This window comes from Lissotriton helveticus, chromosome 1_2 (genome assembly GCF_964261635.1).
Source record: "Lissotriton helveticus chromosome 1_2, aLisHel1.1, whole genome shotgun sequence".
Classification (NCBI taxonomy): domain Eukaryota; kingdom Metazoa; phylum Chordata; class Amphibia; order Caudata; family Salamandridae; genus Lissotriton; species Lissotriton helveticus.
The window spans coordinates 441,099,995-441,303,646 of record NC_136058.1 but is presented as its reverse complement, the minus strand read 5'-3'; the positions used below and the strand labels follow the sequence as shown (position 1 = coordinate 441,303,646).

The 203,652-nt window shown below is 47.7% G+C and overlaps 1 protein-coding gene and 1 pseudogene across 1 annotated transcript; both read right to left on the bottom strand.

Moving 5' to 3' along the window:
• Nucleotides 1-37,041: 37,041 nt before the first annotated feature.
• LOC144807683 (uncharacterized) lies at nucleotides 37,042-193,003 on the bottom strand. The gene is made up of 2 exons (XM_078673322.1): nucleotides 192,847-193,003; nucleotides 37,042-41,198 (listed from the first exon to the last, which is right to left on the bottom strand). Exon 2 carries the CDS (start codon nucleotides 40,298-40,300, stop codon nucleotides 38,558-38,560), a length of 1,743 nt encoding a protein of 580 aa, XP_078529448.1. The 5' UTR covers nucleotides 40,301-41,198; nucleotides 192,847-193,003; the 3' UTR covers nucleotides 37,042-38,557.
• On the bottom strand, nucleotides 113,754-113,819 carry LOC144808092 (U4 spliceosomal RNA; annotated as a pseudogene).
• Nucleotides 193,004-203,652: the final 10,649 nt, after the last annotated feature.

The window sequence follows — 203,652 nt, the reverse complement described above, 5'->3', positions numbered from 1 at the left end:
ACTTTGGACGAAGTAAGTTACATTTGTAAATTTTACTCCACCTCTGTTTAAGCATATGCAGATGTGCAAGTCCACACTTTTGAGTAACTTTATCGTAATGGTGAATAGCTAAAACTAGCAAAGTTACTCTACTAGCATCCTTGTATGTATAGATTACTCACAGGTGTAAGGTACCTTTGTGAATAAGCTCGAGGTGTCCAACTCAACCTAAGTGTTTCCTTTTTGTGGTAACGCTAAAGTGGACGCGGGCACTTGGGCTGTTATTAGAGCAAATGGGATGGTCCGGTGTGTTTGTTTGGCTGGGGAGCGGCAATGAATACTTTGAAGTAATTTTCCTGGACTTGCTACGTCACTCGCCTCCTGTGGGCCTCCTGTAGCAGCAATTTATCAATACCGTAGTAGGATCAGGTAATTTCTCCTTGTTCTTAACCATGTTATCGTGATTTGCTTTTGTATTTTCCCTTCTCTTCCTTTTACCTAATTTTGTTGGTTTCACCACAACATAAGCACAGACATGTACTTTACTTGTACCTGGTTCTGAGGTCTTATCCTTTGTATACATTATTATACGATGAACACCTTCGCTGTACGGCTACAGTGTGAGCACAGAGAGCCCAAACCCTGATATTCCTGCACCTTGATCTGCCTTTATTGGTATCCTTTCCAGTTTGATAAGTGAGATATGTGTTCGAATCACTGAACAACCTTTAAACCTGCTGTGATACACCTTGGTGGTTACAAGTTTCATGTTTGAACCTCCAGCGTGGGCTCCAGTACGCTGCTTGTCTCACACCGCGTTCCATGCTTTGGCTCTTATCATCAACCTTGGACCATCTCTATAACTTGGAAGCTCCGAAGACTTCGCAGCTGTTGCACCTGCCTGAAGTTTCATAAAGTTTGATGTCTGTGAATTCAGGTTCAACTTGATGACCCAACTCTACTCTGTGGGAATTTTGCACTTCATGACACTTCTGCGCATCTTGTCAGCTTCTGGAACTGATTGAGCCCAAAACATTGCATCAAATTCCAGTGTTGATCATCACCAGAAATTGGACTTACCAGTGCCCCTCGAGCATGGCTAGCGAGGTCCCCTACTTTTTTGTATGTGACTTCCTGATTGATTCAGTGGATCTGCTTTTTTTCTTCATTTTCCTTTTTTGTGATTTTGAACATACAACTAAATGAGTCCTTTATTTCCTTTGTGACAGTTGTTTTTGCTAATTAATAACCCTTAAACTACTGACCTGGTTTTAATTTTCACTCCTGAGTAATTATTAAATACTCCTGTTTCTCTAAACTTTGAATTTTTAATTTCTTTGTCTCTTTTTTCTACATTGTATTGAAATTTGTGACATCAACTGTTTTGATTTACCTTCGAGCGTGGCCTTTTTGCTCAAGCCATGTTACCAAAAGCGAGCTGGTGTCATTTTAGTGGAAGACACATTTACCTTTGCCGTCCATAGTAGGGAAAAGCAAAGCAGGCTGATTCCAGGAAGCAGATCACCTACCTGACAACGGTTACTGTCTTAGGTGGCGTCTGCACCCACTGTAGATGCAAAAAGTAAAGATTATGAGGAAAGCTGTTGGTAGATGTGCCCCCAGTATTGGAGACTACCACCCTCTCTCGAACAGTCGAAAGAGCTAAAGATGCACCCGTCAGACATTCATGTCTCAACAACTAAGACGGCCCACTCATGTCATACAACGGTCGCACTGTTACCTGAGTCACTTTACACTGTGATGTGTACAAGCATTTTACGTAAACAAGTTGTGTTGTGCGTTGTGAACAGGCATCACCCCCTTTGTATGTAAATGAGCTTCTGTCGCCAGACACCCAAGGCTCCCATCTCTTCTAGTGCGGATGATAACGTGCGCACTGTAAGGTAATCACAAACAAGGGCTATATTGAGAAATAATCAACTTCCAGGTCGCACAGCTGTGGTTATGTAGTTATTTGTTAGTTTTCAATTTATGTTAATTTCCAGTAATTCTCCAGGTTACGTTTTTCTCAGTTCATCACTTTCTATCGCTCTTTGCGCTCCATCAATTAAAAATTTGAGGTTTTTCATAGGATATATTGTTAGTTTTCATCGACCTTGTCACAATCCCTTCATTCTCGATTTGTCAGCATGTGTTTTGCCCCTCTGCTGTTCTAGGATGGGCCTTCTCAATGCAGAAGGAGCTGTAATAGAAATAATACATCAGGCATATATGAAATTGTCAGAGCTACAAATAGTGATCGAAAAGAGCTGAAAATGCACCTCTTTAAAGAATATCACATTGTGACGCATTAACAGTCCTCTATCACTCTTAGAAACCATCTCCCCTCTAATCACATGTTGACTCTCTAGGTCCTGGACCATGTACAGAGCTCTGATGCCTCGCAGCGATAGTCATGGCATTCTGATAAGACATATATGTAAGGTGAAATGTGTTCACACTTGAGTGTGTTAATGGTAATGTTATTGGTATTTGTACAGCGCAACTGATACCCGGAGGTGTCCTGGCGCTGTGTGAAGGCCGACAGAGGATTGAAAGGCGTGGGAGAGGATGGCAAGATCAGTTAGTAAACAGCCATGTTTTCAGTGCCTTCCTGAAGGCCAGAAGATTGGTCATGCTTCGCAGATATAATGTCAGAGCATTCCATGCTCTGGCCACATTCCCAGTGAAGCTTCTTCCTCCCCAAGTGGCTTTTTTTACCCTCGGGACATTTATGAGTCTTGCCTCTGAAGACCACAGTGTTCTATGAGGCGTATACCAGCGTAATTATTGTTTTAAAAATTCTGGTCCGGTTCCCTGAAGGGCTTTAAACACCAGACAGAGGGACTTAAATTGAGTGCGCTTCCTAACCGGCAGCCACTGAAGTTTTTTAATTTTGGCTGAGATTGAGTCGAACTTTGGCGTGCCGGCAAGGAGTCTGGCTACTGCGTTCTGCAGTATTTGAAGTTTGTTTAAAGATCCTTCCTGGATTTTGAGATATAGACTATTGCAGTAGTCTAATCTGGACATTATTAATGCAGTGACGGCTGTTTGTTGCGCATCTTTGGGAAGCACTCATCTCTCTTACAATGTGGGGCGGGGAGCTATGTTGTGCATACTGTTTCATTTGTGATTTCCAAATTCTCTGTGCTAAAACTTAGCAGAAGCAGCACATAGAAACCCTGTACATCGAGGTTCTTAAGATGGATCGCACAGCACAACTTCTCTCGGTGTTTAGCTGTTCTCTATCACAGCTTTGCCCGGGTATGATAAACAGGGCAGGACTGAAGGCCATTTCTCTGCACCACTCCCAGAGCCCCTCTCCAACTGTTTGCCATCGCAAACGACAGTGATTTCTGGCATGATAGTTCCATTGTGAAGCTAATTCAGCATTTGGAAGGGGCACGTGGTGTGTCTAGTCTGAGCCTACTCCTGTGTAGGAGTCAATGGCACAAGAGTATTGCCACCTCAAGAGGGGACCAAGTTGTGCTAGTCTCTCCCTCACTTCATACAGGAGTAAAGGGCACAAGAAGGGTTTCGCCACCTTAAGAGGGAGTACAAGTTGCATCTAGTCTGATCCGCACTGCATAGTGGAGTAAAGGGAGCTATAAGTAGTATTGTCACTTTAAAGGGACACATGATGTGTCTAGTCTTGTAGTGTAGTTCCTATTATCCCAATAGGCTCTGCGCATTGGAATAATATCTTCAATAGTATAGACCTAGGACGGAGGTTAACTAGATCTTCTACTGACGATATTAGACTTAAAGTTTTGGGTTTGCCAGCTAGCTCAGAGTTCACTAGAAACTTTCTCGAATAGGCAAGGAGGATTTTAACCTCCCTGGATAGACAAGAAGGGATTTAGTTTCTGACAACCATAGAACATGACAACTTTGCTCTCCCCTAATCAAGAGTGTATCTCTAGAGTCGTCTGAAAACAAAAGACAACTTATTTTACTCAGTCAGTACGTGCATTCTTAGTTTCACCAGAGTGTAGAGAAAAGGAAGAGACGGGCGTGTTCAATAAAAGATGGTTTTTATTGATCAGTCTCTTTTCTCGTACAAGAGAAATGAATCGATATTATTGCAATACTTATGGTTAAGTAAAGTGCATACAATAAAAGCAGAAGTATAAAATAATACTGTAAAAGCATTGATATGGTTTCTAAGCCATATGATATTTAAAATGGATAAAATAGATACATACATATATACATTTGACTAATCGTACTCAACTGGTGCTTCTAACTACGCCTACCCCAGTGTACCTGACCTAAGCCTAATACGTGGGCGGGAGTAGATAAGTAGCAGTTTAAGTTAAGTTTGTTTTGCCAAGTGACTGACTCAAGAATTCTCTGCAAGGGGTTATTCAGTTCTGTACCTGAGATCTAGAATGGTTGAGGGCTGGTATCTCTCGTCGTTGGTCTTGATATTCCAGCTGCCTGCAAGGGCTGCTTGGAAGCGCCGGAGCTGGATTTCTCGGCAGGAGAAAGCAGCGTCTCGTTCTCAGCGCGTCAGGAAGGCGGGGCAGCGCCAGCGGGGTCCGCTCTGTGCCGGCCTCTTCGGCAAGTCTCGCTGCTCCGATCTCGTCACCACCGCGTGTGTTTGCTTAAGGCAATGTCGGTAATATTTATACCTGTAAGGTGCCAAGATTGACGTAAGGATGGACATAGATACGTCAATAAGGATGTCATACGAACTGGTCGTTAGCACATTCTTTACTGAAGTTCTTGGTGAAATCAAAACAATGGCCGCAGGGATTTTCCCAGGTTGTCATAGGTTTGATTTGTTTTGAGAACTCCGTATGCCTTATCAGGGGCTGAAGGAATAGTGCTTGCCTAATTAGATGGCAAGCGTTATGACCTAATCAGATAACGCGTTCCTGTGCCGTGGTGTGGCTTAATCAGATAACGGTTTTTGCACCGTGGGATGGCTGCTAGTTAATTATTAACCAGAACAGGTCAGGAATAGGGGGATCGATACAGAACCTATAGGAATACATCACACCCACTCCACGCAGACTATGTCCATGTTTACAAATCTAGGCATAGTAAATATACAGTGACGTATGTGTATACCGTACCACCCCAAAATACATCCATATGCATTTCGAAAATATGTATGTAATACACGAGAAAAATATAATCATATGCACTATATGCACATAAGCAGTAGAGGAATGCTAAATTAATCACGCATATTTATACATTATTATTAACAAGATATGAAAATATCACATGAAATGGCTCTTAATACGGAAGAAAAAAAAAATTGCGAGACCATTTCATCACAAAGATAAAATATCCATGAACATGCCAGAAGACAGCTAATGTCTCTAAAGTTCCTAAAATAGAAATTTAGTTCTCTAAGAATAGTTTCTACTTTAAGCAGAAGATAAGTGTCCCGAAAAACCATAAAAATATTTTGGGGGTTGCGAAAAATCCGCTGTCCGAAGACTGGAGAAAAATTGTTCATGTTACTTTATCATTAAAGTTGAAGGCCAAATTCATGGTGGTTGGAACGCCACGTGCTAGCTTGCTCAAAAGTCATTATTTCTGCTCTGGTGAGAACATCATATCATTTAGACTGTCGAAAAAGCTGTCAACAGCTTCCTGTGAAAGTTCCACTAACTCGGAAAAATTGGTCACCATGCATTCATGAGCATGATTGCCTCCATTGATGTTTTGATCAGCATAGCTGACAGAAGGTCGTACCTGATCGATGCTGCTTTCATCTTGAACCTCACTACCCCTCAATCGTAGTGGTGAAGTTTCCACGAATGCCGTCATCAGGATTGGTAGCCGCTGGGGACAGCACAATGCATGAGCCGTGACCGGACCCAACAAAGTTTCTGCATCCATTGGCGCATCCGATTGTAGCGTCAGACAGGTGTCCAACACGCATTCTTCTCCGCATAGCAAGCACCTTAATACAGGTAAAACACATCTTTGCCACATTGGTCTAAATGAAAGAAACCAAGTCATGTTCAGGTCTCTAAGCCGGGATAGTCCAAGGATTTTAGATATCCGGTCCCGGTATCCAATGGCTAGGATTGTTTCTTCCCTTGTCGCAGGTGTTTTGTCTGTGACACGGTCTGCCATAGCGAAATAACAGGATCAAAAATAGGATTCCTGCAACTAGTCCCAAAAGGAGAGGAAGTCTGCCAAAGATGGAATGGACGAAGTCTGGAAAAATACCCAGAATGGCTTTAAATGGTGTTAAAGCCCCCGAAAACACTGTCTTAAATACATTTGAGACTCCACTGGTATCAGAAATATTTAAGATTTCGTTCAGGATTTCTGCAAAATGTATGGGGGAATTAGTTGATAACAATGAATGAATCTCTGCCGTTGTCCTTGCAACTTGGAGATCATACGTTTCTTTTGATGACGTGAGCCTGGTCGGCGTCTGAAGGAGCACTGTTTTCATTCTGCTTAAAGTATCAATTCGAATAGAAGCAATTTTCAAATTCGGCCATAACCTTGCCTCCCTGTCTGGCATTGCGCTGGGGAACAATACTCGTTCACAGCACATGACCTTCGCAGTCGTAGTTATGAGATAAGGTATTCCGGGCACCAAACTACAACATCTGCGGTCTACAATTATAATGTAACTCCCGTTCGATAGTCTCCTAAAGAATGGTTCAATTTGTGTTGCAGGTGTGCCTAGCTGGTGGCATGAAAGGTTATTTGAGGACCCTTCACAGGCTCCGTGTAAACTAATACCATTACACAGAAGTGTACCGCTTAGTGACATCGCACAATTATTGCCACTAAGAAACACTTTCCGGCCTTTATTACTGACACATGCATGTGAATAGGGCAAGTTCCATGTTGACTTAATGTATCCTTTTCCCAATTTTTCGTACATGCCAGCCTGTATATATTTTTGGCAGTATTGAAACCTGAAAGTAGATATTGGAATATTAATTATCCCATGTATTATCCATTCACTGACAGGTCGTTCTGACATTGTCAATGGTAATCTCTCGAGTTTCTCAATGCTCAGGATTGTATAATCAGCACCCTTCTGTGCCATACTGATTTGTTTATCAGTAAGGTTAAAGATATCGAATAGTGACGTTGTGTTGATTAAACGCCAAGGCACATAGCCTGAACGCAGATTTTGTAACGTCCAGCCAAGCTGTACAATAGAACGCAATTGGGACTGACCGTGTTGTAACAACAGTAAGTCTTGCGATATTATGTCGATTGCTGAAGACACAATGCTGTCCAAAGAGTATATTCTGGAGGACAGAGTCATTAACCCATTGTCCACTACAGAAAGTGATTTTTCCAAATTAATATGGTCAATTTCCCGTATTCTCTCTGACGTTTCAATTTGAGTTATTTTCCAGGCTTCGTTATAAGCTGCATATACAGAGGCTGCTATGAAGCGTTTTTGACGCTGTTTGCGCGGTCCAATAATGAAATCACGCAAGTCAGCACCATCAGTAAGTAAGGTTAGGTGTTGCTTACTTTCTGCCAGTGTGGATGTTTGTAGCCATTGAAGACAGAGTTTGCCCACACTGTACGTGGTAATTATCCCTGGGTGTTGTCTTTGGGAATATCTAGGGTCTGGCCTGGTCAATGTGAACCCCTGTATTTTGTTCAGGAATCTGTCTTGACAGTTATTAGTATCTGTGGGCCAGATCAACCACTGTTTCCAATCAGGATGTGTTCTGTTTTTGCTTAATATATGGTTTATGTCTATCTCCTCATCTATAGAGCTATTACTGTTCATTGTTGGCTTTGGAATAGACGGTTTGTTTAAGTCTTTGATTTTGGCTAGGCAAAGACAGGTAGTTTGTTGAGTAGTGTCATTCAAGAATATAATTTGTTCTGGGATCATGCAGGCTCTAAACAATGATTCTGTACCTTGTACTTGCCATTCTTTTGTACCCCAAACACTTTTCACTTCAACATTTTTGTCCTAATAATCAAAACCGAATGTACTCATTTGCTCAAAAAATGAGTCTGAATATATCAATTTAGTGTTTGTAAGCATGGTCTTCGTACCTGTCTTATTTGACAATTTGAAATAAAATGTTTCTGCATTACTTGTGTTGAACCCTGAAAAATATGAATATTTGTCATAAAGAGTTCTTGAGCTACCTTTTGGAGGGGTTGCACAGTGTTCCCATTGATTATAATTTAAAACATTTCTAGGTTGTGCAGATTTATGCAGATAATGGTTACTAAAGTGATTATAGCAGAACATCTTATCATAATTAGACGCACCCTGCAAATAACCATGTTTTGTAAATTTAGCAGACATCACTAGGTCAGACATCATATCATTTATACTTTCAAAGTCCCAATCATCAGCAACTGAGCTTGGTTTTACAAAGTCACTCAATGAGATCTTAATTTGATGTGGATATTTCAGGATTTCAACCGGACCATAGATTTCATAATCGGTATTGTCCCATGCTACCCCGCCGGGTATAGGATTGGCCGTGAAGTTGACTGAAGAAAGTTCTCTTTTCTCGACGTGTGTGGTTTGAGGACCAAGTTGATTTTCTGGCTTGCTGTGTCCATTTTAGCATATTTTCCCTCAATGAAATGTCCCAAACATAGTACCATGATGAGCCAAAGTATGAGGATAAGTGCACCTAAGGCCACCCAGAATTCAATCCATGGAGAAGTCAGGTAGATTTCTTTCAGATGTTGAAAAAGTTCCTTAGCTTTATCTTTAAGGGTTTTTGTTGACGTCTGTTCCTTTGATTCACTCAGATCTTCAGATGAATCATTGAAGTTGATGAAGTAGCCGGATGCCGTTCTGTCAATTGTTCCAATTGCTTCAGGATTACTGTTTGCTTTATTTGTGTGTTTTGTTGCAGCAGCATAGTCATTTGTTACTTCATTGTAGATTGGTGTGTCTCTGCTAAATGTTTTTATTTGGGTTTTTAGAGGTTTAAGTTCCATAGCATTGTTGCATAGTCCTTGTTGTTGTTCTGTAGGCATTTCGAATGTGATTAGCCTCTTAGATTGAACCTCTGTATTTGTAGCAAACCTTGGTGTTCTACTACTTATCGGGAGTCCACTTGGCCTTCTGTTTGTTATCGGCCACATGATTGTGGTTTTACCAGGTCGATTGATACAACTCTGTTCTCCTTTTTACCAGCAAGGGGCGGTAGTACTACTGATCTTGTCCCGTTGATAGACAAGACAGGAACTGCTTTTCTGTAAGAAGGCCCAAATTCCTTCTTTACCGCGATCTTTTCTCTGACTAGATCCCCGACTTTTGGAATCCAGACAGGTCTTGCTGGGACAGGTGGTTTTTCTTCAGTGGTTGTTGGCTGTTGTTTCAACTTTATGTTGCTCAGGTCTTTCCTTGTTTCGTTTAAGTCCTGCAAAATAGCCAAACGATCTTTGATATCAAAGCTTTTTTCTTTAACCACTGAAGTCTGACTGTCAAGATCTAAGACCATCATTCTAGTCCCAAACAATAATTCGTACGGACTGAATCCCTTCGCAGAATTTCTTGGTAGGTTGTTTAGACTATGTTAGACACTTATTAGATGTTTGACCCACCCAGCTCCCGAACCTAATACCTTCGCTGTTATAGATTGCTTTATGTCACGGTTTTTTCTTTCTACAATTCCGTTTCCCTCAGGATGAAATGGACAAGAATACCGCAATGCAATGCCCATGCTGGTCATGGCCTCCTTATAAGCTCTAGAGCTAAAAGCAGGACCCTGGTCAGAATGCAGCATGCCAATTGCGTATGTGCCGATAAAGACTCGCAAATCTTCTATAACAGTTCTGGCGTCAGCCGATCGCTGGGGCCACATCCATATGAATCTCGTGCATGAATCCACTGCAACCAAGATATATTTATAGTAACCATCCCTTTGTAAGGGACCACAGTGGTCCAGGTAAACACAGGCTAATGGTTTATCCGAGATTAGAAGGGGCGTCTGCGCTGGACGTCTCACTGTTGATACCTTCATTTTTTGACATATTTCACATTCTAGAACATAGTTCCATGTTTGTCTTCTCATTTGTGGCCACCAGTATCTCTGTTTTAATAACGATACTGTGGCTGAGACGCCAGCATGTACAGAAGCAAGCCCTTCGTGTGCCGCTATGATTAGTCCTAACCTATGTTCCATGTTTGGAATTGCCCTATCCCCCACTCCAGGGATTCGAGCAAACGGAACATTGTTTGCATCAGTTATGTATGAGTACTTCACTGGAAAGCCTTTCGGGAGTGTTTCTATCGAATCTTTTTCTGTAGTGCTGACAGCTTGTAATATATCGCTGTCTATTTTTGTTTTTGACCGTGTGATGGCAGCTACGGAAGCCGTTTGCACAGCTGCCTTCGCGGCCTCATCAGCCAATGAATTCCCTGCAACGTGAACGCCATCACGCTGATGACTCAGTGTATGTATCACGTGAGTCTTTGGTAGTTCTTTTTGTAAAAGAACTACTTGTTCCCAGAGCATTTTATGCTTGATTGTGCCTCCTTTTGCATCCTTAAAACCATTCTGAAGCCAGATCTGCAAGTATTCATTGTAAGACTGAACGCAATAATACGAATCGCACACTATCAGTGTGGGAAATTCTCGATCGGTATTTTCAAGCGCCATCTTGAATGCCAGCAGTTCAGCTCGCTGAGCTGTACAATCTCCTAGAGATTGTGTTTTAGTGACCGCTGGTTTAAATTTCCCTTCGTGCCAGCGACCTTTAACAATCGCGCACGCAGCACTGTAAGCTTGTTTACCCCCCACTGCGGGTTGTGCTGATCCGTCTGTATATATTATACAGCCGTAATGTTCTAGAGGCAGAATTTCGGTCGGCGGACGACATTCGAATTCGTATTGGAGAAATTCTTGTGTTTTTAAGTTGGGATCAAATTCGTATACCACGTCTGTTGCAGCAAGAGAATTAGCCCACTGTATCCACATTGGATGGAGTGCTTTAGCGTTCGGAATGCTTGCCTTTGTTACCGCCTCCAGGGCTGGTATCGGTGTCACGATGATTATTCGTTTACCTTGTGCTAGGGCCCGTTCCTTTGCTACAGCAGTCTGTACCGCGTCAGAATTTTTTCCGTTGGACTAAATTTCATTTCAGCTTTGGTGTACAAGTGTGATTTATATGCAATTGGTACCTTTTCTCCCTCATTAGAGGTCAGGTATGTGAATCCGCATCTTCCTGGGATGACTCGAATCACAAGATTGCGTGTGTTATCACGTGTTTCTAATTTTGTTTTAATTAACATGTCTGTTTGTAAAGATCTCAAAATTTCTGTGTGTATTTGAGTCCAATTGATTCTTTTAAAATCTGGTTTTATTAGATCATAAAGGGGTTTTACCCTTTCTGCGTAATTTGCAATGTATGTTCTTCCGAAATTTAGGAAGCCTAGAATTGATTGTAGGTTTTTTAGTGTTCTAGGTGATTGGAGTACAGCACATTTCTCTAGGAAATTGTCAGCCAGGCTTTTGCCTTCACTTGATAATTCATATCCTAAGAACAGGACTGTTAGATGGGCAATTCTAGACTTTTTAAAGTTGAATTTGTAACCCTCTGCTGCGAACCCAAGTATTATGGTGTTCACTCTCTTCAAGTGAGTATCCAAGTCATCATCTGTTAGGTAAATGTCGTCGACATAAGATAATGCCTCATCATCATAAGTTTGTAGTAATTCTGTTACTCTCGCTGAGAATAATCCTGGGCTGTTCTTGTGCCCCTGGGGTAAACTGCAGAAACTTTTTTGCGAGCCTTTTACCGAGAACGCAGTCAAATATCTGCTCTCTGGTGCTATATTTTGACAAAAGAATCCATTAGAAATGTCTAATGTTGTTTTGTATTTTTTGCGCACTATGTTATTCATTAGTGCAGCACTATGCGAGTTTTGTACTGCAAAAGTTTTGCAACATGAGTTAAGGTGTCTGTAATCCAAAACTAGACGATATGAGTTGTCTGGTTTGGAGACAGGAAACAAAGGGTTGTTCATTTGTGAGGTGCAAGTTTCAATCACCCCCTGGTATTCAAGTTGATCTAGGATCTCTTTTACCTGTTTTTTAGCTTCTTGCTTAATTGGGTACTGCCTCTGTGCAGTAGGTTGTGGTTTTAACTGGATTTTATGAGGAGGAGAGTCCTTATCCCATCCTACATGATTTTTATATAAAGCAGGAGCTAGAGCTACTGCCCACTTTCTTGCAAGTGTATATTTTTTATGAATTGGAATATGATTTGAGAAGGCAGACATAATTATTTCTTCGCCATGAGGGCACTCCCTGACAAACTAGGGTGGCCAGTCTCGTTCAGCTAGAAGGATGTCATAGCCCTGGGAGAGATTATCCCAAAATAGACCCCTTATTTTTCTAGTCTTATCCCCCTCTATACGTAATGTTATTTCATATATTTTGTGAGGTTTGCTAACTCTGGTGTCTGCAGTTTCCACTTGAATATATTCATTTGTGTCCACTGTCTCCAGATGATTCATAAGGACTTTGCGAGCTATGCTCACTTCTGCTGCGCTGTCTAGCATTGTCTGAGCCCATTCTCCGTTTTTCAGTTGTGTCCTCAGTATTCTCGGCATTATTGATTACTTTAATGCTGGCTACCTTCTTTTTTGGAAATTGTAAATTTTTTATTTGGATGAGCAGGTTCCTTGTCTTTGGACTTGACGTGCTCTTCCCTGCGTTCTGATCGTCCTCTTCTTTCCGATTTCTGCGAGGAAGTCTGAAAAGATTGAGAGGGACGTGTATCATTATCTTGATATCTATCAGGTTTCTTTATACTATCCCTATTTCTAAGGTTGTATTTTTTCACAGAGGGCTCCCTTTGGGGAGACTTGCGTCCTTGGTCAGGAGATCTTTCTCTCCGCCGAGGAGACTTTCCTCTGGACTGGAATCTTTTTTCTTTAGGATAGGATTGTTTATTTCCTTCCCAGCTCTTTTTTTGTGTTGTTAAATTATTTTTAATAAATATTTTTTCTGGACTTTCAATTAGTTGTGGTTTCACCGGTATTCCACCCAGACTATCTCTTCCTAGTTCTTCATAGGATTTTTCTATGATTCTGGCAATTTCAGCTGGTTGGTCTGCTATATCTTTTTCTTTTAACCTTTGGCGGATCGCCACGTTTGCTGCTTCTCCCTTTATGTTGGCTAATAATATAGCCGAGACCTGCTTGAAGTCTTTCAGTAATTTCATACCAAGAGTTAAAGCGGGTTCTGGACCATATTCATCTTGGATTTGTTTTAGCACATCTGGTATTACTGACATGGATGGTACACCATGTGTTTTTGTGTAGATGGAAGTAAAGACTGTACCCCAAGTGTCACAGTCCTCCATGTGTGGTGCGATTCCCATTGGAAGACAGATAGTCAGAATCCTGTGTTTCTCAAGAGGAGTGGTGTCTGGAAACACCGCCTCTATTTGAGTGATTTTTTGTGCTAGCCAGAAAGGTATTTGTTCCTGTTTTGCGGGTACTTTACCTAGACAGGACTGTATGTTCTGTGGTGTAATTTTATTTGTGTTCCCCTGGTGAGGGGTCAGCTGTGGAATTTTGATTGCTGGTTGGATTGTTGAAGTCCGCATTACATATTGGACTAATTGTCTATGTACTTTTATTAATTGTTTTAGTTGTACTAAAAGTTCTGGTGTAGGCATTTCTTCAATGTCTGGATGTGGTGTGTATCCGGCTAGGACCGGCCACGTTGCTCCTGGTCTACCTAGTGGACCGAGCCTGGTGATGTGATTATTATGTTTTAGGGCGCCATTAAACAAGAGCAGGTGCTCTTGGAATTTGAGTGGTACTTCCACCTCCTCGAAAGGAATGTACTCATCAGGAGGTTCCTCTGTTTTGTAATAGTGGAAGACCTTTGTTACAGCATTAGCTGCTGGAAAGTTTATCCATGAATAGAATACCTCTGTCTGCCGATATTCGTGTGCCTCAATTACGAATATGACTGTGCCACCTCTAGGTGTCAGTCCATTTTCTATAAGTTTTAAAGTTACTGATTTCCTTTTGTTGACCGGGATGAGTATTATATCCGGGTCTGCTTCTTGCATAGTATTATCAGCTGCTGCGAGTTCAGCTGCTATTCTAGCTGTCTCTCTTTCTTCTTCACTGTCTACCATTTTACCGACAGGAAGGTTATTCCGTTTGTTTGCAGATCAGGTTTCTTATGGAAACAAAGATTAGATGCACAATATTTTGGAACAGTGTATCCTTAAACGTTGACTAAACCAACGTCTTTGGAGTATTATGGGAAAAAAGGGGTTCTGTGTGAAAAAGCACGACTGAGTTACTCTAATGTCTTGCGTTAGTTTTATCGCCTTTCCAAACGTTGGGCGCCATGTAGTGTAGTTCCTATTATCCCAATAGGCTCTGCGCATTGGAATAATATCTTCAATAGTATAGACCTAGGACGGAGGTTAACTAGATCTTCTACTGACGATATTAGACTTAAAGTTTTGGGTTTGCCAGCTAGCTCAGAGTTCACTAGAAACTTTCTCGAATAGGCAAGGAGGATTTTAACCTCCCTGGATAGACAAGAAGGGATTTAGTTTCTGACAACCATAGAACATGACAACTTTGCTCTCCCCTAATCAAGAGTGTATCTCTAGAGTCGTGTGAAAACAAAAGACAACTTATTTTACTCAGTCAGTTCAGTGCATTCTTAGTTTCACCAGAGTGTAGAGAAAAGGAAGAGACGGGCGTGTTCAATAAAAGATGTTATTTATTGATCAGTCTCTTTTCTCGTACAAGAGAAATGAATCGATATTATTGCAATACTTATGGTTAAGTAAAGTGCATACAATAAAAGCAGAAGTATAAAATAATACTGTAAAAGCATTGATATGGTTTCTAAGCCATATGATATTTAAAATGGATAAAATAGATACATACATATATACATTTGACTAATCGTACTCAACTGGTGCTTCTAACTACGCCTACCCCAGTGTACCTGACCTAAGCCTAATACGTGGGCGGGAGTAGATAAGTAGCAGTTTAAGTTAAGTTTGTTTTGCCAAGTGACTGACTCAAGAATTCTCTGCAAGGGGTTATTCAGTTCTGTACCTGAGATCTAGAATGGTTGAGGGCTGGTATCTCTCGTTGTTGGTCTTGATATTCCAGCTGCCTGCAAGGGCTGCTTGGAAGCGCCGGAGCTGGATTTCTCGGCAGGAGAAAGCAGCGTCTCGTTCTCAGCGCGTCAGGAAGGCGGGGCAGCGCCAGCGGGGTCCGCTCTGTGCTGGCCTCTTCGGCAAGTCTCGCTGCTCCGATCTCGTCACCACCGCGTGTGTTTGCTTAAGGCAATGTCGGTAATATTTATACCTGTAAGGTGCCGAGATTGATGTAAGGATGGACATAGATACGTCAATAAGGATGTCATACGAACTGCTCGTTAGCACATTCTTTACTGAAGTTCTTGGTGAAATCAAAACAATGGCCGCAGGGATTTTCCCAGGTTGTCATAGGTTTGATTTGTTTTGAGAACTCCGTATGCCTTATCAGGGGCTGAAGGAATAGTGCTTGCCTAATTAGATGGCAAGCGTTATGACCTAATCAGATAACGCGTTCCTGTGCCGTGGTGTGGCTTAATCAGATAACGGTTTTTGCACCGTGGGATGGCTGCTAGTTAATTATTAACCAGAACAGATCAGGAATAGGGGGATCGATACAGAACCTATAGGAATACATCACAGTCTGATCCTCATGCCGAACAGGAATTAAGGGCACAAGAAGTGAAATGCAACCTTGTGTGGCGGGGGCTTCCAAGCTGTGTTTAGTTTGATCCTCCCCCTATAGAGAAGTAAAGAGCACAATAGCGATAGTGCCACCATAAGTGGGAGCACATGTTGTGTCTAATCTGATCCTCACCCCATACAGGAGTAAAGACAATGTTGCAGATTGTGGGATCTAGCAGCCAGGTCTACAGGGTTTAGATTTCTAACCCACAGGTTGAAGGAATTGGTATGGTGCACCATCACTTAGTTTAGAAGTCTGAGTTAAATGTAGCCACACACAACCCACTGAGTATTCCTGCCGGTGTGGGACTCGTGCTCTCTGGCTTATTAACAATCCCCCTTCGGTGAGCGCACTGTTTCATCCTCACCCCTTACAGGTGCCAAGGGCACTTCCACCTTCGGTGAGCCCACTGTTTCATCCTCACCCCTTACAGGTGCCAAAGGCACTTCCACCTTCAGTGAGCCCCCTGTTTCATCCTCACCCCTTACAGGTGCCAAGGGCACTTCCACCTTCGGTGAGCCCACTGTTTCATCCTCACCCCTTACAGGTGCCAAGGGCACTTCCACCTTCAGTGAGCCCACTGTTTCATCCTCACCCCTTACAGGTGCCAAGGGCACTTCCACCTTCAGTGAGCCCACTGTTTCATCCTCACCCTTTACCCGTGCGAAAGGCACTTCTACCTTCGGTGAGCGCACTGTTTCATCCTCACCCCTTACAGGTGCCAAGGGCACTTCCACCTTCCGTGAGCCCACTGTTTCATCCTCACCCCTTACAGGTGCCAAGAGTACTTCCACCTTCGGTGAGCCCACTGCTTCATCCTCACCCCTTACAGGTGCCAAGGGCACTTCCACCTTCGGTGAGCCCACTGTTTCATCCTCACCCCTTACAGGTGCCAAGGGCACTTCCAACTTCGTTGGGCCCACTGTTTCATCCTCACCCCTTACAGGTGCCAAGGGCACTTCCACCTTCGGTGAGCCCACTGTTTCATCCTCACCCCTTACAGGTGCCAAGAGTACTTCTACCTTCGGTGAGCCCACTGTTTCATCCTCACCCCTTACAGGTGCCAAGAGTACTTCCACCTTCGGTGAGCCCACTGTTTCATCCTCACCCCTTAAAGGTGCCAAATGCACTTCTACCTTCGGTGAGCGCACTGTTTCATCCTCACCCCTTACAGGTGCCAAGGGCACTTCCACCTTCGGTGAGCCCACTGTTTCATCCTCACCCCTTACAGGTGCCAAGAGTACTTCCACCTTCGGTGAGCCCACTGGTTCATCCTCACCCCTTACAGGTGCCAAGGGCACTGCCACCTGAGGTGGGCCCACTGTTTCATCCTCACCCTGGACTCCAAAGGTGCACGATGTATGCAATCTGTTCCTGCTCATGTGCAGGCGTAAAAGGCACAATGAAGATATTGCCACCTTGCAGGTGTACAGTGTAATCTTACAATGCGATGGGGCGCTGCAAGATGGTGGAAGAAAGAGAACAACAAAGGCCAACCCTCCGGATCTGGCTCCCATGGCACCCAGAAGGACCAGTCCTTCCCCCTGTGAATAGTAAGAATCTACAAATGTTCACAAGTGAAAGATTGTGAGAATCTGCGCATTCTATCCTGGAAGTGTGGAGGGGTTAGAAAGCACACAGCACAAGGGACCCAGAGGAATTATTACTCAAGGATGAAATGTGTCTTGAGAGACACAGCACCTTTGCACACAGTGACAATTCTCCAATGAATGAATGAATGAATGAATGAATGAATGAATGAATAATGAATAACTTTTTTTATGTGGTTACTTAAAACCATTACATTAAAACCAAAGTATAAAATTACAAAAGTTAAAACCAAAGATGTTTCTGCAGGCAGGCATTTATGAGAAGGTTCCAGGGTTCCAAAGGACACACGCAGTCGGGGACCTGGAGGGGTCACCCAGTGTCCCGCCGCAAAGTCTCTAGTCCTGTGCGCCCTTGGCTGCCATCAGCTCAGACCGGGTCTGTTGTATGAACTTTCCGAATGAGGCCATCTGTTTTACTGTACTCAAGGTATATAATTGATGGATTGCCTCCTTGACTGTGCGTGACCCCACATCCCTGAGGATGGGCCTGAGGTAGAGGGTGCGGGGTGCACGTAGGGCAGGGCAGCAAAATAGTAAATGGGCCAATGACTCACGTTTGTAATTACAGAGTCTACATTCCCGATCTCCCGTGCCAGCATTTCCCGGATGATGTAGTTCTTTAAGAGGGAGGGGGTGCAGTCTGTAGGCTAGGATCTTATGGAGGGCTGGGAGACCCACGGCCTGCGTGAGATGGTTTCGAGGGTTATACGCGGTGTGCGGCAAGCACAGGGACTCATGAAATGCTCTTTTCACAAGAGACTCAAGGTCCAAGTCACGGGAGCAGGCGCGCACTTGCTTTTTGATCGCGTGTTTGATGGTCGTGTAGTTGACAAGGTCTGGATTCCACGACTCAATCGCAAGATTAAGTTGGATCATTGCTGATTCAATGGTAGCTGACCAAGGGTTCCCGGGTTCCATAAAGATATGTTTCAAGACGGCCTTCAGTGTGTTGTCACGTGCCGCTGTTGTAAGGTAGTAATATTTGCTTAGGGCTGCCATCTCTTCAAGATTTTGTTGGTTGAGTGAGAATTCCAGGCGGATCAGAGTGTTTCTTGTGCATTTTGGTAAATGATACAGTCTCTTGTATGCCCGCAGTGAATTTTTTCCAACTCCTTGTTCAGTTTGCCTGGGTACGCCTGTTGTGCGTAATTGAGGGCCGGCATTAACTTGTCCTTGACAAATCTCCAATGCACGAATATGTGTACTCGTAAAAGCATGCCGATGTACAGGTGCAGAGTTACTATTTGGTGCTTGTAAAGTTCACTGTAGTACTCCTGGAAAGCTGCGCTGGTTGCCGGTCGCTGGTCACTGGGTGCTGGTCTCCAGACATACTACTGGGATTGTCATGGGAAGTCTCCTGCAGGCTCCTGTTCTCGTTGCTCCGTAGTGTACATAGCAGGAATTTATCCCCGTACTAAAATGCCTTAGTCTAACGCCTGATATGTGACACTTGGCAGGGCTGAACCTGTGCCACAATTTGTTTGATCTGGTTTAAAATTCCATGGTATTTTCCTCTGTTTACTGTGGATTTGAAAAACCTGCAAATAAATTATTTAAAAAATAAATAAGCTGCCCTCTTTAATTGCAAAACTGACCGTAATATATTCATTGAAATACAGATATATTCATTGAAATACAGATATATTCATTGAAATACAGATATATTCATTGAAATACAGATATATTCATTGAAATACAGATATATTCATTGAAATACAGACTGTCACTTCCAGTTGTCACCTTTCTTTAAATGCTCTTTAGTCCTTTACATCAGTGTTTGGAAGATGCTCATCTGAAGTGAAGCTATGAATACTTTTCCACATCAGCAAACAAGTGTGAGGTCCTGTACTAGAACTGTCTGACCCTTAACCCTTTAACCGCGGAGAATTTCTGCCGCGGTGCGAGCGAAGGTGGGCGTGGTTCGGACGGCCCCGGCCGTCCTCCGCACACGCCCACCGTAACGTCAGACAGCCCCCAGCCGTCCGACGCATCCAAGGGGTTTACATCAGTGTTTGGAAGATGATCATCTGAAGTGAAGCTATAATACTTTTCCACAGCAGCAACCAGTGTGAGGCCCTGCACTTGAACTGTCTTTCCCTTAAAAACATTCACATCTGTGACATCTGAAATCCCAGGTCTTTACAGGCACCAATGCTTGTTTCCCTGTTGGAGCCTGAAGGCTGCGGTTCCGTCAGCGGCCACCAGAGGGTGCTGCTCGCCTGCTGATGAAACCCACTGAGCACACATTGGATGCAAGGGAGAAGGGTTTCCTCTTCCGGGTCAGCGGGGGCAGAGACAGCACCAGCAGCGGTGCTGACATCACTTCGTCCTCTCCTGGTGTGTCCAGCCTGCTGGAGAGGAGGAAGGAGCGCTGTCTGGTGGGCAGTTACCTCCATCTTCAGACCCTCACAGAACCCCCCCTCTGACCCCAGATCTGCCCCCCAGACCCCAGGGGGAGGAGAGAGCCTGGACACGTCTGCATAGGTCTCTGCTCAGGTAGGACATTGTCAGCAACTTCTGCTGTGTTTGTAGAAATAGACTGAATAATCCTGGAGGGAATCTCAGCAGGAGCCGGGCTGAGCTGGGCTCTTCTATCCGGGGCCCCTGGGGCTGAGCTGGGCCCTTCTATTGCTGGGGCCCCTGGGGCTGATCTGGGCTCTTCTATCCGGGGCCCCTGTGGCGGAGCTGGGCTCTTCTATCCGGGGGCCCAGGGGGGCTTTCCTTCCGGACCTGGGGGTTTTTGTGGGCATCATATGTGTTAAAGAGGGGATCTGTACACTGCAACTTACTGCACTGTGAGGAATCTGTGTACTCTGCACTTCATCTTACTGCACTTCATCTTACTGCATAATGAGGAATCGGTTTTAGTGCATTGCATCTTACTGTACTATGAGCAATCTCTGCCACTGCACTGCATCTTACTGCTCAATGATGAATCTGTGCACACTGGATTTCTTTCTAATGCAGTATGATAAATCAGTGCATTGCACTGTATCTTACTATACTGTGAGAAGTCTGCGCCACTGCCCTGTGAGGTATCTGTGCATGCTACACTGCATCTTAGAACACGGTGAGGAATCTGTATTCACTCTTTGCTCAGCACTTGCTGTTTTTTTGCTGACTTGGCCACCTCTACCCCTATTTCCGAAGCATGTCCCTGAGGCAGATGACGTCAAGGCTACCCTGCTGCCCCGTGCCCCTTTTCTCCCTTTGCCCCTGTTTCCATCTCTCAGACTAGGTAAAAGCTTTAGTCATTGCAATCGTTTCCTGTGCCATAGGTTGTCTTATGGCATTATCCGCTACAGAGGTTGTGTGCCTGCTGCAGGGATTGTGTGTGTGTGTGTGTGTGTGCACAGACCTTGGGCGTGCCATGCAGGAGGCCTGTCAAGCAGTGGAAGGTATGTTTATTTATTTATTTTATTTTGAAAGTTTTATAGAGCTTGAACAAGACCCTTGCGGGTAGCAGAGCGCTTTTCATTAAGTAAGGTTCTCAATTAAATGCAAGTTAAACGCGTATAGATAACATCATATACCAGTGAAGCAGTAAAGTAAAACAAAGAAGCAATCCAGTTGAGTCCGGTGAAGGGTAGATATAATGATTCGTAACTCTAAATGGGCCATTGTCATAATAAGGATTAGCAGCGCGAGTACGTATGGTCTCAAAATTATTTTAGATTATGCTCAGGAGAATTTTGCCATGAGAATCGATTTTACTTCCTTTTTGAAAGCTGCAGTGGAGGGGTTCAGCCTTGTTTCCGGGGGAAGGGCATTCCAAATCCTGGGCGCCATCCCTGAGAAGGATCGTTTGTGGTTTTCTTCTTGTTGAATCTTTGCGGTTTCAGTAGTAGGCTTTCCGCACTTCTTGAGGATCTTATCCCACCAGAAATCATCAGTTAATGTGCCAGATAGCTGGGTGCCTTGTGATGCAGGGCTTTGTGCGTTATACACGCTATTTTCAAATGAATTCTGGCTTCCAGTGGTAGCCAATTCATGGATTTTAGGTCTGGGGAGCTGTGGGCCCTTCTTTTAGACCCAGTGATGAGTCTATCAGCAGCATTTATTGAAGCTCTTAAAGGTGCAGTTGTAACTTTCGGAAGGCCACACAGAGAGACCCTTCCATACTCTATGTAGCTGAGTAGGATCTGCTTCCTATGGTTACCCCCACTTTTTGCTGTGCTTCCCTGGTTTTTCGACTTTAGTCTGGCTGTGGCCCTGCTAATCAGGCCCACAGCCTAGCTGTTCGCTCTCTAAACTGATACCATGTACTTTAGGTGCATACCATAATGGTTACTGAGTTACCCTTGTGAGTCCCTATATATAATACCTTAGGTACTAAGGGCATAGGTACCCCAGAGGCCTACCAGGGGCTGAAGCATGTATTATGCCACCCCTGGACAGCCTTCCAAAATGGCACCACAGGTCTGCACTTGCAGCCTGGGTAAGGTGGTGTAAGCCCCCCTTACTTAGATATAGTAACCCTATATCTACCTATATATATAGACACATAGTAACCTATAAGTCACTCCTATGGCAGGCCTTAACAATCAAGGCAGAGTGCTTGGTTTTGTGTGAGAGGGTGCCCTAGCATGGGCTGAGTCCCTCTGCAGCTTTCAGAAATATCTCCTTATAGCTGTTCTATGATATAGCCATACCATATACTCTTAAGTGCAATATAATCCTCGCGGTTAATGCTAAATTTGGTTTGGCTTTATCAAAACATGTTGTGTAAGGTGTCAAACACTTTGGAATACTACCCCACCCCCCCAGTTATGGCGGCGGGGGTTGCATTCCACCCTTCTAGAGGGAGAAGACATGTACACACTGGTATACCCAGTTGTTAAAGTTTAGAAAAGCCTCAGCATCACAAAATGGATGCTGCTGCCACAGACACGAGTCTGACCTCCTGCTGCTGGACTCAACTCCGTCAGGGGAGGCCTGGACAATAGGTTTCCTGTCCAGGGAGGTGCTAGCAACTTCCCAGACAGGCTTTAGTGTATTGGGTAGGGTGGTTTGCATTCAGTGAATGCTTTTCAGACACTGCATGGGGCATAGAAGGTGCTCCATGCATTTCCCAGTTCAAACAAGTTGCTAGGGCACTCTGCCTGGACATCCTGCATTTTTGCAACTGCTCCTACTCCCGAAGTTTCCCGAAGTTGTGCATTGGGTCATTTAAAGCCCCTGCTCCAAGCACCTTTTGCACCGAAGCTCAGAGGCCTACACTCCACGAGTGTTCCGTGGGCCCACTTTGTGCATTTCTGCTCGAGGCTCATTCGCAATCTCTAGTCCGTTGGCTAGTGGGTCCCCACGAAGGACAATCTTTCCTTTACTGAGTTTTCCTGGTTGCTCCCGATATACTCCGACTCCCCTCCAAAGGTGGAGTACGAAGACCTTGCTGGTCTGCACCGAAGCCAATCTTGTTATCTTGCGTGGGTTGCTGTTGCCAAGGCTTGTTGGACCCACTCCAGATACCGACGCTTAGTAGTCCTGTGAGGGTTCGGGGGGATGGTGTGGATAGACATTGCAGTGGTAGTGAGAGGGATCGCAAGAGAGGGTTCATAAGAGTGTAGAAGAGAAAGTAGATCGCTTTCCGAAAACGGATTGGTGCTTCGAATTGGGCAGGTTGAGTTATTATGGGAGGGAACTGATTTCCAGCTGGGTAGAGTGAGTTTTGAGGTGAATGTTAGGTGTTTCGGGAGCCTCCTTGCTTGCTTGCTTGCTTGGGAGTCTAGTAGTTTTAACGCCCCATGATTGACTCGATATCACCTCTTTAAAAGCTTGGAGTTCTTCTTTGATTTGGTGAAGTGTGATCATGATTTCATCCAGTCTGGGGTCTGGAGCGGTTATGAGTGTGGTAGATGGCTGTGTTATGAGTGTGTATGGCTGCATTGTGGTCTGGTCCAATCTATATTCAGGTGCCAGTATTAGTATAGTCGAAGGAGTGGATGAAGTTCTGGGTGTGGCTGGCAGGGGTGAGGGTGTGAATGGGTGAGTTATGTATGTTGATGGCTGAGTTGTGGTTTTGGCAGGCTGGGGTGTGGGTGTGAGAAGTGTACTCGGTGCTATGAGTGGTCTGAGGGCGGCGTGTTATCTAAGTGGTAATGTGGTGTCCTATTATGTACCAACGACTGACCGGGGGGAAGGGGGTGGACTGGAATGGGGAGAGTGCATGCTAAGATTAACATTGTGCAGCAAGGACGAGGTAGCAGTAGAGTTGGTTATGGAAGGGATGATGTTAGTGGGGGTAGCAATGATCGAGCATGGAGAGGAATCAATATAGGGGGTGCATATGCTTTCTCAGTCGTGCTCGGAGGAAGTACAATATGTGAGTTAGTCTGCATGGGAGTTACATGAGTCTCCAGTGTGGGAAGTGGTCGGTGTAATAGAGGAGCATAGATGGGGGGAGGGTTTGGGGAAGTGACGTGCAGCGTGCTGGGGGAGTGGTGTGGAAGGAGGTGGCTTATGATGCCGAAGCCAGTAATGGGCGGAGAAGTGGTGGGGCGTGGCTGTCAGACGGGATTGGCGATGTGATATTTTGAGTACTGGTGGTGGGAGAAGTTTGGGTGGCAGTTTGGGGCTAAGCCACTTGTTCTTTAATAATGGGAAAGATCTTATGGGGCGCAGAGCGTGTATGGGGCTCGTGAGGGGTCAGTGCAATGCTGCGTGATGGGCTAGGGGAGGTGGATGGGAGGGGGAAATAGCAACTAAGGAGGTGGCTGGATATTGAGCTGAGGGGGAAAACAGGGGTTGGATCTAATATACTACTGAAAGTACCATAGGTGCCAGGAGCAGAGTATTGTGTGGAATGAACTAGCTAAGAGAAGAGACCAAGGGCAAAGAGAAAGATTACGTAAAATGAGGGAGAATGTAAGGAAATGAGATGAAATGAGGGAGGAATGCAATTAAATGAAATGAGGGAGGAATGCAGTGAAATGAAGTACTTAAATTAAATAGATTAAGTTAAAATGCGGAGTGGGCTAGCTAAGAGAAGAGACAAAGGGCAAAGAGAAAGATTACATAAAATGAGTGAGGAATGCTAAGAAATGAGATGAAATGAGGGAGGAATGCAATGAAATGATATGAGGGAGGAATGCAATGAAATGAAATACTTAAATAAAATAGACTAAATTAAAATGCGGGGGAATGCAATGAGATGAAATAAAATGGGGGAGGATGCAGTGAAACGAAATTCTGACCTGAAATGCATATGGACAGGGGACGGTGGTCAACGATCAATGTGCTGTACTCCAGTGGTAGTGTCAGTCTAATATGGCCAACTCCCTAGGCAAGATCCTCATAGGCATCTATGCAGTCTTCTTTCTGTTTCCATAGGCTGTGAGAGCCCCAGGGTAGACCTGTTTCAATGACCATAAGACTGTAGAGGGTTGTAGTCCTGTTTCATTTGTTATGATTTGGGTCAGAAGGTTACTGTTTATCTCTCAAAGGAAAGCCCAGTGGCTGAAGGTGGCCCCCTTGTCTTTGTTGTTTACGCAAACAGCCATTTTGTGGGGATATAATCCAAAGCCACTACTGTCCTACTAATCGCAAAGTACATCAAGAGAATAAGGGTCAAACTTAAAATAACAATTAAAACAGAATAGAGATGAGCAGAGGTACCAATAAAACAGCCACGATGTTGTCGCTGTCGTCAATACTATCAAAGACTGGTCGGGCTGCAGGTTACCTCCAGGCCCCCCTTTGGAGACTTGGGGTTATGTTGCCCAGGTTCCAAGGACGCTGTAAGCATCTCCTAATGAGGCAAGACTTCCTGAAAAGGATCCAAAACAAACGCACTATCGGCGTTGTTGTGGAGGCGGGGCAGAGATGCGACTTCCTGCACCGAGCCGAAGCGAGGTTAATCGGCCCGACCTAGCCTCTGGAACTTCAAACGGCTGGCGCCCAGTGCGTGATGGCCCTGCTGTTGTGAGGAATCCGGATGTGGGGGAACTGGGAAACCCTGCTGACTCCACGCAATCCTGCAGCCTCTTCTCCTGGTCTCCAAAGCTTGCTGCTGCTGCGGTACAGAAGACAAGCAGCCTCGACTTCAGGTCGACGGCGCTTGCTATTGCTGCGGCAAAAAAACACAGAGCGATAATTAGCCCGGCATGGGCCCTCAGTTTTTGTTCGAAAAGCAGCCCAGGGCGTGTGTGAGAAGTTGGCCTGATAGGTGATGTTTCCAATTCTGGAACCACCGATTATCAGACCAAACAATCCCTTATGGTGTCTGGTTGTAAGTCAACCTTATTAGACAAGCTATCCTAGGGGTAGCATGGACTAAGCAGCCTAAAGGCTTAACTTAAGAGGTCGTGTTAAGCGAGCTGTTTTATCACATACAATCCTGTAATATCAAATGAAAGGACACCACACAAGTATATATTATAAAAATATATGTGTTTATTACTAAAAACAATCCCCAGTATTCTTTATGAATAAAGGGGCACAAGCGTTAAATCAAAAGCACTGTTTAAACATACAAAGTTGCACGATTATGGATGAGGGCGGGGGCCACTCAAACCATATACTAAACAAGTGGTATAAGAGATACCAATCGAACAGTGGTTAGGCCTAGGGCCTAGGGAATCGCTGGGAGCAGTCAGGACAAGCAATGCTGAAGTCGGGAATGGCCCACGGGATTCGGGTGCAGTGCGGAAAGCGCACGCGTGCACCAATGTTAACCAATGGTGCGTAAAAGTTGTAAAGTTAAAGTTAAAGGACACTTCCGCTGAACCTAGAGGAACAAAACTTAAGACACAGACCCTAGAGATGTGTACCAGTGTGGGAACACCGGCGGAGAAAAGTTACCTCACCCACAGGAAGCGGGTGCACAGGGTCGAAGTTGAGTCGGGTTTCGTCACGCAGGCTCTTGGTGCTTGAAGCTGAAAGGGCTGCAGGCGGGGTGAAAGAGAAGTGTCCGGTGGAGTCCAAGGGTGGACTCAAGTCGAAAAGTACCTGAAAGCAGAGGGGACAGAGTCTGGGTCACTCAGCAGTGACCAGGGTGGAACCAGGACGGAACCAGGCAATGTCAGGCGCAATCAGGTGGTTGTCGAGGCGCTTCTCTCCGCTGTCACGTGGGCTCTGGGGCATCTGCGACGTCCAGGAGCAGGTCACGATCTGTCCCACGCAGGCTCTCGCCGTCGGCGCTGTCGGCTTCAAGATTGGAGCAGACAACACTTGGCAAAAGCAATCCACGCGGAACCGGGAGATTGCTTCTCACTCGAACCAGGAAGGTCAGAGTGGGGGCTCCTTTTCAGGGGAGCTGGTGTAGATCTGGAGCAACCAGATTCACAAGTTGTATTCGCAGTTTCGTTGGCACAGGGACCACTAGCCGGCTGGCAAGTGACCGGGCCAACGCGTTGAGCCAAATGGAGCAAAAGGGCCCCACGCAGCACTCGTCGAGTGTGGAGGGCTGAACTTCGTTGCAAGAGTGGCTCAGGGTTGGGGCTTCTCAAACCCTGGTGTACAGCTTCAAGGGTCACTCGTGGGCTGCACGGTCAGCGTCTCGTGGTCAATTCAAGATGGCGTGCCCCACGCTTCCGGTCGCCTCCACGGGTCTCAGCTCTGCAGGGACTGTGGATCGGGCTGTAGGAAGGCAGGCAAGCTTGATCTCGTCGATCTCTGTCGCTCGAGTTCCGGCGGGAACTGCGACAAAGTAGACGTCGAGGGCTGGATGGTGCCTGTTTACACAGGGTGGTCACTCCTTGACCACAAGGGAGATTCTTCGGGCTTCCACGTTGAGTAGGAGGTCCAAGGGTCCAGAGTTTTGTTTCTTATGTTTCGTTCAGGAAATCTAAAGTGCATTGGCACTGCTCCCACTCTTATTCGAATCTGGGGGGCGTGATTACCTGCTAGGTCCCCTCCTATGGGTGGGACCCAGGAAGGGGGTGGTTACACCCCTTTCCTTTGATCCAGGCCGCCCTGGCACGAGGGCTGGAGTGCCCCAGAACCGGTTTGGCCGGATTATGCAAGGGGCAGCCTTGTGCGCCCCAAGCAGTGTCTGGTTTCTTTCAGACCTCCCTGCTACAATCCACTATCTCCTGTCTGGAGGGTGGTAAAACCCCCCTGCGACAGGAAACCCTTTGTCCAGGCCCCATTTGGCGGACTTTCGGTCAGCTGCAGGGGTCCAGACCCGTGTCTGTGGCAGAGGCATCCATTTTGTGGATCTAAGGCCCTTTTAGAAATTAACCGCATTTAAGTAAAGTAACATGTCTTACCCCTCTAGAGGGGTGGAATGCTATCCCCGTCGCCAGAACTGGCGAGGGGATAGTATTCCAAATCGTATGACACCTTACACGACATGTTTTGATAAAGCCAAACCAAAGATGCTATATAACCGCGAGGATTATAAGGCACTTAAGAGTATATGGTATGGCGTTATCCTGAAACAGCTTAGGGAGTTGTTCCCGACAGCTGCAGACAGGCTCAGCTCATGCTAGAGCTCCATCTCACATTAAACCACGCACTCTGCCTCCAGGATTGATGAGGCCTTCCATAGGAGTGGCTCACAGGTTTATATGTGTCCAGATATAGGTTTAGACATAGGTATACTATATCTAAGTAAGGGGTGCTTACACCACCTTACCCCAGCTGAGTGATCAGCCAGTTGTGTCAATTTAAGAACCAGCCAGGGGTGGCAAAAGATATGCTGCAGCCCCTGGTAGGCCTTGGTGGCCCCTATGCCCTGGGCACCTATAGTGCATTATACAGGGGCTGACAAGGAGTCCATTTCCAATTGTGGTATGTGCCTATAGCACATGTATCAGTAATTTAGTGAGAGGACAGCAGGCTGGGGGTCTGATCAGCAGGCCCACAGCCTCAGTAGTCGAAAACCAGTGAAGCAAAAAGCAAAAATTTGGGGTGACCATAGGATAGCAGACCCTACTCTCCTACACAACCCCCCCCCCCCCCCAAACGCAGGGACATTAAACTAACCTTGACCAGATAAGTCTTCATGTTCTAAGTGGAAGTACCTGGAGAGACCATCTGCATTACCATGGTCAGTCCCTGGGCGGTGCTCCACTGTAAAGTCCATCCCCTGTAGGGAAATGGACCACCTGAGCAGTTTGGGATTTTCACCCTTCATCTGATTGAGCCACAAGAGGGGCTTATGGTCTGTCTGAACTAGGAAGTGAGTTCCAAACAAGTAGGACCTCAACTTCTTCAGGGCCCAAACCACAGCAAAGGCCTCCCTCTCAATGGCTGACCAACGTTTCTCTCTAGGGGTCAGCCTCCTGCTAATGAAAGCAATGGGCTGGTCTTGACCATCTTGATTAAGTTGTGAGAGCACAGCTCCCACCCCCAACTCAGAAGCATCTGTCTGTACAATGAACTGTTTGGAGTAGTCAGGACTCTTTAGGATAGGTACAGAGCACATGGCCTTCTTCAGGTCTTCAAATGCCTTTTGACAGCTCACTGTCCACTGAACCTTTTTTGGCATCTTCTTGGATGTCAAGTCATTTAATGGTGTCACTATAGACCCATAGTTTTTCACAAACTTCCTGTAATACCCAGTCAGGCCCAAGAAGGCTCTGACTTGTGTCTGGGTAACTGGAGGAGCCCAGTCCTGTATGGTCTGGATTTTGCTCTCCAGTGGCTGAACCTGACCCCCACCTACTAGGTGGCCCAGGTACACAACCTTACTCTGCCCTATCTGGCACTTAGTAGCCTTGATAGTTAGGCCTGCCTTTTTCAGGGCCTCCAGAACTTTCTTCAGGTGGATCAGGTGATCCTCCCAGGTGGAGCTAAAGACAGCAATATCATCTAGATATGCTGCACAAAAGTCATCCAACCCAGCAAGGACTTGGTTCACCAACCTTTGGAAAGTGGCAGGTGCATTCTTCAAACCAAAGGGCATTACCACAAACTGATAATGTCCACTAGGGGTAGAGAATGCTGTTTTGGCTTTTGACTCCTCAGCTAGTCTGATTTGCCAGTAGCCAGCTGTCAAATCAAATGTGCTCAGAAACTTGGCAGAAGCCAATCTGTCAATGAGCTCATCTGCTCTTGGAATGGGGTGAGCATCTGTCTTAGTGACAGCATTGAGACCCCTGTAGTCCACGCAAAATCTCATTTCTCTCTTTCCATCTTGGGTATGAGGTGTTGGCACCAGGACTACTGGGCTGGCCCATGGGCTCTCTGATGGCTCAATCACTCCAAGCTCCAACATCTTTTGCACCTCAGCCTTGATGCAATCCCTGACATGGTCAGGTTGCCTGTAGATCTTATTCTTCACAGGCAGACTGTCACCAGTGTCCACCACATGGGTACACCAGTCAGTCTGGCTGGGTGTGAGTGAAAACAAATGCCTGTGGGCCTGCAAAACTTATCTGCAGTCCATCTGTTGCTGGTCAGTGAGGCTGCCCGCCAAGGCTACTCCATCAACTGAACCATCATCAGGGTTCTGAGAAAGCAGGTCTGGGAGAGGGTCACTCTCCTCCTCCTGCTCCCCATCTGTGGCCATGAGCAAGCTCATGTCCTCCCTGTCCACAAATGCTTTCAAACGATTCACATGGATTACCCTGTGAGGGCTCCTGGGGGTTCCAAAGTCTACCAAGTAGGTGACTTCTCCCTTTTTCTCAATGATAGGATAGGGTCCACTCCATTTGTCCTGGAGTGCTGCTGGGGCCACTGGCTCCAGTACCCACACCTTCTGTCCTGGTTGGAACTCTACCAGTACAGCCTTTTGGTCATGCCAAGCTTTTTGTAATTCTTGGCTGGCCTCCAGGTTTTTGGATGCTCTCTCCATGTATTCAGCCATCCTGGAGTGGAGACCAAGTACATAGTCCACTATGTCTAGTTTGGGCTTTTTGAGAGGTAACTCCCATCCTTCCTTCACCAAACACAATGGACCCCTCACAGGGTGGCCACACAAAAGTTCAAAAGGGCTGGTGCCAACCCCCTTCTGTGGGACCTCTCTGTAAGCAAAGAGCAGGCAAGGTAAAAGAATGTCCCATTTCCGCCTGAGCTTCTCTGGTAATCCTTTTATCATGCCTTTAAGGGTCTTGTTAAATCTCTCCACAAGCCCATTGCACTGTGGATGATAGGGGGTGGTAAACTTGTAGTTTACTCCACACTCCTTCCACATTGCTTTCAGATAGCTAGACATAAAGTTCCTCAACCTGGGGCAAGGTGGAAGGCTCAGCCTTTCCTCTCTTGCTCCTTCTCTTGGGTTGTGGTTGGTCTATTGTTCCAAGATCCACCACTGGTTCAGGAAGGCACTTCTTAGCCTGAGACCTTGTCACTGCAAGGACGTGCTCTGAAATCCCTAGCATTTCTGCATGAGTCCTGTACTCCACTTCTGACCAAGCTGAGCTTTCAAGATCATTGCCTAACAGACAGTCTACTGGCAGGTCTGCACTCACAACAACTTTCTTTAGGCCTTCTACCCCTCCCCAGGAGAAGTTCACAACTGCCACACTATGGGAAGTAGTGGAGTTGCTTGCATTGGTCACTAGGTAACTTTCACCTAGTACAATCTGTCCAGGGTCCACAAAGTCAGGTGTCACCATTGTGACACTGGCACATGTGTCCCTGTAGGCCTGAGCCAGTTTCTCATTAATTAAAGGCGTCTGCCTATATTTGCCCAGGTTACTGGGGCTTACTGCAGTGGACAAATCTAGGTCCACATCATATAGGAGAACTGCCTGAGTAGGGGTTCTGACTAGGCCAGATCCTACTTCAATACCCAGGGTCAACCCAGCTACACCCTTGGACTGTGTTCCACCACTGCTTGCTGGACTAGGGGTTGCAGTTGCTTTAGGAGCTGCAGTGGTGGGGACTGGATTTGTCTTAGTGCATTCACTGCCCCAGTGTGAAACTGATTTGCAGGTATTACACCAAGGTGTCTTTGGACCTTTGTTCTTCTTCTTCTTGTTTCCATTTTGGGAACCACTCTCCTTACTATTAGTTTGGGGGCCTGAAGACTTCTGGTCTTTTTCTTTATCTTTCTGATTTCCACCCTTCTGGTCTGTTTTCTTCTGGTCACCACCTTGGTTCTGGGGTTTCTGCTTAATCCTTGTTCTGACCCATTTGTCCGCCTTCTTTCCCAATTCTTGGGGAGAGGTCAGATCAGAGTCAATAAGGTATTGATGCAACAGCTGGTTTGTACAGTTATTAAGGATCTGTTCTCTCATTATAAGATTGTACAATCCTGTATAGTCTGAAACTTTACTTCCCTGCAACCAACCCTCCAAAGCCTTAGTGGCACACTCAACGAAATCAGTCCAGTCTTGAGTCTGTGCTTTTTGGGTGTCTCTGAACAACAACCTGTATTGCTCAGTGGTTAGGCCAAACCCTTCAATAAGAGCACTCTTCAAGACAGAGTAGTTTTTGGCATCCTCAGGTCTAACTGTGAGGAGCCTGTCCCTCCCTTTCTCAGAAAAGGAGTACCATAAAATTGCAGCCCACTGATCCTGAGGAACCTGCTGTACCATGCAGGCTCTCTCCAGAGCAGTCATCCATTTGTGGATGTCATCCCCTTCCTTGTAGGGGGGCACAATTTTTGTCAGGTTTCTATTATCATAGGCCCTGTCTTTTTCTCTAGGAAAATTGCTGCCACCAGTGGCATCTAAGCCACTTAATTTCTGCTCTCTTGCCAAGGTAAGTCTAGCTTGAGCCAAGGTAAGTTTAGCTTGAGCCAGGGCTACCTCCTCCCTCTCTATTTGGAGTTTGACAGCCCTCATTCTGGCCCTATGCTCAGTCTTCTGAGAGGCAGTCATACCTCTCTCAGATTCTCTTGAGGCACTAGAAATATGAGAGTCCCCTGAGGGAGATCGCACTCTTCTGTTGCCTGGGAGAATGTCATAGGGTCTGAGGAGGTGCTGGCCCTCTCCATTCCCCAGTAGGTCTAAGTTGGCCTGGTTAAGCCTGGCAACTTGGACCTGGTTACCCCTCTGATCCTGATCTGCAAGGTCCTCTACATCTGAGTCCTCTTCCTCCTCCTCTTCTCCATCTTCCTCCTGAGGGGGATCAGTTACAGGGGGTTTCTCTCCATCTCCTGACTTGGAGGGGACCTCATTTGCCCTCTCTACGTCATCCTGTTCTAGAATGGCTATCAGGATAGGACAGGTGGGACTTCTGCCCCTTTTTAACCCTCTTGAGATGCACAAGGCAATCAAGTCTTTTCGGGTTAATTTGTCATAGCTGGAAGTTGCCTGGGTAAGGTCAACTGTCACAGGGGTAGACCCTGAGGCCACTCCTGTGTCAGACATGACTCTAGTGTGGTGTAAGTGATGCACCTACCTACACTAAGTGTTTCCCTACTGTACCTTACTAGTGAGTTGTAGTCAGGGTGTGCTAGTCCCTTCAACCTACAACTACTAAGTTCAGTAGAACTTAATATGCTAAGCTTTTGATTTATATGTACCTAGAGGTACTTGATGTGATCTTTCAATTTGATAAAAAGATTGCAATGGTAAAACAACAGCAAGCTCAAATCCGCACCGCTGCTCACCAATGTGAGAAGTTGGCCTGATAGGTGATGTTTCCAATTCTGGAACCACCGATTATCAGACCAAACAATCCCTTATGGTGTCTGGTTGTAAGTCAACCTTATTAGACAAGCTATCCTAGGGGTAGCATGGACTAAGCAGCCTAAAGGCTTAACTTAAGAGGTCGTGTTAAGCGAGCTGTTTTACCACATACAATCCTGTAATATCAAATGAAAGGACACCACACAAGTATATATTATAAAAATATATGTGTTTATTACTAAAAACAATCCCCAGTATTCTTTATGAATAAAGGGGCACAAGCGTTAAATCAAAAGCACTGTTTAAACATACAAAGTTGCACGATTATGGATGAGGGCGGGGGCCACTCAAACCATATACTAAACAAGTGGTATAAGAGATACCAATCGAACAGTGGTTAGGCCTAGGGCCTAGGGAATCGCTGGGAGCAGTCAGGACAAGCAATGCTGAAGTCGGGAATGGCCCACGGGATTCGGGTGCAGTGCGGAAAGCGCACGCGTGCACCAATGTTAACCAATGGTGCGTAAAAGTTGTAAAGTTAAAGTTTAAGGACACTTCCGCTGAACCTAGAGGAACAAAACTTAAGACACAGACCCTAGAGATGTGTACCAGTGTGGGAACACCGGCGGAGCAAAGTTACCTCACCCACAGGAAGCGGGTGCACAGGGTCGAAGTTGAGTCGGGTTTCGTCACGCAGGCTCTTGGTGCTTGAAGCTGAAAGGGCTGCAGGCGGGGTGAAAGAGAAGTTTCCGGTGGAGTCCAAGGGTGGACTCAAGTCGAAAAGTACCTGAAAGTAGAGGGGACAGAGTCTGGGTCACTCAGCAGTGACCAGGGTGGAACCAGGACGGAACCAGGCAATGTCGGGCGCAATCAGGTGGTCGTCGAGGCGCTTCTCTCCGCTGTCACGTGGGCTCTGGGGCATCTGCGACATCCAGGAGCAGGTCACGATCTGTCCCATGCAGGTTCTCGCCGTCGGCGCTGTCGGCTTCAATATTGGAGCAAACAACACTTGGCAAAAGCAATCCACGCGGAACCGGGAGATTGCTTCTCACTCGAACCAGGAAGGTCAGAGTGGGGGCTCCTTTTCAGGGGAGCTGGTGTAGATCTGGAGCAACCAGATTCACAAGTCGTATTTGTAGTTCCGTCGGCACAGGGACCACTAGCCGGCTGGCAAGTGACCGGGCCAACGCGTTGAGCCAAATGGAGCAGAAGGGCCCCACGCAGCACTCGTCGAGTGTGGAGGGCTGAACTTCGTTGCAAGAGTGGCTCAGGGTTGGGGATTCTCAAACCCCGGTGTACAGCTTCGAGGGTCACTCGTGGGCTGCACGGTCAGCGTCTCGTGGTCAATTCAAGATGGCGTGCCCCACGCTTCCGGTCACCTCCACGGGTCTCAGCTCTGCAGGGACTGTGGATCGGGCTGTAGGAAGGCAGGCAAGTTTGATCTCGTCGATCTCAGTCGCTCGAGTTCCGGCGGGAACTGCGACAAAGTAGATGTCGAGGGCTGGATGGTGCCTGTTTACACAGGGTGGTCACTCCTTGACCACAAGGGAGATTCTTCGGGCTTCCACGTTGAGTAGGAGGTCCAAGGGTCCAGAGTTTTGTTTCTTATGTTTCGTCAGGAAATCTAAAGTGCATTGGCACTGCTCCCACTCTTATTCGAATCTGGGGGGCGTGATTACCTGCTAGGTCCCCTCCTATGGGTGGGACCCAGGAAGGGGGTGGATACACCCCTTTCCTTTGATCCAGGCCGCCCTGGCACGAGGGCTGGAGTGCCCCAGAACCGGTTTGGCCGGATTATGCAAGGGGCAGCCTTGTGCGCCCCAAGCAGTGTCTGGTTTCTTTCAGACCTCCCTGCTACAATCCACTATCTCCTGTCTGGAGGGTGGTAAAACCCCCCCTGCGACAGGAAACCCTTTGTCCAGGCCCCATTTGGCGGAGTTTCGGTCAGCTGCAGGGGTCCAGACCCGTGTCTGTGGCAGAGGCATCCATTTTGTGGATCTAAGGCCCTTTTTGAAATTAACCACATTTAAGTAAAGTAACATGTCTTACCCCTCTAGAGGGGTGGAATGCTATCCCCGTCGCCAGAACTGGCGAGGGGATAGTATTCCAAATCGTATGACACCTTACACGACATGTTTTGATAAAGCCAAACCAAAGATGCTATATAACTGCGAGGGTTATAAGGCACTTAAGAGTATATGGTATGGCGTTATCCTGAAACAGCTTAGGGAGTTGTTCCCGACAGCTGCAGACAGGCTCAGCTCATGCTAGAGCTCCATCTCACATGAAACCACGCACTCTGCCTCCAGGATTGATGAGGCCTTCCATAGGAGTGGCTCACAGGTTAATATGTGTCCAGATATAGGTTTAGATATAGGTATACTATATCTAAGCAAGGGGTGATTACACCACCTTACCCCAGCTGAGTGATCAGCCAGTTGTGTCAATTTAAGAACCAGCCAGGGGTGGCAAAAGATATGCTGCAGCCCCTGGTAGGCCTTGGTGGCCCCTATGCCCTGGGCACCTATAGTGCATTATACAGGGGCTGACAAGGAGTCCATTTCCAATTGTGGTATGTACCTAGGGTACATGGAATCCATTTTACAGAGAGAGCAGATGGCCTGGGGCCCTGATTAGCAGGGAACCAGGTCAACTAAGTCAAAAACCAGCTAAACACAAGGCAAAAAATCGGGGGTAACCATAGTCAGGTAGCCACCTTCCTACAGAGACCATAAACATGCACATTTCTCCAGGCAGTGAGGTGCAAGACCTCTACCTTCATTGTTGAGCCCAGGAACAACACTGGGCTCAACAGTGAACTCCGCAATGTCTGACTTTGCAAAGATAAATTTATAACTGAAGTCCGGAAACATAACTATGATGCGGTCAATGCGACACAGATGCGGCCATAATTCGTCGTCCATTAGATAAATATCATCAATGTACGAGTACCCATTAGGATCAATGCCATCTAACAAAGAGACAACACGTGCGGCAAAGACACCTGGGCTGTTTTATAGCCTATGGCCAATCTTTTAAATTGTTTTTGTTTGCCGCCACAAGTGAACACTGTCCATTGACAACTAACGGAGGACAGGTTATGACTAAAAAAGCCATTTGAAATGTCTTGTGTGATCTTAAATCTTTTTCACATCAGACTGTTAACGAGAGCTGAACTGTGGGTGTTCTGTACCGCACATGTACGACAACATGAATTTAAATGTCGATAATCCAAAACCAGAAAACACAAGAATATGTCTACACCCAATTAATTTCCAAAAACTTATATCAGATCATAGGAGAAACACAAACTTATTGAGTTTGACCCGGTATATTTATTTATACTTGTCTATTTCGAAAAACAATTTCATTCTTCTTTTGTAAGTTTCGCAAAAAAGGAAAAAACTGTACATTCAATACATTTAAATTCCAGCATCTAACTATTTACAAACAAAATATTTACAATTCATATACACAATTATTATACATTCCACAAAAAATTCACTATACAAACACAAACAATTGAAATGTTCAAAAAAGTTAATCTGAATTAATAAAGAATGAAGAGACAAAGTCAAAAGGAAGGAGCACGTCCTAAAATAAGGATGACTTTTACAACCAGCCAGAGCTAGTTCAAATGCTTAGTGATATTGATTGCTCCCTCAGATGTGCCGACGCATTTCTAGTCCGAGGAAACCAGTTCCCAGACTATCATCAGGGCTTTGTCACTTTTCTGTGTAAAATGCAGAAACACAATAAAGTTTTAATTATCTAGCTTGAAGCCTCTATTCTTTCTGGTATTGCACTAAACAATCTAAAATATGTACCTGTGTGTAAATATTCACATTAATAATAATAATAATAATGTTGATGTAATTCAAAATGTGAACCTTTTCATGAATCTCATGCTTGAATTAACCTATAACACATTTGTATAGGTAGGTTCATCCGTCACGCCTGTTAACCGGAAAAGGTGTTGAGGGTATTGTGGACAGATACAAGCACTAATCAAGACTTTGGGCGCCATGTTGCGGGAATTCTGCTCATGCACAGAACTATGCGCAGGAAACCAGGACCTCAGTGTATTGTGGTGTACCAAAAATCCACCTCAGTGCCCAGAACCCCTATCCGACTAGCAACAGTGTCTCATTCATTCTCCGTACTACAGCAAAGCTACCAATGAACAAGCGACTTTGGTACCTCTCAGGAATAGTGGGAATCAAGAACACTCTTTTGATTTTACTCTCATAAATGTCCACAATGTGAGTAATCAGAGTCAATGTATAGATTAAAATGTTTATTTCAACTACGTGCTCTAAGATGCAGTATCTTTGCTAACATAAGTAAAAAGATGCATAAAATCAATACAATCAACATTGTTACAATTCCATAAAATACAAAGGGAGAAATCATATTATAATGATAGTGGAACCAGGTCTATAGCGCCTTGTGTACCACCCTCCCCTTGCTAGGAGCTAGGTATTATAATAATAGAAGTTCTCTAGGTTAAAACCGGGAACCCCATACCTCCAAAGTCAGGTGAAGTGAATCACATCCCAGATCAGCACAGCTCTTTGTCGATTGAAAGGTTTTTTCCAAGTGCTAGTCTCATGCATGCAGTGCAATATTAAAAGCACCTGAGTTTCAAAAATGTGCAGCTCTGTTTGTGTTGTGTCTAGAGCGTGGACCGATCAACCTGCATCAACAGCATACATTGTTATTTTAACATTGAACACTTTGTGCAGACTTGAGGTCGCAGTGTGAGTCTAGAGATGTGAAAAACAGACCGTTCTCATGTGAAGGAAAAGCAAGCTGTTTGTCTTTATAAAAACAGAGGCATGTAGTGTCATGTGCAAAAACAGCAAAATGGCGTTTGAGCAACTAACTCACTTATGCTAATATAGCAATGTGTGCAGGCAGAATCGTATTCATCCCTACACTTTTACAAGTAGCATGAACAGGAACTCTTGGATGTTTTTTCTTTGTAACTCTTCACCGCCAAATAAAAACCGCCAGTGTTTCTTTTCTTTTATTCCACATTGTGCTAGTCTCCCAGTGGATTTCCTGTTATATCACATTGTTTTTTTCAATATGTACCAAAGTGAACAATCACTGGGAACAGACACTTTTATTATTCTACAAATCTTTGGTTTTCTTCTTTTCATCTAGTCGAGTCTTTATTCATCTGGTATTTGAATATCCCACATAATTATACATATTTTTCCTGTAATTCCTTCATCTCACAATAACTGCACTCTTCTGTTCCTGTCAATGTCCTCAGATGAGTCTAAATTATTGCTATTGTTATTAAGTTCTTTCTGAATTCACTGCATCTCTAGTATTATTTATAATGAAGGTGTGTGTTCGCTGAGGCTCTGTAGGATCGGAAATTGACAAAAGCTCGTCACACTTTTAGTGCAATTGTACGGTTTACCCCAGGTGTGTTCACAATTGACAAAATCACTTCTGACATTCATTGCAATGCCCATTTTTACTCTGTGTATGTTAGTTGATGTATTCGTAGGTTTTATAACTGACAGAAGATATTCACACATTCACTGCACCTGAAAGGATTTTTCTCTGTGAGCATTAACTGATGAATCCTTAATGCAAAAGATTTCCTAAAGGTACTTCTACACTCACTACACTTGTATGGTATTTACAGAGTGAGAGCAAGCTGATGTCTACATAGGCTTGATAATTGACTACATTTCTTCACACATTCATTGCACTTGAATGCTTTTCTTCTGCGTTTGTTTGCTGATGCCTGTTTAGGATTGATAATGGACTTCAGCTTTTCAAGCATTCATGGCATTTAAAAGATTTGTTTCCCCTTTGTGAGCTCGCTGATGATTTCTTAATGCTGAAGAGTAAGTAAAACTACTGCCACATTCACTGCAATTGTATGGTTTTTCCCCTGTGTGTATTCGCTGATGTGTCCGGAGGTTTGATTGTACGCTAAAACTACTCCCACATTCATTGCAATGGTAGGGTTTTTCCCCTGTGTGTTTTCTCTGATGTGTGTGGAGGTTTGATTGTGACCTAAAACTACTTCCACATTCACTGCAATTGTATGGTTTTTCCCCAGTGTGTATTCGTTGATGTCTCCGGAGGTCTGTTAACTGACTGAAGCTCTTTACACATTCACTGCACTGGTATGGTTTTTCCCCTGTGTGTATTCTCTGATGTGTGTGGAGCTGTGAAATGTGATTGAAGCTCTTTACACATTCCTTGCAATGGTATGGTTTTTCCCCTGTGTGGGTTCGCTGATGTATTTGGAGTTCTTGTAACCGACAGAAGCTCTTCACACATTCACTGCAATGGTATGGTTTTTCCCCTGTGTGTGTTCGCTGATGTGTGTGGAGGTTTGATAATTGACTGAAGCTCTTCACACATTCCTTGCAATGGTATGGTTTTTCCCCTGTGTGGGTTCGCTGATGTATTTGGAGTTCTTGTAACCGACAGAAGCTCTTCACACATTCACTGCAATGGTATGGTTTTTCCCCTGTGTGTGTTCGCTGATGTGTTTGGAGTTTTGCTAACGTACTGAAACTCTTCACACATTCACTGCAATGGTATGGTTTTTCCCCTGTGTGTATTCTCTGATGTCTGCGGAGGTGTGATAATTGACTGAAGCTCTTCACACATTCCTTGCAATGGTATGGTTTTTCCCCTGTTTGTGTTCGCTGATGTGTTTGGAGTTTTGCTAACGTACTGAAACTCTTCACACATTCACTGCAATAGTATGGTTTTCCCCCTGTGTGTAATCTCTGATGTGTGTGGAGCTGTGAAATGTGATTGAAGCTCTTTACACATTCCTTACAATGGTATGGTTTTTCCCCTGTGTGTATTCTATGATGTCTATGGAGGCTTGATAATTGACTGAAGCTCTTCACACATTCACTGCAATGGTATGGTTTTTCCCCTGTGTGTGTTCGCTGATGTGTTTGGAGGTCTGTTAACCGACAGAAGCTCTTCACACATTCACTGCAATTGTATGGTTTTTCCCCTATGTGTATTTTCTGATGTGTGTAGAGGTTTGATATTTGACTGAAGCTCTTTACACATTCCTTGCAATGGTATGGTTTTTCCCCTGTGTGGGTTCGCTGATGTCTTTGGAGTTCTTGTAACCGACAGAAGCTCTTTACACATTCACTGCAATGGTATGGTTTTTCCCCTATGTGTATTTTCTGATGTGTGTAGAGGTTTGCTATTTGACTGAAGCTCTTTTTACATTTGTTGCAATGGTATGGTTTTTCCCCTGTGTGTATTCTCTGATGTGTGTGGAGGTTTGAAATTTGACTGAAGCTCTTTACACATTCCTTGCAATGGTATGGTTTTTCCCCTGTGTGTGTTCGCTGATGTGTTTGGAGGTCTGTTAACCGACTGAAGCTCTTTATACATTCATTGCAATGGTATGGTTTTTCCCCTGTTTGTATTCGCTGATGCTCTTTTATGGTTTCTAATTGGCTAAAGTTCTTGACATATTCAGTGGAATTGCACGATTTTTCTCCTGACCGTGTTTCCTGAAGGGTCAGCATAGTTAATAAACCACTTGTGTTATTTTCACATTCCCTGTATGTGTGTGATATTGTGGACGCTTGATTTCCGATTTAACAATAAAATACAAGACTCACTAAATACCTGCCACATTCATAATATCAGTAAGGCTTCCTTGTGGGTGATTGCATCTTTAGAATGGATAATGGCTTCGCATGCTTGCGGGTAAAGCTTAATCTTTGTTCCGGTAGGTGTAAATTGGGACAATACTCTGTACTTCAGAGAGCAGATCTCCGCTTTCCTTTAGCCTTCAGTTGTTAGGCTCCACTTCGTTGTGCTTTTCCCTGGTGCCTGTGGTTTGGCTAGAAAGAGTTTGCAATACACCTAGAGCACTGAATGCTGGTCTGTTACCAGTTTTGATAGCGAAGCACTGCTCTAGCCATATCATGATGTTGAAGCGACTCGTAATGTGTACAGCTACTCCAAAGAGTGTCCCGGGGCAAAGCACAGGTCAGAAAAGAAAGTAAATCCGGTTGTTTCAAACATGGACAAAAAGCCAAGTTTCCAACATTTTTTAAACATTATCACGTTACTAACAGCTCAAAGCTGAAGAGGGAGTTTGTTCCAAGCTATGGATCCCAAATAGACACTAGACCTTCCTCCAACTCTCATACCGGCCTCATGATCAAAGCTGATCTGCAGGTGGTTTATCAGTTTTGGTGTCTTGGTTTTGTTGAGGTCATTTCTTCGTCTTCGGGTGTCGAGGTGCAGAGCTCAGACTCGTATTCACTGAATTGCCTTTGACTGCTTCTTCCTGGATCTGTCCTCTGCCTCTGATTTCACTGATGTTTTTGGAGCTCCTTATTTTTGATAATTTTTGCAGGTTTGATGTGTTATCTTCATTATTCATAATCAATCCATGCATTTAAGACTTATTTTCTGTTGGATGTAAAGAAATGCAATATTACTAAATGCAAACGTAAAGAATGTGAATACACAATATTTAACCAGCTGTAGAAGACATCTCTTCTCTACCATATTTGAAATTTAGTAAGGAACATTTTACCATACATGGATATTTCATTAAAACTGTGGTTGAACATGTCACATTGTATTTACTTCTGAAAAGGCAGTGATTTACCATTATTCACTGAGTAACTTACTAAAGAAAGGGCAGTCACGGAGCACTCGTGCTACAGGTACAGTTTTAGGTAGATGTACATGGACAAGATTTCAATTAAACAGAACAGATTGTGGAAAAAGAGAGGAATCAGGAAGCGCTGCCGTTAATTCAGTTTCAGGAAGTATCTACCAAAGGTGGCTCTTTAGGAAGTGTATAACAAAGGTAACTCTGCAGGAAATATTTAACCAAGGTAACTCTTCAGGAAGTATATAACAAAGGTAACTCTTTAGGAAGTGTATAACAAAGGTAACTCCTCAGGAAGTATACATGACAAAGTTAGCTCTTTAGGAAGTATATATGACAAAGGTAACTCCAGACACCTTTTTCCACAATGCTTTCCTGTTCATACTGGATCAGCTCAAATGTCAACTCCCGCCTTTACCTGGCAGCTTATTAAGTGTCTTTCTATAAGTGCGACGGTCCTCATGATCGCCGTACTCGCGGTTGCGGTCCAACTGCCACCATCCAGGCAGACTGTCCGCTGTATTATGAGTGTGGTGGTGGGACCGCCCCCCCGCCAGGATCAAGGATCCTGCTGTGGAGGCGGTCTGCAAACACCCCGAATATGTTGGCAGTGCCGATGCCGACATCGCCGATCATATTACGGTCTGCATATCCACCGTCCTTTTCCCTGGCGGGGACCCCGCCATGAAAAGGATAAAGGACATGCAAGTAAGGGGGCCCTCACAGGGCCCCGGACGATTCTGCTCCTGGGGTTGCATGCGGGGGGCACATGTTGTGCCACCCCATGGAATTGCGCCCTTGTTCCTGCACAGTGTGGCATGCATGACATGGTGCAGGAATGTGCTGCAGGCACTCTTAAGGTGGTTATATGCTGTTTAGGTTCTCCAATGAGCCTAATACAGCCGCCGCGAGACTGCTGCTTCACCGCCCACCCACCCTGGATTTAGGTCATAATCCGGCGGCGGGCTCTCAATGGGCTTGGCAGTCTGCCTGGTACCGCCGCTGTGGTAGTCCCATTGGAAGACCGCCACACTCGTAATAAGCCCCTAAGTCCCCTTCAACACATTTACAGCCCTCCTGGCTCAAGCATTTCTGGATCCTAGTAACCTAGAAGACTGGAGCATTATCCTGAGTTGAGGTGGATTTTCTATCAGCGTAATATATATCCATCTCCCTTAAACTAGTGCCTGATTCTGAACTGAATGACAACTTACAAAAGTGAAGATTTATGAGTTCTGGCGCATCTCTGCAAATCAGCAGGGATGCCCCAGAACTGATGCGTCACGCAATTCCCTCCTTGCTGCACCACAGATGCGCCGCATTTAGAATGCGGCGCACCATGGTGCAAGGAAGGGCAGATGTGTGACGCATCTTGTGGTGTACGGGCGGCGCATTGCTGGAGTAGCGTCGCAAGTGCGACGCAACTCCTGCAATGTACAGAGTCCACCCATACATAACGTGGTGCGTCATTCCTTACGCCTGCTTCAAGCAGGCGTAAGGATTTGACGCAGCAGCCTCGTAAAACTGACTCAGTGAAATCTTGTAGATTTCACTGCGTCAGTTTTACGGGGCTTTCCTACGAGGGAACGCCCACCCTGCGACAGAACGCCCACATGAAACCTGACGCAGGTTCCATGTGTCGCAGGGCTTTACAACGTGACGCATCTGCCTAGATGCGTCACGTTGTAAATAGGTTGCAGGGATGCACCACGTTTCTGTGCCGTTGCGTGACGCAACGGCGGCGTAAACGTGGCGCAAGTCTGACATAAATCTGCCCCTAAGACTTTAGTTCTTCCTAAACTAGTTAAAGTTAAGATCATGTTGTATTTCAATCAGCAGCTCCTTCCAGGGTTTTTTGTAAAACAGAATGAGGGGTTATTATAATGGGCCCGACTTTATGTTGCGCACACAGATTTGGCAAACAAACATTAAATCATGTAATTTATTATTCAACGATATCAGTCATTTAATCCTTATAGAGAATCCATCACAACCAATAATTTAACTGAAATATCAAGCATCAAAAAGATGTATGCATATTAATAATTGTTTTTGTTTTTCAACATTTACAAGATATTTGACTTATTGTTGTCTGTCTGAAGGCCAGGATGCTACTTTGTGACTCAACAGGGCTTTGGTAGAGCGGGAGGAGGTGTCTGATGTCCACAGGTGAAGTCTCATTTCTCCATTCCCATATTTCTTTTATCCAGGTTTACCTCATTCCATGTCCTTCAATGGCCCTGCGATAAGCCACCTCAAAACGACTTCATTCAAAGGACGATCAGCCGCACTCTCACTCTGTGTCCCACGAAGACGACACACCATTGTCCTAGCACTCACTACTGTTTTATTAATTCTATAATGCAGCAACACTCAACACACAATGCCTACGCGTTTCGACTCACGCCTTCAACCGAGCAACCCAGTGTGCAACAACCACAGTGTTTTTAAAACAAACATCACTAAACATTTAAGGTCTCCAACACGGCTGTCCTCTAATCATCTATAAACAGGTTGCGACACTTGGAATGAGTGTCGTCTCTCTGAGCAAAACCAATTTGATGTGTGAATGTCTTGAAGAATATATTCAAACTTCAAAAAATCATGATTTCCATCGTAATTTATTCCATGTTTCTTCACAGGAAATTGTATGTATCATGTAGCTGATTGCTAGTTTAACATCCTTAAATTTCCCAAGATTTTCAAAAAGACCATTGAGAGTTCACCCAATGCATTTCAGACTTTTAAAGTCCTTCGTCAGGGGTAGTCTGAAAATAATGTAGAAAAAATATATGTAGGATCTTTTCAAGTGTCACATTGCACAAACACATTTACAGAATAAAATAAATCACATGCTGCAAAATCATTACTGATTCAAACATAATTGTATCAAAAACCATAGGTAAAATTACAAAAAACGAGTAGCATAAAACCAAGATATCAAGCACTATGAAGAGGAAGATAAGTTGATAGTCCCTAGAAATCCTGATCAGAAATAAACCATGAATGTATCACGTTTACCCGAGGTGTAAGAAACGAATATTAGAAAGTGCAAGTAGCTCGAGGTTGGAATGAAAAATGAAAACATGATAGGCAGTGTACGAAAATCGTAATTACCAAGTGAGATAATGTGTCAAAGTAAAGTGTGCCAAAAATAGTACCAAGTTAAAGAAAGAGCGTGAGCCCAGATAAATCAAGCCGGATATACCGTGTGGAGAAGTGCGGTCGGTTAAAAGAATGTGCTAGCGGCGAGTGGACCAAACTTACTTGAAGGTTCAGAAACGAACAGCATGTCAACGCCGTTCAGCTATCTTTGCACCAAAGCGTGTGTTCGTGAAAAAGAAATAGTGAAGGGGGAAAGTGAACTAGAAATGTAAACATAGAAAGAGGACACATATGGTGGTGGCCATCTTGTAACGGTGTATTTGGAAGATGAAAGGCAAATAGTGAAACTGAATGGATTAATACTGCCCAGTAATGTACCAGTAAGTGAAAAAAGTAGATAAAATGTAGACAGTATGTAAGAAACAGATATCAAGAAATACAGATAATTCATGACTTCATAGGTAACACAAAAATTCCATCCGATCATTTAAACCCAAAGGTTTTGACGATTGCAGAAATTTTATCCAGTAATTTTCCCTTTGCAAGATAAAGTTAGTATTGTCTCTGTCATCGCGCTTAGGCACCACTTCAACAGCAGCAAATCGTAATTGACTGATGTTGTGTCTAAGTTCTTTAAAGGGAGCTGCTACAGAAGATTGAAGGTTTTGAGTCCTGATGTTGCTTTTGTGTTCATTAATACGTGTCTTTAACTTGCAAGAAGTTTTCCCTGTGTAGATCAATCCACAAGGACATTTGATGATGTACACCAGATTTTCGGTATCACATGTGGCATTGAGTTTCAGCTTGATGTCGGTGCCTTTCATGGGGTGTTTCAAGATTGACCCTCTGATAAGGTTGTTACAATTTTGACAGTTAAAACAAGGTTGATTGCCTTTGTAGATGGTGGAGGTTACTTGTTTCGGTTTGGTGATAATTTCTTTTAGGTTGTGACCTCTTTTGTAGGCAAATAATGGTGGACCTTGAAAAATGTGCTTGAAATCAGGTTCAGTACCTAGGATTGACCAATGTTTGAGTATAGATGTCTTATATGATCTCGGATTGACTGAATATTTCGATACGACCACAGGTCTTTTGCTGGTGTCTCTGTTTTTAAAGGTCAATGCCTCCTGTTGACTCAATTTATCACAACGTTCTTTGGCATTTTTAAGAATGGTTTGCGGATAACCTCTTTGTTCAAACCGTCTGATCATAGTGGTTGCCTGTTCTTCAAACTTGGTAGTTTCAGATACTATTCGTTTGCTGTGGTAGGTGGTATTTCAAAGCCGTCTGGTGAAAAGATTTGTAATGCAGAGTGTTATTCTTATCAGTGGATTTTCTGTGTAGGTCAGTTTCCAGATGATAGTTTCTTGGTTGACCTCATGGGTGAATTGAATGCGATCATTAATATGATTCAGTTGTAGTAGTGCATTGTTCAAAGATTCATGGTCTCCTTGCCACAAGACAAAGATGTCATAAATGTACCTTAGGAAAATCCTGGCATGTGTCTTCCAAGAATTGAGGTTCAGTATATTGTTTTCTTCAAAATATTTCATGAAGGTATTGGCGTAGACCGGCGCGGCACAGTTGCCCATAGAAGTACCGGACAACTGTACAAAGTGCTGGCCCTCCCATTGGAAATAGCTTTGCTCTAATCATCTATTACACGTTTTGTGATATACTTCTCCAATTCCCCTTGTAATTCCTCATTTCGCCCACATTTTCACACAGAAATGTTGGCAGTTTTCAGTGTTTAAGTATATATATGCTCTGTATTTCCAGATATCATATTTACGTGGGGAAGATAACTGCTTTTACCGGCCCCATCCGCACTAAAGAGATTATACGTAATAAGGGTTACACGCTGGCTGACCTCCAGACTGCCCTTGGGCTTGTCTTTATGGCTGCTCCTCCTTCAAGTCTCTGTGGTTCACAAGTAACCTTCCCCAACGGGCAGGGCTCTTAGCGCCTTAATATCTCGGTGGTATGGTGTACTTGCTTGCAGCACATACAGAAGATCACCATATCTAATTAAGTTGGCCAAACTTTATGACAAGGCCTAGAACACAAGCAAAGGTAATGCGCTGGGCAGCTTCCCCTACTAAGCTGTGTTCACATTCAGTCCTGTTAAGCAGTGCCATGCTCCCCAATGGAACTTCCTGCCACTGACGGGCTGATAATCATTTCCAACTCTAAAGCTGATGTATTTCACGTATAGAACAATATCCAATGAGTCTTTACTCTTTCATACAGCATCCCTCTCGCAAATAACATTTGTTCTTCAGCAAAGCTAGGTGACAGCAGTAGCCAGTGTGTCAGGGGCTCTAGTCCAAGAAAGAAATTCCCTCTTTGACCCATGTTAAACTGTGAAATACAGCAATAATTAGGAGTTCAGTGAGCCCTGGTGCCACTGCACCTGCTGCGCAAATGGAAGCTAAGCCTCTAGTTTGGAAGTAGGAATGGAGGAAAAACAATCCGTGTTTGGGATAAATGTGATTGTGAATACATAGAAAATTGCGGGTGTGCTAATGTCATTTAATGTGTTTTTTAATTTGTAAGGCAGGCTTGGGGAATACCTAATTAAAAGAGGCTTTCTATCTTCTACGGCAGAAAAGGGTGTACCTACAAAGAAATACACATACAAAGGTTTGCACAGGTCCACAAACACACACACAAAATATGAACACACAGATAAGAGTGGGCGTAGTTGGCGGAGTACCACTACACCGAATACTGTGGAATTGATCAAAAACTCAGTGAATTCTGCTCCGCAACTCCATTCCGTCTCACCACAATTAAGAAAACAGAATCCTCACATACCCTTGGGAAAACGACTAGTAACATTATTACATGCTAAAATGTATATAATCATCTCACAAAAGTGAAAATGAAAATACAGCAAGCAGTGAGAGAAGTGATGATTTTGGGGTCCTTCCTAACCTAGGGAGAGGACCAAGCAGAATCCTTGAACACAAACAGCACACGATGCTGAAATGATTTGGTGGTGGTCCCATCCTCCTAGGACCACCCCAAGCACAGGTATGGGCAAAAATACAATCCCAACCAAAAGGCCCTGCAAAGCATTATGGGACAAAATTCTAAAGTGCAGTGAATATTATAGTATCCAATATCAAAACCCTCCTCAGGGGGCAGGCTCTGAGGCTCAGCTGAGAGCTAATACAATAATATTCACTAAACTCTAGAATCTTGCCCCATAATGCCCCGCGTTCAGCAAGCAAGAGCATTTTTTTTCTGCTCTTGCTTGCTAGAAGTGGAACACAGTTTGCTGTGGCTTGGCCAGAGCGCTATAGCTCCCGCCAAGCCACAACAAACAGATATGTTCCAGGGGTGGGCACCCCGGGAAATAGCAGGAGTCTGGCCTGGGGTGCCCAGGGCCATTATTGGCTGCAAGTTCTTCATATTTTCCCCAGGGCTGCAGAGGGGCCATATGTCCCCTGCAATACATTTAACAAAAAAGAGGTGGCAGTCCCTGGGGTTGCAGGGGGGTCTGTGTGGGCCCCACACATCAATTAAAATTAGAGCCCTTGAGAGGTGGTCCCTGGGTCTCCGGGAAGACCACGCTGGCCCCCCCTTCCAAATTGACAAAAGGCCCAGGGAGGTGGCAGGGGTTCTGTGTGGCCCCCGCATTATTTAAAATTAAAGCCCTGAGAGGGTGGCAGCCCCCAGGGTGGAGGAAGGGGGGTCCGCACGACTCCCGCTTTGTGTAAAGAGAAAGCCCCAGGGAGGTGGCGGACACCGGGGCAGGTGGGGAGTCAAGGAGCCTCCAGGGAGGTAATGGTTCCTGGGCAGTGGGGGAGGCTGTACAGGGCTCGACAAATCCATTCGCCCGCTTGTATTTGCGAGGGAGAATTGATTAGGACAAGCTATTTTTAGGTCCTACTCGCCTTTTCTGACGAGTAGGAAGACAAACTAACTTTTGTGCTCTGTCTTTGAAAACGGAGCAAAAGTGACAAGATAACAAGATTTAAAGGCATTTTTATTGCTCACAAAGGGAATGAGCAATAAAGATGCCTTTAAATCTTGTTACCTTGTCACTTTTGCTCTGTTTTCAGAGACAGAGGTCAAGAGGGTTACAGTTAGGTCGATGGGATTTTCCAAGGTACTAGACCTGCAGGACTAGTACAATTTTTCGGATTTTTCGAACCCTGCTGTGCGAGCCTCCCCAACTTTCATTTTTAAAGAAGCCCCGGGTAGGTGATGGCCCCTGGGGCAATATTCAGCTTTATATTCAGCTTCATGGGGTGTCCTGCTCCCAGGACACCCCCGCACCTCACGGCCACCAGCTGCTGCGTGTGCCCCCCTGCTCGACTCAGCCTCGCTGAGCCTGCCGCCTCTGCGTGTGCCCCCCTGCTTGACTCAGCCTCGCTGAGCCTGCCGCCTCTTCTCTGCTGACTGCCGCGCTATTTGTATTTCTTTATTCTCGTCACTGTTGCCACTTTACTGTAATTCTCTCCCCCTGAGCCTGTGTTGTCCTTTTGGGTATTCCTTGCATTAGTTTGTGTCCCCGTGTTCCCCTGTGCCCCCCGCCCCGCTCCCCGCTTCCCGCCGCCGTGCCAGCGGCCACGCCCCCTTTCCTTTGTCTACCCTCCCCGCTCCCCGCTTCCCAGCTCCTCCCTCCCTGACACTTGGCCATATATGGCGACCGTGCAGTGCGGGTGAGTGTGACCTGCTCCCAGGACACCCCCGCACCGCACGGCCACCAGCTGCTGCGTGTGCCCCCCTGCTCGACTCAGCCTCGCTGAGCCTGCCGCCTCTGCGTGTGCCCCCCTGCTCGACTCAGCCTCGCTGAGCCTGCTGCCTCTTCTCTGCTGACTGCCGCGCTATTTGTATTTCTTTTTTCTCGCCACTGTTGCCACTTTACTGTAATTCTCTCCCCCTGAGCCTGTGTTGTCCTTTTGGGTATTCCTTGCATTAGTTTGTGTCCCCGTGTTCCCCTGTGCCCCCCCGCCCCGCTCCCCGCTTCCCGCCGCCGTGCCAGCGGCCATGCCCCCTTTCCTTTGTCTACCCTCCCCGCTCCCCGCCTCCCAGCTCCTCCCTCCCTGACACTTCGCCATATATGGCGACCGTGCAGACGCGCAGCGTACACGCGCAGCGGGCGCGCCAATTGTGTGCCGAAGGCGCGCCAAAGGTAAGCCCGTCTGCGCCCGTCCACGCCTGGACCGCGCCCAGCGCCGGAACCCCTGGCCCCCGCGGACCCCAGCACACCCGCCAGACGTACGACGCCGCCACCCTCATCGCACTCAACACCGGCCGAGTCCCGGGATGCTACCAAGCCACCCCGAGACGCACCCACGGACCCTTCAGCTGCCACTACTGCAAGTTCACCTGCATCCGGACCTGCAAGGCTCCCGCCCCCTCCAAGCCGAACACCAGCAGCAGCCAACTGAAGTGCATCCTGCTCAACACCCGCTCCGTCCACAGACACGCCGTCCAACTCTGGGACCTCCTCGACACCACATCCCCAGACGTCGCATTCCTCACGGAAACCTGGATGAACGCCTCCTCAGCGCCCGACGTCGCCATCGCCATCCCGGACGGACACAAGATCACCCGGAGGGACCGCGTCAAACAGATTGGAGGAGGCATCGCCATCGTCCACAAGAACACCATCCGCGTCACGACCAACACCGACAACACCATCACAGCCGCCGAACACCTGCACTTCCAGATCCACACCGACCCCAATACCACCCTCAGAGGCACCCTCATCTACAGACCCCCGGGACCACGCACACAATTCAGCGAAGACATCGCCGACTTCATCAGCTCGCACGCCCTCCCCTCCGCTAACTACATCCTCCTCGGGGACCTCAACTTCCACCTGGAGGACAACAACGACAGCAACACCACCTCTCTGCTCGACAACCTCGCCAACCTGGGACTCAAGCAGCTGGTGACCACCCCCACCCACCTCGCCGGACACACACTCGACGCCGTCTTCTCATCCAGCAAAGACATCGCCTTCAGCCACGCCACTGGGCTCCACTGGACGGACCACAGCTGCGTCCACTTCAGCTTCAGAAGAGCCACGATCCACCACCGCCAGCAACAGGTTGCACGAAGAAGCTGGAACAAGATCACTGCCGACCAGCTCGCCGCATCCCTGAGCCAGCACCCTCCCGGCAGCTCTGCGAACCCCAGCCAGGCAGCCGAGAACCTCTCGAAGTGGATCAGCAGCTGCGCAGACGACCTCGCCCCCCTGAGGACCCCGCCCAGCAGACTCGGCAGCAAGAAGGCCCCATGGTTCACCGACGAACTCAAGAGCTCCAAGAAGAACTGCCGAGTCCTCGAGAAAGCATGGAGAAGAGACCCTACACCAGACAACATGACCAACCTCAAGCTCGCCACCCGAAAGCACCATCAACTGATCCGCGCCACCAAGAAAACAGCATTCAAGGAGTGGCTGGACAACAACGCACACACCAGCAAGGAACTCTTCATCATCGTGAAAGAGCTCTCCAACCCCAACGCCGGAAACAACGACGTCACCCCATCGCAAGACCTCTGCAACTCCCTCGCCTCCTACTTCCACAACAAGATCGCGGACATACACAACAGCTTCAGCTCACAACCAACGCTCCCCACATCTGCACCATCGCCCCCCACCACCACCCTCAACGCCTGGACCCCTATCAGCACCGAAGACACCATCCGCATGATGAACTCGATGCACTCCGGATCTCCGACCGACCCCTGCCCTCACCACGTCTTCAACAAAGCCGACGCCGTCATCGCACCCCACTTGCGGGACATCATCAACACCTCCTTCAACACCGCCACCTTCCCCGAGAGCTGGAAGCACGCCGAACTCAGCGCTCTACTAAAGAAACCTACGGCTGACCCCACCGACCTCAAGAATTACCGCCCCATCTCGCTCCTCCCGTTTCCAGCCAAAGTCATCGAGAAGACAGTCAACAAGCAGCTGGCCGCCTTCCTCGAGACGAACGGATCCCTCGACCCTTCACAGTCGGGCTTCAGGGCCAACCACAGCACCGAGACCGCCCTCATCGCCGCCACCGATGACATCCGAGCCCTGCTTGACAAAGGAGAAACAGTGGCCCTCATCCTCCTAGACCTCTCCGCAGCATTCGACACTGTCTGCCACCGCACCCTAGTGAAGCGCCTCAGCAACATCGGTATCCAGGAGAAGGCACTGGAGTGGACCATCTCCTTCCTCGCTGGAAGGACACAGAGAGTCCGCCTACCACGTTCAGATCAGAAGCCACCGAAGTCATCTGCGGCGTCCCTCAGGGCTCCTCGCTCAGCCCCACCCTCTTCAATGTCTACATGAGCCCCCTTGCGGCCATCGCACGCCAACACCACCTCAACATCATCTCCTACGCCGACGACACACAGCTGATCCTCTCCCTTACCAACGACCCCGCCACCGCCAGAGCCAACCTGCACGAAGGGATGAAAGACGTAGCCGAGTGGATGATGACCAGCCGCCTGAAACTGAACTCAGACAAGACGGAAGTCCTCATCCTGGGCCCCTCACTCTCCGCCTGGGACGACTCCTGGTGGCCCCCCGCCCTGGGCACCGCACGCAAACCGACAGACCACGCACGCAACCTGGGCTTCATCCTGGACTCCTCCCTCTCCATGACCAGACAAGTCAACGCCGTCTCCTCATCTTGTTTCAACATCCTGCGCATGCTTCGCAAGATCTTCCGGTGGATCCCCACCAAGAGCAGGAAGACGGTCACCCAGGCCCTCGTCACCAGCCGTCTGGACTACGGCAACGCCCTCTACGCCGGAACAACCGCCAAGCTCCAGAAGAGACTCCAGCGAATCCAGAACGCCTCGGCGAGACTCATCCTCGACATCCCCAGACACGGCCACATCTCCAGACACCTGAGAGACCTGCACTGGCTCCCGGTCAACAAAAGAATCACCTTCCGTCTCCTCACCCACGCACACAAAGCCCTACACAACCAAGGCCCGGGCTACCTCAACAGCCGCCTCAACTTCTACGCTCCCACCCGCCATCTCCGATCGACCAGCCACGCCCTCGCCGCCGTCCCCCGCATCCGAAGAGCCACCACAGGAGGAAGGTCCTTCTCCTACCTGGCCGCCAAGACCTGGAACGCCCTCCCGACCCGCCTCCGCCTGACCCAAGACCACCTCGCCTTCAGGAAGCAGCTCAAGACCTGGCTGTTCGAGCAGTAGCAGACCCCCCCCATGCGCCTTGAGACCCTCCGGATGAGTAGTGCGCGATATAAATGTCTTGATTTATTGATTGATTGATGGAGGGACCTGTGTGCCCCTCACTCTATTATTTTTAGAAATGCCCTCAGGACCTGGCCACCTGGGCCAAACACAGGAGACCACGCTTGGTTTAACAACAAAAAATTTGGCAGGGTCCACGGATCCTGCTGAAATAAAAAAAATTTAATGCTTTTTTGATCATGTGAGGTCCTTGTGGGACTCCCTCAAAGAGACCCAGTGGGGTCAGGGTGTTTCTACCCGACACCATTTTCTTTTTTTAAATGTTTTTTCTGTGACTTGATTCAAGCAGAGCCACAAGATGGCTTCCAACACTACCTGGTTTGAAGTGTTGGTAGCCAATCAGATCACAGCACGAGATTGGGAGGTGTTGGGGGTCCTCCGTGTCCCAAGGTATTTCTTTAAATAACTCTGCAACTACTGTACAGATTTAAAGAAATCACAAAAAGGCACTTCCCAGAATCAATATCCGTTTTCCTGCCAAATCTGGTGTCATTCTGATAAGCAGGTCAGGGCTGTAGCCATGTCTAAATTTCCTATTGAAATTAACACAGGGAAAAAGCGTTTTGGGACCCCCCTTTTTTCTAAGCCCCCGCTTGACAGATCACCCCGAAAAAAGATAGCAGATAAAATGAGTTGCAAACTACTTTTAAAAATTTCACAAGGATTCATCAAATAACACCAAAGTTATTGGCAAATCAAAAAACGCTCTTCCTATTTAAACTAAATCCTAACTAGAACTACCTATTGGCAACCGCCTGTAGGTGATATATACACACACATCTGATATATATACTTGGCATTTTGTTGTAAAGGCATGCGGGGAAAAGGCTTGCGTGGTAAATGGTGCATTGTAAATGCTATTTCCCTCTATGTCAAGTTTATCAAGAACTAGGGTTTAGTATCACATCAAGAGATAGCGCAGGATTAGACTAATTAAGACCCCAATTGGTCTCATAGCGTCATGGTACTCAATGGGACATGAACCTAAACTGAGTCAATGCCGTCTACGGAGTCCACTTCAATGGGCCTTTGCTACCAGTATCTTGAAAGCTCAGTAGCACTTACGCTTCTTTTAATGCTGAGGCAGTTTTGGTATTTGGTTCACCACAGAACGAAAGGCCTGACTAGTCCAGTTGAAACTTCGTCACCTTTGTACATTGACAGGGGTTCTTTTAAGAGCATAAAAATGTGGTGGACGCCCACATTCGATTTTGATGGCAATCCACCAAATGTTTACAAAGTCGGAGTTTGTTTCTGAAAAACACACTGGGAGTTTTTTCACGGGGAGTGTGGATCAATATTTTCTTTTCTGTTCATCGCTACCAAATTTTACCTGGAGTTGCCTAACAAAAACAAGCATTTGCAATGCAATAGGTTTTTGCATTTTCACGAGTTAGAGCTATGGTCATTGCAAAAAGCAAAGTATTTTACCTAACTGGATTAAGCGGACCACAGGACTATGTGCTGCGACCAACCTGCTCTGCTTTGCCTCCTGAGCCCACGGACACTGTTCACCGGACCCGCTTCGCAGGTCCCGCATCACAAGGGCACTCAGCGGGGTCTGTGGCAGCGAAACAGGGCTGCGAGCGTGACGGCAGGGACTCCATCTACCAGGAGTCCCTGCGTGGCCAATAGCTGACACCTGGTCCGCTCTCCCTGTAAGCCACGCCCACAGCGCACCAGCTGACTTAAAATCAGCCCTTCCTTCCTGCCCTGGTGGGATTCTCCTTTATTTGCATCCTGGATTAAGCGGACCACAGGACTATGTGCTGCGCCCACCCTGCTCTGCTTTGCCTCCTGACCCCACGGACACTGTTCGCCGGACCCGCTTCGCGGGTCCCGCATCACAAGGGCACTCAGCGGGGTCTGTGGCAGCGAAACAGGGCTGCGAGCGTGACGGCAGGGACTCCATCTACCAGGAGTCCCTGCGTGGCCAATAGCTGACACCTGGCCCGCTCTCCCTGTAAGCCACGCCCACAGCGCACCGGCTGACTGAAAATCAGCCCTTCCTTCCTGCCCTGGTGGGATTCTCCTTTATTTGCATCCTGGATTAAGCGGACCACAGGACTTTGTGCTGCGACCAACCTGCTCTGCTTTGCCTCCTGAGCCCACAGACACTGTTCGCCGAACCCGCTTTGCGGGTCCCGCATCACAAGGGCACTCAGCGGGGTCTGTGGCAGCGAAACAGGGCTGCGAGCGTGACGGCAGGGACTCCATCTACCAGGAGTCCCTGCGTGGCCAATAGCTGACACCTGGCCCGCTCTCCCTGTAAGCCACGCCCACAGCGCACCGGCTGACTGAAAATCAGCCCTTCCTTCCTGCCCTGGTGGGATTCTCCTTTATTTGCATCCTGGATTAAGCGGACCACAGGACTTTGTGCTGCGACCAACCTGCTCTGCTTTGCCTCCTGAGACTTTGTGCTGCGACCAACCTGCTCTGCTTTGCCTCCTGAGCCCACGGACACTGTTCGACGAACCCGCTTCGCGGGTCCTGCATCACAAGGGCACTCAGCGGGTTCTGTGGCAGCGAAACAGGGCTGCGAGCGTGACGGCAGGGACTCCATCTACCAGGAGTCCCTGCGTGGCCAATAGCTGACACCTGGCCCGCTCTCCCTGTAAACCACGCCCACAGCGCACACGTACATAACCAGTCCAACACCCGCGCACGCCGGACGCGTGCGGAACAAAGCGCAGAGCGAAGCCCGGGCAAAGGGCGGGCCGTTTGTGGCCGTTAGAGACTGTTATAGACTGGGCTGGGCCACCCCCCTAAAAAGCTCGATCGCCTAAGCCGTAACTTATAATCTTTGATATTTTCGGCAGTTGTCCCATACCAACCCTGGGTTTCTGCCTGTATTTCCACACGCTCACCCTCTTCTTTGTAAGTGAGACAGTACTCACACGTCGATCATGTCTACACGAGGAAGTAGAAGTAAAACTGCCGCTAAGGACGGGCAAATCACCGGCCCTATCGATAATTTTATCACCAGAGCGAATACTTTTATAGATCAAAGTATTTCCTTGATAGAACGTAGAGTGTCCCAAGATTTAGCAAAAGCCAAAAGGTCCTCTATGGGACATTTGGCGGATGCACGAACACCGGATCAACGTAGGGACCTTGGACTGAGTGAAGCCTGTGGCCAAAGGCATAGCCTTCCAACCACGGTTGATCTATCAGTCTCACAGCTTTCTGACTCACAACTCTCCCTGGACTTAGAAAAGACCCCAGATTTAGTGATCCATCCTACCCCAGAGGAAATAAGACAGTCAAGAGGGAGGAGGGAGGGTGCAATAAGAAAGAAAAAACCTACAGCCACAAACAATCGAAAAACAAAAAAACTAGATAAGGGCCCTAATAAGACAAGAGAGACCCGAACCCTTACCCCACCGAGACGAAATCAGGAAACTTGTAATGTGATTGTTCACCAAACACTACATGACACCCCGCCACCCACTACTGGGGAAATCATAACTGACCTCTCATTAGGTAAGGATGCAGGTGGTAACTCTGACTGCAATGCCCAACTATTAACTAAAATTGGAGACCTTTTTAAACAACTATTCAAACCACTAGAAATGAGACAGGGACAAATAGAAAAGACATTGGCTGATTTGACAGCCTCTGTAAAAACTAAAACACATCAGGGGGTACAAAAGACAGGGGGAGGTAAACAGTTACCTACAACCACCACCGTACAAAATAAACAACCTATCCCCCCGGTAGCTAAACCAGCCCACCAGATTCTGACAAAAAAAAAGACATCAGAAAATACCCTAAGTAACACCCCGATTAACATTTACACCACAAACACAAATTTGGCACACAATAATATGGGCCCCAAAACACCAGCTACACAGTCTAACAGAGAGTGGGATAGAAGACCCCCCGATGGAAGATTTTCTGTTAATCTCCCACCGGAAGCCAGTCGTTTCATAGTGGTAATGACAGGCGTACCAGAATTGGTAGATCATTCTAATGAAGCAACCTGGTCGCTAAAAAATAAGGTCCAACATTGGCTAAGTGCAAATCGCCCACCTCCTCCCTATTACTCAACCAAGATCCTAATGGTAAGAAGAGCCCCCTGGGTAGGGCATGGTAAAAAAATGATACAGGGGGATTGTGTCCTTATCACCTTTGATGATCCTAGATTGGTTGATCACATTTGTTCCTGGGACCACCCGACCCCAACTGGCACTATAGGAACAAAGCGCCTTTCCTTCTTCTACCCCCCAAGACATAGTAATGGTTATCATTACGATGGACCCTGGCAAACAGTAGGCCCTCAACATCGGGGTAGAGAAAGGGACGACTGGGGAGGACCATACCATAGGGATCCCTATAGAGAACCACCATCTTGGGAGGGCTGGAGCGGCATCCCAATAACGAATAGATACAGTGGTCTGGAGTTAGTAGATTGACCACCACAGGCTGAAAATCATCTCAGCCCCAAAAAAAAGGAATCAGAGGGTAATACCAGACCCCAAATAACTCAAACTCCAAAAAGGGATCCCCAAACTTTGAGTTTTGTGTCCTGGAACATTGCCGGCCTCCGCCCCAAGATCGAGGACGGCACAGCTATAAGTTTCCTAGACAGTCATCAAATTGTATGTCTCCAGGAGACATGGTCACTAACGGAACTACACCTCCTGGGTTTCAGAACGTTCTTTTCTCCAGCCTTGACTGGGACCATGGGCAGAGCAAAGGGGGGATTAACCATCTATATAGCGAATACCATAAAACAAATAAAAATTACTACTCTTGAACTGGATGTAAATTTCTAGCTTCTCTCCCTCTTTCTACCCAAAAATGAGACTGTCCTACTTATTAACTTTTATAATAACTTGGAGGAAGGAGAATTTTTGAGAGTAATACTAAATCTAAATGAAAAACTCACTAACTTTAGACAGACGAAAGGAGGGAGGGGGTTTGTTTTCTTTTTATGGGGAGGGGACTTCAACCTGCATCCGTGTCCTTACTCTATTAAAAACTGTAGTGAAATGGTTAATTAATTGGATATCCCCCTTACCCATTTTTGTCATACAAAATCGGGCATAGCCATGAATGACCTTCTGTCAGACCTGGGTCTTATAATAGCTAACTACCTAAACCCCAAAACAGGAAAACTAGAACCTACGTATGTAGGGAGGGGTCACCAGTCTACTGTCGACTACATCCTCGTATCAGATGGGCTGTCAAATAGGATTAAGCACGTTGAGGTTCTATTAAACACTTTAAGAGATCACTCTGTTATCAAGATAGAATTTAACTTACTACACCAACAATCCCTTGAGTCAACAATAGCAAAAGCTTTGAATCAGAACAATCTACAACTGGCTCAGGTAAATGGTTATACTCTAAAATGGGGGAAGATAAATCCTGGGTAAATCACCGAAGAGGTGATCAAAGCAGCATACCCCCATATCTTAAAATGCCTTGATCTAACCACGATAGAGGAGGAAGTCATAAGTAACTTCTCCAAAATCTTAACTGTCATCAAGGGTCTTTTAACAAAAAAATCAAAGGCAGAAACTCTAAACAAGAGAGGCTGGTTTAATCATAGCTGCACCACGGCACATACCAAGCTTAAAGTGGCCCTGAATAATGAAAATAGAGAACCACAGCTAATCACCAGACTGAGAAAAAAATATCTGTCTGCCCGAAAGCAGAGAAAGGCCGAATTAAAGCATGCCTTGTGGGACGAACTACATTAAAGTGCCCTATACAAAAATATGGAGGAATTCTGGCGAGTAGTAAAATCCCCCTTCTTAGCTGACGATGACCTCCCAAAAATAGAAGTGGCCATAGAAGAAGGAGCATGGGTTTCTCATTTTTCAAGAATTTTTAAGAAACAAATGTTTCTTGAAAACGAAGAAATAACTCATCCAGCTGTCGCTTACCCCATCCTAATAGAATTCGATATCTCCGAAGTTCTTATGGCCCTAAACCTAAGTAAAAATGGAAAAGCCCCGGGCCCCGATGGAGTCCCAGCAGACATTTTTATATATAATCCGGACCTTTGGGCCCCCATATTGACCAGGGTGTGTACAGCAGCCGCAAAAAAGGGACGTCTGGAATCTTGGACCAAGTCAGTTATGGTCCCGATTTTCAAAAAAGGAGACCGTCAGGACCCTACCTGCTACCACCCCATCTCACTGTTGGATTCAGTGGGCAAGGTAGCCGGTAGGGTCATTCTTGAGTGTCTCCAACAATGGGCAGAGGATAGGGGGATACTGTCCGATTTACAATTTGGCTTCCGAGAGGGTTTTGGTACGGTGGAGCAGGCTTTAAACCTATCAATAATTGTGGGAAAATACATCCATGCAAAGAAAGACAAACTATATATGGTGTATGTGGACCTGTCCGCAGCATTTGACTGCGTGTCCCATTCAAAATGATGGTCAGTCTTGTCACAAATGGGCGTGGACCCCTCACTTCTAGACTTTTTAAGAGAACTATACTACAAGGCTTCCGCAAGAGTACGTTACGGTGTCAGGGGCGAGTTGACTGCATCCTTCGGAGTAGAGCATGGAGTCAGGCAGGGATGTGTCTTGGCCCCCTTCTTATTCTCCTTATATACAAACAGCCTGGAGACGGAGCTTCTGAAGGGGGCTCAAGACCACCCCCGAGTAAGACAACGCCTGATTCCCGCCCTGCTCTACGCAGACGACACCGTCATCCTGGCCCGTACCCCACGTGAGCTACAAACAGCACTAACCAGGTATGCGGATTTCATGGGCACCCTTGACCTCCACATTAATATTAAGAAGACCTTTGTAATGGTGGCAGGTAAAGGGAAAAAAGGGTTTAGGGATATATCCCTCAATAACCAAAATCTCGAACTGACGGCCCAGTACCCCTACTTAGGTATTACGATAGACGATAAATTGAATTGGAAAGCGGCAGTTGAGTCTAGAAAGCATTCCTTCAAGTGGGCAATAGCCGCTCTGATGTCCTTTTCACAAAAACTGGGCAAACAGCCGCCTGTGGAACTATTGAAAATTTATAATGCGAAGTGCCAGACAATAGCCCTGTACAGGGCTGGGGTTTGGGGGCATGTCGACGTTAGCACTCTACAGGTGGCAAAAAATTCCTTCTTAAGATTTCTTCTGGTGGCACCAAGGCGAATCTCCACTTATGCTTCCCACATTGAATTAGGTATACCGCACATTGAGGACCTGATAAAATCCAACCTTTGTTATTATGGCGGCGTATATGGACCTCAGAGAAAAACCTGTTAACTAAAGGGATTGTGGCGGACTCAATGTCACTAGACCATTCTGGAAAAATAAAATGGCTCGCCTACATCAGAAACTTTTTCACGGATCTAGGCCTAGAGGACTATTACATAACGCCAGAAAAGATCTGTGAAATAACCAAGAAGGACTTGAAAGAAATGGCCCTGAGCAATCTTGATGGACTAAGACTTACAAGCGAAATAAGGAAACCTTCGGTCCACCATGCAATCATGGTCCATTCTGTTCCTATAATTCAGCCTTACCTAACGCTTGAAATTGGTATTTTTGATCGTTTCTTACTAACCAGATTCAGATTAAATCTCTTCCATCGGTTAGTAGCCTTCCCCGTGAGAAACACCTGGAAACAAACGTTAGACCATTGTCCTTGCGATGATACATCTGTACAGACTACTATGCATACAGTATTGTTCTGCAAGTACTATCATGTCCATCGCAAAATTTGGTTGGCACCATTGCTGAAATTGTGGGACCTAAGACAGTGTCGCCCTGCAATGCTACGCCTTCAATTTCTGGACTCTGAAGCTACTTGCTACCGTATGGTTAACTATTTAAAATGTGTTTTTAAACATAGAAATAATCTGTGAGGAAACTGTTAACACAACAAACTTTATCAAATATAAACAGAACTGAACTATTTTTTAAGTACCCTTTTTCAAAATTTTATTGTAAAACTTCAATTTTTAAAAGGTGTATTTTCCTTCTATTTTTAATGGTAAAATGTGTATAAAAATGCTTTTATGGATTTCTATCTTGAAATACCGAATAAAGAAATTTAATAATAATAACCTAACTATAACATGTGAGGTTTGGTTTGATTATGTGTTTTTTTAAATAATACATGTAAACTTGAGCGTATTTAAGGTAAAATAAAAAGTAAATGTTAAATGAAAATAGAATCAAAAGGTATTTAACTATTAAGCACATGTAAGAAAAGGAAAACAGTCCAAAGTAGATATATTATTATATGTTATCAGATGATCCTGTGCCAGTTACTTTGTCTTTACCGACAGCTGTTCTTCCTGTAAGATAGCGTTTGTGACCGGGAGGTAGGTGTGAAAAGCTCTTTGTGGCGAGCCCAGCAGGATAAAACAAAAGCATGGCCGCTAACTTCAATATGAAGCGGTGTGTGCAGAAAAGGAAGGCGTGGCCGCTACTACGAATGTGTGTGAAAAAGTGAATTAGATGTGTGGCACACACAAGTCATATGTCATAATTAACCATCACATGTTAAACATACCTACAGATGGTATATGCATGTATATATACTCAAATTTACACAATAAAATTAAACAAATGAAAATATGTATGCACTCTACTAATCTATTATAGCATACCGGGAGGGCAAGGGTGATAAAGCGGGCAGTCCTGTTCAGAACACTGCTAGCTGGTGACTGCATGTCTGCATCCTTCTGTGTACCTGCTTCTACCTGGGGGTGAGGTGCCTGTTTTGCAGTACTAAACACACACCGTGTACCACACACACATCTGTGTTGCACAGTTTACTCCACGTTCAACATTGCGTCGTTTGGGTTTCTTGTTATATATGCTTTCATTGTTTTAAGTTTTATTGGTAATATGACCTTCTCTCCTGCACAACACTTCATTTAGCAAAGGAAATCCTAGGTTATAGGGAGCACGAGAGCAAACCCTCTCACAGGGGCAGGGGAAGTAAACAAAAGACGACAAACAACTGCACCCAATACACTTACTGCGTCCTCAGAAGGCACATTATATGGTATTACTTTCACTATTAGATTAGTTTTGTACCCGTTTTTAACTGCACCGTGGTCTTCCCTTTTGAGGCGCTGCCTGGCATCTAAGTCAGTCCTAAACCAGACTTTAAAAAGATGCATCGTTTTGCACATATCTCATAAAAATGTTTGTTATGCAAATGTACTGTGTACCAGCATTAGAGGGCAGGAGGGCAGGATGCCAACATGTAGCTTCAGCAGTAAACCAGAAGCTACGGGTAACGGCTTGGGGAAGGAGCTACAATCCTAACCACGCCACACTACAACAAAGAGCGACAAATGGAATGCTGTCCGTTCACAAGCTGGTAAATGGAAGCAGCTGACGTAGGCGCGCCGTGCCGGCACACCATACGCTTGCACATATCCTGTCCGGGCTCGTGCACATCTCCTGTACCTCTTCCACAAAGAAATCGACGACAATAGATCTCACCAAGTGAGCAGAAATATGCTGCATCGCTAGGCGAGACCTAAAGAGGACAGTACATCACCCACCCTAAATAAGGTGGGCAGTGTAATACCCCTCCTTTGACAAGCCCTACTCTATTGGCTGTCAGAGGAAGCTTGAAACCCTTAATGTCTGCCATCCAGGCAGTTTATTCTTTCGTGTTTGCAAAGGAGTACCCAAACTCTAAATCAGGTCATAAAAGTCTAGGGAACTGTGCTCTTATTTGGATAACACCCATGATTACAGCCCGTCCCCTGCACGGCACAGTTTTTTTAACTTTACAGGAGGTGCTTCAAATGAGTCAAGATGATAACCATCAGGCCGGCCTGAACCTTCTAGATCCGACGGCCACTTTAGACACTGTTGAACAATTACTTCTCGTTTTGAATGTCCTTCGGTTGGAGGCACCAAGGGCAGCTCTACAATCCTTCTGCTTCTTCAGCGAGGGTGTTCCAACACTGTTGTTCTTCTGCTTGCTTGTTCTACTGCTACTGCTCTGGCAATAGTTTATGGAGGAACCCAAAGGATATGATATCTCATCCTTTCTCTTTAAACCAGATGTGGCGCCACTGAGGGGTTAGTCCACTCCTTTGGTCTGAAAGTATTATCCTTTGCTGATGACACACAGCTGTTCCTTAGGCTGAACAGGGATTCTGACAATTCGATCAGCCGTCTGAGGGTGTGCTTGACAGTCATTTACTTCCTGATGACTACTGAATGTATAAATATGAATAGAGTTCATACTGAAGTTCTTCTCATTGCTAGAGGACTCTCACAGGAAAGCCAGAGCTTTGTCCCACACCAGTTGAGCCTGACTAAGTTAAAAAACTTGGAAGTACATTTGACAGCGAGGTCTGATTTCTTCCTCAAATACAAAAAACTTTTGGTCTTCTTGAGTTTTACAACAGGATTACTGGAAGGATTCAACAAAACTACTACCCACTCCTAAAAGAGTTGAGGGGGTAAGAGCTTCTTTTTCTCTCTTGGCTGGACTACCTACCTCAACTTGTGGAAGGCTGCACGGGAAAAACATTTACACTTTCAGAATATGCTGTTCAGAATATGCTGGCAAGGATAGAGTTAGGGTGCAGAACTATCATCATGTCCTATCACTGCCTCCTTGATGAAAAACAGGTCAACTTTAAACTCCTCTGTCTCAATCATCAGACGCCTTAAAAAGTACATAGGGGGTTTGTAAGACGTGTTAGTGCCCGCACAATACTCCTACATGAAGTCTAAGACCCATCGCCTGGGTCCTAAATCATATTCCTCACTTCCAGAGGGCTGGATAGGGGTGGAAACCTTCAGTGAACTGAGGCTTCACCTCTTGTCCTCGCTTACAGAGGGTTGGATGAGGGTGAAGGACCTTCAGTGATATGAGGTTTCACCTATTGCCCTCGCTTCCAGAGGGCTGGATGAGGGTGAAGGACCTTCAGTGATATGAGGTTTCACCTATTGCCCTCGCTTCCAGAGGGCTGGATGAGGGTGAAGGACCTTCAGTGATATGAGGTTTCAACTATTGTCCTTGCTTCCAGAGGGCTGGATGAGGGTGAAGGACCTTCAGTGATATGAGGTTTCACCTATTGCCCTCGCTTCCAGAGGGCTGGATGAGGGTGAAGGACCTTCAGTGATATGAGGTTTCAACTATTGTCCTCGCTTCCAGAGGGTTGGATGAGGGTGGAGGACCTTCAGTGATATGAGGTTTCACCTATTGCCCTCGCTTCCAGAGGGCTGGATGAGGGTGAAGGACCTTCAGTGACCTGAGGCATCACCTATTGCCCTCGCTTCCAGAGGGCTGGATGAGGGTGAAGGACCTTCAGTGATATGAGGTTTCAACTATTGTCCTCGCTTCCAGAGGGTTGGATGAGGGTGGAGGACCTTCAGTGATATGAGGTTTCAACTATTGCCCTCGCTTACAGAGGGTTGGATGAGGGTGAAGGACCTTCAGTGACCTGAGGTTTCAACTATTGTCTTTGCTTCCAGAGGGCTGGATGGGGGTGGAGGACCTTCAGTGATATGAGGTTTCACCTATTGCCCTCGCTTCCAGAGGGCTGGATGAGGGTGAAGGACCTTCAGTGATATGAGGTTTCAACTATTGCCCTCGCTTAGAGAGGGTTGGATGATGGTGAAGGACCTTCAGTGACCTGAGGTTTCAACTATTGTCCTCGCTTCCAGAGGGCTGGATGAGGGTGAAGGACCTTCAGTGATATGAGGTTTCACCTATTGCCCTCGCTTCCAGAGGGTTGGATGAGGGTGAAGGACCTTCAGTGATATGAGGTTTCACCTATTGTTCTCGCTTCCAGATGGCTGGATGGGAGTGGAGGACCTTCAGTGACCTGAGGTTTCAACTATTGTCCTTGCTTCCAGAGGGCTGGATGAGGGTGAAGGACCTTCAGTGACCTGAGGCATCACCTATTGTCCTCGCTTACAGAGGGTTGGATGAGGGTGGAGGACCTTCAGTGATATGAGGTTTCAACTATTGTCCTCGCTTCCAGAGGGCTGGATGAGGGTGAAGGACCTTCAGTGATATGAGGTTTCACCTATTGTCCTTGTTTCCCGAGGGTTGGATCGGGGTGGAGGACCTTCAGTGATATGAGGTTTCAACTATTGCCCTCGCTTCCAGAGGGCTGGATGAGGGTGGAGGACCTTCAGTGAGTGCAGGTATCACAAACTGAATTTCTTCTTTGTGTCCCTCGACTCAACCCTTCCCTCATTAAAGTCATAGTGGCTCCAGGAACGACTTGACAACATTCTTATTCCGCTGATGTGATGTTCTGTTAGCTTGTACTTTGTCTGCCTGTTTTAATTCTATCAGTCAATTCTTGGTTCCCCCAGTGCTATGATCACTGTGTCAAACGTACGCTCTGCTGGTAACGTGTTACTACAGCTCCCGGGCCCTGGATCAAGTTTGTTGTTGCTTTGGTGACGGTGGCCAGCTGGGCTTGAAGGATCGTGTGGTTTGTGGGTCTCTCACTGCTTTGAGGCCACCGCCAGCAAGGACTTCTGTCAGCGGTGCCTTGTGCAGATCTTCCTTCCAGGCAGTTCAAAGGTCGGGTGAGGTACAACTGGCCTAGGTCAACTTCTTTATTGCAATTCTACTGGTCAAGCCACAGGGCTCAAGCTGTGAGATGAAGGACAATCTGGATTTTCTAAGCTCCGTGGAAAATTGAGACAGTTCTACCGCATCCACCACATACTGCAAGACTCCAAGAGCTGAAGCTAGAAATACAATTCCAAGGATGAATTCAACCACTCTTACTAAACATCCCCTTGAAAATGGCAACTAGTGAACATACTGACTGTACCAGCACAGTGCAGAGAGCTTTTCAAGAACCTCGAGGTACATTGATTTTCTCTATCTGTTGTACCAGAAGATTTTGATCCTAGGTCACATCAATGCTCTTTGGGCACGGTCATACATTTTGCAGTAAGAATCGAATTAATCCTGCCCAGGCACACACCCTCAAATCAATATTGCATCAAGCTGGGCGGTCTTAGTCCTCAGCAAGCCCTCTGCAAATTGCTGAAATTTTCTTAGACCTCCTGGACAGCTGTGCCAACACACAGACCGACTAAACACCCTCCAGGAACTACCAATCGATCTACCAGCACTTGGTAGTCCAATCCAGACTCCAATCTTTAAAACCATCTACCAGCATCCAGACTCAAATCTTTCAACGTTCTCTGTTACCATCTTTGGAACTGCCTGTCTCTGAGATTAGTGGAAGCTCCACGCTCAAAGTTAGTTCATAAAATCCCAATAGACTGGAAGACAAGACAAAATAATGACACACCGCACAGAACTGTATATTATTCAACCATTTTTTCATAACATGTACCATTGTCTTACTTCTGTTGCTTCAACATGGACGTTTTGTTGTCTGTTTATCACAACAGCTCCTTTATTTAAAACCTCACTTACCAGTTTGTTTTACATCATACCTACCAGGTTGTTACTATGTTGGACCCAAAAAAGTTTTCGCTTTTCGCCCCCCTAATTTAAGGATGTCTCCCCCATGGTAAAGGTTACTGTATAGGCCATGTGTGGTGTGAGACGCCATGTTAATGTGATAATGTGATGCAATGGTGTGCACGTTTTTTACCCCCATTGTGTAAAATGTACCCTGATGAAATGTCACATTTAAGATGGATGCCAGGGCTGTGCGTTGTGCCACCTGACTGCAGTAGGTTAGCAGTCTGGTCGTTAGGTACCCAGCCATCCCTGCTTTTGGAGGGAAAGACTGGCACCTAGGGTGCTCTACTTTTCCCCATGAGCCAGTTTAAACCAGTTTGCCTGAGAATTCTAGAAGGTTCTGGCACTGTCTGGTAGGTGGGGTGAGGGGTTTATAAATAAGGGGGATGTGCCACCATGTGCAGAGACAGAGCAGGTACTGGAACGTGAGGGGACCTGCTGCCATGGGAGACCGCCACTTGGGCCTGTGTGCTGGACCCTGCACCCATCTATCACCCCTCTACTGTCCACAGGGCTAGTGGAGCCCCACTTCAGGAGTTCAGGCTGCTGTTCAGGAGGAGGGCCACGCTGCAGTGGAGGAATGTGTCAGCCTACCGCCCTGTTTTGATGAGTTCCCACTAACTGTTGACCTGGCCCAGTAGTGCCTACTGCTCTGTCCCCCGGCCCCCTGAAGAAGGAGGGCCCTCCTAGGTCCCTGAAGTGCCGGGAACCTGCGCCACGCAAGCGCTGCGCCCAGAAGTGCCTAGAAGGGAAGGAGCATCTTGGACCCCCCCCCCAGGAGGAGAGGAGTGTTACCCAGGGGCTTGCTGCTGGGACTGTCCGCCCCCCCTTGCGCTACAATCCTAAAGCGTGCCTAGAAGAAGCATTGTGGGCCGAGAGAGTTGCTGCCTGTGGTGACCTGTCAAGCGCTATACTGCCTGGGACTGCAAGAAGCATTGAGCCTCCAAGCGCTGGGGCTGCAGTAGCTGTCTGCCCCCTAAACGCCACAATCCTAAGCTATGGGTGTTTGTAATTGCTATTATTTCCCAGAGTACCGTGACAGGACTGCCTTGCTGCCCTTCTAAGCGCTGTTGCCGCCTTCATAGCGCTGTGCCCAAGTCGCGTTGCTAAACCCTACTCACCGCCGCAGCCCGCGGCCAGGAAGAACTGTGGCCTCAAAAGCGCCGTGGGTGCCTATCCTGCGTGTTGTGGAAAAGTAAATTTTGCCATGGTTTGTGTCCCTACGCGTCCTCCATCATATGTTATCTGTGCATGATTAATATGCATATGTATTCCCCATGTTTGATTAAAGACGCAATTATAGTTGTGTCCACCTTTAGTATGTCAGTTTCCAGTTCTCGTGAATACTACGAATATCAGGCCTATGTAAAGCTACGTTGCCACGTTTCTCAGTGTGCACGTTATTCCATTGTAAAGTCTCCGTTTCTAGGCCTCAAAAGGGCCCGGACACCAGATTCAGCTCCTGTCTCCTGAAGCCTCGCTGAGGAGCGATACAGCCCCCACCTGTATCCTCGACCCTTCACTTACTTCCTGCCTCGCAGTGCCCGGTTCAGCCTGGCTCTGCCTCTGAGTCTGCCAAGAGTATGTTATGATTCGAGTTATCAGTACAGCCCTCCTTCTCTGCATTCCTAAAGCTACTGAATCGCATCAATAGTTTCCGTCATTGTCTAGCCTTTACGTCTCCATGTAAGAGAAATACTGCATTTAATGGTCATTTAATATTCTTCATCACGCACTACATGTAGAATAATGCATGCTCCAGTCTTAGAGTCTGTTCGCCTTTACCCCGATAACTTTTGGATTCTATCAACATGTTCTCTAAACATCAGATACTAGATACTGCTTAGGTACATGTCGCCCTGACTCTCTAGACTTCAGTCTCTGCTCCTAGCACAGAGTTCGTAGCCCCCAGCTTCTCCTAGTAACACGTCATTGCCAGTTTGCGCGCACCATCAGGTTAGAGGTCCCGGCTCCTTAGGTAGCCCCCTCCATGGTTTCCACCCCATTCATGACATATTCTGTTACGTTTGCATCACATGTCTATGTATACGCCCTGTTACACCTCTTTTCACCCTTATCTTTCGCGACTGCTACGCGTCATGCCTATTGCTCCACCCACTGCTACGCCTATTGCAATGTAATGCTATATGTTTGCGTTAGGTATATATGCTCATGTACTGTTATTAAATACCACGCTAGCCTTCTTGTCCAGATCCTGACCCCGGCAGCGCTGCCAGGGCTTGCCATCCTATTCCTGTGCAGGTTGTCCTGTCCCTGTCTTTATGCTGTATTAAACCTGCAAAACTCCTACTACCTCGAATCTTGACTCTTATTTATTGAGCTATCTGTTATTCATTTATGCATTCAAAAAGAGAGGTATTATTTATTTATTTACCACATAATGGCGCCCGAACAGGGACTTGCCCTTTCCCCACGCGCGGGTGAAGCCACGCCGGCCCCCTGACCCTCTGCAGCCGTGACGGAACCATACCGTGCACGTGCAGATATTTCTGCTTCAAGTATCCCTCAGGCCCACGGAGGAGACGGAGGAGGCGGTCCAGCATCCAGACGAGGCGGTGGAGGAACGCGGCGAGTCCCGACCAGAGCCCAAGCCGAGAGTCCAAGGTCCGAGGTATCCGGAGGTCCACCCGTAACTGAAGTCCGAAGTTCGTCGTCCGTCGTCGTAGCAGTCCAGTCCAGTCCGAGGCCTTCCGTTCTTGCTGCCCGGTGAGTACCGTTACTGGGGTAGTATCTAGACAGGGTCAATTTAATTGACTCTGGTCCGTGGGTTGGTGGTACACAGACCCACAAACGAAGTGTCCACTTCGGTGGATGCGGGTCCTGACGTGTCTCTTAATGAGACCGGTAAGTTTCGTACTGTTTCAGCAGTGCATCTAGTTTCTGTTCTAGTCAGTTCTGTTCTCGAGAAAATTCATGTATTCTGTGTTCCGTATTCCAGGTTGTATTCTGTTCGAACTGTTATTCTAAATGTTCTTCATGTATTTTGATGTTGTGGTATGAGTGTGAAGTAATTATCGTGTTTATTGTGTAATTACGTATTGTGTCTCAGTTACAGTTCAGTCATGCCCTTGTTTTCTAAGTTACGTCAGTTAAAAACTAGAAAGGGTCTGCTGGAAGCAGCAGTTCCTGTCCCGCCTAGGGACAGTCCAGGTCATTTTATGTATCAGAAGCATGGCATAAGTGCCATATTATATCTAGATTTATGGGTAGAGTATACCAAAGAGTTAGAGGAAAAGTATAGATGGCCTGTGTCAGGCACATGGGATGCCGAGTGCATCATGAGAGTAGAAGAAGCATTATGGAAAAAGAAAGCCAGACAGTCACAGAAAGATGCCATCGAGTTATGGCGCAAAGAATCTCATAAAAGAACCGAAAAAGAAATCAGAAAGTCAGAATTAAGTAGAGAATCCTTGGAACGAGCCCAAGAAAAAGAACTAATCGAGATTGGTGAACGAGTTAAAACCGAACAGTCAGACAGACAGAGGCATGCTCTTATTAAGGGTATGTATCCTCTTCTTGCCGAGGGCTTGCCAAAAGCGACCCCGGAGGCATCCAGTAACTTTCCGCCACCATTAGTTCCGACCAAGCTACGTCACAAACCGACCGCAGCTGATATTTTCATCTCGTCCTATTTGGACGACACAGTCCCAGAATATGCAAATCCTGTTCGCGCTCCGCCAGTCCCTGTAAATCAGGCACTCCCCGTTTCTCCAGACACCGGGGTACCCCTTGCAGTACCTGCTACGGTCCCCCCGGTCCAGCCCGCCATACAAGTCCAGTCTGCATTTCCATTTCCCACTCTGCCAGGACGAAGAGTATCAGTTGACGATTCTAGTTTAGGGGCCGCAGGAGGAGGTCCTCCTCAAACCCCGCCGCCACACAAGCGTTTAACGTTAGTCGAATTACATGCTCAAGCGTCACAGCGCACGCCCAGATATCAGTCTGTTGCAGAAATAAGGAAAGCCCTTAATGAATGCGGCTATGATCCAGTCCCAGGCGAGGATAATATGGTTTTATATTCATTACGTGTAAGAAAGGTGGCCGAGTATCTAGTCACCCTACCGAATATGAAAGAAGATCTAGACAGAATATATCGTTTCATCCGTACAGGGGATGATCCAGAAAGCATTGGCGAAGTCATGTCTCAAAGGAAAGCCGAGATCCAGCTCATGATACTAAAGTTTTTGATTAATTGTTTAATAAGAGAACAAGATTACCCGTCCAAAGATCAAGCCGAAATGAGAACCCTGACAAAGTGGAGTGATAATATAGCCGAGGGTAAGCACAGGACCATCAGTGCTATGGAAAGTATGTACAAGAAAATCCGTAAAGAAATAATAAAGTTACACGAACAGCGTAAAGCAGTACAAGTAAGCGAGAAAGAAAGTAACTCTGATACTGAAGAGGTAGACGACGAGAATCCCGCCAGAATAGCGTATGTAGGAAAATCTAGATTTCCAGATCGCCATTTACGCCTAGAACACAAGTCAACTTTCCATCATCCAGCACCAGAACAAGGTTCTAGAACAAGTATTTCAAGCTACCGATCACATTCTGAAATCACGAATCGGTTATAGCGAGTTAAGTACCATGCATGAACAAGAACTAGTCCGATCAGCAGTCCGATGGACTACTGATTCTACCACTTTTCCAGACGAAATAGTGGCACAAATGTTTCTGAAATTGCCCCCAGCCGAGCAGCGACTGGCGGGTATGTATATGATTCAGCACCTCATTACATTGTATGAGGGTCAGCACTCTGATCCAGGCCCATTACACGATGTCCTGAACGAGTTACTCCAGTATAGATGGAAAGGTTTAGGTACCGATTTAATTAGTGTCATTCTAGAACAGCGTCACAAATATAGAACGTTTTTGAACCCGCATTTTGTTCATGTCTCACCCCCAGAAAGTAAACCATTTTACATGGAGAGACAGAATCCGTTACGAGAAGTCCACCCAGTTAGAGGAACGGGTGGCGAACTAGAACGAGTGTTTGTTTACACCCCGATCACAAAGATGGAACTCTAAGAGATGAAAAAATTAATTCCCTGTCACGATAAAGATCCAGCAGGGTTCCATCGAGAATTAAAAGACATGCTCCGTATGGGAGAATACACGTATCCAGATATAATTAAAATGCTAAAGGTTCTGCTGCCCGCAGGGGTGTATGAAAAGCTCAAGGAAAAAGAATGGGAGGTGGGAGAGAAAAAGATCGATTGGGCAGTTCTAGAAGCTGAAGATAAGGCACGAGTACCAGGTACCGGTCTTGGAGCGAAATGTAAAGAATTACCTGAATTATTGATTCAAGTTTTACCCAGATTGTTAACAACGAAAAAGGAAGACTGGGATGCAATCTCAGCCTGTAAACAGAAACAAGACGAAGACATTAGTGATTTTTATTCTAGATTTGAGAAATGTTTTAGCATCAACAGTGGCCTCGAAACAAGTAGTGAGTCATACCCTCACCTTTTTGTTACTAAATTAGTCGAGAATTCAAGTCCACCAATTAAAAATCGAGTTTTGAAAGTCGAAAGTACCTGGCAAGCTAATACCCCGTCCCAGATGTTACAGATGCTCCAATACCACCAGAATAGAATCAGGGAAGAACAAGAACATGAGAGAAAGCGTATGAAAGACACGAAAATGAAAGTACTAGTTGCACAATCTATTCCACAAGACAGCCAGAAGAGGGGTCCGAATCAAGCCAGTCATCCTGCAGCTCCCGTTAAAGGGAACTGCAATTATTGTAAACAGCCAGGTCATTTTATAAACGAGTGTGCAGTTCTGAAACACAACATAGCTACTGGTAAGACTAAAGAAAGACCACGTCCACCTAGACAAGAACAAGTTTCACAGACTCCTCAGCCACAGAATGCACCACAGACAGTTACAGCACCGCAGCCCATCGCTGCAACACAGCATGTTACACAGCAGATGTACCAGTATGCACAGTCCGAATATCCAGAGTATCAGCCGTATTCATGAAACAGCCTAGAGAGGGAGGTAGGCTTGCCTCTCATCGAGATACCTGTAGATCAAGAAGGTCCCTATGTTCACAGTCAAGTATTAGGGAAAGACAGAAAGTTTTTGATTGATACAGTGGCAAGTAGGACCACAATTAGCCACGCCGAAGTTCCAGGGGCTCCGCTCTCAGGCTCAAGAAATGTTTCCCTTGGATTTTCAGGAAAACCCATTGTAAATGAAATATCAAAGCCAGTTACTCTAGAAGTAGGTCCATTGTCCCGTACTACTGATCTGTTACTTACTAAGTCATGTCCAGAGAATCTATTAGGGATTAAAACACTGAAAGAGTTAGGTGCAGTTATATGCTGTTCCCCAGAGGGAATACGATTGTTCCTGCGTGACTTTAAGGGTCACTATGTATTACGAGATTTTGATCCCAGATTGTCCAATGTTCCGCAGCATCTATGGGCGCAAGGTCCAACTGATGTTGGTTATATGCAAATCACACCCCATCGTGTGACTCTCAAGCCAGGTGTAGTGTTACCACGAATCAGGCAGTACAGATTGCCACCTGAGGCTGTAACAGCCGTATCCAAAATTATTGACGAGCTCATCGCTCAAGGAGTGGTTGTAGAAACTGACTCCAATGTATGCAACTCTCCGATCATTCCAGTTATGAAACGTACTGATCCAAATGCACCCCCAGTATATCGATTAGTGATTGACCTACGAGAACTTAATAAATGTATTATTCCCCAGTACCCAGTGGTCCCAGATATCTCTTCCCTATTAACAACCATTGATTCCGAAGCCATGTTCTTTACTGTAATCGACCTCAAGAACGCGTTTTTCAGTGTCCCCATTCATCCAGACAGCCAGTTTCTTTTCGGATTTTGTTTAAATGGAAGGAGCTATATGTTCACACGAGCTCCTCAAGGCTTCACAGAAAGCCCTAGTATTTACAGTCAAGCACTTAAGAGACAACTTGATAATGTTCACATGCCAACTGACACTGCCCTGCTCCAGTATGTCGATGATCTCCTGATCACAGCCCGTTCTGAACATGCTTGCGAGCGAGCATCCCTCACAGTTCTGTATTTCCTAGCCGAGATGGGGCACAAGGTGTCCCCTTCGAAGCTTCAATTCTGTGTCCAGCAAGTGGTCTACTTAGGACACTTACTGTCCAAGAGGGGTAGGCAGTTGACACCTGACCGTATCCAGTTAATAGCGAGTCTTCCTCAGCCCAAGACCCAGAAGGAGGTACGTGCTTTTATCGGCCTTACTTCTTATTGCCGACAATGGATTCCTCAGTATGCATTTCTAGCCAAGCCACTGATACAGTTAACGACACAGGAGGCAGCCGTACCGACTGTCCTCCCTTGGACATCTGAACATACACTTAGTTTCAATGAGTTAAAGAAAGCTTTATGCCAAGCTCCAGTTCTAGCTACACCAAACTACAGTAAGCCTTTTACACTTTTCGTCACAGAACGCGAAGGTACAGCATTATCTGTCCTCACACAAGATCAAGCAGGACAGTACAAGCCCTGTGCTTATTTTTCGAGCACATTAGATCCTGTAGCCCAGGCTCTGCCTGCGTGCCTCAAGTCAGTTGCAGCCACAGCACTAGCTATCAGACAAAGTGATGCCATAGTATTAGGACACTCCCTGACAGTACAAGTCCCACACTCCGTGGAAGTTCTTTTAAACCGAACACAAACTCAGCACTTGACAATTGCACGTTTAACAGGTTATGAATTGACACTGTTTCAGCCACACATAGAAATCAGACGCTGCAACGTCCTAAATCCTGCTACACTGTTACCGTCAGTTAATCCAAATCCTGACACACATGACTGTGTGGAAGTAGTCAACATTACGACAAAGCCAAGACAAGACCTGACCGATATTCCGTTACCAGATCCCGACCTGACACTTTATGTGGATGGTTCATGTATGAGAACTAGTACAGGAGAATTAGTCGCCGCGTATGCAGTGACTACTGACACTGAAGTTATTGAAACACACCGTATTGACACCCTGTCTGCTCAAGCAGCAGAGCTAGTTGCTCTGACACAAGCCTGCATACACGCCAAGAACCTGAAAGTTAATGTTTACACAGATTCACGCTACGCATTTGGAGTCGTACACGACTTTGGAGTGCTCTGGCAAGAGAGAGGTTTCATGACTTCTCATGGAACCAAGATTCAGCATGGTCTCCTTATTCAAGCTCTGTTAGATGCAATACATTTACCGACATCCATTGCTATCATGAAATGCAAAGCACATACGAAGGTTACTGACACTATTTCTCAAGGTAATGATCTAGCAGACCGCACAGCCAAGCTTACAGCTCAGACTCCAGACATTCCAGTTAACATGACACACACTCCAGATCCGACTACATGTATGACAGTTAAGGACCCTACTCAAGATGTCATAGATATCCAGTTACATGCTACTCCCGAAGAAATGAAGAAATGGTCCGAACAAGGAGGGGTCCAGACAGATCAAGGATGGGTGACGAAAGGAAAAGCCACATGGTTTCTCCCCGACTCTATGGTTCAAGTCATTATCAATACCGCACATAGTCCAGCACATTTAGGAGAAAAAGCTATGTTAGACAGTATCCAGAACATTTGGTTCAACAAGCATTTACGAGCTGCAGCCAAGCAGAAAGTCTGTACCAGTATGATATGTTGTCAGTTTAATCCAGGTAAAAGTGTCCCGGTGGAACAAGGTGGATTCCAACCTCCTGACCACCCTTTTGAAGTCCTCCAGATGGATTATATTCAGATGGAGCGATGTCGAGGTTTCAAGTATGTCCTCGTAGTTGTATGCGCTTTGTCCAGGTGGACAGAAGCATATCCAGTCCCAGATTACACAGCCGCGACCACTGCCAAGCAGTTGGTTCGTGAGTTCTTCCCCCGTTATGGACTCCCTAGGGTCGTATATTCTGATAACGGCCAGCCATTCTCCTCAGAGTTAATGAAGCATGTTTCCCTTTTGTTAGGGTACCAGTGGAAGTTCCATTGTGTACGCCACCCTGAAGCAGCAGGTCTCGTAGAGAGACATAACCAGACTCTGAAAATCCGCATCGCCAAAGTATGTAAAGAGAAAGGTGTGGACTGGCTAGTAGCTCTGCCAGTCGCTTTGTTCTATATGCGCATGGTCGCACATTCCAGATCAGGTCTGTCCCCGTATGAGGTCGTTTTCGGCCGCCCCCCTAACATGTGGGGTACACCCAGACCCCGAAGTATTACCGATGTTTCAAGTAATATGCTGACAGATTACCTAGCTTCCTTGATGTCTGCCCTCAACTCTTGTCGTTCACAGGTTGCCGCCGCATTTCCAGACAATACCGAGGTGGCAACGCATGAAATCGTTCCAGGATCCATGGTCCTGGTGCGAAATTTTGACCGCTCAAGTCCGCTGGAGCCTCACTGGAAGGAGCCCCGACAGGTCCTCCTCGCCACCCGTACAGCCGTGAAGTTGGAGGGACGCAAAGGCTGGGTGCATCTTTCACATATAAAGAAGTTTTATGGACTGAAACCAGTCTCAAAGAACATTTCCCAGGATTCTAAAGACTGCCAAAGTACTATTCTTAAGGACTGTCCCGCAAAGAACAATGATACTGCACCCTCCCTGTTAGAGAAAACTCCGCAGCAGGAGTATAAGTTGAAACTCCGGTCTAGTAAAATAAGTCAGCCAGTTTGATTGTCTAAGTCCTCCCCTAGGTGAAACGGTTAGACTGTTTCTGACATGTATAAAATAGACCCCCATAGTGAGAGAGTTAGTCAAGACTCAATCCGATGTATCGTTTTTCTATGTTTCATATTATTTCTCAGTATTATGATTTCCTGCACCAGTTATGCGTTTTACCTGTATTTTCCAGTTTCTCATGTAAATACGTCTTCTAATGTTACAGTAGAGCACACGTTTAGTGATCTGCCTCCTCATGAACTCTCTTACCGCCTCGCTATGCGAAATAATTCTTTCATCCGCATGTTACATTATTCGCACCAGACCAGCAATGCCACTAATTGTTGGGTGTGTGGTCGACTCCCCCCTTTCCAGACACCGAAGGGAGTTCTGCCACTCTTTCCTTATCCTTTTTCACATAATGGTTCGTGTGGAGCATGGTCCACGTTAACGTCATCCTCAACAGATATGTCTTTTCTTAACAGTACATGTTTTCCAGACAAGCAAGGTCTCCCCCACAGAACCGGGTTAGATCTAGAAAATGAAGTATATCATTTAGGTAATTATTCTTCGAATTTCATGGTCCTGAATGTTCAGTCTGATACTACTCCAGACTTACCTACTATTTCAGTACTACCAGTCAAAGGTGAATTATGTGTCCGAAATAATGGTTCTACACATGTAGGACATAGTGATTGTACTACTATTGTCAAGTATAGTGACAGTGGGAAATCTATTTTCAAAGCTTCACGTCATTCTTATTTTATTTGTGGTCAGACCGCATATGTTCGTCTGCCCCTCGATTGGGAGGGAACCTGTTACATTGCCTTCCTACTACCACCGGTTTTTCTAGCCCCACCCGACTACCATAGGAATTCCCACCTAGTACATACTAGACACAAGAGAAACCTCCCGATTGTCGATTATACTGAAACTGCTCTAGAACAATATATAGATATCAATAAAGGTGTCTTCCCTTATTTAGGTACAGTCGTGAATAGTAAACTGATACGTAGATTAACCAGAACACTCGAAGCAGTAGTAATTGAGACTACTTCTGCTCTAAGTAATCTAACCGAGGAACAATCCTTTATGAGAATTGTCGTGCTCCAGAATCGTCTCGTCCTTGACGTCATATTGGCCGATAGGGGCGGGGCCTGTAGAGTCATCGGATCTAGTTGCTGCATTGCAATGTAATGCTATATGTTTGCGTTAGGTATATATGCTCATGTACTGTTATTAAATACCACGCTAGCCTTCTTGTCCAGATCCTGACCCCGGCAGCGCTGCCAGGGCTTGCCATCCTATTCCTGTGCAGGTTGTCCTGTCCCTGTCTTTATGCTGTATTAAACCTGCAAAACTCCTACTACCTCGAATCTTGACTCTTATTTATTGAGCTATCTGTTATTCATTTATGCATTCAAAAAGAGAGGTATTATTTATTTATTTACCACAGTGTGGCGCAATCAACTACCCCCGCTTCATGAATAATTAATCAGCGGGTGCCTACCAGACACTGGCGCTAAAGCCGAACTCACCGCCGCGGCCCCTTGGGCCGTCTGAAGAAGCGCCGTGCCTGGGATCACGGCCGCGACCTCGGGTCGCTGATCAAGGGAGTGCCGCTAGTGACTGGACCCTCGCGGTGGCCCCCAGAGCCAGGAGAGGGCCGCTGCGGCATTGAGAAAGCCACACTTGCCCTTGCAGAAGCCGGGTCGGGCGGCATCATGTGGCTGGGGGCGCTGGTGACGTTACCAGCCGCGCCCCCCGGCCGCCAGACACAGATTGGCTGTTGATGGCGCGCCCCCTGGAAGTCGCACGCCGATTGGCTGAGAGGCAGGAAAGAAGCCGGAAAAGAAGCTGACCCTAAGCCCCATGTCCCCGTGAGGGAGGGGGAACCCGGGTGAAGCCAGAAGTGAGCGGCGACGTTGCGGGGCTCCCGGAGTCTCGAGGGAGCCCCGTGGAGAGTGACCGGAGCAGGAGCCCACTCAGCCAGTCTGTGCCCCACAAGAGGAAACCGCCAGAATGGGCCAAAGTGCTGTCGGGGCCCCCCTGGTGGATGGAGAGCCCTGAGTGCTGCCGCGAGTCCAGTGCTGTGCTGCAGGGGCCTGAGGGAGGCCTCGTGGGCCCCGTGTGGCCCGCATAGATACCAGGAGCTGCCCAGGGGCCCTCATGCTCTGAGGAGAGCCCCGCAGAACCCTGCTAGGACATCAGGAGCCCGGTGAATGGGGGCTCCATTAGACTGTGGTGGGGGTTTGTGTCTGGGCACAGGGTCGGTGCCCTGCCCGGGGACCATCGTTATTCAGGGAGCCCCAGAAGAGGGACTCCCTCGCGCCACCCCCACGGGAGTGCCTTTGCACCACTGCCCCGCTGGACAGAGGGTAGTGGCAACGATTGGGGCATTAATAATTTAAGGGCCACCCCATGTAGGACGCCTGACCTGTTAGGAAGCTGGCTATGTTGGAAATGCCTCAATGCTTTACGCCCCGGGATAGGGTTGTGCCTGCAGTAAAGAGTTTGCCTGATCCCATGCCGAAAGTGGAGGTCAGGCTATGAAGTCTATTTGCAGAAGGTCCTGCCTAAGGTTTTGATCCCTAGGGTTTGCCTGTTACCACTGATGCACCTAATGTGCTTTTCTTAAGGGTGAAGCCAGATGTTAAGTTCATGCCCCATGTTAAAGGTGATTCTGCCTTCCTAGGCCAGATGGTAGTATTGCGTGCCTGTTGTTCCCTAATACAAGTCAAGCTGGGTTTATTCCTAATGTTTTATTTTACTCTTACAGCCTACTGCTAAGGTGATGACAAGGATTAATGCCTGTGTTTGCCCTGCAATACTGACCCTATGTTTCATGCCAATTGATAACGTTCTTTTTATTTCAGCCTGGAAACTAATGGACTCACCCTTTTCTTGCTTTGCCCATTTTCCCCTTAAATAATCCCCCTGGTATCCATTGCCCTGGCGCCTGTTGGCGCCCTATTGTGATTACTGTGCATTACTGAGTTTTATCTTTGCAGGTTGGACCTAATACAAAAGTTATTCTTTTTCCAACCAGAAGCTGTGTTGTGTCTCTTTTGTGGTGTACCTGGTATGTCATCTGTGCGTACTGCGTGGATGCTTCACACATGTCCTCAGGAGTTTGGCCTGCACGCTCTGCTCCATGCTAACCCCCGTAGAATTGGTAACCCCATTTCTAACATACTATTTCTGACCTAAAGAAATCTCTGGTAGACATGCTGTGCTGTCTGTTTCTACATAAATAGGTAATGGACTACTGCTGCAGGAACTGTGCAGTATCCTTGCAGTAATATACACTTTATTGGGAGCGGGTTGAGCACATCTGGCTCACCACTTTTTCCTCCTCCCCTCAGCTGTTCACCACTGGAGTCCCGCAGGGTTCCTCCCTTAGCCCGCTCCATTTTAAAATGTATGTTACGCCACTGATATATCTGGCAGAGGAGCTTGGGGCTAAGGTGATGGCCTATGCGGACGATACCCAGCTGCTGTTTACCTGGGACAAAACATCGGACTCCGTTTCAGCGGCGCAACAGTGCCTAGTTTCCATCTTTAAATGGCTGGCCAATGCACAGCCTAAGTGCAACGAACAAAAATCTGAGATCTTGCTTCATGGCAAGTTTCCCGCTGACTTCCGCAAGCAACTGTGGCCACCTGACTCCCCGCATCCCTTCTCGTCGGGACAGCCCGCCAAAAATCTTGGAGTGTGGTTTAACGAGAGTCTTTCTTTTACAACTCACATCAAGAAACTGGCAGGATGTTGTTTCGGCCTCCTTAAGACTCTGAGGACTTTCTTTCCGCTTCTCCCTCTAGTGGCAAGAGAAACTGTTACATGTGCCCTGATTTTATCTCGCTTGGATTACGCCAATGCCCTCTATGCTGGCACCCCTGGCTACCTGCTTAAAAAGCTCCAGGTGGTCCAGAATGCGGCCGCCAGACTACTATTGGGCATTTCGGCGAGGAACAGTGTGGCTCTCCAATTACGTTCTCTTCACTGGCTTCCTGTCGCTGACAGGGTCAGGTTCAAATCTTTGGTTTTGGCCCACCGTGCTCTCCATGGCTTTCACCCACTCTATCTTCAGAGGCGCTTCTCCTTCTACTTTCCGTAGCATGCGCTCTGATCTATGTCCCTGCGCCTGGCTCGGCTTCCATGCTTTAAACTTCAGAGGGTGGGCGGTAGCTCTTTTGTGGTGAAGTCTAGCGCTGCCTGGAATGCCCTCCTCCTTGCTTTGCGGTCCATTCAGAACACAGCTGTGTTCAAAAGGAAACTTAAGACTCGCTTCTTTGTTTGTTAGCCTCTCCTTGTACCCCACTGGCATCACGCCGGGACACTCACGAGTAATCCGTGCGTGCTACAAGTGGATATAACATAACATAACATAACATAAAAGGTACTTTGTTAGAAAAGCTGCAACTACTAGAATAATAACATAACAAATGCAGAGCACACAGTGCAACAACACAGACCAGGCACTAGGAGAATCTGATGCAAACAATGCTACAATACAGGTCACACATTAGGAGAATCTGATGCAAACAAGGCAATAACACAGGCCAGGCACTGGGGAATGTGACACAAACAATGCAATAAAACAGGCCAGGCACTAGGAGAATGTGACGCAAACAATGCAATAATACAGGCTGTGTACTAGAAGAATCTGATGTGTACCATGCAATAACACAGGCCAGGCACTAGGGCAATGTGACACAAACAATGCAATAACACAGGCCAGGCACTAGGAGAATGTGACGCAAACAATGCAATAATACAGGCTGTATACTAGAAGAATCTGATGTGTACCATGCAATAACATAGGCCAGGCACTAGGGGAATGTGATGCAAACAATGCAATAAAACAGGCCAGGCACTAGGAGAATGTGACGCAAACAATGCAAGAATACAGGCTGTATACTAGAAGAATCTGATGTGTACCATGCAATAACATAGGCCAGGCACTAGGGGAATGTGATGCAAACAATGCAATAAAACAGGCCAGGCACTAGGAGAATGTGACGCAAACAATGCAATAATACAGGCTGTGTACTAGAAGAATCTGATGTGTACCATGCAATAACATAGGCCAGGCACTAGGGCAATGTGACACAAACAATGCAATAACACAGGGCAGGCACTAGGAGAATGTGACGCAAACAATGCAATAATACAGGCTGTATACTAGAAGAATCTGATGTGTGCCATGCAATAACATAGGCCAGGCACTAGGGGAATGTGATGCAAACAATGCAATAACAAGGGCCAGGCACTAGGAGAATATGACGAAAACAATGCAATAACAAGGGCCAGGCACTAGGAGAATGTGACACAAACAAAGCAATAACACAGGCTGTGTACTAGAAGAATCTGATGTATACCATGCAATAACACAGGCCAGGCACTAGGAGAAAGTGATGCAAACAATGCAATAACACAGGCTGTGTACTAGAAGAATCTGATGTATATCATGCAATAACACAGGTCATGCACTAGGAGAATCTGATGCAAACAATGCAATAACACAGGCCAGGCATTAGGAGAATCTGATGCAAACAATGCAATAACACAGAACAGGCACTAGGAAAATCTGATGCAATCAAAGCAATAACACAGGCCAGGCACTAGGAGAATCTGATGCAAACAATGCAATAACAACTGCCAGGCACTAGGAGAATGTGACGCAAACAATGCAACAACACAGGCAAGGCACTAGGGGAATCTGATGCAAACAATGCATTAACACCGGCCAAGCACTAGGAGAATCTCATGCAAACAATGCAATAACACAGGCCAGGCACTAAGATAATGTGACACAGACAATGCAATAACACAGGCCAGGCACTAGGGGAATGTGGAGCAAACTATGGAATAACACAGGCCAGGCACTAGAAGAATCTGACGCAAACTATGGAATAACACAGGCCAGGCACTAGGAGAATCTAATGGAAGCAAAGCAATAACACGGGCCATGTACTAGGAGAATCTGATGCAAAGAATGCAATGACACAGGCCAGGCACTAGAAGAATCTGATGCAAGCAATGCTGTTAGAACCCGGAGTCTCTTATTGGCAACAGTATGCACCTTTGTCAAGTAGGGACCCGTTATCTACCTCAGGGCAAGGGAGTTTACACACTGTAGATAACCCCTGCTCACCGCCTTGATAGCTTGGCACAAGCAGGCAGGCTTATCTCAGAGGCAATGTGTTAAGCATTTGTGAACACATACAGTAATATAGATGAACCACTGCAAACAATGCAATAACACAGGCCAGGCACGATGAGAATCTGATGCAAACAATGCAATAACACAGGCCAGGCTCGAGGGGAATCTGACGCAAACAATGCAATAACACAGGCCAGGCACTAGGAGAATTTGAGGTAAACAATGCAATAACACAAGCCAGGCACGAGAACAATCTGAGGCAAACAATGCAATAACACAGGCCAGGCACTAGAGTAATCTGATGCAAACAATACAATAACACAGGCCAGGCGCTAGGAGAATCTGATGCAAACAATGCAATAACACAGGCCAGGCACGATGAGAATCTGATGCAAACAATGCAATATCACAGGTCAGGAACTAGGGCTGATGCAAACAATGCAATAACACAGGCCAGGCCTGCTGTAAAATAGATTTCCTCCTGTAGTCCTAACACTGCTTCGAGTGCAGTGCCCAGACTTCCTCTTCTGTAAACGCCCCTCGTGATGTAGTAAAGAACAAAGCAACGTGCACAGGTCATCGATTCTGAAAATACCACACTTAGGGGCCGCCCTTGAGCCGCACCATGAACGCAAGAGCAACGCAACTCTTAAGTTAGATTTATCAAGACACGCAAGGCCACCTTGCATGTCCATACGTGGCGTCCTTTGCATTCAGGGGCATATCAAAGAGTTGCGTCAGCCTTGAGCCGCACAATGAAGCGCAAGAGAGACGCAACTCTTAAGTTAGATTTATCAGGACACGCAAGCCCGCCTTGCCTGGCCCTGTGTGGCATCCTATGCAGTGCAAATCGCTGCTTTGCGTTACTCTGCCCCAGTGACGGGTTCCATGCGCGGAGCGAGGGCATTCCCACGCACCGCCCCATAGATTTAGCCGCATTTCCAGATTTACCAACATTGGTTGACCTGGGAGTGCGTCAAAATGGTACGCATCCCCATGAATGGCGTAACGAGGATACATATCTTTATTTCTCCTTGCTGCTTCCTTTCTATGTGCGCTGGATTCTGCAGCACACATGGAAAGAGGGAAATGCCTCAGGGGATTGCTTTTGTGAAGGAAGGTACCCCTTTCTGCACAAAAACAATCCTGTTTACAACGCACGCTTGCACCATGGTGCAGGGGCGCCTGCTTTGGCGCTAGGTAGAACATTGTGCGCCAAAGCAGGGAAAGACAGGATTGCGCTGCGTGATTTTTTGAATAAATATGCCCCTAAGTGTAGTAAAAGGAAGTGCAGAATGGACAGTTTTTTCCCAGTGAAGAGTAAAGAGCGGTGCAGCGTGCCCAGATTTTCTCTTTTTTAAACGCCCTCGAACTGTTGTAAAAAGTGATTCCGTTTGCAGACCACAGATGGGCTCTAAACACCCTGCACAGAATAGTCAAAGGCAGAGGAGTCTGCATGGATTTCCTCTTTTATTTTAAACCCCCTCACAGTGTAATAAAAAGCAGTGCCGTGTGTGCACATTAGCTTTCCTGTCAACAGCCCTCACAGAGCAGGGAAAAGCAATGCAATGTACAGATTGTATCAGTTCACACAGATTAGTAATGTAGCAGAGCACAAATTTCTCACAAGGTAGAAAAAAGCAGTGCTGTTTTCACAGACATCCTCTTCTGTCAATCTCCCACAAAGTGCAGTAAAAAGATGACCAATGTGTACGGATTCCTCATCGTGAGGTACGATGCTTGGCAGGGTTCACAGATTACTCATTATGCAGCACGATACAGGGAAGCGTGAACAGATTCTTCATAGTGCAGTAAGATAAAGTGCAGGGTGCAGATTTTTTACAGTCTTAAACACAACTGATGACCACAAAGACCACCAGGGCCAGAAGGAAAGCCCCCCCTCTCCCCGAGGTCCCCAGATAGATGAGACCAGCTGAGACCCAGGGCCCCCCGGATAGAAGAACCCAGCTCATCCTCAGGGGCCCCGGATAAAAGAGCCCAGCTCGGCCCCAGAGACCTTCGGAAAGAAGAGCCCAGCTCAGCCCCAGGGCCCCCGGATAGAAGAGCCCAACTCAGCCCTAGGGCCCCCCGGATAGAAGAGCCCAGCTCAGCCACAGGAGCCCCAGATAGAAGAGCCCAGCTCAGCCCCAGGGCCCCCGGATAGAAGAGCCCAGCTCAGCCACAGGAGCCCCAGATAGAAGAGGCCAGCTGAGCCCCAGGGGTCCCCGGATAGAAGAGCCCAGCTCAGCCCCAGGGGGCCCCCGGATAGAAGAGCCCAACTCAGCCCCAAGGGTCCTGGATAGAAGAGCCCAACTCAGCCCCCCCGGGGGGCCCGGATAGAAGAGCCCAGCTCATCCCCAGGGGCCCCAGATAGAAGAGCCCAGCCCACTCCAGCTCCGGGCAGTGACTTCTCATAGTTCGGTAAGATGCACTGTCCACAAACACCCTCAGGGCAGAAGGAAAGCCCCTCAGGGGCCCCCGGATAGAAGAGCCGAGCTCAGCCCCAGGGCCCCCAGATAGAAGAGCCGAGCTCATCCCCAGGGGCCCCTGGATAGAAGAGCCCATCTCAGCCCCAGGGGCCCCTGGATAAAAGAACCCAGCTCAGCCCCAGGGGCCCCCGGATAGAAGAGCCCAGCTCAGCCTCAGAGGCCCCCGGATAGAAGAGCCCATCTCAGCCCCAGGGGCCCCCGGATAAAAGAACCCAGCTCAGCCCTAGGGCCGGTAGGAAAAGCCCCAGAGGCCCCTGGATAAAAGAGCCCAGCTCAGACCCAGGGTCCCCGGATAGAAGAGCCAAGCTCAGCCCCAGGAGCCCCGGATAGAAGAGCCCAGCTCAGCCCCAGGGCCCCCGGATAGACAGCTCAGCCCCAGGGGCCCCAGATAGAAGAGCCCAGCTCAGCCCCAGGGGCCCCCGGATGGAAGAGCCCAGCTCAGCCCTAGGGGCCCCCGGATAGAAGAGCCCAGCTCAGCCCCAGGGGCCCCGGATAGTAGGGCCCAGCTCAGCCCCAGGGGCCCCCGGATAGAAGAGCCCAGCTCAGCCCTAGGGGCCCCCGGATAGAAGAGCCCAGCTCAGCCCCAGGGCCCTCGGATAGAAGAGCCGGGATCAGCCCCAGGGGCCCCCGGATAGAAGAGCCCAGCTCAGCACCAGGACCCCCAGATAGAAGAGCCCAGCTCAGCCCCAGGGGCCCCCGGATAGAAAAGCCCAGCTCAGCCCCAGGGGCCCCGGATAGAAGAGCCCAGCTCAGCCCGGCTCCTGCAGAGATTCCCCCCAGGATTATTCAGTCTATTTCTACAAACACAGCAGAAGGTGCTGACAATCTCCTACCTGAGCAGAGACCTGTGCAGACGTGTCCAGGCTCTCTCCTCCTCCTGGGGGGCCGGGGGGGGGCAGATCTGGAGTCTGAGGAGGGGTCTGTGAGGGTCTGAAGATGAAGGTAACTGCTCACCAGACAGGGCTCCTTCCTCCTCGGCAGCAGGCTGAACACGAGGAGAGACAGGAAATTATGTCACCGCCACTGCTGGTGCTGTCTCTGCCGCCGCTGACCCGGAAGAGGAAACTCTTTTCCCTTTCATCCAATGTGCAGTTCAGTGGGTTTCATCAGCAGGCGAGGATCGCCCTCTGGTGGCCACTGATGGAAGCGCTGCCTCCAGTCTCTAGGACTGAATTTGAAATGACATCCTGAATTTCATTAAATAGATGAACATGTGTATGCAACTCACTGCTAGAATAAATCTAGATAGCGTTTTTCTAATTTCCCTGATTCTGTGGGTAATTCTTTATATTTGTTAGGGCTGTGTATACTCAAACAGCATTTCAACGGTTTGCCCCAAATTAATTTTTTCATTTGTCTGCATTTTTTACCACCTCACTCCCTTCAAAGTTTCACTTATAAAATAAAGAAAGAAGTAGATTGCAGTCTCAATAACTTCATAAGACATAATAAATAAATATAATATAAATATAAGCATAATAAATAGCAAAGCACTGCACACAGATTACCTCCTGTTACGGCCCCTCATGGAACAGGTAAAAGCAGTGCAGTGTTTACACAAACTCTCTGTAAAGGCACCTCATGTTGTAGTAAACAGCAGTGCAGTGTGTACAGAATTACTCTTCTGTAAACACTCCTCATCCTGTTGTAAAGTAAATTTCCTGCTGTAGATGTAAGCACTGCTTCTAGTGCAGTTAGAAAATAGTGCAGGGCACAGATTTCTTCTTCTGTAAACGCCCCTCGAAAGGTAGTAAATAACAACGCAATGCGTACAGATCATGAATTCTGAAAGACCATGCAATGGAACGCAAGAGAGATGCAACGCTTAAGTTATATTTATCAAGCCACGCCAGGCCACCTTGCATGGCCCTGCGCGGCCCATGCAATGGAACGCAAGAGAGACGTAACTCTTAAGTTGTATTTATCAAGCCACGCAAGGCCACCTTGCATGGCCCTGCCCGGCTCGATAAATCTAGAGTAACACCACGCAGCGTAAATCACGGCGCTGTGTTACTCTTCCCCAGAGAGGTGTTCCGTTCCAAGGGTAGGGCGTGGTTGTTCCCACACAACATCATGCACCCATGGATTTTGGCGCATTCTTACGTTTAGCAACACTGGTAGACTTGAGAATGCGTCAAAATGCTAAGTCTCCCCAGGTGAGGCATAGCAAAGAGAAGTATCTTTATTCCTCTTTGTTGCCTCCTCTTTCTATGTGTACTGGATACTGCAGCACACAGGAAAATGCTTCAAGGGATTGTTTTTGTGCAGGAAGGTGCCCCTTCCTGCACAAACACAATCCTGTTTAAGTCACGCACGCACGCTTGCGCCATGGTGCAGGGGTGCCTGCTTTGGCGCTAGGTAGAACAATATGCGCCAGCGCAGGGAAAGACAGGACTGCGCTGCAGAGTGATAGATACAGCACATTCCTGCCCTTTCCCTATCACGCAGCGCAGCTAGGTGGCTTGCTGTGCTGCGCTGTGTGCCCCTAAGTGTAGCAGAAGGACGTGCAGTATGGACAGATTTATCACACTGAAGAGTAAAGAGCGGTGCAGCGTGCTTAGATTTTCTCTTTTTTAATCGCCCCTCGGACTGTAGTAAAAAGTGATTCTGTTTGCAGACCACAGATGGGCTCTAAACACCCTGCACAGAATAGTCAAAGGCAGAGGAGTCTGCACAGATTTACTCTTTTATTTTAAACCCCCTCACAGTGTAATAAAAAGCAGTGCAGTGTGTGCACATCAGCTTTCCTGTCAACAGCCCTCATAGGGCAGGGAAAAGCAATGCAATATACAGATTTTCTCGGTTCTCAGAGATTATTAGTAAGCTGAGCACAAATTTCTCACAAAGTAGCAAAAAGCAGTGCCGTTTTCACAGACATCTTCAAAGTGCAGTAAAAAGCAGAGCAATGTGCACCGATTTCTCACAGTGCAGGGGGCACAGACTACTCATAGTGCAGTACAATGCATGGCCGCATGCACAGATCGCTCATAGTGCAAATAGCCGTGCAGCATGCACTGATTCCACACAGTGCATTACGATGCAGGGCAGTGTGCACAGATTTCTCATAGTGGAGTATGATGCAGTGCAGTGTGACAGGTTTCTCATAGTGCAGTAAGATGCAGTGCAGTGTGCACAGATTTCTCATAGTGGAGAATGATGCAGTGCAGTGTGACAGGTTTCTCATAGTGGAGTAAGATGCAGTGCAGTGTGACAGGTTTCCCATAGAGCAATAAGATGCAGTGCAGTGTGACAGGTTTCTCATAATGCAGTAAGATGCAGTGCAGTGTGACAGGTTTCTCATAGTGCAGTAAGATGCAGTGCAGTGTGACAGATTTCTCATAGTAGAGTAAGATGCAGTGCAGTGTGACAGGTTTCTCATAGAGCAGTAAGATGCAGTGTAGTGTGACAGGTTTCTCATAGTGCAGTAAGATGCAGTGCAGTGTGCACAGATTTCTCATAGTGCAGTAAGAGGAAGTGAACCATTAGCAGGTTTCTCAGAGTGTACTACGTTACACTGCAGTGTGAACAGATTTCTCATAGAGGAATAAGATGCAGCACAGTGTGAACAGATTTCAAAATAAATTTCAGAAGAGCCCAGCTCAGCCCCAGGGGCCCCGGATAGAAGAGCCCAGCCTAGCCCCAGGCCCCCCCGATAGAAGAGCCCAGCTCAGCCCCAGGGGCCTGGATAGAAGAGCCCAGCTCAGCCCCAGGCGCCCCGGATAGAAGAGCCCATCTCAGCCCCATCAGGATTCAAGCAAGCCGGGCCGACGAGGCTGAAATGCCAGAAACCGGTCCCCGGTAGCTTGTATCCTTTCTGGTGAAGAATTGGCTTGGTCGTTTGGTCTGCCCTGTTCCCATGATGCACTGGGCCAGGGACAGACTAATTTGCATATAGCCAGGTTCTGAGCTGGGATGGGGCAGTGAGCTAAATAACGGTGATGGATCAAGCCCTGATCTTTGGACTGGGTAAGAGTGGTCTGCTTAATTCAGACACTCTGTTCATCACCACCCCCTTTTCTGAATCGTTTTGGCCACTATAGGTGTGGCAGGGTATACTCAGACATGAGTCCCTTGCTCACTGCTCCATCAGGATTCAAGCAAGCCGGGCCGACGAGGCTGAAATGCCAGAAACCGGTCCCCGGTAGCTTGTATCCTTTCTGGTGAAGAATTGGCTTGGTAGTTTGGTCTGCCCTGTTCCCATGATGCACTGGGCCAGGGACAGACTAATTTGCATATAGCCAGGTTCTGAGCTGGGATGGGGCAGTGAGCTAAATAACGGTGATGGATCAAGCCCTGATCTTTGGACTGGGTAAGAGTGGTCTGCTTAATTCAGACACTCTGTTCATCACCACCCCCTTTTCTGAATCATCTCAGCCCCAGGCGCCCCGGATAGAAGAGCCCATCTCAGCCCCGGGGACCCCTTATAAAAGAGCCCAGCTCAGCCCCAGGGCCCCCAGATAGAAGAGCCCAGCTCAGCCCCAGGGGCCCCCGGATAGAAGAGCCCAGCTCAGCCCCAGAGGCTCCCGGATAGAAGAGCCCAGCTCAGCCCCCAAGGGGCCCCCGGGATAGAAGAGCCCAGCTCAGGCCCAGGGGCCCCGGATAGAAGAGCCCAGCTCAGCCCGGCTCCTGCAGAGATTCCCTCCAGGATTATTCAGTCTATTTCTTCAAACACAGCAGAAGGTGCTGACAATCTCCTACCAGAGCAGAAACCTGTGCAGAAGTGTCCAGGCTCTCTCCTCCTCCTGGGGCTGGGGGGACGGGGGGGCAGATCTGGGGTCTGTGAGGGTCTGAAGATGGAGGTAACTGCACAGTCAGACAGGGCTCCTTCCTCCTCTGCTGCAGGCTGAACACACACAAAGGGAGGCCAGAATGTATGTAATCACCGCTGCTCGTGCTGTCTCTGCCGCCGCTGACCCGGAAGAGGAAACCCTTCTCCCTTTCATCCAATGTGCAGCTCAGTGGGTTTCATCGGTAGGCGAGGAGCGCCCTCTGGTGGCCGCATACGGAACCGCCTCCTCCAGTCTTTAAGAGTGAATTGGAAATTAAAGCCTGAATTTCATTAATTAATTATATGAAAATGTAAGAAACTGCTAGAATTAAACTGGACAATGTTTTCTATTTTTCCTGTTTCTGTGGGTAATTATTTTATATTTGGTAGGACTGTGTGTATTCAAACAACTTTCCGACTCTGCAGCTCAGTGTTTCATCAGCAGGCGAGGAGCGTCCTCTGGTGGCCGCTGACGGAACCACCAACTCCAGTCTTTAAGAGTGAATTGGAAATGACAGCCTGAATTTCATTAAATACATGAAAATGTAAGAAAACTGCTAGAATTAAACTAGTCAACGTTTTTCTGTTTTTCTATTTTTCCTGTTTCTGTGGGTAATTCTTTATATTTGATAGGGCTGTGTGTATTCAAACAACTTTCCAACGATTTGCCCCAAACTAAGTTTTGCATTTCTCTGTATTTTTTACCCACTCACTCCCCCCAAAGTTTCACTTATAAAACAAAATAAAGTAAATTGCAGTCTCGATACATTCATGAGACAGAACAATCGGGTTTGACTCTCACAGATTTCTCCCTCAGTGGATGGTGTCATGGCAGTGAGTGACCGATGCCGGCTCTGAGGATGAGAGGGTATTCCATCACTAACTAATGTCAGACTCCTTCATACAGGCTCTTGTCAGAGTTACCACCTTTGGTCATGTTTTAAGATTTTGCAAAGGCCCGGATATTATTCTTCAATAAGACTTTGAATAAAAGTGTTTGTATTCATTTTTAACATGGCTTTGTTGTCTTTATTTACTTTAACTCTCAGTCAGGATTCATTAAGGCAGCTCTAGAACACATTTTAAAGTGATTTCTGTTTATATTTGATAATATAAGTTTGCACTGATTAGAGGAAAAATGCCAGCTTTAAGTAATCTTCCTACTTTTGTACTGGCCGGGACAAGGAAATACTGACCATGCCATTCCTATAAAAGACTGGTCAGGTGGTAACCCTCTCTCATAGCTTGAGTCACTCCTCGTCCACGCACCATCAATGTGCGGTTGAAGGGGGGCTTCGTAGCACCGTCAGGCAAGTTGCATTTGTTGCCTGGGCACTGACATCAGATGCGACATGCACACATCAGAGCATTCAAGTCTCACTCATCATGAGTGACACTCACACATTTAGAGGTCTGTGCTGAAATCTCACTCACGCCTTGCTGAATCTTATCACTGGGAGACGGTAGAGGGTCCTAGTACTCCATATGTGACTTTGCTCGCACTTCTACTGTGTGCAGAGTAGCCGCTTACAACTAAAGAGGGAGACACTATTCACTTCATAGAGTTCAGCAAAACCACTGTCCTACATTTTAATATCACTACATTTTCAATATTTCACCTTGACGGCTGCACAGATTATGCATTCGGTCTAACGTTGATTTGGATGTCTGTGTTAATGATTTGTATGTCACCTGTATACTCATCATTCCTATAATTTCACTATTGTCTCTTCCTCTGACATTATCGAAGTCAAATGTTATGTGACATCACTTCCTGTGAGGTCATCCATAGGATTGTTTGTTTTGGCTCCTAAGAGTCTCAAAGCCTTGAGCTCTCTGAAACTCATACATGAGCGCTCATCTAGAGTAAGGGGGAGGAGCATGCTCTTAGCTCAGAGATGAAAGCGCCTGGAAGCGGTGCAGGCGCTACCCTGACATGTTCCTGCCAAGCTATACTATCACCATTCAGACCAGCAGAGTGCTAATCTCTGCAAAAAGATATGACATGTGTGTTTCAATTTAATTGCACTTCATGTCAGTGTTGTTCAACTCTACAATGGTCCCAAAGTAGTTCCCCGCTTGAGTTTCCACGAGTACCTTCAGTCTCTTAACTTTCACGCTGTGCAGTTTCTGCAATGACATTGTCCTTGGAAGAGCATACTGTCTTTTCTGAGAGAGAAGTCAAACTTATGCTTCCTGGAGAAAGTGGTTAAATGCGCTGTCTATGATTTGACAAAAGTGAGTCAAATTCTGTACCGAGGTGGGTTCACTAAGAGAAGCCCTTCAAAATGTACATTGACGCTGTATGAATCTGGCTTTGTATATGGTGTGCCCGTGGTCATTCCATGCACAGAGATCAGGGGTTACCCAAAAGTGCACAGGGCTCAAAGTAAAACCCAAAGTGCTCTATTAGTGGAAGTGTGGGTGAGCAGCGTTAGGCATCACACAGAGGAGTGGAAGATATGTTGTATCCTGGGTTGCTATTATTTATGCTGTGCCAGTGGAACCCTGCTTGAGTGATGTAAGATGGAATGTTGGGAGTGGGAACTCACAGTTGGAGAAGGGCTGAGCGCCTGGCTGGGTGTTCCTGGTGGGGCTAATATCTACTGTTCAAATATGCTATAACCAACCTGAATAAATCTTCATGTAACACTACAATCAGCGTGGACTTGGTTACTACATTATATATGGCGACGAGGATCAACGAACCTACCACTTTTACTGGTGAAGTGCAACTAGACTCAAGCAAGTAAGCAAAAGATACCTGTCAAGCAAGAAACCTACGGGAAAAAAAGCCAATTTTGGCGACGATTTTAAAAAAGAACCTGCAATTTCTACCTCTCAAGTTCAAGTAGATGTGTCTGGGAACCTCAAGCTATCTTCACTGCTGAGCTTTGGATGTTGAAATCTGACTTCGACATTTTGTTTGACAGCACCCCGTAATTTTTGAGGTACATTCATTTATTTGTTGGTGTTTGCCTTTTAGCAACATGGAAGGCAAATGAAAAAGGAGGTGATTTGGTGAGGTACTGCCTGTTTTACTGTTTAACCACCATGGCATGCCAAAGTTTAATTACAGTTGTGGGGATTCTCTTTTATGTACATTATTTTAATTGTATTTGAGGAAAAATCGAGCCACTAAAGCCAGCGTCAGTTCAACTGCCTTTCCACATTTAAAATGCAGCGCGTGTCTTTCGCTCTGCGCACACTCACCTGCTGTCTTTATCGAAGCTCCTGTGATGAGCTGCCTTCCCTGCACTATCAGCCGATGCTTTGTGGTGTTAAGAAGAGCCGTGAGCCACCCGGCTCTGCGTCACTGTATGTGTCGCCATGTTCATCATCATTCTCCGGCGTGCATCCTTCAATCCTGGCTGGGAATTGTTGTTCGGCATGGAATGGAAGTCCTTTGTGAACAGCTGCACGTTTTAAATTTAAGTTCTCTGTGAACAGCAAGCATTATTCAGATTTAGGTACTGTGTTTTGTTTACAGTTCTTTTTCATCACGTTGGAGTCTTCCTTTCAACCTCGGATTTTCACATAGAGTGCACCGATACTAAGAACGAACCCCTGTCAGAAATGTTCATGTTGGTTACAGTTTGTTTCCTTCAATGTTTGCCACTCGAGTACATTTTTGTATTCGTTCGTTATTAGTCTGTGACATTTTGCCATGAATGGGGTATATATTGCCATCTTCTGGGCCGGTTTGGAATTTGTTATTTTCTCCATTTTAAAGTTAATCCTTCAGTGTGTAGTTTCTTGCTCACTGTTTTGCGTTTCAATATGGGGAAATCTGTATAATCTTTTACTCAGATTATCTTTATTGGCTGTATTGTTTTTTGATGTGTTGTAACTATGTTTACCACTGTTTTACTCCAATATTTTGTTCATGAAGCAAATTTGCAATGGGTCCCAGTCCCATTTACTTGCAGTGAGTTTTAGTCCCACCTGCTCTACGTCACGGTTTTTGCAATGGGTCCTTAGTCCCATTTGCCCGCAGTGGGTTTTAGTCCCACCTGTTTAACTTCAATGTTTTTGTGATGGGTCCCAGTCCCATTCGCTTGCAGTTCCACCTGCTCCATTTCTGTGTTTTGCGATGGGTTCTCAGTCCCATTTGCTTTCAATAGCGCACTATGTGGTTGCCCCACGTCAGTTGTCCACACACGGACCTCTCTATTTTTGTTTTTACCCTATGTAGGGTGTGGGCATTTCCGCCTGCTCCTTGGAGCTATGCAAGGGTGTTAGTCCCTGTGCATTGCGTTTATGGGTTCCTACCCAAACGCCGTCAAACTATGCTAAGGTTATAGTCCTTTAGCATTAACAAGGGTTTATACCCCTATATTCCATTCTTAGTTTGGAATATGTTATGAGCACACATATTTGGACATATTTATGCACATAATTTATTTGTCTCTTGTCCTCTCCCTGAGGTGTGTTTTTCCTCTCCATGAGGTGTATTTGGGGTTTTCCCAAATGTCATGTGCATTTCAAGTGACCTCCACTAGAGGTGTGTTGCGTGGACGTGTGTCCCGCGCCTTTTAAGTACCCTATCTTGATCTCTCCGGAGTGATAGATTTTTGTTTGGTAATTTAGTTTTGTTCAAGGTACTTAAATTCCTATGCAGTTCACTAGTTTCCCATGTCCTCATGGGGTCTGTTTCCTGGGTGTCGTCCCTTCTGTACTGTGCACAACATATACCCGCGTATATATTATTTACCCTAAAGGGTGTATGGTTTTAATTACCATAGTACATGGGCTGTTTTACTCTGGGCGTTCTTATTTATAACTTTAGTTCTGTTTTCTTACACTGTAGCCCAGTTGTTTCTTCAATTTGTTATGTATTCTTAAATTCAGATGGAAGAGTTTGAGTATATTGACTCCTATTCTTCTCTGTCGTCTTGATTTCTCCTGATGTGAGTTGTCTTTTTGTTTACTTACCTGGCCAGTGGGTTTGCATAGGGCTGCCATTGATGGTTTCTCTTTCTATTCTTTGCATATGTTCTACTATTTTATTCTTCTCTTTGTTGTTCTATTATTCCACTTTTTCTTCTTTTAACATTTAACAAAGGAGGATATGTTGTATGTTTCTTTCCGCTTCTATTGCGTTCTTGTCCTGATCACACCTTCACTGGTGTTCTACTTTATTTTCTTTCCGCTTCTATTGCGTTCTTGTTTTATTCACATTTTCACTTGTGTTCTACTTTTCCTCTGGTTTTTCATTTTTCCTTATTCCTCTAGTCTGCATCCATTTCTTCTCTTTTGAGCATTGTGTTGTTCCTAATATGGGCGTTCCTTTTTGTTTTCATTTGGACCAAAAGAGGATATGTTGTATCCTGGGATGCTATTATTTATGCTGTGCCAGTGGAACCCTGCTTGAGGAATGTAAGATGGAATGTTGGGAGTGGGAACTCACAGTTGGAGAAGGGCTGAGCGCCTGGCTGGGTGCTCCTGGTGGGGATAATATCTACGGTTCAGCTATGCTGTAACCAACCTGAATAAATATTCATGTAACACTACAATCAGCGTGGACTTGGTTACTACACATTTATTGCACAAAATTAACCAATAATGGGCACACGGCCCAATAAGGATATCCACACCACTTTTGGAAAAATATACATTGTTTGTATTTTATTTGAAGACCAAGATCTTTGCAAAAAGGTAAGTACGTTTTTAAATAAAAATACTTTTCGCTTTTAAAAGTTGGCTTTTGGAATATGTTTGAAGCAGTTCAATATTCCCTATGGTGAAAATAATAATGCAGTTTAACAGGTAAGTTCCACACTTACAGATCCAGTATTCAGGCCCGAAGGTCAGCAAGGAGCACGGGTTAGGTGAGTTCCAAAATTGCACCACTAGCAGCACAGGGGCGGCCGAGTGCAGAGGTCAGAGTCAGAGTTCGGCCCAATGCTTTTCAATAGAGACTGGGGGTGCCTGGAGCCACACTGCTTGCAGGTAAGTGGATCCGTTGCAGAGGCTCAGCCTTTGGGGTTACCACAAGCACGGGGGGGCCAAGCAGCGCCAAGCATACACCACCTGGGGCAGAGGGGAAGCTGGATGCTAAATCAGCTTTGGGTGCCCAATGCTTTTGAATGGAGTTTGGGGCTTTTGACAAACAGGCTGCAGGCATCCCACCGGAGGTTGCAAGAGGGAGACCAACTACAGGAGAGGTAAGTAGAGATGCAGGGTGTGGTAGGGGCACAATTAGTTCAGCTCACCAAGGCCCAGGGGCTCCGGGTGCAGGGATGCCTTTCAACTTTGAAGTCTTCTTACCTGAGCCAGTCACGGTCAGGCAGAGCCTCTGGATTCAGTCTGCAGGCATCGTCATGGAGGTCAGGAGCGGTCAGGGAACACTGGATTCGAGGTCGGAATCACTGGGGAGACTTCACTGGGCAGGTGGGACACTCAGACTCGGGCTGTGGGCGTCGGGTGCAGGGATCGCGGTTCCAGCTGGATCCGGAGCCCTTGGAGTTGTTTTCTTCTGGACAGGTCCACTCTCCACGGGAGATTGGAGTCTTTTTCAAAGGCAGCAGTCCACCCAGGGTTTTCAGAGGTCACCGGCTGCAAGACAGGTTGCAGGTTCGCAGAAGCTGGAGCCAGGCTAGTAGGGATGGGGCCAAGGCAGTCATCGTATTCAGTCTTCTCTGCAGGGACCTCTTCTTTCTTCTTAAGTCATCGCAGATCCAATTTCCAGGACTGGTAGAGCCACCTAAATACCAAATTTAGGGGAATTTTAGGGGAGTAGCAGGTAGGGCCAATTGGCACCTTACCTGGGTTGACTACACCATCTATTATGCCACCCTCCTGTGGGAGTGTGCAAAGACCTAGCCCTGACTGGCCCTGGGTCTACCCATCTTCAAGATGGTGAGGACTGAAAGATGTGCTTCACCTCGCCTCCCCCACCTGAGGGGTGGATTGGCAGAGGTGGGCACATCTCTTATTCTCCTAAGTTTTCCCACCGGTTTTCCCATATGAAGTGAAGGGGTAAACCGGAGGCTGCCATCTTCTGTTAGCAGCAGAGGCACGGGATTGAATATTACAAAGGCGGCAGGCCTTTGAAGCTTCCCCTTTGAGCATTGGCCCATCCTGGGGGAGGAGGTGTGATACCTTGGCCCAGGATGTGCATTGTTTCTGGTCCAAGAGAGAAGGGGCTCTCCACCCAGGGGTCCAGAAACATGTCTGGTGGTGGCTAAATGCCTACAGCCGGTCAGAAACCACACCAGGATTGGTAGGTTTTCAGCGGGCACCTCTGAGGTGCCCTCTCAGTACATGGTATAATACATCTCTCAGTGGCATTAGTGTGGATATATTGAAGGAGTAATTTGGCACCAAACACCCCTGTGTTCAGGGAAGCAATCATGGTGCTGTGGAAATCGAGCTGTCGAGTTTCCAGCCCATGTACTCTGTTTGGCTTCACTGGCACTTACAATATTAAAGAATGGACCCTAATATTGTAGGGGCGTATCTGCTCATGCAGATATGTCTTCACCCGTGGTATAGGTTACCCTGCCTTAGGGCTGTGAGATCTGCTAGAGCGGTGACTTACCTATACCTTTAGGCAGTGTTGCCTGACACGGCGCCCAGGAAGAGTGCCATGTCAACCTTGTTGTTTTCGCTCTCACAGGGGCATGCAAGCTGCAAGGGCAGTGGCATGGTCCCACTGAGGAGGGTACGAGGGGACCCTCTTCAGCTTCCAGGCCCTGGGTACCCAGGGCACCATTTACTAGGGACTTACAGGGGGCAGACATACCAATTGTGGATATGTTTTGGGAAAAAGCACTGGCACAGGAGACCCTTTGCACTACAATTGAAACCCCATCAAAACCAGGCAGCAAAAAACAGGGGATAACCATGTCAAACGAGGCACTTTCTCACAGATGCTCTTAGTGTTACAAATGGGCGTGAAGGATAGGACCTCTGCTCCACTGGGCTGTGTCTGGCACACAAGATGTTGCCTTTGAACTTCCTTCAGTTCACACTGACAAATACAGGGGTTTCAAAGGGCATCTGATGAAATATCTTCATCCCCCAAAGAGCACTACATAAACCGAGGAGGCATCAAAGAATCTAGCACACACGAAGTCATTGGGGCTAGAGGTTACTCCTGGCAGAGACAGTCTTCACCATATCTAGGGGTTCGTGGGAAACAACACCCATGTGGCAACAGAGACCGTTATGAAAGGACTGACTTTATGTCCAGCTTTCCTGCACAATACAAAGCCCCTGAAAGAGAAAAGAAAAGGGACTCTTCATTCAAAGTGCATCACTCCTTTTGCTTGCTTGTTTCTATTTTCACTTTTTGCCATTGAGTTTCACATGTGATTATTACATATGATTTGGGGTGACTGATGCTTCTAGGATAGAAATATAGGGTGGGGGTGTTAGGGGGATGGATGTTAGTTTAGAGTCTTCAGGGTTTCATTTTGTTCGGGTTACCAGGCACATGCTCCCGCGAGTTGTACAGGATCACTTTGATTCTAATGACTGATGAATTGTTGTCAGACTGTGAGATGGGATATAGTATAAAGTCATGGAATGATAATGGTTTGAAAACTAAAATTAAGAGGGGGCCGTTATGTTGTTTGTTGAACATCACACCCCTGATATCCTGTTACTTCAAGAGACTCATTTACTAGGTACAAAGTGTGTGTTCTTGGGTAGGATGTATACACCCATGTCAATCATCCAGGATTTACTCAGTGGTTCAGAGTGGTCGCCATTCTCTATTCGCCTCTGTAGGTCCTTCCCATTTTCAGTACACATAGTTCATGTAGACGACAAAGGTAAACATGTCATTCTCTCCAGTGGGTTCTCCGATCATTCACCGGACCTATAAACCTCCTGACATCGACAATGGGAGTTGAAGGGTAAATGGTGTTTGAATGTTAGATGATACTCTTGTGAAACATCTGCGGGATAAGATCATAGAATATTTTTACATTATTGCGGGTTCAGTCTCCTCAGCAGATACAGCTTGGGAAGCATTCAAGGTAGTGACTAGAGGAAATACCATGGGTCAGGTTAGGCATAAGCTCGAAAATTGGAAGGGGGAGAATACTGACCTAGAAGACCAAATTATTCAGGTAGAAAAGAGGGAGGTGAATGCAAACCATAACAAAGCAGCTCAACTCCTTAAACATCCGAGAACCACCCTAAAGCAGAAGATTGATATCACTGGATGGACAGGTTAGTTATATTCACAAAGTATGAAGTGGGTGACCAGGCTGGGAATGTTTGTACTGGCTTCCAAACAAAGGCCATATGTCAAGAATTGTCCTTTCAATGTTATCCACTGAGGGTCAAGTACAGATATTACAGAGACATTCACCTATTACTACGAAATATTATATTTTTGTGTACAATCCCCCTTCTGCTAAACTTCAAAATCCCATCATAAGAGACCTTTCAGTGTGGGCACTGTCAAGGGAGGGCCCAGGTCCCAAGGGGTGTACTATTATATTCTTCAAGAAATGTGTCTTTCTGGTTATTCTGCATTTACAGTTGATGTTTCAAGGGGCCTTTGTGAATTGCATGCTTTCTGTCTTCTTGTGAGGGGTGGTTATTTCAGTTACTCTGAAGCCGCAAAAGTCCCCACAACTCGGTGCCTTCTATAATTCTATTTCAGTAATTAATAATATCGAAACTAAAGCCTGTACAAACGTAATAGCCTTGAGAATACATAATGTCATCCGAACACTACTGCAAGATGATCAAAATGGCTTTAAGAGCGCTCATAATTATCTCCGGAACCTCCACATTATACCCTCACATGCGCACGATTTCCACAGCCCAACTGCCCTACTTTTGCTATAGGTATAGAAGACTTTTGACATGGTGCATTGGCCTTTTATGCTAATTGTACTATAAAATGGATTTTGGGCCTTGTTTCATTTGTTTTGTCAATACCCTTTATACCTTCCCTTGGGCACAAGTGAGATTACATAACCCATTATTGGCCCCACTCTCAACATAGAAAGACACCAGACTTGGTTATCCTCTCACACCCCTATTGCTCGCCCTTATCATTGAGCCTCCGGTGGAGTGGTTCCACTTAGATGCACGGGTCAGGGATCTGGCCTGGGGAGACAATCATAAGGATAGAAATATGCTTTACGCGGATGACACACTTTACGCAGATGACATACTTCTATACATTCCAGGCTGAGTGTGAGTAGTTGGGCTGGTATATGCTGTCCAGTAGTTATAGTGGACACCTTGCACCAGTCCAAAAGACCCTTATGATGTATGAGGTCAAAGATAACCTTTATGAAAGCTATCCTAGTGGTAGCTATGGAGAGCAGCCTTCAGGCTAAGTCTTGAAGGAGTGCACAGCAGCTTGTTTTACCAGATCACAACCTCCTGAGTAATCAAATGAAAGGAGAACCACACAAGTGTTATTTATTACTAAACACTCTCTACTAACCTCTATACGAGATTAGAGCAGAAAACACACACTACTTAATCAATAGAACAACAGTAAATAGCACAATACACAGCAGGCTCCAGGGGTAGACCGAACCATATACTAAAAAAATGGTATAACAACAACGACTTCACAAGACACAGTGCCTAGAGCACATAGAATCACTGGGACCCCAATGAACCACCCAAAGGAGTGACACAGGGACCCCACGGAGGGCGGGGGCAGTGTGGGAACACAGACGCAGGCTCCGTTAGCTTCTATGGGGAAAGTCGCGTTGGAAAATTACAGTTCAAGGACACTTCGGAGAGGACTTCAAGCAAACCCTTTGGAATATACAAGGTTCTAAGGCAGCCCCCTTGTGATTATCGAGGTACCCGTGTTACCTATCCCAGAGGAGCCTGGTGCATAGGGGTCACGTGGTGTCGGAAACCCTTGTCGTTTTCAATTGTGTGGTGCTGCCGGGAAGATGAAAACTGTCCGGTGGAATCCAAGCCTAGATCTGAGGTGAGAAGAACCTGAAAGCAGAGGTCACAGAGTCTGGGTCACTTCAGGGTGACCAGGGGCTCGATAGGCAAATGTCCACCGATGCCGGGAGCTTAGGGTGTGAAGATAGGATGCTTGACTCTGCAGCCATGGGGAACAAGAGACGTTGATGATGACCAAAGTCTGGATGTGAGCTGTTGAGTGCTGAGGGGTCAGTGTCCGGATTGAACATCAACAAGCCTTGGCAAAGGCAACCCCCCGCCGGCAGAGGAAACCGGTTACGGTGAGGACCAGCAAGGTCCTGGGGACTCTCCAAACTATGGGGAGTAAGGGCACATCTGGAGAAACCAGGGAAGCCCAAGGCAAATCAAAGTGACCCTCGCTAGGACCCACAGTCCAAAAGACCAAGGATCGCAAAGGGAATCACATAGCACCAGCCCACAGAGCACTCGTGGAGTGGAGGCTGGAGATCTTCAGTGAAAATACTGCTCAGGGTTGGGACTATAAGTAGTCCAATCCACAACCTCAGGGATTGCCAAAAAGCATATGCTGCTGAAAAAGCACTCAATTCACAGGGGTTCGGGTTGCACGGTCCCCACGAGGGATACGGGTCTAAGGATTGCTGAGAGAGCAGATCGACCTCAGAGATGCCTGGGAACCCACCTCTAAGAGTACACCCAGCCAGCCCCAATACACTAAGGCCTCTCTGGGAGGTGGTCACACCTCCCGTGACAGGAAACCTATTGTCAGGCTTGGCTCAGCAGCAGGAGGGCAGACGTGTCTGTGCCTGGCATCATCCATTTTGTGATGCCCAGGTCGAAAAAGCTGGTGCTGGGTGCACCGGTGTTTCACATAAGTCCCTCTAGAGTGTGGAATCATTCCTCCCCCACAGGAGGTAGGATTCCAAGGTGTTTGACACCAAACACAACATGTTTCTAAGCAGCCGTTTTAAAGTACGCTGCCTAGCACATCCTCCGCTCCTCATCAGCTAAGCTGGTAAGAGTGTCTAGATTTAAAGAGCTAAATCAGGAGGAAGGGCCTTTAGTATTGCAGCGGCACTGGCCAGAAGTAAACTCCCTACTGAACACAGGCAGATGGAGAACTTGCTGCAGTTCAGGAAGAAGTTGAAGACATGTCTCTATCCTACCAAAAGTAGTAAGTACGTTCTGTAAATACCAAAAGTAGTACGTTTAGAATTTTGTCTTAAGTTAGTTCTGTGAATCAAGCCCACAGGATAAAAGCGCTTTCCTCTCTTAAAAGATTTGGATCAATCTAACAGATGTGGTTAGGACACGTGTGTGGTCCATAATCATCAAGAAAAGTAATTTAGCAATTCACCTTTAACTGGTCCTTAAAAACTCACAGAATTAAGTTAGTGCTGTGAATCGGGCCATGTGTCACTCTTCTGTCAGAAATGTGAGTCCCTAAATAGGGTGACAACCTGATTAAGTAATATATGAAAAATCTAGACCTATATGTTCTTCCATCTGCAAGTTCAGCTTGCCCTGAGACTGTTGCCTCCATGAAATCCTCCCTGAAATCCTGAAATCAGCTTTGCTGTTTGTTAACCACATTTTGAACAAACGGCTGACCGCTTCACGGACGTCTGATGTTCTTCTGAAGGGGTGAAAACAGTCCCTCCTGGTACCACTGGTAACAAAACTAATGCTGACCCCAAAACTCTTAGGAAATTCAGACCACTCTCAATTCTTCCCACAGTAGCCAAAATGCTGGAAATGGAGGCTAATAGACAGCTTTCCCTTTTTCTGGAAACAAACTCCCTTTTCCATGATACGCAGTGTACAGGGTACAGTACAGAGTTGGCCTTACTGGAGGTCTCTGAATTTATCAAGTCTAATCTGGTTCAAGGTGCATCGGCTACGGTTGTAGAATTAGATTTGTCATCAGCGTTTGACACGGTCTCGCATTCTATCCTATGGCTGTTGAAAATTAGAACTCAAGGGAAAGCTCTGTCCTGGCTTAAATCATATCTTGAGGACAGATCTAAGGCTGTTTTCCTTGCTCCTTTTACTTCGGGTCCAAAGACCCTTAAATATGCATTCCCCTAGCAGGCTTCTCAGTTGCTGTAGCCCTGCTCTGTGAACAGGAGGACAGCTACCTGCCCCTTGGAGTCTCTTGGTTTTGGCTGAGCTCTGGAAACAGCAGGTACAGTCCCTTTCCTTTGCCTGCCACCAGGTTCAGTATGTGCACCCCATTTTAGTGCAGTCTCTCTTTGTCGTTTCCACAGTGCAGCACGGCAGTCCTTCTTCGGTCCTTCTTCCAGTCCAGATGAGATCTGGGTGCCATGTGGGCTCTATTTATGTACTGAAAAGTGCCCTCAGGGTATGGTGCAGCTTGTAGCCATTGGGCTACCAGGTACCCTCTTTCCTGATAACCACTTATTGGGAAGTGTGGCATGTGGGCATCCCAGGATTCCGCATGCTCCAAAGATAGCAGAACCCCCTCTCTCAGTCTCCAAAGCTCTCTAGCCCCAAACCCAGAGGAGTGGCTAATGAGGGGGCTACATGTCCTGAAAAATTACAACCGTTTTCCCCTCTCCTTCCGGGTGTCAGCTATTCTGCCTAAACAATCGAGCTGCCCCTCTGCCAAGTGTTCCCCTTTGCTCTTCAAAGGCAGCTTCAGCTTTGAAGGTCACATTTTGGGTCAAATCCCGCATGGCTTCTTGTAGGAGGGAGGTAACACCTCTCTCCAGTGCAGGACCCTATTGTCTCCTTTCTTGGAAGTCGTTAACATGGCTCCCCGGGAGGGCAGAAAACTGTCTCAGACGCAAGCTAACTGCTAAAGGCATAGCAGACAGAAGGTTACAAAGTGGCAACTTTATACTTGTTGTACACTGTAAATTATTACATTTATTTAAGCTTCAGAATCAAGTGGGGCTTAATGCAAGAGTTGTTTGATACTTTGTAGTATCAACTTTGGTTACACCATTCAGGATTTAGCACAGCTGAGGTGTCAGCATGTAACCCTGTACTCGCCAATGGGGCGGCCAAGTCTTTCCACAATAAAAACAACAGTTGCAGATTTTTCCTTGAAGAACATGTAAAATATGCTGCGCCCTGCCTTAGTGCTCGATAGACCTGCTATAGGGGTAACTTACGCATGTTTCAAGGGCACACTTGACTTTGCCATGGCTTTAAATGGGAACATCGGGCAAGCAGTTTGAAACTGCTCTTCCAGTCTGCAGTGAGTAGCTGGGAGACTCCTTTGACATTTATCACACCCAGGGTGGTGCAACCAGTGCTGCAGTACTTGGGGTGACCTTCTAACTTACATGCCCTGGTTACCAGTGTACCACATACAAGGGACTGATAGGTAAGGTAGCCAATACCAAGTGGGTAAAGCCAATGTAACGTACAAGTTTTGAGGTCACGGCACTGACGCGGAGGTCTGGCTAGCAGGCCTCAGTTCTCTCTTAGAGTCTAAAAACCATCGATCAAAAAATCCTGGGGGTGACCATACAAACAGCTGCCTTCCTTATACTGTTCAAGGGGTTTCATCCATTGGTCTGTTGTTGTGTCATTCACATTTTGCTTCAGCATCGGGCAGTGGGTCAGCCCACTCCAGCCATTGGCTTCCTTTACTGCGAGTGATTAATTTTACCTCTTGTCATCTGATTCGGAGATGCAAGAATGTCCTTCTCATGCCATGAGCTTTGCGCACCCATGCGTCCAGAGATGGAAGGGTGCGTTAAGTGGCATGTGCATGTTGTGAGGTGTTAGAGGGAGTGCGCTGCAGCCAGTATGGCACTTGACAGGAGATCAGCATACCAGGTGTATTCAGTTGTACTCCCATCACTGCCTGCAGGAGGAGGACCTACGCAGGGGCTTAGTGCAGACATGTGTGCCTTGCTGCAGACAGGTAAAAGCTGTGTTCTGGTACTATGTAGCAGTTCTTTTCACCTCTCAAGATCTTGATGCTGCCCCCTTCTTAAAGTCTGCCAAGCTTTGCAAGGTGCCAAGCGGACACTTAACAAAGGCAAGTGCACCATTCGAAGAAGCTCTCTTAAATTCTTCTCGGCTGATGCCATGAGTGTTGTCACTCTATCCGTGAGAGTGAGTTAGAGAGCAAAACTGACAGCCAACACGTCGTTCACCCCTTACACGGCCATCCAGCCTGGTGCTTCATCGGGGCATATTATAGGGTATTGGGAAAGTAGATTGTCTGGATCATTAGGGTCCTTTCGGGTGCTCTAAATGGCGGGCGTAAATGCCGCAGTAGTGTTGTCTCCATTCGTCGATCTCGCAGGATAGCTAAGAATTATTCATGCTCCCAGATCGGTCCTTTACAAGAACATACTTTATATTTCGCTATGTTTCCCCTCATTTGCTTCTTTATTGCACCTTGAACCCTCCACCCATTGCTCATAAACTTTTTCAGGTGGCTTCTCCTAAGCTCAACCCTAGCTGACTCTTTTCTATGTTTGTTTAACCTGCGGGAGGAGGCCACGACCCTCCTGAATAGTGGTGGGGCTCAAACCCAATATTGGGGGTCCCTGCTCTGTGTACTCCAGCTCAGCTTCCTCTGCTCCAGCTGTACCTGCAAAAAGAACTATTGATGGGCAGAATGCAGAACAATGTCATACATTCACCCCAGTACAGAGATCTGGGTCCTAAATCCTTTGTTTTTTTGGTCACCATGCCATTCCAGTTTGGACCCAGCCATATGCAAATCAGTCTTGACCCTTCACCCAATGGGAACAGTCCAGCGCGAACTGCCAAGCCAGATCCTCCCTAGACTGGAAACAGGCATCCTAGAACCGGTTTCGGGTTTCACCCCTCTTCAGCCAGGATAGCTTGATTCCAGTGGCATGGAGAGCACGGGACTCACGTCTGGGGTTTTCAGACCCGTAATTAGTGGGTCAAGATTTTGCGGGGCTAGTAATTCAAGATACGGAGCCACTCGGGATTGCACGTGTAAGAATTCCAGGGAGGTTACTGCTGTGAGTGGAATACAGTCCTTGTTAATGAGGGACAAGCATGGTTATGGAAACAGATCAACGCAAACAGAAGTGGAAGCCAGGAGACGTCATTAAGTGTGACGGGGAACCCAGAGAAGTGAGGATTTGAACTCAGTGTGACAGGTCCGACAACCAGGGGCTCATTTATGGGATTTTGGCATAGGGCAGTGCAGCAAGGCAATACGGTGCATTCATGTCTTTTCTTCCTGCACTGGCGCCGTTTTGGCAGCCCAGCCCCAACGCAAGGGTACCTCCGCTGCACGCAAGGTTGTTTTTGTGCAGGGGCACTTTCCTGAACACAAACAATGCTAAGAGGTGTTTTTCTCTTTGTATGTCTCCTGCAGAATGTCTTTTCAGTACGCCTCACCTTAGGAGGCGTACACACTTGGCAGCTCCCCAGGTTTACATGATTTTGTTAATCTGGGGCAGCGTCAAATTCTGTGCGTGTTACGTGGGAAAACCCACCGCAACAACCAAAAAAAGCCTCTCGGACACAGATTAAGGCGGCATAGTGATCTGCACTGCATTGCGTTACTCATGATTTCTGAGGTCACTTAAAACTACGCAGGGAGGCTTTGTGTGGCTTCTTAAGTTGATTTAGAGCACTGCGTCATGCATGTACCCCGTTACGTGGTGCAAAAGTGACGCAGGGCTCTCATAAACAAGCCTGTGAGAGAGAACAGGCCCTGCACCAAATGCGACAGCTGCTGCACACACCCAGTGGCACATGAGAGATGCCAGGCTCTGAGCCCTGTGAGAGAGAACAGGCCCTGCACCAAATGCGACAGCTGCTGCACACACCCAGTGGCACATGAGAGATGCCAGGCTCTACATGAAGCATGTCTGGGACAAGACAAACTGCACACGCCCGGTGGCACATGAGAGATGCCAGGCTCTGAGCCCTGTGTGGAAAGAAGAGGCGGGCTCTACATGAAGTATGTCAGGGACGAGACAGACTGCACACGCCCAGTGGCACATGAGAGATGCCAGGCTCCGAGCCCTGTGTGGAAAGAAGAGGCCGGGCTCCAAATGTGACAGCTGCTGCACATGCCCAGTGGCACATGAGAGACGCCAGGCTCCGAGCCCTGTGTGGAAAGAAGAGGCCGGGCTTCAAATGCGACAGCGGCTGCATACGCCCAGTGGCACATGAGAGATGCCAGGCTCTGAGCCCTGTGTGGAAAGAAGAGGCCGGGCTCCAAATGTGACAGCGGCTGCACACACCCAGTGGCACATGAGAGATGCCAGGCCCTGAGCCCTGTGGGGAAAGAAGAGGCCGGGCTCCAAATGTGACAGCGGCTGCATACGCCCAGTGGCACATGAGAGATGCCAGGCTCTGAGCCCTGTGTGGAAAGAAGAGGCCGGGCTCTACATGTGACAGCGGCTGCACACGCCCAGTTGCACATGAGAGATGCCAGGCTCTGAGACCGGTGTAGAAAGAAGAGGCCGGGCTCTACATGAAGTATGTCAGGGACAAGACAAACTGCACTCAGGGCATGACTTCGGAGACCCAAGGAGGACAGACTCTTTACTAAGTGTGACAGAGGACAGTCCAAGGGTTTGCTTGAAGTTAACCAAAGAGGGAGTGAGAAAGGTTAGGTAACAGAGTGCCAATGAATACTCAAAAAATACACAAAAACTCAACACCTTATATATAGGTAAGAATGAACATGAATGCTGTTTCTGTTCCACATTAGTACAATCATATTGCACGATGTGTAAATAATCAATACCACACTTGTCACCTCTGAGACTGCAAAAAGGTTTTTCTTTAATCAATCTCAAAACAATCCACATTTTCAATTAAGGTTGTACATCTGTGTACATAAATATCTATCACAGCACTCAAAAAGGAGCTTCAAAATTAAATCTCACACAAAAAGACAAAAACTCTTCTTTGAGTACAAGACATTATACATTGTTTACATTTGTCCTGTGAAGTCAGGCAACAATGGACAATTTAAAAAACGTCAATCCACGTTTTGACGGACATCTTCAATTTACATCTCCACCTTGTTCAGGACCAAGGTTTAGATACATCTATATTGTATACCATCTTTTCCAATTTGCTCAGCCCGAGCCTTGTCGATACTTCCTTGAGGGAAGATCGTTCTCATATCTGCTGCATACTGAGATGATTTTAGATATGATACACATTTGACTAATAAACAATTTCTTCATTTTCAATAAAATACTGTACAGACAAACCCAGGGAACGGTGATGGGAACTTGCTTTGCCCTCAGCTTTGCTGGGTTGTACCTGGGCTGATGGGAGAAGCAAGTTGTCAGTAACATCAGACACTTTGAAGACCACGTCGTCCTCTGGGTCAGATACATAGATGACATCTTTTTTATCTGGAAGGGTACCCAGAATCAAGCTTACGAATTTGTCAACATACTCAATGATAAGTCCCTAAACCTATCATTTAGTAGCAACATCAACAAAACTACCATTGAGTTTCTAGTTCTGAAATTGGAGGAGGTAGGAAAAGAAACAGCAGGCAATAGTCTACTGCACACGGACAGCTGCCGCCCTATCTTTCTAATCCAAAGCATCCCTTACGGGGAGCTATTACATTCGAAAAAAAACTGTAGCACTGACTAGGGATTTCAGAAAGAAAAGGTGCATATGATGCAAAGATTTGCTGAGAGAGGGTATGCTAAGAAAACCATTAGACAAGCCAGTAAGAAGGTTGAAAAACTCAAACATAATGAATTGCTAGTACCAAAGAAAAAGACAGATGAGGATAAGGACAAGCAAAATAGATTAATTCCATCTTTTAACAACCACGCCTGGCAGGTGAAACATAGTTTAAGAAAATACTGGGAAGTTTTAAAAACAGACCCAGATTTAGTAAAACCTGTTGGAGACAAGCCAGCCATCACTTTCAAAAAAGTGATATTCCTAAAAGACATGTTGAGTCACTGTTTACTTAATCTGGAAAGGGATAAGACTGACATCAAAGGATTTTTCAGTTGTAGAAAATGCAAGGCATATAAGTTTAGTGATAATTGCAAGACCATTAAACTATCCGAAAAACTAGCAGCACACAAAATCCTAAAACATTTTACTTGCAATACAGAATTTGCAATATATGCTCTCAAATGTCCGTGCAATTAATTCTATATCAGGAGTACTGTCCATGAGGCCAAAAAAGAGTATTAGAACATATGCGAGCTATTCACAATGAAGATCAACAATACCCCATTGCCAGACATTTGAAAAACTTCCCTAACCAGATATGTAACCTGCTGAAATCCAGTGTGCTTGATAGTGTTCCAATTCGAGGATGGGGCGGCAACAGAATATTAGAACTAAGAAGATTAGAATCAAAATTGATTATCAGGTACAACACCCTTCATCCGACAGGCCTTAACCTTGATGAAGAACTAGCGGTACATCTTGGTTAATCATTACTGACAGAAGGATTGAAATAGTTATTAGGTGGACATGTTTTTTATTTGAAATATATAGCTACACATTTGATTTTAATCACTATCTTTTGTCTATTTGTTGCAGTATACATGAAGATATCGTTGAGACGCAGGAGAGCTATAATATCTAACTAAAGTTGCACAGTGGGAATTTTCTTTTCAACTTGTTCATTACTATTATTGTTGTATGGCAAGGCACAGTCAAAGCCACCAGCCATGAGACAGAATTTGGTACAACGTGCAATAGTAAAGTGTGAACAGTGTGGAGTGCTGCAAGCGAGGTGCACCCCAACAATAACTAATGGAATTCCTACTCCCTCTGCGCTGCTCGATGCAGCTCCTTGGATCCCCTACACCCTCTGCCCTGCTCGATGCCACTCCTTGGATTTTCTACTCAAGCAGCTCTTTGGATTCCCTACTCCCTCTGCACTACTCCATGCCCCTCCTTGGATACCCAACCCCTTGTTAGAATAGAAATGATTTTGTTTATGTATTATTATATGTAAGTTAGCATTTGTGGCCATTTTCTACTTGGGCACCATTTTGAAGAATCATGATTGAAACTAATTCTTTGCTATTTCTGAGAAATGTCCTTTTCTGAGTTGCATTGCTCCAGGGTTGAGTTTTGCTTCACTAATCAATCAATCAATCAGGACACTTGTGAAGCGCACTTCATACCCGTGAGGGTCTCAAGGCGCTGGGGGGGGGAGTTGCTACTGATTAAATAACCACGTCTTGAGTAGTCTTCTGAAGGCCAGTGGGTCTTGGGTCTGCCGGAGGTTGGTGGGGAGGGTGCTCCAGGTCTTGGCTGCGAGGTGGGAGAAGGATCTGCCTCCGCTGTCATTCTTCAGATGCGGGAGACCGTGGCGTGGGCGAGGTCGGCAGAGCGGTGCTTGCGGGTGGGGGTGTAGAAGCTGAGTCGTCTGTTGAGGTGCGCAGGGCCGGTGTCGTGGAGGGCTTTGTGTGCATGGATGAGGAGCTGCTCTTATTAGCGCATACCTTTCACACCATATAGAGGCCTTCTCCCACTTGTCTAGTGGCAGGGACGGGCAGAACGACCTTGAATAGCAGATAATGTGTGCCCGCTCTCAGAATTGAAACTTACTTCTTGTATTTCACTGTTTAGCTACATCTGCTTGGAAAATTCCATGATGGGCGTGCCTTCATTGGTTCTGAAATGTACATAATGTATCTTTATGCTGGATGATGTCAGTCCTTCTGCAGCACTCCTAGCGACTGGGCAGACCGCGCTCCGCTCTGAGTGTACTTTGAATAAACAGTTATTGGTTTGTATTCTCTAATGTCTGACCGACTCTTCATTTTGTGTTCAAAGCTTGAGGTGCTAAACGGGTAAATTCCTTCACCCCTCTGCGCTGCTTGATTACAGTCCTTGGATTTCCCACTCCCTCTGCGCTGCTCAATGCTGCTCCTAGGATTCCCTGCTTCCTCTGCGCAGCTCGATGCATTTCTTGGATTCGCTTATGGTTAATGGAAAATGTAGTAAATGCTGTTTTTCATTAAGATGTTCTTTGAATGCTTCTGGATTAATAAAGTGATTAAAAATATGAATATTTGTTGCCTCTTTGTCCTTAATAGAATCGAAACTTTGCTTTTCTTTAGCTAGCAAATGTTTAACTTACTGAGGTATCCTCAGTAGAAACTGCTTCCAGTTTTCCACTTCAATTCCATCAAGGTGAATTTCAGCTGTGCCACACTTTTGGAATAATTTCAGAAAGTTAGTACTCTAGTTGCTCATTAGAACACTGTGGTACAGCTGCTGATCACCAGGGAGTTAACTGGCAATCTGCTGCTGGCGTTAAAAGTGCATGTTTCAGTCTGCATGCCAAAACGTTTTAATGAAATAGAAGAAGATATTTGAGAACTCATTTAAAAGGTTTTCTAATTTTGCTTTCTACGGCACTAACCATAATTTCTATGACAAAATGGACTGCCTCTTTTTGTTCCTTTTTAAATGAAATATTTTTAGGTTTATCAGTTTGATTCAATCAAGATGGCTTCAGGTGTGCCATAGTTTTGTCATAAGGAACTGTTACCATCTTTTCATTTCAATTGGCTCCATGTCCAAGAGTCCTGTAACGGCTGCCACGGCATGTTGTCCATTTTGTGGCCAGCCTGTATAGGGGAGTTCCTTTTGGGTGTGCCCACTCTGTCCCTTAAATATTTTATAGGTTGAGCATCAGCACATGCACTGTCTGCAAGACCTGCTGTAATCTTTACAAGGAGTGTGATCCCACCTGGCTTCTTGCCATTGGTTTACTCCTCCATCATTCTTCTTTGATGGCTTCTGATTGGTTGGCACTTCTGTAACATCACTTGCGGTTTTCTCTCAGGAGGACCGGCCAACTACAGTTTGGTTACGCTGTAGTTGTATATATGCTCCTTTGGGGACTACTGCTTTTATATCCACACCGTATTACTTTTCTCCACACGGGCCCAGCGCTTCATGTTTCAGCAGGGCGCCCGTTTCTACTTATTTAGTTTATTGTTATGGTCCAGATGTTTCCTCCGTGCAAGGCAGTCATTCCTGTTCCTAATCTCATCAAACGGTAACTTGATGTTTCAGCGATAAATAACAGTGTTATATAAGCTAAACAAAGCCATTTTCCACAAGAAAACAGTTTGTTTGGGTGCTACCTGGCAACATTAAATTTGATTTTAGTGATAATAAAGCATTTTGGAAAATGTGCTTATTTGTTTTGTACTATTCTTAGTCACCACCTCTTCACAGGTCATAGAGGCTGGTGGTGCCAGTGTAGGATGGGAGAGGTGAGCAGGAGCCTGCTGCCAGTGCTGAAGCATTCACGGCACTGGGCTGTACGAAGCTGACCAAGACAAAGGCAGCGCAAAGCCAGCATTCTGGCATTTTCAGCACAAGTAAAGTATGAAAAGCGAAATGATAATCCATATACCACGCCCAATATGCCCAATGGCAGTACTCCATAGTGTTCAAGCTTTCGATTATGAAGCTGCGTGAGCTTGGGTCGGCTGTCTCTTGACACAGACAGTGCAGCCATTTTGGAGCAAGCAAATCAATAGCAGCACACTGTCAGCCAAGGTGAGAATTAGAGGGAAGCCGCCAAAGACGCTGGAAAAAATAGAATGAAAAAATGCCGGTATCACACCAAATATAGTTTGGAATGAGGTCACAAGGCTGGAGCTAACAGTTTTAAAAAAGTGGGCCAGGCCTGTAGTGGTTGAGGCATTAAAGATAGTGTGGATTAAAGCACCAAAATGAAGTGGGAGATCCATATTTAAAAGCAAGTGTACTTCTGTACGCGTTTTAGTAACAATGAAGAACAAATGTTTCATGAGAAGAAGTGAGAGCGACTTCTTTTTGAGACAATAAAGCTCTTATTCTGATCAACTTGTTGAACTCTGCTTTCAGGGGCGGAATGAAAGGCCAAATCGAGATATCAAGCCTCCCTACTCGCTGTGAAACAGTGATAATGTACGGAATTCCAGCCAACATCCCGCAGCAAGCTTCATTATTTAAAAGCAAATAGCTACCGTTAGCTATTAGTGTGAATGTTGGTACGATAGCTGGCACAGGAATTCCATTCATAATGCAAGCTAAATTCGGAGCCTCCACATTATACGTGTCGTGCAATTAAGCATTCTTGCATACGAGTGAATGATCAGGTGTGGAAGTGCACTCCTCCCCTTTTAAGTAAACCTCTTAGCCATCCCTTTTGATTGAGTAAGTCTCACTTTCGAATTCGATTTGTAATTTAATTTAAAATAAAATGAGCTCGGGTTAGACCGATCAAAGTCAGTAAAATATGTGAATTTATTCAAAAGGGTATTTGAGCTGCCTTTTATGGGAATGGACAATGTTCCCATTGGGTGTAATTTTTTTTTTTAATTCTTTTTATTTGCAGGATATCATTGCAAAAACATCACAGTACAGTTCAGCTCAAGAAGGCACATATTCCAGGTATACTGTATTAGCTCCAATCACCTTTTCTTCTTTTCAAATTTCCACCCAACCCCAACTTTTCCCGCCCAACTCCCCCCACCCAGCATCCCTCCCCAGGCACATCAAAGTAAGCATATTGTGTCAACTATCCATGGTGGTACAATCCGTATCCGTCTCTTAGTTTCTCCAAAGGTTTGTCGCAATGCCCTCTGTGTCCCATAAGCCACAACGCAGCCATGGCCAAATGTCTACTCTTTTCTTCTTTCGTGCACCTGTGTCTGTGTATGAGCTACTGTCCCTTGCCAAACAGAAGCGCACGTGAGTCCAAGTAAACGTTATCCCCATGGCATTCTACCCATTTCAGTCATCCACAGACGCACTCCCGGTGGTAGAGTCCACTTCAGCCGTTTCAAAGGATATCATCACAGCATTCCACTCAAGAGATATAGGAACCCTTCTCAAGCCTTTGCGCTCTTCGGTCTGTAATGCCATACCCTCAGCCTTACCCCACCTCACTACTTCCGCTTTCCATACGTCTGGGTCAGGTGGCCTGCTCGATTTCCACCTCATGGTAATAGCACGCTTGGCCATTAGTAGTGCGAGGTCAATGAACCTCGTGACCACACTTCTTTTACGTTCAGTGGTCCCTAGTCCCAGCAAGCTAAAGGATATAGTGTTGTACTGTCTGGTGGGGGACACTCTGTGTAGTACAGTGTGTATTGTAGCCCAAAAATATCCCAATTTCGGGCAATCCCATAGCATGTGTATTAACCTTGCATCCGCCAGTCCACACCGAGGGCAGGAATCTGGCGCGGTGGGAAACATTAAATGCAGGCGGTGAGGCGTGAGGTACGCGCGGTGTAAGATCATAAGTTGTATAAATTAAAATTCGGGTTTCTCGAGACTCTCTTGGGGAATTTAAGAACACGCTCCCATTCCTTATCTTGAAACGCTCGGCCTGCATCCCTCCCCCACACTTCACGCAGCGGCTGCAGCGAAATCGCCCTCCCCGCACGAATACCACTCGCAATCCATTTCGTTAAATGGCTCCCTGAACCCATCAGGTATAGCATCGTGTGTAATGGGTTGACAAGTGGTTCGTCGCCTGCCGGTGCCCAATTCCGTGTGATGTAGCCGCGCACCCCTCCGTGGAGTAAGAACATTCCCCCAGGCGTGTGGTGTGCTGTGCAAAAGTCATCGAATGTCATCATCAATAAGCAATAATCGCGCCTCGGTTAGACCTCATTGGCTATGATACTGCCACTGCGCAAAGCTATCGACTGTCATCATGTGTCCATCATTGAAAAAATCGCCCACTTGCGACACCCCGGCATCCGTCCATGTGGTGAGCGCCCGTGTAGACAAAATTCCCGTCCCCAATGGGATCCCCAGTAATGGTATTGTGGGAGCGTAGGAGGAGGTGGGGGACGTGTATCGCACAGCTCTCCTCCAGCAGGAGATGGCCATCTTGAGTAAGGGAGGAGCTTGCCCACAGATCGCCGCGTTGGGCAGCAACAGTGTGCGGACGGCACCCCTTCTCCTGTCTTCTTCAGACATGCCTATTTCGTGCAGGTTGCGTCCCGCTAGCCAATAGGCCAGCCACTGTAATTGGCACGCATAGTAATACGCCAGTAAGTCAGGAACTCCCATCCCTCCAGCCGCCGTGGGTAGCTGTAGCTTCGCCAAACTTATGCGGCGTCTGCCCCGTCCCCAGACCAGCTCCGTTAGTATGGTATTCAAGGTTCGAAATACCACAGCTGGGACCATAAAGGGCAAGTTCGTAAAGTAGTAAAGGAGCCTCGGGAGGACTACCATCTTAGAGACGGCCACCCTGCCCGCCACTGACAATGGTAGTGCGGTCCAAAATTGTACCTGCGACCTCAGTGCTGCCACAGCCCGACCCAGATTGCCCTCAAGCATATTTGTCGCCCCTCTGTAAATCTATAACCCCAGATAGCGGAAAGTAGTCTCAGCCATTTGGAAGCTGTGAGGTGGGAAAAACAAGGGATCACTTGCATCCAGAGCAGCAAAACAGTATCCATGGGATTTAGACTCGCTGATCGTAAGGCCCGAGAGTGCACTAAAGTCTTCAAAAAGCTCGGGGATGGGATCCAGTCCCCCCTTTAAGTCCCTCAAGTAAAGGATGATGTCATCGGCGTATGCCGACACCACATGTGTTACACCTCCCCTCTTGATACCTCTGTGCCGTGCTTGAAGCCGGAGTTTACACAGGAGCGGTTCCAGTGCCATAATAAACAACAGCGGGGATAGTGGGCAACCTTGCCTCGTGCCCCTCGCTATAGCCAATTGAGGTGAGATACATCTGTTCGTGCGGACCCTAGCAGTGGGGCGGGTGTATAGTAATCGGATCCAATCAATGAAGTCAGCCGGGACCCCGAACCGTTCCAACGCCGCAAACATATAATCCCAACGAAGGGAATCAAATGCCTGCCGCAGGTCCAACGATATACAGCCCTCAGTTGTCACGGGTGAATGCTCGTGAAGCATGAGTTGGCTAAGCCTCCGCAGGTTCATCGCCGTGCTTCTGCCAGGCACGAAACCACATTGGTCCGGGTGGATCAGGCCCGGGACATATTGCGCCAGTCTTGTCGCCAACACCTTGCTCAGTACCTTGTGATCGGTGTTCAACAAGGACAACGGTCTATAGTTAGCTAAACGTAAACTGTCCCTACCCGGCTTAGGCAATGAAACAATCAGGGCCTGCAGCGTAGACTGCGGTAACCCACCCGCTTTCTTCACTTCGTTGAACACCTCGTGTAGTCGCGGGGCCAGCAAATCTACATACGCCCCATAAAACTCAGCCGGGAGGCCATCGGTTCCCGGGGTCTTGTTCCTTGGGAGTGCTTTTATTGCCGTCGTATTTCCGCGACCGATATAGGTCGTGCCAAGTCGTCACTCTGGGTCCTACCTAGGTGCGGCAGCTCGATTCCCGACATGAACTCTTCAAATGCCTCATCAGACATACTTGATGTGGGCCGTACAACGACTCATAGTATTCACGAAAGGCAACGTTTACACCGAACTGTGTCGCCACCAGCCTCCCAGATTGATCCATAACCTCCAACACAGGAGTAGGGTCCGGGGCATCTCGCAATATCCGGGCCAATAGAGGTCCGGATTTGTCTGCGTGGGCATGTTGTCTACATGTATATTCCCTGTAATCCAGGACACGCAGTTCCTCCAACAGCTCGGCGTGTTGAATGTGTGCCTCCTGCAATGGCGTAAAAGGCAAGTTCGTGCCCGCAGCCTCCCTCTCCAGCATGGCCAGTCGGCCCTCCACATCACTAAGCTTCTCCATGACCATACGCCTCATACCTGTTCGTGTGTTCAATGCCTCCCCTCTTATATACACCTTGAAGGCATCCCACTCTATTTGGCATGTACTAGCCGAGCCATCATTTATGTGTAAATGTTGTGCGATGTGTTCCGCCATGGTAGCTTTAAAAACGGTGTCCTCGAGCAGGTCCGGGGACATACGCCACGTCGGTATCGGCGTGGGTATTTGCCCCATCTCAGCGACTCGACTGGATTGTGGTCCGAGAAGGTCTTACCCATGTGTTCTGAGCCTACCATCTCCCCCAGTAATGTCATGTTGCAAAACATGTGGTCTATTCTCGTGTGTAGGCCATGGGGGGGGGGAAGAAGGTATACTCTCTGTCCGTCAAATGCATGCATCTCCAAATATCTGCTAGCCCCCAACCCGCCGCCCACTGAGAAAGCGCTTCCGCCTGTCGCCTGCTTTCAGTAGCCTGCAGTGGCGGGTGGGACCTGTCCAGCGATATGTCCAGGACTGCATTAAAGTCCCCTCCAATAATCCACACATTCTCCGACCAGTCAGCTATCACTCTGTTAAGCGAGGTCAAGAAACCCCCCTGTCCCACATTCGGTGCATACACACAGCCAAGCACAACAGGAGAGCCATCCAACAATCCCCGGACAAGCACATACCGGCCCTCAGGGTCTAACCTCTCCTCCATCACCTTGAAGGGGACTGAGTTCCTAATCCATATCGCCGCTCCCCGGGAGAACACAGAATAAGTAGTAGCAAATAGTTGCCCCTTCCACTTCTTGAGCAGTTTCGCACCTTCATCCCTATTCAGATGTGTTTCATGTAAGTATGCCACTGCAATACGTCTCCTATTCAGTTGCGCAAGCACCCTATACCTTTTATGGATTGAGCTCATACCTCTCACATTCCAGGTGCACATTTTGTATTCGCTAAGTGAGTGACCCCATGGCCGTTTGCGACAATTAGGTTTGGTGTATCCAACCATGTTACCAACTTCCCAGTAATTGCTGCCGTGTGTGCCCCAGTTACTAACAACCCCAAAACATCAAGGTCCCCATTCAAAGAACTATGAGGTCCAAACACTAGCACCCAACTGGGGTGACAAGCAAACAGTACCATTGCTGCGCCCTGGGGGTGTGGTCTCGCTCTCCCTCGCCTGGGCCTCGCCGGAGTCCTTACGGCGTGCCCCAGCGAGTGTCCTTACCCCCGGCCCCGGTTAGCACGCCCAAGGTCTTTCATGCAGGCTGTACATTATCAAGCGGTGTCTTCCGAAGTCCCGTTAAAGTTCATTCGCCTCTTGTGCAGTTATTTTCGGAAAAAGTTGCAGGCTGTCCGCAGAACCAGATACCTCCGTCCTGGCATCAGAGGCGCTATCTAGGACCACCGCGTCGCCCACGTTGTGTGCAGCCAGTGCGGCCTCCGTCAGCCGAGCCCTCTCCTGTGTCCCCCTCAGTCCCGTCAGGCCATCTGGTCCGCTCGTTATCTCCACGTCCTTGTGTGCTGCACCCTCTTCAGGCCTCTCCTCCCTCCCGCGCGGCGGGTCGTCCCTCAGCTGTCCCTCCGCAAGAGGGTCTTGCGAGCTGGGCGGCGTCAGCGACACCTCCATCCACTCCGCCGCCTCCTCAGCCGTGTCAAAGAAAAGTGATTTGTTGTTGTGAATTATTTTCAGGCGGGCTGGGAACAGTAAGGCATATTTCAGGTTCTTGTCCCGCAAGCGTCTCTTCACATGCAGGAACGTAGACCTGGCCCTTTGCACCGTGGGGGTGAAGTCTGGGTAAATCGAGATAGTCTTGTCCTCAAAGCGTATAGGCGCCTTCTCTCTTGCCACTCGCAGGACTATATCCCTATCCTTGTAGTTGAGCAGGCGAGCTATTAAAGGACGAGGTGCCGCACCCGGCCTTGGCGGTTTACCTGGTATCCTATGCGCCCTCTCCACGCTGTATAGGGGCGTAAGCACCTGCGGCCCTGCAAGGTTCCTCAACCAATCCTCTACGAACTGCGTCGGGTTCCTCCCCTCACTCCGCTCCGGAATTCCTAGTATTCGCACATTGTTGCGGCGCGCCCGCCCTTCCGCATCGTCCATCCTCGCCCATATTAGTTTCAGCTGCTTCTCCATGTTTTCCATTTTCGTGGAATGCTCCGTCTGTTGCGGGATCAGATCGTCCAGGGCCAGTTTATGTTCCGTGACCCTCTCCGCCAGCTTGTTGTGATCAGCGCGTAGTAGGGACATGCCAGTCGCCATTTGGTCCATGCGCGTTTCCATCGCTTCCCTGGAAGCCCGTATCTCTGACAGGATAAGGTCCAGTTTGGCCTCCTGCGATGTCTGGCCCGTTGGAGGCACCATCTCTATATTAGACGAGGCCAGTGGATCTTCTGAGCCAGTAGACTGTTGCGTTAGATCAGCGCCCCTCTCAGGCATCTTGGCCCTGTTCCTGCCCATGTTTCTCAGCAACTGGATGGCGGCGTGTGCGCCCCCGGGGGGCAGCGTTCCAGCGGACAGCAGGTCGTGCCTCAGGCGTCCCACCTGCGCCGTTCCCGACTCTTCTACCGCCTGTGTTCCGTGTGCTGGCGGAGTGGTGTGGTAGCGACAAGTCGCTCACGTGGCGCGCCTACGGTGGTATTAAGCCTATAACAATAGGCCTGGCCTGCGTCCCAGTGGTGGTTGGTCGAACCGCGCACAGGCGAGAGTGGCACACAAGTACTGATCCCTTGACCTGGCGCCGTCCGGGGCAAAATCGGCCGGCCACGCGCCTCCCCACCGGCACCTCAATGCACGTAATCGTGTGTGACCACTGCACTTCAATGGGGTCCACCCCTCACAAGCAGGAAAGCCAATGTCCCTCCGTCCGGCTCCCCGGGGGATCCCGTGGTGGCGTGTCCTCTCCTCCCACAGACCCTGCAGTGCTCCGCAGGTGCGATGAAAGCCTCCTCTACTCCACCAGTCCCAATGTATGTCAGCGGTCGCAGCCGCTCGGCCTCCGGTACCGCTAGTATCAACCAGGTGGCGGGGGGGTGTTCTCCCAGACGCTATGTCTCAAAGCCGGTCTCCAGGCAGTGAACAGCACGGCCGCCTCTCCGCCCCTCACCTCCGCAAGAACCGGGCCCTCCTCCAACATCGTAGTGTCTTATCCGCTATGGCAGACCTGCCCTTTATGTGCGTCCTGTTCTGCTTGCCCCGGCAGCTCCTCTAGTCCGCCATCATGGTTCACCGGCGTTAGTGCGCACCCCCGCATCGGCCCGCAGTCCTCACCTCCTGAACCGCCGTGAGCCGTCGGGGGGCTGTGAAAAGAGCGGGTCCCAGAAGTCGTGGCCTCCGCTATGCTCCGATGCTCCTCCGCTCGCCGTCTCCGACTAGGCACTTCCCAATCCGTCGCACAGCAGTCAAGGCCGTCGCCTCCCCGTCTCCACCAGGCTCTGCTTGGCAGGGCGGCTCCGCGCTCTGCAAGTGTCTCTCCGGCTGATTGCGCAGGGAGTGCACTCCAAGTGTCCTGACAGGGTCCGGGGTAACAGCAGTGTCACCACCCCACCTCCGCCGCCGATGTCCCGACAGCTCCGCCTATAGTCCGCTCAGTGTTTCCGGCAGGTCACTCACTCTGCGGCCCCACAGTTCACTCGAGGCCGCGGCTTCTGGGCTGGTAGCAGGCCTCTTCCGCCTCGGGTGCTTCGGCGCCTGGTAAGTTGTTGTGCCGGGTGCTGGACCCCGACCAGGCTGCCCACCGACACCTCCGTCTCATGCAGACCCGGGCGGGTCGTCGGGCCATCAGGGTAGCAGGATATTAAGCTTGTATTAGCGGGCAGAGGACGGAGCTAATTCAGCAAGCGTCCGCCATGCTCGGCTCTCGGCCACGCCCCTCCCATTGGGTGTAATTAACCACATTTCTAAATGTATTAGCATTATGCAGAAAGTGATAGCCATAGTGTTGGTAACAGAACAAGTCAGCGTAGTTTGCTGAATCTAAATATAAATCCTCAGCATGAAAGGTAGCATAATATTTCAAATCAGAAAAGAGAGATTCAATGGCTTGGACATCCCAATCATCAGATGGTATGTTTTTGTTTCACAACATCTCCCATTGAAACACAAAGTACATTAGGAACATTAATCACCTCTGTGGGTCCATGAGTTTGAAATTTTACAGCATCTCATACAATAACATCTAGCACGGGCTAGGCTGTGATGTTGACAAAAGTCTGGTCTCTTTTCATGATGTGTGATGAGGAGTGTGGGGCCAAAGTTCCATCAATGAATCAGATTTTTGATCGTTCAGTTATATAGTGTCCATTTACCAGACGAAAAAATACCATCACAAATCCAATCGACATGAACAAAAAAATGGAGATGAGAACCAACCAGATGTAAGTCCAAGGGGGAACCAAAAAATTTCTTTTAAACCAATTAACAAAAATAGAAAACTTCAATGGTACACTCGATGTTATAGAGTCAGAGTCAAAGGAAAAATGTGACTGGTCAGCTAGACTTGTTTACACATCAGGCAATGACACATCCGTGGGATATGTATACTCAGTAACTTCATGTGGATCGCCAGCTGGCAAATTTAATAATGGATTAGTGACTGTGGGCATCTCTATAGCAAGGTCATGGATGTTGGTGTCAGCAGAGGCCAAAACAGAATTTCTCAGCAGTACTGGACAAGAGACAGCAGGAGTCATACTAAGAAGAATCGGCCGCTCGTTGTAGTTTGACATTGTCAATGGAGTCGTACCTGTTTCCCTTGCGACTCGGAAGTGGTGGTAAAATGACTGTTCTTGTGCCCTGCATGCCAAGCACTGGAATGGGTGCATGATACGAGCGGCTGAACTCCTTCTTGTTCTCCACCTTCTCACAGACCAGGTCACTGACTCGGGGTAGCCAGCTAACTACAGGAATCTACCGGAATCTGTAGAGCAGCTTCAGCTCCATATGTGGAGGGCAAGTGTTCCTTTGCAAGACTGTCTCGAGTCTCTTGTAGGTTCTGTAACACAGCAGAATGATTATCTAAGTCAAAGGGTACGGCTGTCGCCGCCATGTCTAGACCATCAAGGTCCAGGACAAACATTTTTATGCCAAAGAGCATTTCGTAAGGGGTCTGCCCACCCAGAGATCTTCTAGGAAGCTTATTTAGTGCACGTAGTACCTAAAACCCTAGCTGTCAAAGATTGCTTTAAGTCACGGTTCATTCACTCCACAACAGAATTGCCCTCAGGCTGGTATGGAGACAAAAATTTTACCTGCACCCCCAAAGACCCCATGGCTTTCTTGTACACCTTAGAGGTGAACGCTGGACCTGATCAGAATGGAAGGTGCCACATGCAAAAATTCCCACAAAGACATGCAAATCTGTGATGACAGTTCGAGCATCAGCACTCCTTTGTGGCCAAACGCAGAGAAAACGTGTGCATGAATCCACTGCAACTAAGATATATTTACACGCAGTATCAGCAGAAAAAGGTCAGCAGTGATCTAAATAAACACAACCAAGTGGTCTATTAGATATGTACAGCTGAGTTTGTGGCAGCCGTGCAGCAGTTGAAGGTTTAATCTGCTGACATACATAACAAGAAAGGACATATTCACAAGTTTATTTATACAATCCACGCCGCCAGTAACGCTGCTGTAAGATCGAGACATACGCTGAAACGTCGGCATGAACCGAGGCTATGCCTTAGTGAGCGACTGTTATCAAGGGTAGCCTGCGGTCCGAGTCGGAAATCAGCCTGTCACCAACGTTGTTAATTCTCACATAGGGAACTTTATCAGGACTTAAATGATAAAAGTATTTAGAAGGGAAACCCTTAGGGTAATTATCACCGATCTCTGTAGCAGCTATAGCTGCCAAGATGTCATCATCATTCTTACTGTTGGACCTTGTAACTGCTGCTACTACATATGTTGCTACTGCGGTCTTTGCTGCTTCACCAGCAAGACTGTTGCCAACAGCGTGTACTCCTACATGCTGGTGACCAAGAGTATGAATTACATTTACGAGAGGCAGACGTTCTTTATTTCTGCGACTCAAACCCATAGTATCTTGTGCTTAATTGTGCCACCTTTGGAATCACGATAGTCATTCTGAGTGCAAAAGAATACATTTTTATTGAAGGACTGAACACAGTAATAAGAGTCACTCCCAATTAAAGTAGTCACACGAGGGTCAGCAAACTTCAATGCAAGCGCTAGAGCACAGTTTGAGAAAGGTGTGACAGGGCAAGCTTTGTTTTTTATAGTCTATTATGGAAAAATTCCAATCACACGATGGTTAATTTTTTGGTTTTATAAAGGTGTTACTATATTCGTGATAGTACGTAGGAGAACAGCCAACACTTGTTTCACCCCTTACATGGCCATCCGGCCTGGGGCTTCCTCAGGGCTTTACGAATCAGGTTGAAGAAGTATATCTGGTCGTTCTTTTCTGTGGATAAATAGAGATTCCCTGATTTTGGTGTAATGCCGGTACGAGTCGTCTCGTGCGATTGGAATTTTTCCATAATAGACTATAAAAAACAAAGTTTGCCCTGACACACCTTTCTCAAACTTTGCTATAATAGGGGGTTAGGGGTTTCCCCATGCCGAGGGTAAGCTTGACAAAAAAGTGGGACCATTGCTCAATAAACGGCTAGTAAGGGACTCAGACCTTTTACCCCTCATTCTCACTAACCCAAGCACTAGAGCACGTAGCTCTGCCAACTGGGCGGTACAGTCACCAAATATCTGCGTGTGCACGACATCGGACTTGAATTCTCCATTCACCATGGTACCAGCCACGATTGGGCAGACCACTGAATAAGAATGCTTAGATCCTATCGCCGGTTGCACCGAACCGTCAGTGTTATAGATACAATGCTAATTCTCAAGCGTGCGCATGAACAGAGGAGCAGTATGAACAAACTCATACTGTAAGAACTCCTGAGTTTGCAATGAGGGGTCAAAGATAAATGTGACATCCGGAGATGTCAACGAAGTTGCCCATTGTATCCGATTAGGATATAAAACTTTAGAATTTGGCACACTGGCTTTCATCACTGCTTCAAATGCAGTATAAGGTGTAACAGCAAACATGTGTTTTCCTTGTGACTGCGCTCTCTCTTTTAAAATTGCCATATGTACAGCTGTCAAGACTTTCTACAGAAGAAAATCGCTTTTCAGCCGAAGTGTACAAGTGTGACTTGTAAGCGATAGGCACTGTGTCTCTTTCATTAAACGTCAAGTACATGAAACCCACGGCACCAGGCACAATTCTTATTACCAGGTTAGTGTGGTCATCATGAGTCAATAAGTACTTAGATTCAAGAAGATCTGTCTGCAAAAATTGCAGAATAGCTGAACGTTCAGGCAGCCAGCATGACTTGGTAAAAGTTGGTTGTATCAAAGCATAAAGAGGTTTGATACGCTGGGCATAATAGGGAATATAAGTACGCCCGAAATTCAAAAATCCCAGCAAGGATTGTAGTTTTTTCAGAGTTGTAGGAGACCATAAACATGCGCATTTCTCCAGGAAGTGAGGTGCAAGACCTCTACCTTCATTGTTGAGCCCAGGAACAACACTGTGAACTCCGCAATGTTTGACTTTGCAAAGATAAATTTATAACCGAAGTCCGCAAACATAACTATAATGCGGTCAAAGATGTGGCCATAATTCGTCATCCATTAGATAAATATCATCAATGTACGAGTACGCATCAGGATCAATGCCATCTAAGAAAGAGACGACACGTGCAGCAAAGACACCTGGGCTGTTTTTATAGCCCATGGCCAATCTTTTAAATTGTTTTTGTTTGCCGCCACAAGTGAACGCTGTCCATTGACTACTAACGGAGGACAGGTTATGACTAAAAATGCCATTTGAAATATCTCGTGTGACCTTAAATCTTTTTCGCATCAGACTGTTAACGAGAGCTGAGCTGAACTGTGGGTGTTCTGTACCGCACATGTACGACAATGTGAATTTAAATGTCGATAATCCAAAACCAGAAAACACAAGAATATGTCTACACCCAATTAATTTCCAAAAACCTATTTCAGATCATAGGAGAAACAAAAACTTATTGAGTTTGACCCGGTATTTTTATTTATACCTGTCTATTTCGGGAAAAAAGTCATTCTTCTTTTGAAAGTTTCACAAAAAAGGAAAAAACTGAACATTCAATACATTTAAATTGCAACATCTAACTATTTACAAACAAAATATTTACAATTCATATACACAATTACCATACATTCCACAAAAAATTCACTATACAAACACAAACAATTGAAATTTTCAAAAAAGTTAATCTGAATTCATAAAGAATGAAGAGACAAAGTCAAAAGGAAGGAGCACGTCCTAAAATAAGGATGACTTTTACAACCAGCCAGAGCTAGTTCAAACGCTTAGTGATATTGATTGCTCCCTCAGATGTGCCGACATGTTTCTAGTCCGAGGTAAACACTTCCCAGACTGTCATCAGGGCTTTGTCACTTTTCTGTGTAAAATGCAGAAAAACAATAAAGTTTTAATTATCTAGCTTGAAGCCTCTATTCTTTCTGGTATTGCACTAAATGATCTAAAATATGTACCTGTTGGTCTCTGATGTCCTGGCCTCTCACGGTATCGCCAGGCTCAGGGAAAACCTTTTTATGAATCTTTGTATTCAAGGAAGTGGCTCAAGCTGTGAAACAGGACATTTTATGTTGACTGCCTGTGATAGAAGGAAAAAGTCAGAGTTTCTCCACTCATTTATGTACACGAAGCGGGGAGGAGGAAGAAGATACAATCTTACTCATTCCTACCTTTGTTTCAGGGTCAGAGTCTTAATAGCGGCAAGTGGTTCGCCTGTGCTTCTGTTTTCAAAAGCAGGTTCTGATAAAAGAAATTGTAACAATATTGGACCCATAATCTTGTGTACCCACCAGTTTGCTATATAACGTACCTTTGTCAATGTGTGAGCAGGACGGGTGCTCTCTCTATTGCGCTTGACCGGTGGCCATCTTGGAAACGTCTGCACTTCAAACTCTTTTTTTATTAGGCTGGGGGTTATGGGACACGTAGTTTCTAGCAACTGAAGGTGCCGTTCCTAATACGTGTTTTGATGCAATTTGTAAATAAAGCGACATTTGTAGTCGGAATGAGTAAGACATCAGAGACCAACAGGTACATATTTTAGATAGTTTAGTGCAATACCAGAAAGAATAGAGGCTTCAAGCTAGATAATTAAAACTTTATTGTTTTTCTGCATTTTACACAGAAAAGTGACAAAGCCCTGATGACTATCTGGGAACTGGTTTCCTCGGACTAGAAACGCGTCAGCAAATCTGAGGGAGCAATCAATATCACTAAGTGTTTGAACTAGCTCTGGCTGGTTGTAAAAGTCATCCTTATTTTAGGACGTGCTCCTTCCTTTTGACTTTGTCTCTTCATTCTATATGAATTCAGATTAACTTCATTGAAAATTTCAATTGTCTGTGTTTGTATAGTGAATTTTTTGTGGAATGTATGATAATTGTGTATATGAATTGTAAATATTTTGTTTGTAAATAGTTAGACGTTGGAATTTAAATGTGTTGGATGTACAGTTTTCTCCTTTTTTGCGAAACGTTCAAAAGAAGAATGATTTTTTTTTTCAAAATAAATAAGAATACCGGGTCAAACTCAATACATTTGTGTTTCTCCTATGATCTGAAATAAGTTTTTGGAAATTAATTGGGTGTAGACATATTCTTGTGTTTTCTAGTTTATTATGATCCAGTCTACCCCATACTCTACATTGACCTAACTCCTTTGTTTCACAAAGATAATCCAAAACCAGGCAGTACGACCCATATGGTTTGGTAACAGTGAAATGAGGATTATTTATGGGTGACACACATGTCTCAATCACACCTTGATATTCTATTTGTTCAAGGATTTCCGCAACGGGGGCTTTAGCCAATCGCCGCATGGGATAGCGGGGTGGTGGCTGTGGCATAAACCGCAATGGAATCTCGTGTCTGGGAGAAAGTTTATCCCACCGACTTGAGTATGGTACAACACAGGTGCAAGCACCAGAGCACACTCTTCTGCAAAGTTCTGCGGACTGCTCCTTGGGCACGGTGTGCGGAAAGCTGGGGAGGGTGACCTCCTCCCCTCTTGGAGCAGCAAAAATGAAAAGCAGGGCCCAGTCTGACTCAACTAACCTAACAGAATGTCATATGTAGAGGTCAGATGTTCCCCAAAAATCCCTTTTATTACACGTTGGATGTCACCTTCTATTAAAAGAACTATATCATATAGTCTGTCAGGGGGAGCCACCCTACTGTCAGCAGTTTCCATTGTGATAAAAGTGTCAGTTGCTGTCGCCTTCAGATATGGACCCAGTGCTTGCCCGCTATTGTAACCTCCGCTGCGCTGTCGAGCAGCGTTAATGCCCATGTCAGGATTCAAACCTGTGTTCTCACTATCCGTGGCATACCTTACGGTTAACGCAGCAACTTTCTTTTTCTGAAAATGAGGGCGTTAACGTGGCAAGTCTTCCTGCTTGCCTTTACCATCAGACGGGCGGGGTTGCTCACGTCCTTGTGGGGCACCTTGACCCCTGCCGTGTTCTCCTCCACCAGCTTGTGCGCGATGTTTCCTGTGAAGAACAAGGAGAACGTTGCTGAGGAACCTGTAATCTATCAGGAGCCCTAATTCTTACGTGGTTGCACAAATCATAAATGCGCTCAGTAGACGCTGGTATCGGCGACGCCGGACGCGACCCCTGTTTCTATTGCTGCTTCCCCTGATTTTATTCTTCCAATTCTGTTTTGGAAAATTTGGATGATCCTCTTTAGTAGACTTTGCTATCTGAGTCTGCGGTTGAGTTGCGGTTTTAGCAAAAGGCTTAACACCCAAACTATTGCGGCCAATGGTCTTATAAGCCTCCGCAATAATTCAAGGTAACGCTCGGGTTTGTCAACGTCTTGGACAAGGCGCAAAGCATTCGACACCTGAAAGTTAACCGCATCTCCCTTTACATTACAAAAGATGAGATCAGCAACTACGTCAAACACTCCAACGAGCCTCATTCTCAACTCGACAACCGCCTCCGCACTGTGCTCATCCGGAACATGCTTGATCACAGAGGGCAAGACATTTATAGACGGCGTGCAGAAACACTTCGCATATTCTGCTGCAAATACTTTACCCCAAATCTCACAATCTATTACCTCTGGCAATAGGTCTTTCTGCAAACTAATTGAGAGAATCCTGTGTTTTTCCACAGGAGTGGTATTAGGAAACACTGCTTCCAGTGGGTCAAATTTCTCGGCAAGCCAATAAGGCATATCGTACTTAGTTTGAGGGTGCTTGCCCATTACCAAATTAACCGTACTAACCATGACTGGACCAATCTACATCCCGGCCGGTCCAACTTGTTTCGCTGCAAGAAACATATTGAACTAAAGCCCTATGTACCCCAACAAAAGAGGTATAAAGTTGACACAAGTCATCAATCGGGGCATTGAGATAACGTGGATATGGTGTGAACCCGGCTAAGACTGGCCAAGTGGCCCCAGGAATTGACAAGGGACCTAACCGAACCGGAGTTACTGTGTGGGGCAGGGTGCTATTAAACCAAACACGATGCTGCCATGCCGAAATTGGAATCTCTTGTGTCCTATATGGAGTATAGTTCACAGGAATCGCAGTGTGAGTGTATGTATGAAACGTATCCTCATCCACATTTATTGCAGGAAACGTGACCCAATAGTAGAAAAGCTCAAAGGGGAACGCCGAATCAGCACTCACCACAAATATTACAGACATATCATCGTCTGGTACTCCAAACTGCGTCTGATGACGCCGGAGCGCTGCCCAACTATGCTGAGCTATGTCAATATCACCCATGAGGACATAGAGAAGAAAAACAATTTATATAAATTGCAGTACAACAAAGGGTAGTAATTCAAAATGTGTACCTTTTCATAAATCTTATGCTTGAATTAACCTATAACACATTCGTATAGGTAGGTTAATCCGTCACGCCTGTTAACCGGAAAAGGTGTTGAGGGTATTGGGGACAGATACGAGCACTAATCAAGACTTTGGGTGCCATGTTACGGGAATTCAGCTCATGCACAGAACTATGCGCAGGAAACCAGGACTTCAGTGTATTGTGGTGTACCAAAAATGCACCTCAGTGCCCAGAACCCCTATCCGACTAGCAACAGTGTCTCATTCATTCTCCGTACTAAAGTGAAGCTACCAATGAACAAGCGACTTTGGGACCTCTCAGGAATAGTGGGAATCAAGAACACTCTTTTGTTTTTATTCTCATAAATGTCCACAACGTGAGCAATCAGAGACACTGTATAGTTTAAAATGTTTATTTCAACTACGTGCTCTAAGATGCAGTATCTTTGCTAACATAAGTAAAAAGATGCATAAAATCAATACAATCAACATTGTTACAATTCCATAAAATACAAAGGGAGAAATCATATTATAATGGTCTATAGCGCCTTGTGTACCACCCTCCCCTTGATAGGAGCTAGGTATTATAATAATAGAAGATCTCTAGGTTAAAACCGGGAAACCCATACCTCCAAAGTCTGGTGAAGTGAATCACATCCCAGATCAGCACAGCTCTTTGTCGATTGAAGGGTTTTTTCTAAGTGCTAGACTCATGCATGCAGTGCAATATTAAAAGCACCTGAGTTTCAGAAATGAGCAGCTGTGTTTGTGTTGTGTCTAGAGCGTGGGCCGATCAACCTGCATCAACAGCATACATTGTTATTTTAACCTTGAACACTTTGTGTAGACTTGAGGTCGCAGTGTGAGTCTAGAGATATGAAAAACAGACCGTTCTCATGTGAAGGAAAAGCAAGCAGTTTGTCTTTATAAAAACAGAGATGGTGTGTCATGTGCAAAAGCAGCAAAATGGCGTTTTCACAACTAACTCACTTATGCTAATATAGCAATATGTGCAGGCAGAATCATATTCATCCCTACACTTTCATAGGTGGCATGAACCGGAACACTTGGATGTTTTTCTTTGTAACTCTTCATTGCCAAATAAAAACTACCAGTGTTTCTTTTCTTTTATTCCTCATTGTGCTAGTCTCCCAGTGGATTTCCTGTTATATCACGTTGTTTTTTCTATGTGTACCGAAGTGAACAATCACTGGGAACAGACACTTTCAATATTCTACAAATCTTTGGTTTTCTTCATTTCTTCTAGTCGAGTCTTCATTCATCTGGTATTTGAATAACTAACATAATTATATACTTGTTTTTAGAGTAATTCCTTCATCTCACAATAACTGCACTGTTCTGCCCCTGTCTATGTCCTCAGATGAGTCAATATTATTGTTAATGTTCTTAAGTTCTTTTTGAATTCACTGCATCTCTGGGATATTTCTAAGTGAGTTAAATGAAGGTGTGTTTACGCTGAGGCTATGTAGGATCAGAAATTGACAAAAGCTCGTCACACTTTTAGTGCAATTGTAAGGTTTACCCCAGGTGTGTTTGCAATTGACAAAATCACTTCTGACATTCATTGCAATGCTCTTTTTTACTCTGTGTATGTTAGTTGATGTATCCGTAGGTTTAATAACTGACAGAAGATATTCACACATTCGCTGCACCTGAATGGATTTTTCTCTGTGAGCATTAACTGATGAATCCTTAGTGCGGAAGATGCACTAAAGGTACTTCTACACTCACTACAGTCGTACGGTATTTACAGAGTGAGTGCAAGCTGATGTCTACATAGGCTTGACAATTGACTACATTTGTTCACACATTTATTGCACTTGAAGGCTTTTCTTCTGCGTGTGTTCGCTGATGCCTGTTTAGGATTGATAATGGACTTCAGCTTTTCAAGCATTCATGGCATTTAAACGATTTGTTTCCCCTTTGTGAGCTCGCTGATGATTTCTTAATGCTGAAGAGTAAGTAAAACTACTTCCACATTCACTGCAATTGTATGGTTTTTCCCCTGTGTGTGTTCGCTGATGTCTCCGGAGGCTTGTTAACTGACTGAAGCTCTTTACACATTCACTGCAATGGTATGGTTTTTCCCCTGTGTGTGTTCGCTGATGTGTTTGGAGATGTGCTAACCGACTGAAGCTCTGCACACATTCACTGCAATGGTATGGTTTTTCCCCTGCGTGTATTCTCTGATGTGTTTGGAGGTGTGATAACTGACTGAAGCTCTTCACACATTCATTGCAATGGTATGGTTTTTCCCCCGTGTGTGTTTGCTGATGTCTTCGGAGGTCTGTTAACCGACTGAAGCTCTTCACACATTCAGTGCAATGGTATGGTTTTTCCCCTGTGTGTATTCTCTGATGTCTGTGGAGGTCTGTATTTCGACTGAAGCTCTTCACACATTCACTGCAATGGTATGGTTTTTCCCCTGTGTGTGTTCGCTGATGTTTGCGGAGGTTTGACAATTGACTGAAGCTCTTTACACATTCCCTGCAATGGTATGGTTTTTCCCCTGTGTGTGTTCGCTGATGTGTTTGGAGTTCTGCTAACGTACTGAAACTCTTCACACATTCACTGCAATGGTATGGTTTTTCCCCTGTGTGTATTCTCTGATGTCTGCGGAGGTTTGACAATTTACTGAAGCTCTTTACACATTCCTTGCAATGGTATGGTTTTTCCGCTGGGTGTGTTCGCTGATGTGTTTGGAGTTCTGCTAACGTACTGAAACTCTTCACACATTCACTGCAATGGTATGGTTTTTCCCCTGTGTGTATTCTCTGATGTCTGTGGAGGTTTGCAATTTGACTGAAGCTCTGAACACATTCAGTGCAATGGTAGGATTTTTCCCCTGTTTGTATTCGCTGATGCTCTTTTAGGGTTTCTAATTGGCTAAAGTTCTTGACATATTCAATGCAATTGCACGATTTGTCTCCTGACCGTGTTTCCTGAAGGGTCAGCATTGTTAATAAACCACTTGCGTTATTTTCACATTCCCTGTATGTGTGTGATATTTTGGACACTTGATTTCCGATTTAACAATAAAATACAAGACTCACTAAATACCTGCCACATTCATAATATAAGTAAGGCTTCCTTGTTGTTGATTGCATTTTTAGATTGGATAATGGCTTCGCATGCTTGCGGGTAATGCTTAATCTTCCTTCCGGTAGGTGCAAATTGGGACAATACTCTGTACTTCAGAGAGCAGAACCACTCGTTCCTTTTCCCTTCAGTTGTTTGGCTCCACTTTGTTGTGCTTTTCCCTGGTGCCTGTGGTTTGACTAGAGAGAGTTTGCAATACACCTAGAGCACTGAATGGTGGTCTGTTGCCAGTTTAGATAGCGAAGCACTGTTCTAGCCACATCAGGATGATGAAGCGACTAGTAATGTGTACAGCTACTCCAAAGAGTGTCCTGGGGCCAAGCACAGGTCAGAAAAGAAAGTAAATGAGTTTGTTTCAAACATGGAAAAAAGCCAAGTTTTCAACCTTTTTTTAAGAGGGAGTTTGTTCCAAGCTATGGATCCCAAATAGACACGAGACCTTCCTCCAACTCTCATACCGGCCTCATGATCAAAGCTGGTGTTAGACGCTTGGTTATACAGCAGGTGGTTTGTCTGTTTTGCTACCTTAATTTTTTTTAGGTCATTTCTTCGTCTTGGGGTGTCGAGGTGCAGATCTCAGACTCGTACACTCACTGAATTGCCTTTGACTGCGTCTTCCAGGATCTGTCCTCTGCCTCTGATTGCACTGAAGTTTTTGGAGCATCTTATTTTTGATAATTTTTGCAGGTTTGATGTGTTATCTTCATTATTCATAATCAATCCGTGCATTTAAGGCTTATTTTCTGTTGGATGTAAAGAAATGCAATATTACTAAATGCAAATGTAATAGAATGTGAATACACAATATTTAACCAGCTGTAGAAGACATCTCTTCTCTACCATATTTGAAATTTAGTAAGGAACATTTTACCATACATAGATATTTCATTAAACTGCGGTTGAACATGTCACATCTTATTTACTTCTGAAAAGGCAGTAATTTACCATTATTCACTGAGTAACTTACTAAAGAAAGGGCCGCCACAGAGCACTCGTGCTACAGGTAGAGTTTTAGGTAGATACACATGGACAAGATTTCATTTAAACAGAACAGATAGTGGAAAAAGAGAGGAATCAGGAAGTGCTGCCGTTAATTCAGTTTCAGAAAGTATCTACCAAAGGTAGCTCTTCAGGAAGTGTATAACAAAGGTAACTCTTCAGGAAGTATTTAACCAAGGTAACTCTTCAGGAAGTATTTAACCAAGGTAACTCTTCAGGAAGTGTACAACAAAGGTAATTCTTCAGGAAGTGTATAACAAAGGTAACTCTTTAGGAAGCGTATAACAAAGGTAACTCTACAGGAAGTATACATGACAAAGGTAACTCTTTAGGAAGTATATATGACAAAGGTAACTCCAGACACCTTCTTCCACGATGCTTTCATGTTCAAACTGGATCAGCTCAAATGCCAACTCCCGCCTTTACCTTGCAGCTCATTAAGGGCCTTACTACGAGTGTGACGGCCCTCATGATCGCCGTACACACGGTGGCGGTCCATCTGCTACCATCCTGGTGGTCTGACCGCCGTATTATGAGTGTGGTGGTAGGACCGCCATGAGACCGCCACCCCGCCAGGATCAAGGATCCCGCTGTGGAGGCAGTCTGCAAACACCCTGAATATGTTGGCAGTGCCGATGCCGACATCGCAGAGCATATTACAGTCTGCATATCCACCGCCCCACCATGAAAAGGATAAAGGACATGCAGGTAAGGGGGCACTAACAGGGACCCGGCCGATTCTGCTCCTGGGGTTGCATGCGTGGGGCACATGTTGTGCCACCCCATGGAATTGCACCCTTGTTCCTGCACAGTGTGGCATGCATGACATGGTGCGGGAATGTGCTGCAGGGACTCTTAAGGTGGTGGTATGCTGTTTAGACTCTCAAATGAGCCTAATACAGCCACCGCAAGACCGCTGCTGCACCGCCCACCCACCCTGGATTAGGTCATAATCCGGCGGCGGGCTCTCAATGGGCTTGGCAGTCTGCCTGGTCCCTCCGCTGTGGTAGTCCCATTGGAAGACCGCCACACTCGTAATAAGGCCCTAAGTCACCTTCAACACATTTTACAGCCCTCCTGGCTCAAGCATTTCTAGATCATTCTAACCTGGAAGACTGGAGCATTATCCTGAGTTGAGGTGGATTTTCTATCAGCATAACATATATCCATCTCCCTTGAACTATTGACTGATTCTGCCCTGAAAGACAACTTAAAAAGTAAGTCTTTAGTTCTTCCTAAAGTAGGTAAAGTTAAGATCCTTTTGTATTTCAATCAGCAGCTCCTTCCAGGGTTTTCTATAAAACAGAATTAGGGGCTGATTGCAAAGACCCGTCTTTATATTGCGCACACAGATATGGCAAACAAACATTAAATCATGTAATTTATTATTCAACAATATCAGTCATTTATTCCTTATAGAGAATCCATCACAACCAATTTTTAACTGAAATATCAAGCATCCAACAGATGTGTGCATATAAATAATTGCTTTTGTTTTTCAACATTTACAAGATATTTGACTTATTGTGGTCTGTCTGAAGGCCATGATGCTACTTTGAAACTCAACAGGGCTTTGGTAGAGCGAAAGGGGATGTCGATTGTTCACAGGTGAAGTCACATTCCTCCATTCCCATCTTTCTTTTATCCAGGTATACCTCATTCCATGTCCTTCAGCTCCCCTACTCCCCTCGGTCTGTGTACTCACTCTTCAGGGTTCATTGTTAGCTGAGGCAGGAGACACACTTGTAGCATGCACACAGCAGATGCAGATAATGGCCTGATAGCAAAGACGCCATGGGTGGCAGTACGGAGCTCACAAGCTTCATTTCAGAAGCTCACCTGGGAGGTACTAACTGAGGAGGTGCACAGGAAGGTGCCTATGAGCTATAAACAGAGGAAGTAAAGAGGTAGGTGCTTCAGTGCCTCTGGCACTATATCTGCTTCTAGGCCCTCTTCCTATAATGCTGGCTCCTGCTCCTTCTACAACACTTGCTGCAGACATGGGGCCTGATTCTTAGTTTATCGGACAGGTTATTGCTTCAAACATGACAGATCCCGTCTGCTTTATTACAATTGCCACATGATATAATGCACTTTTAATAGGGTGGACGGGACACCTACCACATTTATGAAAGAATAAACCATCCGCCTAAATAGAAATCGGGCCCTTGGCGGACATTGTGTCTAGTGTCTTCTCAATGTTGGAAAGCATCCATTTTATTAATGGCACAGTATTATCTCACCACTGCTGTGGCTTGCAGTCATAAGGCCATTATGAATGGTCTAAGTTGTGTGCCAGAATGCCTGTGAATAGTTTAGCAAGAATGTTTAGGAGGGAGATGGGTCTGTATGATGAGCAGGACTAGGGGGTTTTCCAGGGCCTGTGAATAACCATCATTACTGTCTCTATCTTGGTGTCAGTGGGCTTGACTGTGTCCCCAGATGAGTTGTTTGCAGCTTATCTTATTTATGCACAAAGAGTTGTAGTTTTTAGGGCTAAGCAACTCTTTCAACAATGTTTGAAAACAAAACTAGTCAGGTGATCGCTGCCAGGTGTACATGTTTTGCATGTGTAGAATCACACACTAGTAAATGTAGCGCACGCATGCTTCGCCTCGTCAGTTTGTGAATGACCGCTAACTTGTGAAAAAGTGAAAATTCACAGACCCCAATCTGACTCTTTCTGACACTTAGAGTTTCACTTCAACAAAATGCGGAGTAACTCTCCTTCCAGGGTAGGAAGAGAAATGGATCACCCTCTAATCGTGGTGGCGAGTAGCGCTATACGGTTCATAGCACCATTTATCCGGGCACAACTGGGAAAATGGCATGTGATGACAATGTGGCATGACCTTCCCACTACACGTACTTTTACACTTTTTTTGGGCTGTCTGTGTCCAGTTTATCAAGGCTCAGGGTTTAGTTTCAAGTCAAGAGATATTGCAGGATTAGACTAATTATAATGTCATACATTCCAACAAATGCCTTTACCACGCAAGTCTTTACCACGTAACACCTTTACCACACAAGTCTTTACCATGCATATGCCTTGACCACACAAGTCTTTACCATGCATATGCCTCGACCACGCAAGTCTTTACCATGCATATGCCTTAACCACGCATAATGATTTATAACAATGGCCCTGCCATAAACCACCTCAAAATGACTTTATCCAAAGGACGATCAGCCGTACTCTCACTCCGTGTGCCACAAAGACGACAAACCATTGTCCAAGCGCTCACTACTGTTTTATTAATTCTATAATGCAGCAAAACCCAACACAGGATGCCAATGCGTTTCGTCTCACGCCTTCAACCGAGCAACCCAGTGTACCACAACCACCTCACCATATCTAATTAAGTTGGCCAAACTTTATGACAAGGCCTAGAACACAAGCAAAGGTAATGCGCTGGGCAGCTTCCCGTACTTAGCTGTGTTCACATTCAGTCCTGTAAAGCACTGCCATGCTCCCCGATGGAACTTCCCGGCACTGACGGGCTGATAATCATTCCCAACTCTAAAGCAGATGTATTTCACGAATAGAACAATATCCAACGAGCCTTCACTCTTTCATACAGCATCCCTCTCGCAAATAAAATTTGTTCTCCAGCAAGGCTAGGTTACAGCTGTAGCCAGTGTGTCAGGGGCTCTACTCCAAGAAAGAAATTCCCTCTTTGACACATGTTAAACTGTGAAATACAGCAATAATTAGGAGTTCAGTGGGCCCTGGTGCCACTGCACCTGCTGCACAAATGGAAGCTACGCCTCTAGTTTGAAAGTAGGAATGGAGGAAAAACAATCCGTGTTTGGGATAAATGTGATTGTGAATACATAGAAAATTACGGGTGTGGTAATGTCATTTAATATGTTTTTTAATTTGTAAGGCAGGCTTGGGGTATACCTAATTAAAGGAGGCTTTCTATCTTCTACGGCAGAAAAGGGTGTACCTACACAGAAATACACATACAAAGGTTTGCACAGGTCCAAAAACACACACACAAAATATGAACACCCTGATAAGAGTAGGCGTAGTTGGCGGAGTATAACAAAACCAGAGGGGGGAGGTAGAGCTAATCGTTGGATTTAGGCTCCACTTGGTACTTAAATAAACAGAGAAAATCCAACATTCAAAGGGAAGGGGGGAGGGAGGAGAGTGATCAATGAGTATTGAAACACTCAATGTTTGTAAAAATACCCCTCACACACCAAAAGGCCCCTTGGTGTCATGCTTCATCATCGGGGTCTTCGCACCCCTCTATCGGGATGCGGCGTGCTTCGACCTACGGCTACGCGGGAGCACTTAAGGTATTGGCTATGTGTGGTGTACAGTGTGTGGGGTATGTATTTAAGTGAGTAGGGGGTGTAGTGAAAAATGTTAAAAAGTACCTGGCACTGGAGTATTAAAGAAAAACAATTTTATTCTGAACTCTGGCTGGTACTGTTAAAAGAAAGTGCAAGGCGAGGTCAAGTCTGTTATATTAATGAACAGGACCTCTGATGTGCTTTGGTGTCGACATGTTTCGGAGGCAAGCTCCTTCTTCAGGACAGGGGCACACACTCCCTTCCCTACTCACGTCTTCTATTACAAAAAAATATGTGTATTTACAAAAAAGTGAATTTTTTAGAAATAGGCTAAGTGTGCCTACAGCGGTCTGCTACAAGCTCAATGACCTGTAGAAAGACAAAAATAACACCTAATGGTTACCCATGTAGCGGGTAGTTCATGCAGGTGCAGTCACCTGGAACCTCACCATTTGCTTTATAATAAGCCTGTTGAAAAAGAGGGGGACTCACAATACATACAAAATAAAACACATAGAAACTAGGATTTACTGTAAATTGTGTTCCTACTTGTGAAGCTTGGTTGTAGGCTTCATGAGCAAACTAGGAACGTCGGGGTGCTGCTCCAATGGCTATCTGTAGTGGAGAATGATGCAGCTTTTATAATTCAATCTCTCACACTTACTTATGTAGGTGAGTGCAGATGGTCTTAAGGATTTTAGTTCCTCCGTGCTATACTCACAAGATCAGGACGCTCTGGTCGCCGTCTTACCCCTCACAAAAGTGAAAATGAAGATACAGCAAGCAGTGCGAGAAGGGATGATTTTGGGGTCCTTCCTAACCTAGGGAGAGGACCAAGCAGAATCCTTGAACACAAACAGCACACAATGCTGACATGATTTGGTGGTGGTCCCATCCTCCTAGGACCACCCCAAGCCCAGGGAAAATACAAGGCCCTGCAAAGCATTATGGGACGAAATTTTAGAGTGCAGTGAATAGTATAGTATAAAATATCAAAGCTCTCCTCAGGAGGAGAGGCTCTCCGGCTCAGCTGATAGCTAATACAATAATATTCACTAAACTCTAGAATCTTGCCCCATAATGCCCCGCTTTCAGCAAGCAAGAGCATTTTTTTCTGTTCTCGCTTGCTAGAAGTGGAACACAGTTTGCTGTGGGTTGGCCGGAGCGGTATAGCTCCCGCCAAGCCACAACAAACAGCTCAATCAATCAATCAAGGACATTTATAGAGCGCACTACTCACCCAGAGGGTCTCAAGGCGCTAGGGGGGGGGGGTGCTGCTACTGCTCGAACAGCCAGGTCTTGAGCTTCTTCCTGAAGGAGAGGTGGTCCTGGGTCAGGCGGAGGTGGGTCGGAAGGGAGTTCCAGGTCTTGGCGGCCAGGTAGGAGAAGGACCTTCCTCCTGTTGTCGCTCTTCGGATGCGGGGGACGGCGGCGAGGGCGTGGTTGGTCGATCGGAGGTGGCGTTTGGGAGCGTAGAAGTTGAGGCGGCTGTTGAGGTATCCTGGGCCTTGGTTGAGTAGGGCTTTGTGTGCGTGGGTGAGGAGCCGGAAGGTGATTCTTTTGTTGATTGGGAGCCAGTGCAGGTCTCTCAGGTGTCTGGAGATGTGGCTTCGTCTGGGGACGTCGAGGATGAGTCTCGCCGAGGCGTTCTGGATACGCTGGAGTCTCTTCTGGAGCTTGGCGGTGGTTCCGGCGTAGAGGGCGTTGCCGTAGTCCAGACGGCTGGTGACGAGTGCCTCGGTGACCGTCTTCCTGGTTTCGGTGGGGATCCACCGGAAGATCTTACGTAGCATGCGCAGGATGTTGAAACAGGACGAGGAGACGGCGTTGACTTGACAGCTATGTCCCAGGGGTGGGCACGCCGGGAAATAGCAGGAGTCTGCCCTGGGGGTGCCCAGGGCCATTATTGGCTGCAGGTTCTTCATATTTTCCCCAGGGCTGCGAAGGGGCCATGTGACCCCCGCAATACATTTAACAAAAAAGAGGTGGCAGTCCCTAGGGTTGCAGGGGGGTCTGTGTGGCCCCGACACATCAATTAAAATTAGAGCCCTGATCTACCTGATTGTTTTAATTGTGCCGAGGGAGACGCCCCAAAGATATGTAACCGGTCAATTGTATGCCTACTTTATTTATGCAGATGATATTGTATTAATGGACCTAACCCCTATTGGGTTGAACAGAAAGTTGATATCCTTGCAGAACTATACAGTTGATCACTTTTTGAAAATAAATGTTTCAAAAAGTAAAATTTTAGTAATGAAAAGTAAGAAAAATAGAAAATGATGTAATTTCAATTGGCATATAGGTTATGAAAAATTGGAGGTTGTAGATTCATATCCTTATTTAGGGAAATTAATAGCGGGTAGCACAAAGAACAAACTCCATATTGAACACAGTACAGCTAAAGCAGTATCACACGCCAATGGTTTGCGTATTTTTTATAATGCTATGGGTAGAAGGCATTTCTTACATGTATTAATGGTTTTTAAAGTAAAAATTCCATCAACGCTGCTTTATGCCATTGAATCCATCCCCATCAAAGATTGGAATTTTTTGGACAGAATTGAAGGTCAGATATTACGCAAATTATGTAATTTTAATACTTTAGTTCCATCGGCTGCTATTAGGCTGGAATTTGGCTTAATAAGCTCCTACATTCAAGGTTTAGCTAGGGTTTTACGTTGTGGATACCAGTTGAAAAATTCAGAGCGAGACTCATTAAGAGGGATCATGTGTCAAGAAGTTTTTGGTGTTCGGCAACTAATTATTCGTTTTATCATGATTTTTTATTTGCACAAAAAACCTTCTCTATACAAGAAGATTTAGTGAGTACTCTTCTTCCTTTAGAATTCAAATCTTTCTTAAAAACCTTTAGTGGTAAGATTAGTTTTAATAGAGACATTGGATTCTGTAATTCCAAAAAGAGACTTGAGTTAATTGTAAGGACAAACACACCAAAAACTCCCCAAAAAAATGTATATTGGAATTTACAGCATGGACCCCGAAGACTTCTCACACTATGTTGCATGAATCTTCTATCTCTAAACGATCTAACTGCACACTGGTCCCCAAATCTGAGTAATGGAAAAATATGTAACCTTTGTAATCTGAGTGTTCAGACCTTGGATCATGTTTTGTTTGCATGTCCCGCGTTGAACTCGAGCCGTCGCCATTGGCTACGACCAATGTTCTTAAAAAAAGGCGTCAAAAATGTAACTTCAGCACGCAATTTTCTATTTTGTCCAAAAAATTAAGCAGTGTGTTTAAAACGTTTTAATTATTTTAAGGAGTTTATGTGTATATTTTAATCCTGTTTTCTGCGGTTGTTCGCACAAGAGGGAGATACTGTGTTCTTTTTCCACCTTCCGTTACGCTGCTAGCTTAAAATCTGTGATAAAGTGAGATACTGGACTGCGTTCACACAAGTATTGCTGCTACTGTATTGCTTTCTGGTTAGGATAGGATATGTTTTATAAATTCTGTTTGCTGCTAAAATCAAATAGGCTGCTGAGGATGAATTCTACATTTTTATCTTGTATTTTAAATTGTTGATATTTATTGCCCCCTGTTCTCTTTAGTTCTTTCAGGATACATCTTGCCATTTTATTCTGTTTACTGTTTGAGGAATGAGTGCTGCTATATTTACATTTTCTTGTATTAACTTGTATGCATTTTATGTGGACCTCATTTGAGTTCCAAATCTTAATAAATATTTGAATTAAATTGAATAGAGCCCTGGAGAGGTGGTCCCATGGTCTCTGGGAAGGCCGCACAGGCCCCCCCTTCCAAATTGACAAAAGGCCCAGGGAGATGGCATTCCCCGGGGCCACAGGGGTTCTGTGTGGCCTACCGCATTTTTAAAAATTAAAGCCCTGAGAAGGTGGCAGCCCCCAGGGTAGAGGAAGGGGGGTCCGCGCGACCCATGCTTTCTGTAAAGAGAAAGCCCCAGGGAGGTGACGGACACCGGGGCAGGTGGGGAGTCAAAGAGCCCCCCCAATTATAATTAAATAAGCACCGGGGAGGTTGTTGTTCCTGGGCAGTGGGGGAGACTGTACAGGGCTCGACAAATCCACTCGCCCGCTCGCATTTGCGAGGGAGAATTGATTAGGATGAGCAATTTTGAGATACTACTCGCCCTTTCTGGCGAGTAGGAGGACAAACTAACTTTTGTCCTCTGTCTTTGAAAACGGAGCAAAAGTGACAAGATAACAAGATTTAAAGGCATTTTTATTGCTCACAAAGGAGATGAGCAATAAAATAGCCTTTAAATCTTGTTATCTTGTCACTTTTGCTCTGTTTTCAGAGACGGATGTCAAGTAGGTTACAGTTAGGTCGAGGGGATTTTCCAAGGTACTAGACCTGCAGGACTAGTACAATTTTTCGGATTTTTCGAGCCCTGCTGTGCTAGCCTCCCCCACTTTCATTTTTAAAGAAGCCCCGGGAAGGTGATGGCCCCTGGGGCAATATTCAGCTTCATGGGGGACACCTGTGTGCCCCTCACTCTATTATTTTTAGAAATGCCCTCAGGACATGGCCCACCTGGGGCCAACACAGGAGACCACGCTTGGTTTAACAACAAAACATTCAGCAGGGTCCATGGATCATGCTGAAATTATTTTCTTTTAATGCTTTTTTGGCCATGCGAGGTCCTTGTGGGAGCCCCTCCCCCCCCAAAAGACCCAGTGGGGTCAGGGTGTTTCTACCCGACCCTCTTTTCTTTTTTTTAATGTTTTTTTTCTGTGACTTGATTCAAGCAGAGTCACAAGATGGCTTCCAACACTTCCCGGTTTGAAGTGTTGGTAGCCAATCAGATCACAGCACGAGATTGGGAGGGGTTGCGGGTCCTCCGTGTCCCAAGGTATTTCTTTAAATAACTCTGCAACTACTGTACAGATTTAAAGAAATCACAAAAAGGCACTTCCCTGAATCAACATCCATTTTCCTGCCAAATCTGGTGTCATTCTGTTAAGCAGGTCAGGGCTGTAGCCATGTCTAAATTTCTTATGGAAATTAACACGGGGAAAAAGCGTTTTGGGACCCCCCCCCTTCTATTTAAGCCCCCGCTTGACAGATCATCCCAAAAAAAGACAGCAGCTAAAGTGAGTTGCAAACTACTTTTAAAAAATACACGAGGATTCGTCAAATGACACCAAAGTTATTGGCAAATGAAAACATGCTCTTCCTATGTAAACTACATCCTTACTAGAACTGATGTAGCTGATATTTTATGACACCAAATGCCTTTTGCTTTAAGGCCTGTAGCTTTCTTTAATCTACTTAAAATTGACACCAGCAAGAATGTACAAAATGGTCACACGTACCATTTTCTGTGTCAGCCAGCTGCAACATGCAAAGCAACGCAAGGCTTTCCGAGAAATACGCATGCCAGCTTCCAGCTAGCTATTGCAGAAACAGCACATTTCCTATCTGTGTCAACGTGACCTGACCAGTCACGTCCGTGCCATGCCCACGTATACCAGAAACATATATTTCACCTGTATGGAAATACCCCAAATCTGCTTTTGCCGATGACACGTGGGCACCAACACCAGATCGTAGACGTATTTCGGTCCTTAGAAGGTATCACACCAGGATTAGCCTTCACTGAATGGTCCAGCAGGACATAGTCTGATCTGTGTTACATATTTTGTGATGCTCATCCTCTAGGGCTTGTATCTATAAAATGTCTCCGCACTGTCATACCAATTGGGCACTCAGTAAGCTTTGCTGAGGTCTCCGTGCTGCACGTTTATTTTGCATTCTGATTGGGTTCCCAATAAATCTTGCAAACTTGTGTGCTGAGAGATAATTGTTTCTGTGTCATTTTATTATCCTTTATTATTTCAGCTTCAACAGAACTACCTATTGGCAACCGCCTGTAGGTGATATATACACACACATCTGATATATATACTTGGCATTTTGTTGTAAAGGCATGCGGGGAAAAGGCATGCGTGATAAATGGTGCATTGTAATTGCTGTTTCCCTCTGGCTGCCAATCCGCCAGAGAAACCATTTTAAAGTTCTTAGTCTGATTCACAAACTCCTCTACAGCACTGGGCCAGCATTTCTTGCAAGAACATTAGTGTGGTATCGTTCCTCCAGATCATTAAGATCAAGCTCAAAATCCCTTCTAGTACAACCTCGGGCACGGATGGAGCGAAATGGATGCCGGTCCTTCTCCTATGTGGCTCCATTTCTTTGGAATAAACTCCCCCCTCATCTTCTGTCATTTACCATCCACCAGGTGTTTCGTAAAAACCTTAAAACCTGTCTCTTTCCGAAATAACTGCTACCTAGCTGCTCTAGCCCATTGTCATGGTTGCTGTTCTTTATTGCAAAGCGCCCTGAGACGTTACGGTGATTTGTGCGCTATATAAAAGCATTTGACTTATGACTATGTCCAGTTTATCAAGGCGTAGGGTTTAGTATCACATCAAGAGAAACCGCAAGATTAGACTAATTAAGACCCCAATTGGTCTCGTAGCGTCATGGTACTCAATGGGACATGAACCTAAACTGAGTCAATGCCGTCTACAGAGTCCACTTCAATGGGCCTTTGCTACCAGTGTCTTGAAAGCTTCCAGTATCACTTACGCTTCTTTTAGTGCTGAGGCCGTTTTGGTATTTGCTTCACCACCGAACGAAAGGCCTGACTAGTCCAGTTGAAAATTCAAATTTAAATTTAAAGAAGACTGCTAACTCAGTCATCACCTTTGTACATTGACAGGGGTTCTTTTCAGAGCATAAAAATGTGGTGGACGCCCACATTCGATTTTGATGGCAATCCACCAAATGTTTAAAAAAGTGGGAGGTTGTTTCTGAAAAACACACTGGGAGTTTTTTCACGGGGAGTGTGGATCATTATTTCTTTTCTGTCCATCGCTACCAGGTTTTACCTGGAGGTGACTAACAAAAACAAGCATTTGCAATGCAATAGGTCTCGCATTTTCAACAGTTAGAGCTATGCGCATTGCAAATAGCAAAGTATTTTACCTAACTATAAAATGTGAGGTTTGGTTTGATTATGTGTTTTAAAAAATAATACATGTAAAGTTGAGCTTATTTAAGGTAAAATAAAAAGTAAATGTTAAATGAAAATAGAATCAAAAGGTATTTAACTATTAAGCACATGTAAGATGATCCTGTGCCAGTTACTTTGTCTTTACCGACCGCTCTTCTTCCTGTAAGATAGAGTTTGTGACCGGGAGGTAGGTGTGAAAAGCTCTTTGTGGCGAGCCTGGCAGGATAAAAAAAAAACATGGCCGCTAACTTCAATATGAAGCGGTGTGCAGAAAAGCAAGGTGTGGCCGCTACTACGAAAGAATATGAAAAAGTGAATGAGAGGTGTGGCACACACAAGTCATATGTCATAATTAACCACCACATGTTAAACATACCTATAGATGGTATATGCATGTATATATACTCAAATGTACAAAATAAAATTAAACAAATGAATATATGTATGCACTCTACTAATGTATTATAGAATACCGGGAGGGAAAGGGTGATAAAGCGGGCATTCCTGTTCAGAACACTGCTAGCCGGTGACTGCCTGTCTGCATCCTTCTCTGTACCTGCTTCTACCTGGGGGTGAGGTGCCTGTTCTGCAGCACTAAACACACACTGTGTACCACACACACATCTGTGTTACACAGTTTACTCCACGTTCAACATTGCGTCGTTTGGGTTTCTTTTTATACATGCTTTCATTGTTTTAAGTTTTACTGGTATTATGACCTTCTGTCCTGCACAACACTTCTTTTAGCAAAGGAAATCCTAGGTGCGAGACAGGGAACACGAGAGCAAGTCCTCTCACAGGGGCAGGGGATGTGAACGAAAGAAGACAAACATCTGCACCCAATACACTTACTGCGTCCTCAGTACGCACATAATATGGTGTTACTTTCACTATTAGATTAGTTTGTACCAGTTTTTAACTGCACCGTGTTCTTCCCTTTTAAGGCACTGCCTCGCATCTAAGTCAGTCCTAAATCAGTTTTTAAAAAACTGCATCGGTTTTGTTTGTTCTGCAAATGTACTGTGTACCAGCATTAGAGGGCAGGAGGGCAGTATACCAACATGTAGCATCAGCTGTAAACTGGACGCTACGGGCAGCGGCGTGGGGAAGTAGATATAATTCTAACCACGCCACACTGCAACAAGCAGCGACAAATGAAATGCTGTCCGTTCACAAGCTGGAAAATGGAAGCAGCTGGCGTAGGCGCACCGTGCCGACACACCATACGCGTGCACATGTCCTGTCCGGGCGCATGCACATCTCCTGTAAATCGACGACTATAGATCTCGCCAAGTGAGCAACAAATGCGCTGCTTCGCTAGGCGAGACCTAAAAAGAACAGTACATCACCCACCCTAAATAAAGTGGGCAGTGTAATGCCCCTCCTTTGACGATCCCTACTCTATTGGTTATCAGAGGAAGCTTGAAACCCTTAAGGTCTGCCATCCAGGCAGTTTATTCTTTTGTGTTTGCAAAGGAGTACCCAAACTCTAAATCATGTCATAAAAGTCTAGCGGACTATGCTCGTGTTTGGGTAACACCCAGGATTCCAGCCCTGGCACTGCACGGGAACAGTTCTTTTACCCTTCCGGGAGGAGCTTCAAATGAGCCAAGATGATAACCTTCAGGCCGGCCTGAACCTTCTAGATCCGACGGCCACTTTAGACACTGTTAAAGAATTACTTCTCGTTTTGAATGTCCTTCGGTGGGAGGCACCAAGGGCAGCTCTACAATCGTTCTGCTTCTTCAGCGTGGGCGTTCCAACACTGTTGTTCTTCTGCTCGTCTGCTCAGCAAGGGTGGCAATAGTTTATGGAGGAACCCAATAGATGTGATATCGCACCCTTTCTCCGTAATCCGGATGTGGCACCACTGAGAGGTTAGTCCACTCCTTTGGTCTGAAAGTATTATTCTTTGCTGGTGACAAACAGCTGATCCTTAGGCTGGACAGGGATTCTGACAATTCCATCAGCGGTCTGAGGGTGTGCTTGACAGCCATTTACTTCCTGATGACTACTAAATGTATAAATATGAATAGAGTTCAAACTGAAGTTCTTCTCATAGCTAGAGGACTCTCAACAGGAAAGCCAGAGCTTTGTCCCACACCAGCTGAGCCTGAATAGGGTAAAAACATTGGAAGTTCATTTGCCCGCGATGTCTGATTTCTTCCTCAAATTGAAAAACGTTTGGTCTTCTTGAGTTTTACAACAGGATTACTGGAAGGATTCAACAAAACTACTACCCTCTCCTAACAGAGTTGAGGGGTTAAGAGCTTTTTCTTCTCTTTTGGCTGGACTATCTACCTCAACTTGTGAAAGGCTGCACGGGGAAGACAGCTACACCTTCAGAATATGCTGGTCTGAATATGCTGGCAATGATAGAGTTAGGGTGCAGAACTATCATCATGTCATATCACTGCCGCCTTGATTTAAAACAGGTCAGCTTCAAACTCCTCTGTCTCATTCATCAGACGTCTTACAAAGTACAAAGGTGCTCCAACCTCCTGGCCTGACGTGTTAGTGCCTGCACACTACTCCTACACGACTTCTAAGACCCATCGCCTGGGTCCTAAATCACATTACTCACTTCCAGAGGGCTGGATAGGGGTGGAAACCTTCAGTGAACTGAGGCATTACCTATTGTCCTCGCTTCCAGAGGGTTGGATAAGGGTGAAGGACCTTCAGTGACCTGAGGCCTCGCCTATTGTCCTCGCTTCCAGAGGGCTGGATGGGGGTGGAGGACCTTCAGTGACCTGAGGCATCACCTATTGTCTCCACTTCCAGAGGGCTGGATGAGGGTGGAGGACCTTCAGTGATATGAGGTTTCAACTATTGTACTCACTTCTAGAGGGCTAGATAGGGGTGGAAACCTTCAGTGAACTGAGGCATTACCTATTGCCCTCGCTTACAGAGGGTTGGATGAGGGTGGAGGACCTTCAGCGAGTGCAGGTATCACAAACTGAATTTCTTCTTTTTGTCCCTCGACTCAACCCTTCCCTCAGTAAAGTCATAGTGGCTTCAGGAACGACTTGATAACATACTTATTCCGCTGATGTGATGTTCTGTTAGCTTGTACTTTGTCTCCCTGTTTTAATTCTATCAGTCTGATCTTGGTCTCCCAGTGCCATGATCACTGTGTCAAAATTACGCTCTGCTGGTAACGTGTTACTACAGCTCCAGGGCCCTGCATCAAGTTTGTTGTTGCTTTGGTGACTGTGTCCAGCTGGGCTTGAAGGATCGTGTGGTTTGTGGGTCTCACACTGCTTTGAGGTAATCGCCAGGCAGAGCTTCTGTCAGCGGTGCCTCGTGCAGATCTTCCTTTCTAGGCAGGACTTCTGTCAGCTGCGCCTTGTGCATATTTTCCTTTCTAGGAAGGACTTCTGTCAGCTGTGCTTGTGCAGATCTTCATTCCAGGCAGGACTTCTGTCAGCTGAGCCTTGTGCAGATCTTCCTTCCAGGCAGGACTTCTGTCAGCGGTGCCTTGTGCAGATCTTCCTTCCAGGTTGAGACTTCTGTCAGCGGTGCCTTGTGCAGATCTTCCTTCCAGGTTGAGACTTCTGTCAGCGGTGCCTTGTGCAGATCTTCCTTCAAGGTTGAGACTTCTGTCAGCGGTGCCTTGTGCAGATCTTCCTTCCAGGTTGCGACTTCTGTCAGCAGCGCCTTGTGCATATCTTCCTTCCAGGTTGAGACTTCTGTCAGCAGCGCCTTGTGCATATCTTCCTTCCAGGTTGAGACTTCTGTCAGCTGTGCCTTGTGCAGATCTTCCTTCCAGGTTGAGACTTCTGTCAGCGGTGCCTTGTGCAGATCTTCCTTCCAGGCTGTACTTCTGTCAGCTGTGCCTTGTGCAGATCTTCCTTCCAGGTTGAGACTTCTGTCAGCTGCACCTTGTGCAGATCTTCCTTCCAGGCAGGGGCTTCTTTCATCAATGATCAGTTCAAAGGTCGGGTGCGGTACAACTAGCCTAGGTCAACTTCTTTATTGCAATTCGACTGGTAAAGCCACAGGGCTCAAGCTATGAAATGAAGGACAATCTGGATTTTCTAAGCTCCGTGGAAAATTGAGACAGTTCTACCGCATCCACCACATACTGCAAGTCTACAAGAGCTGAACCTAGAGGTTCCAAGGATGAATTCAACCACTCTTTCTGAACATCCCCTTGAAAATGGCAACTAGTAAACATACCGACTGTACCAACACAGTGCAGAGAGCTTTTCAAGAACCTCGAGGTACATTGACTTTCTCTATCTGTTGTAACAGAAGATGGTGAGCCTTGGACACATCAATGCTCTTTGGACAAGGTCATACATTTTGATATCAGAATCCAATTAATCCTGCCCAAACACACACCTTCAAGTCCATATTGCATGAAGCTGGGCGGTCTTAGTCCTCAGCAAGCCCTTTGTAAATTGCTGACATTTCTTACACCTCCTGGACAGCTCTGCCAACACACAGACCAACTAAACACCCTCCAAGAGCTACCAATCGATCTACCAGCACTTGGTAGCCCAATCGAGACTCAATCTTTAAAACCATCTACCAGCATCCAGACTCAAATCTTTCAACGTTCTCTGTTACCATCTTTGGAACAGCCTGTCTCTGAGATTCGTGGAAGCTCCACGCTCAAAGTTAGTTCGTAAAATCCCAATAGACTGGAAGACAAGAACAAATAATGACACACCGCTCAGAACTGTATATTATTCAACCATTTGTTTATAACATGTACCATTGTCTTACTTCTGTTGTTTCAACATGGACGTTTTGCTGTCTGTTTATCACAACAGCTCCGTTATTTAAAACCTCACTTACCAGTTTGTTTTACATCATACCTACCTAGATGTTACTATTTTGGACATGGCCCTTTTCCCCCAAACAATTTCGCTTTTCGTCCCCCGAATTTAAGGATGTCTCCCCCATGGTAAAGGTTACTGTATAGGCCATGTGTGGTGTGAGTCACAATGTTAATGTGATAATGTAATGCAATGGTGTGCACGTATTTTCCCCCATTGTGTAATATGTACCCTGATGAAATGTCGCATTTAAGATGGATGCCATGGCTGTGCGCTGTGCCACCTGACTGCAGTAGGTTAGCAGTCTAGTCGTTAAGTACCCAGCCATCCCTGCTTTTGGAGGGAAAGTCTGGCACCCAGGGTGCTCTACTCCTCCCCCTGAGCCAGTTTAAACCAGTTTGCCTGAGAATTATAGTAGTTTCTGGCACTGTCTGGTAGGTGGGGTGAGGGGGTTATAAATAAGGGGGATGTGCCACCATGTGCAGAGGCAGAGCTGGGGCAGGAACGTGAGGGGACCTGCTGCCAGGGGAGACCACCACTTGGGCCTGTGTGCTGGACCCTGCACCCATCTATCACCCTTCTAGTGTCCCCAGGGCTAGTGGAAGCGCCACTTGAGGAGTTCAGGCTGCTGTTCAGGAGGAGGGCCACGCTGCAGTGGAGGATGGTGTCAGCCTACCGCCTTGTATTGATGAAGCCCCCACTGGCTGTTGACCTGGCACAGTAGTGCCTTCTGCTCTGTGTCCCGGCCCCCTGAAGAAGGAGGGCCCTCCTAGGTCCCTGAAGTGCCGGGAACCTGCACCACGCAAGCGCTGCGCCCAGAAGCGCCTAGAAGGGAAGGAGCACCTTGGACCCCCCCCAGGAGGTGAGCAGTGTTACCCTGGGGCTTGCTGCTGGGACGGTCCGCCCCCCCTTGCGCTGCAATCCTAAAGCACCGTGCCTAGAGGAAGCGTTGTGGGCCAGAAGAGTTGCTGCCTGTGGTGCACCTGTCAAGCGCTTTACTGCCTTGGACTGCAAGAAGCATTGAGCCTCAAAGCACTGGGGCTGGAGAAGCTGTCTGCCCCCTAAACGCCACAATCCTAAGCGCTGTGTGTGTGGAAGCACTATTATTTACCGGAGCGCCGTGACCGGGACTGCCTTGCTGCCCTTCTAAGCGATGTTGCCCCCTTCATAGCGCTGTGCCCAAGTTGCGCTGCAGGCCCTACTCACCACCGCAGCCCGGGGCGAGGAAGAACTGTGGGCTCAAAAGCGCTGCGGGTACCTACCCCAAGTGTGGCACGATCAACTACCCCCGCTTGATAAATAATTAATCAGCGGGTGCCGACCCCGCACTGGCGCCGAAGCCGAACTCACCACCACGGACCCATGGGCCATCTGAAGAAGTGCCGTGCCTGGGATCACCGCCAGGACCTCGGGGTCACTGATCAAGGGAGTGCCACTAGTGACTGGACCCTCGCGGTGGCCCCTGGAGCCAGGAGAGGGCCGCAGTAGCATTGAGGAAGCCGCGCTGGGCCTCGCAGAATCCGGGACGGGCGGCATCACGTGGCTGGGGGTGCAGGTGACATCACCGGCCGCACCCCCAAGCCACCCCACACAGATTGGTGGGTCCCCATGAGGGAGGGGGAACCTGGGTAAGCTGGAGGTGAGCGGCGATGTTGCGGGGCTCCCGGAGTCTCGAGGGAGCCCCGTGGAGAGCGACCGGAGCGGGAGCCCACCCCGCCGGTCTGTGCCCCACAAGAGGAACCCGCGGAACAAGCCGAAGTGCTGTCGGGCCCCCGCGGTGGATGGAGAGCCCTGAGTGCTGCTGCGAGTCCAGCGCTGTGCTGCGGGGGCCTGAGTGAGGCCTTGCGGGCCCCATGTGGCTCGCATAGATCCCAGGAACTCCCCGGGGCTCTCATGCTCTGAGGAGAGCCCCGCAGAACCCCGCAAGGACATCAGGAGCCCGATGAGTGGGGGCTCCATTAGACTGTGGTTGGCGGGTGTCAGGGCACAGGGTCGGTGCCCGCCCCGGGACCATCGTGTATTCAGGGAGCCCCAAAAGAGAGACTCCCTCGTGCCACCCACACAGGACTGCCTTCACACCACTGCCCCGCTGGACAGAGGATAGTGGTACAAAAGGGGGTGGTGATGGACGGAGCATCTGAATCAATCAAACACTCAAAAGATCTGGGTTTAATCCATCACCGTTCTTTAGCCCACTCTGCCACCCCAGTTCAGACATGGCTATATGCAAATCAGTCTGACCCTGTGCCTCATGGGAACAGTCCAGCCCGAACTGCCAAGCCATGTCTTCCCTGGACCGGAAACAAGCTTCCGAGGACTGGTTTCTGGCATTCCAGCCGTCTTCAGCCCGTCTTGCTTGAATCCAGTGGCAAAGTGAGCAAGGGACTCACGTCTGAGCATACCCTGCCACACTTATGGCGGCCAAAAGCGGTACAAAAGGGGGTGGTGATGGACGGAGCATCTGAATCAATCAAACACTCACACCCAGTCATAAGATCTGGGTTTAATCCATCACCGTTCTTTAGCCCACTCTGCCACCCCAGTTCAGACATGGCTATATGCAAATCAGTCTGACCCTGTGCCTCATGGGAACAGTCCAGCCCGAACTGCCAGGCCATGTCTTCCCTGGACTGGAAACAAGATTCAGAGGACCGGTTTCTGGCATTCCAGCCGTCTTCAGCCCGTCTTGCTCGAATACAGTGGCAAAGTGAGCAAGGGACTCACGTCTGAGCATACCCTGCCACACTTATGGCGGCCAAAAGCGGTACAAAAGGGGGTGGTGATGGACGGAGCATCTGAATCGATCAAACACTCACACCCAGTCAAAAGATCTGGGTTTAACCCATCACCGTTCTTTAGCCCACTCTGCCACCACAGTTCAGACATGGCTATATGCAAATCAGTCTGACCCTGTGCCTCATGGGAACAGTCCAGCCCGAACTGCCAAGCCATGTCTTCCCTGGACCGGAAACAAGCTTCCGAGGACCGGTTTATGGCATTCCAGCCGTCTTCAGCCCGGCTTGCTTGAATCCAGTGGCAAAGTGAGCAAGGGACTCACGTCTGAGCATACCCTGCCACACTTATGGCGGCCAAAAGCGGTACAAAAGGGGGTGGTGATGGACGGAGCATCTGAATCAATCAAACACTCACACCCAGTCAAAAGATCTGGTTTTAATCCATCACCATTCTTTAGCCCACTCTGCCACCCCAGTTCAGACATGGCTATATGCGAATCAGTCTGGCCCTGTGCCTCATGGGAACAGTCCAGCCCGAACTGCCAAGCCATGTCTTCCCTGGACCGGAAACAAGCTTCCGAGGACCGGTTTCTGGCATTCCAGCCGTCTTCAGCCCGGCTTGCTTGAATCCAGTGGCAAAGTGAGCAAGGGACTCACGTCTGAGCATACCCTGCCACACTTATGGCGGCCAAAAGCGGTACAAAAGGGGGTGGTGATGGACAGAGGATAGTGGCAGCGATTGGGGGCATTAATAAATTAAGGGCCACCCCATGTAGGACGCCTGCCCTGTTAGGAAGGGGGCTATGTTGGAAATGCCTCAATGCTTTACGCCCTAGGATATGGTTGTGCCTGCAGTAAAGAGTGTGCCTGATCCCATGCCGAAAGTGGAGGTCAGGCTATGAAGTCTATTTGCAGAAGGTCCTGCCTAAGGTTTTGATGCCTAGGGTTTCCTTGTTACCAATGATGTACCTAATGTGCTTTTCTTAAGGGTGATGCCAGATGTTAAGTTGATGCCCCATGTTAAAGGTGATTCTGCCTGCCTAGGCCAGATGGTAGTATTGCGTGCCTGTTGTTCCCTTTTGCAGGAGGTGCTAATACAAGTCAAGCTGGGTTTATTCCAAATGTTTTATTTTACGCTTACAGCCTACTGCTAAGGTGATGCCAAGGATTAATGCCTGTGTTTGCCCTGCAATACTGACCCTATGTTTCATGCCAATTATTAACGTCCTTTTTATTTCAGCCTGGACACTAATGGACTCACCCTTTTCTTGCTTTGCCCATTTTCCCTGTAAATAATCCCCCTGGTATCCATTGCCCTGGTGCCCGTTGGCGCTCTATTGTGATTACAGTGCATTACTGAGTTTTACCATTGCAGGTTGAACCTAAGACAAAAGTTATTCTTTTTACAACCAGAAAAGGTGTTGTTTCTCTTTTGTGGTGTTGACCCTAACACACTACGGAAAAAAAGAGAAGTGTTTTGGATCTTCCTCCTTGATTCAGTGAATAAAGGACTCAACGAAGAATGCCCTTGGACTAATGTGATTACTTAGTTTGGATATCACTTGATAGATTTCGGCGATCCTCCACATCTGATCTTGGGAAACTATTCCCTCTCCCCCTCCCCAGGGATATGAACCTTCTCTCCCATTCCTCGCGAATCTAAGAGATGTTTATCATCTGGGACATGCCCTGAACCATGGGGGGTTCCCCCTGTGATGCACTATGTGATTAGCCTTTGGTCCGCTATGATATTTGAACCCCTTGGGATTTTGGCCTGGGGCTCTGAACTGATATCTCTTTGATAGAGCTGTAGGGAATATCGACTTTTTTGCCTTGCGGTACTCTTAATCCCACCGTCTAATCTGCTTTTGTTGATGGAGTAACCCCGGCCTTTCTAGTTGAAATACTTCCCCATTCGGTTCTTTATATTAAATCGTGATGTATCTTGTGGATATTTTTAGGCCATCTATTAATCTTCAGCAAGATGCATATCTCTACAAGATGGCCGCCGTGTGGCCCGCCATTAGCCCCATCTCTATTTCTGATCTCGATCCCTTAGTCATATCTCTATATCCGATCGCGTGTTCCGGAGCCAACGCTAATTGGCCTTTCCTCCGGAATTTCTTCCCATATAGAGTTGGTCTTTGGCCGGTTGTACTCCTCGGCGTGTCACCGTTGAGAGTGGTGATTATCTTTTCTTGAAGATAATATCCTACCCTGTCGATCCATCTCCGGGTAAGTGAATGGGATGTTTGGTTAATTACTCCGGTTGGCGACATCCTGACTAAACTCCCTTGCCCCTAGCCCGCATAATTGTACACCCAGCGAGTCAGCCCTTATGATGATTATTTACTCGCATTGGTCCGGACGGAGCTCCAAGAATGTTGTGGGATTTATTTCTTACCTCTCTTATGTTATCTCCATAGATTCCCTATTTTTGCGAAGGCGACGCACCCTGCCTACGTACCCGATACTGAAAGAGGCTCAGGCCGACTATTGAGAATATATTCCAGCGGACCTTTACTCCCAGGGAATCTGCAGGAATGCTGTTTACGTGACCATTACCCCTGCTTAATGTTGGGAAGGACCTTGTTGTATTCACGGACCCCGCCTGGTTCTATGTTTATCTCGCCCTTTCCTTTCCACTAGATCCGTTAACTCCCGGATATTCCAGTAGGTAGAACAAACCGCTTGGTCCTTATCTTCCTCGTTTACCTATTTTCTTTTAGATTCCGGTATGTACCTAAGATGATATCGATTCTATCTACACGGTGACGCTGCAAAATTGATGCTCTCTGGCACTTCTCCTTTAAAGCTACTCTGAATCCTCAGCACTGTGAGACTCCCAGGTAGGCTGGATATATGGAGTTAACCTTTGGGAGACCTAGATGGGGACAGTTGTATATACATGTAAATCAACTACACGGAAGGCACCTCCCCGCACCTCCCCTTTTACATTTATTTTTATTTTAGAAATGAGATTCTGTGTTTGAGGTCTCGGACAGAAAGTAGCCATGCAAACAGGCTCCCATACTTGCTTGGCTAGAGGAGACCTAAGATACCCCTTAAAATCCTTCTTTGTTTGAATCAGGGTAAGTGAGCCCACATCTAGCTGTCTTCATATTAGACATATAGCTCGCTTTCCCCCTCTTTGATTCTCTAAGCACTAGGATCCTCCTCTTATCTGGATAACTTTCCTTCATTTTCCTTCCCTTGGTCCTCCTCCCACCCCCCCCTTTTTTGTAAATAGTAACTATGGGATTGTATAAATTAAGCACTTTGTATGTATCTAATGGATGTGTTGTTAACTAAGTATGGAGGATGTTAGATTGGTTTGCCGTTGCTTTAAAGAACTGCTGTTCCAGCCCAAAGAGGAGCTTTCCTCCCGAGTTTTATGAATTTCTCGTATAAATTTCTAGTATATGTCTTTAAGTGGAGCCACTGTCATTGTTAGAGGTCTATGGGAATGGATATAAATGTATCCCATATAATTAAATTGACTAGAATAAAGAACTGATGTTAGAGAAAAAGTAATCATATAAATGTACTGTATTATATATTTTATATTTTCAGATACACAGTCCCCCCGTACTTTTCCCACAAGAGACATCACTGCCCTGACGAAGGTGTGGCCGGGTTGGGCCTATACACCGAAAGGCGCGTTGGCGGGTTTCCTGCAGGTAACAGGATTGTCCTTGCATCATCAATCCCTTTTATTGTTATCTGTTGCCCAGCATCCCTTTGTCCTCTGAATTGTTGTTTCATTCTAAACAATGTATGCAATGGCATTTATGTATCAGTGGGAGTGTGTCTGCCTTTATGTATGAGAGAATGATGGTGTGTGTGTGGATAGTATGTTGAAGAGTGATTTTGATAGCGATGTGGGGTATGTGGGACTGTCTATGAGGTTTTGAACCGTGTATGTTTATATTGACTTTTTGTAAAATGAAGTAATTTTTATGTTGTGATATCAATATATCAGATTTTGTAACCACGTATCTATTAAAATAAAATAATAAATGGATACGTAAAAAGTACATTATGTTTTGCTTGTGCCTTGGACGCTAGAAAGACAATTACGGCTCCTCTGGCTATCCAGTATCCCTATGCTGGACCAAATTGTTAACCCCTTGGCAGGGTCTCTCGTTCTCTAATTTTTGGATATTTCTTCCCCCACCTACCTGCCTATATCCTTACCCGCTGGGGGGCCTCCTTCTATTCTGATATCTCTTTTGTGGTGTGCCTGGTGTGTCGTCTGTGTGTACTACGTGGATGCTTCACACATGTCCTCAGGAGTTTGGCCTGCCCGCTCTGCTCCATGCTGCCCCCCGTAGAATAGGTAACCCCATTTCTAACATTGTTGACGACCGGTGGGATAGGACTTGTGTTTGCGCAGTACCACAGCAGCCACAGGTTACACTGCAAATAGAGCTTTGAAGAGTAATCACAGTCTTTTTGTGGGGATTATTGCGTATTTGCAATTATTGTATTTCCTCCTGAAGATGTTTTGAATTGTGTCCCCTTGTTGCCCTATGGGTGGTGTATCCCGGGTGTACCTTGTCAGGAAGGGGTTGGTTCATAATGATTACGACCTCATGGATTACACCGAGCAGGAAGTTTTGTATTTCTGCAAGGAGAGAAGGAAACCCCCAGTAGGCAACATTAGAAGGAAGTTGTTCCTTTACGAAGCTCTCAAGAGGGGGAACCCCTTGGAGCCAGGTGGGGACCTGTCTGATTACCCCTCCGCGTATTTGAAGGGTTGATTTGGTAGAGACCAGAGGGAGGGCTCCCAGTCCATAACCTTGGATGGTGGTTACTCTGATGATGAGGAGGAAGAAATGGATAGGGCAGAGACGCCGGTAGCTGATGAGGACACCATAGATAGGGAGTCCCGCGCTGGGTCCGGTCCCAGGTGCACTGCCCCATCCCTTTCCCTGTCCCCAGAAGAGTGGGTAGATAGGAGGGAAGAAAGGGAGCATCAGCTGGCGCTGGAGAAGCTCAGGAAAGTCAAGGAGTTAGCGCCGCTGAGGGTGGTAGTGGAAAGGCTAGAAACGGAGAAGGTCCTAGCACAGGAGAGGATGGCGGAGGCGGAGAGAGCCTTCGCTAGAGAGAGACTTGCCCAGGTGGGTAGGTTGTCCCCTGAGAGTGGTTTCAGGAGCCTGGATTCACCAGTGAGGATGGGATCCAGTGGAGGCAGCGAGAGTGGTTCCAGTGCAGGGAGTCCCACTCCTAGAGCCCAGGAGACGGTGCCTGATTCCCAGGAAGAGGGGGACGGGTTAGTGTTCAGGGGCAGGGGAGGACTGCATTGGAGGATTGGGTGGTGAGTAGAGCAGTGGAGGATTGGGAAGGGCTGTGCCATGCAGTTATCAGGGAGCACATGCTAAAGAATTGTTTTCCAACGCTGCGTCACCACCTGTTGCAGTGTGGGTTCTCAGACCCCAGGGAACTTGCACGGGAGGCAGACCTTTGGGTAAGTGTCAGAGAGTCTGAGAGGGCATTGGGGAGTGATCCTGAAGGGGGTGATGCAGGGATCTTCTGACCCAGCGAGGTGGGAGAGGTGAGGAATAGCCCAGCTAGGTCCTGGGATAGTGAGAGGGTTGTCGGGCCTCACATCCTATCTACAGGAAGGAAGGAGTGAGATGGGGAGGTGTCCCGAGGTGTCCCAACCGCAGTCACAGGGCCTGGAGAGTTTCATAAAGGGACCCTAGGTTGGGAGCCTATACTGTCCTGATGTGCCTTCCAGTGAAAGGGATCCCCTCGTGTCAGAAGAACCCAAAGCATCTGTAATTGGAGCTCCAGAGGTTCGGGGGTCTGTCCAGTCACAGGGCTTAGATCCTGGACTGGGGTTCCAGGTTCAGGGGTTGCCTGACCTGGAGGGTGGGGCACTTGTAATCAAGGTCCCTACCGGTTTGACTTCCAGTGGTACTTCTCCAGGTAGGAGGGTGCAGAACTCTGGCAGGGGGTGCAGAGGGAGGAAGGTCTCTCCTCTGTCACCGGTCCAGCCACAGGGCATAGATCCTGGGTTGGGAGGCCAGGGACAGGGGTTGCCTGACCTGGCGGGTGGGATGTCTGTAAACAGTGTCCCCCCCGGGTTTGACTCTCAGGGGTACTACTCCAGTTAGCAGGGTGCGGAACTCTGGGAGGGGTGCAGGGGGAGGGAGGACTAGCCCCTGTCACCAGTTCAACCTGAGGGTTTTGACTCTAGCTTGGGGAGAGAGTGGTGTTCTGAGGGTGCCCCGCATAGGAGGAGAGGGCGGGTCCCCAGAAGGAGAGGTAGGGGGAGGAGAGCCTCGCTCCTGAGTGCTGGTCAGCCTGAGGGATCGGACCCCAGGTGGGAGGACCAGTGGCAGTTTGGTAGGAGGAGAGTGGTCAAAGGGTACTACGGGCCTGAGGCTAAAGCCTCCCACTCTGTGAGAGAGCAAGGGCTAGAGACATCTGGATGGCCTACTGGCCGGTCCTGGCCACATCCCGCTAGAGAGCTTCAGTGGGATGGTTTGGTTGGTGAAGGGAGGGTTGAGCGAGGGAACCATTGGGTTCCAGAGTGGAGAAGAAACTGCAGGTGCTCCTGTAGTTGCGGGCCTGCGTCCACCTTTTTCCGCCCCAAGCAGGGAAGCCCATCAAGGCAATGATTGGTCTACCCTGGCTTTTGGCTGGGGGGGAGTTGTGTTGGACTTGGCCCTTTTCCCCAAAATAATTTCGCTTTTTGCCCCCCTAATTTAAGGATGTCTCCCCCATGGTAAAGGTTACTGTATAGGCCATGTGTGGTGTGAGACGCCATGTTAATGTGATAATGTGATGCAATGGTGTGCAAGTATTTTCCCCCCATTGTGTAAAATGTACCCTGATGAAATGTCGCATTTAATATGGATGCCATGGCTGTGCTTTGTGCCCCCTGACTGCAGTAGGTTAGCAGTCTAGTCGTTAGGTACCCAGCCATCCCTGCTTTTGGAGGGAAAGCCTGGCACCCAGGGTGCTCTACTCCTCCCCGTGAGCCAGTTTAAACCAGTTTGCCTGAGAATTCTAGAAGGTTCTGGCACTGTCTGGTAGGTGGGGTGAGGGGGTTATAAATAAGGGGGATGTGCCACCATGTGCAGAGACAGAGCTGGGACAGGAACGCGAGGGGACCTGCTGCCAGGAGAGACCACCATTTGGGCCTGTGTGCTGGACCCTGCACCCATCTATCACCCCTCTATTGTCCCCAGGGCTAGTGGAAGCCCCACTTCAGGAGTTCAGGCTGCTGTTCAGGAGGAGGGCCACGCTGCAGTGGAGGATGGTGTCAGCCTACCGCCATGGTTTGATGAAGCCCCCACTGGCTATTGACCTGGCCCAGTAGTGCCTACTGCTCTGTCCCCCGGCCCCCTGAAGAAGGAGGGCCCTCCTAGGTCCCTGAAGTGCCGGGACCCTACGCCATGCAAGCGCTGCACCCAGAAGTGCCGAGAAGGGAGGGAGCATCTTGCCCCCCCAGGAGGTGTTGAGTGTTACACTGGGACTTGCTGCTGGGACTGTCCGCCCCCCTTGCGCTACAATCCTAAAGCGCCATGCCTAGAAGAAGCGTTGTGGGCCGGGAGAGTTGCTGCCTGTGGTACACCTTGTCAAGCGCTATACTGCCTGGGACTGCAAGAAGCATTGAGCCTCCAAGCGCTGGGGCTGGAGTAGCTGTCTGCCCCATAAGCGCCACAATCCTAAGTGATGTGTGTATGGAAGCGCTATTATATCCCAGAGCGCCGTGACCGGGACTGCCTTGCTGCCCTTCTAAGCGCTGTTGCCCTCTTCATAGCGCTGTGCCCAAGTCACGCTGCAGGCCCTACTCACCGCCGCAGCTCGGGGCCAGAAAGAACTGTGGGCTCGAAAGCGCCACGGGTGCCTACCCCGAGTGTGGCGCGATCAATTACCCCGCTTCATAAATAATTAATCAGCGGGTGCCTACCCGGCACTGGCGCCAAAGCCGAACTCACTGCCGCGGCCCCTTGCGCCGTCTGAAGAAGCGCCGGGCCTGGGATCACCGCCGCGACCTCGGGGTCGCTAATCAAGGGAGTGCCGCTAGTGACTGGACCCTCTCCTGGCTCCGGGGGCCGCCGCGGCATTGAGGAAGCCGCGCTGGCCCTGGCAGAAGCTAGGATGGGTGGTATCATGTGACTGGGGGCGCTGGTGACGTCACCGGCCGCACCCCCCACCCGCCGCACACAGATTGGCTGTTGACGGCGTACCCCCTGGAAGTCACGCGCCGATTGGCTGAGAGGCAGGAAAGAAGCCGGAAAAGAAGCTGACCCTTGAGGGAGGGGGAACCCGGGTGAAGCCGGAAGTAAACTGCGGCGTTGTGGGGCTCCCAGAGTCTCGAAGGAGCCCTGTGGAGAACTACCGGAGCGGGAGACCACCCTTCCGGTCTTTGCCCCACAATAGGAAACCCGCGGAAATGAGCCGAAGTGCTGTCGGCGCCCCCGCGGTGGATGGAGAGCCCTGAGAGCTGCCACGAGTCCAGCGCTGTGCTGCAGGGGCCTGAGTGAGGCATTGTGGGCCCCATGTGGCCCGCATAGGTCCCAGGAGCTGCCCCGCGGCTCTCATGCTCTGAGGAGAGCCCCGCAGAACCCTGCAAGGACATCAGGAGCCCGGTGAGTGAGGGCTCCATTAGACTGTAGTAGGGGGTGTGTCGGGGCACAGGGTCGGTGCCCGCCCCCGGGGACCATCGTTATTCAGGGAAAAAATAATTTCGCTTTTGCCCCCCTAATTTAAGGATGTCTCCCCCATGGTAAAGGTTACTGTATAGGCCATGTGTGGTGTGAGATGCCATGTTAATGTGATAATGTGATGCAATGGTGTGCACGTATTTTCCCCCCATTGTGTAAAATGTACCCTGATGAAATGTCGCATTTAAGATGGATGCCATGGCTGTGCGTTGTGCCACCTGACTGCAGTAGGTTAGCAGTCTAGTTGTTAGGTACCCAGCCATCCCTGCTTTTGGAGGGAAAGCCTGGCACCCAGGGTGCTCTACTCCTCCCCGTGAGCCAGTTTAAACCAGTTTGCCTGAGAATTCTAGAAGGTTCTGGCACTGTCTGGTAGGTGGGGTGAGGGGTTTATAAATAAGGGGGATGTGCCACCATGTGCAGAGACAGAGCTGGGACAGGAACGTGAGGGGACCTGCTGCCAGGAGAGACCACCACTTGGGCCTGTGTGCTGGACCCTGCACCCATCTATCACCCCTCTATTGTCCCCAGGGCTAGTGGAAGCCCCACTTCAGGAGTTCAGGCTGCTGTTCAGGAGGAGGGCCACGCTGCAGTGGAGGATGGTGTCAGCCTACCGCCATGGTTTGATGAAGCCCCCACTGGCTATTGACCTGGCCCAGTAGTGCCTACTGCTCTGTCCCCCGGCCCCCTGAAGAAGGAGGGCCCTCCTAGGTCCCTGAAGTGCCGGGACCCTACGCCACGCAAGCGCTGCACCCAGAAGTGCCTAGAAGGGAGGGAGCATCTTGCCCCCCCCCCAGGAGGTGATGAGTGTTACACTGGGACTTGCTGCTGGGACTGTCCGCCCCCCCCTTGCGCTACAATCCTAAAGCGCCATGCCTAGAAGAAGCGTTGTGGGCCGGGAGAGTTGCTGCCTGTGGTACACCTTGTCAAGCGCTATACTGCCTGGGACTGCAAGAAGCATTGAGCCTCCAAGCGCTGGGGCTGGAGTACCTGTCTGCCCCGTAAGCGCCACAATCCTAAGTGATGTGTGTGTGGAAGCGCTATTATTTCCCAGAGGGCCGTGACCGGGACTGCCTTGCTGCCCTTCTAAGTGCTGTTGCCCCCTTCATAGCGCTGTGCCCAAGTCGCGCTGCAGGCCCTACTCACCGCCGCAGCTCGGGGCCAGAAAGAACTGTGGGCTCAAAAGCGCCGCGGTTGCCAACCCCGCGTGTGGTGCGATCAATTACCCCCGCTTCATAAATAATTAATCAGCGGGTGCCTACCCGGCAGTGGCGCCGAAGCCGAAATCACCGCCGCGGCCCCTTGGGCCGTCTGTAGAAGCGCCGTGCCTGGGATCACCGCCGCGACCTCGGGGTCGCTGATCAAGAGAGTGCCGCTAGTGACTGGACCCTCTCCTGGCTCCGGGGGCCGCCGCGGCATTGAGGACGCCGCGCTGGCCCTCGCAGAAGCTAGGATGGGTGGTATCATGTGACTGGGGGCACTGGTGACGTCACCGGCCGCACCCCCCACCCGCCGCACACAGATTGGCTGTTGACGGCGCGCCCCCTGGAAGTCACGCGCCTATTGGCTGAGAGGCAGGAAAGAAGCCGGAAAAGAAGCTGACCCTAAGCCCCGGGCCCCCTTGAGGGAGGGGGAACCCGGGTGAAGCCGGAAGTGATCTGCGACATTGTGGGGCTCCCAGAGTCTCGAAGGAGCCCTGTGGAGAGCTACCGGAGTGGGAGCCCACCCTTCCGGTCTTTGCCCCACAAGAGGAAACCCGCGGAAATGAGCCAAAGTGCTGTTGGGGCCCCCGCGGTGGATGGAGAGCCCTGAGAGCTGCCACGAGTCCAGCGCGGTGCTGCAGGGGCCTGAGGGAGGCCTTGTGGGCCCCGTGTGGCCCGCATAGGTCCCAGGAGCTGCCCCACGGCTCTCATGCTCTGAGGAGAGCCCCGCAGAACCCTGCAAGGACATCAGGAGCCCGGTGAGTGAGGGCTCCATTAGACTCTGGTGGGGGGGTGTCGGGGCACAGGGTCGGTGCCTGCCCCCGGGGACCATCATTATTCAGGGAGCCCCAGAAGAGGGACTTCCTCGCGCCACCCACACAGGACTGCCTTCGCACCACTGCCCCGCTGGACAGAGGGTAGTGGCAGCGATTGGGGCATTAATAATTTAAGAGCCACTCCATGTAGGACACCTGCCCTGTTAGGAAGGGGGCTATGTTTGAAATGCCTCTATGCTTTACGCTCTGGGATATGGTTGTGCCTGCAGTAAAGAGTTTGCCTGATCCCGTGCCCAAAGTGGAGGTCAGGCTGTGAAGTTTATTTGCAGAAGGTCCTGCCTAAGGTTTTGATGCCTAGGGTTTCCATGTTACCACTGATGTACCTAATGTGCTTTTCTTAAGGGTGATGCCAGATGTTAAGTTGATGCCCCATGTTAACGGTGATTCTGCCTGCCTAGGCCAGATGGTAGTATTGCGTGCCTGTTGTTCCCTTTTGCAGGAGGTGCTAATACAAGTCAAGCTGGGTTTATGCCTAATGTTTTATTTTACGCTTACAGCCTACTGCTAAGGTCATGACAAGGATTAATGCCTGTGTTTGCCCTGAATACTGACCCTATGTTTCATGACAATTGATAATGTTCTTTTTATTTCAGCCTGGAAACTAATGGACTCACCCTTTGCTTGCTTTGCCCATTTTCCCTGTAAATAATCCCCCTGGTATCCATTGCCCTGGCGCCCGTTGGTGCCCTATTGTGATTACTGTGCATTACTGAGCTTTACATTTGCTAGTTGGACCTAATACAAAAGCTATTCTTTTTCCAACCAGAAGCGGTGTTGTGTCTCTTTTGTGGTGTGCCTGGTGCGTCGTCTGTGGGTACTGCGTGAATGCTTCACACATGTCCTCAGTCGTTTGGCCTGCCCGCGCTGCTCCATGCTACCCCGTAGAATTGGTAACCCCATTTCTAGCAAACTATTTCTGACCTAAAGAAATCTCCGGTAGACATGTTTTGCTGCCTGTTTCTACATAAATAGTTAATGGACTACTGCTGCAGGAACTGTGCAGTATCCTTGCAGTAATATACACTTCATTGGGAGCGGGTCAAGCAGATTTGGCTCCCCCCTTTTTCCTCCTCCCCTCAGCTGGTCACCACTGAAGTCCCGCATGGTTCCTCCCTTAGCCCGCTGCTCTTTAAAATGTTTGTTACGCCACTGATATATCTGGCAGAGGAGCTTGGGGCTAAGGTGATGGCTTATGCGGCCGATACGTAGCTGCTGTTTACCTGGGACAAAACATCGGACTTCGTTTCAGCGGCGCAACAGTGCCTAGTTTCCATCTTTAAATGGCTGGCCGATGCACAGCTTAAGTGCAACGAACAAAAATCTGAGATCTTGCTTTATGACAAGTTTCCCGCTGACTTCTGCGAGCAGCTGTGGCCACCTGACTCCCCGCTTCCCCTCTCGTCGGGACAGCCCGCCAAAAATCTGGGAGTGTGGTTTGAAGAGAGTCTTTCTTTTAAAACTCACATCAAGAAACTGTCAGGATGTTGTTTCAGCCTCCTTAAGACTCTGAGGACTTTCTTTCCGCTTCCCCCTCAAACGGCAACAGAAACTGTTACATGTGCCCTGATTTTATCTCGCTTGGATTACACCAATGCCCTCTATGCTGGCACCTCTGGCTATCTGCTTAAAAAGGCTCTCCAATTACGATCTCTTCACTGGTTTCCTGTCGCTGACAGGGTCAGGTTCAAATCTTTGGTTTTGGCCCACCGTGCTCTCCTTGGCTTTGGCCCCCTATATCTTCAGAGGCGCTTCTCCTTCCGTTGCGTGCGCTCTAATCTATGTCCCTGCGCTTGACTCGGGTTCCATGCTTTAAGCTTCAGAGGGTGGGCGGTAGCTCTTTTGTGGTGAAGGATAGCGCAGCCTGGAATGCCCTCCTCCTTGCTTTGCGGTCCATTCAGAACACAGCTGTGTTCAAAAGGACACTTAAGACTCACTTCTTTGTTTGTTAGCCTCTCCTTGTACCCCTCTGGCATCGCGCCGGGACACTCACGAGTATCCGTGCGTGCAACAAGTGGATATAACATAACATAACATAACATAACATAACATAAAAGGGACATTGTTAGAAAAGCTGCAACTACTAGAATTATAACATAAAAAATGCAGAGCACACAGTGCAACAACACAGACCAGGTACTAGTAGAATCTGATGCAAACAAGGCAATAACACAGGCCAGGCACTGGGGAACGTGACACAAACAATGCAATAACACAGGCTGTGTACTAGAAGAATCTGATGTGTACCATGCAATAACACAGGCCAGGCACTAGGGAAATCTGATGCAAACAATGCAATAACAAGGGCCAGGCACTAGGAGAAAGTGACGTAAACTATGCAATAACACAGGCTGTGTACTAGAAGAATCTGATGTATACCATGCAATAACATAGGTCATGCACTAGGAGAATCTGGTGCAAACAATGAAATACCAAGGGTAAGGCACTAGGAGAATGTGATGCACACAATGCAATAACACAGGCCAGGCACTAGGAGAATCTGATGGACACAATACAATAACACAGACCAGGCACTAGGAAAACCTGATGCAAACAAAGCAATAACACAGGCCAGGCACTAGGATAGTCTGATGCAAACAATGCAATAACACAGGCCAGGCATCAAGAGAATCTGATGCAAACAATGCAATAACAACTGCCAGGCACTAGGAGAATGTGACACAAACAATGCAATAACACAGGCCAGGCACTAGGGGAATCTCATGCAAACAATGCAATAACAGAAGCAGTGTACTAGGAGAATCTGATGCAAACAATGCAATAACAACTGCCAGGCACTAGGAGAATGTGACGCAAACAATGCAAAAACACAGGCCAGGCACTAGGGGAATCTCATGCAAACAATGCAATAACAGAAGCAGTGTACTAGGAGAATCTGATGCAAACAATGCAATAACAATTGCTAGGCACTAGGAGAATGTGACGCAAACAATTCAATAACACAGGCCAGGCACTAGGAGAATGTGACGCAAACAATGCAATAACACAGGCCAGGCACTAGGGGAATCTGATGCAAACAATGTAATAACACAGCCCTGGCACTAGGAGAATCTGATGAACAGAATGCAATAACACCAGCCAGGCACTAGGACAATCTGATGCAAACTATGGAATAACACAGGTCAGGCACTAGGGGAAAATGTGAAGCAAACTATGGAATAACACAGGCCAGGCACTGGAAGAATCTGACGCAAACTATGGAATAACACAGGCCAGGCACTAGGAGAGTCTGATGCAAACAAAGCAATAACACGGGCCGTGTACTAGGAGAATCTGATGCAAAGAATGCAATGACACAGGCCAGGAACTAGAAGAATCTGATGCAAACAATGCAATAACACAGGCCAGGCACTAGGAGATTCTGATCAAACAATGCAATAACACAGGCCAGGCACGAGGAGAATCTGATGTAAACAATGCAATAACACAGGTCAGGCACTAGAAGAATCTGATTCAAACAATGCAATAACACAGGCCAGGCACTAGAAGAATCTGATGCAAACAATGCAATAACACGGGCCAGGCACTAGGAGAATCTGATGCAAACAATGCAATAACATAGGTCAGGCACTAGAAGAATCTGATTCAAATAATACTGTTAGAACCCGGAATCTCTAATTGGCAACAGTATGCACCTTTGTCAAGTAGGGCAAGGGTGTTTACACGCTGTAGATAACCCCTGCTCACCCCCTTGGTAGCTTGGCACGAGCAGAGTCAGACAGTCTTATCGCAGAGGCAGTGTGTTAAGCATTTGTCAACCCATACAGTAATATAGATGAACCACTACAAACAGACACCACACCGGGATGTATCAAAAATAGGTAAGCTTTATATAATTAACACAAGTCCTTAACGGCAAAAATCCACAGTACGAATATGCTTTACGGTTTATTCATAAATAGGTTCTTAGTTTCAAGTGTCTCTGGCAACAGATAATCCCAACAGGAGTTATTGTTTCAAAGCACAAAAGAGTTCTCAGGGTACAGTCTGCCTGCGAGGAGCACAGCGTCGGGCCCGGAGTCACAACTAGACTCTCATGGGACAGTACCTTTAAGAAAACAAACAAAGGCACTTCTCGGCGTCAGGGAGCTGTGGTGTTGTGTGGCACGTTGGTAGAGTCAGTTTCTTGCTTCGGGGGAAAGTGATATGACGGGACCCTAGCTGCGGATGCAGGCATGGGGGGGGCTTCAGTCCTTACCGGAGAGGCGGTGGCATTACGGCAGCGTCTGTAAAACAAGTTGTTGCTGATGTCGTTGAGTCAGTGAGTGCTTGGTCACTCTTGTCGATGATCGTCTCTGCCCAGATGGCGATCTCTGAGCCGGTTGCAGCCCAGCAGCTGGCCTCAGTCTACGGTGCGAGTCGGAGTAGCGCTCACGGTCTCGTGGCAGATGGCGGTGAAGTTAGCCGGCTTGAGTTGCAGAGTTCCTCTGTAGCAGCTGAAACAACAGTTCCAGCTTTGCTCAAACAGAAGAGGTGAAGTCGTTGGTATCACTGCGTCTTCAAACAGGAGGCTAGCCCGGGTGGCGGCCCTGGTGACGGCGATCCAGCGAGACGACACGATTGGTCCTGCAGGGCCCGGCGAGGCCTAAGATGCCGGGACCTCGATTTTGGTGCTGCCCAGACCGAGTGAGCCTGCCGGCGCTGACTGTGAGAGGGACGTGTGGCCCATACCCTCCGGGGGGGATCCGAGTGGTTAGTGACCCCCCCGCACCTCGTTACACCCCTGTCCTTGGCCGCAGAACGGCGCCCTGCTGGGAGATCCGTGGGGAAGCACCAGAGGCGGCCGCGGTGGGAGAGGTCCGACATCTTGCGTCCCCCTGCACCTGTGGGAGTGGCGCTCCGCCGGACAATAGCTGCGGGTTGAGAGGGGCCCCAGTTGACGCAGAGAGAGCAGCTGGCCTGTCTTGGTCTTCCGGAACTGGTGGCTCCGGCTTGTGCCGTGCAGAGGGGGTCCCCATTGGGTGCTCCGGTGCGGCCTACACAGCAGGGACCTTGATTTTGGAGGGTCCGGGCAGGAGTGGATCTGCCGGTGCCGCAGCGAAAGAGATGCTGCCTTAGGGGCCTGCCTTGGGGGCAACGGAACGCATCGAGCCCGCGTGGTCCCTGCCGGGTGCCGGCGGGGTGGAGTGCTACACGTCGCAGCTGTGCTGGGCCCGAATCCTGGTGTGGCCTGTGGGGTGCACCGCCCTGTCGTGCTGCACGTCCATCGCAGCGGTGGAAGAGCGCCCCAGAGGAGGAGACAGGGCCGTGCCCTGGGTCATGTGACGGAGGAGACAGGCGGTGAGTGAGGCACGCCCACGCTTGGGATTCGGGGGACAAATCCGCCCCCGGTGGGGAGGCGACTGAGATACCTTGAGGCTGGCGGAGACCCGCAGAGGGCCAATTTGGGCGAAAGGTGCCTCTGCCGGGCCCCTGAGACAGGGGAGCACACGGCTGGCAACTGACTTGCTGGAGCACGATGTTGGTGCGTGGGAGTGCGGAAGGCAAAGGGATAACTGCCCATAGCACTTGCAACGGCCTGTCCACCCCTAGGCAATAGTCCATCCACTGGGAGAGTTCATAGCTTACATACCGCTGCCTGAGCGCCATGACAAGAGGAGGTGCTGGCGGGGGACAGGGCAAGCAAGGGACTATCGATAAATACACAGCAGCAGTGGGTCCAGGTGGCCCCCCAGTGCCCGTTCCAGACAATGCGGCATTGCTTGCCGCGATCACGCAATCGAGAGATATGCTTGACGCAAAAATCAGAGCAGTTGGGGCTGATGTTACTCTTCTCTGCCAGGACCTGCGGAATGCGGTGGAGCGCATTACAGGTGCGGAGACTCGGTTATCTGCAGTGGAGGACGATGTGTCTACCCTTAAACGGAAAGTCACAGAAATGGAGAAGTGCCGAAGGGCTTGGTCCTGAGGGTGGAAGACACGGAAGGACGGGCCCGACGCAACAACCTGCGCTTTGTTGGCTTTCCGGAAGGATGTGAGAGTGGCCACGCGGAGTCCTTCTTGGCGCAATGGCTGGAGAGCTGGATCCCGGCGGACTCCCTATCTAGGTGCTTCATGGTGGAGAGAGCTCATCGGGCCCTGGTGGAGAAGCCCCCGGTCGGGGCACGCCCGAGACCGATCATTGCCAAATTCTTGAACTATGCAGACCGGGACACTATCCTGAGGCAAGCGAGATCTAAGGGCACACTCACTTATGATAATGCCACCATTATGATCTTCCCGGACTATACAAGACTGGTGCAGCAGCTACGCCAGTCATTCATTGCAGCCAAGGCCCGTCTCCGCGATCTGAAACTACAATATGCTCTACCCGGCGCAGCTGCGGGTGGTCTACAAATCTCGATCGCTGTTCTTCGACACTCCGGAGGAAGTGTTTCAGTGGACTAATGAGACTGTGAAAATTCGGCTTAACACTGCCAAGGACGGAGAATCGGACTCTTCATCGAGTGGATTAGTCTGGGAGGGTCTGCGGAGTCAGCGTCGGCGACGTAGAAGATCACGGTCAGGCGGGAGCTCGTGCTCGGGCTCTGCCGCACGCCAAGAGGACCCGATACAGACACAGCAGCCAGGAAGGTCTTGAGGACAGAGAGACATATATGTCGATCAGTATATATGATGCATATGGAAGCCCAGGGCAATGTTGATTTAGGCTGGAAACCCGCCCTGATCAGTATGGGAGGGTGGGTGTGACGGCCTAGTTCTGATGGGTTGTTACTGGGGGATTCATTGGAGGATGCGGTGATGGCTCCCCGGTTGGGGGCTTGGCCGCTATCCATCCGCGACAGGTGCTTCTATGTTGGGAGGTGCGGGGTGGGGGGTGGGTGGTGGGGAAGGGAGTTTTTGGGGTGTTGGGGGGGAGGGGCTTTGCTTGTGTCCAATTGTTTGCCTTGTACCGTGCCGGCTTGACGTTAGGACCTTTGGGTCCATCTATGCTACGCTGTTCCAATGCCCATGGTTAGGGAGGGAGGGCGGGTAGGCCCCAGGTTGCTACGAATCATGAGCTGGAATGTGAGGGGGATGCTGGACAAAATTAAGCGGGGAGCGGTGTTTCAGTACGCCAAAAGGGCGGGGGCAGATGTTCTTCTATTGCAGGAAACTCACATGCTGGGCACCAAGGCACTGTGCCTGCAGCGATCAGGCTACACGCAAGCCTTTCACTCTGGCTTCACAAGGGGCTCTAGGGGGGTGGCGGTCCTCATACACCGTAGAGTGCCATACATACACAAGCGCGCCTGGACGGACACACAGTGTAGGTACGTAGTGGTACAGGGGGAGATCGGCGGAGATAGGGTGACATTTGGTAGTGTATATGCTCCTCCCCCGATTCAGTGGTCACTGGCTGAAAAGTTGCTATCCCTGTGGAGTGAGGTGCCCGACTCTATGTCCATCATGGGGAGAGACTGGAACGATGTTCTGGACAAAGGCTGCGATAGGTGCCGGTGTGGGGCAGTGGCGCAGGACCAAGGGTATGAAGGAACCACCACAAGATTATCAGCGTTGGTCACGGGGCTTGATTGGCTGTACGCTTGGCAATATAAGCACGGCGCGCTACGGGATTATACATACTTCTCGGCGGCGCGAGACTCGTTCTCTAGACTAGACTATATTTTTGTCCCAAGGGTGAGTGCCTCTTGTATTGTCTCGGCGGAGATTTTGCCGCGGGCCCTGTCGGACCATTTCCCGGTGCTCGTCTCGCTTCGCGTGGGCCCAGCCAGGCAGCCGTTCCGGTGGCGGATGTCAGCCTGGCACTTAACCTTGGACGAATATAAAGCGCACCTGACGGTTGAAATAGACCACTACCTGTCTGTGAACGAGGGGTCGGAGGACTCTCCGTCTGTTCTCTGGGAGGCTCTGAAGCCCACGCTACGTGGCGTGGATATTTCCAGGTGCGCGGCGGCCCGGAGAGAGAGACTCCGTGACCTAGTGCGACGGGAGGCTGAACTAGAGACGCTGGAGCGCAGGGCTTAGGAGGTCGGTGGTGGGCCAGCAAGACGTCAGTTGGTACTAGCACAACAACAATATGCGTCGGTCCTACTGGACGAGGCGCGGCAGGCCTGGTTGGCAACTCGCAGCTAGGTCTACCAGTGGGGCGATAAGTCGTGTAAAATGTTGCATCGTCTATGCCAGGATATTATGCATGCCCAGCCGCTGCCTCGGATCGTGACCCCGGAGGGGGAGCCTATGTTGGATCCAGTGGAGATAGCAGAGAGCTTCGCCGGGTATTATGAGGCGTTATATACCCCTCGGGAGTACTTAGAGGCTGGTACCGTCCAGCGCTTTATCGACGACCTCCCGCAAAAGCAAGTCTCGGATGAGGTGAGGGACCTGCTGGACAGGCCCCTGACATATGATGAGTTGGGTGCCGCGCTGGGAGAATTGATCCCAGGCAAGGCGCCGGGTCCTAACGGGTTTCCCAGTGAATTTTTCCGGAGATTCTCGGTCCAGTTGGGCCCGCTCCTTCGGCCGGTAATTGAAGAGTCGTGCGAGAGCGGGTCGCTCCCACCGGATTGGCATCACGCTGAGGTCGTAGTATTTCTGAAGCCCGGGAGGCCCCCCGAGGGCCACGCGTCCTATCGTCCGATATCACTCCTTAACACCGAAGCCAAGATCTTAGCGAAGGCCTTGGCTACTAGACTCAAACCACATATCTTGTCTCTGATTCACCCGGATCAGGCGGGGTTTATGCCGCAACGGGCCACCCGCCATAACATCAGACGGGCTCAGGTTGCGGTGTCGGCTTGGAGAGGATTGGGGGAGCCGGCCGCGCTGTTCCTGGTGGATATGGATAGAGTCTTCGATTCCCTCAGTTGGACATACCTCTTTGCCCTATTGAGCCAACTGAATCTTGGCCCACGCTTCCTGGCGTATGTCCAATTGCTATACACTGGTATCACCGCATCGGTGCGTGTCGGAGGAGCGATATCTCGCTCGTTCCCGGTCCGGAGAGGGACGCGGCAGAGCTGTCCCCTCTCCCCGTATTTATTTGCGCTCGCCATGGAGCCTCTTGCGGCATGGGTGCGCATTGATGCTCAATTCAGGGGATTCCGATGGGCGCCTGGCCTTTCCGACAGAATAGCGTTGTACGCTGACGATGTCCTGTTCTTTCTCACTGCCCTGGACCGTTCCGGACCGCAATTGCTGCGTATTCTACAAATCTTTGGTGAGACCTCGGGCCTATACATGAACCCAGGCAAATCCATGCTGTGGCTGCTGGGAGACCAGCGGACAGTGGGAGACTGGGCGTCGGGCCTCCGGGTGGTGACGGACTGGGTGAAATACCGGGGAGTCTTTTTATCTGAAGATGCAGCTGTATCCTGGGAGCGCAACATCGCTCCGGTGTGGGACCGGGTGCGCGAGGACATGAAGGTGTGGGCGCGGATGCCGCTATCTTTTCTCGGCCGATCTGCCATTTTCAAAATGGTGGCGCTCCCACGCCTCGTGTATCAACTACAGAATCATCCATTCGTAATTTCCCCTCGCTGGTTTCGGCAGCTCAATTCGGCGCTGAGCGGCTTTCTGTGGGAGGGGGGAGTGGCCCGGGTGGCCCTACGGACATGTTATCTATCGACTTATACCGGTGGCCTCGCCACATCGGATGTGCTGTCATACTACCAGGCGGCGCACCTCTTGGTGCTAAATGACTGGTGGTATGGTGACCGGGGGGATCCGGCTTACGCCGTCGAGAGACACTTAATGGGCTCGACGTCTTTGCACACGTAGTTGTATACGGCTCCACTTCGGAGGTCCCTCCCATCGGCCACACAGGTGGTATTTCTGGTGTGGAGGCAGGCACTGAGGCGGACAGGATGGTGGAATGTCCTTACGCAGGAGACCCCCCTCTGGCGTAATGGAAGGCTCCCGCAGTTGGATGCCCTGACGGGCTTCAGGGGCTGGGACGCCATAGGCATCTCGACCCTGGGCGACGTTTTGTCTGGAGATACCCTTAAATCATTCACGGACCTGCAGGAGGACTTCGGGATGCCCCGCACCCAGTTTTATCGATACCTCCAATTTCGCCATGCCCTGGCGCCCTCCCTAGTCGGTCTGAAACAAATCCCCGAATTCAGTTCCATTGAAGCGAAAGTTTTCATGGGAGAACTGCCAGACAAGAAGCTATCACGTATTTATCAGATGCTGGTGCGACACTGCTCCTCGGACTTGAGTGGCCTTAAAGCCCACTGGGAGCGAGACATTGGGGAGCTAGATGAAGAGGATTGGCTCGAGGCCCTTGGGAGTCCCAGGGGGGCAGCCATATCCACGCGCCTGCGACTGATTCAGTTCCGCTACTTGCATCGCACCTATTACACCAGACAGCGGTTATGGAGGGCAGGTTTAGTAGCGTCCCCGGACTGTCTCCGTTGCGGGCAGGAGGTGGGCACACTGATACACACGGTCTGGGGCTGTGCATCGCTGCAAAGGTTTTGGGATGGGGTTCATCGTTGCTTAGCCGAAGTTCTGGCCTGGGAGATACAGAGGGACCCTAGACTACCGTTGCTACATGTCATGGCTGGGGTTGGAGGAAACAGGTATAAGCGTCACCTAATGCTGTTGGGATTTACTCTGGCGAAACGAGACATAGCGAAAGCGTGGAAGGCCCCCCAGGCCCCGTCACTTACGGCATGGAAGAATGGCATGGAGTTTTGTATGGGCATAGAACAACCTGTGTTTCTAGCAAGGGGCTATCCCCGGAAGCATTTCAAAATTTGGAAACGGTGGGCGGACAACCGGGGCCTGGACCTAGACCCGCCACCAGAGGAGGATACCCTCCCGACGATGTGAGGACATGTTATATGAATAATTGCAGCTGGTTCGGTCTGTACAAGGCATAGTACTGTACTGCTATATTATGCGTTAGGTTGGGAGCAGGCACGCAGGGAGGGCATGGGAGGGGGAGGGAAGGAGGTTTGCATATTGATTATATTCTGTGTTCGACATTGTTCCTGAAGGGACTCAATTGTTTCATATGTTTTAATTGTACCTGATGACTTTTTGCAGATACATTGATGGTGGCATTAGCCTCCGGGTGACGGAGCTGTGCACGATATGTGACCTCAATTTAAAAATAAAATTTGTTTTTAACACCTTAGGAGCTTGTAAATAAACCTCCCCAGTGCTGCGCTGTCCATTATCCAGTGCTGAACTGGACGTCCAGCGGTCGCACGCAGCATTGGGGAGGTAGTGCCCGTGACGACAGTTGGCCGACGGCAGCACTTAAAGGGTTAAAAAAAAAAAACAGGAGGCTAACTCAACTCTAGCCCTCGGGGAATAATCGGCAAGATGATGAAAGTTTCTTCCTTGGTCCTTTCTACCTCTCCTTGGCACGAGAGACACCACCACAGGCCAACCCACTACAGCGCTCTGGCAGAGGGGCAGTACAACTCCTGTGGTCTCCAGGTGCTCTTCCTCGGCAGGGGGTCGTCTTGTTCGTTCCCGAGTGATTCCAAAAATCTGGGGTCTGGGCCCCAGTATTTATACCCATAAATCTGTTGTTCTCTGAGGGCAGAGGGTGCTTTGCCTGATCAAAACCAGTTTCGGGTGCATTCTACCAGTGCGTGTCTTCTTCCTTTGTTGAGGTGAGCGAGGGTCTTCAGACTCACCATAGGAAGTTGAGTCAACATTGTGGGAGATGGCCCAGCTCTATTCAGACTCAGGTACCTACTCCTCCCACCACTCTCAGGACAATCAGCCTAGTGCTGTCACGCCCTACCTCCTGGAGTCCCCCCAGCCCTGTCACTCGTAAAACCCAGACACACATTACATACGCTAGCAGAAGCAGGCTGGATGGGGAATGTAACACAAACAATGCAATAACACAGGCCAGGCACTAGTAGAATGTGACACAAACAATGCAATATTACAGGCCAGGCACTAGGAGAATCTCATGTATACCATGCAATAACACAGGCCATGCACGAGGGGAATCTGATGTATACCATGCAATAACACAGGCCAGGCACTAGGGGAATCTGACGTATACCATGCAATAACACAGGCCAGGCACTAGGGGAATCTGATGTATACCAATGCAACAACAAGGACCAGGCACTAGGAGAATGTGACGCAAACAATGCAATAACAAGGGCCAGGCACTAGGAGAATGTGACGCAAACAATGCAATAACACAGGCGGTGTACTAGTAGAATCTGATGTATACTATACAATAACACAGGTCATGCACTAGGAGAATGTGATGCAAACAATGCAATAACACAGGCCAGGAACTAGGAGAATCTGATGGACACAATGCAATAACACAGACCAGGCACTAGGAGAACCTGATGCAAACAAGGCAATAACACAGGCCAGGCGCTAGGGGAATCTTATGCAAACTTTGCAATAACACAGGCAGTGTACTAGGAGAACCTGATGCAAACTATGGAATAACACAGGCCAGGCACTAGCAGAATGTGATGCATACAATGCAATAACACAGGCCAGGCACTAGGAGAATGTGACACAAACTATGGAATATCACAGGCCAGGCACTAGGGGAATGTGACACAAACTATGGAATAACACAGGCCAGGCACTAGAATAATTTGATTTAAACAATGCAATAACACAGACCAGGCACTAGGAGAATCTGATTCAAACAATGCAATTACACCGGCCAGGCACTAGAAGAATCTGATGCAAACAATGCAATTACACCGGCCAGGCACTAGGAGAATCTGATGCAAACAATGCTGTTAGAACCCAGAGTCTCAAATTGGTAACAGTATGCACCTTTGTCAAGTAGGGACCCTTTGTCTACGTCAGGGCAAGGGAGTTTACAGGCTTTAGATAACCCCTGCTCACCCCCTTGGTAGCTTGGCACGAGCAGACAGGCTTATCTCAGAGGCAGTGTGTTAAGCATTTGTGAACACATACAGTAATATAGATAAACCACTACAAACGGACACCACACCGTGATGTATCAAAAATAGGTAAGCTTTATATAATTAACACAAGACCTTAACGGCAAAAATCCACAGTACGAATATGCTTTACGGTTTACTCAAAAATAGGGTTCTTAGTTTCAAGTGTCTCTGCCAACAGATAATCCCAACAGGAGTTATCGCTTCAACGCACAAAAGAGTTCTCAGGGTACAGTCTGCCTGCGAGGAGCACAGTGTCGGGCCCGGAGTCACAACTAGCCTCTCACGGAGCAGTACCTTTAAGAAAACAAACAAAGGCTCTTCTTGCCGTCAGGGAGCTGTGATGTCGTGTTGCAAATTGGTAGAGTCGGTTCCTTGCTTCGGGGGAAAGCAATGAGGCGGGACCATAGCTGCGGATGCAGGCAGGGGGCGGCTTCGGTTCTTACCGGAGAGGAAGTGGCGTTACGGCAGCGCCTGCACAACAGGTTGTTGCTGATGTTGTTGAGTCAGTGAGTGCTTGGTCACTCTTGTCGATGATCGTCTCTGCCCAGATGGCGATCTCAGAGCCGGTTGTAGCCCAGCGGCAGGCGTCGGTCTACGATGCGAGTCGGAGCAGCGCTAACGGTCTCGTGGCAGATGATGGCGAAGTTAGCTGGCTTGAGTTGCAGAGTTCCTCTGTAGCGGCTGAAACAGCAGTTTCAGCTTTGCTCAAACAGAGGAGGTGAAGTCGTTGATATCCCTGTGTCTTCAAAGAGGAGGCTAGCTCAACTCTAGCCCTCAGTGAATAATCGGCAAGATGATGAAGGTTTCTTCCTTAGTCCTTTCTACCTCTCCTTGGCACGAGAGACACCACCACAGGCCAACCCACTACAGCGCTCTGGCAGAGGGGCAGTACAACTCCTGTGGTCTCCAGGTGCTCTTCCTCGGCAGAGGGTCGTCTTGTTCGTTCCAGAGTGATTCCAAAGATCTGGGGTGTGGGCCCCAGTATTTATACCCATAAATCTGTTGTTCTCTGAAGGCAGAGGGTCCTTTGCCTGATCAAAACCAGTTTCAGGTGCATTCTACCAGTTCGTGTCTTCTTCCTTTGTCGGGGTGAGCCAGGGTCTTCAGACTCACCACAGGAAGTGGAGCCAACTTTGTGGAAGATGGCCCAGCTCTATTCAGACCCAGGTGCCTACTTCTCCCACCACTCTCAGGACAATGAGGCAAGTGCTGTCGCGCCCTACCTCCTGGAGTACCCCAGCCCTGTCACTCACAAACCCAGACACACAATACGTACGCTAGCACAAGCAGGCTGGATAGTTAGGCAAGAAAATACCGTCTTTCTAAAAGTGGTATTTTCAAACACAGAATGGTAAAACCAACTTTACTAAAAGATGCATCTTATCATTCTGAGTTCAGGCATACTAAACTCGACTTTCCACCTGGTTCCCTGAGTCAGTTAGAATTGTAGGATGCTATAACCAAACTGCTCATTCTGGCCTACAGGGAACCGGTTGCCTTACAATAGTGAAAAACGCACCCAGGGTGATTCACTACTAGGTCATGCCACACACTCCAGGGCATGACCAGCCTTCTACATACAATGCACCCTGCCCGCAGGTCTTCGTTAGGTGTGACCAACATGCAGTGAAGGGAAGGTTCACAGACCAGTGAGTGGTTGCACTCACCGTGTCACACAGCAGCCCCATGCTGCATACAGCACGCCACAGTGGCAGACCTGAGTCATACTTTACGAGTTGCTCCGGCGGGTGGCACAATTGGTGCTGCAAGCCCACCAGCAGCATTTGATTTACAACCCCGGGCACCCCTGTGCACGATACAAAGGCCTGACAGTAAATAAAATACACCAATCATGGAATCTCGAATTAAACACCAAGATTCCAAAGAGCACTTGCACTGCGGCACTGAATGGCAGTGGCGCAGTGCCCAAAGCGTCTAAACCAGCAAACATCAAAAACAGAGGAGGCAATCCGTCAAAAAGAGGAAGGGAGACCCACGCCAATGGTACTAGGTCTAACAAATGCAATAACACAGGCCGTGTAATAGAAGAATCTGATGCAAACAATGCAATAACACAGGCAAGGCACTAGGAGAGTCTGATGCAAACAATGCAATAACACAGGCCACGCACTAGGTGAATCTGACGCAAACAATGCAATAACACAGGCCAGGCACGATGAGAATCTGATGCGAACAATGCAATAACACAGGCCAGGCACAATGAGAATCTGACGCAAACAATGCAATAACACAGGCCAGGCACTAGGAGAATCTGACGCAAACAATGCAATAACACAGGCAAGGCACAATGAGAATCTGATGCAAACAATGCAATAACACAGGCCAGGCACAATGAGAATCTGACGCAAACAATGCAATAACACAGGCCAGGCACTAGGAGAATCTGAAGCAAACAATGCAATAACACAGGCCAGGTACTGGGTGAATCTGATATAAACAATGCAATAACACAGACCAGGCACTAAGAGGATCTGACGCAAACAATGTAATAACACTGGCCAGGCACGAGGAGAATCTGATGCAAACAATGTAATAACACAGGCCAGGCACTAGGAGAATCTGACGCAAACAATGCAATAACACAGGCCAGGCACAAGGAGAATCTGATGCAAACAATGTAATAACACAGGCCAGGCACTAGGAGAATCTGACGCAAACAATGCAATAACACAGGCCAGGCACGAGGAGAATCTGATGCAAACAATGCAATAACACAGGCCAGGCACTAGGAGAATCTGATGTAAACAATGCAATAACACAGCCCAAGCACGAGGAGAATCTGACGCAAACAATGCAATAACACAGACCAGGCACGAGAAGAATCTGATGCAAACAATGCAATAACACAGGCCAGGCACGAGGAGAATCTGATGCAAACAATGCAATAACACAGGCCAGGCACTAGGAGAATCTGATGTAAACAATGCAATAACACAGCCCAAGCACGAGGAGAATCTGACGCAAACAATGCAATAACACAGACCAGGCACGAGAAGAATCTGATGCAAACAATGCAATAACACAGACCAGGCACGAGAAGAATCTGATGCAAACAATGCAATAACACATGCCAGGCACTAGGAGAATCTGACGCAACAATGCAATAACACAAGGCAGGTACTGGGTGAATCTGATGTAAACAATGCAATAACACAGACCAGGCACTAAGAGGATCCGACGCAAACAATGTAATAACACAGGCCAAGCAAGAGGAGAATCTGATGCAAACAATGTAATAACACAGGCCAGGCACTAGGAGAATCTGACGCAAACAATGCAATAACACAGGCCAGGCACGAGGAGAATCTGATGCAAACAATTTAATAACACAAGCCAGGCACTAGGAGAATCTGATGCAAACAATGCAATAACACAGGCCAGGCACTAGGAGAAACTGACGGAAACAATACAATAACACAGGCCAGGCACGAGGAGAATCTGATGCAAACAATGTAATAACACAGGCCAGGCACAAGGAGAATCTTATGCAAACAATGCAATAACACAGGTCAGGCACGATGAGAATCTGATGCAAACAATTCAGTGACACAGCAGGCACTAGGAGAATCTGATGCAAACAATGCAATAACACAGCCCAGGCATGAAGAGACTATGACGCAAACAATGCAGTAACACAGGCCAGGCACTAGGAGGATCTGACGCAAACAATGTCATTTCCGGTGCAGAAGCTAGCTCTGTATATTACAGGTACAGATTCAAACCAAGTCATGGTCTCTTTACATAGTTTAAGCCAACAAGGATTCTGCTCCACGACTGTAGGTCTTATGGACTCTACTGTGACGGGCATTAGGTGGGACATGGCACAGGTTCACTGGGTCACAAAGGATGCCTCTGCTCTGGGCTCAAATGGGTTCTTCGGATACCAAGCACTGGACTGGCCGATCTGAGCTCTTCTGTGAAATGATGTCCTTCACACCCTCTTCCATCGTCACACGAGGTGCAACAGGCAGGATTCTACCATAAGCCAAACCAGAGGACCTTTCTTGAATGTGCCTTTCAACCAGTCTCCAATCAGCAAGGGAGCTTTTTTGTAATTTGCAGCATTCGCCGGCTTCCTGCTCTGACGTGGAGACAAATGGGATGGAACAGGCTCCAGCAGGATGAATGTGTATTCCACCCCTATGCCAGACATCCAGTAAACAACAAGGGGCCCATCAGGGAAGCTACATGGGGCTGCTTTCTGAAGCATGCCACGTGCACAGAGACTGACCCTTATGTAGGGACTAATCAAGTGTCCTCTTCAGACGTTCACAAGATAAATGAGGTTCTGAGTCCCACAGATTGAAGCATTCAGCACCAGTGAGTCTGGAAACCTTTGGTGGGAATATAGCAAACCAGCCTAGTGTTTTTAGAAGGGAATATATGCAAAGTGAATCTCCAGAAACTCTCAGTTGGTAATAGTCTGTGTAACAGAAATACTGGATATCAGAATGAATCTAGATCTAACCGAGATTATTCATGTCCTTGAATTCCCTTCCACTGCCAGTAAAAAGCAGCGCCAGGTGGAAATATTACTTCTGCAAATGCCTCCTCGAAGGGAAGTAAAGTAAAAAGTCGTGCAGAGTAGCAATGTTGACCTCTGCAATCCTTACAGTGACAGTAAAATGCAGTGCAATGTGCACAGATTCCCTTCTTTAATTAAAACCCATGGGTGTCAGTAATAAGTGGTGCAGTTTATAAATGTTCCCACATTAAATGCCCCTCGTAGTGTGAGTAAAAAGCAGCACATATATATTCTGTACTTTAAACACTTCTCGAAGTGTACGTAAACATCCATGCACTTTACAGATCGATAGGTACCCCTTATAATATAGTGAAAAGCAGTGCTTTGGACACAGATTTCCTCTTTTGTAAACACCCCTCATTGTGTTTCCTCCGTAAATGTCCCTGGTAGTGTAATACACAGCGGTGCACTGTACACAGCTTTCCTCCTGTTACTGCCCCTCATAGTATAGGTAAAAGCAATGCAGTACTGGCAGATTCTCGCTGTAAAGGCACCTCAAAGTGTCAGTGAACTGCAGTGCAGAGTGCACAGATCTACTCTTTTGTAACCACCCCTCATTCTGCTGTAAAATAGATTTCCTCCTGTAGTCCTAACACTGCTTCTAGTGCAGGGCCCAGACTTCCTCTTCTGTAAACGCCCCTCGTGATGTAGTAGAGAACGAAGCAACGCGCACAGGTCACCGCTTCTGAAAATACCGCACTTAGGGGCCGCCCTTGAGCCACTCAATGAAGCGCAAGAGCGACGCAACTCTTCTTGCACAAAAACAATCCGGTTTACAATGCACACACACTTGCACCATGGTGCAAGGTTGCCTGCTTTGACGCTAGGAGAACATTGTGCGCCAGCGCAGGGAAAAGACAGGACTGCACTGTAGAATGTTAGATGCAGCGCCTTCCTGCCCTTCCCTATCACGCAGCATAGCTAGGTCACTTGCTGAGCTGCGCTGTGTGCCCCTAAGTGTAGTAGAAGGAAGTGCAGACCACAGATGGGCTCTAAGCATCCTTCACAGAATAGTAAAAGGCAGAGGAGGCACAGATTTCCTCTTTTATTTTAAATACCACTCACAGTGTTATAAAAAGCAGTGCAGTGTGTGCACATCAGCTTTCCTCAAGATGCAGTGCAGTGTGCATAGACTCCTCCTTAAACAAGCATTGGAAATGCACTAGGTCTCGCAGTAGGAAAGTTAGAGCTATAGTTTTTTATTTTTTTTTATTTTTTTATGTATTTTTTTTTGTAAATAGCTAAATTAATAGCTTTCTTCTTTACAAAGGCAATAGTTATAATTTTTGTAAATGTGACACCTCTAGCATTTGTAAAGCAACATGTTTAGTATGCACGTGACTTTTATGTATTGATATAAAAAAAATCAATGGTTTTTAATTTTTTTAAATAATTAATACGTAAAAAAAATGCATGTTATTTTATATTGCTATTAGCTTAAACTTTATTAAATATATTTAGTGAAAATTTTGTTTATTTTATTGTGGCGAAAATCCAAGAACAGAAGTGCATTTTTAAGATTTAGTTTGACATTTTTTTTTTTCACAACAAAATTTTTATTATGCAATGGAAGGGAGGCAGAGCAATAGCTGTGGTTCCCCACAATCAGGAGAGTGCCACCAAACATTATAACACATTGTACGTTTGCCATTGTGATGTCAAGGAAAATAAGAATAAAACAAAATAGACCACCCTTCCCTACATCCCTACCCCACCCAACATCCCCAAACGCCCAACTACCCCACTACCCACCCCTTATCCCTCCCTAACCCATGCACGTGTCAAAGGAAATACAGTTTTCAATATTCATGAGGTGTGACACAGTAACGAGGCCTCCTCGGAACCTTTGTCTATAACTCCTCCTCATTTGCTGCAGGGGCATCAAGCGGCAACCCCCTATACTCCGCCCATCTCTTCCAGATCTTAAAATGCTTACGGGGGCAGCCCCTCGCTTCAAAAACAGGCCGCTCCAGTCCCATATAATAGTCCAAGGCAGCCTTCCATGCACTCAGGGGGGGGCGCGGACTCCCTTCCACGCTCTGGCCAGGTCTCTCTTGGCCACCACCAGTCCCAGCAGCAATAAGTGGCGCTTATATACGTTCCCACCAACCCTTGAGTACGTGGAGTAAACCCAGACGGTGAGTGCGTGGGAGATCCCAACCCAAAACCTCAGACATGCAATCCCATACACCCCTCCAGAATCCAATCAGTCGAGGGCATGACCACACAGTATGTATCAGCGTACCCACAGCCGCTCCGCACCGCAGACAGTCCGAGGAGCTAATCAGTCCCGCTCTCCAGAGCCGCTCCCGGGTATAATAAGATCGATGGAGATATTTGAATTGGATCAGGCGAAGCCGCATCGCTACCGCAGTTCCGCGTGGGGACTCCAAGGCCTCCCTCCAGTCATCCTCATCCAGGGGACCAACGTCAACCTCCCAGGCCGCTTTCAGAGGGAGCAGGGTGGAAGAGCAGTGGGTCACCATCGACTGGTAGATGCGAGAGATCTTTTTAGTACCAAGGTCTCCCATGAACACCTTCGCCTCAATGGGGCTAAACTCCGGGAGTGAGTCTAGATCCGCTATGCTTGGTGTAAGTGCATGCCGGAATTGTAAGTAACGAAAGAACTGAGTTTGGGGCATACTGAACTCAGTGCTGAGCTCCTGAAAGGACTTAAGGGTAGTACCTGACATAACATGTCCCAACATTGATATACCTATGGCGTCCCAGCCATCAAACCCGGAGAGTGTCATCAGTTCGGGAAGGCGTCCATTGTGCCATAGCGGTGTCTCAGCTGTCAGTTTACCCCACCAACCCATTCGTCGTAAGGCCTGGCGCCACACCGCAAAGACCACCTTCGCAACGGACGGCAGCCCCCGCCGCAGTCGGGCCGAGTAGAGAATCGTGTGTAACGTATGATCCCCCATCAAGTAGTGCTCCAGGGCATACGTCGGATCCCCCCTGTCGCCATACCACCACTCATTGAGGACGAGCAGTTGCGAGGCCTGATAATAAGATAACAGATCGGGGGTGGCCAATCCACCACAATATGTGGAAAGGAAACAAGTCTTTAGTGCTACACGAGCCGCGCCACCAGCCCACAGAAAGTGTCTCAGGGCGGAATTAGCCTGCCGAAACCACCGGGGAGGAATAGGATGAGGGTAATTCTGTAATTGGTACAAAAGACGTGGGAGAGCTACCATCTTAAATATCGCTGACCTACCAAAGATGGTGAGGGGCATCCGGGACCAAGTCTTGACATCTTCTTGAACTTTATCCCACACGGGCACAATATTGCGCTCCCACGTGACTTGGGTGGATTCGGAAAGGAACACCCCTAAATATTTCAGACCGTCCGTAGCATGCTGCAAGTCCATCGCCCAGGGATCTATCTCCGCCGCGCCTCCCAGCACCCAAAGGGTGGATTTGCCCAAGTTTAAGCAGAGACCCGAGACCTCTCCGAATATGCGCATGATTTCTAACACTCGGGGCCCCGAGCGTCGCAGATCTGTGAGAAAAAAGAGGACGTCGTCCGCATACAAGGCAATCCTGTCGAAAAGGGTCTCAGACCAGACAAAGCCCCGGAGCTGAGCATCTATGCGCACCCAGGAAGCTAGAGGCTCCATGGCCAATGCAAATAGGTACGGGGACAAGGGGCATCCTTGACGGGTCCCCCGTCCAATGGAGAATACCTCCGAAATGGCCCCAGCAACCCTGACAGACGCCGTGATATCAGTATAAAGCAACGAAATATAGGACAGATACACTGGGCCCAGGTTGAGGCGGGACAGAAGAGCAAAAAGGTACGTCCAGCTAACAGAGTCAAAAGCCTTATGGATGTCTGCTAAGAGCAATGCCGCTCTGTCCCCAAGCGACCCCATCGCGTCAACCGCCGCCTGTGCCCGTCGAATGTTGTGACGTGTCGCACGTTGTGGCATGAAACCTGCCTGGTCCGGATGGACCAGTTCCACCATATGTGGGAGTAAGCGGTTCGCTAGTGCCTTTGCTAGTATTTTGGCTTCCACATTAAGCAGTGAGATAGGGCGATACGAGTCGTGTCTGTCGGGGGGTTTGCCAGGTTTCTGGAAGACCACGATCTCGGCATGTCGCCAGTCCGGAGGCAGTCTGCCCCGCTCTCGTGCGATCTCCAGAGTGTTCCGATAGTGGGATCCCAGGAGGAGCTGGAATTTCTTAAAAAACTCACAAGGGTAGCCATTGGGACCCGGTGCCTTCCCTACATTAAGCTGGCCCAGCGCCTCCCCAAGTTCCTCGGCCGTGAGGGGAGCATCAAGTGTCTTCCTGGCCTCGTCAGACACTGCCCGGGGCGGTAAGTCGTCAATGAATTTAGCTACTTCGTCCGCGTGGAGACTATCATGAGGGGCATATTGGGACTGGAAATAATCCGCAAAACTCGCCGCAAGCACAGCTGGGTCCGTAATCGTCACTCCGTCGTCGGCAGTGAGGCCCGGCAACGTAACCGGTTGGAGACGGCGCTGACACAGCCTATGGAGCATGGTACTGGACTTGTCCCCCCATTGATATATTCTGCTCCGCGTGGCCAGCCACGCCAGTTTAGCCTCGTCAATCAAGATAGAGGCGTATGACTGTTGTGCCTGGAGGAGCAACCGTATCGCCACCTCATCACCCCCTCCCCTACTCCGACGTTCTAGGTCTTCGACGAGTTTGGCAGCTACAGTGGCCGATTCCCGTCGTCTACGGCGGGCCTCGGCACACCATGCAATATCCACCCCCCGTATAGTAGGTTTCATGGCCTCCCATACCACCTTAACATCTATATCACCCACCAGATTTTCCTGCCAGTAGTGTGCGATAGCCTCTCGTAGGTGTTGGACATAAGTGGGCTGCTGTAGATGCCACGACGACATCCTCCACCGAAAGGGTTGTCTTGTCGTGAGTAGTTCTATCGTGACTGACACTGGAGAGTGGTCCGAGAGCCCCCTCGGATGTATCGCAGCCTCTCGCACCCTACTCAGATATATTCCAGGAATAAACACATAATCTAATCTCGAGAACGAGCCGTGCACCGCAGAAACATATGTGTACTCGCGTACAGCTGGATGCATATGTCGCCACACATCCACCCAACCTAGACCTTCAGCCGTGGCCCGTAATCGAGTAGGGGAATTAGGGGAATGGGCCGCCAGCACTCCCTGCCGCCTCTGACGGTCCACACAAACATCCATCACCTCATTCCAGTCCCCTCCAATCACCGCCAAGGACTCCGGGATATCCTCCCACACCTTAAACAACTTCTCGGACAGGGCCCACTGCAGTGGGGGGGGGCATAAACACTTCCAAACACCATCGGTTCTGTGCCCACCTTCCCCTTAATAAAGACATATCGGCCCTGAGGATCCACCCACTGCTTCTCATGAGTGTAGGCCACCCTGCGGTGCACCAGAATAGCAACCCCTCTAGAGCCCCTGGTGAATCCAGCATGAAAGACTTGATGGTATCCAAATCTCTGTAAGCTAAGTACTTTCGTGCCCAACATGTGAGTTTCCTGGAGCAAGAGAACATCTGCCGCCTCCCTCTTCCCCCAACGCAAAACAGCCCCCCTTTTAACGGCATCCAGCCTCCCCCTGACATTCCAAGTGATTATCCATAGGGACTCGCCGGGGAGTCCATGAGTCAAATCAGCCATAGTCAATCGAGGTCCAATACGCATGCCTCCTGTGCCACTTCCACCCACTTCGCATTGTCTTCAGACCAATCCTAATCAGCACGTGCATTACCCCCCCCGCCCCACCCAGACCCTCCCAACATCAACAAAAACTACTCCAATAGATCTATCATTTCCAGTCATCACTGCGCCTACATGTCCTATCCCTAACCCCTGTTGCCAACACCCCCCATCCCCATACTCCAGAAAACAGTGAAGTACCTGTCGCGGCATGGGCCGCCCCGGGTCCAAAACAGAGGGCCCAAGGCTAACCATACCAATGGATCCCAACACCCCTTAAGAATAGCCACACCCACCCCTCCCTCAGCCAACAACCACTGCGCGTGGCAGTCGGAGGCCCTAGTAAGTCCCTTCCCAACCCCTTCACCACCACCCAAATTGCAACGAAACCTCACCAAGAGCCAGCAACAAAAGTCAGTGCCCACACTTCTAGGGAGGAAGCCCAACCGTGGGTCCCCCCGTCACACGAGGCAGCCGCAGCAGTGGAATTACACCCACGGACTCAAGAGTTATCTTCAGATTGGTCGGATGCAGCAGTCCCTTTATCTTGAGTCGCACCAGCAGAGGCAGACCTCTTCCTCGACCGGGATCTCCGCTGACGGCCATGTCGGGCCGGCTGGCCCTGTCGATCCTGCGTCGAGCCTCCCGGGGCACCAGGATTCAGACCTGGCTGAGCATGTGGCCTGATCGGCACCGACTCGTCAGTCCACTGGAAGACCTCCTCCGGGGTATCGAAAAAGTGGGTTCGGGACTGATAGACAACCCGCAGGCGGGCCGGGTACAGCAGAGAATATTGAATCTTCAATCCTCGCAACTTGGCCTTAGCGTCCAGGAAGGAGCGACGCTGCTGCTGCACCAGCCTGGTATAGTCAGGAAAGATCATGATCTTCCGGTTTTCGTACATGATGGTGCCTCTGGCTCTTGCCTCACGGAGAACCACATCCCGATCATGATAATTCAGTAATCTGGCGATGACCGCCCGGGGTCGTTCCCCCTCCGGCGGCCGCTGAGTTAAGGCGCGATGTGCACGCTCAATCACAAAGCAAGTGGAAAGGGCCCCCGTGGGGAGCCAGCTCTCCAGCCATTGGGTCAGAAACAGCTCCATATTGTCCTTCTCGCACCGCTCCGGAAAGCCAACGAAGCGTAGGTTGTTCCTACGTGCGCGACCTTCAGCATCCTCCACTCTAGACGCGAGGTTCTTTTGGATATGTTCCATCGCCGCCATCTTGCGCTTGAGGGTCCCCACATCGTCCTCCACCACCGAGATCCTCGACTCCGTTTCCGTAATCCGCTCCACAGCATTCCGTAGATCTTGTCGCAGCAGGGTCACGTCTGCGCCTACTGCCCCAATCTTCGCGTCCAGCATATCTCTGGACTGGGTGATCGCCGCCATAAGTGCCGCATTATCTGGCCCAGTTCCTCCGCCACCGCCGGGCGCTCCAGAGCCCCCACTGGGCCCCGTGAACTTGTCGATGGGCCCCTGTTTGGCCGGGCCACCACCCCCCCTGGTCATGATTGCGTGGATCCGTGAAGCACAGGATCAAGAGGGTCCACAGAGGGGGCGGGCACCCACACCAATACGTGGTTCTGTCCGTGGTCCCGCAGCCCCCGAAGATACAGCGGCTCCCTACCTGGTCCGGGCAGCGCCGGCGGGCAGCGTGAATCAGGTGCTAGGCAGCCTCCCCAGCTCCCCCCCGGCCAGGCAAACCGTATGTCCCCCAGTGGTCTGCTCCGAATCCACAGGGCCCTTAAGTCCTCCGACGCTCCGTCAGTACCAATTCTGCCTCCTGCAAGGACAGCACCAGGGGGGGACCAAAGGAGTTCGTCGGCTGCCCCAAGCAAGCTCACTGCCAGGTCGTGAATTGGCCAGGGGGGGGGGCCTCACCAGAGAGTAGTGCAGCTGAGTATCTCTCTGCCGGCCGCAATCGCCACGTCCACGAGGGCCCCAGACACCACCTATGCCAGCATCAAACCCCCGGGCACTCGAGAGTCCAGGTCTGGGCTTACCGACCAGGATATGGGCCACCGCTCCTCACAGGACCTCCAAGCCAGTGTCCACAAGTTCAGTGAGGTCGGCAGGCACCCATCCACAGCTCCGCGGCGCCGCCGCCACCCAGGGTCAGGTCGCCAGTCGATCAATCCGCCGGCCCAGGCCAGCCCCGGTAATCACTCCACCGTTGGTGCTCCCCGAGGCCTCCGAAAATCGAGGTCCCGGTCTCCCGGCCCCGAGGTAGGCCGCGTCCTCCTGCAGCCCTCCCCAGATGCCGGAGCAGACCCCCCTCGCCACCGGAGGGTCCCCGCAGCTGCACAGTGTTCCGTCAGGAAGGGGAGTTCCGCCAGCCCCGGGGAAGCGGATATGGACGGGCCGGCGCGGAGAGCCCCCAGCCGGGGAGCGCCAAACTCGAGGCCCCGGCTTCTCCTGCGGGGACTAGGCCGCGGACCGACGCCGCCGAGCACGGCTCCGCCAGCAGTCCGGGAGCTCCTGAGGATACTGCGGGCGGCTCCGCCTGCCTTCCGCTCTGCTTGTCGGTGGTGCGGGTGACGAGTTTGGGTCAGGAAGTAAGGATAAATGCACGGATAAAGAACGGGCCGGTGGGAGCTTTAGCAAGCTGCGTCCACCATCTTCGCCCGCGTAGCCACGCCCCTAGTTTGACATTTTGAATATTTTTTGTAACATTGGCAAAACATATTTGAACTATTGATGCTGATGATTGTTTCTGTGACGTTGAGTGACGCTGTTTTTTTTTTGCCGTTGATGGATGCTGTGCATTGAGTGGTGCTGTGGCGTTGAGTGGTGCAGTGGCGTTGTGGTGTGTTGTGGCATTTTGTGGTGCTGAGTGATTTTGTGGTGCTGAGTGATGCTGTGGCATTGAGTGGTTCTGTTGCGTTGAGTGTTGCTATGGTGTTGAGTGGTGCTGTAGCATTGAGTGAGGTGTGTGAGGGTGATGGGGTGTGAGGGTGATGGGGTGTGAGGGTGATGGGGTGATGGTGAGTGATGGTGTGTGAGGGTAATTGGGTGAGGGTAAGTGGTTGTGTGTGATGGTTATTGTGTGAGTGATTGATGGTGTGTGAGGGTGAGTGGTGTGTGAGGGTGAGTGGTGTGTGAGGGTGATGGGGTGTGAGGGTGATGGGGTGTGAGGGTGATGGGGTGTGAGGGTGATGGGGTGTGAGGGTGATGGTGTGATGGTGAGAGATGGGGTGTGATGGTAATTGTGTGAGGGTGAGTGAGGGTATGAGGGTGAGTGTGTGGGGGTGACTAAGTGTGTTGTATGTGTGTGTGTTGTTGTGTTGTTGTGAGCTTGTGTGTGTGTGGCAGTGTGAGTTTGTATGTGTGTGCGTTTTGATTACGGAATTTTGCATAGTCCTAGAATTAGTTACTTTTCCCTTTTTTTTTTGTTCCTGCGTAAAAATTGCGGACGCTACCCTGTGCCATAACGCTACCTATGTTATTTAGGTTAGCGTTCTAGTTTATTTTGCCGATTTACCTTGGATTTTGATTGACGTGTATTCCGTCCAATCAAATTGCAACGTTTTCTTACGTAGCCTTGCAATTGCGTCACGTTAATTGGGAAACTTCCAGATCTTCAGGAACAGGCGTATGTCTAAGGCGCGTCGTGCTTCCCGCGTTGTAGCCGCGTCGTTTGACAGGTAAGTTGTCAATCTAATCATTTTTTTGTGTTGTTTACCTAGTGTTTCTTTACTATATATATATTTATTAAGTTTTGTAATGTTTAGTAATGTTTTTTAAAGAATTAACTTTGCGATCGTACTTGGCTTGTGTATGTACCTATTGTACTTTTATGGAATGTTTCTAATTTCCCTTAGTTAATGTATTTTTGCTTACTTTTATGTAATGTATGTTATAAAGAAAAAGTTTTGGGATGTACTCTTTCTACATGTTGCTATATTTGTTTAGTTGACAATGTGTTATTTAGACGGTACTTTTTTTTAATTGTTCCTTGTGTTTTGGTGTTAATTAAATTGTTTTTATGTTTTCTTTGTTGTTTTATTTTCCGTATACTTTCTGAATTTCGCCCACCTTTAAATATTTCTATTTATTGTACTGGTACGTAAAAGCTATATTTGCTGTATATTTTGAAACCTACATGTTTTTGCTGCTTTTGAGCACCAATTCCTTATGTATGTTTTTGTAAGTACTATAACATTTTAAAGCAATACTTATGGAGTGTAAGCTTATACTTTTCAAAACCTGTATTTTTTATCAAAAAGAAATGTTATGTTTTCAATACCATTTGAATGACTTTAAAGTACTATGTATGTTAATTAATGGTCAAGTATACGTATGAAGCCACCTTTATTAATTGTTTAGAATTTTTTTGGTTACTTTGAGTGGAATACTTTATTGTAGTTTTGGAAGAATTGCAATTAGGCTGTGAAGTCTCGTGCTTTTGTGATTACGCACTTTGTTTGTGTTTTGGTTTTTTTCCGGCATTGTTTAATGGTTTATTTTCCCTTACTTTAGTAAGTGCTTTCTGTTGTGAATTTGTGTCCATTAGATGGCTTTACCCACTTTTAAATTGTTGTATTATTTGCAGTGTATTCAGATGTTTCCCTATTTTTTGTGCATTTATGTTTTTTGGTAAAAAAATGATTTATTTTACAATCTCTTTCTGCATTTTTGTGTATTAATTGCTGCACTGTCCTCGCGATGCATTAAGTTTTTATATTTGAATAGCTACAAGTGTGTAATCCGATTTTTACTTATTAAAATAAATGTTGCCTAACGCTATTTATGTGTGGAGTTGGAGGGTGGAGTTGTAGTTGGAGGGTAGAGTTGTAGGGTGGTATTGTAGTTATAGGGTGTAGTTGAAGGGTGGACTTGGACGGTGTGAGTGTGAGTGGATGTGAGGGTCCGGGGGTGTGAGGGTGTGTGCTGGTGTGTGAGGGTGATTGAGGGTGACGGTGAGTGTTGTGAGGGTGTGTGAGGATGAGGGGGTGAGGGTAAGGGGGTGTGAGAGTGTGTGATGATAGGTGTTGGTGAGTGAGGCTGAGAGTTTGAGGGTGAGTGTTGTATGTGTATGTATTTTGCGGCACCATCGGTCAGAATAGTGTTGTTTTTGTTCTGCTATGTCTATGTTCTACACTTAGCGAAGTTGCAATTTAGTAAAGCGCCACCATTAAGATTGGTGGAGATAGAACATGGGTGTTTTGATTTTTTTTGGCTGCACACTTTCTTTCCATAAAAACCTTTTTGATAGTACTTGTTGCCTCATCTGCTTTTCTTCCTGCCCATGTCTATAGCAAACATACATGTTTTGAAGCGGATGCCTGACAGTCGTATGCTGGACCCCAAACTGTGGTGTGTGGGCGGCTGTGGTGTGTGGGCGGCTGTGGTGTATGGGCGGCTGTGGTGTGTGGGTGGTGGTGGTTTGTGGGCATGTGAGAGAGAGTGTGCGTGGGCGTGTGAGAGAGAGTGTGCGTGGGCGTGTGAGAGAGAGTGTGCGTGGGCGTTTGAGAGTGTGCGTGGGCGTGAGAGAGAGTGTACGAGGGCGTGTGAGAGAGAGTGCGTGTGCGGGTGAGAGAGAGTGCGTGTGCGTGGGTGGGTGAGAGAGAGTGCGTGTGCGTGTGGACTTGCTGTATCATTCAACTACTGTAAGAGGTACATCTCAAGGTTGTACATGATGGAGAATACGCTAACTCTGGGCCTTACTCCAGGGCTTGTGCGTGGATTCCAGCCTCTGGATGACGGCAGCAGCAAGTGCAATAATGCAAACGCTTTTTGTTTTAATGCTGAGTTGTTGTAGCTTTGGACTTGTATTGTGGGTGCTTATACTTCCAGTCAATGACCCCACAGTGCTACGAATACAATCATATAAAGGCTGCACTCATATGTCAAGCATTGCACTTGCTGTCCGGAGTGATATTTGGTTCCTCCAGTCTGCTCCTGTATGCATATCAAATCCCCAGCTTTTGTAACAGAGTCAATAGAGGACGTCAATGCTTGGTCAGTTTTTGCAAAGTTTACTTTCGAAAATGTAAGTGAGAGCTCATGTTTTGTGGATGTTCTCAACACACAGCGCTGCTCGCCGTATCACAGCAAATCATTTAGTTTTTCTCGAAACAGATGGATTTTTTTCAATCAAAAGTATTGTGATGGGCCTGCTGCTGCCTGCCTCTTGCAATCATTATGTGCTCAATTTTCCATTACATGAGTGGATTTGCTTTCATCAGTGATTATTTGTTTGTTATTATAAGTGATTGCCGTTAGTGTTCTGTTTGTTTTGTGAGTCTGTAACATTGTATGTATTTTGCGGCACCATCGGTCAGAATAGTGTTGTTTTTGTTCTGCTATGAGTATGTTCTACACTTAGCGAAGTTGTAATTTAGTAAAGCGCCACCATTAAGATTGGTGTAGATAGAACATGGGTGTTTTTTTTTTGTTTTTGGCGTCCATAGCTGTCCATAGCTGGTGATTTGCTTAGATTTCAGTGGAAATTTGAACAAAACAACTCCGAGTGATAAAACAATCGTCACTGAAATCCACTCAGTATGGAGAGGGAGGAGATGGGCTGCCTGCAACTCGAGCGAGCATAGGGAGGAGGGGGTGGTCTGCCTACTAAGTGTAATGCGTGTGGCAACAGAGGGAGAGCGCGGCGCGTGCTGGAGAGGGAGGGGGTGGGATGCCTGGTCCCACCCCCTCCCTCTGTTGGTAGTGGTTGTGCAGGGAGAGAGAGGGGATGTGCTGGCGGCTGGGGAGGGGGAGGAGAAATTCGAGCCTGTCTGTGTACGGGGGGAGGTGATGGCGGCTGGGGGCTGGGGAACAGATGGCGAAGGCTGGCGATTTTTTTTTTTTAAATAGTCGGTTATCTCGAGTTGTGCAGGCTGAGGCGGTGGCGCTTGGAGTCGTGGAGTTGCGGGTTTAAGACGAGACACGGCCGTGAAACTGCAGGGAGAGAGAGGGGAGGTGCTGGCGGCTGGGGAGGGGGAGGAGAAATGTGAGCATGGCTGTGTGCAGGGAGAGAGAGGGGAGGTGCTGGCGGCTGGGGAGGGGGAGGAGAAATGCGAGCCTGGCTGTGTGCGGGGAGAGCGAGGGGAGGTGCTGGCGGCTGGGGGTGGTGATAGCCGTGGGAGGGAGCCTTGTCGCTTTCATGTGCACGCGCTTTTAATGTCAATGCGCTTGCGCATTGAGCTTAAATTTGACAGGCACTGCAAGGAATCGCCACGGATTTGCAAGTTGGTTAAAGTCTGTTTAAGCCCCTATAGTCTCGCAAGCTCAATGCGCATGCGCATTGACAGGCGAGACCTAAAAAAATGATGACCACAAAAACCACCAGGGCAAGAAGGAACACCCCCTCTCGCCTCTCCCCAAAACGTCGCAAGATAGATGAGCCCAGCTCAGTCGAGCTCCTGGCAGTGATTTTTCATAGTTCCATAAGATGCAGTGCAGTGACAAAGATACCTTACAGTGTAGTAAGATAGATACAGTGTAGTGCACAAATTACTCACAGTGCAGAAAGATGCAGTACAGAGTGTAAAGATTACTCATAGTGCAGTAAGATGCAGCACACAGATCCCCTTTTTAACACAAATGATGCCCACAAACACCTCCAGAGTTGGAAGTAAAGCCCCCCAGGCGCTCCCTGATAGAAGAGCACAGCCCCCCCCCTCCGGGCCCCCGGATAGAAGAGCCCAGTTCAGCCCAGGGGCCCCCGGATAGAAGAGCCCAGCTCAGCCCCAGGGGCCCCCCAGATAGAAGAGCCCAGCTCACCCCTGGAGCCCCCGGATAGAAGAGCCCAGCTCAGCCCCAGAGGCCCCGGATAGAGGAGCCCAGCTCAGCCCCAGGTACCCCGGATAGAAGAGCCCAGCTCAGCCCCCCCAGGGGCCCCCGGATAGAAGGGCCCAGTTCAGCCCCAGGGGCTCCAGATAGAAGAGCCCAGCTCACCCCCAAGGTCCCCGGACAGAAGAGCCCAGCTCAACCCCAGGGGCCCTGGATAGAAGAGCCCAGCTCAGCCCGGCTCCTGCAGAGATTCCCTCCAAGATTATTCAGCCTATTTCTACAAACACAATAGAAGGTGCTGACAATCTCCTGCCTGAGCAGAGACCTACACAGATTCCTCACAGTGCAGTAGGATGCAGTGCACAGATCCCCTCTTTAATGGCAATGATGTCCACAAACACCCCAGGCCGGAAGGGAAGCCCCCAGGGGCCCCGGATAGAAGGGCCCAGCTCAGCCCGGCTCCTGCAGAGATTCCCTCCAGGATTATTCAGTTTATTTCTACAAACACAGCAGAAGGTGCTGACAATCTCCTACCTGAGCAAAGACCTGTGCAGACGCGTCCAGGCTCTCTCCTCCTCCTGGGGTGGGGGGCTCGGGGGGGCAGATCTGGGGTATGGGGGGGGGTCTGTAGATGAAGGTAACTGCACAGACAGACAGGGCTCCTTCCTCATCTGCTGCAGGCTGCACACACGAGGAGAGTCTGGGAGTGATGTCACCGCTGCTACTGGTGCTGTCTCTGCCACTGCTGACCCGGAAGAGGAAACCCTTCTCCCTTTCTCCTAAAGTGCAGCTCAGTGGTTTCATGAGCAGGCGAGGAGCGCCCTCTGGTGGCCGCTGACGGAACCGCCGCCTCTAGTCAATTGGAAATGACAGTCTCTATTTCATTAAATATATCAAAATGTTGAAACTGCCAGAATTAAACTGGACAGCGTTTTTCTAATCTCCCTGTTTCTGTGGGTAATTCTTTATATTTGGTAGGGCTGTGTATATTCAAACAGCATTCCAAATTAAGTTTTGCATTTCTCTGCATTGTTTACCTGCTCACTCCCTCCCTTCAGAGGTTCACTTATAAAATAAAGAAAGAAGTAGATTGCAGTCTCAATAAATTCATAAGACAAAACAATCGGGTTTGACTCTCACAGATTTCTCCCTCAGTGGATGGTCCCTTGGCAGTGAGTGACCGGTGCCGGCTCTGAGGATGAGAGGGTATTCCAGCACTAACAAATGCCAGACTCCTTCATACAGGCTCTGATTAGAGTTACCACCTTTGGTCATGTTTTAAGATTTTGCAAAGGCCCGGATATTATTTTTCAATAAGACTTTGTATAAAAGTATTTGTATTGATTTTTAAAATGGCTTTGCTGTCTTTGTTTACTTTAACTATCAGTCATGATTCGTTAAGGCAGCTCTAGAACACATTTTAAAGTGATTTCTGCTTATATTTGATATTTTAAGTTTGCACTGATTAGAGGAAAACATACCAGCTTTAACTAATCTTCCTACTTTTGTACTGGCCAGGACAAGAAAATACAGGCCATGCCGCTAAAAGACCCGCCAGGTGGTACCCCTCTCTCCCAGCATAAGTCACTCCTCGACCACGCACCATCAATGTGCGGGTGCAGGAGGGCTTCGTAGCACTGTCAGGCAAGTTGCATTTGTTGCCTCTGCAGTGACATCAGATCCAACACACACACACACATCAGAGCCATCAAGTCTCACTCATCATGAGTGACACTCACACATTTAGAGGTTGTGCTGACGTCTCACTCAAACCTTGCTGAATCTTATAACTCTGAGAAGGAGGGACGCTAGAACTAGAATTCCATATGTGACTTTGCTCGTACTTCTACTGTGTGCGGAGTAGCCGCTTACAGTCAAAGAGGGAGATACTATTCATTTCATAGAGTTCAGCAAACCCACTGGCCTACATTTTGATAACAGTACATTTTCAATATTTCACCTTGACGGCTGAACAGATTATGCATTCGGTGTAATGTTAATTTGGATGTCTGTATTCATTTTTTGGATTTTACCTGTTTACTCATCATTCCTATAATTTCACTAATATCTCATCCTCTGACATTATTAACATCAATGTTAGGTGACATCACTTCCTGTTGGGTCATCAATAGTCTACTTCGTTTTAGCTCTTAGGAACTTCAAACACTTGAGCTCTGTGAAGCACATACATGATACCCAGCTGGAATACGGCGTTTAAATGCCTGGTGGCTATTGGAAAATACTCTTGTGAAACATCTGTGGGATAAGACCATAGATTATTTTGACAATATTGCGGGCTCAGAAGTTAAAGTTTGGGAAGGTTTCAAGGTAGTGCCTAGAGGATATACCATGGCTCAGATTAGGTGTAAGCTTGAAAATGGGAAGAGGGAGTGTTAGAGCTGGCAGCCTTGGCATGGATCTCCATTCCATTTTCTGCTGTTGCCTCCTGTGTTTTGTTTTAATGTGTGTTGGATTTCATTTTTGCTGGTCTGGATGCTTTGGGTACTTTGCTACTGCTGTTCATTGCCAAAGTGCAAGTGCTCCCTCTGTAAATTGTTAGCATGGATTAGTGTTTCCATATTTGGTTTACTGTTAAGTCCCTAGTACAGTGCACTGTGTGTGCCCAGGGCCTGTAATCCAAATGCTGCTAGTTGGGCTTGCAGCACTGATTCTGCTACCCACACATGCAGCCTTGCAAAAGGGTCTCAGGCCTGCCATTGCAGTGGCTGTGTGCAGTCTAGTACTGCAATGTCGACCTGGCAAGTGCACCCACTTAATGTACAACCAAGAATCCAAGTTATTGGGTTCATAGACCTATCTCATGTTGTGGTAACTGACCTGTTTGGTCAGTGATACCTGCCAAGAAAGAAAAATTACTTTCTAGTGTCCCCTCACTCACCGGGGTTGCCACACGGTGACATGCTTCATCATTGGGGCCCTCCCAGTTCTCTACGAAAAGGGGCGTGCTGCGACTCACGAACTACGCAGGAGCACTGTTATGTGAGAGACTATGTGTAGTGCAAAGTGGTGGAGTGAGTGTGGGTGAATTAAAAATACCGTGCTTAGTGGGCCTCAATATATTTATTTTGCTCCTAGTCAGGTATATTAAAAATGGGGTGATATCACTAATAACCAACCTGTAATGGGGATTGGTTCAGTGAAAGATCGACATGTTTCATGCTACCCCTAGCATTTCTTCAGGACCATGTGGGGACCAGCCCTACATATGCCACTCCAATGTCCCTAATTAGACAGTGATACTAAAAACATTTAATGTATGAAGCATGCGTTCGTAATAGAATACATACGTTTTTTGGTTTTCGAAAAACTGTAAATAGAAAGTACACCATTAGTCGCATTTTATACCTCCCTTATGAGGAGGGTCACATAGTGTCTTCTCATGACGCACGCCTCATGTGCTATGGTGGAGATTTGCACCATATTGGCACGTGCAGGCTCTCATGCCACGTAATGAACTATAGTATTTACAAAAAGAAGTGGTTGTGAATTCACACATAAAAACAAGACAGGACTTGATGTGACCAGGACGATAGACACACAAAACACATAATTAGTGCAAAGACATAATATAAGCCAAAAAACTGTTTCACGATATTTACTTGAACTTGATGCTGTGCTCAATGGCACCTCATGGTCTCTCTAGGGGTTCGTTTTCACCTTCTGGACTCAATGCTGGATATCCATTATGGGGTTAATGAGGCAGAAAAGTAGAGAGATCGATAAGTATCTACAGCCTCGATCGTTATCCAGATTTTCCATTGTTAAAGTGTCGGGTTATCTATACGAAAGGTTTTACTTACTTCCTGACTCGGGAAAACGTGAGGAAATACCTAGGATCAGCTACCCCCGGGACCGCATCTTACTGAAACCACCGCGCTCGCTCTGTTAAATATCAAAGGAGCTTCCGGGTTTCTCCTACGGGCCGCTAGACCGTGAAGGAAAGGCGGCCATCTTGGGAGGATGTAAATGCTTGGTACAATAACCGTTGTTGAAAGCAGGGGACAGTTGGTTCGCGACTGCTATATTGCAGTTGCGAAATCGTTCGTAATGCTTTAAAAATGATACATATATACCATGGGCCAAACAATTTATAATAAAAACATTCCCAAGGCATATTGACAATTATTTGATGTTTATCAATAAGGTTATAGATAGTGTAGCAAGAAACAAAACTCGAGGATCTCATCGGGAATCATGCTATATTGTTGGAAAAGTTACTCGAAATTACTTATGATTTTGACAATTATTTGAGGTTTGTCAATAAGGTTATAGATAGTGTAGCAAGAAACAAAACTCGAGGATCTCATCGGGAATCGTGCTATATTGTTGGAAAAGTTACTCGAAATTACTTGTGATGAAGCCAAGGGAGTAACTCTTGTCACCGACTTGTTTATAAGACAGGGGAGGTATTGGGTTAGATTCAGGTACTTAGGAGACAATCACATCTCAATGGTACCTACAAGGTACAGGATTCGAATTAAGGTGCTTATGGATGTATAGCCTGTCGAATGACCACCATGTTAGGTCAATGAATGAAAGGGGGGGCCATACAGGTATCCTAGCAGTGGTGTATAAATGCTAGAGGTGGAGTTGTTGTTATTGTTGAGTAGCTGTAATGTAAAAGTTACTAAGAGGTTCAGTTTGTGAAGGCACCCCACGGGATGTCATCATTTAGTCCGCAGGTGTCTGTACGTAATTTGAACACCCATCGTTGTTCACGTTCGTGGAGTATTCTTTCGTGATTTTCCCTGGTTTTTACGATCTCCAGAACAACCCATGTCATATCGTTGGGTGTATCGTTCTTCTCTATGAAATGATTAGTCATGCGTGTAGTTGCTCGTTTGCACCGGATGTTGCTCCTGTGCTCAACAATTCATGTGCTGATCTTCCGGATGGTCATTCCAATGTAGTGTAAATTACATGCACATGTTATCAAGTACACTACACCACTAGTATTGCAATTAGACATTTGTCTCAAATGCCAAGTGGTATTGTCATTGAAAGTGATCATTTTTGTAGTAGATGTTAAATGACACACACTACAATTGTTGCAAGGATAGTCCCCCACTGGTAGTGGTTGGAGTCTGTTGGTGGCTGTTGTCGGTTTTGGACGGGTGTGGACTAAGTGGTGTCTCAGATTTTTCCCACGGCGGTGACTAAACATTGGTGTTGGTATAGTCAAGTTCCCACTATTGACAATTGGCCAATGTTTTTTCACAATTCTAGTAATCTGATCTGATACTTTGTTGAACGTTGTGATACAAATAGGCCTTCTACTGTTAGTCACATCTCTTTCCTTGGGTTCCAAAAGTGCATCCCTGTGATTGTTACCAGCCCTCTTCTTGGCATTGTTTATTAGCTTCGTTGGATAATGCCTTTCTTTGAGTTTTAGCTCAGATCTTCAGCTTGCTTGAGATAGTCCTTCTTCTCAGAACAGTTCCTCCTGAGCCTCAGGAATTGTCCGAAAGGGAGGTTCTGTTTGAGATGTCTCGGGTGAAAACTTTCATAGGTTAATAAACAGTTTCTCGCTGTGGGCTTAAAGTGCGTGGTTGTGGTTAATTTGCCATCGCATTCCAAGAACCAGATCAACTCAGCAGTCACTGAGGGGAAGAAGGAGAAGGAGGAGAAGAAGGAGAAGGAGGAGGAGGAGGAGGATGGAGCCCTGCCAAGAACCTCTGGATGGCGGAGTCTGCCGGGGCATGGAATAACAGAGTGCGATCGAATGGAAGATCAACCAGCCGCTCCCGAACACATAGGGGAACACACCGTCCCGAAGCCAAGCATGCCGACGGAGGGTGACTGAGAAAGCCATGGCACGGCCCAGCACCTCTGAGATGTCAAGAGCGGAGCTGAGAATAAACGCTGCTAGCTCCCGGCCATCCAACGCATGATTCCGTAAGTTGACCTGAACAGTCTCCTGTGAAGCGGCGGATCCCAAGGACTCAGCCGAGTCCTACAAAGAAGAGCTGGCTCTAGCCACACACATAAGGTGATAAGGGCCCGCAAAGCATTGCTGGTCTTGGCGAACATGTTGCGCCCCCAAGAATCCAGGGGCGCCTCCCGGGACGGCGGAGACAACAGTGGCGGCAGGGAGGAAAAAGCAGTCCGCAAAAGTGGACTGGAGGCAGAGAGGTGGAGGGAAAGACATGCCGGGTCACGTGGCGCTGGAAGGTGCCAGTGCAGGAGGTGTTGGGGCACCGGATCGCCTGTGGCGGGACGCCCCCAGGTCCCCATCAGGGAAGAGAGGAGCGAACCCTCAAAGGGTAGCAATAGCTCCCTCCCACCACAGCCCTGGTGGAGAACCTCCAAAAGATGGTCTGCCGGGAAATGAGCAACCGGGTCACCCATGCGCAGAAAACCCACAGCCGTGGACCCTGCGTGAGCAAAGGCTGCACCCGCCTCCATAGGGTACCGCAGTGGAGAAAGCCGCTCCTCTGTGGGCGACCGCTGTAAACTAAGGTGGCCATCCCTGAAGTCAAGCGGGGCGGGCAAAGGCCAGACCTGGAAGTTAGAAGGAGGAACCAAAGAGTGGGGGACCTGTTGCACCTCTGGCAAACATCGCGGACCCTAGAATGGCGGGGAGCCGCCTTTTGATGACATTGGTGAAAAAGCCACCACGCGGCGGCCTGTCTCCGGTGAGGATGACACTAGCAGGAACCCAACCTCCGGAGAAGAGGGAGCGTCCGAAGACGAATCTGTGACTAGACGCCTGTTCGGCGCCGTAGAGTCTGTAGCCTGAGGCAGGACGTCATCACCATCCGGCGCCAAAAGAGACACCGGACAGGGCTCCTTCAAGTCACGCAGCGCCGGGGACCAGAGCCGAAGTGGCCAAGGCACAGCACCGGAACGGCACCGACTCGACCTCCAACGAGGCAGCCGACTGCGTGGAGGGACGAGAGGGACCAGGGGAGTGACAAGAAGCCCTCCGCCAGCCTCGGCCCAGAATGTGACGTTGGTGGTCTGCCAACCCATGCGGCGCCATCGGGGCCGATTCAACCTCCAGCTCGACCTCCGACGAGGCAGCCGCCTGCATGGAGGGACGAGAGGGGCCCGGAGGGGACGGAGGGTCCCCGTCCAGCCTCGACCCAGAGCGGGACGAGGGGTGTCTACCGACCCCTGTGGCGCTGCCTGGGCCAGCAGGTGCCGGCACTGTAGCGGCATCAGCTCAGCCGTGGACAAGGCCGTCGCCTGTCTAGAAGGCCGAGCAGGGCTTGGGGATGCGACCCCAGCCCTGGTCCCACGACACCATATAGACTCCCGCAGGAGTTTGTGGCGAGGCAGAGGCGCCGTGGTCCGAAGGAGGGACCCCCAAAGGGCCGAACCCCAACAGCACCACATCCTCCAAACCTGAGCCGAGCCAGTCGATGCCGACGATGCTGCGGAGGGCCCCGGCAATGCAAGGGATCTGCCGACATCCCAGGAGGGGAAGGAGGAGGAGACGCCAGCGAGGCCTGCAAAGCCACCGTATATGTCTTCATCTGGACTCTTGATGCCCCCTCACCAGAAAACGGTGGATGGGAGGACGACATGCGGGGACGCATCACCTGCGTAGAGCCCACGCCCCTGGCAGGCCGAACTCCGGCCCCCAGGGACAAGCTGCGACACTTACCCAAGCGACGCTCATGCGACATTGGGGATGGATGAGGACGCCGACGAGGATCTCTGCTTCTAAAACCGTCTGCCGAGGCCGATCGAGGGGATGTAGCCGATCTTGAGAGACGTGCCAAGAGTAGTTTCTTCCGGCGCGACTTCGGCTTCAACTGTTGGCACACCTCACAATCAGTGGTGCCGTGATCTTCCCCTAACACCACATGCAAATGAGGTGAGGGTCCGTCGCTGACATAAGGCCCCCCCTATGACATGAAGTCTTAAAGCCGGAAAGGCATTCACACACTGTTCCACCAAAAGATATCACAATGATGAAAGAAAAAGGCCCGAACAGACACCGGATCCGCGTTGCACGCGGAAAAGGAAAAAAATGACGTAGGCACGCCAGGGTTGGAATAATGTGACCTCCCTTACGTCACGTACACGGAGAAGCCTGGGCGGAGTCGCATGATGCCATCTCCCCGGTGTGCAGGGATGCTGTGGCAATAAGTTTTCCGGATCCAGTCTCACGCCTGGGAATAATTCTACATTAAGGAATCTGCGGCTATTAGTCTCTATCAGATACTGAGGTTTGTGTGTTTAGTACAGGTATAATCTTATGGTGTGTGTGGGTTTATTTGAACCCTGTGGTTTAATCTGCACTTGTTGTTTATGCGGTGTTGTCACACCCTTGTAATTATAAAAGGTATGTTACAGGCGACCAGGTGTCCCTTGCCCGTGACTTCTGAGGAAGTAATGGTGCACAGTTAACAGCAGCAACATTGCAAAGTGTCAAGAGCCCGATTTAGAGTTCGCTGGCCGGGTGACTAGCCGGGTTACTCAGACACAAATGTGACGGATATCCTGGCTGCGGTATTGCAAGCACTACTGAATATAATATAGGGGAGCCTTGTTTCTTTCTTTCGTACTTTCTATTTCTCTTGTTTTTATTATCTTTATTTTACTCTTTTTTTTCTCTTTCTTATTTTTTTTTCTATTTCTCTCTATTCCTGGTTTATCATTCTTTCATTTCCTAATTTAAGAGTGCTCAGCCTCCTAAACCATTTTATTCATTCATTTGTATTTCTTTTTTCCTGTCATGCGGATGACTGCACAGATATCCTTACAAATAGGATGTTTGAATTCTGCATGAACCTTTTTACTAATGGTCCTAGTTGAAGGTGCCATTTAGAAGTTAAATATATGTTTCTGATGTGAGGTAGGGTGGGTATGAGTGAGAATGTGTGTGTGAGAGAGAGACAGAGAGAGAGTGTGTGTGCCTGTCTGTCTATGTCTGTGTGTGAGTACTTGAGCGTGGGGAGCCGGCTCTCACTATACTATACCAAAAATAGGTATAGTGTGCAGAGAGTCCAGTGGATCCCCAGAGATTTTGCAGAGGCTAAAGTAGATAACACTTATGCTCTTTTGTGGTAGTGTGGGGGAGCAGTTACACATATACAAGGGAAGTTTTAAGCATTTGTTGTACACACAGTGGTAATAAATGACACACACTCAATTAATAAATCTAAGACCAATTTATAAAATGACACTTGGTTAGATTTATTTTGCGGAACCACAGAATTTCATCTTGAGTAAATACCTTTTGCAATAGAAATTCTGTTCAATATAAAAAGTGGCCAATTAGTGCAATTTCCAGACTTTCCAATTTTAACCTATGTGGTGAAGAAAACATTCAACATACGTATAGGCAACATCTACTTACAAGACCATTCTTCGGAAGTTAAGGTTAGTATTGGACAAGGTTCAGTTCAGAACCAACAGTGCACCACTAGCGGCAATGGGGCGCACAAGTACAAGTTCAGGACTGGAAACCCAATACAAATTAAGAGGGACTGGGGCAATCGGACAGAGGCTGCTTACAGGTAAGTAACAGCGGCTTGGGGGAACTAGTCTCTGGGGGTTGAGGCCAACACTGGACATGGCCCAAGGCAGCACCATGACTACACCACACCACCAGCGGCACAGGGACTCCCGGGTGCAAGATGCCAACACAGCATCAAAGACAGGCCAAGTTGGAAAAGGTCTGCAGGCTCGGGCCAGGAGGCCGGTTGAAGGAAAACAAAAGCTGTCATGGTAAGTTTTGATTCTCGGGGATGTAGCATAACCTTTTGTCCTCTTCACCAAAGCCCAGGACGGATGGTTGCAGGGGTGCCTTTTGGTGTCAGAAAAGGCTTACCAGAGCAGGTCACGGTTGAGTGGGTCTCCTTGCAGAGGCTGCAGGTAACGTTGAGGAGTCCAGACGAGGTCAGCTCATGGTGGACTCTCACTCTACACTGACTGGGAGCGATCCTCTAGAAAGGAGCTAATCTAACTAAGGACTGAGCCCTGAATGCCAGCCTATTTGACACGATCCACCAAGTTCCCATGGTCGACCCTGTCAAAGGCGGCCGAGAGATCCAACAACACCAGGGCCTGAGGAGTATCCCGGTCAGCCTTCTCTCGCAGGGAGTCCAATACCCCCAGTATTGCTGTCTCCGTTCAGTGGGCAGGCCGAAAACCACCTTGGTGTGAGTCGAGATAGTTGGATTGTTCAATAAAATTGGACAGTCACTTCACCACATGAGCCTACAGTACCTTTACCAGGTACGAGAGCAAGGAGAATGGACGGTAATTCAACAGGATCTGGGGGTCTGCCCCTGATTTCTTCAGAAGGGGAACCACAATTACCTCTTTAAAGGCCTTAGGGACACAACCCTAGAATAGGGCCTCATTCAGAAGAGAGCGGGCTGGACCCGGGAGGCCGGTGAAGGCTTCTTTTAGGACGTGTAGAGGGCAGCAGTCCGTAGGGAATCCAGATTTTACTTTAGACGAAAGGTCCTGAAACACCTGTTGGACTTGGCCCGCAGGGCAGGTTCACCCCTAAACTTTTTTGCTTTATGTGTGACCCTGTGTCAGTGATTTTTTGGGTCTCTGCGCACTTTTCCCTGGGTCCCAGAGTGAAAGTGCGTGCGTGTAGCATGGCTGGCCTGCCCTCCCATAGGAATGCATGGGGAATGTGTGTGTCCCTGGTAGTTCCTGATGCGTGGGGAGTGCAGGCTCGAGTTTAGTATGTGTAAACTCGTGAGAGTGAATGCTGCGAGATGGTGTCTGCGGCATGTATGTGTCTAGAAGGGAAGTGCTACTTCTGGACATTGAGATATGTGTGCAGTGAGGGTGCTGGAGCGTGATTGGCTGGAGCTGGCTGGCATGCCAGGCTCCAGGAAGTCTGGATGGGTCTGCCCGGTGGTGAGTGGGAGATTAGCATGAGTGATGTGTGGGAGGAGTGTACCTGTGTCCTGGATGGGCTGGGATTTTCCCACACAATGCTGGCTCCGCCCCCCTGTGGTGTGTCTAACGACCCTAGCCTCCCCAGTGAATGAAATGGGTGGTTGGGCCATCAAGAGTGCTCCAGAACCAGCTGCGACTGGTTTCTCCCCCACCCTGCACCCTGAAACAAAGGATTTGTTAGTATAAGAAGGGGCTGTGCCCCCTTAGAAAATGTTCTGCTTTTGGATCCTGCCAGAGGGGGCTGTTGCTGCTGCTGGGGCCAGGAGGACCGCCACTTGGGGTGTCTCCCTGCCTGGAGACCCAGTGTGCTGGCTCTGGCCCAGCCTTGCCCCCCTGCCTGCCTCAGCCCCTGCTGGAGCTTGTGCTGTGCCTACAGCACTGAGAGCGCTGCTCTCTGCCCTTCAGCGCTGGGGAGCGCTGGAATCCCTTGCTTAGCGCTTGAGA

Coding starts and splice junctions, on each gene's coding strand:
- LOC144807683 (XM_078673322.1), bottom strand. CDS start 40,300: ATGCTGACCCTTCAGGAAACACGGTCAGGAGAAAAATCGTGCAATTCC.